The following is a 224371-nucleotide window of genomic DNA, read 5'->3' on the forward strand; positions in this document are numbered from 1 at the left end:
AGCAGGACGAAAAATGTACAGCAGGAGCCCCACTAGTTTTTAAAGTGTATATACTGTGGCCAGCACCATGATGTGTTAAGTTAACCCTCCGTCTGTGAACCTATATAGCCCCTGGATCAAGTCCTGGATGCTCCACTTCTGGTCCAGTTCCCTGCTAACAGACTGGAAACGCAAGTGCTTGGGTCCGTACACCTGGCTTCAGATTGGCCCTGCTCCAGCCATTGCAACAACTTGAGGAATGAACCAACAGATGGAAGCCATCTCTCTGTCACTCTGCCTTTCAAACAAAAATAAATAAATCTTTTTTTAAAAAAGTTCTGATGCTAGGGCCCAGCATGGTAGCAGCCAGAGAGTTCGCCCTGAATGCGCCAGGATCCCATATGGGGACCAGTTCTAATCCTGGCAGCCCTGCTTCCCATCCAGCTCCCTGCTTGTGGCCTGGGAAAGCAATCGAGGACAGCCCAAAGCTTTGGGACCCTGCACCTGCGTGGGAGACCCAGAAGGGGCTCCCAGCTTCGGATTGGCTCAGCACCAGCTGTTTCAGCCAGTTGGAGAGTGAATCACCAGACGGAAGATCTTCTATCTCTCCTCCTCTCTATATATCTGACTGCAATAAAAATAAATAAATCTTTTTTAAAAGTACAGATATTATATTCACATTTTCCATCACTTCAGCCCACGGAAATCGAAACGAAAAAATAAATTGAACACAGAAGTATTTTTCTAAAGATTTATTTATTTCTATTGGAAAGGCAGATTTGCAGAGAGGAAACACATGAGAAAGACTGTGGCTTTTGAGTGATGCGAATGCCATTCGAAGGTAAATGCTACCAAAAACGCAAATAATAAAAAAAATTATAATTGCAATATGTAAGTGCGCGCGCCTGTGCCTCATCTCTGCGCTTCTGCCCTTCTGTGAGAAGTCCACGCGCTCTAATGTCCACCTCCCGATGCCAACTTGCAGGCTGTTCTCGCTGCCAGGAGTCGGCGGCGAGGCGCGGCCACCAGGTGTCGCGGTCCCGGCGCTTCTCACAGAGCGGAAAGCCAGGGGCGGTCCACCGGGGCCGGGCCTCCGAGGGACACCAGCCTCCGCTCCGCCCCTCGCGGTCAGGCCACCGGGCGTCGGCGGCGCCGCGAGCCCGGCCCTCAGCTGAGCAAACGCCCGGGCCAGGGACACCGCAGCCCCAGCCACGTGCCAGCGGGTCCCCAGGGAGCAGGCCCCGCCCTCGCCCGCCTCGCCACGCCCCCCGGAGGCGGAGCCACCGCGTCCTTCCTGACCTGCGCGCGCAGCACCCCCGGCTCCCGCGCTTGCTCCGTCCGTGTCGCGCGCTGATTCTAGAAGTCGAGCCCCGGCAACAGGAGCGACATTCGCCTACGAGCCTCGAGCCGAGCTCCGCGAGCCGAGAAGTGCGCGACCATGCCCGCAGCCCCACGCGGCGGTCCCCTGAGCGCGCGCGGCCCGCCGCTGCTGCTGCTGCTGCTGCTGTGCCCAGCGCTGGTGAGCGGCCCCCGGTGGACCGTGAGAGGGCGGAGCGGGGCCGGCCAGCCGGGTGGGCTCCGGAGGCCCTGTGTCGGGTCCGGCTGCCCCGGGCGACTCGGGCTGCGGGAGGAGCTCCCCGGGTGCCCGAGGCGTCTCCGGCTTCTGGGACGAGGGGGCGGCGGCGCGGCGTCCTGTGGGACCTTGTGGAGCTCCTCTCGGCGGTCGGCAGCTAATCGCTAGGTTTAGGACGTGGGATCAGGACTGGCAGAGGGACTTTACACCACTACCACCAGCAACCCTTTAATTTCTAAGTGGCACGCAAGCTCCTGATACGGGATTCGTTGAGAAGCCCTGGCCCGAGGATGGGGATGGAAGGGGACAGAAAGGGGAGAAAAGCAGAATCATTCCGGTTCCCCAAGGGGACAGCCCCAAGTCCTATGCACGGTGCTACTTCACTTTCTGGCCTGTCCCCATGTCGGGATCAGCGCGCACCAGGATGGGTTGGCCTGGGCACGCCAGCCTGGGGAGCCCCCGGGCTGAGCGCCCCACCACCGTCCCCGCTTTGGGGTGTCCGCAGTTTTCTCAAACTGCACGGAGGGAGGAGAGGCATGAGAAGGTGGGGCTCCTTGCAGCAGCTCGGGGTGGAGGATTGGGGGTCCCGTGCCTGCTCATTCCCACGTTTAGGTGAGTGTCAGGTTAGTGAGTCAGAGTCGTGCACTGGTCTTCTCGGTGTCCCTGAGCTAGAAAAATGTGTTCTTTAAACTGCTGTGCATTTTCCAGAAGAGACTACGGTGTGTGCCCCAGCTGTGGGGGTTGATGAAGCACACAGCTAGTCTGGGAATGAACCCAGGGTACAGGGTACCGATCCACTGGAAGGGCAGGTGCCAGGCTGGGGTGGGGAGCATTTTGGGGCACACCCCTCACTAGCCTGTTTCTCCTAGAGAGGAATCACCTAGAGTTACTGGCATTATTAATGGAGAGATATTGCAGTAGTTTATAAGTTCACAAAGTTGCAAATAGGTTCCTTTTGAGGAAATGCACCTGTGTGTTTCCCCGGGGTTGTGGATCTGCTGCAACCAACAGGCCTGAGTAGCTCTGGCTTCCCCTGCAGTCCTTGCACGCAGCCAGTGGGTTCCTCTCCCTGGTCACGGGGTGGGTCAGAGGTTAGTTGGGAGTGACTGGGGGACTCCTGGGAGCCCTTGCTGAGATGGCAGCTGACCGGCCACTGCTGCTCTCAGCGTGGACTCCCCGTTGTCTCCTCGAGGCTTCTGGGACACCTTGTCTGCCGGGGTGGAGTCCTGGAGCCAAGCAGATTGGGGGATGGTGTCTGCTTTCAGAACCTGTACCCAGGACAGCTGTGAACCCAGCTTTAATCTCATCACTGATCAAGTTCTATCATGGAGTTTCAGACTGTCTGAAGTATATTTGGGGGAGATTTTTCTTTTTAAGATTTATTTTTATTGGAAAGGCAGATTTTACAGAGAGGCGGAGAGACAAAAAGATCTTCCTTTCACTGGCTCATGCCCCAAACAGCTGGGGAGCTGAGCCGATCTGAAGCCAGGAGCTTCTTCCAGGTCTCCCATGCAGGTGCAGGGTCCCAAGGCTTTGGGCCGTCCTCACCTGCTTTCCCAGGCCACAAGCAGGGAGCTGGATGGAGTAGAACAGTCAGGACACAAACCGGTGCCCTTATTGGATGTTAATGCTTGAAGGGGGAAGATTAACCAATTGAGCCATTGCACTGGCCCAGATTTTTTCTTTTAATATACGCAGATGCTGAAATAACATTGCTAGACTGCCTGTGGTCCTCCAAATCACAGATGCAGTTCAGAGAAATAGTGTGGATGTCTCCTGGCTGTAATTTTTTGTTAACCTTTTTCCTGAGGAGAACAATATAGTGAGAACCGAGTGGGAATTCAGCGTTGCTATTGCCTCTCCAAAGAGGTCAGGAACAGCTGGATCTTCTGGCCTGCAGTGGTGAAGAATGACCACCTCCGGGTGGAGAGCTGAGCTTCAGCCTCCGCATCTCTCCCAGCCCTGGCCAGTGTGATGGTGGAATGTCCTAACCCAGTAACCAAGGGGGAAACAGTAGTTTATATTCTAATGAGTAGGCAGAGAGAAGAGGACCTGCTGAATAGGTCTTTGTGTCTGTGTTGGTTATGTCATCCAGAACAAAGAATCCCTCTGGTCAGGAAGACAGGGTGAGCTCTCTCTCCTGGGTCAGCTTTCATTGTGCTGCCCTCTCACAGGGTTTCCAGCATGGCATGCTCCCTGCATAGAAGCCTGGAATGGGTCACCTGAGCCCACGTCCCCCTTCCCCCGGAGCCCAGTGGAAGGTGCCAGCAGTCCAGCCAGGTCACATGACTTGCCATCAGGACCTCCGTGGCCCAGCTTCCCAGGATCAGTTACCATGCTGCACCAGACGGGCACTATTGTCCTGTCTCACAACTTGAACCCCTATCCTCTGAAGTTCTTGGTGTATTTAAACGCCTGCAGAAGCACTTGCTGCCTGGGAAAAGATTTCAGAGTTCAAAGACCTCATTGTGGATATTGATTTGGCCTCTTCCCTGCGAGTGGTCTTGGGCAAGCCAGTTAACTTCTGGTACCCCAGTTTCCTGTTCTATAAATTTGAGTTCCTAACTCTGCCTTCTTGCCAGTGTGCATGTGAAAAGAGCAGGGGAGCATTGTGGAATTGAGCGGCCAGGCTTACTGAGGCTGTGTCTTATTCTCTTCAGTAATGAGCAGCACTCTAGACCTGTGATTTTTTTCCCTTTTTTTAATATATTGTTTCCTTCATATATCTGTTGTGAAAGGGGATTTTAAGGGAGAAACTCCACCCCGTCTCCCACCCACCCCAGGTCCCGGATATGGGGCTTGCTCCGAGGGTCTTGCTCAAGTGGTCTTGATAGTTCAACAGTTATGAATTGCTGCCAATCTTGCCACTCCAAGCACGATGAGGTCATTGAAGAATCCACTGATTGACATAGTTCATCTTAGAGTCTCCATTTGCCCAGTTTTTCGATTTTTTTTTATTTTTTATTTTTTTAAGATTTATTTATTTTTATTACAAAGTCAGATATGCAGAGAGCTGGAGAGATAGAGAAGAACATCTTCCCTCCGATGATTCACTCCCCAAGTGAGCACAACGGCCAGTGCTGTGCTGATCCGAAGCCGGGAACCTGGAACCTCTTCCGGGTCTCCCATACGGGTGCAGGGTCCCAAAGCTTTGGGCCGTCCTCTTTCCCAGGCCACAAGCAGGGAACTGGATGGGAAGTGGAGCTGCCGGAATTAGAACCGGTGCCCATATGGGATCCTGGGGCGTTCAAGGCAAGGACTTCAGCCACTAGGCCATGCCGCCGGGCCCCGATTTTTTTTAATACTGAATCTTTGGACCTCCAGATAGGTTCTGGAGAGGAATTTAGAGATTAGTGGCAGTCAGAGTTGGGTTCTGGGAGATGGCAGTGATCAACTGTGGATTGTGCCTCTTTCTCTGTTCAGAACATTTGCTTTGGCAGCAAAACTTAAATGGGGAAAATAAAAGCTGTTATGCAAGTGTGCTATTGAAATGTTCAAGAGAAGCTTTAGCTTGTGTTCTTTATCTGCTACTCTCCCTTCCGCAGGTCACTAAAGGAACCCAAATTAATTCCATAAATATGAAGTGAGCGTTCTGGGCGCAGTGTCTGATGGGAAGGTCAAAAGAAAGAACCCATTGAGAAAGCAGTTCATACACTGTAAAGTGCTTTGTAAATGTTAGTAGTTACTATTCCTGTCTTGTTCACAGTGGGGGGAAGGGCGGGATACATCCAAAATCATAATAGGGTGGAAGTGCTTAAGCAAGGAGACAGAATGTTAAAGGAGTCCGTTTTGAGCTGAGCTGTGCAGGATGAATTTGTGTGTCTCAAGTAGATAGCAGGAAAATTAGGGGAAACAGACAGGGTCTGGAGTAAGAAGGTCCTGACTACCTGGTTGTTCCTAAAAGCCATTAAATTGTACTCTCACTTGTAAAGATGTGAATTATCTCAGCACTGTTAGTCCATTGGGAGGGCTGTTTTAGGTCGCAGAAGACCAGGAACAAAAGTCCCCACCCAGTTTCTGATGGTATGCAATCTCTTATTTTATCTCCACCTCTAAGATGGGTGTGATGCTGTTTATCCTTTGTGGACATTAGGGTCCTCATTGGTCCCAAGGTCGTATAGTCAGTGGCAGCCCAGAAGCTTGAAGAACTGCTGGCTTCTGATTTTCATGCTCTGATTTGTTAAACTCAAAATACCACTGCTGAAGTATCCACATCCAGCAAGTGGGATGGAACGGGCATTCTGATGACGTAAGGAACCTCCTTCAAGACTGCTCTGCCCTCTAATGGGGCTTCTCCCAAAAGTTGCTGGCACATCGGGGGTGCACCCAGCCTGCTGGGCCATGGTGCACCCCCTGTACAGTTTTAAGTCAGGCTTGAGCAGATTTCAGAGCTCGTGCATGTCTGTTAGTAACCAGCAGTCTGACCTTGAGCGAGTCCCACAGTTAGCTGTGAACTGAAGCACTCTAACTAGAAATGTGTGACTTACACACCTATCCGCCAGCAAGTCCAGTGCACATACAAGTCATCCTTTGTTCCTGGCTGTGTTCATGCCAAGTAGGCTCTAAGATAGTTAATACAAATCAGATAAGCACAGCCTCCACCTCAGGGGCTTTGTCTTCACCTGATCTGCCTCCCTATCTCTAAGGAAGCAGCAGGCAGGTTTCTCCCGTGCTGCTCCCTGCACCCCCATCCTGCACTGTCCTGACCAGCCAAGCTCCCCCTGCTCCTTGGAGAGCCAGGGGAATCAACCAGTCACCCCTTCTGGCCTCTTGAGGCAGGCCTGTCTCCAGGTCCTGCGCTACTTTTACCATCCCAGTACAGCAGCGGGAGTGCAGGGACCCAGCCTGGCACACCCACTAACGGTGCTGGCCCAAGGCTGAGGCCTATCAGTGACCTTGAGGAAGTGAGTCTGTGCTTGCCAGCTGCCTAGGGCACTGATGAGTAAGATGTGACTGGTAACCCTTATTCCTACAAGTCTGAGTAGAAAGTAGGGTATTCATGCAGGATCATGGTGGAAGGGACAGCCCAGCCCTGAAATACCCTCATATTCTAATGCTGCATCAGCACACTGACTGGAGTTTGCAGTGACTGGGGAAGGTATGGCAAAAGCTAAACTCCGCTTCTACAGCATGTTGGCTGTGTGACGTCAGTGTCATCACTTGGGAAACGCTGCTGTCCTACTCCCTTGAGTGAGAAATGAAGGAAGGGAGAAGCCACCAGGCTTTGTGTCTGCCGTACAGCCTAGTGGTCAGTAAGGACCTAGAGGCAGGTTCAGCATATGTGTGTGTGTGTGTGTGTGTGTGTGTAAGACTTATTTGAAAAGCAGAGCAACAGAGAGGGGATAGGCAGATCATCTGTTCGCTGATTCACTTCCCAAAATGCTGTAGCAGTCAAGGCTGGGCCAAGCTGAATCCAGGAGTCGGGAACTCCATCCTGCTCTCCCACATGCATGGCTGGGGCCCAAGTCCTTGAACGTCAGCCACATTTTCAGGCACATTAGCAAAGAATTGTATGAGAAACGGTGTAGCTGGGACTGGAATCACCTGTACTCTGATGTAGACTACTGTGGTTGTAAGTAGAGACCTAACCCAGTATGCCACAATGCTGCCCCACTCAACAAGATTTTCTAAAGGTGAATGAAGTAGAAAATTCTCTTGCTGGTGTGTGGAATTTATGCATGTGGTAATACATGCTCAGGGAACTACCTGTTGGGAGTCTGCACAGCAGATTGCTAAAGGGGTTTGTGTCTTAATCTTTCCCAAACTGTGTTACTATTGAAAGAAGCTGTACCCAGTAATTAAACTCTGCACCATATTGTGAAATATCTATGTGAAAAATGGAGAGAAGTCTTGCAACTGACTACTCAAGCCTGAGTTGTAGCCGAAATGCCAGCACTTCTCCTTTCTGAATGTAACCCAGCCAAATTCCCTTGACTTCTGGGGACTTTGATGACTTCTGAATCAGTTCAGTGACCATTGAATGTGGTTGTACAGAATCCCGCAGGAAAACATCTTACCAGGCCTCCGCCCTTTGATCGAGGCAAAAGCAAGAAATTATTCTGCAACCTCTCCCAGTGTCACAACTTTGTGATTCTCATAAACGCTCCTTGATCCCAGGGCAGGAGCCAGTAAACTGTGGCCTGCTCATAACCTGTTTGTGAGTAAGGTATAATTGGGCTGCCCACACCCACTCATTTCCCTGTCATCTGTGGGTGTGTTTGAGTTTCAACAGACAGTTGGATGTTTGCTAGACACCTTGAGGTTCCTATCTCGTAGGTTGGATGCTAGGTCTTCTGTACCATGTCTGTCAGTGCCTGTCTGGGTGCATTGGCATGGGCACTGAGGAAGTATTGACATCAGCAGACAGTGCTGTGTTGTAGCACTGGGCGTTGCTGTCTTGGGGGTAATGCTCCAAGCATGACCCTGCTCAAGGATTGCCTACCAACTCGGGGAACATGGGTGCTAGCCCCAGTTCTTCCCAGGTGAAGAGAGGTCAGTTTAGCAGAGAAAATGAGCCTAGGGGTAGTGTTTTAAGAAGGGACAAAGTGGATGTTCTGGGACTGGTGAGACTGATAGCAAAGGAACAAAGGCTCAGTTTGTTTTTCCCAGACTGGAGACCAGGACTGGAGTTTGGCCTTTGAGATTAAGATCAGTATAGTCAAGGACAGTTAAGGCAGAGCCAGCAGCAGCCAGTGGGGACAAAATAGTTGAGGTTTATTTGTGAAAGTCAGCTGGTCTTACGTCTTACATGCATGTTTATGCATACACAACCATGTGAGAGTCCTTGTGGGGAGAGATTGAAAGCCTGGAAAACCATATCTTATAAATTAGCACCAGGTGGATCTGAGCGATGGGATGGAGATGGGAGCAAGGGCTCGTTGTTTTGTATTTGAGAGTCAGAAACAGCGTTGCCTTCTGCCAGGCTACTCCCGAGATGCTCACTGTGGCCTTACCTGGGACATAACCTGTGAGCAGAGAACTGCATCCAGGTCTCGCGTATAAGTGATTGGCACCCGTCACTTGAGCCATCACCACTGACCCCCAGGATCTGCAGAACGGGTATTGGAGAAGCTGGTCATGTTGTGTGACCTGCGGACCCTTCTTAGTCCTAGATCCTGTGAGCGGGTGGTCTCTCTTCACTGTCTGGCTGCACAGTGACGCCCAAACCCATGCCCTCTGCAGCCTTCATTACATGACTTGCACTTCTGGGCAAGGGCATCCAGACTTTTGTATTTAACAAACATACTCCCCACTGTTGCGGTGGCTTGGCGAGTGAACCATCAGATGGAAGATCATCTCTGTCTTTCCTCCTCTCTGTAAACCCGTTTTCCAATAAAAATAAATAAATCTTTTAAAATAATAAATTAAAAATGCATCATAGAAATAATTTTTTAAAGGCAGGAATCCTTAAAAAATAAGTTCATGAAATTAAAAAGTAATATTCAGTCGCCTTGAGCCTTTTTTTTTTAATCAAAGATTAAATTCTGAAAGGCAGAATTACAGAGAGAGAAACAGAGATCTTCCACCTGCTGATTCACTTCCCAAATGACCACAGTGGCTATAATTGGTTGGAGCTGAGCCAGTCTGAAGCCTGGAGCTTCTTCCAGGTCTTCCCCATGGGTGCAGGGGTCCAAGGACTTGGGGGCCATCTTCTGTTGCTTTCCCAGGCATGTTAGCATGGAGGCGGATCAGAAATGAAGTGGCCAGGACACCTGGTACCCAGGTGGGATGTGGAGGCTGAGCTTACTACACTACGGTGCCAACTCCTCCTTGAGCTTTTTTATGGGGGAAAAAGCAACAACTATGCTTTGGTTTCAAAACATTTTTAACCAAAATGAACTTATCTTTTTAGAAGAGATGTTTTTGTTTATTTGAAAAGCAGAGCAGAAAGAGAGAGACACTTTCCATCCACTGATTCACTCCTCAAATGCCTGCAATAACCTGGGCCAGGCCAAAGTCAGGAGCCTGGAACTCTGTCCTGTCTCCTGTATGAGTGATGGATACCCAAGTACTTGAACCATCACCTGTTAACACAAGATGATGAATCAGAAGATGTAACAGAAGATGTAGATGAATCAGAAGATGTAACAAGAAGATGAATCAGAAGCGGAACCACCTGCACACAAACCGTGCACTCCAGTAGGAAACATGGGCACCCCAAACAGCCGCTTAACCTACTGTACTTGACACCTGCCCCCAAACTTGACTTTGAGGTCTGTTTTTCCATGACCTTTTTACAGTACCCCTAGAGATATGACATGGAATCCATTTAGCCATGCTCAGTAAGATCATATCAGTCATGTCAAGTGCAGCCAACACCACCATCCATCTCCAGAACTGAGCTCACATTTTGATCCAGTGTACTTTTTGGCTGTGACAGATGGGTGGTTTTCAACTCTGTGTGATGCTTCCTTTCCCCATTGGATATTTCTGAAAATGAAATTAGTCCAAGCTGTGTTCTTGTGTTGTATAAAGGCAGCTTTTGGCCAGACACTTTAAAGCTTAGAAATCGTGTGCTTTGTTTGCATGGGGTACCCTCGACCTTGGGATCAGTATGTACTGCTCTGGCAGTCCAGAGGATCTTACAAAATTCAGCCACCCACTGTGTTGTGCTTCTCAAACTGTGAGTGCAGTCCTGGGAATGCCAGCTGGATTCTGTGTGGGATACAGGTATGAGCACAGCCCGGCCCTGTCTGCCCACACCCACTGGACCACAAAGTAAGAGCTCTGGTCCCCATCGGGCTGGCCATGGATGGCGTCTAGCTATTCCCTGTGTTATGTGCATCACTTAACCTGCTTGATTGCGTTTCCTAATGTGTAACTCTAGCTCCAGCCTCTCAGATCTGTTCTGAGGGTTGTATGAGATACTGTGGGCTGCTAAGGGGAGAAGATGGGGCAATGGTTGAACTCTCCTTGGGACAGAATGTGTGGTGGGAACTTGGGGAGAAAGATGGCTCTTGGCATGTGTCAGCAAGGTGTGGAGAGATGGTGGCTTGAGGGTGGCTTGGGCAGGTGTTCCTGGTGTAAGGATTGTGGGGGAGGGAGGGTGGACCTGCATGACCAGTGCAGGACAGGCAGGTTCCACTTAGTGTGGGAAGAAGAGTAGGAAGTGAGAGTGTTTGCTTTGGAACATTTTGGAATGTGGACAGAGCCAGGGCAGGGCGCCTGTAGCTTATCTCCCAGGCAGGGGGAGGTATGGGTTGAAGGCTTCGTAGCACCAGGAACCTCCTGGGCCGTATCAGGAAGTGCCAAATGGTGGCTGTGCACCGAAGCCATGCAAGCCTCAGTCAGATGAAAGGGGAGAAGACTGCGCAAGGGTGCCTTCCGGAGCACAGAGCACAGGCCAAGGGCCAGCTGGGAGAGATGAGTCTGAAGAGTGTTGAAAAGGTGTTGGTGACAGAGGAGGTCTCTGAGTTCCCTGTAGGGCACCAGAGGCTGCCCTTTAGCAGGCCGGAGTATACTGGCAAGAGGGCCCCCAACCAGTGACACTGGGGCAAGTGTTTGTGGTTGGATGCAGGAGCCAAGGAGAGGAGGTTGAAAGAGATGAGATGGTGGAGGTCCCTGAGGAAGAGGAGCCCTGCTTTCTCAGCTGCAAGGAACAGAGGAGGTGAAGGTTGAGATTTGAGGGAAAGGAGGCTTCCGGTTTGCTCTGCTCTGTGAGTGAGTGCTTGACCCTTGCACAAGGTGAAGGCTGTGGAGAGTGTAATGCTAGAGGGAGGGCCTTAGTTTTGCATTTGAGGAGGTTTTTATAGAGGCTGTTCCTGGAGCCAGAACATCCCGGTTTGAATCCTGGCTTTGTGTAATACTAAACAAGTTTTTCAACATTTTTAGTGTGGCAGTTTCCACTTTTTTTTTTTTTCTTTTTTAAGATTTATTCATTTTTTTATTACAGCCAGATATACACAGAGGAGGAGAGACAGAGAGTAAGATCTTCCGTCCGATGATTCACTCCCCAAGTGAGCCGCAACGGGCCAATGCGTGCCGATCCAAAGCCAGGAACCTGGAACCTCTTCTGGGTCTCCCACGCGGGTGCAGAGTCCCAAAGCATTGGGCCATCCTCAACTGCTTTCCCAGGCCACAAGCAGGGAGCTGGATGGGAAGTGGAGCTGCTGGGATTAGAACCGGCGCCCATATGGGATCCCGGGGCTTTCAAGGCGAGGACTTTAGCCGCTAGGCCACGCCGCCGGGCCCAGTTTCCACTTCTTTAAAATGGGAATAATAATAGCACCTCCCCTATCAGGCTATTGTTGAGATTACTTAATGTCTGAAGAATTTTGGAAAGGGTTCCTGGCACACACTGAGGGCCTTGTAGGTACTTTTGGATGCCCCTTCCCCCTCATCCTTCCTAGCTCAGGTTGCCACTGCTATTTTAAGCAGCATGGTTCTTGGGGAAAGCAAACCCAAGAACGCTGGGTCAAGCCTGGGCCCAAAGAGGTCTCGGTCAGGTTTTTTGTTTTCTTCAGGTCTCTTTGCTGCAGTCCCAGGCAGGTGGAACGCATTGCTAATATTGAGTGAGGTTTGACTGTGTTGTACTGTGTCTTCTCCTGAGGACTTCACTGTATGTGTGCATGTATTCCCTGTCCGCTCTTCACACCAGATCTGTGAGATACTGAGCTTCATTTTCTAGGGAGGGAAAACAAACACCTGCCCGGTGTGAGTCAAGTGCAAACCCAGGTATGCCAGGCCTCAACAAGCCCATTACCAAGGCCTTGTGAGTTCTTAGGACAGGAACCCAGGACTCCTGGCTGCCCTGTGTGCGCCCTCCTCCCAGCTGATGGGCAGGACCAGCATTTTTGCTTTGGAATAAATTTCGTAGTAAATTAGAAAGGATAATCTTGATGAAAAGGAACTGGAGCAGCCTCAACTCTCCATTTGCCTTGAAGTGGCAAGTGCCAAGGCAGGGCTGTAGGCTGCAGCCGGCCGACTGATTCGTCCCGCCAGGACTGTGACTTGTTTCCTAGATGTCTGTTGTGTAGTAGCTTCAGAGGAGGGCCACAGACAGCTTGACCCGGACACCTGTACTGGGCTCCATTCATCCAGTATGGTGTTCAAGCAGACACCCCATAACCAGCTAACAAACTAACCTGTTAGTGTGTGGCCTCTGATGGACTAAGCTGTGGTCATTTCAGTTGTTTATGCCTCACTTGGGTTCTACAGTGCTGTGTGATCTTCTGGTTACAGTTCAGAGAACCCGCTCTGCTTCATGGAGATGCCTGGTTGTGTGAATTGTTTTTGTTTTGCTCACGTGAAGTTCACTCAGTTTAGTTGGCCTAAACCATTTTCCTTCCAATGCTGGTGCTCCAGCTCATGTCTAGCCAGAGTGCCCTGAAGGGAGACATTGGGGCCTGCCATCCCTCAGGAACGCCACTGGGAGTTCTTGTCTTGCACAGAAACACAAGCAGTTTCTCTCACCTCTGTAATCAACTTTCGCCTTTCCCAACTTGAGTTAGATCATTGTAAGTTTGGTTTAGAAACCCAGAACTGGGCCTGGCGCGGTGGCCTAGCAGCTAAAGTCCTCGCCTTGAACACTCCAGGATCCCCTATGGGCGCTGGTTCTAATCCCAGCAGCTCCACTTCCCATCCAGCTCCCTGCTTGTGGCCTGGGAAAGCAGTCGAGGACGGCCCAATGCTTTGGGACTCTGCACCCATATGGGAGACCTGGAAGAGGTTCCTGGTTCCTGGCTTCGGATCGGCACAGCATCGGCTGTTGCGGCTCACTTGGGGAGTGAATCATCGGACGGAAGAGCTTCCTCTCTATCTCTCCTCCTCTCTGTATATCTGACATTGTAATAAAAATAAATAAAAACCCAGAATTGGAATCTGTTCCTTAGAATGGCTGCATTTATGGAAATTACATTTTGGATTCTCTTTATATAAAAACAGTGGTGCAGTTTTATAGCTTCTGGCCAGAGGAATGGTATAGGTCTTTTTCACTTCCTCATTTGTAAAATTTCACTCCCTGTGACTGAAAGGCAGGATTTTTCTTGAGTCATGAGAGGGTAAGTGTTACTTTAGAACGTCTGAAGAATGAATCTCTATCCAAGTTACACTGGCTCTTTGGATTCCCCTCTTGTCCCCAGACACACATAGGCAGCCCCAGCCCTGCCTGTTTTTGTTTCTCTCTCTCTCTCTCTCTTTCTCCTTCCCTCCCTCTTATTGGGGTGTGGATTTTGATGCTCAACACCAGCACAGACTGAATTGGCTCCTGCTTACATGTGGGTTATGTGCCATCGTTACTGTTGCCCTCTTCTGGGAGTCCTCTTTGCTTCTTGGTGCCTGCTGTGTCCTGGGAGACGGGCAGTGCCCGCGCAGGGCCCTGGCTTCATGACCAGCTTCATGAGTCAGCTGTGGTATAGAGGATTGGGTGGCCGGGGCTACACCCCTTGGAGAAGGATGCTGGCTTGATGATTCATGGGAAACCCTCCCCCTTCTGAGTTTTCTGACAACTCATGACTCTCACATGGGAAGTATGAGTGGCTCTTGAGAAATTTGCACTAAGAGATTTTAGAATTTTCCTTCAAGATTGCTAAGGTGAATTCCCCTGTAGTTAGCACATTGCTTGTTCTGTCCTTAGAACCTGAGAACAAGTCATGTTCATTGATTCTCCTCCTTACGTAGGGTTATTGATGTTGTGGTTTTGTTCTTCCTATTACAGTATGCCTGTATGAATTAACCTAAAATATGGAAGTAGTCTTTCATTGTATAGAGCTTGTAGAGTTTCTTATATAGATATGCAAAAAGCCAAGAGTTACCTTGCTTTTTTCCTCCATATAGACTCTTAGCAATATTTTAAAGAGCCATTTCTTAACAATTAAACAGTCAGGAAGTAGAAATCATGTAAAATAAGTGACTTGTATTATTTGTATTAACTACCTAACTGGCTTGACAAATCCATTTAGGCAGCGTTTTCAAAGCATTACCTGTAGCTGTTTCTTTGATTTGCAGTTGACTTTGGGGGATTCTCAGTGCTGCTTGAGTGACTGCTTTTTGTTGTTGACATTGGCTTTTTCCTTGAGCCCTGGTGATCCCTTGTTGACTTTACGCAGGTGATTCCCCAGTCCTGTGTTTGGTATGGAGAGTGCGGCATTGCCTCCGGAGATAAGAGGTACAATTGCCGGTATTCTGGACCACCAAAACCACTGCCCAAGGATGGGTATGACTTAGTACAGGTAAGTTTGTCCTCCTGGTTCAGGGAACGCAAAATGCTCTATTTTGATCCTCATTAATTTACACTTGAAGTGTTACTGTGCAATGAGTGGAGGAAAGACTAAGAGGCTTAAATCTTGTCCCAGATTCCTCCCTCTATCTAGCACCTGGTGGCAGAGGTGGTAACTCCACAGGCTTCATCTTTCAGGATCAAACCTGTATGCCTCTCAAGGTTTCCCATCGACAAGTTATTTAGAGACTCACACTGCCACCACAGATGGTTAAAAGTTTGCTTTTTTTTGGTTCCTTGGTTCCAAGGATTGAACAGTGAACTGTTAGAAGCCTGTGGATTGGGGCTGCTAGGGTTTTGCTCTTATCATTCTCATCATCATAGATACACAAGGATTATTAGGAAAAGGCTGGAAAACAAAGTGAAAATAATACTTTTAGAGGCTTAAATAATCCAAGATCAAGGTGTGGGACAGCAGAATTCTGCTGCTCACTTTGTATCTTCATCAGAACCATTGGGCACCTTGGCTTCCCTGGAGTAACTAATGGAGGTGATAAGTAGCAGGAGTTGGTTGTAAGATACTGAGATGAGGTGAGCTATCAGGGTGAGGCAATAAGCTTCCAAGTAAGAACATTGGAAAGGCTCTGCTTGTGGAGCTTTGTGCGGAGTAAGCCTTTCACAAGAACTCTGCGGGAACTTTGTGCAAATATACCTTGCCCTGTTGTCCTATTGAAGAAGGATCCCGTGAGTGAGGTGGTCTTGGTTTCTTAAGAAATCTTGTGCTTTTGTCAGCTGTGCCACCCTGACATCCCTGCTCTCTCTCTCCCCAAAGGAACTCTGTCCAGGATTTTTCTTTGACAATGTCAGCCTCTGCTGTGATGTTCAGCAGCTTCGAACACTGAAGGGCAACCTGCAGCTGCCGCTACAGTTTCTATCCAGGTAAGGCCTGGGCTTGAGAGGGTGCATGTTAACTAGCAGTGTTCTCATTTCCTTTTGAAAGCTGGTTTGCTTTATTTTAAGAAAGCATTGTATATCTTGTCAGAAATAAAGAGGAAGTCCTGATGATCAGATGTTGTTCTCTTCCCAAGTTGCTTTCAGAATTGGCGCTTGGTTTCCTCCACGCCCCAAAAGGTACACTGTGGACTGCCTGCTTTCAAGCAGAGCTCTGTGTGCTATGGAAGGAGAGGGTCTGGTGGTCCTGCTCAGGTCCCTAGCTGAGACCCTCATGGCAGACCTGCGACACCCTCCTCTACCTGCACATCATGCTTGTCTTTTCTGTGCTGAAACCACGAACCAGGATCAGGTCCTCAGTAGAGCTGCTCTTGGCTGGCTCAGCTTGTCCTGGGCTAGTTGGCCAGATTTGTTGAAGTTGGTTCCCCGTCCAGTCTGTCGTCCGTGACTCGGGCCAGTGAAATGGGGTGGGATGGGGGGTTGTGTAACAGCCGTTCTGCTCAAGGCCCACTGGGCTATCCTCAGTGGCATCCTATAGAACAGCAGGTTGTACTGTCTTCCTAAGTGTTTCTGACTAAAGCACCCAATCAAATGGATGAGGACCAAATAAAGAGAAAAAATATGAGCCTGCCGAATACTGCAGGCGACAGGGTACAGGCCAGCTTCCAGTGAGGGAGGCCTGCTGCTCACCAAAGTTTACGATACAGGGTTGAGGCCATCTTTCAGAACAATGTAGAATAATATAATAGAGGCCATGCTGAGGATCTATTGAGGACACTGTGCTGTGGATGACTGGAGGATTTTGATAGAGCCGATTGGAGTCTTCATCTCCCAGTCAAAGCACATCTACTTAACATCCATTCTGGGTGGGCTGTCATAGTTACAAACAGCATGTTACCAGAGGCACCAAATGTTGCCAGAGATACCAAAACTTTATTTGTAATAGCAGGAGAAAAAAAAACTATACAGAGTGTTCTACAGATGTCAAAATGTAGTAATCTAGAGAGAGGCTTGTGATTCACAGAGGACAGTAGGAAACTGTGTTCCCCAAGGGCACTCTGAACCCCTTGGTGTCATTGTGGTGCCTGGGTTTGTCTCAGTAAAGCGAGGGCTTCTGAAAGACAGCTCTTCTGTGTGTCTGTCCCCTTCCCTAGAGCAGAGCCTCCCGATGGCTGGACACTCCTTCCTTTATAAACTGTGATGTGCCTGCTCACCTGGACCATATCAGGGTAGAAAGTAATCTCGGTTGTGTTGTGTGTCAGTAAAGCAACAGCCAACAACTGGCTAAAGGCAGGAGAGGACTCTTACCATGTAGCAAATCAACATAGTAGCTTTAACTCTGAACCTGAGGGACAGCAGACAGCTTCTGCTCATGAAAACCCTGTGCTTCTGGAATACCTGCAGGTAGAATTCAGCTTTGCGAGTCGCTAGTAGAGGGGAGGTATTAAACCCAGTAGTTGGGATACCCACTTCACATTTCAGAGTACCTGGGTGTGAGTCCAGCCTCCATGTACCAACTCCAAATTCTTGCCAGTGCAAACCGTGGTAAGCAGCATTGATGGCTTAAATTATTGGGTTCCTGCCACCTGGTCCTGGGAGACCTGGGATGAGTCTGCAGTTCCTGGCTCTGGCCCAGCCCAGCCCTTGTAGTTGCAGCTATTTGGAGAGCAAAGCAGCAGATAGGAGCTCTCTTGGTCTGTGTCTCTGCCTTTCAGAGAAAGGAGTAGGCTTCAAAACAAAAAGCCAGACAAATGGTGTGTTTCAGCAGGACCTAGCTTTAGAAGAAGGGCCTTCTGTAGGAGATTATAAAATAAAAATTCTAGTGTAGTACTGCTCATTCTCCCCTCCACCACTTTTTTCCCTTAGAGTTGTCACCATAGTGCTCCTCAAAGAAACTTTGGCCCTGGGTAGGGCAAAGCAAGCATGTGTCACTAAATTACGCAGTGCAGGATTCCAAAGAACATCTTCCTTTCTCCCCCCTCCCCCCTTTTTTTTTGAAATCACAACTGAACACACTACAGGTAGTAATTAAGGAGTTTTTAGAGATAGGTGTTTGAAAATGAGGTTTAAGGTTTAGAATTGCTGGGCTTGACAAATGCTCATAATCCATTTGTTACTTTAGTGAATTTTAGATGTTCTTTAAGTTGCATTTTCACTGGCCCGATTATACAGAGTATACTCTGTGTTTTCTTTAGGTGTCCATCCTGTTTCTATAACCTAATGAACCTATTTTGTGAGCTGACATGCAGTCCTCGGCAGAGTCAGTTCCTGAATGTTACAGCTACTGAAGAGTATGTTGACCCTGCCACAAACCAGACCAAGACCAACATAAAGGAGTTACAGTACTACATCGGACAGAGGTTTGCTGACGGTAAGCAAGCTGGCACCAGCATAGTGGATCAAGTTCATTTCAATCACAGTTTTCAGTCCCTGTGGCAGTGAAGTGAAAGTTGGTGCTAGGACTGGAGCTACAAACAGTGTAGCAATTTCTGGAGTGTTTGCTTCAGTCCCTTCCTGACTTTTAAGTTCACTTCTGTAAATTTTAGCAGACATTGGGACTTTGGTTCTAGTAATTGTCAGTGGATTCAGGAGAGGAGTAGAAAGCTCGCTGATAGCAGGAGAGAGAATGAGGAAGGCTTGGAAATGGGTCAAATCTCCATAAGAGAAGGGAAAGAGCACAGAGGGGAAATGACCCCCTAAGCACCTGGAAAACACTAGACAGTCTAAAGGAGTCCCTCTGGTGAAGAGAAAAGAGAAAAGACAGCTAAGACAAAAGATTCCTGAATGAGTAGAGAACTCCAGAGAAAAAAATTACCAGATCAGAACCCACTAGTAGTATGACAGAAATAGCAGTTGATATAAAGCACGTTAGACAAAACCAAACCAAAGGAAGTGTACAAGAACAACCTACAAATAACAGACTTAGGAATCCAGCAAAATCACTGCCTCTTAGAGCGATAGTGCCTCAGGATCAGTCTTGTAGAAGATGTGCAATAAGAGCCACCCTGACTGGTTGGAGACAGATCTGCCCCAAAGCAGAAGCATGCCTGTCTAGAAGGCTGTTAGATGAGGGGTGTGTGGTTACAAGTTACTGAGTTAAAGTGGAAGCTGGCCAGTAATTGAGGTGATAAAATTGATTGAGTACATCTAATTTTTATTTTTACGTACACTAGCAAGGGAATAGATTAAAAACTTTAATTTTCACAATGTTTGAAAGTAAATGCAAAATGTCTTTCTGACATTGAAATGAGGAAGAATTTATGAATAGGAGAGGAAAAGCAGGAATGAGAAGATATTCATGAATATAAGCAATCCATATCTGAAACAGTCAGTGAAATGCAACTTTCAAAACAGTGACACACATTCCTTATTAATACCTTGGCGCAAGTTAAGAAATTGGTCAATTCCAGCTATTACCGAGGGTGTAGAACAATAGGACTGCTGGTATACTGTGCTCCTGGCAACCAGGACTGTGTACAAGTATTTGAAAACCAACTTTTCAATACCTTGTGAAGTTGAAGGTAAATACACCCTCAACCCAGAAATTCCTCTTGTGGAGGACTCTGCCTGAGAGGGACTCTTAATATATTTGTACAGGGAGACGCATATAGGAACATCTGTTGTAGCACTTTCAGGATTGTGAAAAATTACAGACATCCCAAGAATGAGAAGATAAGTCATAGACTGAAAGAACATACTTGCAAAAACCATACTTGACTAAAAAATGTTATCCAAGTTGTATGATAGACTGAAAATGAAGCAAAAGAAAGCAAAAAAATTTGGGTGAAAAATGAGCAGAAAACCTGAATATATATTTTACTAGAAATAGCATTCAGATGGTAAACAAGTCTATGAGAAGATGTTCAGGGCCTGAAGTTATGGCATAGCAAGTAGAGCTGCCTCCTGCAACACTGTCATGCCATGTTGGTGCTAGTTTGTGTCTGAGCTGTTCCAGTTTTGATCCAGCTTTTTGCTGGTGGACTGGGTAGGGCAGCAGAAGATGTTGCAGAGATTTGGGCCTGGCCACCCACATGGGAGATGCTGTTGGAGTGCTTGGCTCCTCTCTGCCTGCCTGGCCCAGCACTAACTGATGTGGCCATCGAGGGAGTAAATCAATGGATAAACGATCTCTCTGTCTATAACTCTGACCTTCAAACTAAATAGGTGGATCTTTGAATAAAAAAGTTGATGCTTAATATCATTTGTCATTAGACAATTGAAAATGAAACGAGCTGAGGTCTACATACCTGTTAGAATGACTAAACTACAAGACAGACAGGGATATATGGAATAAGAGCAACCTTCATTGATGGTAAGAATGCAGAATGCCTCAACCACTTGGGAGGACAATTTGACAGTTTCCTACAAAACTGAGCATAATAATATTTGATCCAGGAATTATGTTTTTTGATATTTACCTAAATGAGTTGAAAATATGTCCACATAAAAACCTGAACATACTTCATACCATATACAAAAATAAGCTCATGGGGCCGACACTGTAGACTAAGCTTTGCCTGTGGTGCCAGCATCTCATGTGCGTGCCAGTTCAAGTCCCAATGGTCCGCTTCCAATCCAGCTCCCTGCTGATTGCTTGGGAAGGCAGTGAAGGATGGCCCACTCACATGGGAAGACCTGGAAAAAGCTCCAGGCTCCTGGCTTTAGACTGGCCTGGCTCCCATCATTGTGGCCATTTGAGTAGTGAACCAGCAGATGTAAGATCTGTCTCTCCTCTTTTTAACTCTGCCTTTCAAATAAAAATAAATTTTAAAATCAATTTGAAGCAAAACAAAGGGGTTAGGCTTAGCACAACAGTTAAGGTACTGCTTGTGATACATGGATACCCAAACTCCATGCCAGAGTGCCTGGATTTCATCCTGGCCTCTCCCCATTTCATATCCCTCCCTGTTCCTAGGCACCCTGGGAGACAGTAGATGAGCACTGAAGTTCTTGGGTTCTCTTCCACCTATAGGGAGATCTGAATTGAATTCTGAGCTTGCTGGCCTCTGCCTGGCCCAGCCATGCCTGTTGTAGGTGTTTGGGGAGTAAACAGACAGGAAATCTCTTTTTCTCTCTCTTTGCCTTTCAAATTATATGAAAATATTTTTAAGTGGATTAAAGACATAAATGTAAAACTATAAAAGACTTAGAAGAAAATGTAAGGGAAAGTCTTGATGAACTTCAGTTTGGCAATGGATTTAAAAAAAAAAAAAAGCATGAACAACAACAACAAAATGAAGACAATCTGGGCTCCAGTAAAATGAAATTACAACACAACTTGGCAGGCACTGTGGCATGGCAGGGCTAAGCCTTGTGTAAGAGGGTTAGGTCCTGTCTCAGAGTGACTGCTGTAAGTCCTGGCTGCTCTGTGCTTTCACTCACCTTCCTGCCAATCATCCTCAGGGTCAGCTGAAGTACTTGAGTCCTTGCCACCTCTGTGAGTGACTGATCAAGTTCCTGGCTCCTGGCTGATGTGGGCATTTGGAGAGTGAACTAGGGCACAGATGGTCTCATTACCTGCCTTTCTCGTTGTCACCCTACCTTACAGATCAGTATTTTTTTGAAAAGAATAAGCTGTGCTCCAAAGGACAGAAAAGATAGGAAAATATTCACAAATTACATATTCTAAAAGGGACTTGTATTTACAATATATTAAAAACTCTTACAACTCAACAAGTAAATAGACAATCCGGTTTAAAAGAAGCGAAGAATGTGTATATTTTCCCCAGGAAAGGTATCTAAATGATTCATAAACTCTTGGAAAGATGTTCAGCATTACTAATCCTGAAATGCCAATCAGGACGGACCACAGTGAGTTGCCATTTCTTAACTGACCAGAGCGGTTAGAGTCAAAATCCCAGGCTTTAGAGAGGTTGGAACCTCACTAACTGCTGGTGGGGATGTAAAATGGTACAGCCACTTTGGGACACAGTTGGCAACTTCTGAAAACATTAAAATTAAGTTGCCAAATGAACCAGAAATTGTACTCATTTGAGAAATACAAGCATAGGTTCACATAAAATATACCCAGCTATTCATAACAGTGTTACTACTAGTAGCCATTTGTTAAAAACAGCCCAGATAAGCATTAACTGATATGTAGGTAGGCAGTATTTAGTGTGTCAGTATGATGTGGCACAGTGAGTTAAGCCATTGTTTACAAAGCCAGAATCCCTACTAGCTTACTTCTGATCCCAGTACCAAATAATGACCCAAGTGCTTGGGTTCCTGCCCCCAAGGTAGACTTGAATGGAGTTCCTGCTTCCTGCCTTCAGCCTAGCCCAGACCTGGCTAGGGCCTTTTGAGCATGAACCAGCAGCTGGAAGGTCTGTCTCTTGACTCTGTTGCTTTGTCTTTCAAATAAATAAATAAAAATCTTAGTAGGGAAAAAGTAGAGTACTAACACATGTCTCTAACACATTAACCCTTGAAGACTGATGCTGCCTGTGGGAAGCCAGGAACGAAGACCGAATGTAGGTCGAATGCTATGAGTCCATTCAGATCAGATGTCCCAAATAGAGGAAGCCTGTTGATGTGTGTGTGAGAGATGTATGCTTGTCAGAGCTGTGGAAGACAGGGCAGTTGGGACCATGGCTAGGTAGTCCAGGGTTTCTTTCTGAGCCACTGCAAATGTCCTAAAATTGCAAATTCATGTATTCACCTTCAAAGTCCTGTGGTGATGGCTGCACGTATTTATGCATGTGGTAAAATCCACTGGATCGTATACTTTAAGTGGATAAATTGTATGTGAATTACATCTCAATAAAGCTATCTTATGAAAAGGAATCTATAGCTTAGAAAAAACCCATATTATGGATGATATAAAAATGGGAATCAACTTGAAAAGACAGAACTGGAGGCTTTGTTAGCCTCCAAGACTGAGAGCAGAAAGCATGGGGTAATAGATATATTCAATGTTCAGCGAATTCCCAGCTAACCTGCCTTCCAGGAGGGTGGGCGAAACGGACTGCGTGCATGAGTGTCCCCATGAAGCTTCAGGAGGGAGCTCCTGGGCAGGTGCTTGCAAGCTGGGGTGAGTGCCTGGAAGCAGCTGGGTTGGGACACGTTCCCACTGCTTTCTCCTGTGCTTAGCATTACTGCTGTGACCCTGAGGTGGTTTGCTGTCACCGTGTTACTAAAGTAAAACCACGGAGGAGCAGTGCTTGGTTCATCCACGCACAGTCTATACCATACAGCCAGTTTCTCTGCAAGCCCCAGGCTTCCCCTGCTAAGTCTTTCTGCAGAGGTTTTCTGGAACCTGCGTCATTGCCAAAAGCATCCTGAGGTTCCGGTTTCTCCTTCCTGAACCCTAGAGTGTTTTTCTAAGCATTGGGGGCAGGCGTCCTGAACTACTAGGGGACCTGACTTTGAAATGTGACCTGGCCCATGGTTCACAGGGCTACAGGCCATTGCAGGGGAAAGACTCCCCTCTGGACAGAGTGTTCACTGCCCACCGTGTGACAGCAGTGCTTAGGGAGTTTGCCCTTCCCAGGCAAAGGGCTTTGCGAAAGGTCTGGTCCAGTGAATTAAAGCAGGCATCTGAGTCAGTGCAAGCAGTGTCTCCATCTCTTCCCTTTGGCCTTCCTCTCCTAGCCATGTACAACGCCTGCCGGGATGTAGAGGCCCCCTCAAGTAATGACAAGGCTCTGGGCCTCCTGTGTGGGAAGGACGCCAGTGCCTGCAATGCCACCAACTGGATCGAGTACATGTTCAATAAGGACAACGGACAGGCACCTTTTACCATCACTCCCATTTTTTCAGGTAGGCATACCAACTTCCAGGTTGAGTTTGTGATATTTTTAAGCCAAAAGCACCGTCGTCTGCAGCAGGAAGCTGAATCCAGGTGCCTGGTCCCTTGGGTGTCTTCTGAGGGAGGCCACTAAGAGCAGTTAGCCTGCTCTGGTTAATTGAAGGAGGGCTGCGAGTGGGAAGGGAAGAATGCAGAATTGTCTTACAGTTTTCTATAAAATTCAAAGAATAAGATGGGGATAGGTTTTATTTTACTGATTTATTTATGAGGCTGGAATGCTATAGAGGCCTCTTCAGATCTCAGTACTAGCCTCACTCCTTAGAGTGAAGGTGAGATGTAGCTGAAGACAGAAGGTTTTCTTTGGTGTATAATATACCTGGGTAACAGCAGCAAAATATTAGACTGAAGAGTCATCACGATGACTTAAACCACAAGATGAAGCAGTAAGTAAAACAGCTGAACAAAAGCTGCCACCCCCTCTCTCCTCCTGGGCTGTGTTCCAGAGGGCTGGTTGTTGGGCTTTTGTGTACTTTAATACAAAGGTGTTAATATGTTTATTGAGCTCTCCCCTGAATTGTTTCCTGCAGATCTCCCAGTCTCCGGCATGGAGCCCATGAATAATGCCACCAAAGGCTGCAATGAGGCGGTGGATGAGGTCACGGCACCCTGCAGCTGCCAGGACTGCTCTGCCATGTGCGGCCCCAAGCCCCAGCCCCCACCACCTCCCGTACCCTGGAGGATCTGGGGTCTGGACGCCATGTATGTCATCATGTGGATCACCTACATGGCGTTCTTGTTTGTGTTTTTTGGAATGTTTTTCGCTGTGTGGTGCTACAGGTAAGCAGTTCTATTTGTCCAGGACCAAAGAAGAGCCAGGTTATCCTGGTGACCCTTTCAGATTTCACTGGGCAGATTACTGGCTAATTAGAGCAGGAAACATACCCTCATCAATGTGATCCTACCAATCACATTGTCCTGTAGCTCAACTGTAAGCAGTCGAGGCTTGTGGAGATTTAAACACTAGAAGTTAGTGTGTTACCCACCCAGTCGTGCTTCTTTGATCACATCCGATTCAGATCTCATCGAACATAGTACTCTAGCCCTTTTAGATACTTGCCTTTTGTTTAGGACAGTAGGTTTGTATTTTGTTTGTTTGTTTTTTTTGTTTGTTTGAAAGGCAGAGCTACAAAGAGAAGAAAGACAGAGAGAGATCATCCGTCTGCTGGTTCACTCCCCAAATAACTGCAACAGCCGGAGCAGAGGCGAGCCGAAGCCAGGAGCCAGGAGCTTCCTCGGGGTCTCCCACGTGGGTGCAGGCACCCAAGGACTTGTGCCATCTTCTATTGCTTTCCCCAGCCATAAGCAGGGGGCTGGATCTGAAATGGAGCAGCCAGACACTAACTGGCGCCTCTATGGGATGCTGCTGGGACGCCGGCTGAAGTTTAGCCTACTGTGCTGTGGTGCTGGCCCCAGTATTGTTTAAAAAAAAAAAAAAAAACTTTGGAATCTTGGATTTACTAAAAAGTTGCCAAAATGATGGAATTGGTGTCTCTCCTTTGCCATCTTCATCTAATGTAACACCTTGCAGAGCTCATAGTACATTTATGAAAACCGTGAAAAAAGCAGTGGTGTGATATTTGCTGAACCACAACCTTGATTCAGCTGTCCCCAGTTTTTCCTCTGATGCTCTTTTTCTGTTCAGGCCCATGCATAATCACTTCCGGTTCATCTGCCCCTGCAGCCTGTGGCTGTTCCTCAGTCCCTTCTCTTATGGCCGTTGCTCCCCTGATGAGTCCCATCAGTTGTTGTGCAGCCTGTCCTTCAGCTGGGCTTCCTCTGGTGTTCTGGCAAGGACATCCCAGATGTGCTGTTATGTCTTAGTGCATCACAGCATCAGGTTCTTGGTGGTAGAGTGTGTCCTTACTGGTAACTAACCATGACCCTGTGGCATCTGCTGGGTTTCTCTGTTGTGATATGAACTGTTTTTACTTTTTTTTTTAAGATTTTATTTTTTTTAAAGAATTACTTTTAATTTTTATTGGAAAGTCAGATATACATATACAAAGAGGAGGAGAGACAGAGAGGAAGATCTTTCATCCAATGATTCACTCCCCAAGTGACCACAACGGTCGGTGCTGTGCCAGGAACTAGGAACTTTTTCCAGGTGTCCCACACAGGTGCAGAGTCCCAAGGTTTTGGGCTGTCCTCTGCTGCTTTCCCAGGCCACAAGCAGGGAGCTGGATGGGAAGTAGAGCTGCCGGGATTAGAACCAGTGCCCATATGGGATCCCGGAGTGTTCACAACGAGGACTTTTAGCTGCTAGACCACGGCGCCAGGCCCAAGATTTTGTTTTTAATTTTTATTGGAAAGTCAGATACACAGAGAGGAGGAGAGACAGAAGATCTTCCATCCATTGATTCACTCCCCAAGTGGCCACAACAGCTGGAGCTGAGCTGATCCAAAGCCAGGAGCCCAGAGCCTCCTCTGGGATTTTCCCTTTGTAGTTAAATCTTTTGAAAAAGGATGTTTTGAGACTGTGCCAGACTTTGGTTCCTCCTCAAAGCATCACCCACAGATTGTAGCATGGCAGCCCCTATCTGCACCTGTTACTGTGCTGTTGGCCCTGTGGTGGTGTGCTTAGTCTCTGTGTGTTTACCACGCAGAGTGCTGGACTAGGGGCTCCCCCTTCTCCCTCATGCTTGTGTTTGTTCTGTTGTTTAATCATGAACCTTTTATTTATTCTGTGGGTTCTATCCAATCCCAACATTTGTTTTCTTGTCCCAGTATTTCCAGCTTGGGCTGCAGTCCTTTCCATTTGATCCCTGTGCCCTTTTCCGTGCTGTAGCCCAGACTTACCCAGGGACCAGGCTTGTTGGCGAGAAGCACCCCCTCGCTCCACTGCAGCACGGTGTCAGGATGCAAGGTGCAGGCACGCCAGGTGCCTGTTGCTGATGGCGAGGATGGTGTGTTTTTAAAGGGACCTCACAGTTTTAAATGCCAGTGAGGTCTCTTCAAGCTGATGAGCAGAGACATCCAGAGCAAGAAAATGTAGGGGGAATGAAGGCAACAGGTGGAGAGGAGAAAGACTTGAGGAGATGTTAATGGCATTGTAGGGATGTCACAGCCTCACTGTGCCAAAGCCCACTAATGCCACTCTTGTGCTTTTATTTTGCAGAAAACGGTACTTTGTGTCCGAGTACACGCCTATTGATAGCAACATAGCTTTCTCTGTTAATGCCAGTGACAAAGGTAGGTGTATTTTTCCAGAAACAATGGTAGCCTTGGCCCAAGGGTCTTCATTTACCCAGCCAGTGTTTACGTCCCTGTTCTGGGTGAGGCAGTGCCAAGGATACAGCTGTGATCAGGGCAGACATGCCCCTTACCTTTGCAGCACAGCTCAGAGTCATTAATGACAGCATTCAGATAACCAGGATTGTGATAAGAGCCTCAGAGGCATAGCAGGGGCAATGCGGCAGGGCCAGGGAGCGCACCTGGCTGGGCAGGTGACAGAGCTCTGCTTCTCAGAGGCTGCTCTGTGAGGCAAGAACAGGTTTTACGGTGGGCAGCCACAAAGTGTTGTCTTGCTGAGTAGGGCCCAACCAAGAATGGGGAGGTGGGTCCGGGGTGTGTCTGCAGGTGGGCTCAGCTCCTGGCACGTGCCTCGGTAGCTAATGGTTTCCCTGTTCCAACTTTCAGGGATGGCTTGGCTCTTAACCTCCACCCTCCCTTCCTCTCCCGCCCTTCCAGGGGAGGCGTCCTGCTGCGACCTGCTGGGTGCAGCATTTGAGGGCTGTTTGAGGCGATTGTTCACTCGCTGGGGAGCCTTCTGTGTCCGAAACCCCGGCTGCGTCATCTTCCTCTCGCTTGTCTTCATCGCTGCATGTTCTTCGGGCCTGTTGTATGTCCAGGTCACCACCAACCCAGTCCAGCTGTGGTCGGCCCCCAATAGCCAGGCCCGCCTGGAGAAAGAGTACTTTGATGCACACTTTGGGCCTTTCTTCCGAACTGAGCAGCTCATCATCCAGGCCCCCCACACGGACAAGCACATCTATCAGCCGTACCCCTCAGGTGCTGATGTACCCTTCGGACCACCGCTTGACAAACAGATTCTGCACCAGGTAATCTACACAAAAAAAGTCATCCTGGGGGACCTGGTGGTTTCACTTGATGTAAATTCGGGCTGGATGTCAAGGTATAATAATAACACCAAATTTTCCAGCTAATTGAAAATGACATGCAAGGTCCTAAAGGGAGCAAGCCCTTTACTCCACGCAAGGCCTGGTGAAGAGATCAGTTTCCAGTCGATTGCACAGTAGTGAGCTCATCCTGACCCAAGCATGAGCTCTTGGCCTTCAGGTGGGATGAGATCCATGAGTCTGTTTTATAAAAGCGCCTGAGGTTTCTATTGCTGTGCCTGTCATACTCTCCGTGGAGAGCAGACCCTGTGCGGACACCACCTCCATTCTTGCCTTTAGTGGATGTGTTCACCCAGAGACTGCTGCTTTGCCCCAGCTCACTGCAGTAGATGCCCTGCATGGCTCTTGACCTCCAGGAGTGTGTCCTCTGTTAGGGATGACATGAGTCTGTCAGTGTCTCAGCACACAGCAAGGCGCTGGAAAGTGTGCTGTTAGCCTGGGGTGCCAGGAAGTCCAGGCACCTTGCTGTGCACTCTGCTGATTGCTGCTGGAGAAACGAGGAGGGGGCTGTGTGGCCAGTGTTCCCTGCTCTTAGACGCTCCTAGACTGGATCTTTCCCCCCAGTTTCCGGTATTTTACTGTGATGTGCCTTTATGCTGTCCCTAAGCTTAGAGCACATTTTCCCCAAATATAGTCAGCTCTACATACCCACAGACACCGAATCCAAAGACAGCAAATATAGTTTTAGCCATTATTTCCATAGCATTTGCACTGTCTTTTTGTTTTTTAAGACTTATTTATTTTTATTGGAAAGTCAGAGGAGGAGAGAGAGACAGGAGGAGGAGAGACAGAGAAAAAGATCTTCCGTCCAATGATTCACTCCCCAAGTGACCGCAGTGGTTGGAGCTGAGCCAATCCAAAGCCAGGAGCTCTTCCGTGTCTCCCACGTGGGTGCAGGGTCCCAATGATTTGGGGGGGCCATCCTTGGCTGCTTTCCCACGTCACAAGCAGGGAGCTGGATGGGAAGCAGGGCCGCCAGGATTAAAACCAGTGACCATATGGGATCCTGGCGTGTGCAAGGCAAGGACTTTTAACCACTATGCGCCAGGCCCTGTGCTGTTTTTTTTTTTTTAATATTTTAAATATTTTTATATTGATTAAATTGCACTATGTCTCATAGGCTTGGGTTCCCCCATCCCCTCCTCATCCCCTCCCCCCATGGTGGATTCCGCCACCTTGTTGCAATATTACAGTTCAAATTCAGTCAAGATTCTTTCATTGCAAGCGTAGAGTCCAGCATCTTATTGTCCAGATAAATTCAACGGTTTCTTGGGGAGACCATCTCTGGTCTGAAAGCAGAGCTGGCAGAATATCATCCCGATCCATTAAAGGCCATAACATCAACATCAATTTACAACATTATGGAATTATTTGACATGGTATTGAGTAACAAATATGTTTTTAAAAAAATACAGATTCTTAACCACATCCTGTGACTACTTCATTGACATTTCAATTTTAGTTTATACACAAAACAGGCTGCTGTACACCTTAAAATGGCTATAGGGTACTATTCAGCTGTCTCGTGTCTATTTTCATTTTAGCATTTGGCAGTTTATAGTGTTGAAGCTTAATTTTGCTGAACTTGGCAGATTTTGGGGTAGTCTGAACTGGCTTATAACTCTAACAAGGCATATGTGAACAGTTGAGGTGCAGAACAGTTTTAGGAGGGGTATGCAGAGAAATCTTCAATACCTTACTGAGGAGTAACAGTTACTGTGAGTCCACGCTGTTTCCTGTCTGGTTCCAAGCTTTCTTTGTTCTCTGTCTATCTATTCCAATTTGTGTGCGTGCGTGCGTGTGTGTGTGAGTGTGTTTTGGGGTGGGGGGCTCCGTAGCAACCCTGATGGTCGTTGTAAGGGTGGGGATCCAAAGTTGGAACTAAGTGAGGACCAGAGAAAGCCCCTCTCTCTCGTCCTGAAGGAAGCTTACTGTTCCGATGACCTTGGATCCTGCAAGGAAGGGTTTGGGCTTCTTCCATCCCGTGTGGTAGATCCAGACGGGAGTGGATGACCTCAGAGTTCTAAGCCTCCGAAGGCATTCCAGTTCCCTGTGGTCTCCTTGGCAGTTGAATGTAATGCTTGGTGCCCATACTAATAGTCCTTGGTGAGGATCCAGGAGTCTCCAAGGTTGGGATATAAGCCTCCTCCTGTCCCCCTGCTCCACTCTGGTCCCCCCCTGCTCTGTGCATATGACTTCCTGTTAAGAAGTTGTCGGGATCGCTCTTGATTCCCCCTGTATGTCTTTGTAGTTTTACTATTGTCTAATGCTGATTTGAGTCTGTTGTCTATAAGTTACCTGTTATGTTCCTGATAGGTTATACTTCATGTCTTCCTCACACATTCTAAGGAGATGGAAGATTTCTCTGCTCTCTCGCCCCATTTCCGAGTAGCATAGGGTCTTAAAAGTATATTAGGTTTTACAGTTTTGTGATGTAGATCATAAGCAGTCTCACTCACACTGATTGTTGGTTCATTGGTTACTTCACAATATCTTACTGCATGAGATACATGCTTTTGGGGGTTGAAATGGTATTACAGTTTACAGGTACTGTTTTTCAGATTGATATCATTTCATCTTAAATTAAGGCAAACATGTGGTATCTAACCTTTTGGTATTGGCTCATTTCCCTCAACATAATGGTTTCCAGTTGGGCCCATTTGGCCACAAAGAACTGCATTGCATTTTTGTTTTAATAGCTTAGTAGTATTCCATGGAGTAAAGGAACCATAGCTTTCTTTTAAGAATCATCCGGAGATGGTTGGAAGTATGTGAAAACATGTACCTAAGTTGCACGGCAGCATTGTACAGGAGGAACAGGGCGTGCATGGGTCTCGATTTCTGAAGGGATCCTGGAGCTCTTTGACTTCTCACCACTTGGGGCGCTGCTGCTCAGGTAGTACCCAAGCAAAGCCCGGCGCCTTTGAGTTTGCTCACTTTTAATATTGTTTTTCAGGTTCTTGACTTGCAGACAGCAATAGAGAACATTACTGCATCTTACAACAATGAGACAGTGACTCTCCAAGACATCTGCTTGGCCCCTCTCGCTCCGTACAACAAGAACTGCACCATCCTGAGTGTGTTAAATTACTTCCAGAACAGCCATTCTGTGCTGGACAACACAAAAGGGGACGACTTCTTTGTGTATGCTGATTACCACACGCACTTTCTGTACTGTGTCCGGTGAGTGGCAAGGGGACAGGTGTTGATGGGCCTGCCCACATGTGGACACCTGCTGTTGCTTCTATTACCCGTGGTGCTTAGAGGTCCAGCAGTGAGCAAATGGAGCCCGGCCTCCCCCGCCATGCTTACATCCTAGTATAGGGAGACAGACAATGAGCAAATATATGTGCTCATATCAGAGAAGGACAGAGTGGATGTATTACTTCAGAGTGGAGAAAGGGGAAAGGAAAAGAAGGAACCTGTGGACATTCCAGGGGTAAGTGTGCCAAGCAGAGCAGGCAGTAAGTGCGAAGGCCTTAGGGTGGAAGGTTCTGTGGTGTGAAGTCCAGGAGAGCAGGTTTCTCTCACCCCTTGGCTCCTACCTGGACTGGTAACACTCGGTTTCATATAACACACCCATCCTGAGAGTTACAGAAAGAACCCTGTCATGGTTTTTCTCATTACCTTCAGTCATATGAGATTGTGTTTAACGCACATTCTGTCCCCAGAAGCAGTGGTAACAGGGTCAGCAGTTGGAAGGCCCTGCTGCCTGCTCCCTCAGGCATGTCTGGCTGGGCAGCCTGCAGGGAGATATTCAGAGTTGTCCCCATGGTGGGAATAGGGCCGTAACAGCATGGGCCTGCTGCCCCTAAATGTTTTGGATCTGGCTTGGGGACAGTGTTTTGCTCATTTGAAAAGCCACAGTGGCTGTTTTTCCTGAAAAATAGGGAAGTGATTCCTTGTCATCCTTGAGTGCATTGCTCAAGAGCCAAGCTCTCTGGCCTCTGGTTCTGGGGACTCCTGTGACTGTGAGGCCTCTGTGCTGCTCAGCTGTGACTTCAGGCAGCTTGGGCACTTTCACTCCACTTCAGGGGTGTCACCGCTAAAACCATGAGTTATACTCATCATTGTTGCTATTTTATTTGATTGGGACAGTATCTTCTATCTATTGGTTCACTCCTCCAGTGCCCACAGCCTCTGGGGCTGGACCAGGCCAAAGCAGGAGTCAGAGATTCAGTTCAGCTCTCCTACAGAGACCCACAGACTTGAGCAACCTCCCAGAGTGTATGTTAGTAGGAAATTCGAATTCGAATTGGGTTTCAAGTGTAGGAACTCTAATGTGCGCGGCAGGTGCCCCACATGTAATGCCAAATGCCTGTCTCATAGACCAGAGTCTTGAGAGGGTAGACAGTACAGGGGAGCCACAGGGGAGTTGAAGCCAAATGATTTAGTTGTGCTTGACGTGCAGTCACAGTGTTATGGTCCTGTGATCTTGGACCTGTCTCCAGCTCTCCAGTTTCCTCGCCCTCCCACTGTAGTACCCAGAGGTCCTGCTGGAATGGCAGCCTCAGCCTAGCCAGAGCCTAGCCTGGCCCGGACCCACCCCATCGCCGTCCTGCATGTCATTTACTCCCATCAACGTCTGCCAGTTCTCGGACATGCAGCTTTGTTCCTGTACTGCTCCTCCTCTTCATGCACCTAGTGTTGTCCTGGTGGATCTTGACCTCTGACTGACCTCTCCAGGCTGTCACTTGGGCTCTGCCTTTGGCTGCAGGTTCCAGACCGCCAACATCTGAGCGCCTCTCCTGAAGCTCTGAGGGCGGCTTCATGCAGGAGCCCTCCTAAACACCCCAAGCGGCTCTGGGTGATCTGCTCTCGGGTGCTGCTTCCCTCTGCAAGACTCCTCTGCCGGGAGTCTCTTATTGCACCGTTGCACAGACTTCCGATTGCACTCCTTCCTCTTTTTTTTTTTTTAATTTCATTTGAGAGACAGACAGGGACAGATGTCTTCCATGTACCGCGTCACTCCCCAGATGCCCAAAATAGCCAAACCTGAGCCCAGCCAAAGTCAGGAGAGGAACTCGCTCTGTGTTTACAGTCTGGTTGGCATGAACTCAGGTTGTTGACACAGAGCTGGGTGGGAAAAGAAGGGGCTTGGACCCAGATCCAGCATACTGTCAAGAAATGTGAACAGCCCAAGTAGCACCCTTTTATTTATTAAGAAAGATATCTCCCATCTGCTGGTTCACTTCCTATATGACTGCAGCATTCAGGTCTGGGCCAGTCTGAGGCCAGGAAGGAACTCCATCCTGGTCTCCTACAAAGCGGACAGAGTTCCAGTACTTGGGTCACCCTCCGCTTCCTTCATAGATGCATTAGCAGTCAGTTGGATCAGAAGCAGAACAGCCAGGAATCAAAGCAGTACTCCAATATGGGGTGCCAGTGTTGCATGCCACAGCTTGTCCCACTGTGCCACAGAGTTAGTTCCACCTTAGGCAGCTTAACCACTGCCCCAAATGTATACCTGTTTCCTTCCGTTTCCTCACCTGAGTTATTGTACAACAGCACACACTGTCCCTTTCCCAGGAAGGGATATTTATTCCTCAGTACCTCCAGCATAAAAATCCTAACGACTTGGCATGTCACTGAATCCTTTGCTCCCCGCCGTCTGTCCTCTCTCTTCCCAGGCTTGTTCCCTGGCTCAGGAGCTCCCTTCCTGGGTGCTTGAGGTTCTAAGGCAGGACTTCTTGCAGTTCCTGTCCTTCTCCCTTCGGTATATTCGGATGGAAGGCCCTCTTATCCTCCTTGATAGGGAACGCCCAATGTGCTTAGAGATCTGGTGAGATCTGTTCTTGGAAGTGGTTTGCCCTTTTTCGTTTGTTCCCTGGGCCTGCACGGCTTTGTGCGCTCCCCTGTTGATGGCCTGGGCCTGTTTCTGCCTGCCTCTTGCCTGGTAATTCTGAGCCCCCAAAGGCAAGTGCTGAGTTACTCAACAATGGAACCTCAGGGCCCACACTGAGCAGTGTCCACCTTTTTAAATGTTGGGTAAATGCGTAGGTTCACAGTGTTGAGAGGCTTGTTCTAATTGGAGGTTTTCCAAACTTTTTGGCAGGGCTCCTACCTCTCTGAACGATACCAGTTTGCTCCATGACCCTTGTCTGGGCACATTTGGTGGCCCAGTGTTCCCGTGGCTTGTGCTAGGAGGCTATGATGGTAAGTAAGAGAAGCATTTACTTATTGTGTTCCAATAATGTGATCTTTGCTCTGTCATTCACTGTCCATGGTAATTTTGCTGATTGTTAATTCCCTACCCGTGAATCCCAAATATGTAGTATCTTGTTTAGCCTTGGGTTTTGTTCTGGACGTACACGCTGCGTTAGGCTTGCTGAGGTCACGCATGCCATAGAGGAGCTGGCAGAGCCTGGGAATATCTCCCGCAGCACGCCAGGCGTGCACATCCACAGACAGTGTAAAGGAAGAGCCCGGACCGGAAAGTCCATGTGCAGACCATGCAGGTAGCCAGTCCACGGACTGCGGGGAAAGAAAGGGCAGGAAGTAGGTGGACTTATTTTTCTTTTAAACTAGCCAGTTAAGAGTATGGGCGCTTGGATAGTGGGAAGAGCCGTTGGTTTGCCCTTTGATGATTCCTTTGACAGACCTTGGAACAAACCGTACTAGATACAACGGGGTGGTGACGCATCACCTGTGGCAGGAGAGAAGCTGTGATCTGTATTGAAAATCTATTATCTCATACAATAAGACATTGTATCTCATGGGTGGGAAACTGTGGTATCAGCATTGTAACTGTTGGGGAAAAAAATTATGCTTGATCTCTACCATACTCCTTCTGCAAAGATAAATACCACATTGCTCAAATATTAAAGTATAAGAAGCAAAACTATTAAAAATGAATAGAATATGGGGGGGATTAGAAAGCTGATAATTAAAGTATTCTAAGTCATAAAATCCAGAAGCTACAAAAGAGGGACAAACTTGGCTATGTAAAAAATTTAAAGTTGGGCCCAGCGCTATAGCGTAGTGGTTAAAGTCCTTGCCTTGAACATGCCGGGATCCCATATGGTCGCCCGTTCTAATCCCGGAAGCCCTGCTTCCCATCCAGCTCCCTGCTTGTGGCCTGGGAAAGCAGTCAAGGACGGCCCAAAGCCTTGGGACCCTGCACCCGCGTGGGAGACCCAGAAGAGCTCATTTCTCCTGGCTTCGGATTGGCTCAACTCCAGCCATTGCAGTCACTTGGGGAGGGAACCAAGATCTTCCTCTCTGTCTTTACTCCTCTCTGTATATCTGCTTTTCCAATAAAAATAAATAACTCTTTTAAAAAAATTAAATTCATATGTGGAGAACAAGCAAGTGCAGTTAAAAGGAAGAAACTAAACGAACAACAGAAGTAATATATATGATAGAAAACAGTTCTTACTATATAAAGAATTAAATAAAAAGAAGATCAGCAACCCATAGGAACAGGGTGCGGTGTGAAAGTGCAGAAACTCCAGTGGCTTTCAGTTACGTGAGGCAATGTGGACTTGTTTTCCTGGCAGCGTTTCTCCCTTGCGGATTGGCCAAGGCCTAAGGGTTTGCTTGAACCCTTGTTAGGAAGAATGTGGGAAGTTCTCCACTAGAGTGGAAACATAAACTGGCTCCTAAAATGTAAGCCCCAGAAAGGCAGGTGTTGTTTGTCTTGTTTTGTTCTCTTCCCAGAAATCCGCCCTGGTACCTTGTCGATCTCCCTTGACCGAAGGACTGAGCAACAGCACAGGCTCTTGGAAGGGCAGCTTGGGAGAATTTAGCCACATTAGAAGTGCAAGTTGTTTGATTTAATGAGCGTATTTGTAAGAATTGATTCTGTAAATACATATTTTATAGATAGAGATATTTATATGCCATTCTTTGTAATTAAAAACTGCACAAATGTTCCAGTATTGAGGAGTGAATTATACCAGAAAATACCATGAACAGAAAAAGAATAAGGAAGCTTTTGTTGGACTTAGTGTCCAAGACACAAAGTGTGCCAACGCAGTGTGCAGCGCCTTATGTGGCTGTTAGTGTGAGAAGGGAGAAGCAGCATGTTCCTGGGCATGCGTGGCGACATCCTGGGAGATTCTGATAGCTGCAGTGTCCAGACGGAAGCTCCCAGTTTGGGAGAAGAGATTGGACAAGGAAAGAACAGCTTTCCATTGAACACCTTCCTACTCTCTGAAATTTCTACCACGCACATGCTGTGTGGATAGGAAACAGTTACTCCTCTTGAGTGGCAAGGGTGCCCACTGCCAGAGGAGTCCTCGTCCTGTACTGACCTTGCACAGAGCACGCCAGGTGGCCGCCGCATCGTCCTGGGATCAGAGCCGTGGTCTGTGCTGCAGCGGGAAGTCACTCAGCTTGCTATGTTGTGATTGATCTCCTCATATTTATCTGATCTGCACATTTATAATCTGCTTTTTGATGTCACACTTTTTTTTTCTTGTCTAGATCAAAACTACAACAATGCCACTGCCCTTGTGATTACCTTCCCTGTCAATAATTACTACAATGACACAGAGAAGCTGCAGAGGGCCCAGGCCTGGGAGAAAGAGTGAGTCACTCCCGGGACCCACACACACTGTCTGGCCATGGGGGAGGCTGGCAGGGCTGGCCAGCCAGGGTGGTGCTGGGAAGGCTAGAGACAGTTACATTAGTAACACGGGACTTCTTTCCTTTGATCTGTATGTCCTTGTGCTAGCATCAAGCAGGGTCTTGATTACTGATTTTTCAGGAAATTTTGAAATCAGAAAATTAAAACACTTTTTAATTTTAACTTTTATTTTTAAAAGATTTATTTAGTTATTTATTTTCTTAAGGATTTACTTAGATATTTATTTTTTAGGGATTTTATTTAGTTTATTTAATAATTTATTTATTTATTTCAAAGGTCGAGCTATGAACAGGGTAGGCTAGAGACTGAGAGAGAGGATCCTTCATGCCTAGCTTGCTCTACAAATGGCCACAATGACCAGAGTTAAGCCAGGCTGATGCCAGGAGTTTTATGGGTCTTCCACATGGTACAAGTGGTGTAAACCCTTGAACCATTCTTCGCTGTTCCCCCAGGCCCACCAGCAGGGAGCTGGATAGGAAATGATGGAGTCAGGACTTGAACTAGAGCCTACATGGGATGCTGACCTCACAGACAGGGTCCACTCTGGTACAGCACAGCACCGACCCTGAAAACAATTTTCAGACTGTTGTGGACCTCTTGCAATTCCGTGTAATTTTAGATTCACCTTATCATTTCCTACAAAGAATTCAGCAGGGATTCTAGTGGACAATTAAATTAAATCTGTAAATGAAGTTTTTCAGTTTTTTTCTATGAAAAGACATCTTTATAATATGCTTCATTTAGAAGATTGTGAAGCACTTACAAACATGTTCTGACCCTGTGCTAAGTGGTAGGAAGGCCAGGGTGTGGGTCTAGAACCGTGGCTGCTGCCTGAGTGTCTCGCCTTCCAACATGCAGTTAAAAAGCCCATGTGCTGAATAGCCTGTGCCCCCCAAAAGCTCAGAAGACACTTCTTACTTAAATGTCACTGAGTTTTAACTGAAAAAATTTTTCTTACTCTTTAGGTTTATTGATTTTGTGAAAAACTACAAGAATCCAAACCTGACCATCTCTTTCACTGCTGAACGCAGCATCGAGGATGAGTTAAATCGCGAAAGTAACAGTGATGTCTTCACTGTGGTCATTAGCTATGCTGTCATGTTCCTGTATATTTCTCTGGCCTTGGGGCACATCAAAAGCTGCCGCAGGCTTCTGGTAGGTGGGGTCTCTGGTGTGTCACGTGTGTGTGTCAGGGGAAATGGCTTAGCACAGTCTATTTTTGTCCTATTTTGCTTCTACTCAATTCATTGTGTCCAAAACTGCCTTCAATTCCCATGTCTCAGTTGTGTGTAATAATTTGTTTCCCGCATCTGTCTTCTTCAGGACCAATTTTTTCAACTGAAGTTTATTTGTACAATCCAGATTTTTCTCATTTGTTCACTTCACCACCTAAGAGTGCAAGCATATGAATTATGTTCCTAGAGAGAACCTGGACAGTTTTCCATTGAGGTATGCCGTTCTGCTGATGGATGCTTCCTGATCTGCTTGCCTCCCGCAGGTGGATTCTAAGGTCTCGCTGGGCATTGCAGGCATCCTGATGGTGCTGAGCTCAGTGGCCTGCTCTTTGGGCATCTTCAGCTACATTGGGATCCCCTTGACCCTCATTGTGATCGAAGTCATCCCGTTCCTGGTGCTGGCTGTCGGGGTGGACAACATCTTCATTCTGGTGCAGACCTACCAGGTGTGTGTTCGTGTTCTCCTGGCACTTGCCTCCATCCCACCACTAGGTTCTTCCGGCTGCCATGATCAGCTGCACACTTGTGAATGAGGACAGCGAGGGGCACTTCGTGTCCATTCCCCAGTGGGACTGCTTGAGCTCTGTGATTGCTCTGGCCCTCCCTCTGTTTGGCGGGATAGTGACACAGTGAGATTTTGGTTTAATACCTTTGGATTTACATGTGCAGAAGGTGGGTTATTCCAGGCTTTTGGAAGCTGTTTTGGGAACGACCCTTGCCACACCAGTCCTCAGTGTAGTGTAGAGCATGGCAGGTGGGCTTTGTGGAAAAGGCAGAAGCTGGACTCACAGCCCACTGATAGAGACAGTGGCCTCCAGCGGGCATCACGCAGTCCCTGCCTCAGGCGAGGCTCAGAGGCTTGTGGGAGTTACATGGCGTCAGATACCTGTCCATTATCATGGTCCAGTTTTTCCTGAGTTTCTTACCTGGAACCTAGTGCAGTGGTTGCGAAGTGCTCCACATGAGCTTACATGAGAACTTTAGATTCCCAGGCTGAAATTTAGGCACTTGGAAGTCATTGTCACTTGTCTGTCTCTTCTTTCTTTATTGTTAAATTTACATATATGAAGAGTGTTGTTGCTTTTATTTTTTTGTTTATTTTCAAGAGAGATGAACGTCTTCAAGGGGAAACCCTGGATCAACAACTGGGCAGGGTCCTAGGAGAAGTGGCTCCCAGCATCTTCCTTTCTGCCTTTGCTGAGACAGTGGCCTTTTTCTTAGGTAATTATTCCTCACATTCTGCTGTATGCCCTACAGGGTGCTAAGCTGGGTGCAGGGGGGCTGGATGTCTGAGGGTGCCCCTTTTGTGCTGCCTCTGGTAAGCTTTGCTCCCTGGTTGGAAAGTATCCCTGAGTGGCACAAGAAAAATTAGTGTTATTTTGCAAGCACCTTCTTTATCCTGTTAAGTTTCAGGACACTGTTGATGTTGGGGTTCAGGATGATAGACCGTGCAGCTCTTCCTGCCATTTCCTCCTTTGGAATTCCTTGACAAGTGTTAATATTTGAGAAGCAGCTTCCTAGCATAGTTGCTAGGAAGTTCAAAAGTTCTGAACACTACACACTAGGCAGCAACTCCCAACTCCACTGGATGGCGTACACGCTGCTTACTGTGGTTTCCGTGGGTAGGTGGTTGTGGTCCCCGGACCAAAATGGCTTCCTTCATGAGAAGAGGTCCTCGTGCCTCAGTACGAGAAGGAAGGCCTGGGGCAGGAGTTCACCTTTCATGTGTGCTGAGCACCAGATAGACATGACCCTGGAGCTGCCTGCCTGCTTCTGCAGTGCAGAGACAAGCATCTGTGTCCAAGGAGGAGGCTGGGCCAGGGCCCCGGGGGCAAGCAAAAGCTGTAGGCCACGGTCATGGACAGGGTGTTCTTTGTGGACTTTGAATGACTCAGGTGGTGGACTGTCCAAACATGTGTACATACCATGTCAGTGTGTCATTGCTCATTTTCACAAAACCTGGTGCTTGGGAAACCTCTGGTACTTATCAAGGTCCTGTTGATGGGCATAGCTGCCAGCAGAGTTCTTTCCTTATGTCTGAGAGAAGAAAAACAAAGCATATGTGATGACGGCAGCAGCTGACAGTGCCCCAAGGTTGGGGTGGCACACTCCATGTGTGCCAAGCGCCACCCAGAGAGGAGTTGGGGAGGTGTGGTCAGCCAGCTCTGACTTTGATCGCCCCTCCTCCCATGCCCACATTGTGAACCTAAATTCCTGTGTAAAGGATGACCCTGTTCCCTGTGTGTTGGCTACTCAAGGTTTTTTGAGCCTGAAATGCATTGAAGTAGTGTGGGCTCAACAGGATCCCGCTGGTCTGTGGGCTGCTAGTTTGCGATTTGAGTTGCATCCTAGTAGCTTTGTCATGAAGACTCGTGTTTGACTATAAGTCACTTCGTACCATAACTCAGCCAGGAGACTAACATTGCTAACATGATGGACTGGGAGCTGTGCCCTTCGGAGAGGGCATCATGGAAGGGAGGAGGGATAACTTGCGGGTGCAACTATCAGGTTTTAGTGTGTGTGTGCATCTGCCTGAGAGCCTGTAAAACGCCCAGAACGAGGTTAAGTTCCATTTGTGCCTTGGTTAGAGACCGCTGGGACCTCGCGCAGAAATCCACATTTCACATACACAACACACCGCCACCCACCATCACCAAGTCGCCCAGTGCTGACAAATAGTTTATAGACATTCCCGCCTGCTCTGCCCGACATGCCTGCTGCATCTTGCCATACTCATTACCCTGCTCTGAATCTTGGGTCTGAACCTGGCGTTGAACGCTGAGGCCTGCAGAGTCATCCAGCATCACTGTAACGAGAGCACTTGGTTTCCTTACAGGGGGCCTGTCAACGATGCCAGCCGTCCACACCTTCTCTCTGTTCGCGGGGATGGCAGTCTTCATTGACTTCCTTCTTCAGATCACCTGCTTTGTGAGCCTCCTGGGGTTAGACATCAAGCGTCAAGAGGTAAGTTGTTACCAGGATTGTAAGCCCCTTTCTCTGCATCTGGACCTGGAGGGAGCAGCTGGAGTGTATTGGATGTTCTCTGCCCCTCTCTGTCCCTCAGAGAAACCAGCTGGACATATGCTGCTGCTTCAGGGGTGCTGAGGCTGGGACGAGCATCCAGGCTTCCGAGAGTTACTTGTTTCGCTTCTTCAAAAACTCCTATTCGCCACTTCTGCTAAAGGACTGGATGCGACCCATTGTGGTATGAGCTTGTCTGTGGTTTTCTCGCTTTTCTCCCCAAAATGGCTTGTCACATGCCTTCTAAGAAACAGCTGAGGGAGGAAATTCTGCCAGGTTAAAGAATATATCCTGGGAAGAGAGGGCAGGTGTCCCGGCACCACAGGTTGAGCTGTCGTCATGATGTCATCATTACATATCAGAGAACTTGATTTCAGTCCTGGCTACACTGCTTCTTTGTTGTAGATTATTTGTTTATTGAAAGGTATAGTTAAAAGGACAGAAGGGAAAATGGAGAGAGGAAATCTTCTACCTGTTAGTGCCCTCTCCAAATGGCCGTGTGACCAGGCTAGGCCAGGCCAGGCCACATCTGGGAGACAGGCATGTCATCCAGGTCTCGCAAGTCATCTGCCTTCCACACACAAGAACAGGGAGCTGGATGAGAAGTAGGGCAGCCAGGACTTGGACCAGCCCTGCTACTCCATTTCTGATCTGTCTTCCTGCTGATGCTCCTGGGATGGCAGCAAAGGGAGGCCCAGGTACTTACTTCCTTTACACCTGAGTGCAAGACCTGGTAGAGATCCTGGCTGCTGCTAGCTTTGATTAAAACAAACAAACAAAAAAAAAGACAAGAATACCAGATATGTTAGTCGGGTGTGTGTTTGGAGCAGACTGTATGGTACCTCTGCATTACATATCATACTACCTGAGTTCAAATCCCAGCTCCTGCACTTCTGATGTAGCTATCTGTTGATGCCAACCTGAAAAGCAACAAACTTGGCTTCCAGCCTTCTGTGTGGGAGACCGTGTTGGAATGCGGGCTTGTGGTTTGGTCTGACCTAGTCAGCTACTGTATGCATTTGGAGGAGTAACTAGCAGGTGGTTCTGACCCTCTGCATTTCAACTAATGTAAATACACTTAAGATACAAATTTAAAGATGTACAAAAGATATTGCAAAGGCAAATGGATATAAAAACCTAAAATGTTTTTTGGTATAAGCAACACTTGTTTAAGATTTATTTCAAGGAAGTAGGGCAGCCAGAGTATAGGGCAGTATAGATTCCCAGAGAGCTAAAACAGTAATGCAGTGCGGATGCAAGTTCCCTCCCCTGAGTTTTCACCAATGGTACATTTTTAATTAATTAATTAACTAACTAATTAATGGAAAGTCAGATATACAGAGAGGAAAGACAGAGAGAAAGATCTTCCGTCTGTTGATTCGCTACCTAAGTCAGTAAAATGGCCAGAGCTGAACAGATCTGAAGCCAGGAGCCTCTTCCAGGTCTCCCATCCAGTTGCCAGGTCCCAAGGTTTTGGGCTTTCCCAGGCCACAGGCCGGAAGCTGGACTGGAAGCACAGGGCTCCTGGGACACAAACTGGCGCCCATATGAGATCACAGCATGTGCCAGGCGAGGACATTAGCCACTAGGCTACCACTCCGGCCCCCCACTGTTTAAAGTTTTTAAGCTGGACCCAGCACAGTAGCCTAGTAGCTAATGTCCTCGCCTTACACACACTGCAATCCCATATGGGTGCTGGTGCTAATGTCCAAGGCTTGAGGCTCTACAAGTCTTTTTCCCTGGTGAGGAAATAGAAACTAGAGTAGGCTGAATGGTTTCTGTAAGGTCTTTGAACTCATATGCAAAGGTAGGGTTTGAATGCACAAACCTTGACTCTAGCTACCATACTGCCTGCTGTCTGGGCATGTTATTTAACTGCGTGTTCAAGATTGTGTTGCTGTCCCAGGCCATTCATCACACTAGGCAGTCATCATCTCGTGATGCCTTCTCTTCCAGATAGCAGTGTTCGTGGGTATTCTCTCGTTCAGTATCGCAGTCCTGAACAAAGTGGAAATCGGATTGGATCAGTCTCTCTCAATGCCTGACGTAAGATGCTTTCTTTCATTTGGCTTGGCAATGAATAAGGTTGTCAGAGCCTGCCTCAGGGTGTTTTAAGCCAGTGCTGCTTGGAAATGCAGAAGAAAATGGGTTGACATTACGTGGATTGTCACAGCACTCAGCTGCTGGGCCTCCCCAGCACTAGCAACTGGGAGCTGCCCATCTTGTGAGGTTGTGGGACTGGGCAGGGGAGCCGCTGGTGCCCGGGGCAGCCTGGCATCCTCTGAATTCCCTGTAATGTTTGTTCATCTGCATTGTCATGAGCACATTGAGACGCTCCCTTTCTTTGGCCTGTTTTTCAGGACTCCTATGTGGTGGACTATTTCAGGTCCCTCGGGCAGTACCTGCACGCTGGGCCACCTGTGTACTTTGTCCTGGAGGAAGGGCACGACTACGCCTCGCCGCAGGGGCAGAACATGGTGTGCGGCGGCATGGGCTGTGACAACGACTCTGTCGTGCAGCAGATATTTAACGCAGCCCAGCTGGACAACTAGTCAGTACCTCCTCTCTCTCTCTTACTTGCTCTCTTGCTCTCTTTCCAACTCTGCCCCACCCCAGCATCAGCTTCTGACCCTAGAATGCACTAGATCATACATGGACATTTTTGAACAAGTTGTAGCCATTCAAACCCTATTTAAATCTAGGCTTGCCTGGGCAGCACCTTTAAGCCTAACATACCCCAAAGGTTTTGAAGGTTTCCTCATTCCATGTAGGTGGCAGTTCTCTGGCAGGCCAAGGCAATGCAGGGAAGGGAGTCGGGTGGGTGTTTAGCAGGTCCTGAGGCAGGAGGTGTCCTCCCTATGGAGTGAGTCGGTCACTGCCGCCTGCTTTCTTTCAGCACACGTATTGGCTTCGCCCCCTCATCCTGGATTGACGATTATTTCGACTGGGTGAAGCCGCAGTCATCTTGCTGCCGAGTCTCCAATGTCACAGAGCAGTTCTGCAATGCCTCAGGTAACTCAGACTCTTCCCAGATCCCTCCCTGTCTTCAGAAAAGTCTTACCATCACCATTTAGAAGTCATGTGTGTTTGCACCCATGCATGTGCCAGTGGTGGTCTTTGACCCCTTGCCACTGCTCCTTACCTCACTGACAATGGCCACATGTCCACCTCTGCACCCCTCAGGCCTGCATGCTAAACAGGGCCTTCGTCAGGGGCTCTGGTTGCCAGATGTGGTTCTTGTCTTGCCTGACCGTACCAGGTGCCTCTTTCAGTTGGGTTCCCTCAGTTTATCACTGCTACTGTAAGGCTTTGTGAGAGGGTTGAGGCCATCGTGGAATTTTCTGGAGAAAGCACACAAGTCTTGGACTCTGCTGATACCTGTGAGGGCAGCCTTGACACAGGTTCAGGGAACATGTTGAGATGCAAGTGGTGTTTCAGGTTTAGTGAGACACAGAAGCTGCTAGTGGTAGATAGAGGTTTCTTGAAAAGGATAAATAATTCCTTTCCTTATTTGTATTATTTAATGTTGTGTTGCTGTTACTAATTTATGGAGGCCCGTTCCTCTAATGCTGGCCCTCTCTGTGTTTCTGCCAGTGGTTGACCCTGCCTGCATCCGCTGCAGGCCTCTCACCCCGGAGGGCAAGCAGCGGCCTCAGGGTGAGGACTTCATGAGATTCCTGCCCATGTTCCTGTCTGACAACCCTAACCCCAAGTGTGGCAAAGGGTAAGTGCCACTAGCTACTTCTGGTCAACACTGCTTCCACTGATTGGTTGGTTGGCTGAGGGGGTCTAGGGTCCGATGGCGTCTGCCCCCTGAAGCTCCCTGCGTCCCCTCCTCTGTGAGGCAGAAGCCCCAGACAGCTTTGAAAGCAACTCCCCTCCTATCTTTCTTGACTTCTTTGTGTGTCCTGGTCCCCAGACACAATTGGTTACAGACCTCTGTGCCAGCCACGAAAGGAACAGGGGCAGCTGCAGCCAGCGGCTTCTCAGGATACACAGAGCTTGGTGTGTCCAGGGCTGCCATGGCTTTGCTTGCTTGGCTGATGTGAGTTCACTGTAAGGTTTGGGTTCTTCTGACCCCACAGCTCGTGGCAGTTGGTCCACGTGCAGGTGGCCATGGGCTCTCACTCCCTCATCCATCAGGCAGTCAGCAACCCACATGGCCTGGTTTTGAGGCAGCCTGGAGGCTGCTGGGACTGACAAGTGCCTGTGTAGGCATGCCCAAACCCCTGGACATGCCCATTTTTCAGAAAAATGAAGGTATATTTGACCAAAGTCATAGCAGGCAGTCAGATATGTCACATCCAGTTAGCAGACTGCCTCTAGAAATAAAACAGGACCTTTTAATTCATCAAACAGGTCTTTTAATTCATCTTTTGCTTATAGACCAAATGCTCTGGCCAACCTCCAGGAAGTTCAGGTAGATTCAGGGGTCTTAAACAAGCAAACAAACAAAAACTACACATCTGTTAGGTTTAGGGGTTTGCAGGGTCGAGGAAGGGATCGCATCTGCCACGTCAGCCCTGCAGTGTACCTGAAGCGAGTGCGCTGCTCCCATGAGGGGCATTGCCCAGCATGAGGCGACTGGGCAGAGATGGCCACACTGTGCAGAGTGAATTGCGCGGAGAACACATCCGCTTAGGAGCAGGGCCCAGCAGGGGAGGCAATTGCCCCGGGGCAAGGGCAGCCTACCTTATGCCCTGTCAAGGAGACCATCCTGATCCTTGAGGGGTCCTGCCGGGTCCCACCTCCATGTCCAGGGTCAGGGGGCTTCACTGAGGCTCCAGTGCTCGGCCCCCACGGGGGGAGACCTCGATGACAACCCTGGTCCCTTCCAGGGGACATGCTGCTTATGCCACAGCAGTCAACATCCTAGGCAACAACACTGCAGTTGGAGCCACATACTTCATGACCTACCACACGGTGCTGCAGAACTCCGCCGACTTCATCGACGCCATGAAGAAAGCCAAACTCGTAGCCAGTAACATCACCGCCACCATGGGCCTGAAAGGCAGTCACCAGCGTGTGTTCCCCTACAGGTAAAGCTGGACCTCCTAGACCAGGGCTGGAGACGCGCAACTTGAGCCCTGCCCACTCGGTTTAAGGGAGACCTACAGGGAAATGGCCCCCAGCAGGAGTGGAGCTACCCGCGTCCTCAGTGACCGGCAGCCACCCATGGGTGCCCCCTCCTGCTGAGCACATAACCTGGTGCTTTTAGGTGGACTTTTCCATTTACTGGATTTTTTTTCATCTCTTTGAATATATTTTTTGAAGGACAGTGTAACTCGGTGTGACAGGAAAACAGGATGAGCTAAGAAACAATGATGTTGTATCCAGGCAGTCTTTGTAACCTCTGTCCCGACCATGGTGAAAGGACAGCCTGGGGTTTTGTGGGAGGAGCCCCAGAGTGTGTGTCCAACTCCTGGGCAGAGCCGCTTCGCTTTGGTGGGGCCCCGGGGGAAGTCACTTTCCAGGAGAGATGTTGGACTTGATTCAGTGAAAGTCTCTGAGGTGGCAGCACTCTGACCGCGGGCGGAACCCTCCTGGGATGCATGCTAGCAGCCAGGTGGCTACCGATGAGGCTGGCACAGCGCTGGCAGCAGGTTCCCTGCCTGGGCTGTCTTGGGGCAGAGTGCATCTCGGCTCTGGAAGCAGGCATTCTTAGCCTTAGGCACGCTCTCCTCTCTCCTCCCCAGCGTGTTCTACGTCTTCTACGAGCAGTACCTAACCATTCTGGATGACACCATCTTTAACCTTGGCGTGTCCCTGGGAGCGGTGTTCGCAGTGGCCGTGGTGCTCCTGGGCTGTGAGCTGTGGGCTGCGGTCATTATGTGTGTCACGATCACCATGATCTTGGTCAACATGTTTGGGGTCATGTGGCTGTGGGGCATCAGTCTGAATGCAGTGTCCTTGGTCAACTTGGTGATGGTGAGTCCTCGTCTGTCTTCCATTAGCCTCTAACTCCTCTGTCACTCACAGGACCGGGGTCAGGAATTCCAGTAAAACCCTAAAATGGGGCAAAATACCAAGTCTGGCTCTGACTGCGAGAACGCCAGGAGAGATGGGCTGGATGCTGGATGGAGTCAGGATGGGACACGGTGGGGGACATCCAGAGAAGCCCTGTAGTTGCAGCTCTAGGCTGGATACTGCTGCCTCTCAGAAGAGACATGCTACTACGGCTAGCCTGGGCGCTGCTTTAGTACCCTGAAGCTACTGCACCATTTGCAGCCTGGCCATGCTCACTGTAGCCTGGCCTCCCCCAAGGTGGACAGTCAGGTGACAGTCTAGGGGCTGTGAGCCTTCAGGAGGGTACGAATGGGTACTAGAAGCAGTACATTCCTGTGTTTGCCCAGCCACAAGCCCTGCAGCAGGTGGGGCACAAGCAGTAGTGACAGCTCACAGGCCCAGCGGAGCTTCTGGAAAGCCTCGGCACCTCCCCTACTAAAGGCAAAGAGGCCACAGGAAATGGGAGTGCAGGGCCATGCTTGGGACTTGCCCATTCCTGCTGGAGGTCATGGTGTTGAGTCCGGGGATCCACACCGCCCAGCACAGGGGGAGGGGGCAGCTGCCCAGGCCACTGCACTGGGCAAGGGCCACGCTAAGGGAAGTGCTTTATTGCAGAGTTGTGGCATCTCCGTGGAGTTCTGCAGCCACATAACCAGAGCATTTACAGTGAGTGGGAAAGGAAGCCGTGCAGCCCGTGCGGAGGACGCGCTTGCTCACATGGGCAGCTCTGTAAGTACCCCGGTAGGGCCAGCCCGTGGCAGTTCCCAAGGAGGAACTGAGATTCAGCCGGGAACCAGCATCTGGAGGCCCCTGTGCACTGAAAAGCAGGGTTGCTCCTGGGTTCTAGAACCCCGCGCAGGGTGGAGCTCACGCCTGCAGAATCTTCTGGTTCAACTCTCTGTCCCAGGGTGACCTGACCATCCTTTTACCGCTTCAGACTGAAATGTTTGCGAGTAAAAGCTAAAACTTTGCTTTCTAAGTTTTATCTACTTAGCATCGTCTGCACATTGACCTGCTGATGGAGGACATGTGCAGAGTCATCTCTTTGGCCCTTATTCGTGCCTCCTCCCCTGAGCCTCACAAAGCCACAAGGGCAACTTCCCCAACTCCACAGGGTGACTGCACGCGCTGTACCTTGACTACAGAAAGTGTTCACTCACAGCAAATGGCTCACAGCTCTAACACTCTTGTCTTCCAGGTCTTCAGTGGAATCACACTTACTAAATTTGGAGGGATTGTGGTGTTGGCTTTTGCCAAATCTCAGATTTTCCAGATATTTTACTTCAGGATGTATTTGGCCATGGTCTTGCTGGGTGCCACACATGGGTTGATCTTCCTTCCGGTCTTGCTCAGTTACATAGGTGAGCATTCTTAGCTTTAACAGGGGACACAAGCAGGTATGTGTTACTAGGATAAAAGCCCTTGTGGAGCATCCTTCTGTAGTATGTGCGCTTGCACTCACAGGGTCATCTGCTGAATGGTTTGGGGTGAAAATTTTCAGGAGAAAAACAGTCAGTTTGGGGGCTTCATGACTGCCCCCAGCTACTACATTAGTCAGCTGCTACTCTGTTCTCCAAGGACCTGACCTGCCTGCCCGAGAAAGGCCTGAAGTAACCCCTCTAGTGAGTCTGCATGTTGGCAGGCATTTGGGCAGCCCTGACCCAGGACGGGAAGGAGAACACCTGCTGCTGGGCCTGTCCCCACCCCCGCCACGAGGTCTGCTCGCGCTGAGTCACTGTGCCCCGTGTCACTCACCTCCCTGAGACAGAGTCCCTTGTCCCCCGGAGACTTCTGTGGTCACTTCCCCTCATGGCCTCCAGCTGACAACCCAGATCTAGGGCCTTGGGCCCAGGCTGAAGCACTGAAGGAAAAAACCAGGACGATGTGGCGGGCTCGTCGTTCTTGGGGTGGAAGTGAGTTCCACTAGTTCTTCTCTAAAGGCAAACGCAGACTAAGGCCCTGCAGTAATGGAACGTTATTGTCTCCCACAGGACCCTCAACAAATAAAGCCAAAAGTTGTGCCACTCAAGAGCGATACAAAGGTACTGAGCGAGAGCGACTCCTAAATTTCTAGCTCCCTCCAGGGCTTGGTGACTTTGAACTGTGTCTAAGGGTCCGTCATTTACCAGGTGCCCCAGTGGACAGAGCTGCAATACCGAGGCTAAGTTGAACGGCGGATGCTTGCCAACGTCAGGCTGTTGCATCGCAGCAGCTGAGGCTGTAGTGTTTTTAAACTCAGGACTGCGCGGCTGGCTGGTGAAGCAGTATTACTCAACCTGAAGACAACCTGAGCGCCCCTCCTGCTCTCCAGGAAGCAGAGGTGACTCCGGGACGGCTCTGGGCGTGACCTGCTCACTGACACCTATTAAAGGCCAATCAGGGCACTGGCTCCTGTTTTTAGGAGTAAGCCATCACACAAAGTTCTAGACCATATTTTTAGTAGCATTTGAAGATGTAGATACACTTTATTGTAACACTTTGTAGTTTAAAGAGCTTTATTAATGCAATAAATTAACTTTGTACACAATTTTTTTATATGTATGTATATATATATATTTAAAAAAAAAAAACCTAGCCAGTGCTTTCAGATGGTTGTGGGCCTCATTAGAGCTTGTTCTCCAAACACCTGCTTGAAAAAAGCAACATGTTCTTCACAGTGTTCTCCTACAGAGAAGACCAGAATTCACAGTTAGATGTGGCACAAAGCAAAAAAGCCAGACTACAGCCCAGTAGGTGTGTATGCCAGGTCTTAACTTATTTTTTAATAAAATACTTTGTTTTCCTAAGCTTGGGTTGCCCTCTCTATTACAAAACCACTAGCAAGTAGCCCCCTTGCTTGAGATATGAGTGGAAAAACCGAATGGAAGAGACTGAGCGCAGCCTGCCAGTGGGACCAGCAGGGTGAGCCAGCTTTCCATAGCTAAGGGTCCAACTCAGGAGTGTGACTGAAGGGGGTCCATTCCTACAGCAAGGGCTTTCCAGCCTACAACCAGGACACTATTAGAATGGGCCGCAGGCCATGTAACTCCTGACCCTTTAGTAGCCATGTTCCAGGCTGGAGCCACCGGAGCCCAACCCCACCCCATACCGCCTCCGATATGAGTTCCCTCAGTGTGCTGCGTTAGAGCACGTTGCTGCAAGTCGTCCTTCCTTGGGGGCTTCTAGTGCCCAGCTGTGCTCTTACCCGCCCCCCAGTCTGGTCACCCAGGTCTTGCCAGGACCATCGTATTCCCACCTGGAGTGAAGCTGGGGTTCCCCCGCAGGCGCTGGTTTCGCTGTTCAAAAAACCGGAATATGGTATAGAAAAGCATGTTGTCCTCTGTCTGCTTCGCAGCGTCTAAAAACTTCCGTGCAGAAATGTTGTCATGGCCGCCGATGCCCCGGATAAACCTCAAGGCCGCTAACACTTGGTGTTTGGAGAGAAGCACTTCCACTATCTCATCGTTGGCTGTGGAGAGTCGCTGGGAGTGAGGGGGAAGAAGAGTGCGGGTCAGTGCCAGCAACAGGGCGGGCGTCAAGCGAACAAGACCACAATGGCCAGTTACCTTCAGCATGTCTAGCGAGAGCTGGTGCGCAGGTGGGTAGAAGCTTTCTAGGGACAAGAGCAGACAAGCCTGCAACAAGACAAAGGGGCAGGCTAGTGTGGGCTGCAAGGTCAGTGCTCCAATGAAACCCCAATGCCTGCAAGGTGAGGTTCAGCCATTGAGCCACTGCACTGGGTCTCAACACAAGCCAAGCCCCACGCCACCTACCAGGGGCTTAGAGTCGCTGAGCACGTGGTACTGCAGGAACTGGTGCAGCATGTAGAAGAGGTTGTGCTGGACCAGCGTCTTGATGACCAGCTCGTGCAAGTAGTGCTGTGGACAAAAGTGTGAGTCAGACACAGGCCCGTGTGGCTCTGCCACAGCACGTGAGCGGCTGGCTGGGTGAAGACCGCAGCTGTTCCAGGGCACATGTGGGAAGGTTAGGAGAGTCTGGGGATTCCAAGTCGGAGAGCCAGATCCTGGGAGCGAGTGAAAGGGGCAGGGCCTAGGTTAAGACATCGACGGGAAGGTACCTGCACTGGTATCTGAAACTGGTTCAGGGAGCGTATATACTCCATCAGCACAGCGATCACAAACTTGTGCGGCATCTCCTGGAGGGGGCGAGGGGGCGTCTGTGAGAGCTCTGTGGTAACACCTCCCTGTCCTGCACCCCAGCCTGGCCCATGCTCAATCCTACAGAACGACCCCATGCAGGATGATGGCTCTGGCCTATCAGAGGCTAGTCTACACAGGTGGGCCTTGAGGTGCAGCTTGTGAAGCTGGGCGTCCTGGGTCCCAGATGTTGTGCTTACAGTCCAGCTCCCTGCCAGTGCACCTGGGAAGGCAGCAGCAGATGGCCTGAGCACTTGAGCCCCCCCACTCATATGGGGGCACCCAGATGGGAGTTTCTGGCTATTGACTTGGCCTCAGCCATTGCAGGCATTTGAGGAGTGAACCAGTAGAATAAATCTTTAAAAGGAAAAAAAAGTCCAAACTACCGATGCTTGGTCCCCACATAAGACAACTAACTGCAGTTCTTGCACTTGTGTCCTGAGTTCTAAAGGGCCCCAGCTCCCTACTATGAGAATGGCCCATCTAGAAGCACCTGGGGAACCGCTGCCCACCTTGTTTTCGGTGAACGGTGACAGCACGTGGGTGTACACGTCTGATTGGTCCACCACGGCCTGAGTTTGCATGGACCTCTTGAGAAGTGGGTTGCGACTCTGCCCTGCTTCCACAGCCTGCAACAGCAAATCACATGCTGGGGGCGTGATCATCAAGAGAGATAGCGCCACTCACAGAGCATCCCAAGAGACCGCACCCCAGCAGGTGCATCTATGGCAGGAAGAGAAGACACTTACTGCTCTACTGAGAACGCTTCACTGTGCCACAGGGAACAGCCAGCAAGTCCCCCTTGGGCCTCCTGAGAACACACCAGGGTTCAGGGATGAACTAGACCAGCAGAAGACAGTTTTCTTTCTTGGCCTTGCGTTTTTCAGCTCCCACACTACATTGGCATATTGACTGTGTTTTAGGGAGTCCCGAGCCCACGACATGTGAGTGTGCCTCATATGCCTCAGTCTGCGCCCCAGAATGGTAAAGATGTGAAGCTGTGCAACAAGACCTCGACTCCTACCCATCAATGCCAAGCCATTTGTGTCCGGGGGACTCGACAGCTGTGGGGTGCAGCCTGGAAACCCTCATATCTAAGGGGCCCTGGTCACTGCACCCACATGCTCTGGGCGCTGAGGGCTCACAGTCCAATGGCCAGCAAAGGTGGTGCGGGAAGAGCCCACATCAGGAGCAGGACCTAGTGAGCTTAGCTGTTCCTGAGGCTGGCAGCCTGATAGCCCTAAGCAACCCAAGGGACTGGCTTTGGCTTTGCTTGCTTAAAGCCACTTCCGTTTTTAGCCTTTAGGACTAAATTAGAAGTTGAAGTGAAAGAATATCTTCTACTTGGGGCCCGGCGGCGTGGCCTAGCGGCTGGGGTCCTCGCCTTGAACGCACCAGGATCCCATGTGGGCGCCGGTTCTAGTCCCGGCAGCTCCACTTCCCATCCAGCTCCCTGCTTGTGGCCTGGGAGAGCAGTCGGGGACGGCCCAATGCATTGGGACCCTACACCTGTGTGGGAGACCCGGAGGAGGTTCCAGGTTCCTGGCTTCGGATCTGCTCACTTGGGGAGTGGATCATTGGATGGAGGATCTTCCTCTCTGTCTCTCCTCTCTGTGTATCTGACTTTGTAATAAAATAAATAAATCTTTAAAAAAAAAAAAGAATATCTTCTACTTGCACTAATCTTTTCTGACTTCGGAAGATAACGGGTTAAAAACAACCCATCGGGAGCAGGTAAGAGGATGCACGTGTTCTCTCCAGCCCTTGCCCACCAGCCGCGGTGCCCACTCCCTGGAGTCCAGTGCCTGCACTTGACCATCCAAGCAAAGCTGCCTTGCTGAGACACCAACTGCTGGCTAGGCTGAGTCTCAATCTTCCCAGCACTCCCACAAAGGAGAGGAAGAAGGTATGGCGGTCCAAAATTAGATTTCTCATTCACTAATCCAGGCTAGCTCGACCAACACTGGTTTTCTTATCTATAGGACAGAGGTAGACCAAGGATCTATGTGTAAGATCAGATCAAAAACTGTGAAGGTGGGCAGCATGGCCTAGCGGCTAAAAGTCCTCGCCTTGAGTGCCCCGGGATCCCATATGGGCGCCGGTTCTAATCCCGGCAGCTCCACTGCCCATCCAGCTCCCTGCTTGTGGCCTGGGAAAGCAGTCGAGGACGGCCCAAATGCTTTGGGACCCTGCACCTGCGTGGGAGACCTGGAGGAGGTTCCTGGCTTCTGGTTCCGCACTGGCATAACACTGGCCGTTGTGCGCACTTGGGGAGTGAATCATCAGAAGGAAGATCTTCCTCTCTATCTCTGCTCCTCTCTGTATATCTGACTATGTAATAAAAATAAATAAATCTTTAAAAAAAAAAAAGTGAAGCTGCCTGGTGAGCTGGCATCTCGGCCAATAGGTTGTGAGGCCTCTGCTTTTCTTGCCCCCACCCCCGCCGGCCCTACAGAGGGGCGGCAGATGGCACCAAGCCCATCCATCCATTGATCCAAAACTGTCACTACTTACCATCATGTGACACTGCTCAGCATCCAGGTACTTCTTGTACTCGTGGTTGAGTTTATCGAAGACGGTGGCTATCACAGGCAGCGAGGCTCTGTCTGACTGGCCCAGCACTGCGGGGGACAAGGTGGACAGTGGATTAGACTGGGCAGCACGGCCCCGGAACTCCAGTGCGTGGCCCAGGATCGCCCTCCTCTGGGGCAGGCACATTTACAGAGCAGTCACAGTCACCGTGGGTAATTTGGACACCCAAAGACGGCTGCTGTGCAGCTCATGTGCCTGCCCGTGCCCTCGTGTGCCCTACTCGGTCAGCTGTGTGCTGATCTGTCCTATGTGCGGGCTGTGTGTGGCAGCCATTCCCAGAGGTCATACAACTCATTCTTCAGGTATAGAATGAGATTACACAATAAAGACAAGACACATTCTGTAACTGGGTTGTAGATAAGGCACAATGCCAACAAGGCTGCTGCAGATGAGGGGTGCCGCCGAGGCTGGCTTGGGGACTCACTCTGCGAGCAGACGGACAAGATGACAGCCTTGCACTCCCTCCTCTGCAGCAGGAAGTCCATGAGCCTTCCCTTGTCTGGCAGCAGGTTCACGATGGGCTGCAGCTTCACCTGGAGGTTCCACAGGTAGCCTGGGGTTTGAGGGGTGGCACAGTGAACGGTGCGGTGCCACCCAGAGCAGCAGCTCAGTTCCCCTACCCGGGACAAGTGGACCCTTGCAGGGTGAATGGCCTTCTTTTAGCCAAAGCTGAGCCAGCAGTATGTGACAACAGGATGTCAAGGGCACAGCTCCCTAAACAGGGCAGGAAGTCCTTGATTCCACACAATCCTGGCCCCACACCCAGACCCCCTCTTACTGTCTCAAGTAGACATGCCAACATGTGGCATCAACTTCAGTCCTGGTCTCTCCAGTGCAGGAACTCCAGCAGGACTTCCCCACTCAACCCTGCCCAGTCCAGAGTGAACACACAGGTGGCTGTGCGGGCAGCCTGGCTGGGTCCTTGCACTAGGCTTGCCCAGGAAGAGGACATGTGCACACAGGGTCGCCTGAGTGCTGTTAGCTGCCCCGAGGGCCAGCACCACTGCCGAGGCCCAGGGCAAAAAGATACCCACTATAGCCAGAGGATGCCTCTGGCCTAAGGAGCCGGGGCATGGGGAGAAGCTGGGAAAATGCACAGGTAACTGAAGACCAGCACAGAAAGTTCTCTGACCAACAAAGATACGGGCAACACCCAGGAAGAGACTCCTGTGGGCCAAGGCAGCAGGATGAAGAAGGAGGGGGCAGGCTGCTGCCGAGGGCACAGGTGCACCCCCGGGGATGGGCAGGAGCCACATCCCGACCCCAAGGCCTGGAGTCTGGCTTTTCAGACAGGCTTAGGGGAGGGCATGGCTGTCCCTCAGCTGTTTTAGGAGGTCACTATGCTCCTGCTGAGAGGAAAGCTCAGGAGAGGAGTCCCACCCCAGAGCTGAGTCACTCCCAGGGATGATCCACTCCCTTCCAGGAGGCCCTCCGCCCCTTCCACCCACCTTGGCTTGCGCTGATGATGATGTCGGGCTGGAAGACAATCCAGGAGGAAGAATCTGCAGGTTATAGGAAACCTTAAACCAGGATGCAACACCTGTGCCGGCTGTGACCTGCCCCCCACACTCGGGCCAGTAGTGGGGGTGGGGAGAGGTTTAGGGAGTGCCCATGGGTACCCGCAGAGCCCAGGGGACGGCCACCTCCCACACTCTACAAAGGATACAGAGTTTACAGGGAACTGGAGACTGGCTGGTCATGGCAGCAGGACCTGCAAATCAGAAAGGCAGCTGATGGCCCCAGTGCCCGCCGGCACCGCCCAGCACCCTGGGGCTGAACCAGAACAAAGGCTCTCTGATAACAGGTGGTGGGCAGGGAGCCTGGAATGGTCCCTGAGGAGGTCCCCAAGGAGGGGGAGCACCGGCCTTCAAGAGCTGAAGCTGCTAGAGTTCGTTGACCCTCACACACACGGACAGCAGCGACCTGAGCAGCTACTCCAGCTTCCAAGGCCCAGATGAGAGGTGGGTCAAAGGGCCTGCGTCTACTTGTCTCAACAGAGAGATCCCTGGGGAGGGGGCAGCACTGCCCCCGCACCCTCTGACCCCTGGCTGGACTCAAGCAGAGCCAGTGCTCTGATTCGGGACACTGATGTCTCTCAGGTGGTAGCTTAACCCACTGCACCACAGTGGCATTTTTCTTCTTCTAACGGCCAGCTGGAACCCAAATGCCTCTAAGCAGGCTTTACCACTGCCAACAGAGCTGAAGGTCCTGAGCAAGGAGAGGCTCGCCCTCCAGCAGTCACCCTCATGCCCAGTGGGCAGCAGATACCAGACGGGCACTTGAAACAATCTCCCCTTTCAACGCTAACAGGCTGACACGTGGCGGAGGGAGGTGAGGAGAGGCCACGAACGCTGTCAACCGTGAGAACCCACTCTTTCCTCCAAGTCATTAGCTTGTGGCTAAGCCAGCAAGACCTGCAAGGAGGCGGGGGAGGACAGAGGTGGTGTTCCCGCTGCACTCCCACCTCAGTCCCCTCACCCCGGCCCCAGCGCAAGTACAGACCGCAAAAAGGAGGGACCGACCCCCAGGGACCTGGCTGGCCTGCCCCTGGAGTCTCACTTGGGTTACACACAGTGACTTCAGCTGGGCACCCACTGCCCTCAGACCTCCTGATCCAGATGGCGAGGTCAGGAAATCAATCATGCTGGGATCAGGCCAAAGGCACCAGAGGTCTCTTGCCACTTCCCTGCCAGCCTGCCCTGCAGGCTGCTGCCCTCCCACCTCCAGCGCTGCGGGCAGGGTGAGGACTAATCCGTGGGCACATCAACAGAGAAGCAGCACTCATCAGAGCGCTGACTGTAAAGAAGGGAGAGGCAGAGGTGAGGCAGGGACGAGGAGAGCATGGGTAAAGGCAACCGCCACAGCCAGCCAAGCTGAGCTGCAGGGCTGCAGGGCTGCAGGGCTGCAGGGCTGCAGGGTGCAGGTGAGCAGCACATATGAAGGGCTTATCAGCATCACGCACTCAAGCTGAACGGGTCTGAATCTCCACCGTGCAGTTCCCGCACTGCAATGTAGCTTTAGAAAAGTAGCAGTTGCATTTTCAGAAAAACAAAGAATGAGCAGCCCTGGGACTTCCTGCAAGAACTCCTCACCCAAAGAGGGGAGCCAGCCACGTGGCGCACCTGCACCTGTCTTACCTGGCAGGGGGATCTGGTAGGGCTGGATCGACCGCGCCGGCAGCACTGGGTGGTGGAAGGTCACCGAGCCGTCAAACTCCCCCCGCAACTTGATGTCAAATATTACTGACGTCTGCGGCGGACAGAAAGCAGACCATGAGGCTGCAGCACACCATGCCCACCTGATCTGGCCCTGTCACCCAGGCGCACAGCACAGCTGCGGGTCAGCCAGGAAGTCGGCTTTGCGGCCACCCCTCCTGGCAGACTTGGAGCAGGTGCCACCCAGTCACGCCCACCTGCTGCCTACATGCAGGGCATGGCTGTGGTGCGCCTCCCCTCGGCAGCTCAAGGCGATTCTTACATCTTCATCCTTCGCAGCACCTTGACTCCTCAAAGCCATGGAGCCCCCCTGCCCGTTTGGGAAGGCCTGGGGGACAGGGTCTGACATGCCTCGGGAGGCCCAGCCAACAGCCCACAAAAGGCAGGTGCCCCCTCAGTGCCCTCAAGCCACACAGCCTCCAGCTACCCGTGAGCTCACCCTCCGAGGGCACAGGGTCAGCAGCTTCTGCGACACAGTGGCCCACCAAGTGTTGCCAAGGTCAGACCACCCTGTGTGCTATTTTCTGAAGCGGCTTCTGATTAGCCCTATTCACGTATGGCCAGCCACTACTTCATAAACCACTTACAGGACCAAATGGGTTTCCTTCGGAAAGACCCAAGGGTAGGACATTGAGGGTTTTTTCTAGGGAAGGGAGTGAGGGCAGGGTTGTCCAATAGCCATAAATCTTTGAAGCTGCCAGAATACTCCCAGACTCCACCTCACCCCCAACCCCACCCCTCCTGGTGGCTCGTACCTCCGTGTCCTGATGATGAACGACCACCAAGTTGTCCACCACGTTCAGGGCAAACTTCCCCGTCCTGTTTAACTTTAAGATATGCAACTTTTTACAGGATCCTTCTCTGTGGGACAAGAAGCAGCCCAACAACAAATACATCAGCAGGCTTCAGTTCGCCTGTGAACAGTGGACAGTGAGGAGGAGGAGGAGGCGGCAGGGTGGCCACCTTACCGCGGGAGGAGATACAGGACCACCTCGGCGCCTGCACTGTTGCATGTCCGTGAGTGATGCCTCAGGAACAGAACGTAGAGCTGGCCGTATCTGATCAGAGAACACACAGGCCAGTGTCCTCCCGGGCTGGCTACTCTCCTCCCCGCCTGCTCGGCTGCAGGGCCAAGCATCCACACTTACCACACAGGCGGCCACAAAGTGTGGTCTGCCACCCAGAGCCCGTGAGCCCCCAAGGGCAAGAATGCAAAACTCCACCCAGCCCCATCACATGCTGAAGCCCGCAGCCCTGGGGCCTGCGGCGCCTTGTGCTTCAAACCTGGGACCCACTGGAGAGCTCCTGAATACACACTGGAAAAGCCTCCAAGCCAGGGAGCCAGGCATTCAGAAGCAATTTGGAAGCAGAACTGTGATGACTGCTGAGTTAGGGATGTGGGTCAATGTGGAGTTGTCCGTGCTGGTTTATATTTTTGAGTTTGAAATTTTGTTTAAAAATTAATTTCACATATCTTGCTCTTCCGACTGAAAACAGACCTTCTTATACAAGTAATCCAATTCTGCTTGTTACATTAAAAAAATTATTCTAGAACAATTATGATGTATTTTTAGCTTAAAAAAATCCTGGTAAGCTTCAGCTCACAGAATGGAAAAAAAAAATTCCAAAACTAAGATAAACAAGAAATAAATTTGCACCATGTTCTCATTTTACCACAATGTTCGTATTTTATCACGAGAAAAGTGAAAACCTTCCCTCTAGAGAAAGCCACCAAAAAAAAAAAAAACCTGCCAGAAAGACCACAGTTTTGCATACTTGTAAAATCAGGGTAGCACGCAGGAAATGGGGTGTCCTCCTAAGGTCCCTAAGCACATCACTGTCACACTGTGACACACACGTTCCATCAGGGCCATCCCAAGAGGGAGTTGCCCCCACTCCACCCCAAACCTACATGGTGGCCATGGCGATGTCCCTCTCAGATAGACTGACTTTGGTGGACTTTGGCGTGGCTGGTAACTCAATCTCAAACTTGGGCAGCTTCGACATGGTGCCAGCCTGTGGAGAGGGGAGAGGTAGGAACAGTTTACAAAGCCCCTTCGAGGTGTCCCACTCCCCACACACAGTGTCAGGGGCCACTTCCCACTCCCCACGCTTGGGTCTGCGTAGAACCAGCCAGGCCTGGGCCTGCACCGTGCCACGGTGTGGGGCGCCCTCTTCTGGCCGCAGGTGATGGCTAACTGGTTCTTGTCCCAGCGAGGACAGGCGCAGGAGGGGAGACTCTCACCCTGAAGTGGAAAGGCTGCAGGACGTTGCCCAGCACGGTGGTGGAGAGCAGGATCACGGCGCTCTCGGGACAGTACAGGTACCAGTTCACGTTGATGTTGTGACTCTTCAACATCTTCAGGCTGCGCTTCTCCGGGAGCACCTGCCGCCACAGACAAGAAAGAAACAGCAGGCAGGTTGCCACGGTCCAGCCAGAAAACAGCCAGCAGCAGGCAAGGGACGCTGAGTGGACTAGAGCAGTGACTTATGTTCAGGACGTTTGCGGGCGGCCAGCCCTGCCGTCAGGGACCCCGCAGCTCAGCCTTCATGGCAATCACGCTGCCCCTCCACCTGCTCAGCCCCGAGCGCCAGGAGCAAGCAGCAGCTGTGTTCTCACACACGGCAGAAATGGAGGGACCCGGGTTCCAAGTCGGCCTTCTGCTCAGTCCCCAGGCCAGCCTGGGAGGGGCTCCCAGCTTCACACCAACATGCTGGCGACACTCGGCAAGCCAGCATGCTTTCTCATCGGGGCTCCTTCCACGTGCTGACATGCTAAGGGACACACTGACACCCACAGATGCTGCACCAAAGCAACGGCACGCAAGTCAAGGTCACCTCCGTGTGTGCATTCCCACTATAGAAATCAGAGAGGTGGTTTTTTGTTTTTTTTTTTTTACTGATAAGAACAGATACTATACCTGGTCTTAGCCAAAAGGCTGAGAAGCAAGTTTTTTTTTAAAGATTTATTTTATTTATATTGAAAAGTCAGATATACAGAGAGGAGGAAAGACAGAGTGGAAGATCTTCCGTTCGATGATTCACTCCCCAAGCAGCTGCAATGGCCGGAGCTGAGCCAATCCAAAGCCAGGAGCCCAGAGCCTCCTCCGAGTCTCCCACGCGGGCACAGGGTCCTAAGGCTTTGAGCCGTCCTCAACTGCTTTCCCAGGCCACAGGCAGGGAGCTGGATGGGAAGCGGAGCTGCTGGGATTAGAACCAGCACCCATAAGGGATCCCGGTGCATTCAAGGCAAGGACTTTAGGCTACCACGTCAATTCATATCCTGACTGTTCCACTTCCCTTCCAGTGGGAAAGCAGCAGAAGGGCTGGTCTTTAATAAGCAGTTTCCACTTGGCAACATAAAACAGCCTGGAGATATTTCACAATCACATGAGTGAACAAACTCAACACTACTGAACCACCCACCTGAAAGGGTAAGTTAAGATGGTAAATGTCGTGGTTTCTTAGCACAGCTATGTCCAGGCAGTTCACAAAAGATAAATGGACGACAACAAACAAACAAAAAAGATGGAGGCCAGTGTTGTGGCATGGTGGGAAATGCTGCCGCCTGTAACACGGGCATCCCACACAGGCACCAGTTCAAGTCCTGGCTACTCCACTTCTATCCAACTCCCTGCTACTGTGCCTAGGAAAGTAGCAGAAGATGGTCCAAGTGCTTGAGACTGGGGGAAGCTTCTGGCTCCTGGCTTCGGCCTGACCCAAGCCTGGCCATTGCAGACATCTGGGGAGTGAACCATCACGTGGAAGACCCTCGCTCTCCACACGTCCCCCACTGCTGGCTTTCCTCCATCTCTTCTTTTCTAATTTTGCCTTTCAAATGAATGAAACAACTTTTACTTTTAAAAAATGATTCCTTCTAGGTTACCTTGCCTTGCATGCATTAAGATCCCACATGGGTGTCAATTCGTATCCCAACTGCTCCACTTCCCTTCCAGCTCCCTGCTTGTGGCCTGGGAAAGCAGCAGAAGATGGCCCAAGGCCTTGGGACCCTACACGTATGCGGGAGACCCAGAAGAAGTTCCTGGCTTCAGAACAGGTCAGCTCCACCTGTTGTGGCCACTTGGGGAGTGAAGCAGCAGACAGATCTTTCTGTCTCTCCTCTCTGTAAATTTGACTTTCCAATAAAAATAAGACATAAATCTTAAAAAAAAAAAAAAAATGCCTCCCCAGTAAGAACAACTGCAAATTAAAATGTCTTTCTAGCTCCCAAACAGGAAAATGTCTACAGCCACAGAACCTCCAGTGCTGACCAAGTGTGAAACATGGAAACTCCTACAGGGCTGGGCAAAGCTTAAACTTCAGCAGGGAAGCCATCCCCACGCTCGGGTCTCCTCCAAGAACTGCCTCACCCAGAACAGAACAGCCTGCCCACCCAAGGACTGTCTACAGTCACAGAAATGTGAATACAAGCTGGACGGCCGGCGCCGCGTAAAGGGCGGTACATCCACAGCCCATCACGGAAAGGCGGCCAAAGCGCACTGCTGTGAGGGTCCAGACAGCCAGCTGCAGGAGTCTGCATGCAACAGTTTCCTTCTAAAAGAAAGTGTGATGTGTGCAGGGAAAAGGAAGAGGAGGAAGTATCAGATGGTAATTTCCAGAGATCATGTGAACTTTCACTTTCCATGTATCTTGAAAAAAACATACTTTTTGAAGTGCTGAATTTGAAAGGCTGCCCATGCTGCCCTCAGGGGGCTGTCTGCAGCAAGCAGAGATAAGAAATCAAATACCTGATAGAATTCTATTCCCTGGTCTGTTATGAAGACAATTTCAGTGGAACTGGTCCAGCAGAACCCGAGGATGTTAGCATTCTTGGTCTGAAAGGAATGACAGAGAATAAGGTGTCACTTTCTTCATAAATTTAAAATGCACCACTGTTCTTCCATGCCCTCTTTGAGAAAGACCTGAAGTTGTTCAGTGAGTGAGGCCCACAATGGGTATGCGGATCCTGAGGCCAAGAGGGACAGGGCCAGGCAGAGCTTACAGTGGTGCCACTCATGGAGCGGCCAGGCTGGGAAGGGCTCGGTTTCTGAGCAGCTGCACTGTGGTTTGCTGAAGGGCGAAGCCTTCCCCCAACCTTCACTGAGCACAACAGGCCTGAGAGCCCGGGAGCCCTTCCCCAGGCACTGAGCGGCTTCTGTTGGGCTGGGACGATGAAAGGCACCCAGGGAACTTCAGCCGAGCCCCCTCTAGCCTACTGTCGTGCCCAGCAAAGCTCATTCATGTGGATTTAATATGCATCTGGGGGCAGCAGGAATGCCCAGGACTCCCCTAGGACCAGAAATCAAGGAAGAAAGACGCCACAACTGTGGGTCAACAGGCTAACCCCCAGCCTGTACACCAGCATCCAATGTGGATACCGGTTCGAGTCCTGGCTCCTCCACTTTCAATCCAACTCCCTGCCAGTGGCCTGACAAAGCATCAGAGAATGGGTCAGGTACTTAGGCCCTTGCACCTGTGTCGGACACCTGGAACAAGCTCCTGGCTCCTGGCTTCACATCACCACAGCCCTGGTCACTCTAGGCATTTGGGGAGTAAACCAACATATAGAAGATTCTCTCTAACTCTTTTTCTCTCTATCTCTCCTTGTCTCTTCAAAATCCGCCTCTTAAGTAAAAAACTTAAAATATACATATATATATATATATATATATATTATATAATCAAGAAAGAAACCATCATCAAAGAAAATGAAAGAGAAGAAAGTGCCTCACCCACAACCTCCCAGGCAGGCAGCAGCGAGGGAACCAAGGGTGACAACACGTGGGACAGAAGCAGGTGGCGGAGCTGACTCAGCTGTGGGTGAACAGCCACCACCTCTTCAGCCCTCCAAACGCATCTGCCAGCTAAAGAGACAGGCCTTCCCATCTAAGGATCCCAGCACGGCGAGGCCTGCCCCTGCTCCCCACACACAGCCCACACAGCCCCCGTCCCTGGCAGAGAGGATTTCGGCCCCTACCTTGCACTCCTGTGTGTATTCCAGCTGAGAATTATCTGGGATGAAATTACAGAAATCCTGCAAAGCGAAGGCAAAAGCACATTAGAGTATGTGGATCAGTCAACATCCTACATGCTCCCCACCTCCGGCCCACCCCAAACACACATGGCATGCTACCAGACCCAGCAAAAACAAGTCAGGTTCGCCATCAGAAAATAACAGAGAGGGCCCCAGGGACAGGAAGGACACAACGCGGCCCCTTCCCAGCAGCAGGCTTCCAACTCGGCTAACAGGAGCAGAGGCAAACCCAAGGCCAGTTTGGAAATTCCTTCCTCGGCAGCAGTCTGCTGCCACATTGTCTGGGAAGCTTCCCTCCAGCGTTAACAAAGAACACTGACCACAAGGGAGCAAACGCGTTGGCCTGCCTTCCCCTGCAGCTTCTGCTGCCGCTTTATAAAGGACCAAAGTGAGCAATTCTAAGGGCTACAGGGCCAGCAAGCTGAGGTTTGTGGCAACCACGAGGGCTCCTGTGTGACCTGATAGAAGTCACACACAGCTCCTTAGTAAGGTGAATTTACAGAGCAGCAAGAACACGCCTCACAGCTTCAGCCTTGCTAGCCACCACGCAACAACAAATATCTATGAAGTCCAGCATTGTTTAAAAAAAAAAAGTAAAAAATATCAAACTAGTTCAGATTTAATTTTCAAACAAGCTCAGATTTAATTTTCCATTCATGTCTTTCTCATCACTGAAAGCTCAAAGGAGACACGACACAATTCCATCTTCCACGACAGCCAAAGAACAAACAACACACATGCTTCCCCGAACACTGCGCTCCTGGCCGCTCGCTCCCTTACAGGTGCATGCCATGGCCCTTCTGCGATGCTGTACTCACCACAGTCTTCGAGGTCCTCTGCACAGCCAGTATCTTATTTTCCAAAGAGAACTTAATGCATTTCACTTCTCCTTTGTCATCCATTCTTTAACAACGAAAAAAAAAAGAGCATTTAAACAAAACAAGAACCTCTAGCAACTCTCACGGAGACAACAGGTGTTTGTAAAGAACAGAGAGCAAGCTCCCATCAACTGGTCTGCTCCCCAAATGCTGGGGCCCGAGCCAGGAACTCAGCCCAGATCCCACAACTTCTGGAGCCATCACAGTGGCCTCCCAGGGTCTGCACTGGCAGGAAGCTGGAGTCAGGTGATGGAAGCAAGCATGGAACCCAGATACGTCAACGCACACACGGGCATCTCACCCACTAAGCTAAACACTCACCTGTGTTTTCAAACAATAAAACCCAACAGGAAATAGCTTGCAGGAGATTTAGAGCTTTATGGGTAACAGGAGAGTGAAGACTTGCAATCGCATATACTTATCACCTGACAATTACCACAGGCTGAAATAAATGTGTTATCTGCATAGCCACACAGCACTTCACAAACGACAGTCCTTGTCCAACACTCTCTCAGCAAAACTGCTGTGCGAGGAGTCTACCCTGCGACTCGTGGCCCATTCTCCATGCAACCACTGCTATGCACTCTAAATGGGTGTTAAACAGTATGTCAGAGGGCAGGGCCACGGCCTAGTGAGTAAAACCGGCGCCTAAGGTGTTAGCATCTACGTGGACATCGGCTCAAGTCCTGGCTGCTCCACTTCCCATCCAGCTCCCTGCTCACGGCCTGGGAAAGCAGTGGAGGATGGCCCAAAGTGTTGGGACCCTGCACCGAGATAGGAGATCTGAGAGAACCTCCTGGCTCCCAGCTTCAGATTGGCTCAGTGCTGGCCATTGCAGCCACTTGGGGAGTGAACCACAGGATGGTTCCTCTCGCCTTCTCTCTGTAAAAAATCTGTCTTTCCAACAGAAATAAACCAACCTTAAAAAAAAAAAAAAAGATTTGAAAGGTAGAGGTAGAAAGAGGAAGCTTTCATTCACTGATTAACTCCACAAGATTCGCAGCCGGCAGCCAGGAGCTTTTTCCAGGCTGTCCACACGGGTGCGGGGCCCACCTACTTGGGCTACCCTCCACTGCTTTCCCAGGTGCATTAGCAGGAAGCCGGATCAGAAGCAGAGCGAGCAGAACCTGAACCGGTGTCCATATGGAGATGCTGACCCCACAGGTGGTGGTTTAACTCCCTATGCCACAAAGCTGGCCTCAAATAGTAAAAATTTAGCACTTTGTTCGAAGCTTACCCCCTTCCACTGCCTCCTCCTTGGCCGGTGGTCTTCCCTGACCTGGCCCAAGAGGAAATGTCATGACTCTGCAGTGTTTCACATTTGAAACAGAGCTTCACCACACACGTGTCACGGCGGACAATGTGCGACCGCTCACTCGTCTCCCACACTAGTAAAGCCACCGTGACCAAAGGAAGAGAGGCCGAGCATTCTCCTTCAAAATCGGGTTCCCAAGACTGCAGCTGCACCGTAAACTGTCTTCCTACACTTCTTCACCCACTGCAGCAGGGCCCCCACCTGTATAACATTTCTCATCCACATGGAGTCACTCTGAGAGTGCCAGGGCCCCCACCACACCCCAGGGATGCTTACTTGTGCAAACTGGGCCATCTGGTCACCTTAGGGACTGTGCAGGCCATCGGTTCCCTGCCTTGGGGGGGGGGGGGAAAGCTGACACAGGAAGGAAGTCCACCGACAGGAAATGGGTGCATCCATGCCCTGAGTGGCTGATGCCAAGGACCAGGAAGCAACTGCCCTTCGGCCCCAACCACCAGTGCCACACATTTCCCTGGCACAGGAGGGGTGAGGCGCCTGCCTGCCCAGCAGGACTGCTGGCACCTGCACACACACGCCAGACCCCTTAGGGGAAACCAAGGGGTAAATTGCAAATTGGCAGTTACAATTGTCTCCATGTTGGAAATTACTGTGAGAAAGGACCTTACCTAAAGGAGATGGGGTTCCTATCATCCGGGCCTTTAACCACCACCCCGGTGGCACCACCAGATCGCACAGCAAACACCTGGAAGGAAAAAGCAGCAAGTCAAGGGCCTGGACTTGGAGAGAATGCGGCCCCACACGCCCCTCTACAGGTGACTGTCTCTGCTACGGTGCTTCACCCTTGGCCCAGCTAAGCTCCCATGGCTGGCACCCATGCCCGGCTGTCCACGTGAGCCTTAACAAACCAGAGACCAAAACGGTGAAGACAGTCTGGGAGCAGACCACCGTGCTTCGTGGCTCTGGCTGGCCAGGCTCCTGCACTTCAGGGTAAAGTGTCTTTTCCTGGCTCCCCGCCCTCCCCGTCCTCTTAATAAATTCCAAGAAAAAATGGTCATGGCACTGTTCAAATCCTTGGCCCCAAGTGTAACTGATGACAAACGCAGACAACAGAAGGCGCCTGGGAAGGACCAGCGCACCAGCCAGCTAACCAGGCGTACAGGGCGCGCCGCCGGGGTCACCCATGCCGGGGTCCCCCATCAGGGAGGCTGGGAGCCCTGGGACCCGACCACAGGGCAGCGTGGGCGCCGCGCGCCGCAGCCCCGGAACCGGCCACGCGCGGGGGGCCAGGAGGGCGCGGGCTGGCGGAACCTGCTTGTTGGCCTCATCGAAGAAGACGCAGTTGACCGGGTTGGCCTTCTCGAACTGCACCGGCCGTTCGCACAGCTCCAGGTAATAATCCTCCTCGCCCATGGCGGCGGCCGCGGCGGCGGGGGATCCGGGGGCGGCCGCCAGTTTGGAGCCGGGCGCGGGACACGCGGAGACGTGGGGCCGGGGGCGGCGAGCTCGGCCCGGCTCCCAGGCCGCTTCCTGGTGCCACGCCTCCACCCCTCCCGCCACGTGACCTTGTGCCCTCGGCTCTTAAACGGGCCGTGGCGGGTGGTGGGGCCCACCAACCGTCCCCCGAGGCCCGCCCATAGCGGATGCTCCGCCCCGTTCCCGGGCACCCCAGAAACAGGCGTGGCGTCACCGCCAGACATTCTGCAGCGTGTGTGTGTGCGTGCACGCATGTGGTGAACAGGAAGGCTAGCTGGGGTGTGTGTGTGTGTGTGTGTGTGCACGCATGTGGTGAACAGGAAGGCTAGCTGGGGTGTGTGTGTGTGTGTGTGCACGCATGTGATGAGCAGGGACGCTAGCTGGGGTGTGTGTGTGTGTGTACACATTGGTGAACAGGAAGGTTAGCTGGGGTGTGTATGTGTGCGCGCCCCAAACCTCAGAAATGCCGTGCCCCTGGTCGGGAGGATTTACAGAGCGCGTTCCTGCCCCCTGGAGCTGAGTAAGGGATATGAGCCTGCAACAAGCAAACACATTTAGATTGCCAGTCAGCTAGCTCCCCCTGTTTTTTTTTTGTTGTTGTTGTTGTTTGGTTTGTTTTTTAATTGCTGAAAAGCAAATAACCTAAAATTCAACCTTCTTAACCCTGTTCAAGTGCCCAGCGTGGAGCGCATTTTACATGATTGTGAAATAGCTCTGGGACCTTAACATCTCTTTTTCTTTTCTTTTTTTAAAATTTTGTTTCAAAGGCATACACAGAAAGAAGAGAGTTTTCTCCGTTTTACTGGTTTGGTTCACTTACCACAGATGCCTACAGCATCAGGTCTGGGTTGGGCAGCGCCAGGAGCCAGGGCCCTGTCCAGGCCTCCACCTGCTGTGGCCTTGCCTGCTGCCTCCCAGGGGAGCCTCAGTCTCAGCAGAGCCGCCATGGGAACCCAGGCCTTCTCGAGGAAAGCAAGCAGGCATCTCAAGACAGAAGATTTTTTTTTTTTAAGATTTATTAATTTTCATTGGAAAGGCAGATAGATATACAGAGAGGAGGAGAGAGAGTGAAACATCATCTGTCCACTGCTCACTCCCCAAGTGGCCACAATGGCCAGAGTTAAGCCGATCCGAAGCCAGGAGACAGAAGCTTCCTGTGGGTCCCCAAGTGGGTGCGGAGTCACAGTGGGATTAGAACCGGCGCCCACATGGGATCCCAGCATGTGCAAGGCAAACATTTTAGCCACTAGGCTACCACGCCAGGCCCAAGCAAGAAGTTTTTAATCTCACCAACTGGACATTGCCCATGACACACCTCCCCTGCCTCCCCGCTCCCAGCCCTGGAAACCCCCACTGCCTTCTGTCTCTGTGTGCCATTGCTCTTGGTACCTCCCTCCTATCAGTAAAATTTTGGAACAATTGCTCTTCCCTGTTCACCTTCTTCTAACGTTAACACGGTATCCTATAGGTGCATCCATGCTGTGGCACTTGGAAGATATAATGGCGTTCCATCGTATACATTTTTGTCTTATTCATCTGTCTCCCGTGCTGTGTATTGGGGTTGCTCCCACCTCAGTGCCATTCTGAATGTGGTCTGCAAATCTGTCTGACTCTGCTTTCAGTTCCCTTGAATGTACTCACATACTCACAGTGGCATCGCTGGATCGTACGGCTACTGGCTGCTTAGTTCTCCAGCAGCACCGCTGTTGAGTGGCTTCTGTATCTGAATGGTAGGAGCTGATGTCAGATAAGAGAAGGGAAGGCGAGAGAGGGCCTCGTTCGAGGTGTAAGAGAGGAGACAGACCAGAGGAGGAGCAGGGGCACAGGTGACCTCCAAGCTTTCATTCCTCACAACTGGGATACCATTCTCTGGGATAGACACACTTGGGAAGGTTGGCAGGGAAGTGGGAAGATGGAGAGTTCCATATTAAACATTTTGTTACCGGCTAATGCCCTGAGCACCTCAGAAATTTTCATTGTGACTCATGTTTCTATTTCAGGACTCTAGAGACACTTGATATTCTCCCAGATTGTCTTACAAGTTCTCAGTCCTGTTCCTTGGAGAGAGGCCACCATCGCCAGCCAGCCTGGACTGGACCAAACCCCCCTGCACAGGGGACAGCGGAGGGTCCGAAAGTATCTGAAGGTCACTTTTCACTTCTCACAACCACTGCACCCAGCACTACCACTAACACACAGTACTACCACTAGCACACAGCCAGTGTTGAAGCATGGTTCTCAACTGCGCTGTTACAGCACACTCCCAAAATCAGCTACAGGAATTGTTGCTGAACCCTTACAACTGAGTCATTCACTCAGCTGATGTGCAGCAAGTCAGTTACTGACACCTGGGGGCTGAAAGCAAGCAATTACAAGGTGCAGAGCCAGGAGATGGGCCGTTGCCAGGCTCTGCAAGGGCTTATGGGCAAAGGACTCATGACATGAAGCTGGTGTGAGCGGTGCATGTCCAGCTCATGTTCAAGTCCCTGGTCGGCTTTCCAGTCTCGTGGCCCTCGTGTGACAGGTCAGTACTATCATGGTCTTCAGGCAGTGTTGATGCTGGCAGTGTGGCTCTGGGCAGTCAGATGACGGTCAGGTGGCTCTTACTTGTTTCTGCCAGTCTGGGATTCCTAGGAAGGAAACCCCTCAAGACAGAACATCAAGATGGCATCTCCAGGGCAGACAAAGGAGCCCATGTGTTTTGTGACCAGGAGCTCTTTAGTGCCAGCTGCACGCTGCCTTGCCTCCATGAATGGATTTTAGTAAAAGCAGTGCAATGCAACTTGAAGCTACAGCAGGCTGGGAGACGAGGACCTGGTGCCATCCAGTCTCCAAAGGCAAGGACTTCTGCAGGGGCTTCGTTCACACCTCCATGCACTGGTCCCCAGCCCTACCCAGGATGACAAAAACTCTGCTTCTGTCACATTCATGCCCCTCTAAAAAGATATCCAGTTCCCCCATTGCAATACAAAGTTACCGTTTTGGAAGAGTTCCCATATATCCTTACTGGCTGCAGACAGTGATTTTGTGTGACAGAGTTGGGCAGGTAACAGTTATGTGTTCACAAAGAAGAGGTATCTAGACAGTTGGATATGCTGGTCTGAAACCAAGGTGAAAAATGGATCTCATGGCTGAAATAGCAGAATGATGGCCTTGTGACTGTTGTTGAAGGCCTACACTATTATAACAGGGGAAATCAGTTGGGGGGTTAGGGAGAAGGTTGAAGGGGAAGAAGTGTATCATTTTTTTTAAAAGATTTTTTTTATTATTATTGGAAAGCCGGATATACAGAGAGGAGGAGAGACAGAGAGGAAGATCTTCCATCCCATGATTCACTCCCCAAGTGAGCCGCAACGGGCCGGTGCTGCGCCGATCCGAAGCCGGGAACCTGGAACCTCTTTTGGGTCTCCCACACGGGTGCAGGGTCCCAAAGCTTCGGGCCGTCCTCGACTGCTTCCCCAGGCCACAAGCAGGGAGCTGGATGGGAAGTGGAGCTGCCAGGCTTAGAACCAGTGCCCACATGGGATCCCAGTGCGTTCAAGGCGAGGACTTTAGCCGCTAGGCCACGCCGCCGGGCCCTGTATCATTAAAAATTAAAAGAGGCTCCTCCCCTGCAAATTACATCCTTAGCTCCAGGATCCTGCACTCCAGCTACCCCCTGCCACCCCACCTGCACGCTCAGCTGCTCCAGGAAACCCTCAGCCCTGTTCCTGTCCCCTCTGCCACAGTACCACCACCTTCTTCTTCCCTTTCTCCCCTCTGCATCAGCTTCAGGCCCCTTTTGCAACGTTGTCTTTTTAAAGATTTATTTATTATTGCAAAGTCAGATATACAGAGAGGAGACAGAGGGAAAGATCTTCTGACCAGTGATTCACTCCCCAAGTGACCGCAACAGCCGGTGCTGCACCAATCCAAAGCCAGGAGCCAGGAGCTCTTTTGGGTCTCCCACACAGATGCAGGATCCCAAGGCTTTGGGCCATCCTCGACTGCTTTCCCAGGCCACAAGCAGGGAGCTGGATGGGAAGTGGGGCTGCTGGGCTTAGAACCGGTGCCCATATGGGACCCTGGCATTCAAGGTGAGGACTTTAGCTGCTAGGCCACCACACTGGGCCCGACTGTCTGTTTGGATCTTCTTTTCTTTAGGAGGATGCCTATGCTATGTAGTTTTTTTTTTTTTTTTTTTTTTTTTTTTTTTTTTTTTAAGATTTATTTACTTTTATTGGAAAGGTAGATTTACACAGAGGAGAGACAGAAAGATCCTCCATCTGCTGGTTCATTCTCCAAATGGTTGCAATGGCCAGAGCTGAGTCAATTCAAAGCCAGGAGCCAGCAGCTTCTTCTGGGTCTCCCACGTGGGTGCAGGTTTCCAAGGCTTTGAGCCATCCACTACTGCTTTCTAGGCCACAAGCAGGGAGTTAGAAGGAAAATGGAGCAGGTGGAACACAAACTGGTACCCATATTGGATCCTGGCACTTGCAGGCGAAGGATTAGCCAATTGAGTCATCATGCCAGTCCCTGTTTTGTGTAAGGTTTAACCCAAGTCAGTGTGCTCTTGGCTTGCAGTATCTGATGTATTTCCCAGGTCCATCTAATAAAACCCTGCGGACAGAAGTCAGATTGGAGTGTTTCTTTCCCACAGGAGTGAGCCATCTTGGAAGTGGATCCTCCAGTCCCAGCCAGGCCCTCGGAACGAGCATGGTCTCAGCTGCAAAAATGTCAGAGTGCTTGAGCCAAAATCAGCACTAAGTCTCTGCTGGGTTCTTAATGCTCAGAAACGTTTGTTGTTCCACACCATGGCTCTTTGAAGTACTTGGCTGTATGGTAGATCCTATACAAGACATTTGCACAGAGACCCAGTGGGTGCAGCTGAGGGCATCCCTAGCAGAAGAGCACTGTAACAGGGATTAGCAAGAGCAAAGCCCCTGATGTGGGTGTGGTTGAGGATTAAGCTAGTGTGACTACAACAGTAAGTAAAGCCAGCGCAAGAGGAGGGGCCTTGACTGTGAGCCAGACTGTAGCCTGTCTGCCAGCCCTGTGGATCTTACTCAGAGTGTAATGGCTAATCCACTGGAATATAGGGATCTGGACAGGAAAGGGACCTGATTTAACTGCAGATTTTTTGTTACACACTTATTTTCATTTTATTAAAACGCAGAATGACAGAAGAGAGGGAAATCCAAATGGAGGTGCAGGCTCCTGGCTTTGGCCTGCCCCCCACCCCCCCGGCTGCTGCAGCCTCTGGGGAGTGGAGTACTGGATGGAAGATGTCTGTCAGTCGTATGCCTGTTGTCATTTCTAAAAAAAACATCAGTAGAAAAATACACATCTTCAAAGACCTAAATATCATGGTTCAAAAATACATTCTGAAGGCCTGGCACAATGGCTAAATCCTCGCCTTCCAAGTGCCAGGATCCCTCGTGGGTGCCAGTTTATGTCCTGGCTGTTCCACTTCCCATTCAGCTCCCTGCTAATGGCCTGGGAAAGCAGTGGAGGATGGCCCAAGCATGCTGAACCTGCAGGGAAAACTCGGAAGAAGCTCCTGGCTTTGGATCAGCCCAGATCTGGTGGTTGTAGCCATTTTCCCCACTGGCTGTATTGCTTCACCTTGCTGTTTGCTCAAAGATGTTTTCAGAAAGAGGAAACAACATACGTCAAGAAGGAGAAACGCACAGAGCTGCAAGCTGCACTCTGCACCAGGCTAGGGAACTTCACTCTGCCAAGGGCTGTCTTGCTGCTTCTGCGGCCATCTGTGGGTCATTCAACATCTGCTCACACATTAGCCTGCTGCAGATTCATTCCATTTTGAGCACTGCCAGAAATTGCTTGGCAGGCCCAGACCAAATGACACAACCTAGGAGCCAGCCATTCTCCACCCTACTTGGAAACTCAAGCGGATTTCAACATGTGTAAACTTCTGTAATATCTAAATTCAGATGAACCTGTTCTACTTTTGCAAGCAGGGGAAAAAAGTCTGATGTTTGTTGTATATAAAGAAAGCTGACAATTTTGCTACTGAAAGTTTGTTCCAGCCATCCTTATTCTGATAACATATTTTTAAAAGATTTATTTATTTTTATTACAAAGTCAGATATACAGAGAGGAGGAGAGACAGAGGGGAAGATCTTCTGTCCAATGATTCACTCCCCAAGTGACCGCAACGGCCAGTACTGCGCGCCGATCCGAAGCCAGGAGCCAGGAACTTCTTTCCGGGTCTCCTATGGTGGTGCAGGGTCCCAAGGCTTTGGGCTGTCCTCAGCTGCTTTCCCAGGCCACAAGCAGGGAGCTGGATGGGAAGTGGGGCTGCCGGGATTAGAACTGGTGCCCAAATGGGATCCTGATGCGTTCAAGGCAAGTACTTTAGCTGTTAGACCACTGAGCTGGGCCCTTTGATAACTTATTTTCTAATTATTGTAGGCCACTTCCATTAAAGCGAGGTATGATATCGCTATTTCCGTATTTCCTTCATTTAGCTAACCAACATTTCTCATCTTTTTCCAATCTGTGAAAAATGTAATCTCTCACTTCTAAGAGGAAACAACCATTTGGTAATAGGAAACATAATAGTTGACAATGAATCTGAAACATGAGAAGTTGAGAAAAAAAAAATGTATACTTACAAAATACTGGTTAGGGCCTGGCATAATGGCCTAGTGGATAAGCCCTTGCCTTGCTTGTGCCAGGATCCCATATGGGCACTAGTTCACATCCTGGCTATTCCACTTCCCATCCAGCTCCCTGCTTGTGGTCTGGGAAAGCAGTAGAGGGTGGCCCAAAGTCTTGGGGTCCTGAACCAACGCAGGAGACCCGGAAGAGACTCTTGGCTTTGGATCAGCTCAGCTCCGACTATTGAGGCCACTTAGGGAGTAAACCAGTGGACAGAAGATCTTTCTCTCTGTAAATCTGCTTTTCCAATAAAAATAAATCTTTGGTTAATTTTGTACAAAAAGGGTGACTTGGTGCCAGAATACAAGTTAACATAAGGGACAGGAAGGAAGCACACAAAGGATCAATTCTAAAATGATGTCTGCATTTTTAATTTCCTGAAAAGCATGTTCACAGCACACTCCAGTGATGCCACACAGCAACGGCTTGCTGCTTTTTGTCAGAGTATGTCAGAAAACAAATCCAGGCAAGTTTTAAATGGTTAACAGTATTAAAAATTTCTTTCTCTGAAATTTCTTCAAAGCCAATAATCACCAATCAGTTAAATCTCCGTTTCAGAGCAGTACACATTTCAGAAACATAATGAATACCCAATCCCAAATCACATTCCTTTGAAATGCAGTTAAAACCTATGTAACATAGAAACAAAAATAAATATTTTTATAGACAGAACATGCTTGGCCTTTTAGAGTAATGTGAATGTTAAAAGGTAAGTTTTCAAATGTAAATACTGTCTAGACATTTACTTTTTATTACCAGACAGAAAGCATGGATCTTCACTCAGGGGTTCCAGTAACTCAAGGAATGATGATGTTGCAGCTACGGAACAAACCTGAATCCCAACAACGCCAGTGTCTGTCTGGGGCAGTGAAGGCCTTGAGTGAGGTTAGATCATTCAATCAGTTGGTTAATTTGGTACCCAAGTTATTTTAGTACATACCCTTTAACAGTATTTCCTCATTATTTTGCTATGCTTCTCTGAAAATCAAGTTTTACTGAGCTGTATACTGAAATTTGTCTCACCTAATATGTCAGACATGGTTAAGTCTTGTGTTCTGTCCTTCTCAATAATACACATTTCATTATAAATGTCAAGTAGCCAAACCTTGAGCTACAGCCTATCCTTTTATCTAAATGTAGAAAAGTTTAAAAAGTGAAATTTAAAAATGTGGACAATGAACTTCTCATGTGCCTTTTCTTGGATCTGAACATGGAAAAAACAAAACTGGGTTCATTTTTATGATGTATCAATAAAAACTACATTGCTTTTATGTTTCCCTTGGTCATTCTGAGGACAAATTTCCACTAGTAACATCCATGAGGGAGAAGAAATTTTCCTGTGGAGTCACATTTGTAGTTCAGAACAAGAACTAAGCAGGGCTAACTTTGTCCAATAAAACTTGTGAGGAAAGATGCCACACAAAACTGGGAGGTGACCAAGCCAAGCATGTTGTCACCAAAGCCCCCTGGGAAAACACACCTGCCCCGTCCTCTGTGCCTGGAAGTGTTGGCTAAGCTTTTAGAATTCTCATGAAAACATCTTATATGAGGAGGCCTGTAAATCAGGTCAGCTTCAGTTCGATAACTTAGAGCAGCTAAAGAATTCTATTGTCCTGGTAGAAGCTGAGAGGTAGTGACATTTATTCTCTCGATGCCGAGCTGAACGTTCCACACTTCCGGCCCGTGGGGTACCAGGGGCAGAAAGCGCAGCAGCACCAGTGCTTTGGTGTTTCAATCCCCATGACTCCGCAGGCAGCTGACGATCACCACCGAGCTAACGCAGAAAGCAGCGGGTCCTGGTGCTATTCACTATACAGTACTGGCGGGCCGCCATCGTCTTTCAAAAATGAAGCAGCTTTTCTTCCATTCTTCTGAACATGATCTTCATTCATTTTCTCCAGAGCTTCTATCTACAAAATGAATATGTTGAATATATTTGTCAAATTTCTACTTCATGGAAACCACACTTTGGATTAAGGCAGTATTTTTCTCTTAAAACAAGATCATCCCTTATTGATTCTGGCCTTGAATTAGAATTCTTCCAATGTTTATGTATGTGCGTGTACATGTTCATATGTTCATGCATGGTTTTTACTTGACTATATTAGCTGGGTCGATATTTGGGATTTCTTTCAAGCCAGCACACTAAATCAGGTATGTCTTAATGTGGATTCCATAAAGCCTTCCAGGAACAGTAGCAACAACAAAAAACAAAGTCCAGCATTCATTCAACATTACCACTTACTGAATGCCATTTTCTGCTAGAAGCTGAATTGACAGCGTTCTGTTATATTTTCCCCAGGGTTTAGTTGCCAGCATACCTTGGTCAACCTCAAGTCCTATTCAGGAGTTTGGGAATATACTGCCATCACTCTCTGCTTTGGTGTAATGTTGGAAATAATTAGCTGCTACTTCCCAGTTTCTGTTTGGTTTTAAGAAACCTTCAATGGAGGAAGTTTTTTTTTATGGGTCTGCTCTGATATTACAATGACTGGCATTTCTACCTTTCTGTGTTCATTAAGGGCAAGGATCACGTACTGTTGCTTCTTCCACCACCCAGAGTATTCTTCAAATAACCTTGGTCACCAAATAGAGGAAACAGGACTCTACTGCAAATGTGTCATCCGTTCATCTTACTGAATTCTGGGATTCCCTGACAAGGTGTTTTGCCGCACACTTATCCTAAGTTGCAAGTCAGCTGCGGGCCAAAGCATTGCAACCACAGGCAGCTCAGTGCTGTGCTTTGGGAGGGAAGACAGGATCAAGTCAGCATGTCAGCTCTCTCCTCTCTGCAGCCCTCCATCCTGGCAAGGTGAAGGTGGCTGTGCATCACTTACCTCAGCTAAGAAATCCACCTCATTATCTGCCGAGATATTTAAGCCTGAAACAGCATTGAAGAGTTCTCGTTCACCTAGAGCTTCTTTCACTCCTCCTTTCTGGAAAAACTGGTAAAGAAACACAGGGGACTATGTCAATCAGTGGATTCTGGAAAGATCTCATTGTGATTGGAATAGCAAGATCCATAGCAATCCAGAACTGCTGAACTATCAAAACCACTTAAGCAGGACCCTTGGAACATGCCCCACATCGGGCACCCCGGGATGGTTGGGAGGTTGGGTGTGGCAAGTCCCCTTATCTCCCCTCTTTCCCCCAGATACAGGAAGGAAAAAAGAGAACATGAAAATAATGGTTTCACCCACTTTCCTCAAGCCCTTGATCCTTCACACCCTAACCAACTATGTAAAAATTATCAAAAATAAAAATTAAAAAAAGAAACACAGGGGATATACTTGATTTTCCCATGTCAGTGTAGCTATGCTAAGGTTCCACTTGCCTTTCATTCCCTTGACTTATCTCTTTGACTTTTTGGATTTAGTTTATCACATTGCAACTTGTAATTAGAGCAGTAAGTGGCATCTGTGTGAGATGCATCCCAGGACCTTCAGCGGATACCCAAAAGCATGAATAGCATTAAGTTTCATATATACAACATTCTCCCAACTTTTATATGACAAAACTTAATGTTAAATTAGGTATAGTAAAGAGACAAAAACTATTTAATGAAAGAGAACAATTTTAGCAACATACCATAATAAGTTAGGTGAATGTGATCTGTCAGAATCTCATTTTACTCCTGTACTTGCCCTTCTTGTGATGACATAAAATGACACAACGCCCAAGTGTGAGATGCATGCAGACGAACGAGCAGCACTAGTCAACCACATAAAGATTTACTGCACACCAGGACTTTCACACTGCAACATGGTAACTGAGGCCGCTGAACAAGAGGGTGATTCGTGTCCAGGGCAAAACAGGGTGAGACTCTACCAGACTATTCAGAAGAACATGCAGTTTAAAACTCACACACTGGGCCCTGTGGCGTGGCCTAGTGGCTAAGGTAAGGCAAGGGCCTTGAATGTGCCGGGATCCCAAGTGGGCGCCGGTTCTAATCCTGGCAGCTCCCCTTCCTTTCTCTCTCCTCCTCTCTGAATATCTGACTTTGTAATAAAAATAAATCTTAAAAAAAATAAATAAATAAATAAAACTCACACATTGTTCATTACAGAAATTTCTACTCGATATTTTTGATTGTAATTGACTAATCAAATGAAACCATGTGAAGTGAAACCAAGGATAAGCTGAGGTGGGGAAGCTACTGCATAAAATTGCTTGGCATTGCTTTAATGTGCAGGTGCAAAGCACTAACTTAAAAAAAACAAAAATTTTCAAGTGGGCTCAGTGATTATTTCTGATATGTACCTCTTCTGTGCGTTAGGAAAACCACTCCTACCTCAGTTGTTGCTAATTCCCCATTTGCTTAGAAATGGTAAACAAACATGACCCAATTCTGTGCTTCCTCAGTTTTCCTCTCTTGTGTATTCTCTCTCACACTGAGGAGCCTGTCTTCTTCTCAGTGGTGATAATAAGAGCATTAATATGCTTGCAGGTCTACCGGGTACAGGCTGGGCATCCCCCATCCAGAACACCCGGGGCCAAAAGTGTTCCGGATTGTTTTCTGGCTTTGGAATACTTGCATATATATAATGAGGGGTCTTGGGGAAGTCTAAATAGGAAATTAATTTATACTTTGCATCCACTTAATACACAAAGCCTGAGGGTGATTTTATACTTTTTGGCCGCCACCTGATACCTGAGGTCAAGTGTGGCAGGTTCTCCTCAGATCTGAGCATTTTGTATTTCAGAAGTTGGGTCAGGATACTCTCCCTCTAGCAGCTTCTGTTCTAGCTGCTGTAATACCAGCAACCAAAGGCAAAACTCCCCAGGAAATTTTCCTTACGATGTCAGACACAGAATTGAATTCTTGCTGAAAATCAAAACTGATTTTTACTTCCTTATCCTACAAGTAGCCAATATCCCCTCGTTCAACTTCTAAGATGATGTCTTCTTACTTACCACAAAGGCCTGTCACATCTCACCAAAAAGTACATACTGGATGCATGCCTACCTGGGAGACATTCCTGCAGTCCCGGAATAGGAATTCCAAGCCATGAGGATGGGTTGGCTCTACCGACTGACTGACGTCAATCAACCAGACCTATTTAAATACAAAGCATACATCAATCTATTTACTTTCAACAACTGACTTGGAGCAATTTAACGTAAACATCAACAAAATGTGCTCCTCACCTTCCCAGCATGCCACAGCATGTTGTACTCGCTGAGGTCAGCATGGACAAGAGTGCACTCATTATACAGCTGCTGCATCAACTGTGCGGAGGGAAGGCAAAGACTTCAGCAAGAAAGGAACGATCCCAACTCACCTACAGAGCTAAAACAGGGAATCCCACCAGTATTTTCCAAAAAGAACGAGGTGGAAGCACCTATTTCCTCATTATCTATGTCATCCAGCTCTGGGTTTTTCCCTTTGGTGTTTCAAATGGAATGTGGGAACAGCAGGACAGTGGCAATCAGTACGTGACATGCCACACCCTTGCCAACAGGACAGCAAGGTCAGGTTCAAGGGTCAGTTCCAGACTCCCACACTAGATCTGCGGTCATTAATCAGAAGACCTTGGTAAGTCTGCTTCCACTTACAAAAGGACAGCTATCCTATTGAGACCTCTAGGGGGCACACACAAGGGAAGTTGAACAAACCAGGGATGGAATTACAAGTAAGTTAGATTTATTTGGGTGAAAAAGCATTTTGAAGTCCACACATGATTTTTTTCATGATACGCATTTCACATTAGCTTTCTGAAGATCCATACAATTTCCAAGTGAAAAGTATTTCCTGCCAGATATGGCAGAAAAGAGAGCTCATCCTTACAAATTAAGTGGTATGATGTATTCATTGTTGATGGTGACCACTAGACTCAGAGCTGACATCAACGCTGACGAAATGGAATTACATAAGACAGGTTTATCACTACTTCCTCTCTTCCCTGGCCACCCTGCCTACAGACAGACTTGATTTTCCTTTTGGTGCTCCTTCTGGAGGCGGAGACGACCTTTTCTCTAGGTCTATCACAGCAAGTTAACTGGAACAACACTTTTGACATTCGTGTGACATGAGAACTCCAGGCAGAGACTGAAGAAACATGTAAATTCTCCAATGTTCAATTAAAGCTATATAGAGAAACAATGACAGTCCCAGGAGACTTATTTATTTGGAAGGCAGGGCAACGCAGAGAGTGAGAGAAAGGAGAGAGAGAACAATCTCCCATCACCCTCTGGTTCACTCCCCAGTGGCCACAGTAGGAGCACATAATTCCATCCAGGTCTCCTTTGTGGGTGGCAGGGGCTCAGGGACTTGAGCTGTCCTCTACTGTTTACCCAGGTGCATCAGCAGGGAGCTTGATGGGAAGTGACGTAGCCAAGACTCAAATCAGAGTTCCAATAAGAGATGCCAAAGTCACGAGCAAGGGTTTAACGTGCAGTGCCACATCGCCAGTCTCGGGAACATTTTCTAAGGCAAGAATGTCCTCAGGTTGGATATAACTGCTGTTCAGAGCAGGCCTCTTCAAGATTCCTCTCTTTCAGCTTCAACACTTGAACTAAATATCTTCAATTCTCATCACTACTTTCTCAGATACGTTGAAACCAAATCTGCTTCACTCTAATTTTCCAGCAATCACAGATATGAGAGGTCTTCAAAAAATCTTGTGAAATGCATAATATGGAAAAAACTGCACAAATTTCAATTTCTTTTGCATCAAATTTTTTTTTCAATTCCACTTTTCTTGAATCCTTAGACACTCTCTCGTATTTCTAACACTGTTAGAGCCAGGCAAGCGTGCGCAGTTACGCGGCACTGGATCTGTCAATGTACTCAAGTTGTGAGAACTCTTACTAACATCAGCAATGAAGCCTCCTCTTGCGTATAAGTCTGTAATTTTTTCAAAGCTGCTCAAGACAGACACATGTTGATAGAAAAACATGAGTACTTCATCATAAACTTCAGTCTGTCCTTGCCGCGATATCTGAAATAGAATTATCTGGGATTTTTCTTTTAGAAGGTACAAGAGGGACACGCATTTGGCACGGCAATTCAGCCACTCCTTGGGACACCCACATCCCATACTGAAGTACCAGGGTTTGAATACTGGCTATGCTTTCCATTTCAGCTTCCTGCTAAACTGTTCCATGGCAGGTAGCAGGTGATGGTTGAGGCACTGTGGTCCGCACCATTCATGTGGAAACCTGAATGGAGTCCCAGGTTTCCAGCTGGGGCTGGGACCAGCCCTGGCTGTTACAGGCATTTAGGGAGCAGACCAGTAAATGAAGGAGCTCACTTTCTCTTTTCCTTTGGCTTCCTATATGTCTGTGTGTGTTCAAAACTTATTTGAAAGACACAGAGATCTTCCATCTGATGTTTCACCCCAAATGACTATAATGATGGGTACTGGGCCAGGCAGAAGCCAGCAGCTTCCTCTGGGTCTCCTAGGCACATCAGCAGATGCTGGATCAGAAGAGGAGCAGCCAGGACTTAAACTGGTAACCAGATGGGATGCCAATGTTGCAGGCAGTGGCTTTACCCACTATGCTACAATGCTGGCACCTCCACCTTTCAAGTAAACAAATAAAAAGAAATAAACTTTTAAAAAAGTTTATAGGAATTGTTTTGAAAAGCCAGTATGTGAATACGAATGCTTTCAAAGGCACAACTTACATGAAGAGTTTGGTAGTAAGCGTCTTTCAATTCTTCACTACTGAGCTTTACTTCTTTTAATTTAGGGGCTGGAACTTGATCTTGGCCAATAAAAGACATAACTAAAATGTGTTTCTTGAGCAGTACAACTGTTGGACAAGGAATTCCAGCTCTCTGCATTCTATATAGAAAGAAATGATCAAGAATGTAAAGATTAGGTAGAGAAAATGTATCATTTATTCAACAAATATCTAACCAGGGCCTGCAAGGAACGGACATTTTATTCTATCTGGTAATATGGGAATATTAAGACAGTAAGACTCAGCCTCTGCCCTTCGGGGAAATTCCGGGGTTGGGAGAAATGACAGAGAGGAGGCAGGGACAGTGCAGCTGGGGGCATGCAGTGGAGAGGGGTGCGATCACCCAGCACCAAGAAAGCCACCTTAGAAGGAGAGGTGTGGAACAGGATTTAGCCAGCAAACACAGCAGACACATTCCAGAGCACAGCCTGTGCGCTGAATTCAGATCAGGCCACACTGCTGGATCTGCTAGCGGGAGGAAGGGTGTTATGGGCCAGGGCTAGAGAGACAGGCAAGCTTCCCGTCACCAAAGGGCTCTGCACAGGACCCAAAGACTGGGGGAAGGTGTTAAAGCAGCACTAGCATGGCGAAGGATGAGCTCTCACTGACAATGGAGATGGGAGGGCAGCAAGCCTTCTTAGAAAACTATTCTACTTGCAAGTTCTAAGCAGGAGAATTTTCCAACTAACATATATGGATAATTACTTTGGAAAGCAAACATCTTCACAAAAGAACTAAAATCCAGCTTTCCATGGATTAAGATAATGGTAACTTCTATTAATGAGAAGTGTTATTTATTAATTTCTTGGTTGAGTTAACTAATTCCCTAATAGAAAATGAACTCTTTAGAGAACAGAGAAACAATTCTAATAAATTAGAGTAGAATAATTTGACTGACAAGATGCTACCCTCACCAAACTAACAAGTTAAATTCCATAAACCATCTATCCAGGGAGGTGCGGTGGTGGCAGTTCATCATTACACTAAGCCTAATTGGAAGCTGGGAATTTTATTTCTGGGAAAAGTTTAAAAGAAAACATGTACACCTATGACAAAATGTCTCAAAATGCCTTGGTTTCCCTCAAACTTCACCGAGGAAAAAGAAAATGAGTTTTTCACCTTAAAGGTATGCTTTTAGGTTAGACATGGAACAGTTTCCTTAATGATAAGTTTCATTAAATACTAAAGTCCTAAATCCATTCATTATTTTAATAATTTATTTCAGGCCCAAGACAGGAAGGTAATGAGCAAGGATGTTCTAGCACAATGAGTTTCTTTACCTGGTGAGATTGTGCATTTCTTTCTCTGCCCACATGCGGATGATCTTACGTGGATTTAGTTTACTGAAGCGATCTTTAAACCTGAAATCATCTTTAATATATTTGTCACGATTCTTAAATTCATTAAGGGTTGTTTTAAATACCTTGATGGCACATTCTGTGGGTATAGCTTTACAATCCTCCTTCTCTTCATCCATGCTAAGTGGGAGAAGAAAAACCAAGTCAGTACAAGCTGCCAGCTGACAGGTGAAACAATCCCAAAATAAACCAACACTACCTTCTTTGAGAGTGTCAAGTTTTGTATTTTGATCCTTCAAGTGTTAGGTTTTTTAAAGATTTATTTATTTTTATTGGAAAGGCAGATATACAAAGAGGAGGAGAGATAGAGAAGATCTTCTGCCCAATGATTCACTCCCTAAGTGACTGCAATGCCCGATGCTGCACCAATCTGAAGCCAGGAGCCAGGAACTTCTTCCGGGTCTCCCATACGGGTGCAGGGTCCCAAGGCCCTGGGCCATCCTTGACTGCTTTCCCAGGCCACAAGCAGGGAGCTAGATGGGAAGTGGGGCTGCTGGGCTTAGAACCGGCGCCCATATGGGATCCTGATGCGTTCAAGCCGAGGACTTTAGCTGCGAGGCCACACTGCCAGGCCCCAAGTGTTAGATCTTAACAAAACTTGAGGTTTGGGTTTTACTTATGAAGTACAGCATCTGTCCATTCCTAACTGGCTTAAGGGATCAGCATTATCTATTTTCTAGTGCAAAATGGCCTTCGCCCCGATCTCTGACACATCTTGGATGTGTTACCCAAATGCCACCTCATTAGAGAAGACTTCCTTGTTTTACTCATCAAAACCACCACCATTCACTATGACATCACCCTGCCTTGGCCACTGGCACAGCACGAATCTGGTAACTATTATCTCGGGGTGGGGAGCGTACACTCTTTTAAAGCAGGGGCCTCCTGTGCCCTCTGCTGTACAGCCCCCACACCCAGCTGAAGACCTTTTATGGGGCAGCTGCCCAAGCACCTAGTGAGTGCACGCATCATCTTTCACACAGAGACTTTGAACAAGGAAGCAATTTCCAACACTACAGGCTTTTCTAGAGGCAACAGGCTAGGTTCTGACATTAGCTTCCTTCCACTGGAACAGCTTAGCACAGGACATGAGACATTACCCAAATACACAAGACCAGCACCACGCAGGCCAATTTATAAACTCACCTTCTCATTTTCCTACTATAAAAAGACAAACTTTTTTGTCTCTTAGTAAATTACATGTCCTATGGTCTAGGTTTTATTTTTTTTTTTTAAGATTTATTTATTTTCATTGGAAAGGCAGATGTACAGAGAGGAGGAGAGATAGAGAGGAAATACTTTCATCTGATGATTCACTCCCCAAGTGACCACAACCGCCAGAGCTTAGCCGACCTGAAGCCAGGAGCCAAGAGCTTCTTTCGGGTCTCCCACGCAGGTGCAGAGTCCCAAGGCTTTGGGCTGTCCTCGACAGCTTTCCCTGGGTACAAGCAGGGAGCTGGATGGGAAGCAGGGCTGCTGGGATTAGAACTGGCAACCATATGGGATCCTGATCTGTGCAAGGTGAGGACTAGCCGCTAGGCTACCCCGCCGGGCCCATGGTGTAGGTTTTAAGTCCTCTATATCAGTTTCCAGTGTGCTTATTCAGCTTTATTTCCTATCATCTCTAAATACAGACTTTCTAATTTGAACTTAAGCCCTCCACCCCTGGCTTTTTTTTTTTTTTTAAATGAATTATCCATTTGTCCATCTCTTTAAAATGATCATTTTGGGGACCAGCAAAGTAGCACAGTGGTTAAGCTGCCACCTATGTTGCTAGCATCCATGTGGGCAACTGTTTGTGTCCTGCTGCTCCACTCCCAATGTAGCTCCCTGCTAACACACCTGGGCAGGCAGTGGAGGCTGCACTGCACCCATGTGCAGTCCCAACAGAAGCTCCCAGCTCTGGCTTCAGTCTGGCCCAGTCTGGCCACTGTGACTGGGGAGCAAACCAGGGGATGGAAGGTATCTCACTCTTTCTCCTTCTAACTTTATCTTTCCAATAAGTAAAACATTTTTAAAAGTAAGCATTGTTTTTATGAGTACTTTTAGAAAAGAGAACAAATTTCTGTTAATACAAAATTAAACTTGTTCAACACACCCTGCAGTTAAACCGATGTTCCCACTGATGAACACTCCCCACCTCTCCAAGCAATCAGCACACTGAACGGTAGATGGCCAGTGCTGAGGAAGCACGCCTAAGCATCCATATATACTATTTCCTATACGACTTTCAAGATGCAGATAGTAGTATACTGTCTATATGTTGTAACTTTTTACATTCAACATTAGGATTCCTTTGTCTATTTCTAAACTCCAGGTTAAGATCCAACTTCATCCTGTACGTCTCCCCAGATGTTCCAATGCCTATTACCATCTTACCCAGGACCTCACTCCTATAACTGCACATGCAGCTATGTAAGGGAGTAATGACTGGCCATAATGGCTCTGGCTGTACTGTCCCTCTCTTGATTACAGCATAAACTCCTGGAGAGTACTGTATTCTACGAAAAACCTAGCAAAAGTTGCTACTCTAGTAACTATTGATCACCTGGATATTCCTGCATAGTCACATACCGAAATACCCAAAAAAATAGAGTGGTACAAGGTACCAATCATGAAAGGACTAAGACTCACTGAGAAAACAAAAATCCTGAACTTAGAGTGTAATCTCTTTTTTTTAGGAGCAAAGTAAAGAATGTAGTATGCGTGACAATTTCTGGACGATTAGAAAAAACCAATAGTTATCAGAGAAAGAGTTGTGGAAAAGGAGCAGGCAAGAGACTTTGAGTTTTAGTCCTTTCTATAAAGAATTAATCTACTGCCATGAATAACTTGTACGAAGCTAAGCATTACACCACAGCAGGTTCAGCTGCCATCTGGGATGCCTGCATGCTATCCCAGAGTGCTGGTCCAATCCCTGGCTGCTCCGCGTCCAGCCTAGCTATCTGCTAACGTGCCTGGGAAGCAGCAGATGATGGCTCCAGTACTTAAGCTCCTGCCACAAGTGTGGGAGACCCACATGGACTTCCTGGCTCAGAGCTAACGGCCAAGAACCAGCTGCTGCAGACATTTGGGAGCGTGAACCAACAGATGGAAGATATCTCTCTTTCCCTCTAGTCCTATAAATAAATCCTTTTAATAAAATAAGAAACTACTCAAGAAACCCAAGTCAGAATTTGGAGGGAAATAAAGCATAAAGGAAGAAATAAATTGCTTATTAAGACACAGACATATATAATTTGTTTCCAAAAAATTTGATTCCAAAAAAACCCCAAAATTTGATTCCGTTCATTCTCCCCGAAATTCTATGAAGTTCAGTCTTCAAACAAGGATTAGTAACTTGCTCCAGACCACATAGCTTGAAACACTTGAGATCAAATATTAAGCTTACATTTGTACCTTCTTTATTTCAGAACTTAACAGCAATCATTCAAGGTATGATTAAATATGTATGTCTCCCAGAAAGAAAACTGAAGGCCAGGACTTAACCAATGATTGGCCAAAAACCATTTGAATTCTGAGGTACTTTTTTTTTTAAGATTTATTCATTTTAGTGCAAAGTCAGATGTACAGAGAGGAGGAGAGACAGAGAGGAAGATCTTCCATCCAATGATTCACTCCCCAAGTGACTGCAACGGTGGGTTCTGTGCCGATCCGAAACCAGGAGCCAGGAACTTCTTTCCGGGTCTACCACGCGGGTGCAGGGTCCCAAGGCTTTGGGCCATCCTTGACTGCTCTCCCAGGCCACAAGCAGGGAGCTAGATGGGAAGTGGAGCTGCTGGGATTAAACCAGCGCCCATATGGGATCCCGATGCGTTCAAGATGAGGACCTTAACCATTACACTATCACACTGGGCCCATTCTTAGGTGCTTTATAAACTTTAAAAAATCCACAATAACAACAAAAATAGAACATTTGCTGCTATCTGCTTTAACTTTTTAAATCAACAATGTCAAGGTAAGGCCCGCTGCGATAGCCTAGTGGCTAAATCCTTGTCTTGCATATGCCAGGATCCCATATGGGCACCGGTTTGTATCCCGGCTGTTCCACTTCCCTTCCAGTTCCCTGCTTGTGGCCTGGAAAGGCAATAGAGGACAATCCAAAGCCTTGGGACCCTACACTCATGTGGGAGACTCGGACGAAGCCCCTGGCTCCTGGCTTCAGACTGGCTTGGCTCTGGCCATTGCAGCCACTTGGGGAGTGAAACAGTGGATGGAAGAGCTTTCTGTCTCTCCTTCTCTATGTAAATCTGACCTTCAAATTAAAAACAAAAACAGGGCCCAGCGGCGTGGCCTAGCGGCTAAAGTCCTCGCCTTGAAAGCCCCGGCATCCCATATGGGCGCCGGTTCTAATCCTGGCAGCTCCACTTCCCATCCAGCTCCCTGCTTGTGGCCTGGGAAAGCAGTTGAGGACGGCCCAATGCATTGGGACACTGCACCCGCGTGGGAGACCCGGAAGAGGTTCCTGGTTCCCGGCATTGGATCGGCGCGCACCGACCCGTTGCGGCTCACTTGGGGAGTGAATCATTGGACGGAAGATCTTCCTCTCTGTCTCTCCTCCTCTGTGTATAACTGGCTGTAGTAAAATGAATAAATCTTTAAAAAAAAAAAAACAAAAAAACAAAAACAAACCAAAAAAACCCAAAAAACCCAAAAACCAAAACCAATGTCAAGGTAAAGGAATGGCTGAAGTCTCTGCAGACGGCTTCCAGGGCAAGTAAGCAGATTACACGGTTTAGACACACTCTAGCCAGGCTCCACGTCTCTCTTCCTTGTGACACTGTCTACTCAGAAAGTCCTTGTGACAAGTTAGGTGGGTAAGATCTAAACTGGCTTAAGGTCTTCAGAAGACATTTTCTTAAAACATGTGAGCGTTATTTAAAAGTAGAATTTCTTAAAATAAAGATCAAAGTTACAAGAGAGAAGTCAGTAACACTAAATGCACCTTCCTGAAGCTATTGTAGAAAGACCCCTAGAAAGCCCCGGTTCAGGGCCCGGCGCGATAGCATAGTGGTTAAGTCATCGCCTTCCATGCGCTGGGATCCCATATGGGCACCGGTTCTGGTCCCAGCAGCTCCTCTTCCCATCCAGCTCCCTGCTTGTGGCCTGGGAAAGCAGTGGAGGACGGCCCAAAGCTTTGGGACCCTGCACCCGAGTGGGAGACCCGGAGGAGGTCCTGGCTCTTTGGATTGGCTCAGCTCCAGCTGTTGCGGCAGGTGCGCTCACTTGGGAAGTGAATCATAGCACGGAAGATCTTCCTCTCTCTCTCTTCTCCTCTCTGTGTATCTGCCTTTCCAATAAAAATAAATCCTAACAACAACGACGAAAAGGCCCGGTTCAGGTTCTGCCGCGTGCACAGTGGCTGGTGTGCTGCCTGACTAGCAGGAGGTAATACTTCATAGAAAAAAATACTGGAGGATCTACACAAAACCATTAGTGGTTACTTCTGAGTAGTAGAACGAGTGATCATATTTTTCCTCACATAGCCCTGTCTAAACTTTCTATAACACTCTAAGTGACGCTGGTTGCCACGCAGCACTAGCCTTGTGGAAAGCCAGCAGCCACAGGAAGAAGGTACTAAGCTGCTGTTTCTGTCATGAGATTGTGTGGCTCTCATTTACCTCCCGCCATAGGCATGGAAGACAACAGATTCCTTTCCTGTACTAATACAGCCAGTGATTGCCTCCAACATTCCAGAGTTGATCATTTTATACATAAGTAGACGTGTCTTAGGATCGACTGCTTTTTCCTGTAAAAGATAAAGAGCTATAAGTGAAAATAAGAGTTAATCATCCATTTTCTGAGCCATTTTTAATCTCTAACATTCACAATAAACATTTACTTCTTAGCTTTATTACTTAATTTACCTACAAGTATACATAACAGGTTCCTAAAAGAGTACTGACAAGATACAATTAATTCCCATAAATGTAATTCTACTATCCTTGGAAGCGAGTATCTAAAAGAATATTCGAAATCAGACACCAGAGGAGAGACACCTGGGATGAGCCATGCGGCCGGGATCCGAGGGGCAGCTCACACGGAGAAAGACAGCTAACAGCAGGTGGTAGCAATTTCAAATCTGGGCCACAGGAGGTTGGGATATCTTGAGTGCGGGCCCAAGAGGACTTTAAGAGCTCAAAGCAGGGTGGAAGTCTCCTTTATACCAAGGGCCATTTGGATTCTTATAGCATCATTCACAATTATCAAATTAAAAACTAGCCTCCTTTAGGCTTACTGAATTTCAAGCCCTACCTGTGGTTGCCCTGCCAAGATCCAGGGCAAATGGTTTTGTGGACTTTATGTGGTTTGCAGGCCACAAGTTGCCCAGCTTTGGTTAAGGCAAAGCCATTGCAACTAGCGAGCACAGGGTGGGGAAAGCCACTGAAAGACTTCGGGGGTAGCTCAGGCATGGCACATGTTGGGTAAAAACAACTGAGGCCCAGTTGGCCAACCAGCCAGGCCCACCCACAGCCAGCACAGGAAGTGTCTGAAGGTGAAGAGGTTTGTCGACTGCACCTCTACCTCACCCTCAGAGGAAGCGGTGCCTGCTCTCCAGATACCGAAGGACAAAGTTTTGTGTTATTTTCTCCCCGACAAACAAGAAGGATGACTGTGCCCAGTACAGAGATGGGACCCAAGGGCCCTCACCGCGGTAGAATGCTCCTTCTTCTCATGCACACGGGCGCTCCGGCGCTCCTCGGAGTAGGCATGCTGTTTCAGGGCATTGAAAACGTGGTTGGATAGTTTCAAATCCATTCCAATTCCATCTCCAACCTGAAAGCCAGGCGCAAACTGCCAGAGGAAGAAGAAGAATTAGAACTGAAGCACTCTAAGGCAGCACAGTGTTAGAGATAGCAACCATAAGATTGGCCTCCACCTGGAGGACGATGCTATCCAAACACAATCCACAAGGACTACAGGGAGAAATAAGAGAAAGAGGAGTAATACTGTTTAAGCAATTACAGCCCAAAGTGTTTATTTTCACGAACAGCAAACACTTAATCACACCTAAAAATAAGGTCTTTCAACATATGCTTTGCACCTCCCTTCTACATCCATCAAGGAACAAATTACGATATTGTGAAGCCTACACCAAAACTTACTAAGGAAACAGTTTTATAATTAATAATTTTGGAGCAGGCTAGAAAAATGTGCCCAGAGCAACCATGACAATTATGTTCTAGTGCTCAACAAATGCATAAGGCAGCTACTAGCTACTAGCCACATACCTGTAAATTAAAGTTAGTTAACATTAAAATTAAATTTATTTAAATCTATTTAAATTAAATTTAAAATTTAAAATGTACTTCCTCAGTTGCAAAATTTCAGGTCCTCAATAACAATTGTGACTACCATCCTGGAAAGTCTAAAGGATATTTCCATTTTTACAGAAAATTCTACTGAAAAGCACTGGTGTTGAGTCAGGTCCGGCATTATTAAATCTTTTAATAAAAGATTTATATTAAAAACTTGTACTCTAAACCCTAAATATTTTATATTAACCATAATATTTGTAAAATATTACTTTAAATGTATACTTACTTACGTGCATATTTCTTTCTTTCTCTTACTATCCGCTGATCTGAACATTCCCCAAATGTTCTAAATAACCGAGACGGGGCTGGACTACAGCTGGGAGCTGGGAATGCAAGCCAGCTCTCCACCATGCGCGCCAACTGCTATCTCCCAAGGTCCCCATTGGCAAGAAGCCGCAGTCTGAAGCCTGAAGCAGGAATCCACCCATGTGGGCTGCAGGCAGCCTACCCAGTGTCTGAACTGCCAGGTCAAATGCTGGTCCTAGAGGGTTACTATTTAAAATTACATTGCTGACTTTACATAGTTCAGACACAAGAAAAAAATTCAAAAAATACATGGGCCAGCATTACAGCACACTGCGTTAAGGCCACATGGTTGGATGTTCAAGTTCCAGTTGCTTCACTTCTGATCAAGCTCCCTGTTAATGGCCGGGAAAAAGCAAAAGAAAGGAGTACTTTGAACCCTGCCACCCACGTGGTACACCTAGAAAAGTCTTGGCTCCTAGTTTCTGGTGTCGGCCTGGCCTAATCCCAGCTGTTACAGCCATCTGGGAGTGGACAAGCAGGAAGAAGATCTAGAAGATCTTCCTCTCTGTCTCCTCTTTCTCTGATTCCAAATAAATCTTTAAAAACAATTTTTCTTCTTTTAAAGTGGCAACAGGGATTGATGCTGTGGCACAATGGGTAAAACTGATGCTGGCAGTGCCAGCATGCCATTGGGTGCCAGTTCAAGCCCCTAATGCACCTACGGAACCAGCAGAAGATGGCCCATGTGGAGATCCAGAGGAAGCTACTGGCTTTGCCACTGGAGGAGTGAACTAACAGGTGACCTTTCTCTCCTTTCAAGCAAGTAAATAAATCTTAAAAACAAACAAACAAATAAGCAAAAAACTATTTCCAAATATACACATGTTGAGTTCTTTTGTTTTTATTTTGGGATTGGGGCCATGGCACAATAGGTAAGCTGCTGTCTGCGGAACTGGCATCCAGCTGCTCCACTTTCAGTCCAGCTCCCTGCTAATGTGCCCGGGAAAGAAGTGGAAAATGGGAATTGGAAAAAATTCCCAAGTCCTGGCTCCAAATTGGCTCAGCTCCAGCCATCACAGCCATGCGGGGAGTGAATCAGTTGACGGAAGATTCCTTTCTGTCTCTCCTCTTTTTCCCCTCTCTGTATAACTTTGCTTTTCAAAAAAATAATTTTTAAAAAATGTATTGTTTTAGTTTGAGGTACTTAGAGTTATAAGTGGATCCGTTTTCAGGGCATTGCTATCTTCTCCTCTAAAACATTTTAGCAAGAAGAAAAAAGATTTTCAAGATACTATATTTAGAATACAGTTTTAAAATTTATTCAAACTAAAGTTCCAATTGCAAGAGAGATACTTCCTTTAACTTACATTTTCCATTCTCGCTGTGTTCTTTCTCCCACACACAACCTCATCGTGTTTGGTAGTGATGTCTTTTCCTTTTCCAATAAAGCCCTTTTTGGGAGTGGGAACTGGTTTTGCTAAAGGTAATCAAGACAAACCAAGTAGATCACATTAACAAAGGCTAAAGTGTAGCATTCAATGAAAAGACACTTGAATCCAGTGAGAGTAAATTACCATATATGATTCAAAGATGAGTGGAAAATGAAAAAGGCTCCCTGGCAAAAGCTCGCCCCTCTAATCCTCCATTCCATCCCAGAAGAGGCAAGCAAGATACCTGGTCTGTAGGGATCATCACGCGTGTCCTGCCAGTCAACCTCGTCTTCAGAGCTGTCACTGTCTTCATAAGGATGCACTTTTCGATAATTTTCAAAAGAAATAGAAACTTACAAGGAAAAAAAAAAGTTGATGCTTTATTTAGGGGCACAGAACACGCACTTTCTATAGCCAAAGGAGTTGTCACCAAGAGCTAAGAGTACCTTTGCTGTCTCCATTGAACTTCTTCTCTTCACGCCTCAGTTGTGCGTCATATTCTCTGTCAAATTCCATCTGTAGCATCTGGGCCAGCATTAGATCACTGGAGGTGTCAACATTTTCTCCAGAGACAAATGGTCCATCAGCAGCACTATACAAAATAAGGTGACACAAATACAATGTGTGTGCACACAGAGCCTATCGAGTGAGAGTTCACTGTGCACTGTGCATGTCAAACTTGTACTGATCACTGGGAAGAAAGTCTACAAACTATTTGCCTCTACTTGCCCAGCTAGGCTGTTGCCAAAGGTACGGCTCCTCTAGAGTACCAAGAGAGCTTGAGCCCACCATCAAACTTGAACTGCAGCCCCAAATGCATTTGTTCTGTGTTCTACTCAAGGAGGCACAAACATCTACACAAATGATAAGCTATAAACACATCATCAAAACTGTACCTTATCTACTTCAATGCTGCATTAAGATGAAATAGCAAAGTCAACAGAAACAGTGGTTTGTTCATAATATTGAAAATCTACACAGGATGAGGATCAAAACTGCGACATCAGTGGAGGCATCCTGTGATGTTCCTTCTACTGCCTTCCTTTTCTAAATATATTTGCAAAGCATTTGTCGGGAGAGTCACAAATCAAGTCCTAAAACTTTGGACTGACGAGTTGCTAGATGAAAGGCTGTAAATTTTACTTACGCAACTTCAGGAAAAGCAGCAGCTTCTTCTTCCAACTGCAGTTCTTTAGCCAGCTGTTCGCTCATGACGTCAGCCAAAGAACAGGACATTGTATTTTGAGGTGTGGCCCATGGACACTGTTTAAACAGAGTAGTAGCTCAATTGAGTTCAACTGATAATGAAACAACCTGGAAATAACTTTATCTTATGAAAACCAAACTAGTTACATCAACCTCAAATAAAGGACTAGCTATTTGCAGAAATGATACATTAGAAGTGAATACATCTTCTACTCAACTCTAACTAGGATGAGTACAACTATAATATCCAAAAGTACTTTGTGGGGTCTGGCTCAGTGGCCTAGCGGCTAAAGTCCTCGCCTTGAACGCCTCGGGGTCCTATATGGGCGCTGGTTCTAATCCCGGCAGCTCCACTGCCCATCCAGCTCCCTGCTTGTGGCCTGGGAAAGCAGTCGAGGACGGCCCAAAGCCTTGGGACCCTGCACCCGTGTGGGAGACCTGGAGGAGGTTCCTGGTTCCCTGCTTCGGAACGGTGCAGCACCAGCCGTTGAGGCTCACTTGAGGAGTGAATCATTGGACGGAAGATCTTCCTCTCTGTCTCTCTGTATATCTGACTGTAATAAAATAAATAAATCTTTAAAAAAAAAAGTACTTTGTGGGGCTGCCATCATGGCACAGCATGACAAATCGCCACTAACAATGTAAGCGTCCCATACTGACTGGGTTTAGTTTCTGGCCGTTCCACTTCCGCAGCTCCCTACTAATGTGCTTGGGAAAGCAATGGAAGACGCCCAAGTGCCTGGAACCCTGCCTCCACATGGGAGACCCTGAGGAAGCTCCAGGCCCCGCACCAGCCCAGCTCCTGCTGTTGCGGTCATTTGGGGAGTGAACCAGCGGATGCGAAGATCCTTTCTCTCTTTCCCTCCTTCTCTCTACGTAACTCTGCCTTTTTCAGAGAAGCTTATTTGTGAAGGGACCAGGTGAGTGGGGCAAGAAGAGGGAAAGGGAAACAAAGCCAGGAGGTGGTGTGCCTCTCTAAAAAAAAAAAAGGAAAAAAATACTATGGAGCGGGCTCGGCAGCGTGGCCTAGTGGCTAAGGTCCTCGCCTTGATCCCATGTGGCTGCTGGTTCTTATCCCGGCAGCTCCACTTCCTCTCTGTCTCTCCTCCTCTCAGTATATCTGACTTTGTAATAAAAATAAAATAAATCTTTAAAAAAAAAAAAATACTATGGAGCGTCAGATGATGACCTCATCACCGTCATGAAGATGGCGGGTGGGGGGGTGTGTACTCGTGTTTTCTAAGGAATTAGGTTTAGAACACAAAAATTTTTAAAGATCATTTTCAAGCTTTTAAAAATCCATTTTTCAGTCATTTGAAAAGCAAATGTCAGACAGACACAAAGAGACCTACCAACCGCTGATTCACACTACAAATGCCCTCAGTGGCTGGGGCTGGGCCAGGCCATGGGCAGGAACCCAGAATCTCACCTGGGTCTCAGCAACTCAACTACTTGGATCACACCTGCTGCCTCCCAGGGTCCACATCAGCCCGAACCTGGATTCCGAAGGCGAGGCAGAACTCTAACAGGGGATGCAGCAGTCCCACACAGCATCTCAGTCACCGACCCAAACACCTGCCCATGAACCCGCGTTTGCACAGATGGACTCAAGTTTGCTCTCAGTGTTTCACTACACCACCTACGCCTACTCCAACACAACACAACAGACAGAATGGAAACAGCTGATGGGAGAATTCAGCAATCTTCTGTCTAAGTAGGATGTGCAAGAGGTTTGTAAAACGAATAACAAATATCCTCTTCACTAATGTTTTGTTTTAAAAAATTTTTTTAATAGAAACATGCTACTTGTGTTAACATGTAACAATTTCCAATAGTTCCACCTCCTGCCCAGAAGCTCCTGTGAACACTTGGGTCTTCCCAAGCTCCCATCCGAGAGGGAAGGACACTTCCCTGTTGTGCCTGGGAAAGTCCCAGGAGCACTTGTTGTTGGCACTGAACACAAAACGTCACACTTGTGTGAAGCACATATCACTGACACTTTGGGAAGTGAGACGCATCTTTAGGTTAGGGGAGGATTCTGAATAAACTATGCCTCCTCTGGCTTTTTTTTTTTCTTTAGCCAGTCATGGTGGAGGATTAATGGAGGCGTGTAATACGTACAGCATACCTTTATTCATCTCCTCTACTGCTGTTCTCATTCAATGGGGCTTGAACATGATGCTGTAAACAAAGCCTCAGCATAAAACACACACACACACCAACAATACACAGATGTAACCATATTTGTCAATGGAATATCTTAGGTGCTCCCCACAAACTGTATCAGAATTTTCACAAAACTGTTTTTCTTTTACTTCATCATAGCTCTTTGCTTCCTTCTGTGCTGCGGCCACCCCCTGAAGATGAATAGGTAACTTTTTAAGTGGAGCCAGTATTCTCCATCAGGATGCAAGGTACAGCGAGGAAGCTAAAACAGCTGGGTCCCTTCACAGCCAGTCTCGCTCCCCATCACAAACTCCCAAGAGACAGAAGTTTTCCATTCTTTTAATGAAGGTATCGGGGAAAAACAGCAGCACGGAACCCAGGCATTCAACGAGAAACAAGTGTTTTCAGTTCGCTCATCGAGGGAAAGCATGATTGGGCTGAAGGTGGAGACGATAAGGAGAACGCAGTCTGTGCTGAGCACCTGACCGCGAGAGGGTGGGAGCGCCGCGGTTTTATCTTTTACTCTCCTTCAAAAACAAGGCATCGCCGCCACGGCCACACTTGTCACATCAAGGAAACCGCTTTCTAAACCAACTTTCTGCGTGTCAGGCTGACTCATGTGGCTCAGGACAAAACAAACCCGTGCTTGTCAACATCTGTAAAGCGAAGACTGCTACAACATACGAACGGAAAAGCAGAAAGCAAGGTGCTGGAATACACACAGACCAAACCCTGGCACCGGGGGCGGGGGGTTGTCTATGGGAGGCCCCGTCACCCTCCGCACGTCCTCCCGGGCTGGGGTCCAGTCTGCTCAAGGAGCGGTCCACCGCCTGAGAGGGCTTGCCTCTCTGGGAAAGCACTGGTCATCCAGACAGGTACGCCAAGCCGCGACCACCCCATTTCCTCACCTTGCTCGGGCCCCAGGCCGCTGCCGGCCCTGGCTCAGGCGACGCCACTCCGACAGGATCCATGGGAGAAGGCTTCTACGAGAACAGAGCAGAGAGGCGGCAGGGTGGGAAGCAGGCTCTGTCGAGGAGACAGATGTGGCTAGCGGCCGGTGCCGGAGCTAAGGTGACAGATGGCGGCGGTGGCCGCCGCGTCCGGAACTAGATCTCGTCTCTTCCGCCCTCATCGCTGGGATACTCGCTTCCTATTGGCTGTCTCCGCCTGGTCCCACCCCTAGGCGCCGTGCCCCGCCTCGCGTGCTGTGCGCCTGGCGGCGGGGCAGCAAAGGTGCGGCTGGTCAGCAGGGGTGAGGCTGCTCCAGGCCGTGGTCACTGTGTCCAGGCGGGGCAGGGGCAGGTGTGGCTTCCTCCAGCTCGGACTCTGCCCTGTCCTCGGCTAGGCTTCCTCTTCATCTCTCCCCGGCAGCTAAAGACGGCGAAACAGGTTATTCTGCGTGGACTGGAAATGAATGAACCGGGCTCCCTCTGTTCATTCATTATTTCCTGGCGTAATTCTAAACCTGGATGGTTTGGCAGACAGAAAATAACAGATTTGCAAAGGAGAAATAGACTCAAGAAAGCTGTCGGGATTTTGATATTTCGGTTGTCTAGAGACAAAGGTTGGAAAGCAAAAATTTGCTCAGTGTATTGTATAACGTTGAGCAGAACTCAGACTGCATAGTAAAAACATTGATGTTGGAGGGAAATTCTTAAAAAAGGATAATATGAAAATTAAGTATTACATGCCACTCTTTTTTTTTTTTTAAGAATTTTATTTATTTTTACTGGAAAGGCAGATCAGATTTACAGAGAGTAGGAGAGACAGAAAAATCCTCCATCTGCTAGGTTAGTCCCCAGATGGCCACAGTGGCCAGAGCTGAGTTGATCTAAAGCCAGGAGCCAGGAGCTTCTTCCTGATTTCCCACGGGGGTACAGGGTCCTACAGTTTTGGGTCATCTGCTGCTATTTTTCCAGGCCACTAGCAGGGAGCTGGATGAGAAGTGGAGTAGCCAGGACTTGAACCAGTGTCCATATAGGATCCTGGGGCTTGCAAGGTGAGAATTGAGCCATTAAGCCATTCATTGCACTGGGCCCCTCATGTCATTCTTCCATGTAAGAGGTGCAGTAGACAGGGTGTGTCGAAAAAAGGGAGGGGTTTGACAGCCAGACCAAGGGTTCAACAGGAAGCTTATAAAAGACCAGGTTGGAGATCTCAGGGAACAGGTTTTTCTTTTTTTTCTTTTCTTTTCTTTCTTTCGTTTATTTTTATTGAAACAGCAGATCTACAGAGAGAAGGAGAGAGACAGATTTTCTGTCTGCTGGTTCACTCCCTAAGTGACTTCAACAGCCAAAAGCCAGGAGCTAGGAACCTCTTCCAGGCCTCTCATGTGGGTGCTGGGACCCAAGGCTATGGGCCATCCTCAACTGCTTTTCCAGGCCACAAGCAGGAAGCTGGATGGAAAGTGGAGCAGCCAGAACAGAATAGATGAGGCACAGCATGTGTGGTGATAACAGAAAACTTCCAAAAAGACACTAGCATGCAACGTTGTGGATATGATTTAGGCTCAATTAGGAGTTGGGCCAAGCTGAAGAGGGACCCAGGACCCAGTCCAGGTCTCCCTTGTGGGTGGCAGGGACCCAAGTACTTGAGCCATAACCTTTGCCTCCTAGAGTATGCATGGGCGGGCAGCTGGAATAGGAACTGGAGCAAGAATTAACTCAGGCACTTCAACATGGTGTGCCCAGTGGCATCTTAACCACTAGGTCAAAGACATTCCCTAGTCTGTTACCATGGTTAATAAAGAATTCTTTGGGCCTGGCGGTGTGGCCTAGCAACTAAAGCCCTCGCCTTGAATGTGCCGGGATCCCATATGGGCACCGGTTCTAATCCTGGCTGCTCCACTTCCCATCCAGCTCCCTGCTTGTGGCCTGGGAAAGCAGTTGAGGACGGCCCAATGCTTTGGGACCCTGCACCCATGTGGGAGACCTGGAAGAGGTTCCTGGTTCCCGGCTTTGGATCGGAACAGAATTGGCCGTTGCACTCATTTGGGAAGTGAAAAACATCGACGGAAGATCTTCCTCTCTGTCTCTCCTTCTCTCTGTAGATCTGACTTTGTAATAAAAATAAAATAAATAAAAAATATTTTAAAAAGATTTATTTATTTTTATTGGAAAGGCGGATATACAGAGAGGAGGAAAGACAGAGTGAAAGATCTTCTGTCTAATGGTTCACTCCCCAAGTGGCCGCAATGGCTGGAGCCAGTTGGAGGTGTCTGAGCACATAGGCACATCCTGAGAAGGCGGATATAGCCAGCAGTTAAGGAGATGAGATGATATGGCCAGGTTGAAAAATTTCTAGCTCACTTAGAACTAAAGAGCCCTAGCAGTTAGAAGATTTAGGGTCAGGGCGGGGAGGGTGACAGTTGCACTGCCATCTCTCTGCCCCCAGGGAAGACCCGAGGGAAAGCAAGTGCATGGTGCAGGCCTGGGATGGAGAAGTCAAGGTCAACTTCTCCACTGCTGGAGGGTAGAGAGAATGTGAAGGTTACCCAGATGCTGCCTAGCTGTTCTCGGGCACTGTGCTGGGAGGGAGAGCCCTACTGTGAACCCAGGCTGTGACCTAAGAGTGCAGGTGGCCCGGTGTTTTAAAAGTCTGTTTGCACCTGATGGGGACCACTGGTCTGTCGGTCACCCACCAAGCCTTTGAGCCTCTCAGCATTCTTTAATGCGTGTTTGCAACTTTTGCCTGAAGCCTAAGGAGGTCAGCTTCCCACTCCAAGACTAGCAAAAGGAGCTGGGCTGGAAACGCTACACTAGAAAAGATTTATCATGCACAAATCTCACCTCCGCTGGAATCACACACAGGGGAACAGTCACCTTGGTTCCCTCCCCTCCCAGCCCCCCCCTTTTTTTGAAGTCATTTACTTTCCTTAGTGTATCTGGGTCTTCTGCTAAATTAAGCTGGACTCAGTGCATAAGTTGGAGGAAAGCACATTTTAATCTTATTGCGTAGAGACAGCTAGAGATATTTACCTACACAGGAGGATTGGGCGTTGTGAGATGGTTTCCCATCTGCTTGCTTTCTCTTCTACCACCTGCCACTCTTTTCTACCAGGAGGATTATCCGCTGAGCCTTCTCTATCGGTGGTTGCAGTGGCCAGTAGGGCTGGGGAACTCTGCAGGCAGCCTGCCTGCCTGGCCCGCATGGCCCCTTTAAGGCGGCAGGACCGGGGGCGGTCCCCACGCTGATTGGCCTTTGTTGGGGACACGTGGCTGTCCCCGGGTGCAGGCTCCCTTCGGAGCCCAGGGCTCAGGGGTCTGGCTCGGGTGGGCGGGCTTCGCCTGTCCCCGGGCCGGGGAGCGAGTCCACAGATGTGCATGGGGAGGTCCCTGGTCGGCCTCATCTATTGTAGCTGCTACCTGGCGTGCTACATCACGAACAAGGTGAGGCTGGGCGGGAGAGGGTGATGGCACATGGGAGGTGTGGACGCTCCAGCCTTTTCTCCTTTTTATGAAAACTCTGGATAGAGTTGGAGAAGAAACCGACTCTGTGGGAAGCTCTTCTGGAACAGGATGTGTGGGACTCAAGCTTCCGCGATTCCCGCCCTTGCACAGCTCCCGGGAAACGAATTGATTTGACTCCCCTGTATACTGAGAACTTAATAGTGGGTGGTGAAGACCACTTTCCAGGGCAACTGAACTAAAACAGAAAGAACCCATTTGGCTCCTGTGCCTTCAGGAAAGGAAGGGTCAGGAAGCCGGCAGATGTGTCCTGCTTTCCTTTCTGAACCGCGGCTGCCTGACTGACTGGTCAGCCGGCTCTGCAAGATTCCAGAACACTTACCTGGAGGAGCAGAGGCTGGGGGTGTCTGTTACATTTCCCCCTAACTCCCCTGATGCTCATGCATCGGGGGAGTTTTTTATGTCTGCATCCCCAATGCTTTACGTTTGCTTTTCCCGAAATTATTTTTAAAAATGAAATTTCAGTGTCACCTTACATGTCCAATGTCATGTGGGGTTTTGTCTTGGTAGGAGGGGGCTGAGTTGGCCTTGGTTTGGGACCCATGAGCATGACTGGGACATTTGTGGCCGGCCTGGACTCCAGACTGGTCCCACCCAGGTGATGGGGGGTGGCGGGGCAGCACCACCTTGTCCCCCTGAGGCATGTGTACTGCTGTCTTTCTGCGTGTTCGCTTTCAGTCATTCCCTCTCTGGGAAAAGAATATCCACAGCTTTTCCTTAACCTTGTTTCTCAGGGTAACTACCTTTAGGCTGGCCAGAGGACGCTGCCCACATGCCCTGGCCTCTGCGGGCCAAGTCCAGTTGTGGTTGACCCACGAGTGCAGTCCTTTAGGAGCCAATGCTGGCTTGCATCCTGGCTCCACTTAAGCTTGATGAACTTAATCTCTCTCTCTCTTTTTTTCCCCTTAAAGTTTTATTTTAGTGAAACACAGAAATCTTCCATCTCCTGGTTCACTCCCCAAATGGCCAGAACAATCAGAACTAGGCCAGGCTGAAACCAGGAGCCCAGAATTCCACACTGTTTCTTCCACATGGAGGAGGGCAGGAGCCAAGTACTTGGGCCATCTTCCACTGCCTTCCCAGGAATACTAGCAGGAAGCTGGATCAGAAGCAGGGCAGCTGGTGTTCACGTTAGCATTCTGGTATGGGATTTGGACTTCCCAAATGGTGGCTTAATGTGCTAGACCAAAATGCCTGCCCCAACCTTAATCTCTTGTAAGTTTTTTTTTTTAAAAAGATTCATTTATTTTTATTAGAAAGTCAGATATACAGAGAGGAAGAGAGACAGAAAGGAAGGTCTTCGTGACCACAACGGCCGGGAACTTCCTCCAGGTCTCCCACGCAGGTGCAGGGTCCCAAGGCTTTGGGCCACAAGCAGGGAGCTGGATGGGAAGCGGGGCTGCTGGGATTAGAACCAGCGCCCATATGGGATCCCAGCGCATTCAAGGCAAGGGCTTTAGTTGCTAGGCCACTGCGCCGGGCCCAATCTCTTGTAAGTTTTTAAGATGAAATAAGAAAGTCCCCTTTACAGGGTGGTGAGAGTTAATTGATGCTTGGGAAGCGGTTGGCCTGCTGCCTACTGTTGTGTCAGCTGTCCCACGGGGTCAGTGGTGGGGACCCTGGCAGAAAGAGAGGCAGAAAGGCTGTCTTTTGCTCATGTGTGACTCAGTCACTGTTAGCTTTCAGCAGATGTGTTTGCATCGCAAGAGACAGGTAGTCAGACCACGAGTTTTATGTTTCAGTAGCACCTACTCAGAATATGTAACATTGTAGTACCATGACCTTTTTAATTGTGTCCACTGCACTTACTAATCTAGTAAATATGTTGGTGGTATTTTCTTTTTATTTTCTTAGCATCATGAGAAGGGCAGAACAACATATCTTTTCTGAAAGCCCACAAACCATGCCATTGGTTAGGAAAAAGGTGTAAAAAGCCATTTATATCATTTATATTTTAATTATTTATTTACATTATTCTGAAAGGCAGAGTAACAGACAGATGGAGGGAGAGACAGATATATAGGTCTTTCATCTATTGGTTCATTTCCAAAAGGACTGCAATACTCAGTATAGGACCAGGCCAAAGCCAGGAGCCAAGAACTCCATCTGGGTCTCCTATGTGAGTGGCCCAAATACTTGAGCCATCTTCTGCTGCTTTCTCAGGCACATGAGCAGGCAGCTAGATCAGAAGTGGAACAGCTGGTACTAAAACTGGCAGTCTGATGTTGGGGGCTGGCATTCCAAGTACTGCCTTAACCTGTGAGAGCTGAGGCTGGGCCAGGATGAAGCCAGGAGCTCAGTCCAGGTCTCCCATGTGTGAGTGACTTGTTCTGTCACCTGCTGCCTTCCAGGAGAAACTGGAGACCAAGCAGTTCCATGTCTTGCTCCTCATAGCTCTGGAGTGTTCCCCCTGGAGATGAGCCCATGTCTGTTTTTTTTTTTTTTTAAAGAGAGGTTTATTTATTTGGAAGTTGCAGGGAGAGAGAAGAGACAGACAGAAAGAGACCTTCCATCTGCTGTTCACTTCCCAGAGGGTCACAATGGTAAGGGATGGACCAGGCCCAAGTTAGGAACCAGGTGCTCCATCCAGGTCTTCCACAGGGGCTTAAGCACTTGTACCATCCTTCTGTTTCCCGAGGTACATTAGCAGGGAACTGTTTGGGAAGTGGGGCTGCCAGGACTCAAACCTGCGCCCTTCTGGGATCCCATTGCTGCAGCCGGTGGCTTAATGTGCCAGGCCACGGTGCTGGCCCGTGTTCTTCTTTCACAAGCTTCTGAGGGGCTGTCCTCCCCTAACCCAGAGAACCTTGCCACGAGGGTTTGCTTTTCTGCCAGGCCATGTTCTGCTGTGAGTCTCGCTTCTCAGGCATGTTGAGGAATTACTAGAAGGAGACATTTCTGGCACTTAGATTCTGCTTCTTACAGATTCTTTTTTCCCCCCTGCTCTTTAGTAGTGTGAGGTGAGAGCCTTAGAAGCAATGATCTCCCCTAATGGGTGGGACAGTGTTAAATATACAATAAATTCAATGTCTGTTTAGTATCATGATGAAGGCCAAAGATGCTACACAGTGCGTGGCCCTGGTGCTCACTCAGTTCTTTCTCTTTTGCATTTTAGACTAAAAATATCGGGGAAAAGGAGGCAGCAGCATGACACATTCTGTTAGTAGATTATCAGATTGGAGCACAGTCAGGCATACATAGGGAGCCATACTTGGGGTGCTTAAGAGCTTCCATAGGGGGAATTCTGCATGGCTAATCCCTGGGAGAATATTGAGATGCAAACATTACCATCATCCCATTCCGGTTTTTAGGTCATGAGAAGAATCAGTATTATCTTGCCCTAAAGCCATGGAATGATTTTAGATTTTAAAAAATTCCTCAAGTATTAAATCATTTTTAAAAAAGATTTATTTATTATTTTGGAAAGGAAGATCAGATTTACAGAGAGAAAGAGAGTGAGAGAGAGAGACAAACCAAGATCTTTCATCTACTGGTTCACTCCCCAAATGACTGCAACGGGCAGAGCTGAGCCAATCCAAACCCAGGAGCCAGGAGCTTCTTGCAGATGTCCATGTGGATGCAGGGTCCCAAGCTTTGGACCATCCTCCACTGCTTTCCTAGGCCATAAGCAGGGAGCTGGATGGGAAGTAGAGCAGCCCGAACATGAACTGGCACCCATATGGAATGCTGGCACCACTGGGTGCAGGATTAGTTTATTGAACCACAACACTGGCCCCTAGTTTTTAAAAATTTTTCAAAAGGCAGGAAAAGATCCTTCAATAACAAAACATGATTCCCATATTTATAAAATGCAATACATTTGATAAAAAGACATACCATAAATATGAATCAAACTGAGCTAATCAGTTTGAAAAAGAATCCTTAAAATGCTAAAATGCAGCAGCATTTATGACACCTACGCAGAATTAGCTTAAAACAGATCCTTTTATGCAAAAGCCATACAAAATCCTGCAAATTAAAGAACAGAAGGAAGACATTTGAAGACATAGAGAAGGGGTTGTAGTTTCAGGTAAGCTGGACAGTAGATTAACTGACTGGGTCCGGGCACTGGGCTGGGTTTCTCTGGAGTGGCTGCAGTGGCGGTGTCGCAGGCTGGGGTCTGGGGAGATGTGGAGCGTTCCAGTGGTGAGGCCATGTGTCCTGCTGCTGAGCTTCCAGATGTGCTGACGTCACCGACACCACTCTGCAACCAAGAGGCAGCCAGGCTCTGGTGGCATTGCAGAGATGGAAGTCCGTACGCTTTAGTAGAACTTCAGAGGCCATTTGTTTGTCTACCGTGTCATTTTGGTGGGACATAAAGGCCTTTTTGAAACTTGAATTTGCTTGTTTGTATGGTCTCCCACTTCTGCATCATTTGAAATGTTGATTAATTTGGTATTTATTTTTCAGTATGTCCTGTCTGTCTTGAAATTTACCTACCCTACATTATTCCAAGGGTGAGTATTGTTTATGTTCTTCATATAGAAATGTCCAATCAACATCATTAAAATATTCAGAATTCATTTAATGAGAATGTGTAGATTTGTGGTCAGATTCGCATATTGTAATTTGTTTTGCTATTCAGTTATTGAGCATTTAGGTTGTGTTTCCTTCTAATTATTAGTGTTGTTTGAGAGGCTGAGAGAGAGAGAGAGAGAGAGAGAGAAAGAGAAATCTTACCTGCAGGTTTACTCCCAGAATGCCCTCACTGTTAAAGACTGGGCCAAGGCAAAACCAAGAGCACAGAGCTCAGGCTGCATGAACAGGGATTGTTCCTCCAGCTGTCACTTGCTGCCTCCAAGATCCTCATTGGAGGGAAGCTAGAATCGGGAGCCGGAACTGGAAGCTGACCCAGGCACTGCAGTAGAGGGTGTGGGCATCTCTACTGATGGTTTTACTGCTGGACTAAACACCTGTTCAGTTTTGGAGGCATAAAAGCAACAAAGTTGTCAGACACTTTTTTTAAAAAAGATTTCTTTATTTTTATTGCAAAGACAGATATACAGAGAGAAGGTGAGACAGAGAGGAAGACTGTCCATCCGACAACCTACTCTCCAAGCAGCTGCAATGGTCAGAGCTGAGCCAATCCGAAGCCAGGAGCCAGGAGCTACCTCCAGGTCTCTCACGAGGGTGCAGGGTCCCAAAGCATTGGGCCGTCCTCAACTGCTTTCCCAGGCCATAAGCAGGGAGCTGGATGGGAAGCGGGGCCACCGGGACCAGAACCGGCGACTATATGGGATCTGGGCGCATTCAAGGCAAGGACCCCAGCTGCTAGGCCACTGCGCTGGGCCCTGTAGACACTTTTGTGTACAAATTTTTAATTACATCTTAGGATAGAGTCCTACATAATAAATTCCAATTAAACAACATGAAGTTGTCAAGAATTCTTGAATATCAGCAAATAGATTTTCCAAAAGTTTTTTGACCCATTGGCATTGCTACAGAGCCTATGTTGGAAAGTTTCTAAAATATTGTGTTCACACCAGGGTTAGTTCTTTTCTTCTCTCTGCTGATTTCATGAATAAGAAATGGGACATGTTAAGTATCCATAATCCAAAATAAAAATCCAAAATGCCTCAAGGCTCCGGACCTTTGGAATCCTGACCTCACACCATGAGTGGAAAATCCTATACAGACCTTATATGTTGGGTTGGAGTAAAAATGCAGGCATGCTACACATTTTGCATAAAATTACCTTCAGGCTATATGTATACAGTAGATATAAAGCAGAAATGAAGTTTGTATTTAGATTCAGGCTTATTCCCCAATATAACCTTATTTGCAAATATTCCAGTATCTGAAATCCAAGGCACATCTGATCCAGATGTTTAGAGAAGTCATACTTGACATGTATGGTGTTTGTAATTGATTTCTTCTTCTTTTTAAGATTTATTTATTTGAAAGGCAGAATTTTACGGAGAGACAGATGGGAAGAGATATCTTCCATCCACTGGTTCATTATCTATCCAGGCTGGTCTGAAGCTAGGAGTTTCTTCTGGGTCTCCCATGTGGGTGCAGGGTCCCAACTTCTTGGGCCCAACCTCTACTGCTTCCGCAGGCAGCATAGTAGGAGCTGCAACTTGAACTGGCACCCACATGGGATGCTGACATTGCCCGTGGAAGCTGTAATTGCTAGGCTGCAACAACAGCCCCCTTTTGTTTCATAATTTCTTAGATCATTAGTAAAGTTGGGTTGTTTTCTTTTTCTGATTATCTACTCATACCTTTAATTCAGTAAATTGTCCTCTTTGTGCCTTTGCCCATTTATTTTCACTGAGATGTTAGTATTTTTCTTACTAACTTAAGGAAGAATTTTTATTGTAAGGATGCCTACCGCTTGTCCGTCAGGTTTGTTGGAGATATTTTTTGCTAATTTGTTATTTGCCTTCTACTTTGTTGATACTTCCTTTGATTACTAAATGTTTCATTTTAATTCCTTTGTGATTCCTTCTGTTTATGTTTCTCCTTTCCTATCACAAGGTCCTGTCGATGTCTGTGTGGCACTGAAGCCTTGCCCTCTTTTTGGTCATAATCAGCTTATTTTGGTCTAGACTCACTGTGAAGCCATCAACCATACCCCAGTACCCAGCTAAGTTTTACTCCTCTCTTTGGCCTTGGGGTTGTTCATATCATGTACTTGGGTAGCTTTTTTTTTTTTTTTTTTTTTTTGAAGCCTGTCTGGGTAGTTACCTGTCAATTTTTATGGAAACAGACTAGTGTGGAATTGTCTTAATTATATATATTTTAAAATATATTTTCATTTTTGTTTGAAAGGCAGAAAGAGAGAGAGAAAAAGAAAGAGAAAGAGAGAAATCTTCATCTTGCCGGATTACTCCCCAGGTACCCACAACAGCCAGGGCTGGGCCAGCCCAAAAGCCATTTGGAGAGAGGGGAGTGAGGTAGGGAGTCTCCACGGAGAAGGCCACATTGCACCCTGGACTGCCTGTCCTTCATGTGATGGACACGTCAGACAGAACACAGCTCCCTGGGAGGCGGCCCGTCCACAGAGGCAGGAGTTGCCATTTATCTGCTTTGTCATTGGAGTGTTCACAGTGCCTAGAACCGCCTGGCATGTGGGAAGTGCATGGTAGGGCAGAGCAACTTACTCCATCAATGTGTCTGTGTGCCAGCCTCTTCTAGACTTGGGGTGAACCCCTGAAGAAAGCCTGAGCCTAAAGAAAGTTGAGTCTTGTGTCTTCCTTCCAGTTGTCCATCTGGAAATAGGTGTTAACCATGAGACATTTTTTTCTGGTCTTCTTCATCCCCAACAAGTGGTTAGCCACTGGGAGCTCCTGAACCTCTTTGGATTCTGTCCACCATCTTCACACATACAACCCCTTCCCCGCTGATGCCTTCTACTCGCTTCCTCACCCTTGGTCTTGTTTCTCTCAAAAACATTCTCTTCCTTGTGAATAAAGAGCATTCCCATGTAGGAGGGTCACCCCTGCTAAGACCCTTCGGTGGGTCTCCTGTTCCAAGTCCCAGCTGTTTTCCTCAATTGGGTTGGCCTCTAGGACCAGCCTCTTCATTCTAGTGTCAGCTCTCGCCACCTCCCTGCCCAGCTGCTAAGAGCCGGACTGCCTGAACTTACTTGAGAAGTTTTCAGCAAGCCCTGGTCTGTCTTACCACTGGGCCTTCATCTCTTCTGGGTCTTCTTCCTTGAGCAAATTTCCAGTGTATGTTCTTGCTCGCTTCCTGTAGATATGCCAGCTCACCAGGCAAGATCAGTGGTACTTGTCTGGGTGACTGGCCATTACTGGTACTGTTCCTATTAGGATCTAATTGCAGTCTGATTAGTGGTTGATTATCTTACTTTTCACTAGACTGGAGATTCTTAGTCTCAATGTGACATTCTGCAACCTGCATTTTTTTTTCTTTGCATGGGGTTGGCGCTGCCCTGCACTTTGTAGAATGTTTAGTTTCATCCTTGACTTTTATGCAATGGCTGTCACTAGTCTGACATTCTCCACAAAGATATCCAGGTGCTGCCAACTGCCCCTTATGGGAGAATTAGCCAGGCTGTTCAGTCCAGGCTGTGTGAGGCATGGTGGACCCATGTTGGGTTCTCTGCTTGCCCAGAAAAGTGGCCTTACCAGCCCAGAATGTGTCACCATCCCACGAGTTGGGAGGACCTAAGGGGCTGAGGACAGCACCTGCCAGCCTCCGGTAGGCTGCAGGCTGTTCTGAGTGGCTGGAACGTGGTTGCCAGTGGCAGCCAGATGGAACCTCCACTACTGTCCAGGGCTTGTGTATTGCTTACAAGTGACTTTGTCCTATAGGCCAGGGTTTCTCTGCTGTGGTGTGGCAACATGTGACGTGTTCATAAGAACATAGAGGGTTTTTAGACTCATGAATGAGTCATTAGAAGAAAAAGCTACTGGAATGAGATAGGTTAAAGTTATATTAACAACTGCCTCTCCTTTGGCATTTTGATGGACTTTCTGCTGGGGGAGAGGGAGGGCTGTTGTAATCTGTGATGTGCCCTGAACACTGTACCCTGAGGGGAGTCTCATGACACCCCAAGTCTATTCTGGCACAAAGGGGGCTGAGGGATGCTGCCAGCGCCAAAGGGAAGAATAATTAAATTTTTAAAAATTAATTAAATTATATATTTAGAGAGATGTCTCCCAGGTGCTGATTTATTTCCCAAATATCCTCAATGGCTGGAACTGGGCAAGGCTGAAACTGGGAGGCAAGAACTCGGTCTCCCACAAGGGTGGCAGACCTGAGTCCTTACCATCAGCTGCTGCCTTCTAGGGTACACTTAGCTGGAGGCTGCCACTTGTAGCACAGCTGCGACACGAACCCAGGCATCACAGCTGGTGTCTGCATGGCTAGGTCAGTGCCCACTCCTCGGCTGTGTTGGAACATGTTGAGTGGCACAGTTCAATGTGCAGCTTGGAAAAGAATCCTTTGGCTAGCAAGGTGAATGGGTGGTAGAGAACAGCCCCAGGAGGTGGGGACCTGTTAAAGGGCTAATGCTGTGGGCCAGGGATGTGGTGTTGGGAGCCCGAATTAAGGCTGACCAAATGGAGGCAAAGGCTTTATGTGTGGATGCTGGGTAGTCAATAAAATCACCAGTGTTTAACCAACCAGATGAGGATGCCATTGGACTTGACTGATAAGATATAGTTGGAGAATGACCTGGATAGAGAGGGGGAAGTTCAAGATGTTGTTTTCACTGGGAACTGGCAGTTTCCAGGGTGGTCGTACCTGTGTGAGGACATGGATTTGAAGGTGGTCAGTAGAGGGGCAGTGTGAAAAGCAGTGGCCGTGGGTGAGACAGTTCAGCAAAAATCCAGGATAAACAGAGAATATGAATGTCAGCACTTTGAGGCCCGGCGGCGTGGCCTAGCGGCTAAAGTCCTCGCCTTGAATGCCCCAGGATCCCATATGGGCGCCGGTTCTAATCCCGGCAGCTCCACTTCCCATCCAGCTCCCTGCTTGTGGCCTAGGAAAGCAGTTGAGGACGGCCCAATGCATTGGGACACTGCACCCATGTGGGAGACCCAGAGGAGGTTCATGGTTCCTGGCTTCGGATCGGCGCATCGGCCCGTTGCGGCTCACTTGGGGAGTGAATCATCAGACGGAAGATCTTCCTCTCTGTCTCTCCTCCTCTGTGTATATCTGGCTGTAATAAAATTAATAAATCTTTAAAAAAAAAAAGCACTTTGGGCACAGCTAAACTCAGGGGCAAGGTCAAGGTGGTGAAGGAACGGTCTGAGGAACTGGGTGGTTCCTGGGAGAGAGTGAACGAAGCAAGCTGGAGAAGGCCTGGCTGTGTCTGTGTAGTGGACAGGGCGGCCGGGGTCATGCAGCACCCTGTGACCTTCACATCTGTGCTTGTCCTTTTCCAGGTGGCAGACGTTCGTCGGTGGACTGCTGCTGCATGTGTCATGGAAGCTAGGCTGGGTGGAGATCAGCAGCGGCTCCAGGTACCACGTGCTGTCTGCACTGCTTACCCGCAGGCTTACTCTGTTGTTTATGGCATTGCCCTGGGAAACGGGGATGTTCGTTCCAGTTGTTTGGACTCGTACTTCCCTTCTGACCGTGACACTTAATGATTTTATGATCTGCTGAAACGCAAATACTGTTGTCCTGGTTAATAATGTTACTAACATGACATTAAAATTAATTAAATATACAATTATAGTAACATACGCATTTGGCTTGGTTTTAGATCATAGAATCACTGTGAATGTAGCTTTAAATTATGTTGTGTGTGAATTGGTTTTAAAATTGTTTCCTACCTGCAGGAAAGTTAGACTAGTATAGGAGGTTTGTACATACCTCAGGTTCCCCTTTAGTTATTTTATCACAGTTCTGTATTCATTATACATATGTATGTGTGTATATAACATATAAATGTATATATACACATTTATAACTTTTTCTAGATTATTTGCTTCAGATTTAATTAAAAAGATGTTTCTCATATTCCAAATTCTGAAGTATGTGTTTGTAAAAGCAAGGATATTCTCTTATGTGACTATAGTATGGTCATAAAAATCAGGACATTGACCTAGACCATCTCATCCACAGACTGTATTTTCCCAATTTTCTCAGTAATATCCTGGGCCCAGGGGCTAATGTAGATCAGACTTTATGTTAGTTGTTATCTTATTAAAAATAGCCTTCCAGTTAAGTTTAAAAGGAACTTCGAAGGCTATGTCATTTCCACAGCCAGAACTTTAAGCCACATTACTTTTCTACTCCTGCCTTATCTAGATAAATCCTGATTGTTTGAAATCATCTGGCCTAGCCTGAAGCGAGGCACAAAATGAAAAGAAAGTTAAGTCAAAGTTTATTTGGATAAGATAAACATCACAGCTGAGTGACCAGGCCAAATTGCTTGCTTTGGTCCAGCTTTTCTCCTCAACTTGTTCTTTAATCAGATTAACTGCTTAGTTGCTCAGCCATTCATTTATTTGGAATTCTGAAAAAGGTTTTAGAGCATATGCAACATAAATATAAGTTTGGATTTATGTTTGGAGAGCAAAAAGTAGTATTAAGAGGTTTCATAGAAAAGGAGTTTTGGGAGCACAGATGTTCATTAATTTACCTGATCCTATGGCCCTATCACCTATACGTTAAAAAAATGTTCCACACAAGATGCCTAATCCAAAGGGAGCCTTAATTGAACACTCCATTGTCATGGTTGATAGTTCAGTGACAGTTGGAGTTCTATTTACACCAGTAGGTTTAGTGGCTGAATCCTGAATACACGAATCCTGTAACAGTCCTAATAGGTTGTCACATAATGAGGCATCATGGCTGTGAATGGCTACATTTGCTCCTGCACAGACGCAGGAGGCTGGGTGACAATGAAGGTGCTGGAGGTCACTCCTGGCCAGGGTCACTGGTGTTGATCAGCATGGGTCTGTCACCCTTAGAAAGTTCCTGATAGTGTGATGACTCAATGGCTAAGTCCTCCTCTTGTAAGTACCGGAATCCCATATGGGTACCAGTTTGTGTCCTGGCTGCTCCGCTTCCCATCCAGCTCCCTGCTTGTTGCGTGGAAAAGTAGTAGAGGATGACCCAAAGCCTTGGGACCCTGCACCCACGAGGGAGCCCGGAAGAAGCTCCTGGCTTCAGATCAGCTAAGCTCTGGCCATTGTGGCTACTTAGGGAGTGAACCAAGAGATGGAAGATCTTTCTCAAGTTAATCTGTCTTTCCAAGAAATAAATAACAAATCTTAAAAAAATAAAGAAATAAATAAAGAAAGAGAAAGAAAGAAAGAGATTGGAGGGAAGAAAGAAAAAAGAAAAACAAAGGACGTTAGCTCTGGATGGTCATTATCTTTTGGCTTTTCATATGAAGGTTGGCTTAATCATCATATTCTGAAAATTACCTTGCTCATGGGCCTGACTCAATGGCTCAGTGGGTAAATCCTTGCCTTTCATGCCACCAGGATTCCATATGGGTGCCGGTTCTGTCCTGGCTGTTCCACTTCCTATCCACCTTTCTGCTTGTGGCCTGGGAAAGCAGTAGAGGGTGGTCCAAGGCTTTAGGACTGTGTACCCGATGGAAGGTCAAGAAGAAGCTCCTGGCTCCTGGCTTCAGATTGGCTCAGCTCCAGCTGTTGGGGCTATTTGGGGAGTGAACCACTGGACAGAAGATCTTTCTCTGTCTTCTTCTTCTCTCTGTATATCTGTTTTTCCAATAAAAAATAAATAAATCTCTTTAAAAAACAGGTTACCGGGCCCGGCGCAGTAGCCTAAAGGCTACAGTCCTTGCCTTGCATGCGCTGGTATCCCATATGGGCACCAGTTCATGTCCCAGCAGCCCTGCTTCCCATCCAGCTCCCTGCTTGTGGCCTGGGAAAGCAGTCAAGGACAATCCAAAGTCCTGGGACCCTGCACCTGTGTAGGAGACCCAGAAGAGGCTCTGGGTTCCTGGCTTTGGATTGGCTCAGCTCCAGCCATTGCAGCCGCATGGTGGTGGGGCGGTGAATCAATGCATGGAAGATCTTCCTCTCTGTCTCTCCTCTCTGGATATCTGACTTTCCAATAAAAATAAATAAATCTTTAAAAAAAAAAAAGAAAATTACCTTACTCATGTTTCCTTAAAAGGAATGCCGTTCTGCTTACTTAAAACATTTTTGTGATTGAAGACGTGTCATCTGGGCCTGGTTAAACACCTGCATTCCCTACTGGAGTGCCTTGGTTTGATGCCTGATTTGGACTCATGACTTGAGCTTCCTGCTGATGCAGGCCCAGGGAGGCATCAGTGATGGCATGAGTCGTTGGGTCTCTGGCACTCACCCGAGAGGCATGGGTTGAAATACCCTCTCCCAACTCCTACTGTGGTCTAGCTCTGAATGTTGTGGGCATTTGGGAGTAAGTCAGTAGATCTCTTAGTGTCTCTTTTTCTCTCCTCTCCTTTCCCCCCAGCACTTTCTGTCCTCCACACATGCACAAATAGACATAATAGAAATGTAACACTTTAACCTTTTAAAAATTTATTTATTTAATATTTATTTATTTTATTATTTCATGATACAGTTCCATAGACTCTGGGATTTCCTTTCTCCCCTCCCCAAATCTTCATCCCCCCCACTGATTTCCTCTATGTCATTAGAGTAGTATAATCCTTCATAATCAATCATCCATCATTCTGCTATTTAACTGTATCCTGACACTGCAGGCTTGGACAATGGCAGAGTCCAGCATCCTGTTGTCAAGATATATTTAACAGCTTCATTAGGAGTTAATCTTTTTTTTTAAATATTTATTTTATTTTTATTACAAAGTCAGATATACTGAGAGGAGGAGAGATAGAGAGGAAGTGGAGCTGCCGGGATTAGAACCAGCGGCCATATGGGATCAAGGCGAGGACCTTAGCCACTAGGCCACACTGCCAAGCCCAGGAGTTAATCTTTGATTTGAAAGTAGAGATATATACTGCATTGTATCTTCATATCTTGGATGTGATAATCTCTATTACATAGTTACTGTATGTGCCCTTAAATGAAAAGCCATAAAACAAAATCAGTAGCAGGAAGAAAAAGTAGAAAATTTATAACAACATGAAATTAAATAACATATTTCTGAATGACCAAAGTGTTGCTGAAGAAATGAAAAAGAAAAATCAGAAACCTTCTTGAAGGAAATGATGCTGTGTGACCCAGAGTCAGTAAGGAAATGGCTATTGATCCTGTATTTTGCATGAAGGTTGCTTTATATCAGAGAGAACATATGATATTTATCCTTATCAATAACATATAAGATTTGCCTTGTATCAAAGAGAATTTCATATGTTCTCTCTGATAGGACCATTTTTAACTGTACGGTTCAGCAGTTGTAAGGACATCTGCAGAGTTGTATACCCATCACCCATGTCAAGAACATTTTCATCATCTGAGGTAGCTTCTGTACATCTGTATACACTGCCCCCCCAGCCCCTTATCATCACTCTTTTTTTTTTGAATGTTTGTTATAATGTATTAAGGGTCAGAGAAAAACAATTATTTGATCTGATCATTACATAGAAAGAAACTCATTCATCAAAAAGCTCTTCTTAAATTTTTAAAAATTATTATTATTATTTTATGATACAGTTCCATAGGCCCTGGGTTTTCCCTACCTCGCTCCCCAAGTCCTCCCCTCATTGAGTTCCCCTATATTATTACTATAGTATAGTTCTTCATACACAGTCATATGTCCATCATTGCAGGCATGGACAATGGCAGAGAGTCCAGCACGCTATTGTCAAGATATAGTAACAGTTTCATTGGAAGTCCATCTTTGATCTGAAAGTAGAGATGCGTACTGCGTTGTATCCTCACATCTGGATATGATAGTACCATTACACAGCTACTATACATCCCCTTAAATGAAAAACCACAATACAAAATCATCAACAGGAAGAAAAATAGAAATTTATGACACCATGAAGTTAAATAACATGCTGCTAGATATAATAGTCTCCATTACACAGTTACTATACATCCCCTTAAATGAAAAGCCACAAAACAGAATCAACAGGAGGAATAAAAGAAATGCCATAAATGCTACCAAATGACTAATGTGTTGCTGAAGAAATGAAAAAGAAAATCAATAATATTTTTGAAGAAAATGATGCTGCTATATGGTCTATGAGTCAGTGAAGAATTTAAAGAGAAAGTATTTTTTTAAAAAGATTTATTTATTTTTACTGGAAAGTCAGATATAGAGAGGAGGAGAGACAGAGAAGAATATCTTCCATGCATTGATTCACCGCCCCACCCATGTGGCTGCAATGGCTGGAGCTGAGCCAATCCAAAGCCAGGAACCCAGAGCCTCTTCTGGGTCTCCTACACAGGTGCAGGGTCCCAGGACTTTGGATTGTCCTTGACTGCTTTCCCAAGCCACAAGCAGGGAGCTGGATGGGAAGCAGGGCTGCTGGGACATGAACTGGTGCCCATATGGGATACCAGCGCATGCAAGGCGAGGACTGTAGCCTCTAGGCTACTGTGCTAAGCCCCCAGGTCTGAGATCTTATATTAGACTTCCACCATGGTCTCCGTAGCCCCAGCTCCTGGCTCACCACTCTAAGCCTCCTGTGATTCCGTGCTGAGGCTGCACCATTGTCTGTACAAGTTTTCTTCTATTTCCAGTTTGAGAAGTTCCCAGGATTAGGGAGACACCAGGAGTCCTATATAGCTAGGTTGTTGGTGGTGCTGAAATTGCCAGAACCTGTTGGCCATTAGGACTGGGGGCCACACGAACCTATTTTAACCTGTAGCATACCATAGTTGGTATCATTTTCCCTGTGGGACCAGTGCAATGCACTGAGCTCAGTGAGTTCATTCCCAGCTCAGTGCATGTGCAGTCCTGTCCCATTGCCTTTGCCTCCCTACACAAAATGGTTCCCAATTCTGCTCTAGCGGGAGGACTGGGTTGTGAAATCTACCCTGGTCCCGCACCACCCATCTGGGACCTGCTCCTGGTCAAATCAGACAGATCAGCAGGATGGGCAGTTCTTTGGGGTCACCTCCTGAGCTCTCGGTGAATGCCCCTTCCCACCTTGTTGCTGCTGGAGTTCCAGCTGCTGGTGCAGTTCAGGTTGCTGCTCGCTGAATACCGCTTGGGTATTTGTCACTGCCTCACTACACTGTTGTGTCCACTGCTTTCCTGTGTCTGTCAGTCTCTGGGTACCCCTCTGCTGTCATTCTGTCCTCTCCTGTTTCCTGGAATGTGTCCTCTCTGCTTTACACTGGCCAATGTTTCTCTGTTTAAATGTGTCCTTAGCCTATTCCACCATCTTGATTGCCCTTATCATCACTCTTGTACTTTTTGTGTCTGATTTGCATATACCAAATACCATGTGTTTTGTCCTATTGTGTCTGACTGATTTCACTTGGAAAAGCATTTCCAAGGTTCACGCCTAGATAATATGTGTCAGAATTCCATTTCTTTTTAGGGCTGAATAATATTCATCTGTATTTTGGTACCATGTCTTGTTTATCCATCATTTACTGATTGTGTTCGTCATACTTTTATTGCCTTTTGACTTTTATTATTGCCTTATGACTTTTACTGTTAGTCATACTTTTAGGGGTGGGGTAGAGGAGATAGTGGCTGGTAGAACTGGGTGGGGCAAACAATTCTCAAGAATTTTTGCTCAGGAGGTATGGTGCTGTGAGAGTGAAGGTTTGGAGCTGTTGCTCTGTGGCTTTGTTAGTCCGATGCTAGGTTCTGCCTGTCTCAGCGGGTCCAGCAAGTCTCCCTGCTAAGCTGCTTGAGAGTTCTTTTCACCCGTCCTTCCTGCACTTCCCACTTCCTTAGCTGATGTCACAGCTGCACCTGATGTCGGCTTGGTCAGATTTCTTGTCCAAGTTCCCAGTCTGGGTTTGCTATATCTTGTGCTGACAAAGTTTGGAATTTCCATCTCTTTAAGAACCTTTGACCAGAGGAGTGTTACCAGATGGCTGACAGAAGGGCCCAGCACCAGTGCTCTTTGCTGTATGTCTGGGCTGGGTTTGTGTCTGCTGTAGATATTGTTTCCTACTGGACTTGGTCTTCTCCTTCCAGAGTTGAAGAACCACAGCTTAGCCTGGCTGGGTCACTGGATACCTGTGCAGGGAGCGAACAGCTTTGGCTACCCTGAAAATGGAAAGAGCAGCGAGGAAACATTTTGCAGTTCAGAGGTTGCTATGGAGTGAGGTTGGAGGAGGTGACTCCAAAGTTGGCACAAGAAAACCCTTACAAACCCGAGTACAGGCATCCCAGACTCCCTCTGGAGGCAGCCGCCGACCTGGCAGTACATTTCCGCTGTCTGCTGTGTTCCAGTCTGTGCCACGGATTGGCTCTACAGGATGACCTGCTTTCAGCATGCTTGTCAGAAACCTGTTCTTGCTTTCTGGTCTTGGGTGATACCCTTGGAACCCTTGGAGGGGCAGGCTGTCCTACCTTTCGGCCATGGGCACATCCTCGGATGGATGGCTGCTTCTGTCATTGCCAAGTCACTGCAGAGCAGTGACGTCACTTTCCCGGCAGATGTTGCAGTCCTGTGCAGAAGTCTTTCCCGTGTTTTTTTTTTTTTTTTTCTGCAAAGGGACCCTAGAAAGAACATTGTGACCTGTTTCATCTGCCAGGACTTCTGCTAGCAAAGCAAGGCATGGACTCTATTTTTTTTTCTTGGATCCTGACAGCTTCTGGTGTGTTGTCACTGGAGACTTTGGATGCAGTTCTCCAGTTCCTGTAATTGCTGGACTACATGTTTAAGTAAAAACACTCTGAGAGGAAATTGTAATCTACTCTTCATTTTAGTGTCCATTGTAAACAGGGAGCAAAGTTTGAACTCTCGGGTTTTCAAGTACAGGAGGTTCTAAATTAAAACTTCATATTTTAAAAAAAAGATTTATGTATTTATTATTTTGGAAAGTGAGATACACAGAGAGTAGGAAAGACAGAGAGGAAGATTTTCCGTCCGCTTGTTCACTTCTCAAGTGGCCACAATGGCCAGAGCTGAGCCAATCCAAAGCCCGGAGCCAGGAACCTCTTCTGGGTCTCCCACGCAGGTGCAGGGTCCCAAGGCTTTGGGCTGTCCTTGACTGCTTTCCCAGGTCACAAGCAGGGAGTTGGATGGGAAGTGGGGCCACTGAGATATGAACCGATGCCCATATGGGATGCTGGTGCATTCAAGGCGACATTAGCCACTAGGCTACCTCTCTAAGCCCAAGCAGAGATTTCTAAGATGAAATATCACCCCCCTCATACCTTTAATTCTCCATTGAGTGTCTTTGCAAGGATCACTTTGCCTAGTGATCACTGGCCTCGTGCTTACAATGGAAGTGAGGAACTCCTGCATCCTGTATTCAGGTGTCTGGGTTAGAATCCTGGCTTGGCTCCCAACCCCAGCTCCCTGCCAGTGTACACCCTTGGAGCAGCAGATGCCTCGGGTAGTTGGACCCTACCATTTCTGTGTGAGATCTGGGTGGGGTTACGGGCTTGTGACTATGGTCTGGCCCAGCCTTGACCCTTGCGTGCATTTGGAGAGAGTGATTGTATTCCTCGGACTCAAAGGAAAGCCAGAAGAAGGTAGACAAGAAGACCCTGAGGAATGTAGCCACGAGCAGCGTGGGCCCACTCAGTGACCTCCTGCGCTCTTCTGTGGTTCTGAGCACCTGCAGCAGTGCAAACAGGGACCTTTCTGATCTGACGGATCTGGGGCAAGGTCAACCTTCGACCCGTGAACTTTGGTGTCTCACTGTCCTGTTAGTTTGGATCCACTAGGTGTCAGTAGAACATAAGTATTTGTGCTTCTTCAGCTCCAGGAGCCCTACCTTGCAGCACCAGGAACCCATTGCCCTGCAATGCTTGCCGGGAGCAGATGTTCTCTCAATAATGCATGCTCTGTTGAAAAAACAAGTGATTTAATTTAATTAGCTTTTCTCTCAGTAGCAACAGTTTTCTCATTTGTGCCAACATACTTCTGTTAGCTTCTTGTAAAACACTTTCATTATTCATGAGGGAACTTGGGGAGTGGTAGAGTGTGCATGGGAACAAAAAACAAGCCCATAATTCAAACAAGATGCAATGATTTCAGAGTCTTTTAAGAAAAACTGTATATTATCCTAATTTTCAAACCGGGCCCTGTGACACGTAGTTCTTGACCATGATAAAGCTGCAATCTGTCCAGTTCAGTACTTCTGATGGCACCTTCCTCTTTCTCTCCCTTTCCCGGCCTCTTTGTTTCCCTCTCTCTTTATCTACCCCCTTCCCCTCCCCCAATTCCCCAGCTACCAACTTGATAGCTGCTGCTTGGATGCCTGTGATTCTGCTAGAGACACTTTTGCATTTCATCCCATTCTGCCTGCATCGTATGTAAATAGGACAAGGGGAAAATCAACCAGCCTAGCAAGCTCAGGCGGCACTGACAGGTGGATTAGAAGGAGACAGTGCCCAAGTATTTCTGCTGTTCAGGTTTAAGGCCACCTGCAGACATGCAGTCATGGTTAGGTCTATAAAGGGAGAGGCCACTGTGACCTCTCTGGATAGTGATGCTGAAATCAGTTATAAACTTTTAAAAAAAAGATGTATCTGCTTTAGATGGAAGGCAGAGAGGTAGCGACAGAGAGACCTATTCACTCTCCAAGTGGTTGCAGCAACCAGCTCTGGGCCAGGCCAAAGTCAGGAGCCAGGAACAGCATCTGGATCTCCCACACGGGTGGCAGGGCCCCAGGCACGGGCGCTAACTCTCACTGTTGCCTCCCAGGGTCTGTATAAGCCTGAGCTGGGTTTGAAGCCCAGGTGCTCTGATGCGGGACAAAGACGTCTTAACCGATGGGCTGCATGTCTATTCCTGAAGTTAGCTTTTTGTTGTCACAACTAGAGCTTAGAACATGGCTGTTGATAATTGTTCATTGAGTTTGAAAAAAAATTCCTCACTTGGGCCATTTAAAAAGAAGAAAGGTAATGGGGATGTAGGTGTTTTTGACTTTCATCCCTGCACTATAAAACCAAGTAACTGCCAGTACCAGCAATGCCATTTGGAGTAAAATATTTTTTCTTGAGAAACACAGAGGAAGACATGTTAATTATGATCATAACTGGATTTTCTTGCTATTATTCTCCCTTTCCTATCAACCTAGAGGGAGAAGGAGAAATTATTTTTTTAAGTCGCTAAAGTAGTACGCAGTGACTCATTCATAGAGATTGGAGCATCTCTGTGCCGAATGTTGCTGTGGTGCTGGTGCTGTACTGTGAACAACAACAACAAAAGAGGCAGAAACCCTCAGAGCTGATGGTGTGTGGAGTAGGTGGACAGTGAGCAAAGGCGCATGTGTGTGGCTTGTGTGATGGCAGCAAACAGAGAGAAGAATAGCCAAGTAAGGAGCCTGTGTGTGTGTGTGTGTGTGTGTGTGTGTGTGTGTGCGTGCGGGCTGGGGGAAATTGTTGTTTTATGCAGAAATTTTCGGCAAAATACTTTTTATTATTATTAATTTGAGAGGCAGAGAAAGAGGAATCCCAACTTTTGGTGTATTTCCCAAATACCTGTAACAGTCAGGGCTGTGCCAGGGTCCGAGCAGGGAGCTGGAGAATCAATCCAGGTCTCCCATGTACATGGTAGAAACCCAACCGCTTGAGCCTTCCCTGCTGCTTCCCAGGGTCTGCCCTGCTGGGAAGCTGGAGCCAGGGCTGGAGGCACGTATCAAAGCTAGGCATTTTAACTTGAGGTGTGAGTGTTCCTTTTTGGTGTTAACTGTTAGGCCAAACACCCAGTCCTCGAAGAAATGCACTTAACTTTATTTAAGTGAAGATCAGTTCATGAGTCAGGCAACTCGTTGAAACAGTAGAGGTTCAGAGAGTTCCTCAGGGGCCTCAGGGGCATCACAGATAGGAGCTGACATAGACCAGTGCAGAAGTAAAGGAATTGTTTGATTGAGTACAGCTAGGTTTCTGTCTTTTTTGAAGTATAACTCAGTGGTCAGGCCCTGGATGGATGGCTGTCCATGAATGGTTGATGCTCAGGTTTTTTTGTTGGTCAGTTATACCAGGTAGCTCCAAGTTCAGTGTGAATTAGCTTATGTGAGAGCTCTTAGCATAGAGACCACCTCGGGTTCCTGGCTTCCTTTTTATTTGCTTCAGTACCACAAAGGTCACCTCCCTTCTTGATGCTTGTGCCTTCTTCCTGCCCCCAGCCCTAGATGAACTGGTGAAGTTCATCCCTTCCTTAAAGTTATTGATTGAAGGCAGCTGGCCAATCGCTGGCTTGTCCCTTGGGAACAAGAAAGCTAATCGTTTCAAAAGATTTGGGTCCCTACCTAAATCTGAGATTATCCGCTGCGGTGCTCAGAATCCGTGAGATTCACATCACTTGTGGTGTATCTCCCTGGAAAACCATCCTCAGTTACAGCAGGTGAGCAAGCACTGTAAAATTGCTGCTTCATCATATCTTCCTGAAGATATTCGCCATTTGCAAATGTTTCAGACGATCACAAAAGTACAAAGAAGCACCCCCCTTGCAGCCCATAATCTGGCTGTGTCTTCAGGAAAGCTCAGTTGTCATGATTTTGTCCCTGCCAGGTAACCACTGGGAGGTCTTAACCCTCCCTGTCATGATAGCATGCTCCTGAGAGTCAGAGATACAAAATCTCCTTTTTGTTAGTTTTAGCTACTCAAATAACAGCATTAGACACCACCTCACAGCAGGTTCCATGTTGCTATTTCCTCCCCTTCCTGCTGTCATGACTGCTATGATCTGCTTATGCCCTGACGCTGATGTTAGCTTGTACATGCATGATTTCAAGACTTTGATCTGCCTTGTTAAGTGCTGTGTCTTCATTGACTAGAATAAGGTATGACTGCTTGCAATCTGCAGTAGCAAAGATATGGAAACAATCCAGATGCCCATTCAAAGAAGAATGGTTAAGAAACTGTGGTACATCTACGCCATCAAATATTACTCAGCCATTAAAAAGAATAAAATTATACCATTTGCAGCTAGATGGTTCCAACTAGAGACCATTATGCTCAGTGAAATAAGTCAATTCCAAAAAGACAATTACTGTATGTTCTCCCTGATATAATGAGGTTGTCATGCAAATTGTAAGTTCAGTAACCCTTTCCATATTTCTTTTGATCCCATGTGTTTTGGTATTTTTGAAATCATTTTCATTTCTTCCAGATAGTTTCTTTTCTCTTGTTGAATTCATCGCTGTCTCATGGATTACACAGTGGCATCATTTTCCCCAAGAGGCTTTTGTGTTTTCTTTCTGTCACCTATACATTGATTATTCAATGGTATGTTTTTATTATTATTTTATTTTGATAATCTTTACATAGTTGATTAGGACACCAAGGGTCAAGGGTTACAGGAAAGTGGGTAAAACCATTGTTTCCACACTTTTTTGTATGTCTATCTGGGATAAGGGGAGAGATAAAGGGAGAAGCTGCACCCAACCTTCCACCACATGCCAGGGTCCCCAACATGGGGCATACTCTGAAGGTACTGCTCAAGTGGTTTTGATAGTTCAACAGTTCTGAATTGCTGCCAATCTCACTATTCCAAGCATAATGAACTCTTTCCAGAATCCACTGGCTGACATAGTCCACCTTAGAGTCTCTGTTTGCCCAGATTTTCACTGCCAGTGCTTGGCTGGAGTAGTCCTCTGAAGGTTCCGATGGACTGCAGTGGCATGTTTTTTCAACTCCATGGTCCTGTAATTTTTGTTTTGTTTTGTTTTAACTTCATACCTGTTATTGACTTTGTTTCGTGACTTCTCATTTAAGGGAATGTATAGTGACAGTGTAATAGAAACTGTCATATTCAGATATGAAGATACAATGCAGTATGCATTCTGTACTTCCTAAGCAAAAATGAACTCCCAATGAAACTGTTGGACATATCTAGACAATAGGATGCTGAATTGTCTGAATTGTCTGTACCACAGTTTTGGGGCATACTTTAAATAACAGACTGATGGAATTATGATTCCTTTTTTTTTTGAAGTATGACTCCTTATGAAGGACTATACTATTGTAAAATATGGGGAAAATCAGTTGGGGGTGCAAATTTGGGTGGGGAAATCCCAGGTCCAATGGAATTGTACCATAAAATAAAAAAAAAAGATATAACTACTTGGTGTTAATGGGTGTTTGAGTCCATTTGGATTGCTGTAATAATGACGTATAGATGGGGAGTCTATGGACAATAGACAGTTCTCCCAGTTCTGGAAGCTGGCAAAGCCAAGATCAAGGCCCCCAACATGTTTGGTATCAAGTGAGGGCTGCTTTCTCATTCACAAAGGCAGATTTATAGACAGAAAGATCTTCCATCTGCTGATTTCCTCTCTAAATAGGCGCAACAGCTGGAGCTATACCAGGAGCCTACTTCAGGCCTCCTACATGGGTACATGAGTCCAAAGACATGGCCCATCCTCCATTGTCTTCCCAGGCCATAAGCAGGGAACTGAATTAGAAATGGAGCAGCTGGGACACAAATTGGCACCCATATAGGATGTCTGTGCTTGAAAGTGTAGGATTAGTCTGTTGAGCCACAGTGCCAGCCCCTACAGATGGGCAGATGGTGCAGTTCTAGTTGTGTGATCTTGAGGTGGTACCAATGCCATTCATGAGCGCTCTATTCTTATGTCTTAACCACATCCTAAAGACCTAAAACCATCAACCTGAGGGATGGGATCTCAACATGCAGGATGACTTTTTGTTTTTAAGTTTTATTTTATTATTACTTGAAAGTCAGAGAAAGAGATCTTCCATCTGCTGATTCACTCTCCAAATAGCCTCAGTGGCCAGAGCTGATCCCGTTTGGAGCAAGGAGCCAGAAGTTTCTTCCTGATTTCCCACATGGGTGCGGGGAACCAAGGACTCTGCTGCCCTTCCAGGTCATAAGCAGGGAGCTGGATTGAAAGTATAACAGCCAGTGCATGAACCAGTGCCCATATGGGATACCAGTACCACAGTCAGAACAATAGCCTGATATGCCATGGTGCCAACTTCCAAGGATAACTTTTGGAGGCACACAAGGATTCTGACCATAGCATTAAACATGAACTTGTAACAAACCAGAAAAGGTTGTAATCGCTATTCATAATGAACAAAATGGAGAAGCCATATTAAAGAAAAAAAATATTTTGAGTTTTATTCTCCAGACAAAAGAATGAAGGAATGCAGCAAGTGTCATGGCTAAAACTTATCTAACAGCCTTGTTACTCCAAAGGAGACGGGAGTGTGAGGAGTAATTTGAACATCCCATCTTGGACCCGGTGCCACTTCCTGCTTCCCCTTTCCCACAGCTAGCTCTGGTTATCCACCAATGAAATGTAACCTCCTGGCCTCTTTCCTGAGAACCCCATCCAGTGATCTTGCAGGGCCTCTTCTACATTTCCTGCCCACTTACCAATCACCCTCAGGCAATCACCTGTGACAATCTCAGTCACCAATCCCTTGGGGCCCACCTGCAGCCCTTCCCAATTCCCCCCAATACCTTGCAGGCTCACCTGGTTGTATACATGAGCCTCTACATGTGCCCCCTCTCTCTTCTCTTCCTCCTTCTCTTTCCCTTTCCCTTCCCTTTTTACCTGGCTTTCCCCCGTCTTCCATCTTGCCCGCTTCCCCTGCCCTGGCAGCCCCCCAGCCTGCCATGGCGGGACATGTGTCCCTTCTAGTTTTCTTCCCCTAGACTCCTGCTCCCGTTCCTACTGTATTGGAATAAAAGACCTCCTAAAACACCTTGCTGCGTCTGGAATTTTGACTTTGGTAAGCTTATCTTGAAAAGAGGACTTGACTGCGGGAATCAGCTGAGCAGAAGAACTTTAGGAACCTCACTGCATTAAAAACCTAACAGGGAGGGTTCTCTTGATCTTTATATCCAGTTTCCTACTTGCTGTCTTGACTTGAATGTCTTTAGAGCACCTAAAGTTCATAATTTTTTTAAAGAAGATTTATTTATTTTTGTTACAAAGTCAGATATACAGAGAGGAGAGACAGAGAGGAAGATCTTCCATCTGATGATTCACTCCCCAAGTGAGCTGCAACGGCCGGTGCTGTGCCGATCTGAAGCTGGGAACCTGGAACCTCTTCCGGGTCTCCCATGCGGGTGCAGGGTCCCAATGCTTTGGGCCATCCTCGACTGCTTTCCCAGGCCATAAGCAGGGAGCTGGATGGGAAGTGGAGCTGCCAGGATTAGAACCGGTGCCCACATGGGATCCCGGGGCGTTCAAGGCGAGGACTTTAGCCACTAGGCCACGCCGCCGGGCCCCATAATTTTTTAAAGAAGATAATTTTTATTGGAAAGGTAGATTTACAGGAAGAAGGAGAGACAGAAAGGAAGATCTTCTGTCTGCTTGTTCACTCCCCAAGTGGACACAATGGCTGGGATTGAGCTGGTCCAAAGCCAGGAGCCAGGAGCTTCTGGGTCCCCCACGTAGGTGCAGGGTCCCAAGGCTTTGGACCATCTGCTTTCCCTGGCAACAAGAATGGAAGTAGAGCAGAAGGGATATGAACCTGTGCCCATATGGGATCCCAGCTCCTGCAAGGTGAGAATTTAGCTACTGAGCCATTGAGCCAACTCAACTTCATAATCTTTAAGACCCAATTTATGATTTCCCCCCGATCAGAACTATTTCAGTTTTTCTTTTCTTGTGCACACCTAATCCCATTCCAGTCTCTAGACTTTCCACAATGCAGGTTAGCTCAGTTGAATCCCTTCCAAAGCCTGGGTATGTCCCTCCATTTGTTCAGTCTGCCAGCTTCCTCTGGCCACTCATCAGTGCTGCTTTTGTGTCTGGAATGCTATGTTCCTGGCACAGCTCTGCCCCATCCCTTGTGCCTAACTTAATTTTGGGTTTTACTTCAAGCATTGCTTCTTTAAGAAAGATTTCCCATCCTCACTGACCAGGTTCGATCCTTGGAGTTGACAGAATCTTTTCAATTCCTTTGTACCATTTATCCGTATGCAGCCCCCCGTGACACTTTCAGTATATCACCCCTCCCTAACTCTCTCAAATGGGGAGTTAGGGGTTAATGGAAAGTTAAAGAAATCAGAGACTTACCTTTTGATGATGTAATTTGTTGGTTTTATTTGAAGATGTGTGTGTGTTGGCTGCTGTTTTCTCATATGTCTTTGCTTGTGTAAGCTTCTACATGCTAGTCTTCCATAAACAGGCTCTGTGACAGTACATTCTCCAATGTGGGAAGGCAGCTTTGATACTTTGAAACCTGACATAGAGTCTTTCTTGAGTTTCTGTCCCTTTCCTCCTTGCTGTGTCTTGCCCACACTCCTTTTGGTGGCCATTTCCCCAGTGAATGGATGCAGGCATTCCTTATCGCTAAGGGCTGCTGTGTGGTGACATTGCTCTGAGGTCCAGGAAGGCAGCCTTGTGGCTGATGAGCATCCAGGAGCAGCTTGAAAGATGCTAACCACGTCTGCAGGTGTCAGAGTTATATTATGATTTATTTAAAATTTATTTGAGAGATAATACTTTCATCTGCCCATTGGCTCCTTAGTCCCCCAATTCTCCTACCTTCCATTGCCATGGCTCACTGGCTCAAAGCCAATAGCTAGGAACTCGGTCCAGGTCTTCCATGAGGATGACCGGGATCCAGCTGCTTCACATACTACCTGCAGCCTTGAAGGATGTGTGTTAGTGGGAAACTGGAATCAGGACCTGGAGCCAGTTGTTGAACCCTGGTGCTGTGATGTGGGGTGTGTGTATTCCACTCGGCATCTTTACTGCCGTTCCAGCTGCCAGCCCCTGCCTACAGGTGCCTGATGGTCCACTGTTCGTGCATGCTGCCTGGGCCCTGTTAGCCATAAGTGACTGAGATGACCTTGGCCATCACAAACGCCAGTGCCTGGTGATTGGGTCCTAATCCCATGTTGGGAGCCATTTGTTCTCACAGTCGTCTTTTGAAGCATTTCCTAGAAGTCTTTTTGGTCCAACTAGAGCTCTCTCTCTCTCTTTCTAGTTAATTCTTTATATTTTAGTCAGGAAGAGCTAAGATACAAGGTGTTTCCTAGGCATGTTTTCTTTTCCCTTCCCCCATGGCCTCTGAGATACTCTGGCGTTTCTTGGAGTATATAACATGGTGGGAATTTTCTTTCTGTTACGAGGTGTCAGGGGCTTGCTGCCCTCACAGTTCAGGGTGCTGGGCCTGCTGCAGCACGTCCAGTGGCTGCTTTACCCGGTGCATCCCCTGCTTCTGCGTCGCTGCTGTCGGCCTGCGGTGGATGCTCTGGGCTTCCCTTGTCGGTACAACCTGTGTCCTGTCTCCCTCAGTCCCTGTGCTGGGAAGGCCATTTCCTGGATGAATGGCGAGTGGCAGATGTTCCTCTTGCCCACTTTCCCATGCAGGATGGCATCATCCTTTCTTCGTCTACCTTGCACACCTGTTGTTGCAGTAGGGCTAATGATGACTGAGAACCTTCCTTGGATACTTTATTGCCAAGTCTGCCATCTCAACAAGTTCCTGTTGTGTGTGCAACTCATCTGTTTCTATGTCAGTGTCTACCAATATAACATATGGGGTTTACGAGAATGGTGTATGGATGGGTGTTTAAAAGCTAGGGCTTTGGGCCTGGTTTGGTAGCCTAGCTGCCAAAGTCTTTCTTGCACACACCAGGATACCGTATGGGAGCTGATTCTAATCCCGGCCACCTTGCTTCCCATCCATCGCCCTGCTTGTGGCCTGGGAAAGCAATGGAGGACGGCCCAAAGCCTTGGAACCCCACACCTGTGTGGGAGACCCAGATGAGGCCCCTGGCTTCGGATCGGCTCAGCTCTGGCTGTTGCGGACACTTGGGGAGTGAACTAGCAGACGGAAGATATTTCTGTCTTTCCTCAGCTCTGTATATGTGTCTTCCCAATAAAAAATAAATATTAAAAAAAAGAAATAAAAGCTAGGATTTAGGTCCAGACAGACCTGAGTTCATTCTGAGGCTTTGGGTGGACCAACTGGTCTGAACACAGGAAAATGTCTTAAGCTCCCTGTGCCTCATTTTTCTCATCTGTACGGTGTGGTAGTAGTACAGACACTCCTTGACATACAGTGGGATTACCTTCCAAGCAGCACTTGATAAATGGCGAATATTCTGAGTGAAAAGTATATTGGATACATGTAACCTGTCAGCCATCCCAGGTTAACCTCTCCTGCCTTAAAGGTGCTCAGGGCACTCAAGATCCTTTCATTGGGCAAACTCACACAGCAAACTCTGTTTTCTTTCTTTCTTTTTTTTTTTTTTTAAGATTTATCTATTTTTTATTTATTTATTTTTTTTTATTGAATAGGCAGGTCAGATTTACAGAGAAAAGGAGAGACAGAAAGATCTATCTGCTGGTTCACTCCCCAAGCAACTGCAGTGGCTATAGATGAGCTAATGAAGAAAATTCTTCTGGGTCTCCCACGCAGGTGCAGGGTCGCAAGGCTTTGGCCATCCTCCACTGCTTTCTCAGACCACAAGCAGGGAGCTGGATGGGAAGTGGCGTAGTCAGGACACGAACCAGCACCCATATGGGATCCTGGTGCTTGTGGGGTGAGAATTTAGCCATTACGCCGTTGCGCCGGGCCCCAAACTCTACTTTCTAACTCTTAAATAACAAAGCCTGTTTTTGAAGTGTTGGCTATATCCCATGTAATGTATTTAACACTCTACTGAAAGTGACAAACAGAATGGCTCATGAATACACTTTCACATCATTGTAAAACTGAAAAATGTTTAAGTCAAGCCATCATTCTCTTAGGATTGTTGTGCATAGTTTTAAAGGATTCAACATGTAAAACATTTGGCACAAAGAGTGCCTGGTTTGTCACACGGACTCAGCCCCTTGAAAGTTGCTGTATTTGCTAAGAGAATCTATTGTTTATCAAGAAAGGTTTGAAGTTCTTACTGGAGATTGGAGATATTCAAAGACTGGGTTTTCTGGAAAGTTGCCCAGATCAGGACTGATTTGGGATGGCGAGCTTGATCACGTTTATAAAGTGCACAAGGAACTTGTTTACTATTATTATTTGTGAGCAGGCACTATTCCTCGAGAGCAATTCACTGAGTTGTTTGGAATTCTTAGGTTATATCCTGCTAGGATAATTCCACTTATTTCTGTTCATTCTATTGGAGTAACTCTGGAAACTCAAGTTAGTGGATTCAGTGCCTTTTCAACCAATGAGAGAAGCCCATTGCAACCTTAGTGATGTGCACTGTGCATGCAGGCTGAGATGTAGATTTTCTTGAGAACAGTTTATAAACTAGTAAGAAAGCAGTTCCTGGTATGGCCATGGTTGAGTCAAAGCTTTGAGCCCTTCAGAAGTTCTTGCAGATTCCCTGAATTGAGACTCCCATTGGACCAGGTGGGTGGTGAAACCTGAATATGGCTGCCCAGCTGAAGTTCTGGGTCTTTCTCTCTTAAACCCTGTCCTTTGATTCTGTGTTTATTGGTTTGTTTAGATTTATGTATTGGGGCCTATGTATTTGAAAGTCAGAGTTAAAGAGAGAAAGAGAGAGAGAGAGAGACACCTTTCATTTGCTGGTTCACCCCCGCCCCCCCATATAGTTGCAGTTGTCAGGGCTGGGCCAGGCTGAAGCCAGGAGGTGGGAGCCGGGAGCCAGGAGCTTTTTGCGGGTATCCCATGTGGATGCAGGGATCCAAGCAGCTGGACCATTTTGCACTGTTTTCCTAGGTGTAGCAGCAAGGAGCTAAATTGGAAGTATAGTAGCCAGGACTCAAACCAGTGCCCATATGGGATGCTCGTGTTGCAAGCAGAGCCTTTATTGTGCTGCAGTGCTGGACTTTGCTGTGGTTTGTTTTGTTATTTAGTATATTGCTTAAGTAAATAGCCACAAATTTTTTAAAAATAATTTTTCATGAATTCAACACTGGTTTACTAAAAATCCACAGAGTAGGAAGTTGTTATTTGGCCTAGTGGTTCAGGTACCAGTCAGAACACCTGTGTCACATGTTGGAAAATATGGGCTCAATTCCTGCTTCTGCCTCCAGACCCCAGCTTCCTGCTAGTGCAGGCCCTGGGAGGCTGTGGTATGACTAACGTGTTTGGTTCTTAATGTCCACATGGAAGTCCCGGATTGAGTTCCTAATTTATGGCTCTGGTATGTCCCTAGCTCTTGGGTAGTATTTGGGGAGTGGGTTAATGGAAGAGAACCGTTTGCTTCTTCAAACAAACAAACAAACAAACAAATAAGAAAACCAGGAAGTTTCCTGCCCTTGAAAACGCATCAGGTCTTTTTTCTCCCAACCAGCAGCACGGCCTTTCTTGTTTCCAGCTCTGAGTCAGCCTTGCCAGGCAGCTGGCAGAACAAGGCTTAGAGGGAGGTTGACTTTGTCTGCTTCCATCCATCACTCCACAGGTGGAGACCACATCTCCCTTAGCAAGTCAGGCAGGAGTGTTGAGATAACCTCTGCCACTGGGGTTGGTGCAGCTGAATGCCGGTCTTCACAGCTAGGCCTAGTAAAGTGACCCAAGAATTGACTTTCTTTTTCTATCTCTCCAGGTCTCCTGTTCTGACATGGCTTCCTGCTTCGCTGCTGTTTGTGGGTGTCATCTACGCTGGGTCCAGAGCCTTGTCCAGACTGGTGAGTAAGCAGGCTGTGAGAGGGACAGCCCTTCAACTCTTGTTCCCCTTTGCCTTTATAAATGGCACCTTTTGGCTTTAACCTGGTAAGTCCAGACTGAAGGACGAGTCCAGACTGAAGGACGAGTCCAGTGGCACCGCTCCCCCCAACTTTGGCTGAATTGACGATGACTGCATAACAAGAAAGGCCAGCCGGAGTGCTGCTCAGGCTGCCCCTTGGGGGGCCAGCGCCTCAGTAGCCTGAATGCAGATGGTCATGGGAACAAGGGAGGAAAGCTCTGGAAGCAATCTGGCCTCTGGGGAACTGCCACAGCCCTGCCCAGGGTGACACAGCCTGTTGGGCGCCAGGCTCAGCAGTGCTCACCAATGCCTGCACACAGTTTGAGCCCAGGACACAGTGGTCCCAAGAACTCATCTGTTACGTCTTCCTCCTGTTCCCTCAGAGGCAAATTCCTCCAGTATCAGGACTGTGAAGAGCAAAGCTGCCTCCAGAGACGTTATTTAGAATTCTCTAGAAAGTTATTTTGCCACCAAAAGATAATCCATTAAAAATGCCATTAGCAGAAGGTGGCTTACAAATCAGGAAGAATATGAACGTTTCCTTCTTGCTTGTACTCTGGCTTCTGTTTCTGTCAGAAAGTGCAGTCTGTACTGACTTTGTAGAAAAATACAGAATTAGCTAAAGAACTTACTTTTTTAAAAAAGAAAAGTCTGTTGGGCTGGTGCAGTGGCATAGCAAACTAATCCTCTGTCTATAGCACTGGCATCCCATATGGGTGATGGTTCGGATCCGGGCTGCTCCACTTCCTTTCCACCTCTCTGCTTATGGCCTGGGAAGCATAGAGGATGGCCCAAGTCCTTGGGTCCCTACACCTATATAGGAGATCCGGAAGAAGCTCCTGGCTTCGGATCAGCTCAGCTCTGGTCATTGAAGCTGTTTGGGGAGTGAACCAGCAGATGGAAGGATCTCTTTGGGTTTCTTTCTCAGTAACTCTGACTTTTAAGTAAGAATAAATAAATCTAAAAGAAACTCCACCAGGTTTGTTTTTATGTTGGTCCCTTAGATCTCACACATGAAAACAGTAAAAACAAGCAAAACCTGCCTAACCAGTTGGCAGGGTTGTTGTTAGATGAACGAATTGCAAAGTTGAGAAATAGCAATTTAATATGTGATTGTGAAATTAAATTGTTTTTCTTAATTCATAAGCTTGAGGAGATGGGTGATATGTTCAAGGGGCTTTCAGGTAGTTCATGGAAAATGGAAATGAGAAAGAAACTTATTTTGTTGCAGATGTTTTGAAATTCATGCAAGTTTTTTTGGTATTAGGCATGTTTTTCATGGGCCTGTTGAAGCTCTTCTTGCACAGAGGGGAGGCACAGCCTGTGTGGGCCTGAGAACTGACTCCTAGTGTAAGTTGGTGCAGCTGCCTGGACCAGGCAGGGCTGCTTGGACCATGCTGCCTCCCCTTGCACCCACAGTCTGGCACTGGTACTTCCTGTTTAGTGGCACAGAGCCAATCTGAAGCCAGGAGCCAGGAGCCTCCTCTGGGTCTCCCACATGGGTGCAGGGTCCCAAGCATCTGGGCCATCCTTAGCTGCTTTCTCAGGCCATTAGCAGGGATCTGCATCCAGAAATTGAGTAACTGGGATGCAAGCAGGTGCCTGTGTGGGATGCCAGCATCACAGACAGCAGCTTTACTTCCTGTGTCACAGCATCAACACTGCAAATGTTTATTGAGGACCTTGTGTGTGCTAGTGGCTTATAGGATAAAAAGGCCCAACTCCTGCCCTTAAGGATCTCGGGGCAAAGGAGCAGCCGACTAGTAGGACTATTCAGAGTCAAGTGTGAGCTGTGTACTCTCTAGTGCTTGTCATGATGTCTTGGAAGGTTGGACTTCCTGCTGCCTTCATGCTGGTTATTTGTGCCTACTTGCCCAGCTTTCTTGCACTGGATATAGTTACCCTGGGTGGCCCTGATGGCATTGGTGTTATCCTTGGAGAGACAGTACAATGTGGATGGGCCATTGTTAGTCTTATTCAAATTTCCTGGTCTAAAGCCTCCAGAGCTGGTCAGGATGGCCTCAAAGCCCATGGTGGGAGAGTGTGGGGGCCACACGCACACACTGAAGCCTTAGCGAATGCACTGAGGAGTGTGCCCCAGTGATGGTGGCTCAGCTCCTCCAGCCATGCTGTTCTCTTGTGGATAGAAGGCCAGCGTCCACAGCTGGAGGGACTTTGCTGAAGGAAGTTAAGGCAGGACTGGAATTAGTTTCCATGGTGAGCTCTTTGATTGTGTTCCCTCCTGGCTGCTGCTGTGGTTTCTGTCCGTGATGAGTGCAGTATTCACTCAGCATGTTGGGGATGGGCGTTGGTGAGGAAAGACGCATGGGAAGTAAGACCCATGTGGAGTGAGTTAACTTGGTAAGGAGAGTGGGCCACTCTGCCTTTGGCTCCAATGTCAGATATGGGAACTAGGCTGCACAGGGAGAGGGGTGTGATGTTGGTGCCGAGTGCAGAGTCTGGCGCTCGGGCCGCTACTCTTTCATGTTGTTTTCTTATCCCAGCTGGTCTGAGTCAACTATAAGCATTGCCTTTCACTCTGTGGGCCTGATGGTAGTAAAATAAACCCTACGCGAGGCTTTCATTTTTGCTTCAGTTAAAACTGTTTCCCTTCACTTTTACAAAATCATTTATTAAAATTGAAACCCTAGGGGGAAAGCTTCATGACATTGGATTTGGCAATGATTTCTTGGATACAAAACCAGAAGTACAGACAACAAAAGAAAACAGACTAATTGAGCTTCATCCAAATGAAAAAACCTTGGTGTATCAAAGAACATCATCAACCAAGTTGAACGGGAGGCTGGGAATAGGCGTTCAACCTGATAACCAGCACCCCACATTTGAGTTGTTTGGGTTTGACCCCTAGCTCTGGCTCCTAACTCTAACTTCCTCCTAATTCAGACTCCAGATGGTAACAGTGATGGTTCACAGAGTTGGGTCCCTGTCACCTGCTGGGGAGACCTGGGTTCAATTTCCTGCTTCTGGTTTGGTTCCCCTTGATTGTTATGTGCATCTGGGAGAGGGAACCAGTGGATGGTAGCTCGCTCACGCTCTCTTTGTACCTCTCAAATAAATGTTCTTATAAAAAGGCACCCTATAGAATGAGAGAAAATGTTTACAGGTCACTTATTTGATAATGAATTAATATTAGAGACTATGTAGAGAAAACTGTTACAGTTCAACAAAAGACAACCTGATTGAAAAGTGGATAAAGGACTTAGCCATACGCTTCTCCACAGACAATATGTAAATGGGCAATAAGCCCATGAAAAGGTGCTTGACTCAGTAGTCATTAGGAACATACGAAGGAAAGCCGTATGAGATGCCACCTCACACTTATTAGGATGGATATTCTTCCAAAAAACAAAAAAAACAAAGCAAAACAGAACCCTTTGTGCCACTGTTGTAGTGCTGCTATGGTACGAAACATCTCCAATGTTAGCCAGAGAGTTACCGGATGATCCAGCAATTCCACTTTTGCTTGTAGACCCAAAAGAATCGAGAGCAGGGAAATGAAGAGGTACTTGAATGCCCATGTGCATTTGGTTACTGTTCACAGTAGCTACAAGGTGGAAGACCCAGTGTCCATCAACAGATGAACAGTTAAATGTGGTGCCCACACATGGTGGAGCATTGCTCAGCCTGCAGGAGTAAGGGGATCCTGTGACATGCTATAACACGAGGACTTCAACTCAGAGCACACAAGAATGAACAGACTCGGTCCCAGAAAAATACCAGGGGTGGGGGACGTTGGGCCGAATGGTTCATTCACTGTTTGGATGCACATGTCCCAGACTGGCATCCCTGATTCAGGTCCCTTCCACTTCCAATCTCTTCTTCTGTCTTCCTCCATGCCTTTCAGATAAAATAAATAAAAATCAAAGTTTAACACACCGCAAGTCCCATAGGATTCCACTTACATGGAGTACTTAGAGTGGTCAAGTTTGTAGAGGCGGGAAATCAGCATGATACTTCCCAGGAATTGGGGGAGGCGGGCTGGGAGTTAGAGTATCATGGTAGAGAATTTCAGGCGCAACACCAAAGTGGGTCAAAGAGTAAAGTTGTGTAATTTGTATTTTACTACATCCTTCTAAAAGCTAGGTTCTGGGAGTTTTCTTGAAGATTCTGTGAAAAGAAGGGCTGATAATGTGTTTCTTTTGCAGCTCACTCAGAACTCCCCTGGGGCTCTGGGAGCGTGTGCATTTGGTTGAGCTGAATTCAGCTATGTGCTCTTTGGTGACCATGTAAGCAGTTTAGCGGTTCCCTGAAAGCAAGCAATGTGCCCCTCTTCTCATCCAGGGTGTTTATGCCAAGCCAGGGCCTGATGCCTCCTCCGTAGGCCTTTGCTTCTTGCTATGCATGTCTCTTGTGATAAACTTTTGCCAGACTGTAGGAGCCCTTGGGTATTTTACAGTGTTAGTTGTTCACCAAGCAAGACCCCTTAAATGGCAGTCATCTGCTTGGGATGCACAAATGAAGGCAAGGGAGACCTCCAGGTGCCGCTGAGAAGCCTTGGCAAGAGGAGTTGGGTCGTCTGCCCTCCAGGAGCTTGCTGTCTCTTGGTGGTATAATCAGATTAATATAAACAAACTCTTGAATTCATCTCATGCAAATCACTCAGTGAATATTCATTTCTGTATACACAAATGCGTGTCCAAGTCCGTTGCTCTACCAAAAAGAACATTTGATACCCTTAGCACATAACAGAATTAAAGTACAGTGCATTTAAAATTCTTATTTCATTTATGATATTATTTACGCAGTTGACAAAGATGCTTGTCATGAGGACCACCGATCAGGGTGGGGAGGGTTGAGGCATGGAGGAAGGTGGGGGGACAAATGCTTCCAATTTTTCCTTTCTTGCCTTTTCTCCTGTATCTGGGAGGGAGGAGGGGAGGGCCACTTCTAGCTGCCAAACTACATCAATACCCTAAAATAGGGGATGTCCACTTGATGTCACAATGCATGTTTTGATTAGTGGAGTTTTAGAAGAGATCTAGGTAAAGGCTCATAGCAGTAGGCCAGGTGAGATGGGCCCACAGAGAGGGCTGTGCTGTAGTCCTCTAACAACATGAATGCACTTAGGCTCTGATTCAGCTCTCAGCTGCCTGCAGCCAAGTGGAATGTTTAGGAGCCTCAGCGCTTGCTAAAAGCAGGACTGTGGCTGAAGGAAGCCAGGCTTCTCCTGGTTCTTTGGTCCAAGGGCAAGTTTTTCCAAGTTCTTGGGAAGCAGAAAATGGGCTGCTCCATGGGGTAGGCCCTTGGAACAAACTCAGCCCTGACTTGGGTTCTAAGATTCTTAGGAGGCACAATGACTTAGAACAGGTAGGTAGGGACAGTGCTCTGGGGGTAGGGAGAAAACCCTCTGGCTCCATCCAGGGGTTGGCAGACTACCCTTCAACCATCCTCAGGTGTGTACGACTTGGATGGACGTTAGCTGGCACGGCACAGGATGCTGCTTTGGCTAGGGCCTGCTGTTCTGTGTTGTGGAGTAAGTATGCATCCCTGCATTTACCACATCCAGATGGAAAGCAGGTGCATTCAACATTCTTCTACAAAAAAGTAAGGAGCTGATCCAGAATTTGAGCTTGAATAAGGGCTCCATTCATCTCTTTATAGTCACCCAAGGCTGTGCCGGAGAGCAGGGCTAGATTTTCCGTAGAAAACCATTCTTTAGTCAGCTGTAGCACCTGAACAAATAATAAGCAAAGCTTCAGAATTCCATTCTGGGAAGCCTGGGGATCATTAAGTATTTCTAAGTAACAGTTACCAATCTCTCTTCTTAGCCAAAGGAAACATACATGGATAAGATGTTGAACTTCAAGCTAGTTTTATTTTTGGAACTGCGCCTCTAAGAAATTAAATGATTTCGCTTGTCATGTAGTGTAATGTGGTCCAGGATGTTCAGACAGACTTGTCAAAAAGTATGATTTGGACATTATAGTTCATATTGGGCCATTTCCCCTGAACAAAGGTGGTTAGATTTTCTTGTTGTTGTTGTTGGGGCTAATCCTGGAGTCTTGACAGTAAAGAAGAATCTACTTACATTTCCATTCTCATGAGCAACAAGCAAATGTCTAGATCATCTACAAGTGGCTCCCGGTGGTGAAGAGTCATGTTAAAGAAAGCATATGCCTTAGTTTCTCTCATTTGTGTAATGAGAATACTAACTGTGACTATTTTACAAAGTAATGACAGAGTTTAAATATATCGAAGCATGGTGCTGGCATTGTGGCACAGCACATTAAGTCACTGCCTACAGTGCCAACACACCATGAGTTCCTGTTCAACTCCTGGCTGCTCCACTTCTGATCTAGCTTCCTGCTAATATACATGGGGAGGCAGCAGAGGGTGATGACTCAAGTGCTTGGGTCCTTGACGTCCATTTGAGATATCTAGATGGAGTTCCAGGCTCTTGGCCTTGACCTTGAACAGCTCGGCTGTTGAGGCCGTTTGGGGAGTAAACCAACAGATCTCTGTCTCTGTTTCTCTGTAATTTTGCCTTTCAAATAAGTAAATTAAAAAAAGAAAAGCATAAAAAGCAGGTGGAACTGTGTCTGGCATATGCTTGTAGTAAGCACTTGTGTACCTTAGCTGGTATTTTTTGTTACTATTATTTTCCATGGTATAGTTTTGTAGGTTTAGTAATTGATCACTTGTACCTTCCTCCTGTCCTTGTTGTTCCTCCTGCCATTCCCCAAAGTCTCTTAGCAGAAAGTTAAGCTTTCTACTATTTAAATGTCTCATGACATGATAGGTTTAGGCAAAGGAAGAAAATCTAATGTTGTCCTGTAAAGGTTTATTTAAATATTTCCTTGGGAGTCGTGCTTTTATTTGGAAGTAGAGACACATACTGTAGATATATATATCTTTGCTTCCTGGTATTTAGCCGGTATTTTTTTTCAAGTAAATATTTATTTTCCTTGGAAAGGTAGATTTACAGAGAAGCAGCCAGAGAAACTTAGGAAGCAGTAAGAGATGATGGCCTAGGTTTTACTCTGAGTTTATACACTTTGGGGCTTGCCAGTTTATAGCAGGAGTCGGTAGGCTGTCGGGCTCTGGGATACACTAGTCACATTGAGTTTCATGCAGTTACAAGTCTGGGAAGTTTTCACTGGGGACCTTGTTTAACTTGAGTGTCCTGACAGCAAGGCCAGAAGAAGGTGGCTTTCAGCGAGGCAGACCTGTGCTGGAGTTCTGGTTTGGCTCCTGAACCCGCTGTGACCACCTGACAATGTTGCCCATCTCTAAACCTCAGTTTCTTTGTTCCTAAACGCAAAGGATGGGGCCCGGCACGATAGCTTAGTGCCTAAAGTCCATGCCTGCTTGTGCTAGTATCCCGTATGGGCGCCTGTTTGTATTCCAGCTGCTTCACTTCCCATCCAGCTCCCTGCTCGAGGCCTGGGAAAGCTGAGGAGGATGTCCCAAAGCCTTGGGACCCTGCAGCCATGTGGAAGAGCTGGAAGAAGCTCCTGGCTCTTGGCTTTGAATTGGCTCAGTTCCGGCTGTTGCAGCCACTTGGGGAGTGAACCAGCAGACAGATCTTTGTCTCTGCCTCTCTTCTCTGTAAATCTGACTTTCCAATAAAAATAAACAAATCTTAAAAAAAAAAAAAAAGCAGAGGACAGGTACCTGGTACCTGCCAGCAGAGTTGTTAGCAGGAGTTTAAATAAGAGAATCCCAAGAAAATAATTAGCATTGTGCTTAATACAGTATTTGGAATTAGTATTGCTGTACTTTAAAGTTAACTCTTTTTTTTAACTTTTATTGTTATCATTTTATGAAACAGTTCCATAGGCCCTGGGTTTTCCCTTCCTCCCTCCCCAAGACACCCCCCACTGATTTCCTCTATATTATTACTATAGTATAGTTCTTCATACACAGTCATAGGTCCATCATTGTGGGCATGGACAATGGCAAAGAGTCCAGCATCCTATTGTCAAGATATAGTAAACAGTTTCATTGGGAGTCCATCTTTGATCTGGAAGAAGAGATGCATATAGCATTGTCTCACATCTGGATATGATAGTCTCTGTTACACAGTTACCACACATCCCTTTAAATGAAAAGCCATAAACAAAATCAACAACAGGAAGAAAAATAGAAATTTACAATGCCATGAAGTTCTCAAGAGGTTCTGCAGCCTGGCCGTATCAGGCCAGACGGCAGCATCTCAAGGCAAAGACTAAGACAGATGAGGGGCTATGTCAGGCTGTACCAGAGCAACCACTGGCATTCGTGAGATCTGTAGATGGGAATGGGCTGATTGGGAAGCTAAGGGGACACCCTAGCAGGGGTGTGATTCCCTTTTGTGAGCGCGAGGGCCAGGGTGGGGGCTGCAGTCTGGTCTGGATATGGTTGCAAGGTACCTCAGCATGGTGTTGGCTGGGTCTGAGATGCGCCAGACTGGGCTAGACTTCAGCACCCACTGGTTGGGTGTAGGACGGACTAGGCTAGATCTCTGCTTTGCTGAGCCATGCATGAGCTGTGTCTGGATGCAGACCAGGCTTGGCTGGGCTGTAACACCCAACAACAAGAATCGGAATGGGTGAGGACTGATCAGGAAAGGCCACTGTTCTTGTGGGACAGCAGGTGGACTAAGTAGTGTTGGCCTATGGACCCACTGATGTGCATGTGATCTGGCACGAGGGGAGATCCTGGTGGGGATGCTTGGGTAACTCTTCTGTCAGGACACAGTCCCTGCAGATGAATGCAAGAACCGATACAGGGAGCAGCTCAGACCAGGCCAAAATATAATACCCACTGTCATACATTTGGTACAGGTTGGGGGCAGGCAAGGCTGGGTCAGTTCACATCACCCGTTGGAGAATCTGAGTGCCAGAGTGTAGCGTGGGTCGGGCCAGGTCTGGATGCAATACCAACCAGTCCACATTAAGGTCGGGACTAGGGAGCTGGCAGGACTGGGCTAGGTTGTAGCCCCCACCAGCGTGAGCTAGAATTGGGGGTGGGCCAGGCCTGACCAGGCTATAGCACCCACTGGCAAATGCCAAGGTGGGGCAGGCTGTGCCAGACTGGGCTGTAGCACCCAGCTAGCGCATGTGAACTCTAGGGGTGGTGGGGATGGACCCACCGGGGGGTGCTGCGGGGACCTCCTTATTGGGCCACTATTCCCACTGGTGAGCATGAGAGCTGGGATGGGGGCAGACCAGGCCAGGCAGGGCCACAACATCTGATGGCCTACATGTGAACTGGATCAGGGAAAGGCCAGGCTGGGCTGACTGTACCTCCTGGTACATGCGTAAACCAGAGTGGTTGTGGGTTGATTGGGCTTTGCTGCAGCATCAGCTGGCAGGTGCTGGCACAGGGGGCATAATCTGTAAGGTGCAGACATGGCTAGACAGATGGTGGCACCTGCTGGCACCAGTGTGGACTGGATAGTGGGGCTGGTTGGGATGAACTGGGCTTCAGTGCCCATTGACATGTACGAGAGCCAAATGGGATATGGGACAGATAGGGCCAGTCATACTGGCAAACACAGGAACCAGGGGGCGGGCCTGGTGGGGATTACTGTGGATCACTCCAATTAGGTTGTAGCTCTCATTGGTTTGCATGAAGGCAGAGTATGTGGTAGGCAGTATTGGGCTGGGCTCCAACACCCATTGGGTTGTATAAAACACAGGGCTGGAGAGAGAACTGACCTAGCAATAGCAACAATCCATGTGTGTGTGTGCTGATTTAGGTGACAAATTGTGCCAGACCCTGTAGGCTGATTTGGGTGACAGACTCCGCCGGACCCTGTATTGGCAAACACACACAAGAATCAGGTCTGGGATGGCCAGATGAGGTTTCTTTAGCAATTTCCTACCAACTGAACCACTGGACTCATAACCCCAACCATGGAGAGAATTGCAGTTTCCATGGTCTGACTGTGGAGTACATGTGTCAGAGCTGTGCTTCCTCAGTTGCTCAGATGCAGCAGTGGACAGCATATACAAATGTACATGGAAGATGTGGCAATACATTGGAGCCTCCAGATGATACCTGGTACATGGCAGAGGACAGAGGACAGAATAAATTGATCAGCTACTCCAACCAAGCGTTGGCAATGAATATCAGGGCAGATGGAGACTATAAGTTGGACCATAGCAGCCAGTGGATTCTGGAGAGATCTAATTGGAAAGGCCGATTTACAGTGAAAAAGACAGACAGGGAGAGAGAAAGACACCCTTCATCTGCTGGTTCTCTTCCTGTATGGCTGCAGCTGTTAGAGCTGGGCCAATCTGGAGCCAGCAGCTTCTTCAGGTCTCGTGCATGGATCTTAAAGCCAGAGAGGCAAAAACTGCAGTAAATCAGGTCTTTGTTTGAGAGTCTCCAGGCCAGCCTTTCATATGCATGTTCATGTGCCACACAATTAACTTGTACAAGGTGATCTCTGTTATTTTCCCAAGCCAAAAACTAGAAGGCCAGAACCCAAGTTGACCAAACATTGGCCTTTCTAGTTAAAAAAAAAATTCTTAGCAACCTTAAAATACATAGAAGATAACCTGTTTAGGATAAGTTAAAGAAGCACAAACGTGGAAAAAATAAAAAAACAAGTCCAATTTTAAAAAGGAAAAAATATGAGTTGCATATTTCATGAAAGATAATGTAAAAGCAGACATGTTTTTTAAAAAGGCAAGAAAAGTGTAAGGCAAGTACTCAAAACAGTGAAAAAAGAACTGCCTACTAAAACAGGACAGAGCTGTAACATTACGGAAGACTTAAAATCAATTGGGGGTGAATGCTTGTTCTGCAGTTAAGTGCCCAGACACCTGCGTCCCACATCAGAGTGCCTGAGTTTGAATCCTACCTCTGGTTTCCCTTCTCTGGCTCCCTGCTAGTTCGAGCTGATTCACGGGAGGCAGCAGTGATGGTGACAGTGCTTGGGTCCCAACCTCCCCCCAAGGGAGACCTGGGTTAGGATCCCAGGCTGCCCAGTCCTGCCATTGTAGTCATCTGAGAGCGAACCAGAGGATGGGCACACACTCTGTCCCTCTGAAAGTAAATAAAATTCTCAGCAGACAGCCTGAGCAATCAAGTGACTGGCTCCTGTGTCCTAATAACCCATCAGAACATTATATATAGATATTTTTTCTTCTTGTATATTTTAGGTGCAAAATTGATCCCAGTTATTCAAATATTTGAATCAATTCAATTGCCTAAGTATTTCCTTGCTATTTCTCCATATTCACTGTTGCGACTAAGTTCAGGCTACCATTTTATTGCTCCTTAAGTTAATTTCATGTAGCTACTGTGTTGTTGTTATTGTATACTTTCCATCTGCTGGTTCACTGTCCAGCTGACTGCAGTAGTCAGGGCTGAGCCAGGCTGGAGTCTGAAGCTGGATACTCTATCCAGATTCTCCAGGGGGGGTCCTAGAGAGCCAAATCCTTGAGCCACCTGCTGCCTTCCAGGATGTGTGTGATTACCAGGAAGCTGGCTCAAAAGCAGAGGAGATAGGACTAGAACCCATGCTTTTTTTTTTTAAAGATTTATTTACTTTTATTGCAAAGTCAGATATACAGAGAGGAGGAGAGACAGAGAGGAAGATCTTCCGTCCAATGATTCACTCCCCAAGTGAGCGCAGCGGCTGGTTCTGTGCCGATCTGAAGCCAGGAACCAGGAACCTCTTCTGGGTCTCCCACATGGATGCAGGGTCCCAAAGCTTTGGGCCGTCCTCAACTGCTCTCCCAGGCCACAAGCAGGGAGCTAGATGGGAAATGGAGCTGCCGGGATTAGAACCAGTGCCCATATGGGATCCCAGCGCGTTCAAGGCAAGGACTTTAGCTGCTAGGCCACGCCGCTGGGCCCAGAACCCATGCTTTTTGATGTGAGATGTGTGTATACAAAACAGTGGCGTCACTCCAGTGCCAAACATGCCATCTTCCCTTCCCCCTAAGTCTTTTGAATATGCAGATTAATTGTTGTCAGTGACAACCCTCAGGCCTGTTCTAATTCCCTGATACGGCCCACAGTTCCCTCTCCACCACCCTACCTACTTTTTTCTGCCTCATTCTGTCTCTACCTGCTTTCAGCTTCCTATAAAGGCACCAGGTTGGTTCTCTCCTCTGGGCCTCCGAGGTCTACTCTGCCTGAGATGCCACCCACTCACGCCTTCTCATTTGGGCATTGGCCTTCATACCCTCCGGGAAGGCCTGGCAGTCCCGTGCTGGTTTTCCATGAACTCCATCTGAGCTCTCACTTGATGGACAAAGGTTCCTTACCACTTGTCCCTCCTGCTCATCAGAGGTGTGTCCAGCATCTGGGGCAGCGGCTGGCACACAGGTAGTTCTTTATAAATGTTTGTGTATGGAAAACCCGTCGGACGGGAGTCTCTCCATTCATGCTCCAAGAATCACTGAGTTAACAGGGTATGGATCCCTACAGAAATCTGTGAGTGCCAGAAGTTCCCACCCATTCTTATTTTTAAGTGTAAATCAAAGAATCATGGAATTACAAGATGGGAGGAAATGTTTTTATCGCTTCCTTCTGTTTTCTTCTAGGCCATTCCTGTGTTTCTCACTTTGCACAATGTAGCTGAAGTGATCATCTGTGGGTGCCAGAAGTGTTTCTGGAAAGAGGTAAATGATCATCCAAAATGCTGTCTTCCCTTCCCCTGTGGTACATTTCCAGAGATGTACTTTTTTTTTTGCTGGCCAGCTGTACAGTCTACCTTTTCCTGCCACCAGTTTCTGGCTCAAGACTGCCTGACAATGGTTGTTGATTTCCGGGGACAGGTTTATGACCCGGCTTTTGTGGGAATGCTTGTGGACCTGAGTGGGACTAAGCTCCAGGCCAGCGCTGACCCACCTGACCCAGACCTTGGGGAGGCACAGAAGAGTTTGCTGGGGTCTTGGAGGGGGGCGCAGCCGGTCCCAGCACCACAGACACATGCAAGGCAGCCTCGGGTGCTCCGTGCATTAGCTGTGATGGTCAGTGTCATTGGTGGTAGTTATAATTGGAACCCTCTTTTGGGAGCTTCTTTTTTCCTGGCAATTGTCTTTCCTCTCCACTTTGGGAATTTTTAAACTACAGAGAGGGTAGCTGGCCACTTCAGACCACACGTTGTTCCAGGTGGGCAGGAGAAGGTTTCCTAGTTGACCAAAGCCACAGCCACAGCCATACTCCTCCTGCCACCTGCCCCTCATGGGTAGTTCCATCATGTGGCCCCTCTCCTCTGGCCTGTGTATTGAGCCTTGCCCGACTGTTGGGCCCAGAGACTTGCTCAGTGTTCTCAGTGGCACCAGGATGGAAATGGCTCTAGAAGGTCTGGCTCATGTTACCCAGGCTGGATAGGGCATGTCTATTAAACCAACTCTCATATGGGAAAACCAACAAGCTCTTTGCCCATGCACCCACTCCAATTTCACCCTGCAGCAACTTTTCTTTCCCAGCCTGGGCCTCAGTGGGAGGCAGGCCTGGCTTGATCCTTGCGCTCTTGTCCACTGCTCCTGTCCCTGCCTTCTTAACATCACCGAGCTCTGGCTGGTGTCACCAGGGGCTTGCTTCCTGAGTCCCGTCTGCCTCTGTGCATCACCCCACTTTGTTTCCTAGAATCTCTTGGCCTCTTGGCTGTGCTGAGAAGCTCCCTGATTGAGTCTCTCCCTCTTCACAGCCACCCAGCCTTCTCTTTTCTATCCTCTCTCTCCTTCGGGGCTCTCCTAACGCTGTATCATCCGGAGTCTTCTGTTCCTATGTTACACACTGGACAGTCCCAATGATGCCCTTGGTGCTGGTCACCCTCTGTTTACTGAGACTGCCCCCACCTTCACCTTTTGTCTCCAGCCTGAGCTCATGTGTCCAGCTCAGTCCCTTGGCCTATTGCTCTGTAAGTCTCAGAGCACCTGGGAAGCAAAGGGATGAGGTGGAGCTGATTGGTGTGCCCAGACCTGCTTCTTTCTTTGGAGTCCCAGCAGTGAGCAGCATCAGACAAGTCAGAAATGTAGGGCTGGGGCACAGTGTTGTGGCCTTGTATGCTAATCTTCCACGTGCAGGGTTGTCATCACATATGTGTACCAGTTCGTGTCCCAGCTGCCTCTGCTTCCCATCCAACTCTCTGCTTGTGGCCTGGGAAAGCAGTCGAGGACACCCCAAAGCCTTGGGACCCTGCACTTGCATGGGAGACCTAGAAGAAGCTCCTGTTTCCAGACTGGCTCAGCTGTTGCTGTTTGGGCACTTGGGGAGTAGACAACAGCTGAAAGATCTTTCTCTGTCTCTCCTTCCCTCTGTAGATCTGCCGTTTCAATTAAAATAAATAAATCTTTAAAAAGAGAAGATTTATTTGTTTATTTTAAAGGTAGAATGAGAGAGAAATCTATGTAATGGTTGGATCCCCAAATGCCTGCAAAGCTGAGCCTGGGCCAGGCTGAAGCTAAGAGTTCAGGAACTCCATCCTCATCTCTGCATGGATAGCTGAGACCCAAGAGCATGGACCATCATCCACTGCCCGCCATCGCAGTAGCAGGAAGTTAGATCAGATTCTTAGAGAACCAGGTGCCCCAACATGGGATGTAATTATCTCAAATGTTGGCTTAACCCACCATGCAGTTCCTATCCTCTTCCAGGAAGCTTTTACCATGTGTGACGGGTTCTGATATGCATCTTCCCATTCTGCAAAACATAAGGAGGAACTACAGAGGTTTGCAGAGAGAGGGCACTTTCTGCCCCAGGTCTCTGGTCTGTTCCTTTGAGCCCCAAGGCAGCAGGGACCACAGTCTGGCCCTCTGCCTATTCCCGGAGACCTGTCCGGCTATGGGAGACACCTGCCACTCAAATTCCAAATGACTGCCTATTCTCAAAGGGGACAATTTTCTTAGGAGTCTAGAAATGAAGATGTACCTGGTGTAGGGAGGAGAGGACACCTGACAGGAAAAGTTTTGTTTGCTGGTGGACCAGTTAGTTCTTCCTGGGTTAGGGATAGCTTGGAATTGGAGTTAGAGACATTTCCACCAAGTGGAGACCCTTCTGTTCTGCAGACCAAGCCACACTTCTTGCTGTCCTTGGAAGAATCGATTTGAAACTTAAACTTGGTTTCATCACTAGACACCAAACCTCCCTCCTTCCCTTCCTCCCTCTCTCCTTCTCTCCCTTTCTCCCTTCCTTCTTTCCTTCCTTCCTTCCTTTCTTCCTTCCTCTCTCTCTTTGTCTTTCTTTCTAGAAGGTGCATGGTATTTATTTATTGTACAGATTTATTTATTTATTCTACTGGGCCCAGTGCAGTAGTCTAGTGGTTAAAGTCCTTACTTTGTACGTTCCTGGATCCCATATGGGCAACAGTTCTAATCCCGGCAGCTCCCCTTCCCATTTAGCTCCCTGCTTGTGGCCTGGGAAAGCAGTGAAGGATGGCCCAAAGGCTTGGGACCCTGCACCTACGTGGGAGACCCAGGGGAAGCTCCTGGCTTCTGGCTTCAAATTGACTCAGCTCCAACCATTGTGGTCACTTGGGGAGTGAATCAGTAGATGGAAGATCTTCCTCTGTGTCTCTCCTCTTCTCTGTACATCTCACTTTCCAATAAAAATAAATAAATCTTTAAAAAAAGATGCCACCCACAAGGGAGACCTGAATGGAGTTCTAGGCATGGCCAAGTCCCAACTGGCGAGTGAATCAGCAGATGAACAATCTCCATCTCTTCACCCCTCTGTATAATTGCCTTTCAAGCAATCAAATCAGTCTTTTAAAAAATAAATAACATAAGAAGACTCATATCTTCATGACTGTAGTAAGATGGAAGAAGACGTAAAAACGCAGAGATGAGAACTCTGCCCATTGCGCGTTCCTCTCTCCCTGAGGAAACTGCTGTGTCCTTCCAGATGTTGGCTTCTGGGCACAGAGAGGGATGTATTGACACAAATGGCAGAATATGCCCTGTTTTCATTGAACATTCTGTCAGTCCTTTATTTGTGTCATTGTTCCACAGTGGTGAACTGGTTAGTCCCTACTTGTAAAGTGATTTCTAGCGTTTCAGTGTCAGCATCTGCTCTGTGACAACAGTTGTTGTGATGTGGTCTCCATGCCCTTGGCCTTCCTGTCATCCAGCTGGGAGCCCTGTAGAACTGACTGCACCTCCTAAGGGGTGCGATGCTCATCACCTCACAGACCGTCAGATGGTGCACAAGGGCTGTTTTGTCCCTTATGTCCATGTTTTACTAGCATTGATTATTTATCTATTTGCCTTGTTTACATGAAAGGCACAAAGACACCTCAGATGCCTGCACCAGCCAGGGTAGGGTCTGGGGAAGCTGGCACCAGGGACCCCATGCAGGTCTCCCTGTGGGTGGCAGGGATCAAATCACGTGCACTAACCTCTGCTGCCTTCCATAGTGTGTGTGATTAGGAAGCTGCAGTCTGGAACTGAGCTGGGGCTCTGGCTCAGGCCCTCAGGTATGGGATTTGGGCATTCCAGGCTTAACCATGTGCCAAATGGCTGCCCCTGGAATCTGTTTTGGAAATCCGGCCTCCTCAAGACTTCATTCCCAGGCTTTGGAAATAAACTGTCTGTGGCCTGCAGCTCATTTTCATCTACAGCTAGTTCTTTGTGTATATATATATATATATATACACACACACACACACACACACACACACACACACACACACAGAGAGTTTGTCTATAAGGTAATATGAAACTAATGGAATTAGTCTTATTGCTTTGTGGATCTGTTGATCACAGTTGATTATCAGAATGCTACTGTTCATGAATTCAGCTGTTTACTCCATGATTATTCTGTAGAACCAGAGTTGAATGGAGGAGCTGGTGTTGGACTGATTCCTATAGAACATCAAGGAGCTGGACCAGCGGTGTGGGTGGGGCAGGAGTGACTGCCAGGGAGTGTGCTTGAAAGGAGCAGGGAAGGTGTCCCCAGAGGCTGGATCTCGGCTGAGTCACATAGGCTGCTTAGGGTGAGGAGAACCGTCACTCCAGACAGGTTGAGGGAGCAACGAATGAAGGTCAGGGGCTTAAGGGACTCCAGGGCAGATGGAGGTCACTGCGGGACTGACATGAGGACTTGTGGCAAAGAAAGCCCTGTGACCTGGAGCAACATCCCTGATAGCTCAGTGCCTGAATGCCCTCGTCTGTGACACATAACCCATGCCTGTTAACTAGCCTGTAATTCTGGCTCGCTCTTGGGACAACAGTCATCTCTGGCTTCTCCTCCTCCCTGCACTAAGGGCAACAGCCCGCCAGGTGGTAGCACAGTCACTGTGGCACCCTGTGCTCTGCCGAGTGCCAGAAAAGAGATGAAAGACTGAAGAAGCAGCATGCTTCTCCAAAGCAGAGTGCTTCACAGAGGGATCCTGTTTATGGAAACAGTGAACATCTGCCTGTACAATAACAGAGGAGAACTGAAGATCACCTTCATTGCAAACCATATTTGCTTCTCTTGGCAGCTCTTTCGTTCTCAGCAGCATGTTTATACTCATACTTTATCTAAACTTGGGTGTATTGAATCTAGCACTTTGTCCCTGACTAGCAAAATAATCCTTCTGAAATGTTCAGAAATATTCAGCCATTCTACCTGCCTGTCCATTTCCTCTGTCAAAAACAGAAAAATCGGTGCTACTTCCTTTATCAGATCTTCCTTCATGTAGAGCACTGAGTCCCTGAAACTGACTGATGGACTAGACTTGAGAAGGTTACAGTCCAAATTACTGTCTTCATTCCAGGCCATTTAGATGTCAACTTCAAATTCTTCCATTCTGTCCATTTTTCTCTTCTCAGAGATCTTCCATCCTCTGATTCACTCCCCCAAAATAACCACAATGGTTGGGGCTGGTACAGGCTGATGCCAGGAGCTTGGAAGGCCATCTGAGTCCTCCACATGGGCAGCAGTGTCCCAAGCACTTGGGTCATGCTTGGCTGTGTTCCCAGGTGCATTAGGAGGGAGCTGGATTGAGAGCGGAGCAGCGAGGACTCAAAGGCATGTTCTGATATGGGATGTTTGCATTGCAATCAGGTAGCAACCCAATCCACGTGCTGCAATGCCAGTGCTGCTGTTTGCTTTTCACATTGCATGAGGTAATTTCTGGGATGGCTTAGATGTGGAGCTGATGGAATACACGGCATATTTAGAGACATATCTAGCATATAAACTGAATAAGAACTTAGTTCCTTTCCGTGTGTAGGTTGCATCCATTTCCTTCTCCTCCCCCTGTGCTTAGTGTGTAAGGGTTTTGAAGATTTGGCCCAATGGTGTTTATTTTTCACAAGTAAATGTAGCTCTAATGGTGAAAACACTTTGCTGGAGTGACTCAGCTTTGGGACCGAGTCAGCCTTCACTTGGTACAAGCTAAAAACACTTCAGCAAATCTGAAAGTGCCGCAAGCTGTTAAGCCCCCAGTAAACATACTCGTCATTCATTGGCCTCTAAACTAAATGGTTCTTTTCTTTTAAGGGGGAAAAAAGTTTTTGAAGACTAATTGTGTCTCTCTGTTTACACACAGAAAACATCTCTTGCAAAGCTTTGCAGGTAAGTTTTTTTTTTAACATCCTATAAAATGTGAGCTTTAATTGGATTTTGCTAAACCATTTGTTGAAGATTTCTCCTCTGGTTGCTGAAGAGGAATCCATGTTTGCATTGTAAGCACTTAACATTTCTCTTTTGTGCCTTCTTTATCATTTACTATCACACTTCTTTTTGGCTACATTTCTTTATTCCTAAGGGGAAAACAAAATCAAGCCATGCATGAGTTCAGCTGTTGATGCCCAAACCTTTTTAAAATAATTGTGAGGTACTGATGGAGAGTGAAAAGAACAAACATGGAAATGACCACAAATGAGTGAAGCAATATTTGCAGTTCACTGAGTCTATGAGATTTTCCTAGTGGGAGGAGCACCAACTTGTGCCTTCCGGGATCTGACCCATAGCCCTGGATGGCAGCACAGTGACGGTGGGGTAATGTCATGGCCCTCTGAGCCCCAGGTTCCTTGGCTGGACTCTTCTGCAGGGCCCTCCTACCTCTGCCCTGCTCGCCTTGCTCCCAGGCTGCCTCCCTCCTCTGCAGGAGCTGTAGACAGAAAACCAACACACAAGCTGTGGTACGTGGATTGAGGATTTTTACTTGCTTCGGAGATTTCTGGGCCTTCAGCCAGTTCTCTCTATCTTACCCTCATTGCCTTTATTCTGTCTTTATTACAGGCTGCAACTTGAAAGAAAGAAAGAATGAACAAAAACATGGGACCAAACCCAAGGGCTCATCTTATTTTTCTCTTATTTTTAAGATGTGTTTACTTATTTGAAAGAGTTACAGTAGGAGAGGGAGAGACAGAGAGACCTTTCCATCTGCTGATGCATGACCCAGATGGCCACAACCATCATGTTGATGTCAAGAGCCAGGAGCTTCTTCTGAGTCTCCCAGATGAGTGGCAGAGGTCTAAGCAATTGAGCTACCTTCCACTGCTTTCCTAGGCACATTAGCAGGGACTGGATGGGGAGTGGAGCATCCAGGACACGAACCAGTGCCCATATGGGATGCTGGTGTTGCAGGTGGCAGCTTTACACACTACTCCACACTGCAGGCCTTGTCCTTTTAAAAAAGTGACTAGCAAGTGTTCATGAGAGGCATTCTAGTTCACTAATGCCTGAAGTAGTCTGCTATTGCTCAAGCTGAGTATGATAGGAAACGAGATGGCTGTTTCACATCTGGATCTCCTACTCTCCTGCATCCCTAAGGGGCCATGTGTCTGAGAGACTCTCTAGTGCTTAGTCTGTGGGTGGTGGAATGCCCTGAATGTTCCCGGACCGTGCAGTACACACCAAGTCCACTAGCATCCCCCTCTCCTGCCCTGGGACTTGCCTCTTCCTGCGCAGTGCTGGGAAGACCCCAGACTGTCTGTATTCCTCAGGTGTTTCTCTTGATCTCGGGTTCTCCTCCAGGACATTTGTGTGTGTGCCTCAACAGCGAGCAGGGCAGTAGGGGGAGGGTGGGCCAGAGAAGCTTCCTGAGCTCAGGCTGTCGCTTGCTGTCTGCACTGTCCCAGGCTGGGCTCTGGCTCCCAGGGTTTCCCCGGGCCGGCCCTCTTCCCTCTGGCCTGTGTCTGTGTTGCAGGGCTTTCACAAAGTTCATGGAAAATGTGCCTTTTGAAAAACTATGCAGGGACCTCAACCTTTTGTGCACTGAAGTAAATATGTAGTTCCATTTTTCTAAACTTTTTCTAATTTCTAATTTTTTTTTTATCTTTTAAAGATTTATTTATTTGGGAGTCAGAGTTACAGAGGGAGAGTGACAGTGAGAGCAAGAGTGAGAGAGTAAGAGAGCGATAGGGATTTTCTGTCCACTGGTTCACTTCCCAGATGGCAAGAACTGCCAGGGGTAGGCAGGCCAGGAAGCAGCAGCTTCTTCCAGGACTCCCTCATGGGTGGCAAAGGTCCAACCAAGCCCTTGGACCATTCTTGGCTGTATTTTCTAGACAATTGAATGGGTGCCCTTACAGGCACAGGTGGCAGCTTGACTCAGTACGTCAGACCATCGACTTCCACAAACCTGAGGTACTCTCATACATTTTCTTGCATTTGTAAAATGGAGAGAGAGGAAGAAGGAGAGGGGAATAGAGGTACTTGGTGATAGTTTGGATTTTCCAGTGCCTTCTTTTACGAAAATGATTGAGGAGAGTTAGAGGCAAGTCTTTTGGAGTATGTCGTGTAACAGAAGAACCAAAAAGCAGTGATGACTAAACCAGACACAAGTCGATTTTCTGGTGAACGAAGGTCACTTTCTGAAAATTAATCTGTGATTGGCAGTGTAACTTTGTTTTTGCAAGAGTTTTTTAAAGATGTGTGTGTGTGTAAATTTCTAAGTAGATAAAAAGTGAGTTGAAGAATGTAAGGACAGCTCCCAGCATTGCTTTAAAGCAAGGATCAGGCACCAGAGCATTTCCTCTGTAGAAATTTCAATACGTGGGAGACATTGTTCTAATTATATATTTCTACCTGGGAAAAAAAGTTTAGACCAACAGAAAAATGTTAAGAATCTCTAGCCATGTACTGTTGACTAGATCCTCCCAGTGATAACACTTCTGCATTTGCTTTCTAGTCCTTTCCACATGTGTATATATACAGACACACACAGACAGTACACAAAAGTCACATGTACATGGATAGCGCACAGTCTATACAAGAATATTCAGCCAGCCTCCCACAGCCTGTATCGACAGATTCAACCAACTGAGGATCAAATACATTTGGGGAAAAAAACAACCCGAGATTTTTATTCTTATCCCATAAAAAATATACTATAGTAACTATACATGGCAGTTGCTTTCTTTTTTTTTTTTAAAGATTTATTCATTTTATTACAGCCAGATATACACAGAGGAGGAGAGACAGAGAGGAAGATCTTCCGTCCGATGATTCACTCCCCAAGTGAGCCGCAACGGGCTGATGCACGCCGATCCGAAGCCGGGAACCAGGAACCTCTTCCAGGTCTCCCACGCGGGTGCAGGGTCCCAATGCATTGGGCCATCCTCAACTGCTTTCCCAGGCCACAAGCAGGGAGCTGGATGGGAAATGGAGCTGCCGGGATTAGAACCGGCGCCCATATGGGATCCCGGGGCTTTCAAGGCGAGGACTTTAGCCGCTAGGCCACGCCGCCGGGCCCGGCAGTTGCTTTCTGTTGGGTACCTAGAAATGGTATGAAGTGTAAGGGAGATATATGTAGATTCTATGTAGAGAGGATGAATGGGGGTGTATCCATTGTTCCATGGGCGGTCCTTCAATGCGTGCATGTCTCAGCATTCTGTCACAGTTCAATTCCGATTCTGTATGTTGGCAGGAAGAGCACGTGAGGGGCATTGTGTCCTTCAGAGTGCATCGTAGCAAGAGGCACATGTCAGGTCCTGTGCCATTGCTGGAGAGACGAAGCTGGATGGAGGGCTTCGGGCGGTATACGAAGGGTCTAGTCCACATTCTATGACATTGTCGTTTTTGTAACAGGTAACCTAGCCTGGGTGACCAACTTTCCACTCGGGCATTTTTGGGGATTGAGAGTGGAAAACAGTCTTCTTTTACTAGACGTCTCATAGGTTCACTGTTGCCCTCAAGTCAGCTAGCATGGTTTCTGGATGACGCCTGACCCTGGGCCATGGCTAACTGTCAGCAGTGTGCGTAGGGAGCTGGGCTGGTCTCACAGGATCTTTGCTTCTTGCCAGCTCCAGTGGAGGTGCTTCAGCCTCTCCGCACATTCTGAGCAGCCCTTCAATGTTGGTCTCCTTCTCCACAGTGCCTTCTTCCTCCTGGCCGCCGCGGGGTGCCTTCCCTTCAGTGACACCAAGGTAAGGCCAGGTGAACTCCTTTTGCCTTCAAAGTGTCTTTTGCCCTCAGAAGCTTGGCAGGTGCATGCAGAATTGCCTAGCTCTTTGTTTTAGAATCAGGAAGACTTGGTCTCCACACAGGCAAAGCCCTCAGCTTGGTGCCTTTTGGCCTGGCCAACAGCTTCACTTTCTGCCCAAGGTTGTGGCGGTATGGCCTGGGGAACTCTGCTCTCTGTGTGCACTTGAAGGGCACGGTCATCCCTTGATGTGTGCCTGTGTACTGATCTGAAAACTGGCCGTGAAGCCATGCCAGCCTTGGGCATGGAGGCAAAGCTTATGTTTCCTGTACTCCCAATGGCCTCATCTTCTTTAGAGATGTCTATGTTATCCTCTGCTGAAGTTGTGCTTTCATCCTTAATTCTTTTATTTGTTTATTTTGTAGCAAGGGTTGGTTGGAGATCTCTCCCAGCTGCTAGTTCACTTTCACTTCCCAAATGCCCAGCATAGACAGGGCTGGGCCAGGCTGGAACCAGGGACCTCTGGCATGGCAGCCTGCTATAGGCTGGGCTCTGTGCTGTGGTTTGTCAAAGATCTCAAGACACGTCTGTAAGGGTTGGGATTGTTATGATCTCCATTTCATGGCTCGAAAATATTGAGGTCTCAAAGATGACCAGCTAACCAATGAATGGGCATTTTAGAATTCAACCCAGATCTTTCTGATGCTGAATCAAGACTCCGCTTACCACCCCTAAAAGGTGGAGGAGTTAGTTAGCCAGAGATGGCAGGCAGGGAGCCATGCCATGGGGTTAAGCTTTCCTGAACACCTCCGATGTGTCTACCCCTCTCTGTGGAGGTGAGGGTGCATGGAGATGGAGAATAAAGGAACTGTGGCATCTGCCAGATGCTGGTGAGGCTTGTGGAGAATAACCAGAAAGGGGAATGGAGGACCCAGGGGCCCCTGGGCTGAGCTGCAGGGGGGTGGTTCATGCTTGGGAAAGACAAGTCACCCCTGCTTTCTGGGGCCGGGGTCTGTGGTGCAGCTGGAGGGGAGGCGAAGGGCCTTTGCAGAGAGGTCTTTGGGCATCCTGAGTTGGGAACTGAGTGCAAGCTGTTGCTGTGTGGGGAATGAAGACAGTCTCTTTGGGAAGGTGGCGGGCACCTGAGTGAGAGGAGGGCCGGCCAGGTGGGGAGCCCTTGCATGGCACTGTGCATTCATGACTCAGAGTTCTCGTTGCCCTGCCAGGCCTGGTGTCTGTACCGACAGCCGTTGTTTTCTCTGTTCAATCTTGTCTTACAGTTCGATCCCGATGGATATTTTTGGGCCGCCATTCACTTCCTCTGCGTCGGTGAGTGCTTAGAGAATGTTTACTTCACTGATTTGTGTTTATTACTTTGTTCTTATTGTATATTCACCTTTTCAGTGATCCCTGGACCAATAGGGAAATGAAATCGAAGGTATCAAGGTTAAAATTTGATGAGCATTTTGGGGATTTTTGTTTGTCTGTTTCTTGAGTTTTCACAAATGTTTCTAGTTTCCCCTTTTCCGTGACAAACATGAACTGACCCTGGTTCAAGTTTTGCTTGTTCTGGTCTGTTTGCTTTTAGAGTGCTGGTTCAATTGGGTTCCTCTAAAAATTGGTTGGTGGGTGGGTGCGGCGGCAGGTGGGGGAAGGGGGCATGAAATAGCCAGAAGTTGATATCAAAAAGTTTCTCAATACCAGAGGACACACAACACACAAACTGAGTTTTGGAAGAGCCAGGTGATTGTACTTCAAATCTCATGTTGGGAGTGAAAACAGTGGCCCTCCCTGTGGACGCACGAGGCAGTGTGTGGAAATCCAGGCTTTCTTCTCTGACGTATGTCATGGCATGGAAAGGCCCCTTCCTGCCAGCCAAGCCTATGTTGACCACAAAACCTTCTCTGCCTGGCTTGGCGCTGGCGGTCTGAAGGGCTGTAGCATCTTTTGCCAGGGGCTTCCCGCCTTCGCATCCTGGAAACCAGCCCAGATGTGGCTGCTCTCCTGACAGCTGTGTGTGACTCTCCAGGGGAAAAGGGAGCCAAGGCCCCTCTCCACGCAGACCTTGTTCTTCCCTGGAAATGTGGGATGTCCTGGGCCTTTGCATACATGGTGACCATGTCACTTCCTTTGTAGGGGCCTATGAAATAGTGCGAACATCCCGGAAACCCAGCACCATAAGGTAATCCTGTCCTGGCTGGTGAGTTGGCATTCAGTAAAAGGTGGGGGGCAGGGTGTCAGGAGAGTCCTCTAGCTGAAGATGCCACAGGCCTGCACTCTTAGCCCCCAAGACTGCCTGGGCCCCTCCCAGCTGTGTCCACCAACTCGTGAGGCCAGCATGGTGGGCTCGAACCCCTGCTTCATGCAGGTGGGTTATATGATGGCATCGAGTGACATGCTGGTGGCAGCTGCTTGGGCTCCACTTGACCACGTTTAGTCCAGAGGTGCAACTCGTTGTTCTAATTCCCCTGGTGCCTTGTTCACCAGTCTCAGGCGGAGAACCGGAAGTCTTGCTGGTTCCCAACTCTGGGGTCAAATGAGGCCTTCGCTGTGGGTGATCTGTGGAACAGCCTTAGTGACTAAATATGATAAGATGAGGGTTCTGGTCTCTGAGCAGCTACAGTGGTGAGGTCAGCTGCCCTGGAGAGGCCAGCTGGCTTTGGGGTGTGGGGGCCCGCCTGAGGGTCCAGGAGGGAAAACAAGACTGGAAGGGAAGGAGCAGAGGGGGCCTACCCTTTCTAGAGCTGCTTTTGTGTTTTGGATAAATTGGGTTTGTAGCCAGAAGCTAGGAGGGCTGCCAGATAAAATACAGGATGCCCAGTTCAATTTGAATTTTAGATAAACCAGGGAAATTTTTTTTTTGATTCAGTTATTCCCCATGCAGTTCCTTGCACTAAAATGTTACTGTTGCTCTGAAATCCAAACTTATTTGAGTGCCCTGTAGTTTTGTTTATTGTATATGGCAGCCAAGAAGCCAGTCTAGTGGCCTGAGACAGTAGACGCTCCTTGCAAGTAAGAAATCTACATATGGGAACAGGTGAAAATGTGTGACCTGATGGTAAATTAGTCACCTGTTGTAATAATGAACCCAGTCTAGGTTTGAAGTATAAAGTACGCTTCTTCTGATTTATTGATAATTCACAAGAGTTGTGATATGGAGATAGAACTTATTTACAGAATAGTAACAATTTTATGAATGTAAAATACTTTGCTTATGTTTTCTCTTTTTTTGCCCCCCTCCCTTATTCCTTAGTGACATTGACCAACAGTACTTAAACTATATATTCAGGTAAAATTTTAATTTAATTCTAACATATTCAGCTATTTAATAAAAATGCAATTTTCAAGAAGCAACTCATATCCTCCTGGAGCTAATAGATTTTTATGTTCCAATAGTGATTTGATTGGGGAACTCTGCGCCAATATACCTCTCATAATCAAGTGAAATGATTTGTGAAATGACCAACATTGAGGAAACTAAATGGTAGTCTCGCCCTTGGACCAGACAAGAGGGGCCTCAATTTCCGAGGGTCACACTTCTCCCTCCTCAGGTGTAGCATCGCAGGCCATGGGGCAGGTCCTCCCAGAGCCTACATCCATGCTGCTAGACTAGACTCCTGGTGCCCTTCCCCAAGTGGCCCTGAGCCGGATTCTGCGTCTCTATGGGTCTGTGCCCCCAAGTCATCCCTAGGCCCAACAGAAGTCCAAAGAGAGGCTATAAGGGGTGGGTGTCCACACATGTGGGTGTGGATCTCTCAGGGTGTGGAGGGAGCCTGCAGTCTAAAAAAAGTTGGTGCAGGGGGCTAGAAGCTGCCCTATGCTGCCATGTGCTGACATGAAGTTGCAGGAATCCACAAGAATTCTAGATTTCAAGGATATTTTGAGGATTTTTTTTAGAGGATCATTTTTGAACCTTTATTTATAACTTAAAAAAACATTTAATTATTTTACTTGAAAGTTGAGAGTTACAGATAGAAAGATCTTCCATCTGCTGGTTCACTTCCCAAATGTCCATAATGGTTAGAGTTGGGCTGGTCTGAAACTGGGAGCTAGGAGCTTCTTTCTGACCTCTCACATGGGTGCCAGAACCCAAACACTTGGGTCATCCTCTGCTGCTTTCTCAGACCATTGGCAGGGAGCTGTATTGGAAGTGGAGTGGCTGGGACTCAAACTGGCATTTACATGGGGTGCTGACGCTGCAGGTGGAGGGGTAGCATACCCCTTTATTTGTATCTTTTAAATAAGGTGAAAAGACTTCCATTTGTAGCATTGGCCCAAGTTGAGCAGAGGCTGGGACTCCCTGGATTTTGGTGATTTCCACCTGTATACCCCAGGGACCTGATCGAGCAACAAAGTGAGGTTTGGTGCTGGGAGCGCTGGTCATCCTGGGCATCCCGGTCATCCCATAAGGAAGCCTCAGGTATAAATATGCTTGGATGAAACTGGGTCTTGCCAACCTCCAGGAGAAGATACTTATGCTCAGAGTAAGGGTTCCATGTGAGCTGTACCCTCCTGATGCAAATGACGCTTCTAAGTATCTTCATATTGCTTAAAGTGCCTTTTGGAAAGCCAGATCCACCCGGGCGTGGCTGTGGGCAGCTCCTGTACTCAGCTGAAAAGCATCATGAGTTCCACTCAGCCCATTCCCATGAGTTGACTTTCAAAAGACTCCTCTGGAAATGTAGAATTCTCTTGGTCTTTAAATGTTTTTCATGACACTAAGCCGCTTGAGGAATAAGGGGAGATGCTCCCCTGTGTCCCCCTGGGAGTTCTGCCCTCTCCGGGAGCCTGCTTCTCCAGCCTCCCAGTGAGACTCCGCCCATCTCCCCAGTGCCAGTGCCCTGTTGCCAGGGCCTTTTTTCCAGCACAGGAAAGGAAATAGTTGCATCACAATGAGGGCCACCATCTGAGCTCCCATTGGAACTGAATACAGAGGCGGTTGGCGTCCAGATTCCTGCAAACCACACAGATTTCTGGGTTGTCCCTGTGTGTACCAGCCTGGAACATAGCCTGCCTGGGCAAAGAATTGGCTGAAGCTCTCAGGGTTTTTTGTTTTGTTTGTGAGAGGAAATAATTGAATTATGTAACTTAGACACATGCCTATTCTTTTGAGGGTGTATTTACTTCTTTGAATGGCAGAGGGAAGGGAGGGGGAGAGAGAGAGAGAGTCTTTGCTGGTTCACTCTCCAAATAGTTGTAATAGCTGGGTACAGGCCAGGTTAAAGCGGGGAGCCAAGCACCTCATCCTTGTTCTAGGTCTCTGGTGTGGGTGGCAGAAGCTCAAAGACTTGGACCTTAATACGCAGCCTCCCAGATGTACCAGTGGGGAGCTGGGTGAAAAGCAGAGCAGTTAGGACTCTAACCAACACTCTGACACAGGGTGCAGTTGAGCCCAGCAGCTGCCCTACCCGCTGCACCATAATGCTGTCCTTGACCCTGCCTTTTAGTTGTATCTACTGTAAGTGGAAGTGTAGGGCACAAGGTAGGGAAGGGATGAAGTTTCCGAGGAAAGGAACTGGCACCATAATATAGCTTGCTAGGCCTTTGCCTGTGGTGGCGACATCCCATAGGGGTGCCTGTTTGAGTCCCAGTAGCTCTGCTTCTGATTCAGCTCCCTGCTGATGACCTGGGAGGTAGCAGAGGAGGGGCCAAATGCGTGGGCCCCTGTGCCCATGTGGGAGACCTGGAACAAACTCCTGTTTCCTGGTTTGGACTGGCCCAGCTCCAGCCGTTGGCGGTCACTGGGGCATGAACCAGTGTATGAAAGATATCTCCCTCTGTGTTTCTCTGTGCAGCTTTCTTTTCAAATGAAAGAAATAATTTTACAAAAATTAAGAAGAGGAAAGGAGGAGGTCATCTATGGTATTGGGAGTAAGTAGAATTACTAAACATAAGTTTGGCTTTGTCTACATTTGGAGGAATTAAGTAGCCTATAAGAAGTGACTGTCAGGGGATGTACTTACAGAGCCATCTGCTTTAATTGCAGCAAACTCCAGTCTCTTCCATCTGTTACATAGAATGTCACCCGCCCATTTGTGCTGCACCTGCACAATTTTCAGATGAGATGGTGGGTGGGTCAAGAGAAATAGGCATGCATGTTGGCACTCTGGACTACAGGGTGCTGAGAAGCATCCTGGTCGGCAACAGATGATGGCTTAGGTGGTTGGGTTTCTGTCACCCAGATAGAGACCTGGAATGAGTTTCTGAATCCCAACAGCTGGGAAATTTCTCTTTTTGTTTCTCTCTTACTTTTTTTTCTTTTTACAATAAAATAATGTTTAAAAGAAAGCAAGTTTATTTTGGTGCAAAAAACTCAAAATCCACACATAATAGGAATCTAAAAAAATTTCTGGAAAAGTGCACATTATAAAAAACAATGCAAGAATTTGCATATTTTTACACCAAATAATTTAAAAAAATTTTGTTTCTATGAACTATAAAAAATATCCTTGCATTATATACTTTGCTCAGCAGCATGTGCCTTGAAGTTTATAATCTTACAACTATGGGATGCCTCAAGGTGTATTTCTCTACAAACATAGTCCCACTACAGGTACTGCAAGAAGTGATGAACTGCATGCAGCAGATATCTGTTGTATTGTCTACCCCTGTTGTGTTTTCTACCACTGCTGGGGCGTTTGGAATCCAGAGAGTAATGCAACCTGGTTCTTGTTCCCAAGGGGGCCACAGTGTAGGATTTAGGAGAGGTTTAAAATGACACAGTCATGTGCTATATGACAATACCTGCATCAACAAGGGACCACCTGTATGACTGTGCTTCCACAAGACTGTATAGCTCTTCATGGTGCCACAGCCATCTCAGTTTATGTAAGTATATTCTGCAATGCCAATTTTTGAAAGAATACTTATTTATTTAAAGGGTAAAGTTACAGAGAGATAGAGGGAGAATGAGCTGGTTCACAGATGTCTACATTGGCAAGGACTGAGCCAGGCTATAGCGTCATATGGATCTTCCATGTGGGTACAGGGGCCAAAGGACTCGGGCTAGTCTTTACTGATTTCTCAGGCACATTAGCAGGGAGCTGCATCAGAAATGGAGCAGCTGGGACTTGAATCAGGGCCCATATGGGATGCCAGGATCACGGATGGTGGCTTTACTTGCTGTACCACAATGTTGACCCCATTTCTTCTGATTTCTACCCCTTTGTATTTTATTTTGTGGCTGTTGTTTGGAGTGATTCTGTTCATGGGATGTGAGGTATGATAGCAGGCCATGGGAGATACATTTTTGGGTGTCTCTCATATCCTGCTCTAGGGAACAATAACTTTTGCTTCTGAGGTTATAATGAAAAAGGGAATCCAGGGAGATAAAATAATGAAATATGTACAAAGTTTGCATTTTACAAAGAAGGACGAGATAGCAAGCAAAGACTTTAAGCCCATGCCAGAGTCATGATTGTAAAATTTCAATTCTCTGTGGTATGTGTATTTTTTCCACTACTATATGTAAACCCTTCCCAGCTACCTACAGCTTCTGAATGCTGGACGTGTGGCCCTTCTGCCTCATCCTACTCCTGAGCCTCTGCTCCCACCCCTGTCCACACTGCTTTGAGGGTCGTCAGAGACAAAGGAAGAGCAGAAGTGGGTTAGGGAGATAACCCCAACAGCAGGGCAGTGCTGATGGGTGGACACTGCCTGCTCAGGATGGTCTTCTGCCATGCTACCCAGTGTCCACCACCTACTAGAGAGACCCTGTTGTGCCGTCACACAGGAAGGACTGTCTGGGCCCTACCCTCACAGATTCTGATTCATGTCAATGTGCTGGGCTGTTCTGATGTTTAACTGCAGCAGGACCTCCAGCACTTAAAAGAAAAAAGAAAAGAAAAAAACACCCCCTCATTTAGGTAGTAAATTTTATTTCTGACCTTAGCGTTCTGGATAGCATGATGCTGTAAATGAAATGGGTACAGAAAGTGATGGTGGGGTATTTCTCCCTTTTATGGTGGGCTTTGAGTAGCCAGTATGCACAGTAGAGGGGCACTGGGAGATGAGACAGGTTTCCAGAAAGGAAGAGGGGAGGGTCCCTGGGTGCAGTTCCACTTGTATCAGATGACCCTGCATCTTCTTCCATCCCACCTCCCCCGACACACATTTTGACATCTGTTGAAAAGTAGTCCAGGTGGTGGTCAGCCATGTGGTGGGTGGATGGATCAATTTGTGGGTTAGCCTGATGGAAATTCAACTGCCTTCTCCACAATTAATTTTGTGACGAAAGTGTTCCTGAGAACACGAAACAGCCTGCTTGTGACCTGGTGTTTGTTTTATTTAACTTACAGGTAGTGTAGGAAAATTATGTGAGAAAGAGCAGAATTAGAGTGAGCCGAGGCTAGGAAAAGTGACCTGACCTACCCTCAAGTGGGTTGGGAATGCTGTCTATCCTGAGCACAGATTCAGTACCCTTGGCAAACATGGATAGTCTAAGGAGGAGGATGTTAGCAGAACGGGACCGGTCAGTGTAGCCAGTTTTCGGTTCCTCCAGCTGTTTCCAAGTAGAGTGGCTAGCGGTTTGTGCTGTTCTGTTGGCCGCAGGGAAGCTTTCTGAACTCTGTTGCTGTGTCTTTTTCAGTGTGGTGCTGCTGGCCTTTGCGTCCCACCCGACAGGTAAGCCTTTGTGAGAGCTCATTCTGTCTCGTGTGTTTTGCAATGCCCCCATCCTGCCCAGTGCTGTGGCCCTGGTTGTCTCTCCGAGGGATAGTTTGTCAGAGTTGCTTGCCAGCATATGAAACTGTGAAGGTAGGAGTGGCCCATATACTTGATACAGATTTTAATCACCCACAATGGATTGATTGCCCAGAATTTATTTTTATCCCCTCTTGAATTTGGTCATCTGCATACCCATCTCTGTGGTCTCAGTTCCACAGGGCTGTTCCCTGCCAGGTAGACAAGGGTTTGTTTTGCCTCTTGTTAAATTCTTTCTCCCAGCATCCAGGATTGTTCTTTGGTTGTAGTGCTGAAAGATGTGATAGCTAAGTTTAAATTTACTCTGCTTCTAGCTAAAATCATTTTATAAATTATTATGATATGTCACCATCTGATTTTTATCATTGCTGATGAACTAAACCAATTTTCACCAGTTGGAACAGGCATTTGACCCAGCAGTTAATACAATGGAATGCTCAGATCCCATATCAGAGTGCCTGGTTTTACTTCCAGCTCTCTTCCTCATCCCAGTTTCCTGCTAATGTGCACCCTTGAGTAGCAGGGACTGTAGTCCCTGGCACTCCTGTGGGAGTCCTGGGTTGACTTCTTAACTTCCAGCGACACTTTGGCCCAGTTCAGCTGCTGTGGCATTGATGGAGTAAACCAGTGGATGGGAGCTTTGTCTGTGTCTGTCTCTATTTCTCTGCTTTTCAAATCAACAGAAATAAATAAATTAGTGTTTTTTAAGAAATAACACTTAATTTCCCCTTGTTGCCTCACCCATTCTGTAGTTGCTTTTCAGATTCAGGAATTACACAACAGGTTCTTTTCCATCATTCCTTTTTGCTTTGAAAGACTGTAACATTTTGTTAATCCTTTTTCTGTTGCTACTAACTCAGTACCATGGACTGAAGAAGTTATAAAGAAAGGAGGATCATGGGTCTGATCCAGGGTAGAGTGACTGCATGTGATGATGGCTTTCTCATGGGCTGAGTCCAGAGGTGGCTCAGGATGTCTCATGGCAAGAGACAGAGGACACATGTGTCTTATTTGCCTGTTCTGGTCACTTTCCTCTTCTTAGGAAATTACCAGGATTCAGTCGTGGGGGGACTCTAGCAGCCTTTGTCTAATCACCTTCAAGAGACCCCATATATAGGACAAGATTCCATTTCCACCATTTTCATACTGCACAGTGGGGATGGAGTTTGAAGTGAGGGTTTGGTGGGGACTTATACTCAGACCATAGTGGAAGGCTGGCCAGGAATAAAGCGGTGATACCCGTGTGTGGCATGCCTGAAAAGGCACATTTCAGGGATCCTGCTCCTTGCCCATTGACCTTAAGACCTTTAAGAACAAAATACACAGGACCAGTGTTTACTGACTGCTGGGTATTCTCCAAGCATCACCTACTCCTTCAGAATTTCAGTTTTGTCCATGTACAAAATGAGGAAGGTGGGTTGGGTTCTTTCTAAGGCATCTTCCAACTCTCATCTTGTGCTCAAAATCATGACATCTCTCTAGGTGTGGTTGCTTTAGATTGAGCAGGTGTAAGAAAACTTGGGGATAAGAAAACAGAATAAATTTCCCGGCTTCTGTTTGGCATGTATGAATCAATCACTGTTGTTTTTGGTGAAGATTTATTTATGTATTTGGAAGGTCGAGCATAGGGAGAGAGAAAGAGGGAGGGAGGGAGAGAGAAACAGAGAGAGAGATTGAGATTGGTTATCTGCTGGTTCATTCTTCAAATGTCTGCAATAGTCAGGGCTGGATCAGACTAAAGCCAAAAGTCAGAAACTCCATCCTAGCCTCCCACATGGGTGGCAGGGACTGAAGCACCCAGACCATCTTTCTTTGTCTTTTCAGGTGCTTTGTTCAGAAACTGAACAGCCAGGACTTGAACCAGCTCTCTAATATGGGCTGTTTTGCAAGCAGCGGCTTATCTTGCTGTACCATACACCCCAGCCACTTTTTTCTTAATGCATAGTCTCTGCTTATGCACCCTGGAGCCTGTAACTATTTTTGCTCAATTCCAATGCCTGGTGGCATCTCAAACTTCCGAGGTTTAAGAGAAATCCCAGAGCCTAGGGAACTGTGTCATAAAATAAAAAAAATAATAATAAAAAAAGAAGAAGAAGAAGGAAAACTCTGAGGTTTTACTATCTGATCTCTTCTCCACTGTCTGGAGTTAGTGTTTTGCTACCTTAACAAAATACCTGAGGCTGGCCAACTTTATAAAGGTAATGGTGGAGCCTTGCCGAGGCTCACTTGTGGTGAGTTAGGAAGCAGAGGGAGACCTAGAAGAAGCTGCCGGTTCCTGGCTGCAGACTAGACCTGGTCTGGCTATTTAAGCCATTTGGGGAGTGATCCAGCAGATGGAAGTTTTCTGTCTCTTCCTCTCTCTCCCTGTATCTCTTCCAAAGAAACAAACAAACAAATAGATAAATCTTCAAAGAAAAAAAGATGTGGGTGAGGTGTTGGGGAAGGGTTTGTTTTCTTTTACCACCTGTTCCTGGAGTGACATGAACTTAAAGCCTTGGTAGCAAGAAGAGCCTGTGCAGGTGCTCTCTGTTCCCCGAAGCTTTATTCATTTGAAAGAGTTACACAGAGAGAGGGAGGGACAGAGAAAGAGTGCTTCCACTGGCTTGTTCCTTCCTCAGGTGGCAACCTTGGCCAGGAATGGGCCAGCTTAGAACCTCATCTGGGTCTCCCACATGGGTGCCAAGGAGCCAAGCACTTGGGCCATCTTCTGCTGTCCTAGGCACATTACCAAGGAGCTGGATTAGAGTTGAATCAACTGGACCTCGAACTGGGCCTCATAGGACATACCAGTGTTGCAGGTTACGGCTTGATCCACTGTATCACAACTCCTACTCCGCTGCAGGCTTTGTTTGTCTTTCAGCTGTGTTAACTCTCAGGGCTGCCACAGAGTCATGGGCTATAGAAACAGGGTCCTACAGACTACAACTGTTTCCTGATCAGAACGCAGTCCCCATTCCAGCACACACGCCCCTTGGTGGGAACCTCAACCCAGTTAGGGTGTCCCCTTAGCTCCCCAACTAGGCCTGTTTCCAGCCACAGATCACGCACATGCCAGTGGTTGCTCTGACTAAGCTTGATTTAGCCCCTCACCTGTACCGGCCTCTGCCTTGGACACTGTGGCTTAGCGTCCCTGACTCACGCAGACCAGTAGGTACAAGAGCCTAGCTCAGCAAGACCTGTGCTCCATCCTGGTTTCTAGTTTCAGTCGTAGGCTAAGGTTTGCTCAGTCCTGCCCAGTACATCCATTCCATGACCAATTCACACATTAGCCAGCTGTTGGAGCTACTTTGCCCAGCTTATCCGACCCCCAGGTCTAGGCCACATGTTCATCAGTGGGAGCTATGACTAGCCAGGGGAGTTTCCCAAGTTCCTCCATTTAATTCACTCCCAGACCCAGTTCCCATACATACCAATGGGTTTTAGGCCAGTGCCCGGTGCAGTCTGGCCTTCCATTTGGCCTTGTATGAGCTGGTGAATGTTGTAGCCTGGCCCGCCCTACACCCTATTCAGGATGCACATTCAGATCCTGCTGCCTTGACCAGTCCAGACTGTTGTGGGTTCCTTTACCTGTGATTGATGGCAAGCTCCTTGGTCACACCTAGCTTAGTCTGTCACCACCCCAACTCTAAAGCTAACCAGTGGGGCTAGAATTTCCACAGGGTTTGGCCCACACATCCCCGGCAGAATCTACCCTCGGATATGGTTCTCGAATGCTAGTTAATGTCATGACCCTGCCTACTGTGACCCGTCTGCTGATCCATCATCATGTCAGGTAATAGGATATCCTGCTGGACAAGCCCCGAGCCTTAGCTTTTGCATGAACTGGTGTTCAGTGCTCAGCATTAAGTAATTACAAGTTCTTCAGAGGAAGAGTTACTGTCATTGGGAATCTTTAGGATTGGTTCACATCCCAAAAGCACTGTGGGTTCAACCTGGAGCTACTTTAGCAGCAATTCAAAGAACCAAAACCTCAGAGCTCCCCGGCCGGGTGGCCAGCAGGGGGAGCCTGGCCCTTGGACAGCTTACCATGGTGGCTGGAGTCGGGATGCGAGCAAGATGCCCCGTCCTCAAAATTATGTATTTATTTAAAAGGCAGAAAGACAGAGATAGAACTCCCACCCACTAGTTCCCTTCTCAAATGCCCTTGGCAGCCAGGGCTGGGTCAGACCAAAAGCCAGGCTCTGGAAACTTATTCTGGGTCTCCTGTGTGCCTGGAAGAGAGCCAGTCACTCGGATTGAGGCAGTCCAATATGGAAGGCAAGCATCCTTAACAGTGTGTTAAACTCTTCTTCCGAATGCCTGCCCTGAGAATGAGAAAAGTCTGAATCTCATGGGAACCAAATCCCAAGAAACTCTTTTCCCTTTTGTTAAATCTATGCACATACCTCCTCTCTCTCCTCCCCTGTGCCATGCCCCCTCCAAAAAAAAAAAAAAAAACAACAATCAAAAATAAGAGTCACAATAAGGAGCAACCCTCTTGAGAAACAGAATGGAGAATGCCCCCTCCCTGTGGCTGCGTGACTCATTTGAGATCACTTAGGTCTCAGAGGAAGTAGGGAAACCCATTGTGTCTTCTGTGCTGAAATAGTTGATGGCTGCCCACCTAACGCACCGCTGGAATGCAAGGACTGCGGGTCTCTTGCACCATTCAGAATTGCAAGACGGACCTAGGCACAGGGATCTGGAAGGCCTGTGTCCTCCCAGGTTAGTAGCTCCAGCTTTGGAAGGATTACGCTGTCTGCTGTGGAAATGCTTAATTCTTTTCCTCAGAACATTTTTTTGGAAGCCTCTGCTTTTTTTTTTTTTTTTAAATCTGACTTCTTGTTTGTGACCAAGTTCAAAATTCCAGAGAGGGAAGTGGCCAATATGTGTGATTATTTCCTCTTGCACCAAATGGAACTAAAAGAATGGACTGACTTCAGAAGAAAAAAATGCGCCCTTTGGACCTTAGGCTAAAATGAGTGTGCACAGTTAGTCCAGCCACCGCATGGCGGCTGCAGCCATCAAACATGGAAATGAAGAAAGATGTCAGGGAAGGCATTCATAAGCTTTTTTTAGATGAAAGGGAGAAAAGAGAAGCATCTTTCAACAGCTCCTCCTCTCCCCCAACACTCTCCCTTGTACAGGAAGGGTGGCCTGCTGAAACAGGAGGTCCTGGGGTCTGGGTTGGCAGCACTCACATGCTGGTGCCACATTCCCCAGGTGGGATAAAGTGTGTCCTGTGCATCACAGTTCAGTGGGCTCCTCCTGGCGGGGATCCTGGCTGAGCCCAGCCCCACCCCAGTCCTTGGGAGTTTTGGAGAGTGAGTAGGAGGATGGGAACTTTCTCTCTCTCTCTTCATCTCTGTATCTCTTTCTGTTTCATTCAAATTTTAAAAAATGTTTTAAATTATTTACATATTTGAAAGGGAAAAAAAAGGAGAATATTCCATCCACTGGTTTACTCCCCCACATGCCCAAAACAGCCAGGGCTGGGCTAGGCCACGTCAAAGCTAAGAAATGGAAACTCAGTTCAGTTCACTCACATGGGTAGCAAGGATTGAAGTACTTGTATCATGATCAACACCTCAGAAGGAATTAGCTGGAATTCAAGGCCAGGAACTCCAGTATGGGATGCAGGCATTCATAATAGTAACTTAGCCACATTGTTTGGGCTAGGCAATGTGCTAAATGCCTACTCCTAAACATTTTTTTCTTTTTTTAAAGATTTATTTTTACTGAACAGTCAGATATACAGAGAAGAGGAGAGACACAGAGGAAGATCTTCTGTCTACTGATTCACTCCCCAAGTGACCGCAACAGCTGGAGCTTGAGCCAATCCAAAGCCAGGAACCCAGAACCTCTTCCGGGCTTACCACGAGGGTGCGGGGTCCCAAAGTTTTGGGCCATCCTCGATTGCCTTCCCTGGCCCTGGCCACAAGCAGGGAGCTGGATGGGAAGTAGGGCCGCCAGGATTAGAACCAGCACCCATATGGGCTCCTGATGCGTGCAGGGTGAGGACTTTAGCTGCTAGGCTATCGCACCAAGACCAAACATTTTGTTTTTAATACAGATAACAGAACCTCACAGATTGAAAGAGATTGATACATGAAATTGTTAACAACGGGTCCTGCATAAGGCACTCTAACACTGAATGGTCATTATTATTGCAATTTTGTTAATATAAGGCAGTTCCAGTTACAGAATCTCTAGGCATACCAGAGTGAATTCAGTGCTGGAGAGCTCAATTCTTAATACTGAAAAACCCTGTGCGAGCAGGAGGCCATTGTTTCTCCACCCTGTCCCCTCAGGTGATCTCTTCAGCGTCCTGGGTTTCCCATTCCTCTCATTCTACCGGTTCCATGGCAGCTGCTGTGCCAGGTAATCTTGAACTCACTGCTGTGTGTGTCTTCCTCCCTGTAGAGTACATGGTCACTGTCACCTGGGATGTGAATGTGGGGCAGATGCAAGTGGTGGGCACAGCTGTCTACTCCCAGGGAGTTGTGCCAGAACACACACACAGGCATATGGAGCAGGACTGGGGCGCTGCAGGGACTCCCAACCCACAGAGTGCCTCGGCCCTGGCAGTGACCTTCAGACCTGCTCAAGGGCTAGGCTTCTGTTTGTGTCTTCCCATCACAGGCACATCTTACAGAAGTGGAATATATTGAACAAGTGAAACTAACGCAGTTCTGGGCTGACTAGAGCGCAGAATCCCACCCCTCTCACCTTTCACTTTGGCTCCCTAGTTGCTCCCAGAGGCAAACTCCAAATAGAATGCTGAGGCTTTGGGAAACAGACTGTGGAAACCAGCAAGCCAAGATGTCTAGATACCAAGGTGTCTAGACCTGGAAAGACCAGGATGTAGTCCAGTTATGTGGCTGTGTTACACACACAGTCCTGCCCTTCAGCCGTGATCCCCACCTGGGGTGGTATCATTATGCTGAGCAGTGAACAGCTTCTGGGGCCAGTCCGAAAGCTTATATTCTGGTGTAGTGGGAAAGACAGAGCAAGGTTAGATCTTAGGCTGGCTGGCTGCTTGTTGTGTGGTCTCTGGGCAAGGTATCCCAGATCTTCCGCACCTTTATCATCCGTGAAACAGAAAAGTGATACCAACACAAGCCTGTGGTGTGTCTCAAGTCAGATCTGCAAAGTTCTGAACATCACACCTGGTGGTACCTGTTGCTCCTGTCTGCTCATATTGACTACGTAAAATGTCAAACCACAAGCAATTGCTATGTGAGAGAATACTTTCCCATGCATGTAACACGACACCTTGTGAAGCAGGGATTCTGATAGTTGCAAGGCTGGAAGACAGCTGAGTGCAGTTTCTGATGGGGCATGTCACACCCCTAAGGTGTGTTAGGGTGAAGGAAAGGAAATGGTATTGATGAGTCAGCTTTAGTCTGATTGATTTATCACTCTAAGGAAAGCTGCTCGGTTCCACGGTGGGAGCCTTAGTGCAGCATGGCTGGGTGCTTGTGCACTTATTTGCCAAGGCTGTGTTTGTTGGGCTGCAGGGGTGAGCTGGGTGCAGAGGAGAGGTCCACAGTCGCTTGGTGATTAGAGCCGATTAGCAAGCACAGCCTCAGCCCGTGGGCTGCCCTGCTGCTTCCCTCTCTACCTGCAGCTTTTTCATAAGCCAACATGACAAGTCTGGGGCAAGGGGAGGTTTACCATAAAGATTCAGAAACCTATATTTGTGTCGATTTCACTTCCTGGTAAATTTTTACCTGCTGACTTCAGCTCACGGTCTGACTTCATCTAAGAATGTGTTGGTTCCTCTCATGTCATGTTGGTGACTCCTCCCTGGCCCTGGCTCAGGCTGAGAAGTGAAGCCTTCATGAGCTCCTTAGGGGAGAGCAAAGGGGTCTTAGGGGTCTCGGGGGAAGTAGCCATGGCCTGGAGATCCTGTTGACAGGGAGCCTCCTGTTTTCAGGCCCACTCACTACTTGGCTCTCCCATTGCTTCTTGGATCTGTCTTTATAGCAAAGGGCAAGAGGAGCTGCAGGTGGGAAGGGAAACATAAGGAGGAGACCCAGAGGTCTCTTAACCATGCTGATCCTGAGCAGGGAGCAACTCCCCCTTGCCTGAACCTGGCACTGAAAGCACCGGTGGACGTGGAGTCATGCCCTGCTCTAGCTGGAGGCAGAGAGGAGGGGAGAGAGCAGAGGAGGTGGAGATGTGGGGCAGGCACCTGTGATGCTGTGATGCTTACACCTCTGAATGGAAGAGGTGTAAGGCACCAAGAGGAGCTCATAGCTCGTGCTGCTTCAGCTACACGTACCCTGAGCATCCACCTGAGCATGACATCTTGACTAGCTGGTCAAGAGCATGTTTGCTGGAGCCAACGCATTGGCTCAATTGGCTATTCCTCTTTGTGTAAGTACCGTCATCCTATGTGGACACCAGTTCATGTCCTGGCTGCACCATTTGCCATCTAGCCCCCTGCTTGTGGCCTGGGAAAACAGTGCAGGATGGCCCAAAGACTTGGGACCCTGCACCCATGTGGGAGACCTGGATGAAGCTCCTGGCTCCTGGCTTTGGATTGGGTCAGCTCTGGCCATTGTGGTCATTTGGTCAGTGAACCAGCAGGTAGAAGACCTTTTTCTCTGTAAAATCTGCCTTTCCAGTAAAAATAAATTAATCTTAAAAAAACAAAACAAAACAAGAACACATTTCCATGGTGAGGAGTTATGCATTTGGATTTCAGCTGTGCCTCAGTTTCTTTGTTCATAGAGTTGGGGTAGGCAACCTTTCTGTTCAGAACATCCTTAATTTCCATAAGAGGCAGTGAGGACAGTTGTCAGAATACAGAACCGGAAGCAGAAGAAGGAGACAAGGGTTCCATGGGTCAGTGAGCTTAGTTAAGCATAGCTCTGCAGATCCCGTGGCCTGATCAGCTGAGGCTGCAGTTTTCCCAGTGTGAGACTTGATGTCTTAATCCATAGCCATCTGCTCTGCCCTGGCTGCAACTCAGCATCTAAATGAACTTTACAGGCCACTGAGGCCCAGCCAGCTAAAGTAGACACAGGGGAAACCTAATACGTGGCTCTGGTCTTGCTCTGAGAATGCAGCCATCAACTAATCTAATGATGTGGAGGTATATATGTCTGTCCCAGTTGGCCTTTGGTGTGTTTGATTTGATTCAGCCTGACAGCGACGCAATACCCACTCTGACCAGGGCACCATGATCAGCTCGGCAGAGCAGCTGGAGTCAGGCCATGTATTGCTGCCTTTAGCAAGGGGCAGAGTACAGTGTGGCCCTGGAGACCCCAGGGATTCCTGTGCTCACCTCTCAGACTTGCAGAACAGCTGTAGTTGTACCTCTTCTGTTTTCTATGAAGTCAAACTCAAGCAGCTGCACATGATAAAGTCAGCTTGTCTCACTGTGCTTCTCTGCCTCACCTCTACTTGTCCTGCTTTCAAAGGCTGGGAAGGAGTTGGCAGCTCCTTTTGCTCTGGCCCTGACCACACTAAGAAATGGTCCCAGCACTGGCCCCTCAACCCCATCCACTGCTGTGCCTGTGGTCTTGTGGTCCAGACCCATGGGTAGCACCCAGCTCTGCCCCATCCATAGGCTCCCACGCGTAGAGATCTTGTAGTTTAACTACATGCATGCATGGAGAGATCTTTCCAAAGCAGAACTGTGGAAGGCAGCTTGGCCTGGGGGACTTTTTGCTTCAGCTGCATGTATTGCTGGAGCGGAACCTTCCATTCGGATGTTCCACCTGAGCTGCCGGCCAGTCCACACCCCGTCTTCTCATTTGGTCAGTTTCTGTAAGGCAGGTGTTTCTTCACCAGTTTGTTTTGCTTGAAATAAGCTAGGAGGTCAGTCTTGGCCAGCATCAAGCCAAATAACAAGAGATGTTATTTTCTGCATTAAACAAAAAGATCTATTTTATTTGAAAGGCAGATATTACAGAGAGAGAGAAGGAGAGATAGAGAGGGTCCTCCATCACTGGTTCACTCCCAAGTGACCGCAGTGATCAAAGCTGAGCCAATCTGAAACCAGGAGCCAGGAGCCTCTTCTGGGTCTCCCATGTGAGTGCAGGGTCCAAAGGCTTTGGGCGGTCCCCTACTGCTTTCCCAGGTCATAAGCAGAGAGCTAGAAGGGAAGTGGAGCAGCCAGAACACAAACTGACTCCCATATGGGATGCTGGCACCACAGGGTAGAAAATAAGCATGTTGTATCACTGTGCTGGCCCATTTTTCCATTGTGTGTGTGTGTGTGTGTGTGTGATTTATAGCTAGAGATCTTCCAGGTTTCCATATCTGTTTTGTAATTCTAACAAAATGCTCTCATCTTAGCTCCTTAAGGTTTTCTTCTTAATCTTTCATTTTTTACCCAGAAATCACTAGAAAACACAGAGGAGATAGAGCTTGTGTAGTCCTTGGACATGGATTAGGAAAGAGGAGCATAAACTGATCAGCTGTTGGCTAAAGGAAGACCAGCCTTAGTAACGCAAGAATATTTTTTCCCTTCCAGTGGAGTTTTAGGATTCTTCCTCATGTTAAGTACCGCGAAGCTAAGAAGCCTTGTGGCCCCTGCACAGTATGCAGCCTGGAGATTCCTTGCTAAGGTAAGAGAAAGGGCAGAGGGTAGGAAACTGTCCTATTCTCTTGTCTGTGGTCTCAGAGCCTGAAAAATGGCAAGCTGGATCCTCTGGTTGCTGGCTCTAAGCCTGTTCTTTTACTCATCCAGGTGCCGATTTCTGAGCCTCCCTTCTGTGGTATCAACATGTCATTTTTAATCTGCCTTTCCAGGAGGATCCTGTGTCCTTGAGTAGACCCCTTTGCATCCCTGAGCCTCAGTTCACCTATTTGAATATAAAAGGTTTGCAAAACACCAAACAAACACATCTTTCAGCTTCACCAGCTCTAGGAGACTGGGCTCATACTTGGGCGAGACAGTTCTTATTTTTCTTCCGGGGATTGTGGGACTATCCGGACTTGAAATGACTCATGCAAGAGGACTCAACTTGTCTAAAGTGATGAAGGAAAACTACCCAGTGGCCAGGGAACTATTGTAAGGATGGCCGTTGTGTCTCGCAGTGACCAGGGTTGAAATATCAAGGACATGGGTTACCGCCACCCATGTGGGAGACCTGGCTGGAATTCTGGGCTAGTGACTTCAGTCTGGCCCAACCTTACTGTTGTGGGCATTTGGGAGGTGAACCACAAGGTAGAAGATTTCAATTTCTGTCTCCCTCTCTCTCCCTCCTTCTGTTCTCTACCTCATTCACCTCCTCCTTTTTCTGTCAATCTACATTTCAAATAAGTAAGTAGAAAAAACATTTTAAGGCTGGAAAAATAGTCAAAACCACTTAATTCACTCTCTTAAAGTTGACCAAATGTCTAAAACAAATTAATGCATAAAACAAGTTAAGAGGTATTTGTTCCATAAAACTACGATACTTTAGGTAGGGACAGAATTAGTTTTTTGATGTCACCTATCATAGCTTCCAGTCCCTGCTCCTCTGCTCTGTCAGTGTCATAGTTAAACCAGAGCAGAGAAGGCTGTGAAAACCAGCTGCTTTCTTGCTGTTTCCAGAAGGGACTCACTCTGGAGCATTGTCAGATTGGTCAGTTGAGTGGTAAATGAATAGGAGAGACCAGTAGCTCAACTAGCTGGAATTTACAGTCTTCTTGGAACAACCAATGGCAGTGTTCGGGGACTTAATACTTCATTCTGGGAAGTGATGCAGCCATCAAGTGTGTCATGACTCTCTATGTCCCAGATTGAACTAAGTCTCTGTGCCTGAGTAGCAGACATGGAACAAGTCCAAGACACCCACATATCCTGAGCTGGTGGAGCCTATGTACACACCCAAAAGAGATAAGAGAGAGCCAGCAGAAAGTGCAAGCTGGGCAGACCTGAAAACAGCCTGAGGTTAGAATGTGCTACTCAGCCCACGCACAGAAATAGAAGCAGAAAGAAGCTTTTCTGGCTCAGGGTGTTTGCAGAAAGTCTCAGATTAGCCTCTTCCAGAATACTAAGCTATGTGGATGTAAAAATGACCTCTGAAAAACAAGAGAAAAAAGTTTTAGTTGAAGACATCAGCAACTGTAGCTTATAGAAGAGGCAGATTTCCTAGACTTAGTCGGCAAAATGACTAAGTAAGCAAAGTCACAACTCCTACTCTTAGAGAAAAGTCAGAATTTAGAGTTAATACTACATAGTGTCTAAAATACCCAGAATCCAACAAGAATTAGAGTCACCTAGAGAAACAAAATATGACCCTTGTGCAGAAAAAGAGAAAAAAATCTATTAGAAAACTATGTAAGTATATTCAGAGATGAGAAATAAACTGTATTGAAAGAAGTAAAAGAAAGACACTGCAGGATCTCAAGGTAGAAAATTTTTAATGGGCCCAGCGCCATGGTCTAGCGTCTAAAGTCCTCGCCTCGAATGCGCCAGGACCCCCATGTGGGTGCTGGTTCTAATCCCAGCAGCTCCACTTCCCATCCAGCTCCCTGCTTGTGGCCTGGGAAGACAGTGGAGGACGGCCCAAAGCCTTGGGACCCTGTACCCGTGTGGAAGACCTGAAGGAAGTTCCTGGCTACTGGCTTCAGATTGGTACAGCACCGGCCATGGTGGTCACTTGGGGAGTGTACCATCAGAGTGTACCTCTCTGTCTCTCCTCTCTGTGTATCTGACTTTGCATAAAAATAAATAAATCTTTAAAAAAAATGCTTAATGGAAATTCTGGATTTGAAAAGTACAGTAACTGAAATGGAAATTCTCTAGAGGGACTCAGCAGTATATTTTAGAAGTAGGAAGAAAGAGTAAGTTAGTTGGAAGGCAGAGCAAGAGAAAGGATTGAATCTAAAGAGTAAGACTTCTCAATGATTGAAAAGCATGGGAAGCATCAAGCACATCAGCATATGTGCAAAACCCGGACAGGAGAGTGGGAGAGAAGAGATACTTGAAAACAACAACTGAAAATGTACCACGTTTGAAAAAGAAAAATTAATTTACAGAGCCAGAAAGCTCAGTTAGTCTCAAGGAGGATACACAAAGAAAGTCTATGCCTTGACACATTATAATCAAACTGTTGAAGGACAAAGAGAAAATATTGAAAAACAAAGGAAAAATCATGAAACCTGCAAGAGACAATCAAACTTTATAATAGGAAATCTTACTAGAGCAAAGCAGGAAATTTAATAATAATTATAAAAGGGTTACTATATCAATTCTTTTTAAAATAAATAAACCTTTTAAAAATATTTAAAAGATTTATTTTATTTTTATTGCAAAGTCAGATATACAGAGAGGAGGAGAGACAGAGAAGAAGATCTTCTGTTCAGTGATTCACTCCTCAAGTGACCGCAATGTCTGGTGCTGTGCCGATCCAAAGCCAGGAGCCAGAGCTTCTTCCAGGTCTTCCACACGGATGCAGGATTCCAAGGCTTTGGACTGTTCCCAGGCCACAAATAGGGAGCTAGATGGAAAGCGGGGCTGCTGGGCTTAGAAACAGCACCCATATGGGATCCTGATATGTTCAAGGGGAGGACTTACCTGCTAGGCCATGGTACCAGGCCCTATTATATCAATTGTTACATAATGAATATATAACAATTCTAAATGTATACATATGTAACAACAGTATCTCCACATGCTATGAAGCAAAAATGAAAGAGAAAAGGGCTAGCTTATTCAGTAGTAGCAGCTGGAGATTTTAACACTGTACTCTCGATGGGTGATAGAACTAGGTTTCAAAGCAAAGTATAGAAGGACAAGTCAAGACGACTTGCACGTTATCAGCCAACTTGACATCTAACTGAGCTTTGTATAACACTCCACCAACTGACTTCAGAATACATGCTCTTCTCATGTACACGTGGAACAGTCTATGAGAGATGGTATGCCAAGTCACAAAACAAGTCTCTAGACATTTTAAAACTGAAATAAGGTAAAGGATGTTCTCTGACCACAACAGGGTTAAATTTGAAATTCAAAACAGGAAATAAAAAACCCTAAGGAAGCACTATTTATATGAAAATTAAATATACTCAGTAGTTCATGGGACAAGGAAGAAATCACAAGGTTATTAAAACATTTTGAGCCAAAAGTAAACAGAAACATGACATACCATAATTGATGGATGAAGCTAAAGTAATGCTTAGAGGGAAATTTATAATTGGAAGCACCCATGTCAGAAAAGAAGAAATGCACCAGCAATGTAAGCCTCCATCTGAAGAAATAAATTGTTAGGAATGAGAAAAGAGCCATTACTACTGATTCTGTAGAAACTAAAAGGATTGTATTGACTTCAGGGGTAGGCTCTTGGCATAGCACGTAAGGCTCTGGCTGAGACGATTGTGTCTTGTATCAGAGTGTGTGGGTCTGAGATCTAGTCTGGCTTCTGACCCCTGACACTAGCTTCCTGCTAATGCACACCCTGAGAGCAGCACCCAGGGCTCAACAGGAGAGGTGGATTGAATTCCTGGCTCCAGCGCAGCCCAGCCCTGTTACAGGCATGCGGGAGGTAAACCAGTGAATGGGGGTGCTGTCTCTTTGTCCATCTGTTTGTCTATCTCTGCCTCTTAAAGAAATAACTAACTAGTAAGTAAGTAAATTGACTGCCAAGAGGCTCAAAGGAACTTTTTTGTTTTTTTTGATAACGAAAATGTTCTAAAATTGGATTGTGATGGTTGCACCAGCACATAAATTATTTTATAAAACTTTTCATTAAAATTGTTTTATTCTGCATTTATAGTAGGTGACTTTTTAAAATAAATTAATGAATTCTAAAAATTATTTTCCGTAGTACAGTTTTGTAGGTACAGGGATTCAACCTTCTCTCTCTCTTTCCTCCTTCCCCAAATCCCACCCCCACTGTTTTCCCCCACATTATTACTGTAGTATAGTCCCTTAGTCAAGTTGGAAGTTTAACTTTCTGACATTTAAGGTAGGCAATCGTAGAAAATCTAGTATCCTGTTTTAGAGGTTTATTAAAAGTTTCCTCCACAGTAGTTATGTCAGAAGAGGGAGATTGGTAATTAGCTGCTCTGGTTTAATGCTAATCCTTCGAAATGTGGAGGATTGGATTAGATGGGTCACTGAGGGTTCTCTGGCATGCAGTCTTTATTCTTTTCCTGCTCTTGCTCGCTCGCATGCTCTTGCTCTCACTCTTTTTCCTTTTGTATTTGGAAATAAGCCCTGTGATCCTCAGTGGCAGAACAGTCATCCATTCTCTGGACCACCTACACACCACGATGCTCTGAGATTTAAAATGCAACATGATCCTGCCCAGTACTCCAGCTTTTCCTTTGATGTCACTGCGACTCTGCTGGGTGCCAACACATGCAGAAGTGACTCTGAAGGATATTCCATTGGTGCCTGAGGAGAATTTGGATTCTGGGAGAGGCTCTAACACTCCTGGGCACAAGGTCATTCAGGGAGCTGGAGTCCATCTCAGTCGTTGCCCCGGAAGTTGTCACAGCAGCTTCCTTGCTTCCGGGTTCTGAGGAGGTTCCTCCCATCCCCACCTTTCTCACTCTCCGCCTCAGTTTACTACACTTAGCCGGGGGAGTGGGAGGCTTGAGCCTTCTATGCCATTTCATGCTGTCAGCACCATTATTATTACTACTGTTATTATTTTCTTCTCTGGGACTATTACATAGATATGGTCTAAAATGCTGAAAATTTGAAACAATTTCACTTCCCCCTTTGACTTTTTTTTTGGTGACTTTGGGCATGTGTGCTCTAACTGCACATTCACCAAGACTTTAGAGCCCATCCCACTTGGAATGTAAAGTACTCAGTGTGGGGGAAAGTGTGCATGCATGGGGGTCTGGGGTTCTGTTTTTCTGCTCTGGGGTTTATCCAGCTGAGTTCAGTCCTCACATGGGAATTCCTCTTGCGTCAAGTACTGCCTGTCTCTTCCTTGAGGCAGGAGTGAGTTTATGTTGAGAACAAGCTGGGGGAGGAGAAGCATTCCCAGCATTTGTTCCCTCTCACAGGGGTCTCTGTAAGAATGTCTTCCCTGAAAGCTAATGTCACAGCTGCCACCACTCCGTGTCTTGAGGACAGTAACAGGCCAGACAACCAAGTCTTAGCCTATTCCTTTTATGGCCCTGGAAAAAGAATTTTTCTTTAGCTTGCTAGCATCAAGTCTCTTGGTTTGGTTTCCTTTGTTTCTGATCTTCATTTTAGTGACTTCTGGATCTTGCGTGTGCACAGGGCTGAGACTAGGAAAGGGTTGGCACGAGAGCGTGCCCAGCCACCTCTGTCAGTACTGTGATCTGGCTGCCTTACTTGCCTTGTCCCCTTCTGTGTCATAATTTCCCTCTAGCCTCAAACACCTGGCAGCTCCATGGGATTCAAGTTATATACCAGGTTCCTACAGTTCTGGTAATATTAGATGTATCGTAATATGGGTCTCTTTGAATGATCTTTCGGGATTTAATTCTACCAGTCAGTCAGGTTTTTCAAAATCATTTTTTTAAAAGATTTATTTATTTTTATTACAAAGTCAGATATACAGAGAGGAAGATCTTCCGTCCGGTGATTTACTCCCCAAGTGAGCGCAACGGTCGGTGCGCGCCGATCCCAAGCGAGGAGCCAGGAACTTCTTTTGGGTCTCCCATGCGAGTGCAGGGTCCCAAGGCTTTGGGCCATCCTTGACTGCTTTCCCAGGCCACAAGCAGGGAGCTGGATGGGAAGTGGAGCTGCTGAAATTAGAACCGGTGCCCATATGGGATCCTGGCACATTCAAGGCAAGGACCTTAGCCACTAGACCACGGCATTGGGCCCCAAAATCATTTTTGTTTATTTATTAATGAGGAAGAGAGAGAGAGCACGCGCCCATCTACTGGTTCACTCTCCAAGTGCCTACGATGGTCAGGACTGAGCCAGGCCAGTGCTAGGAACTGGAAACTCCATGTGGGTCTCCCATGTGTGACAGGAACCCAATTACTTGATCAGTCATCACTCTGTCTCCTAAGGGCTGCCCTCGGAGGAAGCTGGGATTGGGAGCCAGGAGGTTACCCCAGATGCCCTGATGTGGGTCTTGGCATCCTAACTGGTATCTTCACCAGTGGACCACGTGCCTGCCTTTTGCATATTACAGTCCAGAAGAGAGGGTCAGAGCCACAAAGGTGAGGCTGCTAGAGGCGGATGCTGAGCTGTGTGGTTCTGACTTGAGGAGCTGGCCTGAGCTCTATGCCCGGATGAAGCAGCCTTTATAGTCGATGTTGCCAGGAAAGGGTAGGAGGATGGAAAGGAGTCTCCCAGGACAGGTGGCAGATCTTCCAAGGGGAGATGAACAGGTGGGAACCTTGAAATATAACCTTGGTCAGAGGAGAAGAGTGTGCCTGTTCAGAACCGAGGTACATCAAGGCAGTGAAAGTAGAGATGAAAAGATCAAACTACACTTGACGGTAAAGGAACATGTATTTTAACCATTTGTCATATAACTGTGTGGCACAATGAAAGAGTGAGATAGCAAGGAGATCATGTTAGAACACCTGGAGGTGAGCACAGGGGGTGATGGATAGGGAAGGCCACAAAGGGCCTGCAGGTTGATAGTGGAATTGTTTAGCGTTACAATTGTAGGGTGGAATGGAGGAGAGAATCTGAATCTTTATCCATTTGGACTTTGCCTGCAGAATTCAGGAAAATGAATCAATAGCTGCTCGCAGAGATCGTCAAAGGATGTGCAGAGAGCCCTTGAGGGCTTAGTGTGGGAGGTATATGGCTGCAGTGTTCAGCAATGAGCAGGAGAGAGAAGCAGCCACCAAGAGTTAGAGGGAGGACCAGGACTGTTCAGTGTGGGATGCCCAAGGAAGGATCTTAAGAAGGCATGCAAAAACACCAGCAGACTGTCAAAAGAGATCCAGATTGAAAAGTGGCTAAAGCAAAGACCCTGCTAGCCTTCGAGGGCACAATCTGCAGGCACAGGGAGTCTTAGTAAAGGACAATGGTGAGAGTGAGTGAAGCTAAGTCGTAAATACTTAATAAAAAAAATGAGTGGAAGACGGTGATTGCTGGTCGGCAAGGTGAGAGCCAGATCTAGTGCAGAAAGTCTTTGCTGAGAGGACTTGGGCTTCTCTGAAGGTAGGAACAAGGGCAGGCTACACTGAGAAGTGTAAGGAAATGGGAGACAGACATGCTTCCGCAGTGCGCGGAAGGCGGAGGGGAAGTGGCTCTAGACTGAACACAAAGGTCTTGCAGACTGGCAGGATGGGAGGGGCTCCTCTCCAGGATGTGCACCATGGAGTCACTGCGGTCCCAGGGGACGGAAAGGAAGAAGAGAGGTGCTCAGTGCTCCACTGTTATCACTGATGCTTCTGTCCTCCCACCCACCCCACCGTGGTCTGTTGCAGCCCTACTTCCTAAGGGCCTTTGGGAGGTGAAGGTAGCACCCTCAGGAAAGGGATTAGTGTCCTCACAGGAGAAGGTCCAAACAGCTGCCTTGCTGCCTCCGCCTGGTGGACTCGGGTGAGGAGTCACCGGCCGGGAGCAGTCAGCCTTCATCAGTGCTTGCAGCCATTGCAGAACCTGTAGGCGCCATGGCCATGAACGGCCCAACCCCCAGAACTGTGAGGAATACGTTTCTGCGGGTGATAAGCCACCCAGGCTGTGGTATTTTGTTCTAGCAGCCCAGATGGATGAGGTGTCAGCAGGAAGGGATCTGAAGATGGCTCAGAAGTGTTTAGAATCCTAATGTGCACTGACAGACGTGACAGTGTCACGTTGAGCTGCAGCGTTATGTAATGATTATATAATAATCTGTCGGAAACTGCAGCATCCATTATTAATGTCTACTTAATGAAGCATTTGCCAGACTTAAAATTCGTTAATAGACTGAATAAAGTAGGAAACCTGGGTTTGACAATCAAGACTTCATATGTGATGGCACTACAGGCTTTTAGCCTGGTGGGTAAGACATAGGTTAGGATGCCCATATTCCATATCGGATTACTTGGGTTCAGTTCCCACCTAGTTCCTGATTCGAGATTTCTCCCATTGACAGCTCTGGAAAACAGCAGTGATGGCTCAGGGCCTCTGCCACACATGGGGCAGACCTGGTTTCAGCTCCCTCTTGTCCCAGGCATGGCAGATGTCTAGGGAGTGAGCCAGCAAGTGGAAGTACTGTCTGTCTTTCTGCTCCTTTTTTTTGTTTTTTTGGTAAGATTTATTTATTTTTATTTGAAAGGCAGAATTATAAAAAGATAAGGGGAGAGGGAGAGAAAGAAATTGATCTACCACCATTTATTCCCCTAAATGGCTATAATAGCTAGAACTGGGTTGATCAAAGCCAGGAGACAGGAGCTTCTTCTGGGTCTCCCACATGGACACAGGGGCCAAAGCACTTGGGCCATTTTGTGTGCTTTTTCCAGGTGAATTAACAGGGAGCTGACTCAGAAGTGCAGCGAACTTGATCCAGCACTCATGGGATACTGGTGCTACAGGCGGAGGCTTTGCTTGCTATAGTATAGTGCCTGCCCATCCCTCTGCTTCTTAAAACTTGAAATAAATTTCAGGGTCCAGTGTGATGGCTCAATGGCTAAGTCCTCACCTTGCATATGCCAGGATCCGTATGGGCACTGGTTTGTGTTTTGGCAGCTTCACTTCCCATGCAGCTTTCTGCTTGTGGCCTGAGAAAGCAATAGGGGACGGTCCAATGTCTTGGGACCCTGCATCTGTGTGGGAAACTCGTAAGAAACTCCTGGCTCCTAGCTTCAGATCGGCTCAGTTCTGGCCATTGTGACCATTTAAGGAGTGAACTAGTGGTTAGAAGATCTTTGTCTCGCTTTCTCTCTGTAAATCTGATCTGCTTTTCCAACAAAAATAAATAAAGCTTTTTTTTTTAAAAGAACTAAATAAATTTTATAAACCCTCTCAGGTGAGTCCTCATATCTGTAATGTGTTGTGCGTATAGGAGTGAGGCAAGGAGTCAGGGACCAAGGGAGAAATAATGTGAGATTGGAAAATACTGGAACTGGGTTCCTAATTGTTTCAAAGCAGAATGATTAAGATAATGTAGCAGAGGACTGATGACATACTCTGCAAATATGGCATTATTGGGTACTTGGACCTATATCGATATGAATTTTCTATGTAATTCGAGGCACAGAGACAGAGTACCTGAGTTGTGGTTCACTTGCCACAGGCCCGCAACAGTCAGCACAATCCTCTGCTGAAGCCTGGAGCCTAGAACCCAGTCTGGGTTCTTTATATTCCCTATAGGACAACAGCTCCATTACCCAAGCCCTCACCTGCCCACTCCTGGGATTCACATAGGTAGGAAGCTGGGATAGAGCTAGAGCGCAGAAGTGACCCTAGACACTACAATAGGGGGCCAGGTTTTTTGTTTGTTTTTAACTGCTAGGCCAAAAACATGCTTCAAGATTTAATTTTGAGTCCCAGCTCCACCCCTTTCTAGGCATGTGAGTCAGTTTTTTTATCTGTAAACAAATATACTAAATAATACACAGAAGCCAGAAGTTGACAGGACTGTCACAAAATAGGTCAGTGTGTGGAGTGCAGATGTCAGAGCTGGGCCTCCTCAGGGTTTAGATGGAACAATAGACAGCATATCCAGTTGTACATGGAGAATATGGCAGTATATTAGGACATGCAGAGGACACCTGATATTATAACATAGGACAGTGGACAGAGACAATTGATCAACTACCCCAGCCAAGTATTGGCAGTGAAGATTTGGGCAAATGGAGACGCTAAGGTCCACCGTGTCAGCCAATGGATTCTGGAGAGTTTTCATTGTGCTTGGAGTGATGAAATTGGTAGCAGTTGAGAACTGTTGAACTATCAAAGCCACTTGAGCAGGACCCTCGAAGCATGCCCAACATCAGGGACCCTGGGATGTTTGGGAGGCTGAGTATGGCTTTACCCTTTATCTCTCCCCTTCCTCCAGATACAGGAAGGAAAAACGAGAATGTGGAAACATTGGTCTCACCCACTTTCCTGTAGCCCTTGACCCATCGCACTCTAATCAACTATGTAAAAATCATCAAAAATTAAATTAAAAAGAGGAAAAACAGAAAGGTCAGTGGTTTCCCTATAGTGAGTTTAGGATTGGGTTGCCTGCTCTTGATGCTGTTCAGAATTCAGCCTGCGTGAGAACAAGGTCTCTCCCGGCATATACAGTCAGCTGTTGTCTAATAGAGGAGCCATAGATGCACTGTTCAGAAGGTTTGTGAACCTGTACAAAGAGTCATTGATGCCAGACAGTTGCTGTGCCTGTGAAAATGTGTCTGGTGGTTTCCACGGAGACGACTCTGCTGGCTGTGCTGTGATTCTGTCCTAGCTCCCGCCCCTAGTTATGCGCTGGAACGGCGTGGAGCCTGCCATGCTGTCACCCCAGCAATAGGACCACTGTCCTGGATGGTGGGACTTTGGGGACTCTCTTTCTAGAGCCCAGAAGATCTGACTAGGAAATTTCAACTTCTTATGAGGACTTGTTGCTTTTGTGAGAAACCCTTCATGGGAACGTGTCTGTTTCAGCTGTGTGCCCCTTGAGCTGTTCTGCCAGATCTCAGGAGCTCACGTGAAGGTCATAGCTGAACTTTTAAACTGTTTTGTAACTGTTCTTTTTTTTTTAGTGACATATTGAACTTGTATGCTGTACTGTCATTTTTATTAGCAGAAGTTAAACTTGTTTTAAATATAGTATGAACTTGTAGAAGCCTTATCAACAGATGCTATTAGGATTTGATGTTTGGATTTTTTTTTTAAGATTTATTCATTTTATTACAGCCAGATATACACAGAGGAGGAGAGACAGAGAGGAAGATCTTCCGTCCGATGATTCACTCCCCAAGTGAGCCGCAACGGGCCGATGCAGTACTGATCCAAAGCCGGGAACCTGGAACCTCTTCCAGGTCTCCCACGCGGGTGCAGTGTCCCAATGCATTGGGCCGTCCTCAACTGCTTTCCCAGGCCACAAGCAGGGAGCTGGAAGGGAAGTGGAGCTGCCGGGATTAGAACCGGGATCCCGGGCTTTTAAGGCGAGGACTTTAGCCGCTAGGCCACGCCGCCGGGCCCTGATGTTTGGATTTTTAAAACATCTCAAGACCATCAGCAAAATTCTTACTATTTCTGGTGGAATTTTATTTATTTTTTTTTTTGGAAGCTGAGTGTGGAATCAAAGATTTCCTGACTGCTGGAGAATACTTTTTACTCTATATCTACTTTTTAAAAGTTTTTGAAAGTTTTATTTATTTGTTTGACAGAAAGCTAGCACTGGGTTAGGCAGAAGCTGGGAGGTGGGAACTCAATCCAGGTCCCCATGCAGGTGACAGGGTTTCAGTCACTCAGGCTATGGCCAGTGCCTCCTGGAATACACATAGCAGGAAGCTGGAATGGTGTGGGATGCAGGCATCTTCACCCCAGAGCCAAATGCACCTGCTCCCACCTAAATTTTCTGAGATAAGTTTGTAGGGACGTCTCAGCATTTAACATTGAACTGTATGCTTAACATTCAAGGATGTGACCAGTAAAAAAAAGCTTCCAGATTCTGTGATTGGAGTTCTTGGGAGTCTGGCACGTGCATGGGCTTGCACATAGCTCTGAGGAACCCATGACAGGAAATCCGGTACGCACAGTTACAACGCCCGTTGCTCTCCACTCGCACCAGGTCGAGTCTGCTGAGTGTTTGGTTCTTCCACTCTGTTCTTCATTCTGTTCCCCTGTACTGCTTGTTCTGTCCCTGTCATTCTCACCATCATCGTCACTGTGTTTTGAGCGGAAACACTGTGGCTTTCTGCCTCTGCCTCCTGGACGGCAGATGATTCCAGAAAGGAAACGACAGCCACATCTGGTCCCAGGTGACGCGTCTCACAGCCTCTGAGTGCATTTGTTCCCTTACCTGCTTCCCACCACATGTCGAAGCTCACCTGAGGGTACAACTCACGACTTAGAGCTCTCTATCCCTGCTCGTTTCTTCCTTTGCTTGTTACTCAGCATCTTCATGTGTTCTGGAATGGGCTTGATCAAAGCAAACTAAAGCAAGTTTTCTGTTCAAAGAATGCGCTTTATAGGGTCCAGCTCAATGGCCTGTGGCTAAATCCTTGCCTTGCTCACCCGGGATCCCATATGGGTGCTGGTTCATGTCCCAGCTGTTCCACTTCCCACCCAGCTCCCTGCTTGTGGCCTGAGAGGTCAATAGGGGATGACCAAAAGCCTTGGGACACTGCATCTTTGTGGAGACCTGGAGGAAGCTCCTGGCTCCTGGCTTCAGATCAGCTCAGCTCTGGCCATTGCAGCCACTTGGGGAGTGAATCAACAGATAGAAGATCTTTCTGCCTCTCTTTCTTTGTGTAGATCTGACTTTCCAATAAAAATTTTTTTAAAATGCACTTTGTAAGTATAATTATGACTATATCCTCATTAAATCATTTTCCCTGCTGACTGTGGAAGTAGCTATGGCAATGAGAATAATTTCTCATGGAAAATTAAAACCTGGAGTGGCATAATTTCCTTTGCAGTCTCTGGCTTGGCAATAATGACTGTGTCGCTGTCTTTCCGTGACATCACTGATGAGGCGACAGGAACACAAAGTGACAAGTTAGGGCGCCACGGTTAGGGCAGAGCTGGGTGGAAACTGTCAACTAAGAAGTCGGTTATCTGGGAGTTATTTGTTTATGAACAACGTTTTCCCAGAAGATACATAAAAAGAGACAGTTTTGGATGCCAGAAAACATCTTGTCAAAAATAATTCATAGCGAAGTGAGTGACATGAATGGACATTTTGTTGTTTTGGATAAGGTTGCTGTTTCGCTTGTTTCCAGTTATGTGCTCTTAATTTTTCCTGGGCTATTTTTAGTGCTGCTGATAATCACAATGTTCTGTGTTGCAAAAACTATGCTAGCAATTCTGGCTTTCACAACTTTTGACCTGAATGAATGTGCTTTTCTTGTTCTTTTTTTTTAAGTTCATTTACTGAGGAGATACCCTGAATTAATCTGGTTTCCTGATTCTAAGGTTTCTATGGGTGCTGTTGCTATCCCAGATCACTTAAAATAACAATTCAAGTCATGTTTGCAACATAAAGGCCTGTTCATTAGACTTGTTTGTAAGATCTCCCCAAAAAGGTTAGGATGAATTCATCTTGGCCCACCTTAGGGTAGAATGAGTGTTGAGTGTACGCTTAAAGAAACGGAGATTGTTCTGCACCCCCACTGCTTTGCAAGTCTCTACTGACGTTGTCTGAGTCTCGTACATTCCTTCCCAGCGAACCCACCTCTCTTGTGATGCAGTTGTAGAGTCCTCCACCTTGGGTGGCTCCACCAGTTTTCTTTTGACTTTGCAATGATGCAGAAGCAATCAAAATTCCGTGGAGACTTCACATGTTCACTGTGACCGTCTTCCTGGGTCAGTCCTACATGATGCTTCCCTAGGTGCAGGGTGGTGGTAGCCAGCACAGCCCCCAGGGAGACAACAGGCTCTCTGCAGTGGGCTGTGTACTCAGCTGGGAAGATCCACAGGTCAGTACGTTCAGTGCATTTTCCATGGGCGATCTGTAAGTCCCTATGGGGCCATCGGGACAGAAGCCCTGCCTGAGGTCAAAGAACAGCTGTGTTCTTGAACCATTCATTGTACTGCTTGCCTTTTCCCTGTAAAGTCTCTCTGTCTGCATCCTAGCAAAGGGCAGTGAGCAACGTGCCCTCTGTCCTCTGCGCATGTCCACCCTGCAGGCCAGACTGTGGGTAGGACTGAGCAGGAGCCTGTGTCGCAGGAATGTGCCATGGCCAGAGCTCATCAAATGAGGCAGCTCCTGAGCAAGCAGACTTTTATGATGGGAAAGCTGAGTTTTGGTGCATGAGGGATTATTTATTTGAAAGGCAAAGTTATAGGGAGAGAGAGAGAGAGATCTTCCATATGCTGATTCACTCCCCAAATGGCTGCAGCAGCTGGGCTGGGTCAGATCAAAATCTGGAGCCAGGAGCCAGGAGCTTCTTACTGGTTTCACACATGGGTGCAGGGGCCAAAACACCTGGGCCATCTTCTGTTGCTTTTCCAGATACATTAACAGCTGGATTTGAAATGTAGTAGCTAGGACTCAAAGTAGTATCCATGTTGGATGCTGGTACTGTAGGTGACAGCTTCACCTCCTGGGTCATAGTGCCAGCCCCAAGAACCAAATTTACCAGTGCTTCATTCCATTCCAGTCACCTGGTAATTCTCCTCTGTCCTTTAGACTCAGCACAGGTGCCAGTCGGTTCTGCGTGGGGCTTGCACCTGTGATGCTGAGTGTGTGTGCCCGGGCCTCGGCTTTCCCCGGGGGAGGCTGAAATGGTCTGTTCGGGAAGCTTGAGAGTTGTCTGAGCCTGGGTGTGGGCTCAGTGAACGAGATTCAGCCCCAACCTCATCCCTGCACTTACAGCTCCTTTAATGCTCACCACCCCCACCCCGAGGCCCTATCTGCAACCACTGTCATGCTGGGGGTCAGGGCATCAACCTGTGAATCTGGGGGGACACCACTCAGCCCATGCAGATGGGGTCAGGGGTCAGTCACTGACGGTGTGTGGAAAGTCTTTGTGGTGTGTGTGTCGGTCATTTAAGAGCTGGCTGATTGAATCTTGTGTGAGCTCTGTGCATTTCCGCTATCACTATGTGGCCACTTGGAACAGAGTATGGTGAGACTCAAACCAGGAGTTTAGTCGAGCAGCATGTGGAGGGATCGTTGCTTCCAGCAGAGGCCTTTTTGGCATTACTGGGCTGCAGGACGGAGGCGGGTCACAAGCCACAAAGGACCTTTTTGCCAGATGAGCACCATATTTCCTATCTTAAAACATTGTGAGAAGATGCCAGGCTCTGTGGTTATGATGTGCTTCTTTGAGTAAATAAATTCTTTCACCTCTGCAATTAATAACAGTAGTGTGATTTGATGCCATTATTATATTTAAAGGAGATGAGAAAATTATCATGGCCTAGTTAGGATGTTTTATTCAAAGCTTCACTGAGTTCAAATTCATCTCATTTTTTAAAAAAATGGCCTGCTATGTTGTGATGGAATCAAGAAGTTTAGAAAATAGAAACACCTTGGCTATGGACTTTTCCTGTCTAGAAGCTCAATGTACTGCTTAACTTTGGAGGCCACTACCCTTCATCATCTGTAAGACAAAAGTTTGAAAGTAAGAGGCAGAAACCTGACAGGCTAGAAATAAGTCTGGGAGCTAGCCACCTGGAGCATCCACATCCCGCGTCTTAGTGCCTGGTTCAGATCCCAGATACTCTGCTTCCTGTCCAGCTTCCTGCTGAAGCACACTCTGGGAGACAGCAGATGGTGCCTCAGGCACTTTGCTTGTACCACCCAGTCTTCATGAGTTGCATTATAGCCAAAACCCTGTGTCTGCCCTTAAGTTTTGTTGCCTTAGGCTGTCATATACAGAAATCTAGACTGTGGTGTAAGAGATGGTTAATTATAATTTTAGTGATGAGTTAGTAAGATTATCACTGATCAGGGAGAGGCCCAAAAGAAGTCAAATAAAACCTCCCACCTTGCTTCACCATGGCAACCAGTAATTCTAGGGAGGTAGTGGTTGGTCAGGCCTGGTTTGAAAACCAATGGCTTAGGCCACCTTTCTGGTCTCATATGCTCATTTATGTAATAAAAAGAAGCTTTGCATTTCAGAGTAGAATATTGTACCCACCTTTCAATTGAAACAATCATAGGGAAAAAACAGATTGCATAAATATTTTCAAAGAAATTTATGCATTCTAAAAGCCATTATAATGAAATTATGTAAATTTTCAGAGAGGGAAGAACCCTTCCTAGGTATAAACTTTTGGTAAGAGGGTGGGGATGCAGGGAAGATACTTTCTGATTTGGGGGCCAAGAAGAGGTCTGGAGGGAAAAACAAGCTAGCAGAGCTCCTGGCAGCCATGTTGAACTGCCTTGGTGAATTGGGAAGTGTGGAGCCCCAAAGGCAAGCCCGGTCTTACCTGGGATGTTTGCTGAGTTCTGCAGTAGTGCAGCAGGCTGTGGGCCAAATCCACTAGGTGATGTGAGAACTAGTACTGTGTTGGGCTCTTCAGAGGACACAGTCTTGCTGGAAGGCCAGTCCTTGCACACACGCACATGCCAGAGTTCCCCTGAAGATGATAGTCAGACTTGGAATTTGTGTGAGATGAGAGGCTAAGGAGCTGAGGTCAGAACCTCAGAAAGGCAGAACTCCTGCAAATGGGGAGACAGAGACCCCCAACACTGTTCAGTGCAAGTCTGGTAGGGACTACAGAAAGTAGAAGTGAACTCAGCTCCCAGGAAGCCCAGGGAAGGATGCTCAACATCATTGTTCATGAGGGAAATGCGAGCGAGAGCCAGAGTGAGGTGCTGATTTGTCCCCCCTAGAATTGCTACCGTTAAAAAACAGATGATAACAAAAATGAGAAGGAACTGGAACCTTCTTTCACTGCTGCTAGGGTTGTAAAACAATGCAGTCAACAGTTTTCACTGTAACGGAGTCAATCAAAATAATGTCTAGTGTTACCAAGATTGGGCTTGTTTCTTCAATGGTATGCACTGGTTCTGGGCAGTTTGGCAGTTTTATGGACACTGTTACTCAGGCTATAAATATATGAATAATCAAGGTTTAACCTTTATATAAGAATTATAACATTAAAAAAATTCTAATACCAGACTTGATCCTACAAAATTCCTATTTGATAGCTATGAAACAGGATACGAAAATTGTTGTTTTTAACTTGTCACCAGACTGGGTGTGAAACCAGAGTTGAGAGCTACTAAATCAAGTTGATTATCTCTAGGGTTAAGCAAAGACCACTGCTGAGGGTCAGCCAAGTGTTGGCAAAGGAAGCTGGGCATGGGAGTCAGTAAACCTAGATTTTGGTTCTGACTCTTCCCTTGTGGTAACTGCATGCCTTGAGCAAGAGGTCTGTTCTCTGTGAGCGTCAGGGTCTTCTCCCCTTCCCTTGGGGGAGGAGTTTGGTGTGGTAGTTACGACACAGCTTGCGGCCCCTGCATCTCACATTGGAGTGTTGGATTGAAGTCCTGGCTCCATTTCCAGTTCCAGCTCCTGCTGGTGCACACCCTGGGAGACAGGAGGTGATGGTTCAAGTACTTAGGTTCCTGCCACGCTTGAGGGAGACCCAGATGGAGTTCTGCTCCTGCTTTCCACCTACCCCTGCCTCCAGCTGTTGAGGCCATTTGAGGGATGCATCAGCAGATGGACAATCTCTGTTTCTTGGCCTTTCAAGTAAAATATGTACATATATAAGATGAGGATGAGCAGAAATGTCGTAGGGCCACAGGAGATCATTTGTGTGACAAAGCTAAGACTGATGTTGGGTACATTTATGTCCCTGTTATGTTTTGGTTCTATTCTTCCCGTTGCTTTCCATGAACTACATATTTATGCCAATTTTTGTTCTAATTTTGTTCTTTTATTTCTTCTGTAAAATGTAGGCGTTTGTTAAATGTCACCTAAGGTTTCTCTCGGCTTAAAATCTATCCTGCCTTAACATAAATCTAATCTTTTTTTTCCTCCTCTCTGTTTTTAATCCCATTGTGCTTCTAATAAATGTTTTACTGATACCTGGAAAAATTAAAGGTTCATATGTTTTAATGAGGTGAGACCAAATACTATTAATAACCATGTCTGGAGGTTAGCATAGGTTGTTTCTCATTAATAATTACTTTGATAATGGTAACAAATCTTAGGATGGTTGAAAAGGATTTCGTTTTTCTTTGCTTCTCTTTTTAATGCCACGTAAGTTCTCCGCCTTCGTTGGGGTTTCTGTCTGGTGAACTTGGGCCCTGAAAGAAAAAGAGCTTTCTCTCATTTTTTCATTTTTATGGTAATTTACTCTTTAAACTAGGAAGAAGTCCAGGTTAGAAACAGTCACTTGTGTGTCTGGAACACAGATCCAGGACCAGCATACACCTCCAGTTCTGTGACCCATGTGGGTGGGCTGGGGGCCACCTGTCCCTATAGATGTGGCAGTGCAGACTTTCACGTACCAGCCAGTGAAAGGACGCCTGGAGCCAGCTGCCAGAGCTGGATAGTGCCAGAAACTCCTCTTTTTTATATATAGAAATTGATTAATTTGAAGGTGTTACCAAGAGGAATGGAGGGAAGGATGAAGGAACGGAGATACAGATCTTCCATCTGCTGGTTCACTCTCCAAATACGTGCAACAGCTGAGGCTGGACCAGGCTGAAGCCAGGAGCCTGAAACTTCATTTAGATCTTCCACCTGGGTGGCAGGAGCCCAAGCACTTGGGCCATCTTACGCTGCTTTCCCAGGTGCGTTAGCAGGGAGCTGTATTAGAAGTAGAACAGCCAGGATTTGAACCAGTACTCATGGGATGTCAGCATCACAGGCAGTAGCTTAGCCTGATGTGCAACATTGCCAGCCTGGAGTCTCCACATTTTAATGTGCATGCATATCTTCTGCACATTTGTTCCTGTGCCCATGTTGTTTAGTAGGCCTGAATGGGAAGGGGAGGAGTGGAGAGTCGGTGCTTCTTGCAATCCTCCACATGGTGTTAATGCTCTCGACTGTGACCATGCATTTATTGCCTGGAAGGTAGAAGATGCCTGTTGTTCATTCTACTAGCACTTTCCACACCTTCCTTCTGGTAAATTCGCCCCTGTATTCCACCCATGACATTCAAAAGTGAGCTTCCAGATTCCTGGATCATTCTGCTTCCCAGACCACAGTCAGTTGGCCCAATCTGAACCTTCCTTGACAGTTTTGGACTGAACCAGAAAGACCCAGTGTTAAGTGGGATTCTTTCTAGCCGCAAGAGGTAATTGATCAATGGCAAGGGCAGAGAGAGTGTCCAGGTGGTTCCAAAGTCCTTGTTCCAATTGTGAGAAAAACAAAAACAAACATATCAGTATTGTGAGCACTATCAGGTTCAGTGATGAAAAACGTTATCAGGCAGTTTTCACACATGGAGTCTTCATTGCTAGTCCCTGAACACACAGACCTGAATAGCACACACCTTAGCCTGGCTTATGCAGGGTGAGTGGTTGTGGAAACCCCAAGGAGTGCCTGATCCAATCAGCTTGTGAATAGGAGTCAGGCTCAGGAAGTTTGCGAGAGATGGATTTTGGGTTGATGAGTAGGGGTTGGGTGGGCAGAACTGTGAAATTATTCCAGGAAGAGAGAACTTTCTGAGCAAAGGCAAAATGATGGTCTGGAACTGTGAATGAATGACTATGACCAATTTCAGCAGGGAGTGTGCGGCCGGTGTTGTGGCCACCACCTGTGGCACCAGCATTCCATCTGAGCATTGGTTTGAGTCCCAGCTGTTCTATTTGCTATCAGGCTTCCTGCTGTTATGCCTGGGAAAGCAGTAGAAGATGGCCCAAGTGTTTGAGCCCCTGCTACCCACATGAGAGACCCAGATGGAGTTCCAGGCCATCACAGCCATCTACAGAGTGAACCAGCAGGTGGAAGATGCATACTCCTCTCTGTCTCTGTTTATGTGTTTCAAATACATAAGCACATCTTTTATTTACTTTTGTTTTTTTGTTTTTTTTTTTAAAGATCTATTCATTTTATTACAAAGTCAGATATACAGAGAGGAGAAGAGACAGAGAGGAAGATCTTCCGTCCGATGATTCACTCCCCAAGTGAGCCACAACGGTCGGTGCGCGCCGATCCGAAGCCAGGAACCTGGAACCTCCTCCGGGTCTCCCACATGGGTGCAGGGTCCCAATGCATTGGGCTGTCCTCAACTGCTTTCCCAGGCCACAAGCAGGGAGCTGGATGGGAAGTGGAGCTGCCGGGATTAGAACCAGCGCCCATATGGGATCCTGGGGCATTCAAGGCGAGGACTTTAGCCACTAGGCCACGCCGCCGGGCCCATCTTTTATTTACTTTTAAAGAAGATGGTGCATGACTGTAACTGGAACAGGAGGAGTCAGCAGCAGGGAGCTTTTTGCTTGAAGAGTCAGGCGCTCTTGAAAAGAACAACAAAGCAATAAGCCTGGATCTCTGCTTCTCCTCCAGAGAGTTGACTGTGTGGTAGGTTTCCACTAGCCGCACCCCCTACAGAAAATCTGTCTTTGGATTGAAATGAATTTTTTTTTTTTTTAAAAACAAACCTGTTCTGCCCTCAGTACCACAGTCTGTTTCAATCCTGCCGAGGCTGTGACATCTGTTGACAAAGCCAGCAAGTTCAAAAGTGCTGCACCCCGCACGGCAGGGCACAGCGCACCAAGGTCTGCTGATATTGGCATCTCTGGGGGATGAGGTTTGTTTTGTAGGTCTGCCTGTGTGTGCAAAGGAGACATTTCTCAGATGACAAAACACTTTCTTCTTTTGGGGAGAAAGAAACCTGTGTGTTTTTAAAATGCTTTGTCAAAGCAAGAACAACAATGGGTCAGGATCGCTGTTTCTTCTATCTTCCTGAGTGGCAAGTTCTAAGAGTGACCTAAAGTCTTTTTCATGGGTGGATTTTAGAGATTTTTATGCTTTTTTTCTTCCCTGGAGCTTATGTCCTTATTGACATTTTATAGGGCAAAATGTACTTTACTTGAGGGAACTTTTGTGCCTTGGGCCATGTGACTTCAGCGAAGGTGGCTGGAGACGTGGAAGGAATTGGAACACTTAGTGGCCCTGGGTACAGTCACTGCATTGGGCTTCTGGCTGGGGCCCTGGCTCAGCTCTGGGGTAGTAGGAGACCGTCCTGAGCAGCTGGGTTAGGGGGTTAGAGAGGTGGGGGTTTGGGGGAGGCATGTGGCATCACCCTGGAAGCGGTGGAGTAGGAAGCCCTTGGTTCTCCTTTCTGAAGCTCAGGGCTAGGAGACGAGAGGGGCTCAGATTTTGGGGATTCTTTACCAAGAGGCTGTGGAGGTACATTTGAGCAGGTGCCCTGCTGTCTATCAGGGACCACTCCTTGTATTGCACTGGAGCTGTGTCCTGTAAACCAGCCCAAGTTGGGAGAAAGGAATGAGAGTTAAGAATGGAGGCATATCAGGGGTGGAGGTTCCAGCTTGATCCTGAGTCTCCTGGCCCAGGTTCTAGGGTGCTGGATTTGTGAGCCCCAGGTGTGGGGGCCTGGAGGGACCTGGATCTCCTGGTCCAGGTCACCGAGCCCACCTGTGTGGCAGGGGCTGGGTCCATGAGCCCTGGGGGTGGAGTTGCAGTGGGTCCCAGGTTGCATGGGCTGGGGCCATGTGCCCACCTGTGAGGTGGTCACTGGATCTATGAGCCCCAGGTGTAGGGAGTCTGACATGGCTGAGGTCACTTGGCTCAGGTCCCTGAATCTACCTAGGAGAGCTGGTCCTCCACAGTGTAAAGGTGGAGTGCTGGATGGCACACCATGGTGCACATGGAGGACATGGTAGCTCATTCAGGCCTGCAGAGGACATCTGGTACCATAGCAGAAAATAGAGAATAGAACATATGGACAACTACCTCAGCCAAACAATGACAGCAAATATCTGGGGCAATTGGAGACTGTAAGGTCGATAGTGTCAGCTAATGGACATTGGAAGGGATTCCTCATCCGTAGATCTGCAAGATCAACAGTATTTTGAATCTGTCGCATCCGCCTGGGCAGAACCTTCACAACATGTGCCATTGTGACCCTGGGTTGATATCTGGTGGCCTTTCCCCATCCTTGGGTACTGGGATGGTTGGGAATCTGGGTGTGGCTATCCCCCTACCTCCCCCCCAGAAATGGGAAAAAGAAATAGAAAGCTTGGAAACAATGATCACACCCACTTCTTCCTAAGCCTAGATTCTTCCCACCCTGATTGACTATGAAAACATCATCTTAAAAAAATGGAGGCAAAGAGAAGGGAATGTGTGTGTTCAGGTAATGTTTTACCATTTTAAACATGTTTTAAAAGATTTGAGAGGCAGAATGATGAGGAGAGAGAAGGCTTCTTTCTGCTGATTTACTCTTCAAATGTCCACAATAGGCAGGGCCTGGCCAAGACAGAGCTAGGAGCCAGAAATTGTGTCTGCATCTCCCATGTGGGTGGCAGAAACCCAAGTATTTGAGCCTTCTTGAGTGTGCTAGCAGGGGGCTGGATCAGAAGTGGAGGAACCGAGCGTCTGCCTGGTGCTCCATTGGAACCAGTTTTAAGGGAACAATTTAGTGGCATGCACAGTGTTCCCCTCAGTTCCTTCCATCTTCACTGTTTTTCTGCTTCCCCTACTGAGACTCAATTCCCATGAAACACTAACTCCCCATCCCCTGTTCCCCCCAGGTCCTCTGTCTCTGGGAGTTGGGTGCTGTAGGCCTCTCATAGAGATGGAGTCCTACAGTGTCTGTCCTGTGACTGGCCTGTGTCACTTTGCATGGCGTCTTCAAGGTTCATCTGTATGGTAGCATGTAGGGATTTTTTTCTTCCGTTTTTATAGCTATTCCTTTGTAGTGGGCACCACCTTCTACTTATCTGTTCCTTCCTCAGTAGACACTTGGGCTGCTTCCAGCTAGAGCTAGCAAGAAAAGTATTGTGCACATGAGTGTGCAAATACCCGCAGGTGTCTCTGCTGCTTTCAGTGATTTCTTTTTGTAAGTAAGAAGACTATACAGGGACAGGAACTTGGCACAACACTTAAGGCACCACTTGGGAGGCCCACATCCTATGTCAGTGTCTGGGGTCAAGTCCTGGCTCCACTTCCCATTCTAGTTTCCTGCTACTGTGTGCCACGCAGGTTCAAGTTGTGGGATCCCTGACACCCACGGGGGAGACTCAAATTGAGCTCCCAGTCCCCGGGTTCTAGTGGAGTGATCCAGCAGGTGGAGACTCTGTCTCTGTCTCTCTGCTTCTCAAACAATTAAAGTTAGTTAATTCAAAGGTCAATGGCACTTGTATGTACCCTTTCTGGAGCTTCTTGCTATGGAGGAACATTAGCTAGCGGTCAATGTGTTGATGCTGTTCTTCCCTGCGTCCTGGGAGCAAGTCACACACACTTACAGCCTCTCGGTTGGGTCCCAATCCCTGATCTGTGGGCTCAGGGAGCTACAGCCCCTCCCAGGTTCTGCCCTAGGGGACCATGTCTGAGGCATTCTGTGCCACCCTTGGCATGCTCCACCTGTCCTGGCTTGTTTCATGCTCAGGGAAATTGTGGGTGTCAAGAGCAGATTTTTTTAAATTCATTTTTTATTAGAAAGTCAGATCTACAGCGAGAAGAGACATAAAGATATTCCTTCTGCTGGTTCACTCCCCAAGTATCTTCAACAGCCAGAGCTAAATTGATCTGAAGTCAGATGTCAGGAGCTTCTTCCGGGTCTCCCAGATGGGTTCAGGGTCCTGAAGCTTTGGGCTGTCCTCGATTGCTTACCCAGGCCACAAGCCGGGAGCTGGATGGGAAGTGGAGGAGCCAGGATGCGAACTGGCACCCATATGGGATCCTGATGTATACAAGGCGAGTACTTTAGCCACTAGGCCACCATGCTGGGCCCTACCTAGGGGTTCTTAAGCAGCCCCAAAGGCTTGTGCTATGCAGAAAGCTCTGGCTTTACAGAGATATGAATTTGCCCCTCACACAGAGTGAAGCCAATGTATGGGAACAATCCAGTTGGTGAGAGAGCCAGGCTGGCCAGCTGCCCATTGCCAGCTCTGAGAGGGCTCACTGGCTGCTGTCGCCTTCCATATGCGGTGACTTCAAGCACACCCTGGAACTGTGGTGGTGGCTCTGTGTACATGGAAATGCCTCCAGAGAGAGCTGATCTTATGGCTTCAATGGCAGGAAAAGAAGACAAGAAACCATGAGGACCTTGTGCTGCTTACTGTCTGGAGTAGAGACGAGACAGTCCTGCTGTAACGTGTCAGTGGGCATCTCAGCCAGCAGAAAGCATGCTGGTGGAGAGACCAGGCTTGCACAAGGCCTAACAGAGTGGCTCAGAACAAAGGCGGGGGGCCCCCTAAACATCTCCGGGGAGTAGCAGATGGTGGGGGCACCCAGCGTGGCTGGTGCAAGTAAGGACTGGTTTACAAGTGCTGAGATGTGCTTTTCTTGGCAAAAGGTGCAAAGAATAGGAGTAAGCTGGCCGCTGTCCACATCACAGCAGACAGGATTCCTCCTAAGCTGAAGATGCTGGAGGACGAACAAAGGCACCAGCCCGGCATGGGTCCCTCCCCGACCCCGAGACCCATTGCGTGTGACGGAGGCCCTTGGAGGACAAAGAGAGCAACTGACCAAGTGGGCCCAAAGTGCTGAGGAAAAGGAACAAAGGAGATGAAGAGGATGGAGAAGAAAGAGAAGAGTGGAATGTTCCATGGCTTCTAGTTGCCAGCACAGCTAACACCCATCAGTAGCATGGAGCCCTCTCCATTCATGCCAGAAAACACATCTCCATTGACACAATTCCAGGAAATGTCTGAGTTGCCAAGGAATCACATAGTACTTAACTGTGGTCAAGACTAAGGAAGAGAAAAATGACAATAAAAATCAGAATATAAAGACAGATACTTTTAAAAAGCACAGATGATAAACCATTTCTCCGAACAGCTCAGTGTCACTGAATCGGAAAGCCTAGATGCAATGCTTGAAGTGCCTTTTCTTTTTCTTTTTTTGGAAACAATGAAAACAGATAACTTAGAACAAAGAGAAAATTAGGTTAGGACAGTGACACTTGAAAGGCCACCCCAGGTCTAGGAGTTAGCTTTTGCAGTCAAGATTGTCTCTGTGCTTCACAGGAAAATGAGCCAGAAAGTTAATGAACTGATTCATGGGGTTCGTGTAGCCCTTGTTTCCAAAGCCAGACAACTGCGCTGTGAGGTAATTGAATTCTAGGCCCATTTCATTTGTGACCATAAACGCAGAAGTCCTAAATTGAATGTTCGGTTAGAAAGCAAGAGGAGGGGAGGACGGGGGAAAACCAGCTGTCACTCATAATGGGCTCTAAGAAAAAAACTCAGCGAGGACCCTCATCTTCTGTTCTCTACATTATTCTTGCCCCTGAAGACTGATTAGATGTGTTTGTGTATTTTGTAATGAAGGCTTTCGCTGTAACTCAGTAAAGCCCGGCAATTAGTGAGCCCAAATGGGTGGGCTTCGAAGGCCCCAAGGCTTGAAGGTTCTGGGTTGCTGGTTGCAGACTCTTCTCTGAGATGTGAGATGAAAGATGGCCAGGAGGTAGGATGAGGTTCATCAGATATGCCAACCTCTGGACATCTGCTTGCTGCTTTGTGCCTAGCCAAGAGGCCTGAAGGGTCTTCATGACGGGATGTTCAGTGAGCTGTCAGCTGACATGTCTGAGGACCACTAGCTGGACCATCCTGCACGACCTTCTCCGCTTCCTCAAGCTGCAAGGAAGCACGATCTTTGGGTTGCCTTCCTTTGTCAAGGCTGCTTTGACCTGCAGAATGCAAACTCCAGAAAGAGGAAACATTTTCTCTTTCTCATTCTTAAAATTTTACTTAGTTTGTTTCTTTGAAAGGTAGAGAGAAAGATAAGACAAAGATGCAAAGACAGAAATCTTCCACCTGCTGGTTTACTCTCCCAGCAGCTGGGAATTAACCATGTTAATCCAGGAGCTGGGAACTCTACCCAGATCTCCTATGTGTGTGGCAGGGACCCAAGAACTTGAACTATTACCTCTGCCTCCCAGGCTGCGCATCAGGAGGAAGCTGGAGTCCGGAGCAGAGCAGGGACTGTAACCTAGGCCCTCGGATGTGGGGTGCAGGCATTGCCAGCACCATCTTCACTGCTCTACCAAATGCCTGCACCACATCTTCAGGAGATGTTTTGAGTGTGGACTAAGTTGGACCACGGGTCCAACACAAGTTTAGTGCCAGCTAGTCAGATAGATCTGTGGAGTCTGAGTCCTGTGACGGCCATGCATAAGAGCCTTCTGGAATATCCAACTCTGAGAAATGTAGGGATAACCTCTTTTCTGTTTGGCTTCTAGATACCCAAATAGCTAACTCATGATTTAATTTCTCCCTTCCCCAGGAAGTATTCAATGTTTTAGAATTTGTGTTATGGCCTGGGAAGATGAGGGCAGTAGAGAGGTGTTAAGGGCAGTGCTGTGAGTATGTTTCTGTCTGGAGGAACTAGGAATAGGTTAATGAGCACCCTGACCTCGGAGATGAATTCTGTACTGCAGAGACAAAATGGAAATGAGTTTTCTTAAATACACCTGTTCCTGAGAGAGCTATTAAAAGGTATTGGCCATGTGCCTGCTGTTCTGATGAGTTTGAAAGTTAAATGTTTCTTTGAAGATTCCCACTTCTAAAACAGGGTAGACAGTAGTCTTTTCCACAGCAAAGGCTTTGTTCAGAGGCAGCCCTAAATGCAAGGGACCACAAAGTGCACACAGGGAAAGGGACAGCAAGTGAGAAATGATACTGATGTCGGAGGAAGGTGACTCAGGTTATGCTTCCTGCTGCCCCAGTGACCTTCTGTCTGGCCTTCTCTCTGCAGGTGCTCACAGCTGCTCTGTCCGTGTTGCTGTTTGATATGACCCTGACCAGTGCAACCGTGGGGTGGTAAGTCTCACACAGAGGAAGGAGAAACCAGTGTGTGGTTGGGCTTCATCAGAATTCCAGCTTTACTCTCAAGCAGTGACCAAAAGGTGCATGTCGGGTCCAGCAAACCCCAATGTGTGAAGCCATCTTTTATTTCTTTATTTTTTTTTTAATGAAACTCTTAGCAACATGTATGTGTACATTTTGAAGAGTGCAGAGGTCATCAACATCCATCTTGGAGAGCCCGCTTGCACAATGTAACCAGACCAAGAATGATCTCCATGCACCCTTAAGCCACTGGACTGCACAAGATTAGGTGCTGAAGTTCCCTCCCCAGCACTCTACCCTCTCATCTCAATCTGTCTCTATCTTTTGGTATCCAAAGGGGATTGATTCCAGAACTCCTTGCAGATACCAAAATCCAAAGGTGTCGAACCTGCTTGTATAAAAGGTGCAATACTGGCACATAATCTTTGCACAGTCTCCTATGTACTTTAAACTATCTCTAGACTACTTGCAATACCTAATGCAGTATAAATGCTACGTAAGTGGTTGCTATACTGTAATTGTTTAGGGAATAAAGACAAGAGAAAAAAATCTATACATTTTCAGTGCAGGTACAATTTCCTTTTTTTCTGGATATTTTCAGTCTGCACAAAGATGAATCCATGGAATAGAATTGACCAATATGTGTCTCTAACCAACTGTACTCAGATGTATACTCTAATATATACACACACATATGTATCTGCACACTGTATGTATTTACACTAAGCATGAAATGAAACCTTTATGTGGGTGTCACCCCTGAACTCTTTACTCAGGGTTCTGCCTGTCACAGACTTGACCAAGTGATGAATCTATTCCAGATTACTAATCTTCAGACCCACAGTATAACAGTCACCGAGGGTTCTGATTGTTCCCTGCTAGGCAGGTGGAGGTCATGTGCAGGGCCAAATCGCCCTGCTCAGTGCTGCTCCCATCAACGGGCGTGCTGTAGCTCGGGATGTGTGTGCTTGGGTGTGTTTAAACAGTGCAGTTACAGAAATGCATGCTGTTGGTGCAACACGTGAAACAATGCAGAAACACAGCAAGCAGAAGGCACAAGTCTCTCGGCCTTCGTTCCTTCATTCTCCTCTGGCTAGAAGTCGCCCTGGCTTAGTTCATCGGTGGGGACGGTGCAGTGTGTGATCAAGCATGATCATCAGTGTACATTCAAGCAAGAGGCTCAACTGGGGACCCTGCCATGGCAGTGTCTCTTGGGTGAAGCCACTTCAAGTGCTGTGTACCTAGGAAGATGCACTTTTTGTCTTTCAAGAATAGTCTGGAGATTGGTGAGTCTTCAACCAGCTGCCACCTGGCTTTCCCTCCCCGTGTACACAGGCTGCCTGCCTGGCTCAAGTTGCGCAAGGGGTACATACAGAATAATTCATGTTTGTTGTGGCTGTTCAGTGCTCCTGTTGTTTCTACAAAGGGAAGCAAACTCAGGGCTACTGGAAGATGATGCTTATTTCCATTGTGATTTCAGTCTTTCATCAGACACACACGAGCACGCCCACACTGAAATGAAGACACAGGTTTGAAGAACCTTTCACATTCTTTGCCAGGATTAAGGGCATGTTGCTGTTGTTTAGCTTTGCTTAGGTACACCATGATTCGAGAAAATAAGCATTTTTCACTCGTACCCAGGATCTGAGGCACCCCCATAGCAGGTCATTCCCGCTCTTCTGTATGTGTTTGTAAGTTAGACCTGCTCTCTGATCACCTATTGGCCACAGTGTATTTGGTGGAGCCAGAACTGGGCTTTGTACATGCACACAGCAGCCTCCTATTTCCCAGGCCCTCCCTCTTGTGCTCAAAGTCCTTAGGTAGAGTTGTGACCAAGCAGATGGTTTTTATTTTTCAACATCATTAGGCAGTTCCTATGGGACAGGTGTGAGGGACAGGATGAGTGGCCTCATGGAAGACCATGGCGGGGAAATCCAAGAGGTGAGCTTGTGTGAGCAGGTATGTGCACCAGCAGTCTTCTTGGATGAAAGTCAGAACTTCCAGACTCTGGTGTCTGTAGAAGCTCATTTTCCTGCCTATGGGCACATCCATCTCTAAATCACCCCAGACTGACAGAAAGCAGTATTTTTGCTCACAGCACTCAGCAAAACAGACTCTCAGTCTCCTGCAGAAGCCCCTAGTGGGGGCATTTCCTGCCCCAGGAAGAAAAATGGAAGGAAAAAAAAATTTGCAAGTATTCCTGCAGTTTCCTTCGCCTTCTCTCACTTCCTTTTTCTTTTTAGCAACAGTAACAACTCAACATGCATTGAGCCACTTCTATGCTTCAGACATTTTTACATAAATATCTCATTCACTTTCATAGCAATCCTCCATGTTGCCCCACATTTTGCAGATGAAGACAGTGAAGTTCAGAGACATTTTAGTCCTTTTCCTAAGCTTTTTCTATGTCTCAGGACTCAAACCCATGTTTTGGTGGATCTACAACCTGCCAGGATTGATTTGGTATTCTCTAAAAACTTCCCGACAACCTGTGGTCTAGACAGTATACAGGGCCTAAAGGAAGTTGGCCCAAATGTTTTCTTTCTCTCTCTCTCTTTCTCTCTCTCTTCCTCTCTTTGCTTCTTTCTTTCTTTCCTTCTTTCCTTCCTTCTTTCTTTCTTTCTCTTTCTTTTTCTTTTCTGTTCTTTTTTTTCTTTTCTTTTTCCCACCAAAAGGGTCACCTATAAAAAAATCTAGATGATTCAACACGAAGTAATATTATCTGGAATAAGACATTTTTACTTTTTGCTAAGGGGATTGACTTCACAAGCTAAGAATGTCCAGTGGAAGATTTTCAGGGAAAACAAGATCTCACTGACATAGTTTTTTTTTTTAGTGCTATTGCTATAATTCTATTAGTGATTTAAAAGATTTCTCAGATGACTGCTATTTGCAAAATATGTGGGAGACATTCAGCAGTGTAAGATGCCATTCAGCCTTCCAGGAACACTGTGGGAAAGCCAAGTCTGACAGGGATGTATGGCATGCAGAGGGTAGCAGCTATCTGAATGCACAGGGGGTATAAAGACTGAAGGAGGATAGAGGATTGCAGGAGGCAGGGCCTTGCACCTGTGTTGGGACTGGGCCTTCTGCAGAAGGGAGAAGCAAAGCAGGGGGCAGGAAAAGACTTGGCCCTCTCACCCAGGGGCAGGAGGTGTCAAAGGTGAGACCCAGTGATTTATAATTCAAATTGGGCAGTGGGGAAAGGAGCCATTCCTGTGCCTCCTCCTCCTTGTGCATCTGTCCTGGGCAGGGAGATCACAAATGATGGGTGCCTTGGTGTCTGAACACCCAACTGCCAAGAGAAGGAACATTTACCCATGGGTGTGTGAGGGTACGTGAGAGTTTCCTGGAGAGGCATTTGTGCAGTAGTTGATGCTGCTAGGAACACCCACATCCCCGTTCACTGTCTTGGTTCTAGTCCTGGCTTTGCTTCCCATTTCTAACTTCTTACTAATACACACTCCATGGGGCAGCAGTTGGTTTCTCAAGTGCCTGGGTGTCTGAAACTCTCATGGGAGACCGGAATTGAATGTTGGGCTTCTGGCTTTGACCCGGCTCAGCACTGGCTGTTGTGGGCATTTGGAAGTCAACCACCGCATGGAAGGACACTGTCTCATAAAATGAAAGTTAAAAAAATAATTTTTAAAAAGATTTGTTTTTATTGTAAGTCAGACTTAAGGAGAGAAGAGACAAAGATTTTCTGCCTGCTGGTTCACTTCCCAAGTGACCACAACGGCCAGAGCTGAGCCAATCCAAAGCCAGGAGCCAGGAACCTCTTCTGGGTCTCCCACGCGGATGCAGGGTCCCAAGGCTTTGGGTCCTCCTCAGCTGCTTTCCCAGGCCACAAGCTGGGAACTGGATGGAAAGTGGTACTGCCAGGACATGAACCGCACCCATATGGGATCCTGGCACATACCAGGCAAGGATTTAGCTACTGGGTTGTTACACCAGGCCCTCACAAAATTAATTTTTAAAAAATAGATCAAAAATTGATTCAAAATATGTTTATATATACAAAATATTTGAAGTCTCTGCATATCAGAGGTCTTTTAAAAAGTTTGTGAAAAGATGAAAAGTTATTCATGGACTTCAAAAAACTTTTGTGCCAAAAGTTACCTTTTAGTTCTATTTTGCATGAACTTCTTAGAAGCACCCTGTGTTCTTGAGACTCTCCTCCAGATTTCTGAATCCCTAACCTTCACAATGTTATTAGTCGGATTTCTTTATGGTGTTTTTCTTCCTTACAAATAAGGCTTCATCAACCAGAATTCCAAAATGAAGCAAAGAAACCTAGTTGTTGAAGTGAGCATGAGAAATAAGAGCAAGGCAGCTTTCCATTGGCAAGGAAACGCCAAGTCAGGCTGTTGGAGAGGTGGCCGGCTGTGAGAGCCCCATGTCTCCAGGCTGTTTCACATCCTGTTAACTTTATGGAATGCCCTGAACAAAATGGAAAGACAGGCTATGTGTCCCCAAATGGAGGAAACGGCTTGTGTGATTATTGCAAAAGGAACATTCACTTTGGAATTTCCTGATTTTTTTTTGAACTCTTGAGGTTAAGGATGATATGTTTTTAGTCTCAAAGAATTTTCCAGCTACCAAGTGAGCCAGCTGAAAAGCAGTGTCAGAGTGAGCCTCAGATGCTGTGTCCTGCACAGAACTGGCCTGTCTCCTCTGTGTCTTGGGAGTGCCTCCACTTGGCCAGAGAGCATCTGTCCTGTCCTGGACAGGAGTGGGCTGGCCTCTGGGGCCTGGCTGTGGAGTTTGATCAGGAGGCTGAGAGCAGGGGACTGTGATCCTGTTGGGTTTGGACCCACTGTGTTTGCCTGTGCAGTTATTGCTTCTTAAGTTTCGCTTTTCTAAATTCTCAGTTAGTCCTCAACATTTTGGAACTGGATGATTTCCTTGTACAGTCTAGATGTCAGGGTTCTTTTGAAAATGTGGAACAGCTGTTTATGTGTGGTGTGCACCTGGCACATGGCAGTTGTTGCTAGGATGGATAGAAGCTGGCTTTTCATGTGGGCAGGTGACCTCACTTCAGCTCGACCTCTACCAATCCCAGACTAGCTTGAAGTGGGACAACACTGCTGTAGCTGATAGCCTCGCGTGATTTGTTTGTGCACTCATTCATTCTGCGAAGGTGCTGGGCTCTGAGGCTGTGGGGCAAAGTAGATGCAGTTCCTGACCCCCACGAGGTGACTGTATGGGACTCAGTGTTTGCACATACATCATTATCCACCTTCTGGACACGGGACACCAGCTTAATGCACAAGGCAGACCTTCTGAGGCAGGTCTGTCACCCTCACCTGTTGGGGGCTGGAGATCTGTTTGCTGTGTTGGGAAATTGTCCTTTGTCCTGTAGGTTAGCCAGCAGCCAACTGGTCTCCCCATACTCCATCAGTTGTGACAACTCAAAATATCTTCAGACATGGCAACTGTCCCCAGGGAAGCAAACTCAACCCAGCTGAACACCACTGTTCTTGTGGCTCCCAGGACCAAGTGAAAATAATGCAGTGTGACATTTCAGCAAGATCTTAAGGCATTTGCTCACCTTGCAATTGGAGATTTAGATAATCAAATGTCAAGTGCTCTGTGTTCCCTCCCAGCGTCCCTGTGTCCTGTGCTACGAGAACCTGCCACCTGGGGTCCCTCCTGCCCACCAGGCTGTGAGCAGCTCCAGGAGGAAATTCAGTTTCTATCCCTTCATTTTTTTTTATTTTTAATTCATTAATTACATTGTATTATGTAACACAGTTTCATAGATACTTGGATTCTCCCCACCCCTCCCCAAACCCTCCCACCATGGTGGATTCCTCCACCTTGTTGCATAACCACAGTTCAAGTTCAGTTGAGATTCCCCCATTGCAAGCATATATTTTTATGTTTGGCACTGAGGCTTGCTGCTAAAACAGAGGGGCCAGCCTCCCCAGTCCACTACCCAGGAACACTTAGAAACCCAAACGCTGGGCTGACACCTTGTCTAAGCTCCTGCCTAAGGTACTGCGGTACCCAAGTGGGTACCAGGTTTAATCTAGCTATTCCATTGCTGATCTAGCTCCCTGCTAATGACCTGGGAAGGCTGCAGAAGATGGCCCAAGTGCGTGGGTCCCTGGGCCCAAGGGAGATACCCAGATGCAGCTCCTGGCTCCTGGCTTTGGATCGACTGAGTTCTAGCCATTGCACTTCCAACAAAAATAAATCTTAAAAAAAAATAAATTTTTTTTTTTATTGAAAAAGCAGATTTGTGGAGAGAAGCAGAGAGAGAGAAAGATCTTCTATCTCCTGGTTCACTCCTCAAGTGGCTGCAAAAGCCAGAGCTGAGCTGATCTGAAGCCAGGAGCCAGGAGCTTCTTCTGGGTCTCCCACATGGGTGCAGGGTCTCAAGGCTTTGGGGCCATCTTCTATTGCTTTCCTAGGCCACCAGCAGGGAGCTGGGTGGGAAGTGGAACAGCTGGGACATGGACCAATGCCCATATGCCTTTTTACATTTTATCATAATCTATCAAATTATGAGCTGTCCATCAGCAAGGCCCCAGGGACCAAGAATATTGACAAATTTTGAGGAAGAAGAAAGAAGAAAGCTAAAAATAGTTTGAAATAAGGGTGGGAGGTAGCGAAACAATGGCCATGATTCAATCATCCATTGAATACATGCTTGCTGGGTGCTGCGTCAGATGTTGGGCCTGCAGCCAGGGAAAGGATTTGGTCTTCTTTTCGGTCTAGTGGGCTCACTAGGAATCCACTGAATAGCCAGAATAATACATGTCACTTTGAGCCAGGGTCTTTGGTCTCCTCCCAAGAGACAGGAAGGGCTGTAGAGACACTGAAAATAAATCCATTGAGGAGAAGGGAATGATGGATGGCTCTGGGTGTGCAGTCACCTGCAATCTGATGTTTATGCCTTTGTTACATGAAATGTGTTTGTTTTGGGAGTGACGGGATTACGCGATTTGCCAACAGTTCAGTCCAGCCTTGGTTTAAATAGTTGTAATGCCATTAGGAGTCCCAGACCTTGTGTCAGGCTCTCTCCTGCTGTTAAAAAAACAAAAACAAAAACACAAAAACCCCAGAGCTCCCCTCCCTGGCTCATGTAACCATAAACTGAATCAAGGTTTGTTTTCATTTTGGCATTCCCAAAGCTGTTTTGGTGTTTAGTAAAACCACTCAGTCAAAAAGATGAAATGCAAGGTTATTAACTCTAGCATTGTTCTAAGGCTATGGGAGTGGAAGTGGCTCAGGGCCAGCCACTCCCCTGGTTTTCTTACTGGTGATTAAGAGGATCAGTGGCAAGTATGTGAAATGACTGAGAGGCCTGTTTCACTCCCAGAAACAACGCTTTTGAAACACAGAGCTCCGTGCTGCCCAGCTGTCCGATGGCCACGGCTCTGCACCTGGCCAAAGGCGTGACTGGAAGCCACTGCATTAGGGACCCTGGAGGGAGCAGCATTGTACTTAAAAGGAAGAGTCCAGGGGCCGGCATTGTGACGTAGCACATCAAGTCACCACCACCTGCAACTCTGGCATCCCAATGCCAGCCGCTCCACTTTTGATCCAGCTCTACCGCTTTAGTGTTTGTTTATTTTACATTTTTTTATTTTGAATTTTATGGTACAATTCCATAGGGCCTGGGATTCGCCGCAAAAAAAATTCCCACTTCCCAACTAATTTTCCACGTATTATTACAATAGTATAATCCTTCGTAAGTACTCCTAAGTCCATCAGTCTGTTATTTAAGTGTACCCTGACGTTGCTGACACAATGTCAGACAGTCCAGCATCCCATTGTCTAGATATGTCCAACAGTTTCTTTGGGAGTCCATCTTTGATTTGAAAGTGGGAATGATAATTTATTATATCTTCACATCTGGATATGATAGTCTCTATTACGCCGTCACTATAGAGTCCCTTAAATGAGAAGCCACAAAGCAAAGTCAACAACAGGTATGAAGTTAAACCAAAAAACCCAGCTCCCTTTTAATGTGCCTGGGAAAACAGTAAGACAGCCTAAGTATTTGGCCCCTGTATCCACCCACATGGGAGACCTGGAAGAAGCTCCTAGCTTCTGGTTCAGCCAGGCCTATCCTTACCTGTTATGGCCATTTGGGAAGTGAACCAGTAGATGGAAGATCTCTCTCTGTAACACTGCCTTCCAAATAAATTAATACATAAACCTTAGGAAGAAATCAGAAAAAAAAAAAAAAAAAGAAAAAGGAAGAGGCCCATTGTAGAAAATGATTTCCCCTTCTCAAAGAGGCCATGAAGCCTTCAGCCACTTGGGCATGAGCCAGAAGAGCAGGCCCAGGCCTCGCACACGGGCTGTGCTGGGGAATGGCAGGCACCCTTCAGAGCCTGAGCAGCTTTTCACAGAAGCGAAGATCTGTGTGTCAATTCTGTCCAGCTAAGTCCTTGGGAATGTATTTGGTTTATAGGACAGACACCAATTTCAGCAACATCCTTGTGAATTGAATGGAATTCGTGAACTTACAGTGATTCATAGTGTAATTTGCTAGGAATGGGAAGATACTCAGCACGCATCTCCCTCCCTCATCTCAGTTGCTAGCTTGTTTGGGGGACAGCTCAACTCCTCTCCCCCAGCAACTCGCCCCAGCAGCTTGGCTGGGGCCTTTCATCACCAGTGAGGGGAAGATTGTGAGGAGTTGGGGAGATTGTCCCAGGCTCTGGGGCGATGAAGCAACAGATCTGGCCTAAGTCCAAGTGGGACTCAAGTTTGGAAGCAGAGTTACAAGAGCAGCTGTGAGGCCAGCCACATTCCTGTCCGTCCCCAGGGTCAACACCAGCACTCCCCTCTGCACAGCAGGTGCTCAGAGGGACTTGCTGACTGCAGCGGATGGGGCTACTCAGCTGTGGGCAGAGTTTGCACAGTGGGACTTTGCCATGCATGGGTAGCTGGCCAGCCCTGAGCATCATCCATGAGTGGACAGAGTCAGCTAGGAAATGATCCAGTTTTGTTGATGGTTTATTTATTGGCCAGGCACTGAGATGGATTGCTACAGGTACGGTGTTTCTAAGCCTCATGGATGCTGTTGAATGTGATCGTCCCCGTGGCACCAGAGCAGGAGAGTGAGGCCTGAGTAACACACAGGGAAGGTCTGAGATTGAACCTGAACTCAAGTCTGCCTCATTCTAAAGCAGACTGTGTTGATGTTTTCACACACAGTTGATTACTCTTACACTAAGAGCAGAGGGTGGTACAAGTTACCCCTGACATCAGAGTCACCTACCTTGGTGACGCCATTTACTGAGAGAGGAACAGAAACTGCCTGCTTGTGTGTTCTCCATCCAGCACCGAAACACATGTTTGAAGTGCAGAGGCAGGGCCTGGCATGGTGGCTCAGTGGCTAAATCCTTGCCTTGCACACGCCAGGATCCCATATGGGTGCTAGTTTGTGTCCTGTCTGCTCTGCTTCGCATTCAGCTCCCTGCTGGTGGCCTGGGAAAGCAGTAGAAGATGACCCCAAAGCCTTGGGACCCTGCACCCATGTGGGAGATCTGGAAGAGGCTCCTGGGTCCTAGCTTCAGATCAGCTCAGTTCTGGCTGTTGCAGCCACTTGAGGAGTGAACCAGCAGATGGAAGATCTTTCTCTCTGTTTCTCCTCTCTGTAAATCTGACTTTCTAATGAAAGTAAATAAATATTTAAAAATAAAAAATGAAGTGCAGAGGCACCTCAGCCTGAATTTACATGTGTTGGATATGAGTGTGTTGAAGGAACAGAAAGTTGGCTGGGCAAGGGAGACTGGAGAAGAGGGTGTGAGTTGTCAGAGCAGTTCCTCCTCTTGGAGCCACCATCCTCATCCCTCAGGATGGCCCAGGAGGACTGGAGCCCAGACTGACACCAGACACAGCCGAGTTTAAAATAGGAGAGACCTTGGGCCGTGTCCTGTTTTAGGCTTGATAAAATATTCATCCCTCCCTTTGGCTCACTGTCTCCCGTCCTTCCACGACTTTCTCATTTTTAAATCCCTGACCATGTTTGCTTCTGTGCTGGTGGGAATTCACACTCCCCCATTAGTATTTTCACCTACAAATGTCCTGTTGGTCTCTAAATGAAATCAAAAGGTCCAGAGACCTTCAGCCTTAACATTGGCGAGAATCCAGATACCTGTGTGATTTTGTATCCGTCAACTTCTTCAGCCTAGGTACCAGAGTACCTGAGAAAGCCTACGTAGGCCTGGGTGTTGGGCCCGGTGGGGAAGACACCAGGTCAGGTGCCTGTGTCCAAGCTCAGGGTATCTGGGTTTGAATGCTAGCTCTGCTCCTGATCCGACTTCCTACAGATGACCACCCCGGCAGGCAGCAGGTGAAGGCCCAAGCACTTGGGTCCCTGCCACTTGCATGGGAGACCTGGAATGAGTTCCCTTCTTTCAGCTTTGGCCTGATCTCAGTCCTGGCCATTGTAGACATTTGAGGAGTAAATCAGTAGATGAGCTTTCTCTCTACCTCTCAAATAATTAACAAGCAAAGCAATACATGGAAAATTCACAATCCCATTTTCCACACACCTTGTGGAAACGTCCCCTCCCCCCCATGTCTCCTCCAGAGACCAGTTGCCTCCACTAGGCCAGAATGAATGAACATGTCATCTGTTTCCCTGAGTATGGTCTCAGAGCTCAGCTCCCACACCCTCACTGAAGTCTGCCCCTGGCGACAGGCTCTGGGTTAGCTGGGTAGCAGGCAGGCATCTTGGTCTTGCTGGTGTTTCTGGGTGCGGGACAGCATGGGAAATGCTCCGAGTGCACAGGCTGACATCTTGTTGTCATTTGCAGCCTCCTGCTCACAGCACTTGGAGAGGCCCTGCTGATTTTCTCCGAGAAGAAGAGCTGCTAGAGAGGACAAACAGCCATGCCAGCAGGAGCCCATGTGCCTGGGCCCTGGAGCCCCCTGCTGTGGCCATCAGAAAAAGCAGAGCCTGCTGCCTCCTTGTGCCCTGGTGGAGCTGGGTGTGGCGATCCATCTCATAAGAACTTCTGGGGGTCTCCTATGTGGAGTCCCCACTTTCACCTGGCTGCGCATGAATCTGCAGAAACAGGAAAGTGAGGGTCGCAGCGTGATCATTCCACTTGGCCCTGTCTGATCAGCCTGTTTCTCCCCACCAAACCCCACCCTGCCCCTGCCCACCGAGAAGGCTGTAGCCCAAGGTGCATTTTTCTGTGTCCTTTCTGGTTTGTGTCTTCACTCCTGGGAGTTTCCTCTGGGACCATGCTTTGTTTGCTCTCACCCTGGCTTGCCCAAAGCCCCACACCTGCATATGTGGGCACAGAGCAGGCTGCTCATGAGGGCTGCTTTGGGGCATCCATGGAGGGGGCTGGGAATTCTAGGCCATGGAAGAAGCCAGCAAGGACACTGTACATTTAACCTGCAGTGAGAGATGGCCTTGTTGTGATTGATCTTGCCACTTATTTCCTGCTTGCAGACTCCTCTTGGTTTTGGGAAACTGGCAGGATTTTTTTGTAAATGTGTGTTTCATTCTGCATGCTGTTTTTCACCCGTTTGGCTAAGTGAGTACTAAATGATCATCAGGAGTAACAGGGTCATAAGCACTGATGAATAGCCTCCACAAACAGGTCATAGAAACAATGCTTCTATACATATGCACATTCACAAGGCGCATTTGTGTTTATATTCCTTAAAACCTGGATCGTTTAATTCCCTGATATCTGAGAGAAGGTTTCAAATCATTAAACAATAAAGTGTAATTTTTACGAGCAGATTAAATTGGAAGGAGACTAGTATTGTGGTGCAGCAAGTTAAGCTGCCCTTTGGTGTGCCAGCATCCCATCTTGGAGCACCAGTTTGGGTCCCAACTGCTATGTTTCTGATCCAACTTTCTGCTAATGGCCTGAGAATTCCACACAAGATGGCTTGCCCTCCATGTGGGAGACCTGGATGAAGTTCTGCAGCTTGGCCCAGCCCTAGCTGTTGTGACCATTTGGGGAGTGAACTAGCAAGTGATGATCTCTGCTTCTGTCTCTCCTTCTGTCTCTGCCACTCTGCCTTCCAAATAAATCAAATCTTATTTTTAAAGTAAACAATTGGATGAAAAAAACTCCGTATCTTGCCTCTATAGGAGTTGAAGGAAATGTGTTTACACAAATGGTCAGGTCATTCTGAACCGACCAGGAAGGTTCAAGAAAGTGATGAATCATCGTAGGTTTTCCATATCTTTTACTACTGTGCCAGAGGTCAGAGAGTTTGTTTCTGAGGGACCAGTGTGTCTTCCACAAGCAGGGAGCCAGTGCTGCGGTGTTGGGCTCTCAGTCGCTTATGGAGACCCCATTGAGCACCCAGAACAGCACCTGTTTGCTTCCAGCCCTGGCTGGAGGGAAGCCAGCTTGGTCAGCGGCCCTTTCCCTGCGTGTTTTTTCCATCATGTAAAAGGAGAAGGAAGCAACCAGGAATGGATCAGTTGCTCCATTTGGAACTTGACACTTGAATTTCATTTCGTCGTCTTTCCCTGGTCATTTAAGGTAATGATGTTCAGAGTGAATTTACATACAGAATGGATCTTCAAAAAGTTCATGGGAAAGCACATGATGAAAAAAGAACTTTGCACGCATTTCAGACATTTATACAGCACATTTTCATTTTCCTTGTCCACGAGCTTTCTGAAGTCCACTGGTACATGATATCCGACTCACTCATATTCCTCATCCGGGTGGCCTAACTTTGGACAGAGAGTGAAATGGAAAATGTGGCTTTAAAATTTTCCTTCTGGTTTTGCTGCCCCCAACTCTGGGCATCGAAACCAGTTTCCACTCTCAGAGAGTGGCATCCGTCCACATCACGTTTGGTTACATGAGGACCAGGTACTTCTCAACCTTCAGGGTCCTGTTTCCAGCAGTCCTGACCTCAAAGCTAGTGCCTAACTGTTGTCCAGCCTTTCCTGAAGAGTCTGCAGCCAGGACATTTTTATCAGTTGCTTGGCTTTCTTCGTAGCACTCCAGAGTCTCATTGTTGAGGTTGTAGGGCTTTTCTTTGAAAGGTAGAGGATAAAACGGTTTTCTTCCTGTGTCCTTCCATTTCTGGACATTCCCCTCAAGCTTCAACCTTCACGTTGGATGGCCCAGTTCATACACTCAGCCCTGAATGTGGGGGAGTTCAGGAGCCGGCACAGGGCACCCCAACTCTCCCGTCCTGACATTCTGCCGGACAGTTCCCCCAGCAGTGACTCTGCATGACCCCATCCCCTTCTATATCCATGTCCTGTTTGGACTCCAAGTTAGGGCTGGGGTGTTATTATTATTTATATAAATAAATAATATGCTTTCTGTCAAGATAGGCAAGTTTTGTGTGACTGTGTGTTATTACTAACCTGCCATGGGTGTAAAGAAAAAGAAATCATTTATTTTCTTAGTGATTTGTCTCACTTCTTCTTCCCTTCAATCCGTGCAGGAGAGTTCTGCAACAGAAGTTGTTGGTCTCCTGGGGAAGGAATTCTTGTGTCTTCTAAAACTTGTGCCTAGTGGCTAAAGTTCACCTTGCACACACTGGGATCCCATGTGGGCGCTGGTTTGTGTCCTGGCTTCCCCACTTCCCATCCAGCTTCCTGCTGGTGGCCTGGGAAAGTAATAAAGCATGGCCCAAAGCCTTGTGACCCTGCATCTGCATGGGAGACCCAGCAGAAGCTCCTGGCTCCTAGCTTTGGATCAGCTCAGTTCTGGCCATTGCAGCCACTTGGGGAGTGAATCAGCAGACAGAAGATCTTGCTTTCTGTCTCCTCTCCTCTCTGTATATCTGACTTTCCAGTAAGAACAAATAAATCTTAAAAAAAAAAAAAAAACACTGTGTCTTCAAAGCTCAGATCCCTCCTGCTGCCTCTGGGACACTTGACTCCCAGCCCTGCTTGACTTGGGCTGTCAGTCACGCCCCCTGTGAGCTCCATGTGACTGTTGAATATGACAACACAGTGCAGAGGGTGAAGTGGCCACTAGAGAAGCCTGTCTTGTGAGTCCGGTCCAGTGTCCAGCTGGTGCAGGAGGCAGCAAATGATGGCTACAGTGCTGGGACTTCTGCCACCCACATGGAGACCCTGATGGAGACCAAGACTCCTGCTTCAGCTCAGCTCTGGCCTTTTTGCAGCCATTTGGAGAATGAACCAGTGTATGAAAGATCTCTCACTATCGTTGTCTTGTTGCTTTTCAGAAATAAAATAATAATGTAAAATGTCATAAAGTAATTCTTCTATTGATTACCTGTTGATACTATTTTTTTAAACTGAGAGAGAGAGAGCTCTCATCTTCTGGTTTATCCCCCCGAATAAATACAGTGGCCTAGATTACTGAACCAAGCTGAAGTCAAGAGCGAAGAATTCCATCTGGCCTTTCACTTGGGTGGCAGAAACCCAATTACTTGAGCCATCACCCAGGGTCTGCTTTAACAGGGGACGCTGGAATCAGGAGCCAGAGCTGGAACTTGAACCCAGGCATTCTAGCCAATGTCCTAACCACAGGGCCATCTTTCTCCTGTTACTCTTGGCCTCTTCCTTGTGACTTATTTCAGAGTTGTAGCCTGAAGATTCTCTCTCTCTCCTATCTTTCTCTCTCTCTCTCTCTGTCTCTCTCTTTCTGACTCTTGGCTGGTGCTGGTCCAAAGCACCTGCCCTAGGCCCAGGGAAGCAGCAAGGGACGGGAGAGGTAACAGCCATTGCAGTCACCAACCCAACAGTGACATCTAAGGCTGCTGGTGACGGATGCTGTACTGATGCCAAGCATGGTGCCAGGCAGATAGTCTGCGTGCTCTGTACCCACGGTAGTGCAGGTGACATTCCTTCCACATCACCAAGGACAGTCAGCGAGACTGAAGAACTCTCCCAGGCCACCCAGCTGGGTCTCTTCCAAAGCCGGTTCCTTCAGTCTTCACGTGAGTGAGTCAATGCAGCTCCCCGTGCATGCAGCAGTCAGCTCTCCAGGATCTCACTTCCCGGAGGCCCTATGGCGTCCTCTTCCTGGAGGCCACATCACTGCCCTTTGTCTGCATCCCTGCTGCCTTTCCACAGCATCCTGGCCTCTCCCACGAGTCTCCCTGAGAGCCCACCGGGAGCCCCCGGGAAGGAACATGCTTTCACCTGCAGTGTTATTCCAAGGGTTCCGGCCACTGTTGTTGAGTTCTCAGGTAGTTTTCCAGGGACTGGCAAGCTCAGGCGCTGAGGAAGGGACAGGAAGGTGGAAGGGACAGGTACAGTCCTGGAGGCTTGGGGACCTTGCCAGGAGGGGCCATCCTCCCCACATGTCTGTGGGTCCCACAACAGGTAGGCAATCACATCTGATGAAGCTACAGGCAGGTGCTAACAGGGCCAGTCCTCAGTAGTACCTCGATCCTGACATCTCTGCTGAGCAGTTGCCCTGGACAAAGGAAGTTGGAATCTACCAGAGATTCCAGCGATTGGGACTCTTGGGTTCTCTAAGGGGTCCTTTGAATCTAGTCTGGGGAAAGCTGATCAAAAAGGTGAGGCTCTCAGTCTTCTGTCTTCTGTCTATCCTGGCCAGCCTCGCTGGGTTCAGGTTTTGTCTTTGAGCCCAAACCAGAAGGAGGCTGTGGTCGCTTGTATCCAAAGTAACCCCATCCCCCACTCCCACCCCAGTGGCATCCATGCTCCTGTGCATCTTCTCTTTTTTCTTTTTTAAAGATTTATTTCTATTGGAAAGGCAGATATATACAAAAAGAAGGAGATACAGAAAGATACTTCTATTGACTGATTCACTCAAGTAGACGCAACAGTTGGAGCTGAGCTGATCTGAAGCCAAGAACCAGGAACCTTTTCTGGGTCTTCCATGAGGGTGCAGGGTCCCAAGGCTTTGGGCCATCCTCCACTGCTCTCCCAGGCCACAAGCAGAGAACTGGATGGGAAGTAGAGCAGCTGGGACACAAACCGGTGACCCTACAGGATCCTAGCGGATGCAAGGCAAGAACATTAGTCACTAGGCTGTCGCGCTGGGCCCGCTCCCGTGTATCTTCTGTTTCATTCTGCTAAATATGGGCTGGCTCTGTGGCTTGCTTGTAGCCCACCACATCTGGAGGAAATGGTGCTGTGGGCTCTCAAGGCCAGGTCCAAAGAACCCTTGCAGCCTGCCTGGTTCTCCTGGCTGCTGTGGTGCAGAGACCAGGGCCAAGTGCTGCCCTGGAGGAGCTTGCTGAGCTCAGCTCTCAGAATAAGTCTGATGGAGGAGGCATTGTTAGCCTCAGAGAGCAACAGACACCAAGGTGGTGAGGGGTCTTCCCAAGGCCCATGGCTAGATGGTGGGCAGGTAAGGCCCTCTCATCTCGCAGCCCCCAACCTCTTATCTCCCACCATGTTCTGCCCTCCGCATTACTTGAGTGGGAGGTGGGGGAATGTGGGGTGGTGCCCAGAGGAGAAGGCTGGCAGAAGCGCAATTTCAGTGTAGAGCTTGGAAGTACTGTGTATGAACACCCAACACACAGCAAGCAAAGTACAGGTACCTCCCCTGTGTCATGTCACCCATTGTCCTTGCAAGACTCCCAATGGATGCCTTGGAGCTGGGTCTTGTGGTGGGGAGAGAGAAAGCATTGTAGCACTGCTGGTTAAGTTACCATTTGGTATGTCAGCGTCCTGTATCCCAGTGCCTGGTTTGAGTCCTGGCTCTTCCACTTTGGATCCAGCTCCCTGCTAATGCACCCAGCAAAGCAGTGGAAGAGATTGTTCCAGTGCTGGGGTTCCTGCCACCCATGTGGGAGACCTGGGTGGAGTTCTTGGCTTCTGGATTCAGCCTGGTCCCAGCCTTGGTAGTTGTGGGCAATTTGGGGTGAACCAGCAGATAGGAGGTCTTCGTGCCCACCTTTCAAATAAAACAAAAATGCACTAACATGGGCCTCTGCCAAGACATTTACCTAACTGAGCAGATTCCAAAGTCATTTTTTCACACCAATCTGCCCTGGCACCCTCTGCCAGGTCATTGAATTCTAGACAAACCTGGGGAGCCACGCCTCTCCAGGGCCACCAACCGCACCCTCACCCCGCTCAGCTGCCCTATTCCCTGAGAGCTGGGCAGCCAAGTGCTGGGCAGGCAGAGCCTCCGAAGGTTGCACAAGGCTCCCTGTGTTCTGGGAAACTTCAGAGGCCTCCAGGCCAGGCCGGGCCCCATGAACAGGGGCTTTCTTTGCTCCTGTTGTGAGCCGAGTTTGCATCAGTCCAGCCAACTGGCTGGCAGAGTTGGCCTTTGGTCAAACCAGCCCTGCTCACAGGCTTTCTGCTATGCCCTTGGGAAGCCACTGGAGAGGCACTGGCCAACCCTCTCCGGGGCAGTTAAGGATGAAATCCCATGGAAACCATTGCACAAGCAAAAAGGAACATTTGGGCCATTGAGTTCTTGCTCTCGGTGGGAAAGGCCCCGTTGGCCTGCAAAGGCAAGGCCTTTATGCCCACAGCAGGCTCAGGCCCAGCCTCCGGAAGAGTGGGGAAGCCCTTGGCAATCACAAGATCTTGTCCAGGGACCTGTGGCTGTGAGCCGGTGAATTTGCATGCTCAATAGAAGTGCAGTGGCCTGGGTAGAGAATGGGCCACCTTGGGTCCCAGCCCATGCTTTCCTGCTTCCTTTGGCAAATAAATGACTTCAGTTTTTCATGTATGTTCCCATTTCCTCACTCACTAAACACACGCAGGGCTACCCACTGTGGGGAGACTTGGCTGCAGTCTCTGTGTTTCTCTAACGGGCTAGCCTGCCACCCTGAGGAAGCCACAGCTACAGTGGCTGAGGCGAGGCCTGAGCTCCCATTGGGCTGGGCCAGCTGCAGGCACGGCCCACATGGAACTGTCCTTGTGGGATCACCCATGTTCTAGCTGGAGCAGCTCCTCCAGTGATTGCAAACACAGAACTAATAGATGCGAACTGAGATGGAACAGCTGAAAATGAGCTTCCTGGAGACAGCATTCACAGGCCCCCGGGTGTGCCCATGAAAGTGTGCATCTTAGAGGTTCTTAGCACATCTGCTGAGTCTGCCATCATCACTGCTTATTTCAAGACATTTTCTGCAGCCCTAAGAAAGCCCCATTCCCACTGCCGCTCCACATCCCTCTAGCGACCCAGACGGAGACAACCCAGTTACTTCAGTCTCTGTAGATTTGCTCATTATGTGGAACTTGTAGAGTTACACAGTAATCAAATTGCAGAATGTCACTCCTGCACCTATAAATGACATTTTTGTACTCTGTATTAGCTATCACAAATCAGGGAAAAACGTTGTTTTTTGGGGACTAGTTTCTTTCACTAAGCATAATGCTTTCCATCGGCATTCACTTATTTGCAAAAGACAGGCTTGCACAGGCTTCAGTTATATTCTCAAATGTCCGGTGCCAATGTCCCCTGTAATCCGGGGACTTTGGCTAAGCCCTGTTGGCACGGCAACCAGGCGTTGGCTGTGCTTGCAGGCACTAAGGGTCTGTCTGGCTCTCCCTCTGTGGGACAGGGGAGAGGGCAGATGGCCACCACTCTCAGGGGGCTCCACTCTGAGCTCCCAGCTCCCAGCCATTGTCCTCTTCTACCTGGGGGTCTTGAAGCTACAGCCGAGTCCAACTGTGTATTGTCAGATTCAGGACTGATTGGATACCTGCTCTAAGGATGGCACTTGCTCCCAGCAGAATACAGACACAGGAAGGGGGCACACTGGTAGCTCAGGTTCATGTACACATAGAATGTGAGTAAGGACACTAGGAGGCAGAGCACAGAGGCCTGGAGACCTGCCGCTCTCAAGGTCCCTGATTCTACCTGCTCTTATGCTAAAGGCCCAACAGGAACCTGACCCTGAGATGCTAGGCACCTGTGCAGGACACCCCCACACCTGGCCTAGCTCTCCAGCTTCATCATCTCAGACTCAGCACCTGCCAAGAAGGCCACGCTGTGGAGGGCTCTGATGCACAGACTGCTGGCCACTGCCCTCCAGGGACTGGCCCCTCCTCCTCAGTGGGAGTTGCCAAGGGCTGACACATTATACCATTTCAAAACTGGGGGCTTAAGTGGCAGAAATGTTCTATCTTATGGCCCTTGAGGCTGGAAGTTCAAATTCAAGGTGTCAGCAAGGTTGGGTCTTCATGGGAGCCATGAGGGAAGAGTGTTCCAGGCCTCTGTCCTGTATCTGTCACATTGCCTTCTGTCTATGCACATCAGTGTAAATTTCTTCTCCTTAAAACAAAAATTACTGGGGCTAGCACCATGGCTTAGTACACTAAGCCTCCCGTTGTAGCACCAGCATCCCATATGGGCACTGATTCATATCCCAGTTGCTCCACTTCCCATCCAGCTCCCTGCTTGTGGTCTGGGAAAGTAGCAGAGGATGGCCCAAAGTCTTGAGACCCTGCACCAGTGTAGGAGACCAGGAAGAAGATCCTGGCTTTGGATTGGCTCAGCTCCAGCCATTGCAGCTACTTGAGGAGTGAACCAGCAAATGGAAAATCTGTTTCCCCTTTCTCTTTGTAACTCTGCCTTTTAAATAAATAAATAAATAATACAAAAATGAAGAAGAATTATTTACTTGGGGAGGCAGAGAGAGAAAAATAGAGAAGGGGAGATTCTGTCTGCTGGTTCAGTTGCCCCAGTGCCCACCACGGCTGGGGTTGCTGGGTCAGGCCAAAGTCGAGAGCTGGGCACTCAGTCCAGGTCTCCTGAGTCGATGCCAGGATCTGCAGTACTTGAACCATCACCTGATGCCTCCCAGGTGTACATTAGCAGGAAGCTGGTTGGCAGCAGAGCAGCTGGGATCCCAACAAGGCACCCTGGTTTGGGACTTGAGGTCCCAAGCAGACACTTAACCATTTACACTTGCCTGCCTCGCTACTTAATGACAAGACTTTTGCCTTGGGCCTGGCATGGTAGCCTAGTGGCTAAAGCCCTTGCTTTGCACGTGGTGGGATCCCATATGGGCGCTGGGCTGCTCTGCTTCCCATCCAGTTTACTGCTTGTGGCCTGGGAAAGCAGTCAAGGATGGCTCAAAGCCTTGGGACCCTGCACCCATGTGGGAGACCGGGAAGAAGCTCCTGGCTTTGGATTGGCTCAGTTCTGGCCATTGAGGTCACTTGGAGAGTGAATCAGTGGATGGAAGATCTTCCTTTGTCTCTTTTCCTCTCCATCTGACTTTCCAATAAAAATTAATTAATTAATTAATTCAAAAACACCTTTGCCTTTTCCTAAGACAGGTCTCTCTGTAGGCTCCTATCATACCCTCCTTGCCTTCTTTTTGTCTCAAGGACATCATCCGAGCATGGGATCGCTAGCTTGCCTGCCTTCCAACCCTAGCCGCTTTCAGCTGCCCCTTCTGCAGCTGGTAGAACCTTCCATGCACAGCCACTTCCCTCGGGAGTCTGTATGCAGGGAGTGTGGGGGCTTTCAGTGCTACCTGATGGATTCAGGTGGTGGAAGGAGGGTCTTCCCAGGCAGAAACTAGGACATTGAGGGCAAGGACAAGCCAGGCATTCCTGCCCGTGGCTATGCCATCTGCAATGGGAGGGAGCCACTTTCTCCCCCTGGAGTGGGCTGGCCTTCTGATTCACTTTGGCCAGTAATGCAGTAAGAACAGCATTGCCAGTGTTGAGCTTAGGCCCTAAGAATCCATATACATTTCCGTTGCTTTCTTGAACTTCTGCTTTGACAACAACTGACTACTTAACCCAACAGTATTTCATTTACTTACTTTCATTTTATTTGAAAAATAGAGAGGCAGGAAGGGAGACAGAGATCTTCTGTTTACTGGCCTACTTCCCAAGCACCAGCAACGGCTGAGGCAGGGCCTGGCTGAAGCCAGGAAACAGTAGTTAATCCAAGTTTCCTACGTGGGTGGCAGGGACCCACCTATCCCGTCCCCCACGCCCCAGAGTGCCAACTGGCAGGAAGCTGAAATCGGAAATATGGCAGGACTAGCACTCTGATACAATATACAGACACCCCAAACAGCATCTTATCTGCTACAACAGCATCCATCTCCTGTAACCCAACCGTAGACAGACTTCTCCACACCTTCTTCTCAGCCAGGTCTTGTCCTTGACGTGCTAAGCCTAGTTTGGCAACGATTCTGCCAAGCCAGCTTAGAAAAAAAAATTCCCTTGGGTCTTGAGGCCTAACCAAGTTTCTCCTCTGAATTTTCCAGCCATTGACTGACTCTGTCACCTGCTCATTCGCTATAAATCCCCAGTTGCTTCTCACGTCTAGAGTTGCACTTCATCTTGTTCCTCTAATGCAATAGTCTCAGATGAGGGTTTCCCTGCCTGTTGAACTGTTTCCAGGGCAGCTTTTCATTTGACAGCTTTCCGCATGAGAACAAGCCTGGGTTGGGCTGCTGGAGGATGAGAGACCATACAGAGCAGAGCTAAATCCTTTCCAGACCGGCTAGCCCTCAGCTGCCTGCACACACACAAGTGAGCATGCGAGACGTCCATTCAGATTGATTCAGACCAACAGAGCTGCCCAGCCAACCCCTAGAACCTTGACAAATAATGAACGGCTGCTGGTTTACATCACTAAGATGTGGGGTGCTTTGCAGTACAGCATCTGTGGCAGCAGATGTCAGATACAGAGAGAACAGGGTGAGAGAAGCAGAGCGCAAGGGTGTCTGAAAGATGCCTCTGCCTGGGGCTGGCTCTTGGAGCAGGTGTGATGACAACACCAGGGACGCCTGCCTGCGTGCCACATCAGCGTCCTGCTCCATTGCAATCCCGGCTTTCTGCTAATGTGCATCCCGGGAGAAAGCAGATGCTGGCTCAAATACGTGGACCTCGGTTACCCAATGCAGGAGCCCCGGATGGAGTTCCCAGAGCCTGGCTTCAGCTTGGCCCCCAACCTTTGCGATTGCAGCCATCTGGGGAGTGAACTAGCAAATGGGAGCTCTCTTGGTATCAAATAAGTCAAAATGGAGAGCAGGGGGAAGATGCCCCCTCCCTGTGATCCGTGTGTCCTGCAGAGTGCCTATCTCATGGTGGCCACAGCATTAGCGAGGGACAGCTTTATCTACTTGGCTACTGTTCCCAGGTAGGGGAGGCAGTTCTCAGCAAGGGGCACTCCCTCTGTCACCAGGCAGCCACCAAGAGGTGACAGAGTGCCCTGGGGCAGGAAGGAACTGACTGACTTGGCTGGACATGCCAGCTGGGCAAAAAGGATGTCCTCTATTCCAAATTGCATCAGGTGAGCGCATGCAGGGCTGAGACCCTGAGCAGGCTGTAGGACTAGGCAGCCGGCTTCCTGGCTGGGCCCCGCCCCGTCCTAGGCCTCTGGTTCTCCCACGCAGCTTCTCTGGCCTGCTCAGCCCTTGAGATTTTTCTTAACTGTGGCAATCTATCCGTCTGTATATATCTATCTGTCTATCAAATACATATATTCACCCACTTTTAAGGGATGCTCCGTGGCATTACAGACAACCACAGTGTGTGCAGCCATTATCACCATCCCTTCCAGAACCTTCTCAGCACAACAAAAAGAAACCCCACACTCACTGAACAATAGATCTTTATTCCTTCCTTTCCTAGTCCCTGGGAGCTGCTGTTTCTTATTTCTTTAGATTTGTTTGTTTTGAATGGCAGAGTTGCAGTGAGGGAGAGAAAATCTTCCATTGTCTGATTAATTCCCCAGATGGCTACAACAGGCAGGCCTAGGGCAGGCTGCAGCAAGGAGCCAGGAGCTTCATCCAGGTCTCCCATGCGGATTTAAGGACTCAAGGCCTGGGCCATCCTCTGTCTCTTCCCCAAGCCATCAGTAGGGAGCTAGATTTGAAGTGGAGCAACCAAGATTTGAACCAATGTGCATACGAAATATTGGTACTTCACATGGTGACTGCATCCACTGTGCAACAGAGCCAGTCCCCACTTCCCTTGTTGTGTCCATGGATTTGCCTTTAGTAGAAGCTCCTTTCAGTGCTGCATACAGCATTTGTTCTTCATGTCTCTCAGCCCTTTATTCTTTTTTTAAGATTTATTTTAAAAATTTTATTGGAAAGTCAGATATACAGAGACGAGAAGAGACAGAAAGGGAGATCTGTCTGTTGATTCGCTCCCCAAGCGGCCGCAATGGCCAGACCTTAGCTGATCTGAAGCCAGGAGCCTGGAGCCTCTTCCGGGTCTCCCACATGGGTGTAGGGTCTCAAGGCTTTGGGCTGTCAACTGCATTCCCAGGCCACAAGCAGGGAGCTGGATGGGAAGCGGAGCTGCTGGGATTAGAACTGGCACCCATATGGGATCCCAGCATGTGCAGGGTGAGGACTTTGGCTGCTAGGCTACTGCACTGGACCCTCAGCCCTTTATTCTTAGTAGACATGGTATGTTTAGACACCTGAAAACCAGTGACTGGTGAGCTGAACCTTTTCTAATAGCCAACACCTGCTTCCTTTGACCTCTTGCAAAAGTTGGGCTGCATGATCTTGGCCTGGTGTGCTAACTTTTTTTTTTAAGATTTATTTATTTTTATTGGAAAGTCAGATATACAGAGAGGAGGAGAGACAGAGAAGATCTTTCATCTGATAATTTACTCTCCAGGTGGCTGCAAAACAGCTGGAGCTGAGCTGAGCTGAAGCCAGGAGCCAGGAGCTTCTTCTGGGTCTCCCACGCGGTTATAGGATCTTAAGGCCTTGGGCCGTCCTCAGCTGCTTTCCCAGGCCACAATCAGGGAGCCAGACGGGAAGTGGGGTCTCCAGGATTAGAACCAGCACCGGGGCCCGGTGTGGCGGCCTAGCAGATGGAGCATCCCAGTTCCATTCAAATTCTCGCCTTGAATGCGCCACGATTCCATTTGGCTGCCAGTTCTAATCCCAGCAGCCCCACGTTCCATCCAGCTTGCTGCTTGTGGCCTAGGAAACAGTCGAGGTTGACCCAAAGCCTTGGGTCCCCGCATCCGCGTGGGAGATCTGGAGGAAGTTCCTGGCTCCTGGCTTTGGATTGCCTTAGCACTGGTCATTGTGGTCACTTGGGGAGTGAATCATCAGACGGAAGATCTTCCTCTCTCTCTCTCTTCCTCCTCTCTGTATATGTGACTTTGCAATATAAATAAATAAATCTTAAAAAAAAAAAAAAAAGAACTGGCACTCATATGGGATCCTGGCTTGTGCAAGATGAAGACTTTAGCCAGTAGGCTACTACACCAGGCCCGCTCAACTTCTTCCCTTTGACCTATGGCTGGCTGGCAGCAGGATCAGTCTGGGTTCTGAAATAACTGTGTTAAGGGGCGGTCCAAACACCCTTTCCAGCCAGGCCCTGTGTCGCAGACGATGTTGGGCTGAGTGTCAGTGTATTCTCCAGGCTCTGCCCAGGATGAAGGCCCAGGTGTCGGGGTGCACAGACAAGCAGGCCAGGGGCTAGCAGCCCCACCCCAAGGAGCCAGGAGCTACCTCCATGCCCTCTGTGTGGGAAGCCTGCCTCAGGAGGGGCTCCACCTGACAGGTGCCCACAGAGCCAATTCTCCAAGTGTCACGGACATGGATGGGGGTCAAGGTGAGCTGCGGTGGCCACGGAACTTCCGGTTTATGGTGGTAACAACCTTCTCGCCACCAGGGAGTTAACTGGGATGCTCCATCTAGCTAGCACTTGGTGTCAGCATGTGGGGGTGGGAGTGGGTGGGAATGGGGGCTAAAGGAGGCAGCAAAGCATACAGCTGGTCTACAGGTGTGAGAGCTACCTAATGGAAGGATGCCTCCTCGGGCAATCTTCGTTCTGGTTCTGAGTTGCAACCAATGCTTCTGTGTGGGGACAAGAAAGGCCCAGGACCTCAGTGTGCTTCCTCCTCATCATGTCGTGGTACCGCATGTCCTGCCTTTGCTCCAGAGCCTTCCTCCTTAAGCACTGATCACTGTGGCTGTTGCTCACTCCAGTGGCTAAGTTCAGTAGCCTAAGTGTTTAGGATGAGCACATCCCTGACACCAAAAACTCAAACCCCCAAATGCTCCCAGAATCTGCAGTGTTCTGCTTGTTGCCATACCACCACCCGCGGACAAGTCCACCCTTGACGTCAGGGGAGGGGGTCATCATCAAAGTGCAAGTGCATTCACCTTGGGAGGCAGCAGGTGATGCTCAGGTAGTTAAGTTCCCTGGCACCTGCCTGGCAGACTCGGACTGAGCTGGCTCCGGGGTCCAGCCTGGTCCAGCTCCCCAGCTGCTGTGGACATGTGTAGAATGCACCAGTAGATGTGAGATCTGTGTCCCTGTCTCGCCCTCTCTGTCTTTTAAAAAAATTAAATAAATCGAAATGAAAAACGAAGTGCACCAAAAGAATTACATGGAATTAACTTCAGGTTGTGTGTATGAAGTGTATGTGAAGCACGAAGAAATTCTGAGTTTAGACCTGGGTCCATCTCCAAGTATCTTATTAGACACATGACAGTGTTCTGAAATCTGAAAACAAAAAACAAAAACACCCCTTAACTTCAAAACAGCTCTGGTCCCATGTATTGTGAAAAAGGATACTCAACTTGCTGTATTAGTAGTTCCTAGTTGCTAAGCACCTACTGGATGCACCATCTCATTCAGTCTCCCAGGACTGCTCTGCTGGGAGCCCTTGGGACCCCAGCAGGCAGGTCTCGTGCAGTCCCCTGGGCTCTGGAACTGTTTACTATCCCTTCTGCACCTGCCTTTTCTGGGGTCACTGCCTTGGGGCTCCCTGGGAGGTGCTACCAACAAACTGTCCATTCTGTTGCAGACCTGGGGCTCGTTGCATGCTCTTCCCAGAAAAACTGTCTGGCCCTGGCTTGCCTTGAAAACTACTGCTCTCCGACAGGCACAAACTAGGAGTGGGAGTTGGTGGGGATAGAGAAGGAAACACATTAGGGTTCCACCTGTGTCTTGTTTGTGTTTTGCAAATAAAATTGAAGATTTTTGCATGGGGAAAGCAGCTGTATCTGGCTTGGCCATTGGAATCTGGGCTTTCCTCCTGCTCATATCTTAGGATTGGCTCCTGCTCCAGGGTTACCTGCAGCCAGGAGGGCGGGGGTGTGGGCCACCAGTGCCCCAGTGGGCTGCTTCAGGGTCAGGTTCATGGTAGCCAAGCTGCCTTTTTTAGGGAGGTGGAGGGGAGAGGTTTGTGAACTTCTTGACCTTCCCCACTCAGAGTTTATGTTGTTTTGGGGGCAGGGGTGCTTTCTGCAGCTTGACTGCAGAAATACTTCGGAAGTACAGACATACCTGGATGATCCATGGTTGAAGAGACACTGTTCCCTACTCTGCTGATGAGGTGTGCTGCGCAGGCTCCTGGCAGACATTTGATGGCCCAAAAGATGGTGATGATTGAAGGGAGCTCAGTGGGCAGACTGCTTAAGAAAGGGTGGGTGGTAAGTCCACAGGGCAGCAGGGTCACTTGGTGGGATGGGGTCCTGGGCCAGGAGCACATGCCTGTGCCTGCTCCCCTCCAGTCCTCTGGTTTCTGGGCAGTGCTTCTCCTTCCAGAACCTGTAATCAACAGCAAAAGAGCAAGGCGGACTGCAGAAGCAGACCGTAAGATCTGAGTAGAAAATCCACTCCCAGGTGCAGCCATGAGCTCCACGGAGTGACTGCTGCGTGGTGGTTCATTCAACTCAGCCCACATTGATGTGAATTCTGTATGCCAGGCACTATGGCAGGGGCCTGGGGATACGGCAGTGGGAGCGGACAGGCAGGGGATGTTAATTCTAAACTCTGGGTTGAATAGAATGGGAGTCAGTTGCTGTGGAAGTGCCCCTCCATGACCGCTGGGGATCCATGCTCTGCAGGCGGAGGGGAACTGGAGTCTGTTTGTGGCCCTTGGGAGGCTGGGTCTCGGAACGTCTCAGATCCTCATCCCTGAGCCATTGTTTGGCTTGCACCAGAAGGTGTGGCCTTCCTTACCAGCTCCCTGTCTGCCCCAGGTATCCTAGGCTTACTCTTAGATCAACACTAATGTGCATTTCTTAGTCATACCCGTAGGAGGGACAGTGGCCAAGGAACATGCAGAGTGGTAGGGTAAGGAGAATCAGTGTCATGCAAGGTGCTCATGGGTAGAAGGCTGGTAGACATGACCACTGGCTGTATTACACCTCACTGTCCTCTTCTATTAACTTCCAAAAGGCCACGTTCTGCCAGCATGCTTAGAAGTGTCAGATCCAGGGGTCGCTCACCTGGGAGAGCATGCTGCCATACTGGTGATGGCACCAGTTCCCGGCCACTGCCATGGGGGGTGGGTGTCCTCTAGGGAAGCAGGTGGAGAAAGACACCTGACCCATCTTTTTGATGCCTCGATTTTGATCCAAGCTCGTTCAATCACACAGAACTGGGTTTGAATCTTGGTCACTTCCTAACTGTGTATGTTGAGAACATTAGCAAGCTTTCAGCACCCCAGTTTCCACATTTATGAAACA

At 47.8% G+C, this 224371-nt stretch overlaps 4 protein-coding genes and 1 pseudogene across 8 annotated transcripts; 2 read left to right on the forward strand and 3 right to left on the reverse strand.

Annotated features, from left to right (window-relative positions):
• The first annotated feature begins 1339 nt into the window (after window positions 1-1339).
• NPC1 (NPC intracellular cholesterol transporter 1) lies at window positions 1340-49006 on the forward strand. The gene is made up of 25 exons (XM_004579601.3): window positions 1340-1498; window positions 14599-14721; window positions 15541-15647; window positions 17855-18030; window positions 23253-23420; window positions 23997-24246; window positions 26585-26658; window positions 27157-27527; window positions 30562-30788; window positions 33661-33761; window positions 36033-36135; window positions 37161-37350; window positions 37694-37876; window positions 38537-38651; window positions 40267-40394; window positions 40495-40635; window positions 42408-42497; window positions 42812-43002; window positions 43348-43463; window positions 44046-44175; window positions 45290-45490; window positions 46148-46379; window positions 47073-47186; window positions 47656-47818; window positions 48449-49006. Exons 1-25 carry the CDS (start codon window positions 1418-1420, stop codon window positions 48529-48531), a joined length of 3858 nt encoding a protein of 1285 aa, XP_004579658.2. The 5' UTR covers window positions 1340-1417; the 3' UTR covers window positions 48532-49006.
• RMC1 (regulator of MON1-CCZ1) lies at window positions 49003-66121 on the reverse strand. 4 transcript variants are annotated; one of them, XM_058676781.1, is made up of 20 exons: window positions 65897-66121; window positions 65254-65330; window positions 63253-63337; window positions 62378-62434; window positions 61149-61235; window positions 58646-58786; window positions 58313-58416; window positions 57369-57458; window positions 57156-57261; window positions 56323-56434; window positions 54852-54896; window positions 54634-54687; window positions 53610-53738; window positions 53108-53214; window positions 51106-51222; window positions 50515-50592; window positions 50210-50314; window positions 50003-50104; window positions 49693-49918; window positions 49003-49121 (listed from the first exon to the last, which is right to left on the reverse strand). In XM_058676781.1, the coding sequence occupies exons 1-20, from the start codon at window positions 65996-65998 to the stop codon at window positions 49042-49044; spliced, it is 2004 nt and encodes a 667-aa protein (XP_058532764.1). In that variant the 5' UTR covers window positions 65999-66121; the 3' UTR covers window positions 49003-49041. The 4 variants fall into 4 exon arrangements, 3 of the variants coding, with proteins under 3 accessions (XP_058532764.1, XP_058532765.1, XP_058532766.1); XM_058676782.1 differs by having other exon boundaries at window positions 50003-50071; window positions 65897-66119; XR_009247041.1 differs by lacking the exon at window positions 49003-49121 and having other exon boundaries at window positions 49848-49918; window positions 50003-50071; window positions 50505-50592.
• LOC118758151 (U2 spliceosomal RNA) lies at window positions 59229-59351 on the reverse strand (annotated as a pseudogene).
• An 8072-nt stretch (window positions 66122-74193) lies between the features above and the next one.
• RIOK3 (RIO kinase 3) lies at window positions 74194-95249 on the reverse strand. The gene is made up of 13 exons (XM_004579603.3): window positions 95047-95249; window positions 91914-92029; window positions 91213-91358; window positions 91011-91118; window positions 90704-90813; window positions 88423-88566; window positions 87393-87520; window positions 81694-81891; window positions 80355-80514; window positions 77873-77953; window positions 77691-77780; window positions 75562-75669; window positions 74194-74634 (listed from the first exon to the last, which is right to left on the reverse strand). The coding sequence occupies exons 1-13, from the start codon at window positions 95107-95109 to the stop codon at window positions 74527-74529; spliced, it is 1560 nt and encodes a 519-aa protein (XP_004579660.2). The 5' UTR covers window positions 95110-95249; the 3' UTR covers window positions 74194-74526.
• A 3186-nt stretch (window positions 95250-98435) lies between these two features.
• TMEM241 (transmembrane protein 241) lies at window positions 98436-207973 on the forward strand. 2 transcript variants are annotated; one of them, XM_004579708.2, is made up of 15 exons: window positions 98436-98526; window positions 103015-103061; window positions 108462-108539; window positions 128555-128636; window positions 141202-141279; window positions 147141-147166; window positions 150915-150966; window positions 152243-152291; window positions 153099-153144; window positions 154216-154251; window positions 159550-159584; window positions 165953-166022; window positions 170131-170224; window positions 196977-197041; window positions 207853-207973. In XM_004579708.2, the coding sequence occupies exons 1-15, from the start codon at window positions 98455-98457 to the stop codon at window positions 207911-207913; spliced, it is 891 nt and encodes a 296-aa protein (XP_004579765.2). In that variant the 5' UTR covers window positions 98436-98454; the 3' UTR covers window positions 207914-207973. The 2 variants fall into 2 exon arrangements, with proteins under 2 accessions (XP_004579765.2, XP_058533074.1); XM_058677091.1 differs by lacking the exon at window positions 170131-170224.
• The last annotated feature ends 16398 nt before the right edge of the window (window positions 207974-224371 follow it).

The sequence above is a fragment of the Ochotona princeps genome, chromosome 18 (assembly GCF_030435755.1).
Source record: "Ochotona princeps isolate mOchPri1 chromosome 18, mOchPri1.hap1, whole genome shotgun sequence".
In the NCBI taxonomy this organism is placed as follows: Eukaryota; Metazoa; Chordata; class Mammalia; order Lagomorpha; family Ochotonidae; genus Ochotona; species Ochotona princeps.

Coding starts and splice junctions, on each gene's coding strand:
- RMC1 (XM_058676781.1), bottom strand. CDS start 65,998: ATGGGCGAGGAGGATTATTACCTGGAGCTGTGCGAACGGCCGGTGCAG. Junction 63,338..65,253: donor AGGAACCCCATCTCCTTTAG/GTAAGGTCCTTT, acceptor TCGTTGTTAAAG/AATGGATGACAAAGGAGAAG. Junction 50,315..50,514: donor AGTTTCAGATACCAGTGCAG/GTACCTTCCCGT, acceptor TTTTGTCCACAG/CACTACTTGCACGAGCTGGT.
- TMEM241 (XM_004579708.2), top strand. CDS start 98,455: ATGTGCATGGGGAGGTCCCTGGTCGGCCTCATCTATTGTAGCTGCTAC. Junction 141,280..147,140: donor AGAAGTGTTTCTGGAAAGAG/GTAAATGATCAT, acceptor GTTTACACACAG/AAAACATCTCTTGCAAAGCT. Junction 159,585..165,952: donor CTTTGCGTCCCACCCGACAG/GTAAGCCTTTGT, acceptor CTGTCCCCTCAG/GTGATCTCTTCAGCGTCCTG.
- NPC1 (XM_004579601.3), top strand. CDS start 1,418: ATGCCCGCAGCCCCACGCGGCGGTCCCCTGAGCGCGCGCGGCCCGCCG. Junction 14,722..15,540: donor ATGGGTATGACTTAGTACAG/GTAAGTTTGTCC, acceptor CTCTCCCCAAAG/GAACTCTGTCCAGGATTTTT. Junction 43,003..43,347: donor GCAGCCCAGCTGGACAACTA/GTCAGTACCTCC, acceptor GCTTTCTTTCAG/CACACGTATTGGCTTCGCCC.
- RIOK3 (XM_004579603.3), bottom strand. CDS start 95,109: ATGGATCCTGTCGGAGTGGCGTCGCCTGAGCCAGGGCCGGCAGCGGCC. Junction 77,954..80,354: donor CTTACTACCAAACTCTTCAT/GTAAGTTGTGCC, acceptor CCCTCCGCACAG/TTGATGCAGCAGCTGTATAA. Junction 77,781..77,872: donor TGCTGTGGCATGCTGGGAAG/GTGAGGAGCACA, acceptor GTATTTAAATAG/GTCTGGTTGATTGACGTCAG.